The sequence below is a fragment of the Symphodus melops genome (genome assembly GCF_947650265.1).
Source record: "Symphodus melops genome assembly, chromosome: 8".
Classification (NCBI taxonomy): Eukaryota; Metazoa; Chordata; class Actinopteri; order Labriformes; family Labridae; genus Symphodus; species Symphodus melops.
Window position 1 is genome coordinate 15,674,552 of NC_136698.1, and position 231,845 is coordinate 15,906,396.

The 231,845-nt window shown below is 41.0% G+C and overlaps 11 protein-coding genes and 1 long non-coding RNA gene across 20 annotated transcripts in view; 6 read left to right on the forward strand and 6 right to left on the reverse strand.

Annotated features, from left to right (window-relative positions):
* Nucleotides 1-701: 701 nt before the first annotated feature.
* notch2 (notch receptor 2) lies at nt 702-45,337 on the reverse strand. 2 transcript variants are annotated; one of them, XM_079349523.1, is made up of 35 exons: nt 45,002-45,337; nt 31,806-31,887; nt 19,488-19,762; nt 19,087-19,294; nt 18,758-18,891; nt 18,156-18,278; nt 16,814-17,047; nt 16,529-16,684; nt 16,262-16,447; nt 15,388-15,501; nt 15,141-15,254; nt 14,651-14,884; nt 13,434-13,544; nt 13,060-13,252; nt 12,572-12,717; nt 12,317-12,430; nt 12,037-12,156; nt 11,760-11,912; nt 11,247-11,475; nt 10,723-10,924; nt 10,261-10,414; nt 9,830-10,014; nt 9,558-9,690; nt 9,208-9,459; nt 8,921-9,033; nt 7,673-8,202; nt 7,218-7,559; nt 6,982-7,124; nt 6,696-6,897; nt 6,382-6,469; nt 6,115-6,268; nt 5,688-6,007; nt 5,406-5,553; nt 5,161-5,258; nt 702-4,149 (listed from the first exon to the last, which is right to left on the reverse strand). In XM_079349523.1, the coding sequence occupies exons 1-35, from the start codon at nt 45,072-45,074 to the stop codon at nt 2,686-2,688; spliced, it is 7,527 nt and encodes a 2,508-aa protein (XP_079205649.1). In that variant the 5' UTR covers nt 45,075-45,337; the 3' UTR covers nt 702-2,685. The 2 variants fall into 2 exon arrangements, with proteins under 2 accessions (XP_079205649.1, XP_079205648.1); XM_079349522.1 differs by having other exon boundaries at nt 6,696-6,912.
* A 132-nt stretch (nt 45,338-45,469) lies between these two features.
* Nucleotides 45,470-46,830, forward strand: LOC306827621. Its single transcript, XR_013779650.1, has 3 exons — nt 45,470-45,604; nt 45,738-45,823; nt 46,593-46,830. It is a non-coding gene; the product is annotated as an uncharacterized lncRNA (long non-coding RNA).
* A 10,789-nt stretch (nt 46,831-57,619) lies between these two features.
* On the reverse strand, nt 57,620-64,056 carry sec22bb (SEC22 homolog B, vesicle trafficking protein b). The gene is made up of 5 exons (XM_079349543.1): nt 63,787-64,056; nt 61,153-61,262; nt 60,751-60,911; nt 59,676-59,822; nt 57,620-59,006 (listed from the first exon to the last, which is right to left on the reverse strand). The coding sequence occupies exons 1-5, from the start codon at nt 63,859-63,861 to the stop codon at nt 58,852-58,854; spliced, it is 648 nt and encodes a 215-aa protein (XP_079205669.1). The 5' UTR covers nt 63,862-64,056; the 3' UTR covers nt 57,620-58,851.
* A 3,640-nt stretch (nt 64,057-67,696) lies between these two features.
* On the reverse strand, nt 67,697-76,876 carry npl (N-acetylneuraminate pyruvate lyase (dihydrodipicolinate synthase)). Its single transcript, XM_079349548.1, has 12 exons — nt 76,725-76,876; nt 76,365-76,442; nt 74,962-75,035; nt 74,003-74,090; nt 73,829-73,886; nt 70,985-71,060; nt 70,715-70,807; nt 70,457-70,602; nt 70,294-70,340; nt 70,139-70,223; nt 70,008-70,047; nt 67,697-68,610 (listed from the first exon to the last, which is right to left on the reverse strand). Exons 2-12 carry the CDS (start codon nt 76,427-76,429, stop codon nt 68,444-68,446), a joined length of 939 nt encoding a protein of 312 aa, XP_079205674.1. The 5' UTR covers nt 76,430-76,442; nt 76,725-76,876; the 3' UTR covers nt 67,697-68,443.
* Nucleotides 76,877-77,356: 480 nt separating this feature from the next.
* edem3 (ER degradation enhancer, mannosidase alpha-like 3) lies at nt 77,357-88,490 on the forward strand. Of its 2 annotated transcripts, XM_079349527.1 has the most exons (20): nt 77,357-78,679; nt 78,764-78,809; nt 79,056-79,156; nt 79,345-79,384; nt 79,928-80,040; nt 80,228-80,381; nt 80,894-81,028; nt 82,389-82,494; nt 82,763-82,860; nt 83,277-83,402; nt 83,498-83,581; nt 83,957-84,040; nt 84,423-84,547; nt 85,000-85,171; nt 85,290-85,580; nt 85,716-85,907; nt 86,090-86,255; nt 86,510-86,695; nt 87,089-87,136; nt 88,045-88,490. In XM_079349527.1, exons 1-20 carry the CDS (start codon nt 78,498-78,500, stop codon nt 88,422-88,424), a joined length of 2,829 nt encoding a protein of 942 aa, XP_079205653.1. In that variant the 5' UTR covers nt 77,357-78,497; the 3' UTR covers nt 88,425-88,490. The 2 variants fall into 2 exon arrangements, with proteins under 2 accessions (XP_079205653.1, XP_079205654.1); XM_079349528.1 differs by lacking the exon at nt 87,089-87,136 and having other exon boundaries at nt 77,358-78,679.
* Nucleotides 88,491-90,492: 2,002 nt separating this feature from the next.
* On the forward strand, nt 90,493-114,340 carry LOC306827618 (uncharacterized protein C1orf21 homolog). 2 transcript variants are annotated; one of them, XM_079349546.1, is made up of 6 exons: nt 90,493-90,722; nt 102,023-102,152; nt 109,783-109,868; nt 110,859-110,926; nt 111,379-111,439; nt 112,923-114,340. In XM_079349546.1, exons 2-6 carry the CDS (start codon nt 102,062-102,064, stop codon nt 112,974-112,976), a joined length of 360 nt encoding a protein of 119 aa, XP_079205672.1. In that variant the 5' UTR covers nt 90,493-90,722; nt 102,023-102,061; the 3' UTR covers nt 112,977-114,340. The 2 variants fall into 2 exon arrangements, with proteins under 2 accessions (XP_079205672.1, XP_079205673.1); XM_079349547.1 differs by lacking the exon at nt 90,493-90,722 and adding an exon at nt 90,775-91,455.
* Nucleotides 114,341-120,791: 6,451 nt separating this feature from the next.
* On the forward strand, nt 120,792-145,364 carry colgalt2b (collagen beta(1-O)galactosyltransferase 2b). 3 transcript variants are annotated; one of them, XM_079349530.1, is made up of 13 exons: nt 120,792-120,911; nt 121,281-121,575; nt 136,551-136,661; nt 136,854-136,971; nt 138,221-138,355; nt 138,434-138,638; nt 139,268-139,387; nt 139,766-139,839; nt 140,092-140,198; nt 140,616-140,748; nt 140,914-141,041; nt 141,155-141,361; nt 144,415-145,364. In XM_079349530.1, exons 2-13 carry the CDS (start codon nt 121,340-121,342, stop codon nt 144,686-144,688), a joined length of 1,848 nt encoding a protein of 615 aa, XP_079205656.1. In that variant the 5' UTR covers nt 120,792-120,911; nt 121,281-121,339; the 3' UTR covers nt 144,689-145,364. The 3 variants fall into 3 exon arrangements, with proteins under 3 accessions (XP_079205656.1, XP_079205657.1, XP_079205655.1); XM_079349531.1 differs by adding an exon at nt 142,034-142,062 and having other exon boundaries at nt 120,792-121,575; nt 144,415-144,600; XM_079349529.1 differs by having other exon boundaries at nt 120,792-121,575.
* Nucleotides 145,365-152,394: 7,030 nt separating this feature from the next.
* Nucleotides 152,395-174,405, forward strand: rgl1 (ral guanine nucleotide dissociation stimulator-like 1). Of its 2 annotated transcripts, none has more exons than XM_079349866.1 (18): nt 152,395-152,928; nt 165,703-165,813; nt 167,449-167,657; nt 167,757-167,831; nt 167,962-168,152; nt 168,246-168,370; nt 168,517-168,732; nt 168,830-168,933; nt 169,075-169,159; nt 169,331-169,420; nt 169,737-169,823; nt 170,090-170,122; nt 170,221-170,342; nt 170,626-170,715; nt 170,871-171,054; nt 171,800-172,051; nt 172,164-172,278; nt 172,608-174,405. In XM_079349866.1, the coding sequence occupies exons 1-18, from the start codon at nt 152,767-152,769 to the stop codon at nt 172,793-172,795; spliced, it is 2,439 nt and encodes an 812-aa protein (XP_079205992.1). In that variant the 5' UTR covers nt 152,395-152,766; the 3' UTR covers nt 172,796-174,405. The 2 variants fall into 2 exon arrangements, with proteins under 2 accessions (XP_079205992.1, XP_079205993.1); XM_079349867.1 differs by lacking the exon at nt 152,395-152,928 and adding an exon at nt 163,154-163,400.
* A 3,615-nt stretch (nt 174,406-178,020) lies between these two features.
* On the reverse strand, nt 178,021-186,882 carry abhd17ab (abhydrolase domain containing 17A, depalmitoylase b). Its single transcript, XM_079350493.1, has 5 exons — nt 186,114-186,882; nt 185,084-185,454; nt 183,708-183,902; nt 182,717-182,896; nt 178,021-181,179 (listed from the first exon to the last, which is right to left on the reverse strand). The coding sequence occupies exons 2-5, from the start codon at nt 185,446-185,448 to the stop codon at nt 180,954-180,956; spliced, it is 966 nt and encodes a 321-aa protein (XP_079206619.1). The 5' UTR covers nt 185,449-185,454; nt 186,114-186,882; the 3' UTR covers nt 178,021-180,953.
* Nucleotides 186,883-189,975: 3,093 nt separating this feature from the next.
* Nucleotides 189,976-202,083, reverse strand: LOC306828311 (AN1-type zinc finger protein 5). Of its 2 annotated transcripts, none has more exons than XM_079350698.1 (6): nt 201,938-202,083; nt 200,608-200,807; nt 200,114-200,225; nt 194,964-195,091; nt 194,258-194,365; nt 189,976-191,542 (listed from the first exon to the last, which is right to left on the reverse strand). In XM_079350698.1, exons 2-6 carry the CDS (start codon nt 200,765-200,767, stop codon nt 191,394-191,396), a joined length of 657 nt encoding a protein of 218 aa, XP_079206824.1. In that variant the 5' UTR covers nt 200,768-200,807; nt 201,938-202,083; the 3' UTR covers nt 189,976-191,393. The 2 variants fall into 2 exon arrangements, with proteins under 2 accessions (XP_079206824.1, XP_079206823.1); XM_079350697.1 differs by lacking the exon at nt 201,938-202,083 and adding an exon at nt 201,525-201,735.
* Nucleotides 202,084-202,184: 101 nt separating this feature from the next.
* On the reverse strand, nt 202,185-211,876 carry plin3 (perilipin 3). 2 transcript variants are annotated; one of them, XM_079350696.1, is made up of 8 exons: nt 211,732-211,876; nt 208,201-208,290; nt 207,740-207,935; nt 206,994-207,076; nt 206,105-206,336; nt 203,867-204,207; nt 203,260-203,475; nt 202,185-202,919 (listed from the first exon to the last, which is right to left on the reverse strand). In XM_079350696.1, exons 2-8 carry the CDS (start codon nt 208,267-208,269, stop codon nt 202,773-202,775), a joined length of 1,284 nt encoding a protein of 427 aa, XP_079206822.1. In that variant the 5' UTR covers nt 208,270-208,290; nt 211,732-211,876; the 3' UTR covers nt 202,185-202,772. The 2 variants fall into 2 exon arrangements, with proteins under 2 accessions (XP_079206822.1, XP_079206821.1); XM_079350695.1 differs by having other exon boundaries at nt 203,260-203,478; nt 211,732-211,874.
* Nucleotides 211,877-221,838: 9,962 nt separating this feature from the next.
* sema6bb (sema domain, transmembrane domain (TM), and cytoplasmic domain, (semaphorin) 6Bb) overlaps nt 221,839-231,845 on the forward strand; it is a 138,509-nt gene continuing 128,502 nt past the window's right edge. Inside the window, exon 1 of the mRNA XM_079350661.1 lies at nt 221,839-222,755. The gene's annotated coding sequence lies outside the window, so the exon portion shown is untranslated. The remainder of the gene's footprint in view (nt 222,756-231,845) is intronic.

Below are 231,845 nucleotides of genomic sequence, written 5' to 3' on the forward strand. Positions count from 1 at the left end.
ATGGATCTAATGTTGTGGTACAATGGCTGTCGCTGTAAAAAGAAAAGACTTGAATACTTGAGGCTCAATCCTGAAAAACAAACAAATAAAGTTATCTGCGGTTTGGAAAAGACTATTAAATGTATTGCAACTTTGATGATATTGACATATTGTTATTAGTACGTGAAGGTAAATTATTACAAGCGAGCAAGGCTATGAGACCGGAATAAATATGTGACTTTTTTTTTTTTTTTTTACCTTTTTAGTAAGAGGATCTAGTTTAGTAATTTATCACACTGTGAATACTTCTGACATTAAAACAGAGCATTTTCCCACCTGTGGCGTTTCTATACTTTGTGGTAGAGTATTTTCCTGATGTTGGTTATTAACAATGAAGATGGGAATGAAAATGTTCAGTCCAAATACACACTGAGATCGTCAATTAACCTTTCAGTTTATGTTCAGATACTTTTATTAGCATTTTTTTATTTACTCTGAGGAGAGGAGAGTAATATTCATTGATGAGATCAACTTTTTGTTTTTGAATATTTGTAATTTCATAACTTTTATTCATCAAAGCTTTTAGCAGTTTAATGAAGCAAATCAAGATCAATTGATTTACAGCATCAACTTTACTGATCTATTGATCTTTGCACACAATACATTTCTAAAACTATTAAAAAAACATGAACCTTTTCAAATGAAGACGCATTCAAAATATCTATGAAGATTTGGACTTTATTTCAGTAAGCACATTTGGATGATCATTTGGTTTTCTGCAAAAGACAAATTATTTTTATCATCAGTTTTAGTTCTACCTCATAAAACATGGTGACAACTACTTCATATGACATGTAAATGTTAAGCTATTTGGTTAACAGGAAAGTAAAATAAAAAAAATAAAATATTTTATATACACAACATGGACACATGGTCTTGCATATGAACGGAAATGGCATGCTCAATTCTAAAAAAAAAGAATAAAAAAAAAAAGGTGACTGACACTTCAGTAAGTATGTGCTTTTGAAACATGAGAAACAGACACAGTAATGACCTTCAGTGTTTAATAATTGTTGCATAATTTCTAGACTTGCCGGGGTAATTAAGTTTTCATTTCAGCAAAATTGTGCCATGTAAAGTTTCCTCATCAAACACACTGAAAAGAGGTCAGAAGCTGAAAAAAAGTGAATTATTAACATTGCCTGACATTTTTTTCTTCAGTCTTAAGGACATTGACGCTTCTTTAAGTGGATTAAAAAGCCATTGAATGATTGTCTGTGGTTTAAGGAGTGGTCACACATACAAGATATGTCATGTATCATCTCTAAGAAGGAAGAAAAAAAAAAGAAAAAAATTTCCGAACCTTACAAATACCCAGACTTAGTCAATGAATCACAACAATCAAAAAGGTGCAAAGCTGCACTGATTGTAGTCAAGCAAAAGGCAAAACTGGTTAAATGATTTTGGAGAAGAAAACATTAAGCAGGAGGCAGCTCAAAAGATTAAAACAAGCCCCTCTGTAACATTCAGAATCATCGAAGAAGTGCGAACAGGATTTATAAAAACCATATCGAGCTCAGTAACAACAAGCAGAATGTGCTGCAAGTCTATGTACATTTCAATACAGAACAATCTAAAGCTAATGTATTTATTTGCATAAAGTTTGTCAAGCTTCTAAAAGAATCCCTCCACAACAGATGAAGTCTAGGATATGGTCTGTGGCAAAACATCTGCATCCAAACAATATGATTGTAACAGTAACTGCCTTCAAAACATGGATAACACTCTGCTTTCTCGCTGCACCTATAACATCCAAATTACAAATGCATTCACTCACCCTTCTGTTTGTTCAGAGAGATTACTTAAGGTGGGAAACACTGATATAAAATTGAAATCAAAAAAGTACATAAACTGATGTTTTTTAGTAACATGCTTCTGTTTACTTCTCTTAATTATCTGTGATTTGTTGTTGTCTGTCTTTCTAGTCATGCAACAGCATTTTATAAAAATCCTGCTTCAGCACATTAAAACAAAGCATGAATAAAAACACAAAAACAAGGCGACGACTACATGTAGGTAGTTTTGCTGAAGTAAAGCATCAACTGAAAGTGGACCATCATTTTATAATCAAAGAGTGAATGGTTCAACAACAAAGTTAGTATTGGCAGGCTTGTCACATTAAACATTAAAAAAAAAGTATAACATGTATGTCCTCTAAGACAGACAATAACAATTCTGTCCCCATCGCAGTGTCCATCTCAGCAGTCTGTTTGTTTCAGCTGACAGCTATCCAGACACGGAGCTCCTTGTTGATCCCGCAATCACACGTTTCCGTTTTGCTGTCAAAGGCCGAAAAGAAAAGTCTGACCTTGACAACAGCGAGCACAGAAAGCTCCGCTGAGATCGAAGGAGCTTCTTGGAAATCTGATGTCTGTTTGTGACTGAGGGTTACCTCCACAGATTTTCTGTTTCTGAGAACTTTTGAATGATAAGCTGATAATACTTAATACAGTTTTTGAAACTATACACAGTTTTCTTAAGTGCAAAGAGGAGAAAGAAACATAAAAGGGAGGTGACTGATTGCTATAATAAAGAACAAAAAGAATTAATGAGAGAAGAGAGAAAGGCATCAGACGGGTTACTGTTTGTCGTTATTTACTCAACAGCACCCAAAAGTCCGTCTGTTTCTGGTTCTCTGTTTCTAGCTTACGCAAACACCTGCATGTTCCCAAGCTGAGACTGCTGAGATGCCTGCTGCATCTGCTGCGACTGCGGCTGCACCTGCTCTGGAATGTGTGTGTGGTGTGAAGTCGGCAGTGCGTGGTGGGGGTTCCCCAGAGGCGTGGGGCTCGTGGTGACGTCAGACCAGTCCGAGTTGGAGTGTGGTGAAGAGGACGACCAGGGGTCTGGGGACTCTGGTGAAGGGGTGAGATAGGGGTGCTCGCTGGCTGGGTGGGCCGAGTGACCGGGGGTGGTGCCCTCTGAGCCAGCTGGGGTGTAACTGTGCTGGGAGGGGGGTGTGGGGTATTTATCCACTGGGCTCTGCATGGGCGGGTATGAGGGCAGCTGCCGAGATTGGCCCTCTATCCCGCTATGGCCCCCGTGGGTGACGGTGTGGGCGTGCTGCATGGTGTGGGAGAGGCCGTGCGTCATGCTCATCTGCTCTGGCATCTGGTACATCAGACTCTGGGAGCAGTGGAGGTGGCCGGGCCGCTGTTGGGAGTGACCTTGGCTCTGGTTCTGCCCCTGGGACTGTGTCACCTGAACTTGCCCGGGCTGCTGCTGCTGCTGCTGCTGCTGCTGCTTCATCATGGCCTGGCCTCCTCCGGGCGCCATCATCTGGAACGTGACGATGGGCGGTAGCTGCTCTCTGCTCATAGTGACATTCATAGGAGTCAGCATGGGGCCCTGGCTGTGGTGTTGGCCCATGACAGGGTGAGACCCGCCCATCTGGTGGGGCACAAGGCCGAACATGTGGCCGCTGTAGCCGTGCTTTGCCATGCCCACCCAGCCCTGCTGCTGACCCAGCATGTGGCTAACAGGGGGCAACATGGGTCTGGAGGTGGCGCCGCTCAGGAGGGGAGGGGAGTTTGCTGTGGTGGAGACGGCGCCAGACACGTCGGCTGTGTAAGAGTGCGGGGATTCGAGGGAGTCGACGGGTGACATGGTGACGGAGCTCTCTGGAAGTGCACCAGCTGCCTTGACGCCATTAGCGCTTCCTCCTCCAGCACCTCCTCCGTTCCCCCCTCCGACTCCAGCACCCACACCTGGCCCCTCTCCTCCAGCGGGTTTCTTTCTTCTCTTTGCCTTCATGTCTTTCAGGTCCTTTGCTCCCCCGCTGACTCCTCCCACCTTCGCGCCGCCTCCCCCTCTCCTGCTTTTCTTTCCCTGCGGCCCAGGACGCATGCCGATGTAGCCTGCTCCATTGGCTCCGCACATTACGGAGGAGTTTCCTCCCCCGCCCATGTGGTTAGGCCCGTTGTGTGGACTGTGAACCAGGTTGTACTGGTCAAGCAGACGCACTATGTCGTGATGCATACGCTCCTGAGCTGTATCGCGGGGCAGCCGATCCAGGTGGTCAGTGATGTCACGGTTTGAATAGTGGTCGAGGAGAACCTGTGCCGCCTCAAAGCTGCCTTCTCTCGCTGCAAGAAACAAAGGGGTCTCCTCCTGATGAAAAAAAGAAAAGAAGTACTTATTTAGAACTGTTTAACACATGCTGTCAAAGAGTAACACAATCATGATCAGCTTGTTTTAAAATGTTATTTTTCCCAAGTTACAGCGAGAGAAGGGGTAGCCAACCAGTCAGAGACGAAGAGCCAAATGTTTTACTGTTACTTTGAAGAGCCATCATACACGAAGGTGCACACCAACATCCCTCTGTCACTTCCCCCCTCTCTCTGTCTCTCTGTCCCTCCTGCACTCTCGTCCTCCTCCACCATGACTCAAAAACTGACTCAAAGCTAACTAACACCACAGGCCAGTCATTGTCAACAATGAATATTGTGTGTACTGTCTCACACACAAACTCCCAGTTCAACCAATTCCACAAACAAAAAATATACAGTTTACCACAAACATAATGTGTGAAAATCAAAGCGATTCTGTAAATTGTATTTTATTTTGAAATTGACCAGATCTTCTGTGCGTTTCCTTGTCTCATTTCCTGTCCGGGTTATCATATTCTGTCCAGCTTGACGCGTGCGTGCGGCGCACTCTGTCGAAAGTAGACTCGCAGCGTATTTCAAACGGAGACAGACTCAGCGCTCGCTGTGTGAACACAATGATTGACAGGAGTGGAGCATAAGTAGGTCTACAGTGTAACACGGAGCACTGACGGACTGCTGCACGCACACGGTATGTGTGAATTACTGAAGTGCACGGGCAATGTTCGACATGAACACAAAAAAAGAACGAACAATTCGATATGAACCGAGGAGCTGCAAGAGACCGGGGAAAGAGCCGCAGGCGGCTTGAGAGCCACTGATTGGCCAGCCCTGCATTATTAGACACAGTTCATTCAGTTAGTAAAAAAACAAGGTATACAAACCAACATTTCTGAAATGTAAGGATGATATCTAGAAAGGGGAATTCAAAACATAATGACGTCCTGGGAATTTTGAAAAAGGGCAGAGACTGTAATGAGAACATGTCAGTTAAAACAAAGAACAAAGAACTGACCTTATTGTCTTGCATGTCACGGTTGGCTCCATTTTTCAAAAGCACAAGAGTGGCCTCCACATTATTAACTGCAGCTGCCCAATGCAGAGCAGATTTGCCTAAAATAGTTAAACAGAGAGGACAAAGATAACATATAGTAAGGAGGCGTGTATGTGCATTTGTTTTCTTGCGAACAAAGAAACTGTGTTGTTGAGGTTTTGGATCAGACACGACAGGAGGAGCCAATGTATGAAAGGTTTTCCTACCATGGTCGTCTACAGCATTGATATCAGCATGGCAGTGGATCAGCTCCTCCACCATGCCCTCAATGGCGAGTCTAGCTGCTAGGATTAGAGGGGTTGTGCCATCATTCATCCGGGCGTCCAGTTCTGTCGCACGATTACGGATTAGAATCTGAGAGAAGGAAAAACAGCAGACGCAAGGTTAGTAAAAGAAACTATTCTATAGGAGGATTCGTCTCATCATAGGAATGACCTTCACCTTACAATGGTGTCAATCAAAAGCAACCTTATCAAAATGTCTCTTACCTGGAAGACTCCCTGAGCATCAGCGGCCACAGCAGCATGCAGAGGTGTTCTACCCATGTTATCGTGCGCGTTTGGATCAGCTCCAGCATCCAACAGTCTCTTTGCCGCATCAGCTCTGGCGTAGCGGGCAGCGAGGTGGAGCGCTGTTTCTCCTGTACGGTCCGTTTGAGAAATTAAAGAAGCTCCCTGAGCGATCAGGTCTGAGATGACACTGGGTCCAGCTTCCTCTCCTCCGCTTTCTTCCTCCTCCTCTCCATGTAGGCCACAGTCCGGGCCTCCGCCAGTACGCAGGGAAGCCAACATCAAGGGGGTGAAGCCATCTGAGAGAGAAGGGAATCATTATGAAACGTATGGTTTAAAAAAAAAAAAAAAAAAAAAAGCCCAACTCATCAGATGTGAAAATTAAGCGTTGTCTGTTTTCACTAACCAGGTCCCTTGACGTTAACATCCAGACCGTCAGCGTCCAGGTCAGCCTGAGGAGGTGTGAGACTGATGTCAGCAGCCTTGCGATGCTGCATTGTCCACTCTCTGCGGTCAACGCCTCCATCCATCGCCATAGGCAGCAAGGGTTTGTCTTCAGTCTGTAAGAAGCAAAACAGTATGAAATAACAGAAATCTTTCTTACAGTTTAAGACGCTCCAAGTCAAATTTGATTTAGTTTGGAAATCTTTGTCTTCTTTCTGCATTTACTTACTCTCGGTTTCTTGGGTGGGACCTCGTCTTCCAGCCATCTCTGACTCTGACCTCCATCAATCATGGCTCCATCCTGGGTCTTAAAATTCCTGATATGCGGAAACAAAAAAAAAACTAATTTAGGGACACTGACAATGTGTTCCGCTTACAGATAAGGTTCATAAAAGATAGTAGAGATACTACTTTTAATACCCTCATTTCCCCTTAGATCATCTAAGAATCTAAATAAATTACTCTTGTACAAATGCGGATCTTCTGGTTTTTTCTGTTATAAATACTTCTCATCATAAGCTCATTGTCAGTACAACCACTCACTTCATGTCGAGGTCATCCTGTCCCACAGGCTCTCTCCTCTTGTCATTTTTACTGGCCAAGAAGCCATCAGGCAGCCACAGTAAACCATGTTTATGCTTCCTCTTGGCAGCCAGCATCCCCAGAACCAGGATGAGGAAAATAATAAACACAGACACTCCGACCAGGTATGGCAGCAGTGACGTTGGCGGAACTGTTGGGTCACCTGAAAGAGGCATGTCTAATTTCAGTTATTTATGTTTGTACTTACAATGACGTGATCATCTGCGTGACTGAAAGGTCTACTTACTGTCAACAGACACGAGAGGGTAAGGCAATTCAGCTTTGATGTGTGCGGCTGCAAGATAGGATGCAGCTTCATCGGTGTTGGAGAAACAGTCGACAGAGCTCTGGACACACTCGCGGTTATCGATTTCCAGGTACACAACAGATCTGCACAGACAAATGTGTTAAACATGATGGTCAATGGAAGCGCAGCAGCAGAGAAGAGAAAGATACTGCGTCTCCCTCATGAACTATCCTTACCCAATGACCTCCCTCTCCAGCTCCCTTCTGGGTCTGCTCCTCTGTGCCTGTCGACCCTGTTCCTCCTCCGTCCCGTAGTAAGGTCTCACCATTGGCTTCTTGTTTTCATCCAGTTTCACCTTTAGGTTGGTGTGCAGCAGGGCTCCCAGGGAGCGCAAAAAGCCCCGCAAATCTCCTAGCAGCTCCTTAGGCTGCAGCCGGACCACGAGAACCAGCCAGCCGTCCACTGGTTTGGGTGGAGTGTCGGCGGAACAGTCCAGACCGTCCCAGCCACAAGCCTCTGTGTAGCAGCTCTGGTCACAGATACCGTTTCCGTAATGGTCTGCACAGTACTTGTCATACCTGAAAATACAGAAGACAGGGCATGGGTGGTGATTTGCCTTCAGAACAATAATGACGTTTTCTATTATTACTATTACTACAGTAAAAGGGAACTGAGGAGGAGGGTGGCGTACTTGCAGGGGGCTGGTTTGGACTCCTGACATTCAAAGCTGTCAAAGAGACACCCGGGGTTGTCACACTCCTTATCACAGCGTCCGTTTTTAAAGCGATCCCAGCAGGGAACGCTGGCGGCACAGTTCACCCAAGGCTGCCGCCAGTTGAGAGAGCAGTCTCCTCCATCCCACTGGCACTCGTGGTTGTTACACTGATCGTCACACACTTTGTCGCCCGACTGCCGCTCACACTGCAGATAGGGGCAGGATGGGGCAGGATGTCGTGTGTTTTCACAGTATTGTCCGGAGAAATGTGTGGGGCAGCGGCAGCTGTACTGGTACGGGTTGGATGGGTCTTTGATGCAGGTTCCTCCATTTTGGCAGTTCCTTGGACACCTCTGTTCATTCTCGCAGTGTGGTCCGCTGAAGCCGGGCTGGCAGTGACAGTACAGGTGGCCGACTGGTGACTCCACACAGCGCCCTCCGTGCTGACATCGTAGCTTCTCACAACTGTAACCTTCGATTTCCCCACAATTAAATCCAGTAAAGCCCTACGAAACAGAAGATGCTGTTAAGGTTTGAAATCGATGCAGTTTGGCTTTGCTACAAATATTTCAACACCAAATAAAACTTCACTGATGACATATAATCAGCTAAACTACCAAACTAATGCAGGTAAAGGCTTCTCCTACAGATCAGCTGCTTGTCTACTGTACCTGAGCCATGATGCGGCCCTCTGAAGCAAGCATGAGAACAAGAGAAGGAATAAGGGGTTAGTGGAGAGAATTCCAAGCGTTTAGTATGAAAAGATTGATGTTCTCTGAAGAGAGCAAAAGACAGGAGGGGGTAATAGCACCTGTATGTCACTGTACATCCAATGAATGAATTCTTTACTTTGAACCCAGAATAATGAATGGCTTCATTCATGTAAACATTCACCGGACATTCAAACAGACTGACAAGAACGAACATGGATAAGGTAACGTTCGGGATCATTTGACAACTTAAATGATAAGGAGCAAAATCAGTGTTTGGAAATTGCGTTGGGTTTTCTTGTACCTTGGTCATCTATCCCACCTTATCTTTCTGACATTAAGCACAGCATTACTAACCATAATGTTCAAAACAAAAAGAAAAAGAAAAATAGTATCAAAGCATCCACTTTACAGTTATGTAGCATACATAGCATGAATAATAAGCTGTGAGTGGATGAATCTGAACAGTGAGCTTTTGAGCACTGAGGGGAAACGTGCGATTCAGGACACTTACAGGTGGACAGGAGCACGTGTAGCTGTGTACTGAACTCATGTTCATAGAGCAGACGCCACTGTTGTGACACGGTTTGGACAGACACAGATCTACCATGGACTCACAATGACGACCTGAAGGGGAGAAAAACGAGACACATCAGGAGAAGAGGTCATAATAAACAATATCGGTAATATTTTGTATGAATGATAACCAAAAGCTTTTATCGCTGACACTATCACTGTTCTGGTCCTCTTATACACACAATGACTTCGATGACTCTTTAATGACAGATAGTATGGATGTACCCGTGTATCCAAGGCGACAGCGACACTGGTAATCGTTGACCAGCTGCACACAGTCAAGGCTCCCAGGGGCGTGGCAGGGCCCAGACAGGCATTCGTTCAGATCGCCCTCACAGTGTTCTCCGACATATCCTGGAGGGCAGGAGCACGTGTAACGACCCACACCGTCCACGCACTGTCCTCCGTTCCTACAGCGAGGTTCTGAGGAGCCGGCCTGAGGGGCACAGTCATCCACGTTCACCTCACACTGGAGTCCTACAGAACAGAGAACAGACAGATGTCACTGTATGGAAAGGAGTGTCCCCTTAAGTATCCTGTGTGTATTCAGGTGTATATGTTTTATGTAGACCTACCATGGGTTCCAGGTGGACAGGCGCAGGTAAAGCGGTTGATGAGGTTGATGCAGGTTCCACCATGAAGGCAGGGCTTTGAGTGGCATTCATCAACATCATACTCACAGTTCACCCCCTGGAAGCCCAGCTTACACTGGAGGAAGGAAGCAAGAGGCTGAGGTTAGCTTAAAAAGGCTCTGCTGGGTTGACATCAAAACTTTGAAACGCATGACCAACGCACGCCTTGACAACTCAAAAACAAACACGAAACTAACACATGAGAAGTTACTCACAATACACTCGTATGTGCCCTGGTAGTCCTTGCATGTCGCTCCGTTGTGGCAGGGGTTTGACTTGCATTCATCGACCTTGTCTTGACAGTAGCTGCCCGTGTATCCTGGCTGGCACTGACACTTGTGAGAATTGCCCTCATTCATGCATCGCCCAGCGTTCTCACACACATTCTCCACTTCGATACCTACAGGTGGGTTGTGAGAAAGCCCAAAAAAATGAATAAACATTATGAACCTGATTACAGTCTTCTTTAGAGCTTTCGATTACTATTCTGCAACAGGATAAGAAAAGAATAATTTTCAGTCCTGAGTGAAAGACATAAAAAGTCTATACCTGTTTATCTCTTATTTCAACAAAAATATGTTCTCATATAAGGACTGATTTCACTTTTTCTGTTCAAGTAACAGCATGACAGGTAAAAGCTTCTCACCTTTTGTGGCAGCAAAGTCCTGGCAGGACTGGTTAGGGACGTCACAGTACAATCCGGTCCATCCCCATGCACAGTGACAGATCCAGGAGGTCGCTGTCTGAGAGCAGGAGCCACCGTTGAGACAACGCACCTGGCTGCAAAGGTTCACATAGTTCTGCATATGGAAAAGAAAATTAGGAAAGAGAGAGTTTAGGATGACTGTAAATTACGGCTGGAACTATATTTTCAATTCAGCCCACCAGATCCTACTGACTTGACTACAAAGATGATCGAATATGTTAAGTCTTCTTTAGTTTGTGAGAAACTGTGTTGTTGTTTTTTTTGAGCAGACAAAATATCTTTTAAACCAGCATTCCCATAAAACGGGTGTTTAAATTATGCAGCTTGAAAACCAGCTGTATTTAGGTTTTCGTGAACTGAGAAAAATATTAAAGCCATCAATTATCAATTCTAACATTTTACCTGGCAGTTTCGGCCATTGTATCCTACAGGGCAGGTGCAGCGGTAAGTGTCCAGGCCATCGTTGCATGTTCCTCCATTCTTACAGGGCTGAGAGTCACACTCATTCTGCTCATACTCACAGAACGTCCCATAAAATCCAGGACGGCAACGACACGAGAAAGTGTTGATGTCATCAATGCAAGTACCGTTATTCAGACAGGAGCTGGAGGGAAGAGAGAACAGGGAGGGGGGAAAGTGTTAGTGGTAAACTACCCCTGTCTTTACTGAAAGTGTGGTGAAGTGGAGTCCTATAAGCACTACTGGTGATAATCCTTTGAATCAGGCATTTTTTGTAAACACTATATAAATTTAGTTTTTTTCTACCCAATTAACTTCAAGCTCTCTTTTACCCACATTTGTTTTCGACACAAGCCATGATTCATTCTCATAGGTTACTGCAGGGGAAATGGTAATCCAGGAAGAATTTATTGCAGGAGAGAAGAGCAATCAAGCCCGCTAATAAAATGTTGGTTTTATGGCCTCACCTCTCGGTACATTCGAGGATGTTGTGTTCACACAAGATTCCATCAAACCCTGGACGACACTCGCACACAAAGCTGTTGACATAGTCCCTGCAGATGGCACCATTCCTGCAGGGCTGGCTCGCACACTCGTCTACTTCAATCTCACAGCGCTCCCCTTCAAAACCCTGACGACAGTCGCAGGAGAAGCTCCAAACACCGTCCACACAGGAGCCTCCATTCAGGCACGGGTCTGCAGAGGGGAGAAGAAGGCAGAGAACCAAATAAAGAAATAATCCTCGTCAATGAACATTGTACAAGCAGGTTGGCTGTCATTGGTTGAGTACATTGTTTTAAGTTTGCGTTTATCTTGACGTATCTTGAAATCTTGCTTTGAGTCTTTCCAGTATTTGATGACGAATCACAGAATATTACAACGCTGTCCTTACACATAGGTGTTCATTCATGCAGTGATTTAAAGTCTACATGGTGTACAGCCAGTAATAAGGTGTCTGAAATAGTCAAAAAGAAACTCACTTGGCGAGCAGTCATCAATGTCTGTCTGACAGTTGTGTCCACTGTATCCAGGTTGACAGTTACACGTGTAGCTGCCGGGACTGTTCATGCAACGACCACCATTTTTGCATGGGTTCTTTTTGCATTCATTCACATCCTCACTGCAGCGTGTACCTATACAAATGTTATCATCATAAATATATGTACTGTACAATACAGTAGAGAGGACTTAGCTTTCAGACTAAATTGTTTCCTTCAATCTTGAATTAGACAAAGACACTGTCAGACAGACACATACCTTGCCAGCCAGCGGGACATTGGCAGGTATAAGAGGTGTAGTCTGCAGATGGACGACACACTCCTCCCCTCTCACATGGACGAGAATCACAGGGAGCCTGTTCCACCTCACAGTTCTTACCTGTTTGACATCAATTATCAAAACAATACATTAATTAATTAAAGGACAACTGATTGATTTTTCTTTTGTTACGAAAGAAACATTGTGGTAGCCTCTATAAACCCTCCAAATGCATTCTTAGATGGTGATGTTGATGAGAGGGAAAAACAGTATGACTAACCTGTGAATGGGGGGCTACACTGGCAGGTGTAACTGTTGATTCCATCAATACAAATGCCCTGATTCAGACAAGGGCCTGAAGCACATTCATCTACGTTCTTCTCACAGTTCAAACCTGAACGAGACAAGAAAGGTGAGTCCATATCTTTTTTTTTTTTTTTCCATTCTATAATGCTTCTTTTATTGATTAAAAAAAAAAGATTTGAATGTACTGCTATGTTAAAAAAATGTCAAAGTATTTCTTAAAAAATACTACCTCTGAATCCAGGTTGACACTGACAGGTGTAGCCTTTGTGTCGGTCAACACAGTTGCCACTGTTTTGGCACGGATTGGGTTGGCACTCGTCTTTTTCCTCCTCACAGTGATGTCCCACCCAGCCAGCTTCACACTCACAATAATACCTTTAGACAAAAGAAGAAAAAGGAAAAGATTGAGGGCTAAACAAGTCATTTGCCAACAATGTCCGCAGGTAGTGACCTGTCTCCAGCATCAGTTAATCTGATAACACATGGCTTATCGTAGAGATGTATCTGCTGATTCTGCAGTTTCAGTGTTGTGCAAGGGAACATTTGCAAAGCAGAGGAGCCTGGAGGAAATGCTCCCAACCTTACAGTATGTTTCTTCTTAAATTCCTCTTTGAACTATGTAACAAATATGTCAACTCATATTCTAACGTGACATAAAATAAGGACAAATAGATGTTAGAACATTCAATTCCATAGTGGCAGAATAAGATGTCATACCCGTGTTGCTGTTCAACACACTCTCCGTGCACACAGGGCTGAGTAGCACAGTGATCCATCCCAGAGAGGCACAGTGGCCCGTGGGTGCTGGGTGGGCACAGGCACTGAAACCCGTTGATCTTATCCATGCAGGTTCCCCCACTCATACATGGGTTTGAGTCACACTCATTGATCTCCACCTCACATTTAGCTCCTATGAGAGAATAATTCAGAGAGAGTAAGTTGTATTGAAAGCGTTCTCTTAACAGATAACAGAGTGATTGCATCACGATCTTATGTCAGAGTGCCTTCACTTTTTGGTGCGCTTCGTCCTTGTTTCTGAAACACAAGCAGTTACTGTGCTCAATTTCTCTGAGGAAGCAAACAAACAGTACCTGCATAACCTGGGGCGCACACACACTTGTACTCGTTGATGCCATCATGGCATTCTCCATATTCACAGGGGTTGCTGGCACAGTCATCTTCATTGATCTCACAGTTCACCCCTGAGGATAAAAAAAGTAACAATTTACTGGTTATATTCTCTTTTCTCATAATCAAAGTGTGTACTGAGATTTAAAAGTAGCACCCTAAAAATGATCCTTCACATCCCTGTAGAGCTGGTGTCAGTATGGAGGTGAGTTAGCGGTGAAAGAGATCAAGTAGCTCTTACAGAATGTGTAGTTTTCTGATTCACCACCAGGGGGGGATTAAGACTCCCTGAAGTTTAATATGAAGTGAGAAACACAAGTCTGACTGATTTAAATACAGCAGAGGACTGCGACGAATTTATTGAGGCATACATACGTTTAGAAAATGACAAGAATAACATTCAAGACACAGCTGTTACGCCGGGAGAGAAAAATAGTGAGGGAATGACCACGAAAAAAAAAAAAATGAGAGAACAAGAGAAGGAATAAGGCCGTGAGGGGAGGGGAAGTCTGGGCATTACAGCAGAAAATGAGACCTGACAGGGTGACCTGATGCCAGTTTAAGTAAAGTGAGGACAGTACAGACTCCAGTACCAGGCCAGAGAGTGGTACAATGTACTCAAGTGAGTCTACTAATCCTCAAAGAAACCTAGTGTCACAGTGCTCGACCCAGACTTGTGACTTCTTTACTGTACTCTTAACAGCACATTGAGTACATTTGGAAGCTGTACAGGAAGCTCTATATGTGGGGGGGAGGTCTTTACATTGAATTCAAGCTGTTACCTCAAGTTCACAGAAACGAAACTCTCGAGAAAAAATTAGGGATTTAGATTTTTTTTTTTTATGACTGTTTAGGACTTATTTAAACAGAACTTAAAGGAAAAGGGAACTAAAACTCTGCTGTGTTTTGTGTTAAGAGTCTAATCTTTATGGTAACTATAGCAACCACCTGTCAAGCACAGGTTTTGCTAAAACTCTAAAAAAAAAAAAGAGCGCAAACCTTTGTATCGTAGAACAAGGCTCTTTATTCTCATGTTCTTCTCTATTTATAATGCTGCCCCCAATGGTAAATAAAAACTACTCGACTGCTTCCTTCCTTTACACACCACATCTCAAATAAACAATCAATCAGAGTTCACTCATATAGTCACAGTGTATTTGGTAGTACACGGTGTACATACCTGTGGTTCCTGGGGGGCAGTTACACTGGTAGGCGTTGACCAGGTCAATGCAGCGTCCTCTGTTCTGACAAGGGTTGCTGTGGCACTCCTGTACCTGGATGTTACAGATTGAGCCTGTGTATCCCAGATAGCACTCACAGAAGAAGGTGGCGATGCCGTCTTTACACACGCCGTGGTGGCATGGCTCTGGTACGCAGTCGTTGATGTTGTCCTCACAAAGTAGACCAGTAAAGCCTGAGGGAAAAACATGTTTTCTTAAATAAATACAAAGACCCTTGCAACATGAATTATACGACTATTTTACATTATTTGTTTAAATTAGGGCACAGGGTTTAATGCCATATAGTCTACATTCGTCTTCATTTCGTTGCACTATACTTGTATATGTGTAATGACAATAAAGTTGAATCTCATCTCATCTCAGTTTGAAAAAAGTTTGATAGCACAATATTAGTTCATGCAAAGTTAACACAAGGTGTTTGGCCCTAACCTTCAGCACATTCACAATCGTATCCGTTGGGCCGGTCGATACACTTCGCTCCATTTAAGCAGGGTGTGCTGGAACACTCGTCGATGTCTATTTGGCACATTTCCCCACTGAAGCCTGAAAAAAGAAGACGAGCACAGATGTAGAAGTAACAGATGCATGCATGAAAAAAAAATTGGTGATATTCATATGAGATCACTTTCAAGTCACTGCAACTATATCAGGAAATTCTAACAGCATGTGTACCAACCTGCTGGGCACTCGCAGATGAAGCGGCTGACCTGGTCCAGACATTGGCCCTGGTTCAGACAGGGCGAGCTGTTACATTCATTCACCTCGATCTCGCAGTGAGTCCCCTCAAATCCTGCAGGTGGGGCAAGAAACAGGTTTTACTGCTGCTCCATCTTTCCAAAGTAAAATAGGCCAAATCCTTTTTATTTAATCACATTTTTTTGCAGATGTAAAGCTGTCTTTTTTAATATTTATTTTTGGACTTTTTGTGCCTTTATTGGAGGGACAGGACAGAGAGGGAAATTAAGAGAGAGACAGTGGGGATCAATGTGGCGAAGGAGCCACAGGCCTGATTCGAACCCGAGCCGCCAGCGTTGAGGACTGTAGCCTCCATACGTGGGGACGTGCCCACTAATCACTGCGCCAACAGCGTCCCCCAGTGCAGTTTTTTTAATCTATGAGGGCCAGATTGAAGATGCAGTGATGCAGATAATCTAACAAGTAAACTCTTACACACTTTGTGTGTGTGCGTGTGTGTGTGTGTGCGCGTGTGTGTGCGTGTGCGTGTGCGTGCGTGTGCGCGTGTGTGTGTCTCTAATTGTGTTTATGTTTAACTCCCGCTGCTGTGTCTCCGTAATGCTGTGAATTCACAGACTGGGACACCAATATTACGCCGTCACAGAGTCAATATGAATGTACAAAGATGTGAAGACGGCTAAGCTTAGTTAGAGCACTTTTTTTCAGGGAAAAAAACCCCAAAAAAAACAGTCTGAATGGGGCTTAAGAATGAGAATTGAAAATGTTGTATTTTTATAAAAAAAAAAATCTAGATAAGAGTATCTAATAAAATTGGTTAAAACAAAAATAAATGTACGACTGCTCTTGATATTTACCAGGCATGCAGATGCAGGTATAGTCCCCGATGCGATCCAGACAGGTGCCATCGTTCTGGCAGGGGCTTGAAGCACACTCGTTGACATCCTGCTCACAGCGAGGCCCAGCATAACCTCTGGCACAGTTACAGGTGAAGGAGCCATCAGTGTTCACACACTGACCACCATGCTCACAGGGGTTGGTACCTGATGATGATGAAGAGCGAAGGTCTAAAAGCAGAACACCTCAGAGTGTGTCTTTCGTGTTTCGAATTCTGTCTCGCTCACCAATGCTGCATTCGTCTCTGTCGGTCTGGCAGGTGCTGCCTACATATCCTGGTGGACAGTTGCAGTTGTACATGCCACTGATGGGGTTGGTGTCACACTGAGAGCCCTCTCTGCAGGGGTTACTAATACAAGCGTCATCTCTGTGGCAGAGCAAACCTGAAAAAAAAAGAAGCATGGCATGATGACAGCGACAGCTTTTGTGTTTTTTCTTTGATTGCACAACATCCTGATGAACTTATATCGGTGCATTGTAAAACAGTCTTTTGTCTCTCGCAACTGGCTTACCCGTCTTTCCATGGGGACAGAGACAGACAAAGGACGCGACACGATCGATGCATGTGGAGCCCGGGCTGCACGCTGCTGTTGCACAATCATCAATGTTTTCGGAGCAGTCCGATCCACTCCAGCCGTTAACGCACACACAGACGTAGCTGCCAAACAGGTTGCTGCAGGTTCCTCCATTCTGACAGGTGTTTGGCTGCAGGCGGCACTCGTCTACGTCTTCTGTACAGTGCTGACCTGTGGACAATATTGGAAAGGTTTTATTTTGGGGATTTTATTTGTCAAAATTCAGTTAAGTTCTGTTAAGTATGGTTATCTGAGGTCTTCAGGCACTATTCCACATGATTCTGTCTGATATCAGGTCTCATATCGTATCCATCATAGCACTACAGTCACTTTATTCTTCAGTATTCATCTTTGTTTATATAGAGCTAGTACAAATTTAGACTGTTCTATTATCTGCCATGCACCACTATCACTTTATTATTTGCCTACATATATATGCCTACTTGCATTTAGCTTATAGTTAAATATTTATATTCTCATTTACTACACTATTGTTCTGTTATGTCTGTTCATTACTGCATATATGTATTATGTCTGATTACGTCTGAGTCCGATCACTGTCCACTTATACCTTCTTCTGCACTACACTTCTGTTTACATCTGTTTCAAATAGTTCTTACTACAGTCCGTCTGTTCACACCATGTACGTCTGTTCACATGTCTGCGTACATCTGCTTACAGGCATATAAGTCTGTTTACATCTTACTCCATCGCTGTCCTCTGGATCTAACTCTGTAACTTGTATTTTTAACATCTTGACACTTGACTCTTTGCTGTCCTTTGTATCTAACCTTGTACTTTTTGTAATTTTGTATTTTAACTTTGGACTAACACTCTTAACACTTGTTCTTCTTTGACACTTCATTCCTTGTTGACTCTATCTTGGTTAAATGTTTTAGTATAGCTGCACTGTCGTTCATTTACTGTTCTGTGTGCCCTTGAACTGCCCCCCGGGGACAAATACAGTTTTCTTAAATTGAATTGAAATGCAGTGTGAGAACATTATTGGTCCACATTGTGCTGTAGCCTCCTCCTTAAACCTTCTGGCCTTATTTTCTCTTGATAGATTTGTGCTACATAAACTCAGGCAGGCCTAAGGAAGCTGATGTTTGCATGTTTGCTCTGTCGACAGAAAGCCGACATGTGCGACACAAGTGTGATGTCAGAGACACACCCAGTGTGAAGTGAACCTGACATCAAACGGACGACGTGAGGGAGGCAAACCACAGCGTGTAACTGTGGTCACATGAACACATTTAAGCACACACAAATCCCTCACCAGTCCACTCTGGAGGACACTGGCAGTTGTAGGTGTTGACTCCATCCATACAGGTTCCTCCATTGGCACACTGATGACCGGGGCAATCGTCAATGTTGTTCTCACAGTTGGTTCCATTGAAACCTGGCACAAACACAAGAAAGACACATGTCACTGTCGTAGCCTAAGCTATGTTTCCCTTGGGGCAAAGCATGCACACACAAAAAAACATCTGCTGTGGTGTGATGACCTCTGATGTACACAAGTCTTGTAACAAGTCCTGGTAACATAAAAACACAACCTGTGTGTTTGCTATGTCCACTCTTTAAGTGCAGCAGACAGACAGCAGAGTGCCTAACACAACACAGCCAACAGGATGAGGCTGTTTACACTTCAAACAACACTTTGTTACAATAACTCGTCACTACATTCTTATGTAAACACCAGTTACAGTGTTGCAGTGTTTCGTACTTCAAAAGTTCTACCTTTCGGTGTGTCCCCCCCTCCTCTCTGACATATCTCTGTTGCTGTTGCTCTTGTATTATTACTTTATATTTTATCCAGCTTGTATTAAGCAAGACAATAAACCATCTTCTTAAAGATAAGTGTTCGAATCCTCCCACCTGGCAGGCAGTGGCACGAGTAGCTGGTTTCAGAGCTCTGGTGGCAGGTGCCTCCATTAAGGCAGGGTGAAGGTGAGCAAGGGATGTATGAGCTTTCACAGTTTCTGCCTGTGAACCCGGCGACACAGGTACACCTGCAGCAATGAAAGAGTTTGTTTTATTAAGTTTAACAAAAGAAAAACTGATAATTCTCTAAGAATTCTTACTCATTTCTAGATTTAAAGAAAAAAAAAAAAAAAGTTATATAATTTGTATAAAATCTATTATTTCATAGTAGCTCCAAATACAAACTTGACGATTCTTTTTTTTTTTGAGAACAGGATTCTTACTTGTAGGAGCCAGGAGTGTTAAGGCATACTCCTTCATTCTGGCATATGGAGGGCGTAACAGCACATTCGTTGGTGTCGTTGAGGCAGCGAGGACCAGTGTAGCCACTCGGACAAGAACACGTGTATCTTCCACCAGACAGGGAACTGCAGGTTCCCCCGTTGGCACAGGGACTAGACAGACAGCTATCCTCCTGCTCACACTGCGATCCTGCGAATAACAAGAAAAGAGAGAAGAGCTTGGCATTAATCCCTTAGATATTTCCTTTCTTTCTAAAGAGAATTATGGAAGAGATACAAAAGGGAAAGCAATATGCATTTGTAGTGATGTAAGCTCTAGTTATCTGGTCAGAAAATGAAGTTTTGTTCCAGTGATACATAAAAGTCTTTTAGCAGTATCTCACCTGTCCATCCTCTGGCACACTCGCACTTGAACTTGTCGAGGGAAAGCAGCGTGCAGACACCTTTGTTGGCACAGGGGTTGCTGGGGTAACATGTGGAGTTCATGGGCGTTTGGCAGTGTTGTCCGGTGTAGCCGAGCGGGCAGGTGCAGACGGCGGTGCCCGGCACAGGAACACCGGCTGACATGGACACGGAGCAGTTCCCTCCATTCAGGCAGAAACCAGGTTGACAAGGGTCCTTATGGTGGCAGTACTCACCCAGAAAGCCCGGTGCACACCTGCACACACAAACAAGCACACGTTTCAACGCTGGAGGAGCACAGTGTGCGCGGTGAAGATGAAAGTTGAGATGAACAAAAAGGTCACATTTGGTTGTCTGTGAGGGCTTTTTAAGGAGACAAACAACCCAAACAAAAGAGTTTCATACAGGTGCTCGTGATGCGCCACATCAAACAAGCAGCAATGACAGTGGGATCATACGCCGAACAACAGCCTTGTACTACACAAACATCAAAGGAACAAATGCACCAATGAACAAGAGCCAGTTAACTCTACTGTCTGACACACAGTCCTAACTCTGCTATTCACTGATCTTACAAAGTACGTCCTAATGTTGGAGTGTTAGTGAAACGTCTGGTCGTGTTTATGGAGAAAGAAGTCATTCAGTTACTCTGACCATCAAGCTGGATGGTTAATAATTGATAAGCTGCATTTATTTAGTGCTTAGTCCCAAGAGAGACTGAAGCTGATCACAGCACAATGCCTCACGGTGTTACACTCACACCACAACCAGGGCAGATGATGTGGTTTTTTTTCAGCACAATTGGAAATGTTTGTTAGGTTTCAGACAGGAGTGGAGCTCCAAACCCGTCAGCTTAAAACGGTTTTAAACCCTGAGCTGCCTAAACCCTTCCGAGGCAAAAAGAGGGAAGCTGAGCTTGGTAACAGGGTTAAACAAGGGCCAGCAATGGCAAAGGAGAAGTCAAAATGTAGAAGGATGTGAGGTGGAGTCATCTGGAAGTTGTTGACTGAAGCCGGGTAGAAACAGAAAAACAAAACGTGGACAGAACCAGAAAACTTTTTTTTTCCCAATTTAAAAGACCGACAACATTTGTGCAAACAGCTGAATAGTTTCACTGCGTTCTAAAAAGGAGTCCACAGTAAAGATACCAAACTTCTATTTCAGTTAAGTGATCGGAGAGGAAATTACAACATTACGCAACATGTCCACCAGGCTCTTAACAGACAATGATCCCCCCCTCTCACTTTCGATTCCGCAGTTTTCTCAGCCTCTCCCTCAGATGTTATTTGGTCAGATGTGTTGTTTTTAATTGAGCAAAAAAAAGGTAATTAGTCAGGTCATTTCCTGTGCGTTGCCTGTTGCACTGTATGTTTGTGGTGGTTTGGTTTGTGTGTGTGTGTGTGTGTGTGTGTTTGTGTGTGTGAGGGGCACATGGCAGACACCCTGTCTAGGGACCATGGGGCGACAGAGCAACCCGCTGCCTCTTACACCAGCTTCTAAACCTGCCTCCCTAGAGGGGTTCAGGTAACATAATAGGAGAGCAGAGATACAGAGAACGGCTTCTTACTTACTCAGACACACACACACACACACACACACACACACACACACACACACACACACACACACACACACACACACACACACACACACACACACACACACACACACACACACACACACACACACACACACACACACACACACACACACACACACACACACACACACACACACAAATATCCTCTTTCAAAACCATTTCTAATGAAGAAACAATGCTTATTACCCAAATAAGCAGCCCCGGAGCATGTGAAAACAGAACACCGTAGACAGTAGAAAACAGAGTTCTCTGTTATGAGCCATATAAAACAGTGGAAATGGGAATTATCTGAAATGCAGTCCCACGCTTGCTAACTTTATTTATCATTGGCCACCCCACCCCGAAGCAGCTTGAAGATATTAGGTTATGAGCGCATGGGAACGAAGAATAGTCATGAATCATGCCAGGCAGAAGTGTCACTGATCAATCACATCCGCGCTGCGTCTGAGTGAGTCATCCAATGTCTCTACAGCGAGGACAAACAACATCAAGCAACAAAGTCGAACTCACTCAATTATTTGGCAAAAAAAAAAAGTATACAGTTTATGAAACTCACTGCAGTACACAAACAAACAAAAGACACTTCATTGGATCACTACCATGATATTGAGCAACACAGTCAGGACTCTTCACAGTTTTTTTTTTATAAGTTGGCAAGACAGGAGCCTCTGAGTTTAAAAAGGAATGGACACAGTACAGAGGACAAGTGTTGTCTGTAAGCCAAACATCAACATACACCTACATTCTTGTTCAAAACGTGCATACGTCTCCTCGGACTGCAATACTTCATCCTTTAATGTCGACTTAACCAACTGGAGAACTATGTTTCTGTAGTTGGAGTTAATTTAGAGTACACAGCCTTTTATTACTTGACTCTTACTTTGTTTTGTTTTTAATTAAAGCTACCATGAGGAAGGTCTAGTTTGTGGACAAAGCGGGTGTCTCGATTCTCTCACGATTTATTTTCAGAGAATCTGGAGGTGACTGGAGCTTCTCATTGTGCTGTTGATTAAATGCTGCATCATGTATGGTGGTTGGGCTGTTTGTCTTGTCGCAGCTGCCATGATCACGTGTGCTTATTACAACCAGCCTCCTCTACAGCTGCTGACGCTTCACCATACTACTGCCATTCATTTTTTAGAGAAGTGATTCGAACCTTGACACCTTTGAATCGATTTCCAACTGCCTCACGATTAATCTTGACATCCCTATGTGGAAGTATATATATATACCGTAAATTCCGTACTATTGAGCGCACCTGGATTTAAGCCGCACCGGCTAAAAATAAGTAAATAAATGTATTTGTACATATATAAGCCGCACTTGATTATAAGCCGCAGGTATCCACGCTATAACAAAAGCTATTTACACAGACGTAGGCTACCGGTAACATCCGCAAATACTGTAGCGTCCGTACGGACGTTAAAGGACGACGAGAGCGTTCAAATAATAATTTTTAATAACCCGATCACTGTCGGCCGTGACCACGCCGTTTACAGCAGAGAGCAACACATAACTTGCCGTAACAATCCAACTCTCTCCCCCAGCGTTCTCTCATACAGCCACTCAACACGTTCTCGCTGGTGCATTCACTGACTCTCCACATAATCGGAATTATGAACACATTATCAACTACTGACTTTACAACATGAACCGTTACAATACGAAGCCTTGCCGACGGTGTCTGTAACACGGCTGATGAAAAAGATGACCGTAATATATTTCACAAGAAAAAGTCCATCCATTCACTGCCTCAGAATGACTTCATTACTCACTTCCTCAGTCTCTGTTGTCGCTGTCAGTGTCATCTCAACGTGCAGCAGCTCTGTTAGCTTCTTTGACAGCCAGGTCGATCGCCTTTAACTTGAAAGCTGCATCATATGTATTTCTCCGTGTGTTTTCCATGATGAGGGTGCGTGCATGAAGCGCAAAATGACTGATATTAAGATCCGACGTGACGAAGTCAAATGTTTTTGCGGCAGAAGCTCATTGTCCCCCATAAAAAATCCATGCATTAGCCGCACCGGAGTAGAAGCCGCAGTGCTCGAAGTGTGAGAAAAAAGTAGCGGCTTATAGTCCGGAATTTACGGTATATATATTTTTTTTTTTTAAATCTTATGTTGCTGTCTAAAGAGTTCAATGTATTTCTCATTAAAGAGAAGCTTTCCCTGCAGCACGCTGTAACTCACTCCGTCTGACACCTACCCCGGCATAGAAAAACATCGACATAGAAACACTTAGTCTTTTTGCTTATGATCTAGTTTGCTTTTGTAGCACATAAAGAGGCATCAACTGTAGTTTTATTTTGTTTTACAGCCAGACTCACACAAGCTTTAAAGAAACAGGCTTGGATAACGTTGAAAGACGTATGAACACATCTAAACGTTCCAAAAAAATTAAAAATAAACAGTCTGATCTTTAAATGACTGATTATTTCCCTGAAATGTTTTTCTTAAAACGAGCTCTGTCTAAAAGTGACGGTGCTGCTGGTGAACAGATAAACCAGATGGTAGATTAGTGATGTATGATCTTCAAAGAAAACACAGACTTCATGCCTCCTGACCTCAACTCTCTCAGATTAGACACGGCCACCCTCCCGTCTTCTGTCTCCGTCCCTGTATCAGCATGTCTGCAGTGCAACCCCCCCCCCCCCCCCCCCACAAACACAGGCCTATACACAAACACACGCACACATAAATACACAAACACAAAGACGTCCCTCCTCACTTCAAACACAAACACAGCTTGGTCATGATATCACAACAAAAAGGCCGTCCTGGGAATCAGGGCCTCTCTCTCTCTCTCTCTCTCTCTCTCTCCCTCCTCTCCTGGACGACCTATCCGCCCCCTCTCATGGAGTAATGACACGGCCCTCTGCCCTGTGACATACATCACGTTAGCAGGCCGTCACACACAGAACAGCGTGTTCAGGTTAATGGCAGGTTTACGTTGCGCTGGGAACATTTCACACATTCTCACTGTTAAATCTCAGGACATGTGAGACTCATCTTCAAAGTCAAGTATCGCTACTTCAGTGACACAGAGGAAACTTGAAACTGCTGCTTTGTCATAATCTTTAGCCTGATTACAAATCTTTTGAGTCTGGACTAAGTCTCTCTGTTGGCCTTGTTATTGTTGTAAGAAGAAGCAACAGATAATATAAAGAGGGTGGGGGGGGGGGGGGGGGTTAGTCCTACACAGTTGTCGAACTCCACCATAGTTATGCATTTGTTACTTTCAGATTTCTAAAGTGCAGACATGAAATATACACAATAAGCTCACATACATTGAGCCATTGCTCTGTAACCAGTGTTGACAGAACCACATGCCAAGGCGTCAGGAAGCGATACCACCCTGTCCTTCTGGTTTCACTGCCTGATAGAGAGCTCATTATTAGCCTCCCGTCTTTGTCACTAAAGCCTGAAGCAAACAAGACGAGGCCATGCATGATTCACATTATTGTCAGGGAGTGGTGGCGTGCTGAAGGAAGAGGCAACGCAGCACACTGGGGGAGAGTCTGCGTCTGAAAGCAACTTCAGGAGCGGTGCAAGTCGGAGGAATTTTCATACAGAGTCAAAAAAAAAAAGAAAAGAAAAAAGAAATGAATAAATGCACACGTACACTAAGAACCAGTGCAGTCAACCGCACTTTCATACAAGGCTGTACAGAGTGAACTTCTGCAGCCAAATTCATCTATGGGATCCTTTGTGTTGGCTGACTTTTTTTTTTTCCTCCATCCTTTTCTTACTCTCTGCTATTTCCTGAAGCCCTTCTTTCCCTCTCTTTCTCACTCCTCCACCTCTCATTTCTAAACCCGCTCTCGAGGTGTCAGGTTTCTACAGCTGGTTCACATTAGCGCCCCCCATCTCACCCCCCCCTCCTCCTCCTCCTCCTCCACTGCACCCCTTCCTCTCTCCTCAACTCCTTATACTCTTCTACCTCATGCTGACCTCTGCCTGTCCTGGCTGGCCGTCGGGGCTTTACAGAGCGGAGAGGGGTGGACTGATTCTAACTCACTCGTGAAATGTCTTTGAACTACATTTTCTTCCCAATTCCAAGGTCCCCAAACTCCCCTTCATGGGCTTATTTTTGTCCCCAATCACTACTTCCCCTTTGCCTTTGTGCCAGTTCTCTCCTCCTACTTCTCCTCGACTACAACCCCCTCCACCACCTCTTATTCTCGTCTCAGCAACGCTTAATAACTCCATCATGCGCTCGCCCTGCGGCCATCACAGATAAACAGAGAGAGAGAGTGGGGGATGGCGGGGGGGGGGGGGGGGGGGCTCACATTTCAATACCTGGATCATTCCCTGTCTTGGCTGAAGCAAAGGTGGCCTATTCACTGTTCTGCTTTCCTGTGTGTGCATGCACGAACACCGCCAGTCAAGTTCAGAACAAGTTTCTCGCTCTGCTGTTGCTTCAATGCATGGCTGTTCTAAAGTATCACGCTGTATGTTAGGAAACGACGACTCCTCTGATTGATCATTCAAATGTAGCACACACACTCCGGTCTGGTCACTTTAACAGGCATGCAGCTCTTTAGGCTGTCTGCCACTTTAAATCTGCAAAAACAGAAATATAGATTACGGGAAATACGTTCTGCAACTCCGTCTAAGGCGGAGTGAGTTCTTCTGCTCAAATCATTGTCACGTGTTTCTGTTATCAATACACTTAAACGTCTGGCAAACAAATTCTTTACGTAAATCAAACACTTTCTTCAGATGTTGCAGCACCTGAATGGCTGAGATGAGCTTTGACAGTCATTTCAGAGCCAGACGTGTGACAAACAGGAAGACACTTTGTAGACTTCAAAGTTGACTGTAGAGTTGGACCCAGGAGCCCCAAAAACTCTTTCTAAAACTACTTTCGTTTCTCAAAAAAGCATTGTTTTAGTGGGTTGGCTTCTTTCTTTTTTTTGCACACTCCCTCACTTCTCTGAATAGTTTTTTCTCATTTTTTTAAAGAGAAGAAGAGGCAGCAAAAAAAAAAAAAAAAACATGCAAGAAGAGGGAGGTGCGGCATGAGGGATGTCAAAGATAGAAAGAAAAGACATAAAGAAAAAGACAGATTGAGTAAAGAGTGCAACGAGCTGGAGATTAAACCCAGAAGCATAATGAGAGAGGTGAAGGAGAGTGAAGGAAGCCAGACGGTCTGACTGAAAAGCATGTGTGAGGAGCGCTGAGCAGGGTGGAGTCCGAACCTCGGAACATGTGGTAAAATGTGAGACTGTGTTTAGAAACATGTTCAAAAAGACTGAGTGGGACTGTGGTACAGAGCACAGGACCCATTTTCCCTCTCAGAGAGACGTGCACGACGAGCTTCGGTGCTGTTCTGTCATTATCCTGCTCCTGTGGCTGCTTAAAGGAGTCTCCCAGCGACGGCCTGTCAGCACATTAAAGTTACTTATAGAGTTTTCTCCTACAGACGGTTCCATCAAGACTAATTTAGAAATTAGCACAATTAACATTTGCACCTTTTATTTTTGTATTTTCTTTATTGTAAAAGTCAGCATGAAACTGATATTTTCACATTTTAATATAAGTGAAAAAAATTGTTTAAGGCCAATCGTCACTTCACCTCTGTGATGCATGCAGACAGAATACGTGAACTTGTGACAAAGTTGAGATACTTTTGACCCCATAGTGTCATCATCAGTGTGTGACAGAGTGCCACTCGTCACCTCACTGTTTGCGGGTTTATGGTCTGGTTGCTACATTCCTCACTGTTTCGTAAGGCTTCCTCTTTCTGAATGTGTGCTTGAACCTCCAAATGTCTGGAGTGCATCTGTGTGCTCTGTCCTTTGTTTGTTTGTCTTTAAGGTGGAGATAAAAAATAAAAAAAAGAGTCATATCCAAAGTTAATGAGGAGCTCTTTGGGCTGATGTTCAAACACGACATGTAATAAGCAGACACTAGCTCAGGCTCGAGGAAATAGTGATCATTTTCCACATTAAAAAAAAGATAAAACAGTTGAGTAATAGCTAATAAAAAACACTCTTTAGTCAAGAGTTATGACTCGCGCTGATGAATGATCCACTGTACTTCTCTCACACTGTTCAAAAGACGCATTGAGTTACAGTTCTATCTCCTAAATATTGAAACTAAGATAAAAACTGCACTGTGCCAGCACGTGAACTTGCCTTAGGCTCAAGGTGCCCCTGGCTTTTCAGTGAACACACTCGGAGACAGAGCACACACACACACCAGCATGTGCACAAAGAAACTCTTATCATCGTTGTTCCAGTCTTGACCACATGGACGGCGTAGCTGGCTGAGCTGTGGGAAGGAGATAAGTCTCTGGAGTGTAAGGGCGGGAAATCACTGCAGAGGGTGCCTTATCTGTTACTCCAGTGTTTGTTGACTTTAGTTTGAATCACATGCCAAACCCCAGTTTAAATCTGGGGAGGACTAGTTACTGGTTTAAACTACTTTCCTGCATCCACCCCCCCCCCCCCCCACACACACACTACTTTATATACTGCCTTACTAACCAGAAGAGACAAGAGACAGATTTCTGTTAATAACGAGGGAACACAAAGATGCTGAGACTGATAGATAAAAACAGACAACGTTAACAAAAGCCCTTAAACATGTGTAGAGCATGTATTGGTAGAATAAGAGCAAACTGTAGGGACGAGGATTAAGAGGCCTGGTGAGCTGTGTCCAGAGACATCCCCCTGAAGCAGAGGCATGGATGGATGAGTGACAGTTTGATGAAGGAGGCGTCGCAAGAGGGAAATTACACTCCTCTCTCAGCTCCACTTCGTCCCCCCCCCACTGCTCTCTCATCATCAGTGAAGAGCTGTGCCCCGAAGGATTCCTCCTCAAATTACCTGCAAAAAGACATCCTCTTTTCTTTTGGCCCCTTTCTCTTCCTCTGTCTGCCCTGCGGACAAATTCTACCCGTCAGATCAAACGGGCAGCAGGTCTACACAACACAGTGACTCTCTTCCCTCCTCACATTCGTGTTTTGTGAATAAAAATAAAAGGCCCGACAGTGACTGGTTGCTGTGAAAATGATTAACAACTCTTTTTCTCCCACAGTCAACAAAGATGCTGTTGTTGGGGAAACAAGGTTTCAACAACATAGTAAGTACAGCCTTGTTCTTGTTTGGACTGATCAGTTATTTAAGAAGAAGAAGATTTACTTTATTGATCCCCGAGGGGAAAATAGGTTTATACGCTCTGTGAATCATGCAACATATACTAGGGCTGATATATACTATACACATGCACAAACAGGATCCTATGGACATGCAGTCCCCTTTCTGATCACTGCCAAAGTACCCTAGAGCAAGGCACCAAACCCCAAAACTGCTCTGGAACCTCTGTGGGCGGCCCAATCACTCTGAGACCTCTGCATTAATGCATGTCGGGTCCTGTGTGTGTGTGTGTGTGTGTGTGTGTGTGTGTGTGTGTGTGTGTGTTCATATCCATTAAACAGAGTGTAAAACTAAATTTCGCCTCGCGGGATCAATAAAGTATAAATTACCGTGATGTCAGCTACAAAAGACCAACTGAACAAACTTGAGACATGCAGATTGTTGTGGAAAAATACTGTCCGTCTGTCGTCCTCATTTGAACTTAGATGCCTTCGATGTTTGTTGCATCATTTGGCTCCTTCTTCTCTGTACGGCCTTGCCTGCGTCTCACACATGTACACTTCGACTTCCTGATATCTGAATGCAAGAGGTTCCCAAAACAGACTGTGCACCCTCCTTAGAAAGAGCTCACTCTCCTGCTTCCACCTGGCCAGATGTTTTATAAAAACTTGCACAAATCACAAACTGGTATTATTGCCTGCTATTGCCTTAAAAGAGATTCATCTATGAATGAGATTAACCAGCTGACCGACTAGCACAAGGCGTAGCCACAAGGGCGAGCCGAGGCCAATGACAATGTGTTACTCATGTATATATGTCCTGTGAATGTAAAGTGTACAGTGGTCTGCAGCCGGGAATATTTGATGCGTTTGTGGCTGATGTTACTTTTGTAACTGATTATCCCTTTTTGCAAAAGAACTTTTACGATATGCAATAAAATACATAAAGACAAACTGCTTGATCTGAGATCTTCATTCAGCAAACAGGAAAAATCCACAGAGACACACTCTTAACACACCTCTTTCTCAGGCTGACGGCTTGCAGTGTCACCGGTTTGACGGCTTCTCTGCAGCCGGCCCTGCGAGTCAGCTCGTCAACCTCTCCCATGAACTCTCTCTTCTACACACACTCTCTCTCTCCCTTTGTCCAAAATGACACACCTCAACTTCGCTCGTTAGCATGATGAACCAACTCAAGACGCATTTCGTTTTTGTTCTGAAATGCATGCAAGCACATAAAGCTGATAAAAAATAACCTCCCTCCACCCCCCTTAAATGACTAAAGTAAAAATAAAAAAGAGTTTTAAAGATGTTAAGGAAGTTTGCAGAGGGAGCGCTCAAGTTGAAGGACGGCAGCCTGCGCAGAAGTATGTTTGGTTGTCAATCCAAACAGTCCCAGTCTCCACTCTGGAGCTGTGACACATGTTCTCATCACTTAAAAACGATGAACATTGTCCTCCTGTTGTAAGACCAGCTGGAGCAGCACAGTACGCATTCAATCCTTTCAAACGTGCAACTGTGTTCACTGCTTCCAATGTTGTTACTGAAGGAAGACATGAATCGTGTGTTTTAATCAAACAGTTACTCCCAGTCCAACCCGAGGCGTGAAACCATGTGACCTAATTAGGCAGGTCCGAGCCAAAAAGCCAAAGTGACTGTTTACTTACAACCGGCTGTCTTTAATACACTGAGCAGACTAATGAAGACATAATTCAATTCTAAACAATGAGCCTTTTCACCAGCAGCACAGAGCAGACGGGGCCAGACAGGGGCAAGTGTGTCCTTTGTGTGTATGTCTGTCGTGTGTGTGTGTGTGTGTGTGTGTGTGTGTAAGTGTGTGCGTGTGTAGTTGTTTACGTTTGCTCGAGAAGGCAGAAAAATTGACTGATGAGTTAATGAGTCCAACAGTAGGCCTGCGCTCTGTCAGCTGACTTTTGTGAATTGAGAGGCTCCTCTCTCTTTCTTTGCTCCCTCTCTCTTTTTATCATCACTTTACTCTATAAAATTCATAATCTGAAATTCAGAGAAAAGATTCTCACTACTTGATGAAGAGTGGAGACAGCTTGGCGGAGCAATGGTGAGAGGAAATACATAAACAAAAAGTATTTTAAAGATTTAATTGAAAAAGGATTTTTTTTTTTTAAGATTCAAAGTTTGAAGATAATAGTTACAAGCTGTTGTAGTTTCATTAAACTAAATCATTACTGAGCAGGATGAAAGTCTGACTGCTGTTAATTTGGATGTGACAGTGAACCCTGATGTTTGCTTCGACATCAAGCACACACCTTTGACTTTTTGATCCTGTCCTGTAGTTTGAAAGTCCTCTCACCTTGTTCCCTCCATCTTTAAGAGCCGCCTTTGAAAAGGTCATTTTAGCCAATGATTCATCACCTCTTCATTACTGACAGACATCTCCCGAAATGCAACACAAGTTAACAATCCAGCTGCTAGCTTTATTCAGCAAGATGACATCATTCATGTGACATCTATCCTTGAGCCGATGAAAAGGTCTTTAAGGTGAGACTTTCAGTCTAGGGTGAAACAAAAGAAGAAAGAAATGAACATAGGAGGTCAGATTTTTCCTCATGTTGAAAAGTCTAATTAAATAACTCTTACTTTCACACAGACGCGCACATAAACAGGGATTCTCTTTTAAACCTGCATTACGAGGTGAAACAATGATTGAGGAATGCTGCTTTCTCGCTCCCTACACAAGTAGCAGAGGGTTGAAATTCCTACAGCTCTGGGAACAGACATGCAGTGTGATTCACATAACATTTGATGAAATATGATCAGGTTCATGAACCAGCTTTGGTGTGTTTTTTCGTTGGGAATTTGGCTCCGGAGTGGCAGTGCAATTACAAAGATAGCTGGGCGTTAATTACAAACCAGGCGAAGCTGTCAGAGTGGAAGGCGTACATCAGACTGGCCACTGCAACAGCGTTTTGGGTTTTTTTTTTCTTTAAAAAGGTCTGGCTGCACCAATGTTCAAAGAAGAGACTTTCTGTACGTGTAGGTTCTATTTCCCACCAGAGTATGGCATGCACCAAGAACCAAAAGCCAGCACTAACAAACGCACTAATAATGATTAGCCTGCCTGTCATTTGGATTTAATCAACCCAGTCCCACATCGTTCTCATCGTCAATCTCACTGAATTTTCCGTTATAAAATAGGGCGTAATAAAAACGCCTGATCACTCTCTTGACATCCACCAAAAACAGCAAATCACTAAACATGTCGGCAGCATCAGAGCTTTAGATTGGATAGCAGCGAGAGGTTGCAACAAAGTAAGTAAACCCTTGAAATGTCCTAACTAACATCTTGGAGGTGTGTGCATTGGGTTTGTTCCTAGTACTGATGTACTTAGGCAGGGAAGAGGGAATAAAAGCCTCCTCTGTCAGACAGTAAAACCCTCATGGTCCCGTGGACAGGCTGCGGTTGATGTAAAAAAAAAAGCTCTGGCTTTCACATCCAGTAGTGTCCTCATGAGGTGTTTCTGCTGCCGCCGATGATGCACATGCATTGTGGTTACAGTGTCGCTGTGACAAGATGACTTTAAATAGGAAGTGTGTTTGACCAAAGAACAGTAAATCTTACCTGCAGTACTCGGTGCCATTGCTCAAAGTCAGACATGTGGCGTTGTTCACACAAGGAGCCTTATCGTCCATACACTGCAGAGCTGAAAGACACCAACGAGAAGTTAGAGAGGAGAAAATACGACAGGTTTTTATCTGCTCAATGTCCGGTCAAAATGTCAAGTTGGTGCACTGAAGAACATGTCAAATGATTTTTTCTTAATAATCTTATCAAACAGCCTTTTTACTGAACCACATGATGTTGAGTAAGGACGTTGTTTAGACCTTTATACCGTCAAAGATGATACAGTTTCAGAGATGTTTCCTTATTTAAATGGATGTTTTTGCTCATTTTGAAAGTCCTTTGTTGTGCACAATGTTTCGTTCTTGTTCTATTACACGAACTCTAATGCTATGAAGTCAGCTAAACAGGGTCTGCCTTGAAATTGGAGATGCCACTTTTATTATTTAATAACCCTTTATTATTTAATTCACCCTTGCAAAACCCTTTTTTGTTTGTTTTCTTTCTTGCATGTGTTGACGTTTGTTTCAACCTCTGTTTGTTTCCCTTAAAATGAGATGTTTTTAAAGCTCATACATTTTCTTCCAAACAGTATGGCAGTATTTATCAATGGCCCCTGTATCATGGTGCGTATCCCATGGTCAGAGTGTCTGCCCGATGTAATCGTCTTCACGTTCTGCTGCAGAAGGCTTGCCACCTATCTTGCCAAATATGCGAGGCCAGCCTGAAATCACCCAGCAGTCACGGGGCGGCTGGAGAGGAAGGCAGACAGAAATTAATCTCGAAGAAGATAACAAAGTCCAACTATCTCCCCGCCACTGAAACCCTCATAGCCAAACAAATCAGCTATTGTGTGGCTTTCAAGTTGCTGGAGACACATGGCTCGAGTGGCCTTCACACACACCATGCCGGCTTAAAGTGTGGCATTCTCTGACTGTATTTATCAATGTGGTATGGTAGTCATATGAAAGACTCCACTGTTAAGAGTGTGAGACCAACTATCATTAATCCTAAATAGGCCAGGGTGATAAAACGATAACGATAATTATCGCAATATCATTTTTCCTACAAAAAAAAGTTTGATAAAAAAAAGTTTGATAGAATTGAACTTGTAATTACACCACACAACCACTGGGGGGGAAACAAGGGGGCGCAAATGCGCATGAAATGCTAGTTGCCACCTGACATTAAAGAGAAGAAGAAAAAGAGGTCCAATCATGTCGCAGGGATACGGGTAGAGCTGCAGCTATCGAATATTTTAGTAATCGAGTATTCTATCGAATATCCCGTCGATTAATCGAGTAATCGAATAGATCATACTTTTGCTTAATTAAGGTTTAACTCGCCTTGGGTCGTCCCTACAAACCTGCTTCTTTGCAGTTACCATGGAAACGCCTGCTTGTTACAGCCAACCACCTCTGCTCTACAGCTGCTGATGATGCTCACCATATTACTGACAGGGTCCCAAATTCACTTTTTGATTCACTGGTCAAGGCGGCAGGTAAATTAAAAATACAGGCCTAACACGTTTTAATGGCTGAAATAACAAATAGTGTTTTGTGTAGCCTACACATCTGTTACAGTACATTTAATTGAGAAAGCATTATGTTCTGTTGAATCAATCACAGAATCAATCATTATGTCAGATAAGGAAATTGAGAAACTTTAAATATATATTTGCTAAATTATTATTCCACAAACAAGTTATCTCTTGATTTAGCTTTGAAGACATCAGACCTTTCATATAATCAGCCTGTATATTGTTAAAAGTGTATCTCTGTCTGCTCCTGCAGCGCGCTCACAGACTACAGAGACCATAGACGCGTCTATGACAGAGACTGTGAGGACGCTGCTATCGTTATGTTAGCTGCAAACACGGAGAGAGTGAACGGAGAAAAGCCGACCGTTTGACCGGATCACGTGTTCCCGACTCGGTCGTATTGATCACGGATCAACTGTGTGCTGACTAAAAGTTAAAAGGGGCACGCCGCGCTCGCGTGTGCGTGTTGAAGTGTCTGTTTGTAAGAGAGAGGAGCAGGTAGCTGCAGCTACATTAAACGTGTTTTATACTCATACCAAAGTTTTGATGACGCAAAAAAAAACAACTTAACGAAGCCTCGAGGCAGCGAAAATTCCTCGATGAATTTTTGTAATCGAATTATTCGAGTTATTCGAGGAATCGTTTCAGCCCTAGATACGGGTAGGCGGGCTTACAGACGTTCGGTGTGGAATGAAAACACAGCTGAAGTTAGTGTTGAACCTGTTAGCTCAAAGCGCGGAGAAAACATCGTCGACAAGACGACGAGAGGATGCTCAGCTGCAGCTCAGTTGGATATTTACAGTCCGACAAAAAAGGTGTAGCATGCTCTACTGTGCAGAAGACGAGTGACGCTAAACGTGCAACACGACAGACTGTTGGCTGTTTGACACAATATGACCCGTTAAAAAACACTAAAAGGAAAGAAATGAGGATAAATAATATAAACAGTGTACAGTGTGGACCCTCAGTAAGCAGCAGGCCAGTAAACTAACAATAAAGAATAATTCAACCATTAACCAGGTCTCTTCAACTTTCACTTTCAATCAGCTTTTCAATTTGAAAGAACCAATGATTTAACATTTATCGTGATAATCGTTATGGTTGCACAATTTTACTCTTTCACTCTAGACTTTATTTATGGTCTCTGATATTTAAGTGGTAATGTGATGCGCCCCCCCCCCACACACACACACACACACACACACACACACACTGCAGTAGACTAAAGCTCTTTTTTTCTAAATGGAGGTCAGCTGATTTCAAGGAAGTGGCAACAATGTCTATACAAACCAGTCATTGCATTAAAAGGAAGTGCACTCAGCAGTGTTGTTACTTCCTGCCTCGAGATGAATCACAGAGTCACTCAAATTCAGAGTGAAGACACTTCATGAACTTTAATCCAACTTGTTGTTGTTGTTGTTTTCTTATGGTGTACGAAGTTGAACGCTTCGTTTCGTCTGGTTTTTGAACTGCTCTGCTTCGAGAGCGAGGACAAGCTAATTCCATAAAGCCTGGCTAACAGACATAGTCCATTAGACATGGGGATACCAAACATAAACTACTGTGAAATCCATAATCTCAGCAAGCATGCACACACACACACACACACACACACACACACACACACACACACACACACACACACACACACACACACACACACACACACACACACACAGCAGTAAAGTCTCAGTTGTGTCAGACTACTGCTGCAGAATAAGAGACCACAGAAAATACTGTTCTATTTTGGGACTATTTCTATACTGAACTGAACTGACTCGCTAGCTGGGAGGCTACACATAATTACACAGTGTTGAGCACAGAAAATCTGCACATGAGCAGAAGGACCTGCAACAAAGTGGAGTTTCACTGTAGGTGTTATTGGGACTCAAGTTGATGAGGAATGCACTTTTGATCTGCTTTGAATCAGGCATCAAAATCCAATTTGATTTCTGTCCAGTAACTCATGGAAATACAGCCTTTGGTTTTGTCAGGATACGAATATCAACTGAAGCAGCGAGCAGACAAAATCTGCAAACAAGAGTACAGTAAATGGAAGGAGGAAGAATTATGCAGAGGGAGGGATGAGGTGGAAGTGAGAAAGCAGAGATCGGACAAAATATTTTCTCCTCAATTTGAAGAGTTTCCCATGCAGGCTGTCGTAATGCCAGACACAATGATCTTTCCAGATCCCCCCCCTTTCCCTATTCCCCAATATAAATGTGGAAATACTGTAAGCAGTCTCTTTTAAGTAAAACAAATGTTATGTCCACACATGGTTCTAAAAAGCCTTTTCACTGGTCAATCATGGCAACATCACCTGTGTTGGATGGTTTCTACCTGATGGTTCTCACACTTCATTATCAATGAGCCGTGGAGTGAAACTTTTCCCAGGAATGATAGCCTTGATAAACCCAATCGCCAAAGTCAACAGTGAAACTACAGACAGATAGTGTGAGCTGAGAAATATAAAGTGAGCCGACCAAATAAGCAGCATTGTTTCCCCCTCCCTGGTTAAAACTCCTTTTCTGCACACTTCATGTGTGTGTGCGTGTGTGTGTGTGTGTGTGCGTGTGCGTGTGCGTGTGTGTGTGTGCGTGTGCGTGTGTGTGCGTGTGTGTGTGTGTGTGCGTGTGTGTGTGTGCGTGTGCGTGTGTGTGCGTGTGTGTGTGTGTGTGCGTGTGTGTAAGTAGAATACAAAAACAGGACAATATTTCATAGCATGACTCTTTGCTGTCCCTGGGAAACCTTGTTCACTACAAGCTGTGTGTACGTGCACGGCATATAACAATGAAATCATTTAAAGCACTCCATCGGTTTTATCTAGAAAGTGCTATTAAGTGACAGTAATATGAACTGGAATGATCTATATTGTGATGATCGTCCCGTGTGTCCTGATGTGATTATGAAGGTGAACCTGAGGAAGCGACAGGTGTTTCACTCATAGAAAGTAAAATCATTTTCAGTAGGCTACTGATTATTGTTTTTTAAACAGTGACGCCCGTTAGACGGAGCGAGCCTTCGCTGATGACGGTGCAGTAGAAACACGCACGTCCTTGCACTAAGAACAGAATGTTAAAGAACACCGTCGTATAGATCCGTCCATTGCCACAGATACCTGATTCAGATATTAGAGAGGGGCATTTACAGTAATCAATTCAAATAACTTCATTAATCCCTCTTGGTGCAATTGGTGATCTAAATGCTCTCTTACTCTTATTACTTAATGAACGATTACTCGGGTACTGCTCCCAGGGCAGCGTCGCTGTGGGTGATAAAAAATAGGATCAATCAGCTGATAAAAAAAAGCTGACTCTGAGAAGAGGACAAAGACTAAACTAAAATTGGGCAGAACTAAAATGTGTAATTACAATCCTCTGCACACTGTTTCTGATGGACTCAAAAGCTGCTTCAGTCAGCGACTAGTGATGCCTGAGGTCGCTTTCACAGATGCAGTTCGGGGGACTCGATTTAGGGGTGAAAATTGGCGAGAGAATTGGGTGCCCGACTTGCCGACATTTTTATAGTCGGCATTTTTTCTATTTTCATTTACAAAAGGGAGACAAATTATATGTGGGCTGTGTCAGGTTAAACCGGCCTCAACCGGAGTGATGTCTAACCACATGAGCAGACATCAGCACGTAAACCTACACGAAGGCTGGTGTTGTTTGCATTGCTAAAAAAAAAAAAAAAAAAAAAAAAAAAAAAAAAACCTCAAAGAAGATAGATTTGGATTTTTTCTGGTTTCTCACCTAAAACAAACTGAACTTTGGTGCACTTGGAAGCGAACAGAGAACCAGGTACTGAAGCGGACCAGAGCTTGTTTTGTTGATCCACACCAGGGATTGGTTTGTGCATTCACACCACACAAACTATACAACAAAGCGCACCACAGTTTGTTTATAGTGACCAAACGGTTTAGATGTGAACGCAGCCTTAGTGTTTCCTTGGCTCATCAGATATTCATATGAACATTTTGAGTTGTGGCTCGGATTCCTGGCTGTAAGTTATCTCTCAAACAGTTTCACTGGTGTTTGTGTATAATAATATAATAATATATATGATTTTGCTGTATTGTATGAATTGACCAGGTGGCGAATGAGTTTCCCCGCTGGTGAAACACGATGTGAAGTGTGACTGTTGTTTGTCTCAGCCGGCTTCTCCTTGTGCTTGAAAGTGATGTGGTTAATGACCCAACTAGTATTTCTATGATCCTATGTTGTTCTTTTTGTAAGTGTACCTTTTCTTTTGGAGTTATTTGTCCCTAGAGAGTTACCATAGCTACCCTAAAGCAGATGTTGTTGCAATTATCCGGCTCGCTGCGCCGCGTGTATGTTGAATGAAGCTGAAGCCATAAACAGAGAAGTCACACCTCTATAGTGAGTATATTCAGGTACATTAGTATATTCTATACAGTATATAAGGCAAACCAGAAAGCTTAATTACACATGTAACACAAACTGGGTGTAGCTGTTGTAGCTAATAAAAACTGACCTCCCTGTTTTTAGAGATCGAGGTCATTCTAGACATCCACCTGTTACCTTCTCAGGTGCTAAAAAAACATCTGGCTTAAACCCCAAAATACTTTTCATTTAAGTTTTTAGCAAGTTAGGCAAAAAAAAGGGGGTTTCCACATTCATGGGCTAAATTGAAAGCAACTACTGACGGTTAAAATGTGTGCTGCTCGGCCCTCATGTGATTATCTACAGAAAACATTTCCAGGTTCAAGCTTATTACATTAGACTATTTAAATGATGTTTACTTCAATATTACATGCAGGGCTCACAGCACACAGCCTGCAGGTCAGGATGCAAACAATAAGACCAGGTGACATCCCCTTCTCTCCTGACATGAGCTGGAGGCCTACTTCATATCGATAAAGTCTAAACTGTATGAAAGAGCAAAACATTAAGTCCTGCGTCTCTCTTTTACCATATTACTTCAGACACATGTTGTCAGCAGCTTTAGGAGCCAGCCGACCGACAGAGCAGCAACAGCTACAAGCACGCATGTCTTTGTAATTACAGGAATTTCAGGGAAATTAAAGGACATTTCTAATCTGTTAATTGTAGAATGTGAATAATTGGCGAAGTTTTGTGACCTATAATGTGTTAATATTATATGAAATGATACCATAAGTCTTCTAATATAAAAGGTGAAAGCCAAAGGAACGAATAACAATAATAATGTCATTTTTTGATATCACCGGCTGATCCAATTGTATTCATTTTGTTACCTCATGAGCTGGCTGCTGAGTCATGATTGGCTAATCGTTGCCAAACTGCCACGGTGCATTAATGTGGCAATCCAGCTGTTAAGATAGGTGAGTAGAAGGGCTGTCATTTTTCAACAGAAATACTTCAGACACATTTAAAATATGTCACAGTGATGTTCTAACACAAACTTCTATTTATCCGTAGAGGACTGTTTTCTTTGAATAAAATGGTTAATAGCAGCAACACAATTAATAACAAATACTATTATTTTGTTATTAAACCTTTTAAAATCAGTCCAAGCCAATTTAGTTTGAAATCGCTTTTTGTTCAAAACGAAATCTAACAAGTTATTAGTCTGTCAAAATGAGCACTGAGCTGTGTGAGTAAAATACAGAAATAAAGGCCCTGAATGATTAAAGCAGACAGCGCTGAAAATCAGAGGGCGAGTCTGGTTGTTGTGCTAAGCTGGCTTCCTCCCTCAGCACCCGCCACTGCAATGTCACCAACACCACAGAGGGTCCCTCGAGAGATCGAGCCACGTCACGAGAAGAAAAAGAGACAGTCAGAGAGGCGGGGAGGTGGATGGGCTTTGAACTAATAGCCGAGGATTGAGACGGGGAAGTAATTACGAAACGGCAGACAAAGACTGCACACGAATGGGTGTCCCCGAGCCCTGGCACACATCCATACTGCAGAGGCAGGAAGTTGTTCGCGCTGAGTGAGGAAGTAACCCCATTTCCTGGAATTGCCGTACAAGCCTCTATATCCAGCAGGCTAAATAGTCGCCATGGTAACTTGCAATAAAATACCCTTAGCTCAGCATGGAAGGAGGGAGATGAGGCTCAAACTAAACACAATTACCCTGAGGGAAGCTTTACTGGCCCACACAAACAGCAGACAAACCCAGCAGAGGCTTGAATGCTTCAATATCTCAGGTCAGTGTGGAGGGTGGAGACGTGCTGTAAGACTCTGATCAGCGCCAACAGAAACAGCTAACGTTTGTGATTCGTCTGGATGTTTCAAGCCCGGCTGTTTGATTTTATTGAGGCGTTTTAAATGCAACAGAGCCTGCATTACTGAACATAATCCAACCTTCATACTTTGTTCATGTTAACCCATTGCACCTCTGTAACACCAGCTGTATGTGGACCTGCCCCACCGTGTGAGGTCACAAAGTGGAAAACAGAGATATGACATAGGTAGAGAAACACAGACTTGTTTTGTTGCGATTTGGTTTTAAAAAAAAAAAAAAAAAAAAAGACTAAAAGTGGTGAACAAAGATCCCTTATCCACAGTAATTATCCCGAAATCACTCCAGCTCTTACAACTGCTCGCTTGTTGTAGCACTTAAAAAAAGAGTCTCATTTAAAAATGAAAGCTGACCTGTCTGGTCAGTGTGAGTGCGTCCACATGGCAATATATCATCACATGCTCCATGCCAATGCGTGTATGGTTGCACATGTTACAGTAGCGTGTAAGGCCTGTGTGCTGTCCGTGCCGGCACCGAATGACGCTTCCATGGAAAAAAAAAATACACTCAACCTGTAAACGAGCTCAGAAGATGACAGAAGCACCTCTCTGCTGAATTCAGTAAAGACGTATCCACGTATAGTGTGTTTTATAAGTAAAGCTTCAGACAGCTGCTCAGTGAGTCACACTGTAACTCCACTCGTTCGTTCAGTAGCTATAGTATAGGCCTACTGCTTCAGTAGTTTACAGAAGGAAATCAAAAAGAGATGCTTGCAAATTCAAGTGGACTGATGATCAGGTGTTTATAATTTAATTTAAAGAACAGACGTTTATCCAACGACATGTCCTGAGCTTGCAGAAGAATGAAAAACGTACTTAAATCTTCTCCATACAAACAGCTACTGGCAATACAGTTGAACCTACCCTGCTTTGTAAGGGAGATAATAAATAATGATCGCAGCACATTAGCCCATATCAATATTTTGGTTTTACAAGTCCAGACACACATGGTGCACAAAAACTACCTGTTTCTGTTGACTCAGATGTTTTTCAAATCAAGTGCTGTGACTCATTACAGTGACTTAGTAAAGATGTGCTTTACTTCTAGAGGAAGGAACCACTGATAATATCTGAACAACAAACATTGATGCACATGTTTTTTTCGCATATTAAGATGTTTAATTAAATCAACATTGCAAGAGGTCCGGCCTGACCTGGTTTGATCAAACACTTGTCTCTCTCCTTTTCCCTGATACTCTTTAGGTTTCAATAGGAGCAGACTCCTCGGTTGTCATCTGCACCGTTTCCAATTTCAATTCGAATTCACAGAACTTTCCAAATAATAACAATGAAAAAAACAAAACAGTTAATTGAATAAATATTCAAATTGAAGTACCAAAAAAAAACAAAAAACAAAAAAAAAAGCAAGGAACTACACAGGGTTGCTAAACCAGAATTAATGAATACTGCAAGTCCTTAACAAAGTCCTTTCCTTCCCTCTCCAGCCTAATGTGCTTGCTTCATTACTCCATGCGCCCTGCCTGAATGTCTCCAGGATTACGGGGCTGTGTTGGCCAAGGAATGCAGGCTAAAGTAATTCCCTGTTAATTTGCTAACCTGTTCAACAGTGCATACACAGCGCTCTGTAATCCCCTCGACCTTCACAGCCGCAAACACCACCTTCTATAGTAACAGCGCACATGGTTCACGCAGGGCAGGCACCTCACTTCATTCACATTTTCACTGGTATTTATTTAATGCTTGTGGATCAAAGCAAGTAAGAGCCAACTGGTGAAACATGCCGAGCGGTGCATCAGCACTGTGAAACTAAATGTTTACAGGTCAACAGTGACTCTCACCTCGTTAGCTCGGTTTAAATCAATCCTAAACTAACACAGCTACAAAGACACCCACACACACACACACACACACACTGTACGTGTGCGTCCAAATTCAGACGCACCTACATCTGGAGTGCAGTCTCTCAAAACCTCACTGTCTGAGAAGCCGTTCTTCACATTATTGACTTTTTCTAACCCGTGGCGACCAACAATGAGGGAAACATATGGGAGAATATATTGATAATTTTACTACACTAGTAAACAGTCTGCACAGAATATAACCTGAAACATGACCCCACGGATGCAACACAAGGTTTAACAAGACAGAGACTGCAGGGGAGCCGCTGAGAAGAGAAGAGAAGAAACAAAAAGGGAAATCTCAGAGAGAAGATGGCACATTAATGAAACAGCCACACGGCAGTGGGCCGAGCTGGTGGTCACTAACTCATGCAGCGTTGTGGGCAGCTCAATAAATATCTTTGTCTTCGGTGCACATGGTGAAGCATGGCACAGATAAATCACATTTCACACCAGGCTTCAGTTTGGGTCAGATGCAAGTAAACCACGCACTGCACAATTGCTTGCCTTTGTCAGTTTGTGTCCACAATACAATAAACACCCACACACAAATACATACACACACGCATGTCAGCAGTCTGCTGTTTGCACAGGGTAAATGTATGCAACCACCCACATGCCCACACCGAGGGGGTACCACTATGATGTCGTGTGTCACCGAGATGACACCTGCCCTTCCTCAAGGATCAGATGAACATTTAAATAGTCGGCGGCACTGAGAGGGACTCGTCGTCTTTGACAGGCTGTCGGTAGCGTTGTTTTGTTGCAGCTTGTAAACACAGCATTCAAACTGGGCCACGCCTCCAAAAGCGCACATTCAGAGCAACGCTATCGAACGCTAGCAGAGGCTTACCATGCCTGTCCAACATAAAAGAGGCTCTGTGACCGCGGGAGAGGCTGCACTTTGTCTCACTATACGTATAATTGATCATCTTCACCGCGCCAGCCACATCCGTCATATTCACCAGTTTGAATCCCGTCCAGTCGCTGAATTGTAACTCACCTGTGTGCTGTCATTGGATGGGTGAAACATACAAGCTCACTGTTTTTTTCAATGTATTGATCAATTACAGCAAACTTGATATTCACAAAAGATTTAAAGATTTTGTTTGTGAAGTTGATGTTGGAATAATAACTGTCTGTTATGTACGCAGATTTTTAAAAGTAAGTCCTATATAATCAAGTTCATCTGACTGCCCGTCTTAATATTCACCATTGTTGCAATGTATTTATAGTAGGGATGCATTAATTCTCAATATAACATTGATCTGCTCTGTATTTTGGATTTTGCACACAAGCACCGACATGCGTTGTCATTCTCTCCACATTGGCTCCATGCGCTGGTGTGGAACAACATCTTAACGGGAGTGAATATCCAATCACCACTAAAGTTGGAAAAAGCCGACGATACTTGGGTCAGATAATCAGCGGTGCCGGTTTTGTTAATGTCTCCTTTGTTCCCTCAAAAATCAATCCAACAAGTCACATTTAAAAAAACAAAACAATATCCTCGGTCTGTAATAAAAAACAACTAATGCAACATATATCTAACATGAATGTATTTCTAGGGGCAAATTATGCTCTTTGTGTCCTAATGTTAAAAGTGGTTGCAGGGGACAAAAATTGGTTAGCAGAACAAAATATGAGAGAATTTGTAAAAAATAAAAATAAAAACCTCTTCTACACGACAGTGAAACCTAAAAAAAGTTAAGTAACACCTTTAACCCTTTAACGTGCCATCCGTTCAAATGAAAAAACAACCAACTCTACTATCACATAGGCTGAGAAAATCATGGTGTGTGTGTGCGTCTGTGTGTGTGTGTGTGTGTGTGTGTGTGTGTGTGCGTCTGTGTGTGTGTGTGTGTGTGTGTGTGTGTGTGTGTGTCTAATAGAGAGGCTGAACAGAGAGGGGGGAGGAATGTCAAACACCAACAACATTCCACTGCCTCTCCTTGCACCGCCTGCAGCACTTCACATTGTCCTTTTACTTCTTTTGTGTTAACTTTTCTGTTCACAAGTCACCTGCTGGAGTCCATGAAAAACTTGAGAACGAACATCGGAGTAGGGCTGCATCTGTCAACTCTGAGCGAAGAGGCTGAGAAATGTGCGAGATGGAAATCAATTTCACTGTCTTGTCAACCTTGCGCGAAAAGTCAGCAGGCTCTGTCTCATTTCTGAGAGAGTACAGAGGTATTAAAATGTCAGCGACACTTTTACGATGCAAAACACACTTCAAAAGATGTTTAAACAGGGTTTAATCCATCAATGCAGTGAGACTCAGGGAGAAATAAGCATGCATCACTAAATGACAGTGATCAGGACTAGATCATTAAAACAAAGTTTGAAAAGATGTTTTTAAGTGTCCACATGCATGCAAGTTTCATGACTGGAGACGTCCATGAAAAACAAAACAGTGCACACAGACAGACTAACATATGAGCTGTGTGAGCGTCAGAGCTCCGATTTAGTTCTGTTTGTTTTAAACTTCTATGCGAGACAAAAACACTTTCTTCAGAGTACTTTCTCGTCTCCTGCGAGCTGACACAATAATTGTCTGTGGAAACTATGAAGGGCTTTATTGAATGCAAACCAGCCTTTATATGCTATTTTGAAATAGTGTTCATGGTGATAGAAATCTTTGACAAGTGCACAGTGACTGTGTCTGATTTAATGCCTAACAATCTTTCTTCATTCTTTTGAGCATCCTCTGAATGTGCACTTGTTTCCCTGTAGTGTAGTTAAAATAAAAACCCATCATTAATAGTTTTTGTTAAATGTAGTACGCAGGTAGAATCTTGAAAAGGAAACATATTTTTGGTTCCTCATAAAACTCACTAAACCACAAAGATGATGCTGGGTTGTTGTTTTTTTTTTTAAACCCAAAATCCACCCTCCTTTACAGTCAGAGCAGTCTTCATATTGTAGGTGTCCATTTTGAATTCTTTCTTGCTCTCGCTTTTCAACATCTGGGCAGCGATGTGACAGTCAGAAGAAGACTACACTTCCCATCATAACCAGACTAAAGCCCTCTGAATCAGACACAGATCGAGTGGCCTGTTACTGTCATTAATTAAAATGTAGGACAAATAAAAGGCCCAGAAATGTATAGCCTTTTAATAGTAGGCTAGTCATAAAGCAAAATACCACCGAAGAAAGACAATAAAAGTAAGTTTTACAGAGAGACACTCAAACACTATTATACTTTAAATGGCGTTATGTAAACTTTATTATAGGTGACACAAATCACAAGTGTATCTAAATGATCAAGAATAAATCTGTCACAGTGAAACACACGTTAAGTGTATTCGGTGTGTGCATTATTTTTCTATCTCATGGAACATCCTCTTTCCATCTCCACCTTTCGTTTTCACTCTGTGATATCTTTGTCTTTACCGGTAACATGTTCAGTTTCCACACCTTGATAGAAGTCAAACACCACCAAGCAGAGATGCTGCTGCGTCTGCCCCGCGACAAAACGTGACCATGACGAGTTATGAATCATCTGGAAGAACCGTAATGAAGCTTTATCAATAAAAAAAAAAAGAAACTTACCCAAAGACAGTCGGATGAAGCAGAAGACCAGGACTAGTGATTTGCCCGAGGAGAAACCGGGAAAGTGCTCCATATTTTTAGTAAAATCCACATAAGGTCGCCAGTCCCAAAAAGTTGAAGCAGTCAGCTTAGTTCTCAAAAATGTCTCGTTGAAAAATGGGTCACGCGAAATTAAGAGGGAAAGTACCCGGAGTGCCGAAACTACAAGATTTCAGCCATATTTTACGAGTTGTTCCATTAAACCGCTTTCAAATACACATTAATTGATCTTCAATCAGTTAAAGACGGCGATAGGAAAAGTCCTCCACCTCTCCGCTGAGCACTTACTGAAGTCACACTGAGCGTAGACACACATATCCTTCCGCTGAAGTCAGCGCGGATCTATCTGTTGGCTGAAAAGATGGTTAAAAAAAAAAAAAAAAACTTTGTAAAGCTGATATCAAACTGTTGGTTTCTGTTGTCGCGTAAATATCGCATTACTTGTTACGTCTGTTAAACCAAACCTGAACACAACCCACATTTATACTGGAAGTAAAGTTTTCTTTCTCTCTGTCGTTTAGGCGGAGGAATTTTTTTTCTCATTTTTCTACTTCTCGGAGCTTGGTATGACTCAAAATTAACCCGTTCAATGATTTTTTTTTTCTCTCCTCCTGTGTACTACATGTTTTTTCCCTTATACGTCTTTTAACACCCACTCTTTACTTATTTTGTTCTTTTAACTGTTCTTCTGTGCCAGATTATGTGCCCAGGTTTTCCAGTGTTGAGTTTTCAGGCGATACAGGGGCATGTGAAGTTTGACTTTAAAGCCTAATAGACACAAAGGTGGGTGCAGAATGAGTTCAAGGGTGATTTAAAGCCACACATTGAGCATTTCACTTATTCTTTGTATGTATATGTAAAATACCCAAATACCTAATGTTATTTTGAGTGTGCACAATGGAATATGTGGGAGAAATTCAAGACAAGACCTAAAGTCTTTACTTAAGCCTACATAACATGGTCATATGAAGAGTAGGTTACCAAACATAACATACGGTAATTAAAATCACAGTCACCAGAGCTAGGAACACTATTGTTTTACTTACAAGCCTACAAGCCTACAGGCCACCGAGAAGATTGACAATTTAGCCTTCTTGGCTGATTGACAATTATTTGCAAAAAAAATATTACCACAACAAACCTAGTAAGGTTATTTAATGTTCATTCAGCAATGAAATTCTGGTCCTCAAATGTTGAAATCAGCCATTTGGGATTTTTTTTCTTGTCCTTTTAAAAAGTTTTTAAAAGACACAATTATAAGATCACTTTGGAATCAAGAGATCATAAAGATCATTTTCTCTTGTTGCTCAACGTAGGAAATGTATTACACAATAATTGTTGTTTTTTTATTAGTGAACAAATGGTAACTGCTACACTGCCTTTAACTTTCTTCAATCATCCACAGACAGGCAAGCAAGTTTACCAAAACTTTAGAGTAATCCCAAACTAATTATCTGTTATCAGCTGGAATGATCCAGGTGTAAATCACAGGCTCATCACAATAACAAGGCCTCCTCATCCCTGTGATTTGTTTGTCTTTACACCCCGTTAGAGAAACATTGCCAAGCCTCCTGCTGCTGCGACCGGCCCTCTGTCCTCTATTCAACCCTGCTGAAAGGCCTGGAAACGGGGGGAGCAAATTGATCTCTTCAGGGGTCCGTACTGACAAAGCTTTTGTTGCCGTGGCCAATGTCAAACTCTCGCCTTCATGCTTGGTTGGGTGTCAGGTGCTGGCACCACAACAAATGCAGTTCAGTCATTTGGTCAGATGTTGTTTTTGTTGATGTACCACCAAATACATAGTTCCACTGCAACAAATGTTTCTTCTGTTTTCTCCTTAAACAAAAGACGGTCTATCACTATAAATGTATCCACACATTACTATACTTTGACATGTCCTTATTTCATGGCAAAGCCTTGATCATGTGAGCCGATAGTAATGGAATATAAATCACAGCAGAGGATAACTTTGTCTGCAGCTCTGCTTTCCTCATGATGTCACTCCCAGATGTGGGCCTCTATACTTCAGGAAACATGGGGTGAGAAAGGGCGTGGATCTGCCTCATGAGCAGAAAACATTGATTAGTTCCTCTTTGCCACTGTGCTGATGAAAGCCTGCGACCACATGAATGTGAAACAGTCTTAAATAAGAAAAAACAACATTAGAAGACAAAGTTTTGGGAAAGCTAAGTGTCACTGAGGCTTTAAATCCCTGTGAACAACACTTCAATCCATCCACCATCCCAACTTACAATGCTTAAAGTGACAACATTTTCTCAAAAGTTTTTTATTTTTCAAAGCATCTACAAACCTCCCAAAACATACATTCAACGAGGAGCATAAACAGACATAATCCAAATGAGTTATAAGGACTTATTGTCAATTTCTGACAGCCCTCGTGAACAAATTGGACATATAAAGGTATCTTTGCTAATCTTGCCCTTTTACATGTTTAAATAGTGTTTTCTTATTAAGAATCAAATGTGTTACTCACTGTGAATATTTGCTGTGCTACATCAAAGCAGCTTTTATGTAACATATTTTGGATCCACTACAAAAATATGTTGTGTTTTCGTTATACCACAGAGTGTTGATAAAACTTGACTTGGATCAGCGCCATCTCCCTCTGCCATGCTGGTGGGAGACATTGCATTTTATCACTGTTGGGACACTTATTTGGAGCTGATCTGTCAAAGTGACTTGGCTGTCAAGCGAGTAGATTTATACCGCAAAACACGTTCAGGGGTCAGATAGTAATGACTGATTACACTAGAGGGAGTGTGTGTTTGTGTGTGTATTCTTGTGCACTCCCCTGAACCATAAACACACCATCTTCCAGCTTGAAAGCCATGGGAAACCAAATCAGCGCCCGTCATTTAAGTAGTCACATGGCATTTACATTCTGAGATGGCGAGTGTATATATGATTCCTTTCTATAATTAGTAATGGCAGGACCTAATTTATAGTATAAACAGTTGCACAGAACTAAGGCAGATCTTGTTAAGTGATTTCTGGATGTTTTTAAGGCATCAGAAACTTTTAACATCTCATCTTTTTTTGCACTTTTAACCTTACATGCAGCTTTGAATGCTTTACTGATATCAGGTTTTGTTAAGTGTTGGCTTGCAGGCATCTGGTGCTGGGTTCTCTGATGTGACTATGCATGCCCAGCAGTCATTGGGTGTGAAGTGCTGATGCCCCCATGTGCCCTGCTCAAGACTCTTGCACATGTTGTGAAGGAAGCATCGTCTATCTAATATGGACTTTACTGTGTAAGCAGATCTGTGGGACAGGAAGCTAAAGGGGTATTTTTAGGGTTGATTATCACCTTCATTCTTACTGACCTGTTGTGGCTGCTGTAAGAGAATCTTGCCACAGACAGAACATATTTGTTACATGTGCTCTATTCCTCTTAGTAGGCTGAAAGTTTTGTAGATTTAATAATTTAAGTTTTGAATCGTATCAGTAGAGCTGTGAGCTGTGTTGGTTTTGAGTTCTGCTCTGTGTCCCTGATCATGATAACTAGTAAATAATAGGTAAGGGTGCATCACATCAGTTTAGTCTCATGTCTTGTTGACACAACACTAAAGTTTGGCCATACAGCAGGGTCATCGAGATGAGAAATCACATGGTGTCTTATTTACAGTGAAGAGCAGAGTTGATACACTGCTTTATGAGTATTGAATCACAGTATCATCATTTTCCGGTGTGAACTTGAGTTTATATCAGCCATGTGTCAACATCGGGGTAGATAATGCAAGCATAATTCTTAAAAAGCATACAAGTGAGCACTAAACCAATGTAATCATTTACTTGGTTTGACATGGGATCTTTTTTGAAGTGTATAAACATACCCACAAGGTTGTTGTTGCTGCTGTTTTATTATAATACAATGCAGAGTAGCCATAGAGTACATCAAAGTTATTTCACAACATTATCTTTGCATGCTGTTTTTTTCTTTGTCATAGTGCAGTCTATTAATATTCAGTGAAATTGTAATTAGTTGATTAATAGAAGGTCTTTTGTGTGCATGATGGTGTGAGAAGCCATGTGCGTGTGTGTGCGTGTGTGTGTGTGTGTGTGTGTGTGTGTGCGTCATAGCGTTCCTGAGTGGTCAAAGGTGGAGAGTTGGTGAGCGTGAGGACCCGATGTGACCATGCGTGATGTGGGGCAGAGGCCTCAGCCAAGGGGGTCCCTATCTGATGAGGAGAGAAGGGGGAGTTGGCAGAGAGGTGAGGAAACAGGTGATGAAGGAAAGGTGTGAAGTGGATGAAGGAGGAGGCATGTGTGTGCGTTTGACTTCGAACACATCCTGTAAGGTGACCTCGGCTCTTGAACAGGCCAGGTGGACAGGAATGTGCTGTTGTGTGTGGATGGGATCCTCCCTTGAGCGCCCCAGCCTGCCCACCGTCACCCCACACTAGCAAGCTATTTATATTGCACTGTGGGAAAATAACAGCCTGGGCTGTGTCATCTGGAATCTGCAAGGTTTATACTCATCAAGCACACACACATGCAAACACACACCCCCACCACACTTCTCTACTCCTTCAGTAAGAAACTCCTCCAAGACAAATAGAGCATAACATAGCTTACCTTGCATATTAGCCTTGTACACTAGCATTACCACCCATAATGGATGGCTGTGATTTGACTGCAGAGGAGCTCATTAATAACCTAGGCACCCATAGAATATAGTATCTAATGCCTTCAAGACATACTGGAGCACTGACAAAGAAACAGATTTTGAATGTTTTGACAAGATTCTAAATACACAGAGTAAACATGAACAAACACACACACACACAAGGAACAGATGCACTCATGCATGCACAATTGACTTTTGCAGTGTGCAAACATTCCTCATTCCTTTAAAACTGTTGTTCACAAGTCATAAAAGTTTTACTGGCTGTAGCAGAAAGCAACATTTGAGCTCTGAAAATAATAATAATTACAAAAACATGTAAACAATCTGCACTGCAGATTTTCTTTTCGTACTCACAACATTTTTTTCTCTTTCAAAAGAGCAGATGATTGAGAAAATGTGATTTAAAACATTACTGACCAATTTATGGTCACTGTGCTCAGACAATCATTTGGTGATTTCAAATGTAACCCAAAACTATTTTGCAATGAGAACTTGAATGCCTTTCCAGAAGTTGGTCAGATGGACCAATAACTTGAAGAAAACATACAAATCTAATAACCTTCAGATTTGTGGTTATTAACTGTAATATGATTGGTATTGGAGGTTTTAAATTTAGTTCTGAGGGATTTTGTGGGAGATCTTAACTCCCTGACCTATGGCTTACTCCCAACTGGGGTTGCCTTGTTTTTTCTCACATACATTGAGGCAAACACATTGAATTGCAGATGCATGCGTGTGAGCCACTGCGGGAAACAACACCCACAATACTGATGTATACTAATACTGATTCGCTCACTCAGTCATCAGTATGCGGTTGGTCAAACTAATCTGCCATATGTTTGGTTTTGCTGTTTGCTACATAGATGGGATAACGGGAAAATACATAAACAAATACACGTGATTAAAAAAAGCATTGTATGATCGGTAGCTGAACTGCTACCTTATCGTGGTGGGGGAGTTTGAGTACCCGAATGACGCTAGGAACTATGTTGTCGAGGGCTTCATGCCCCCAGCAGATTTTCCCAAGACAAACAGGTCCTAGGTGACAGGTCAGACTAAAAGCAGTTCAAAGAACCCCTATGACGACAACAGCAATAAGGACCGTGACGCCGCTCGGCATGGTGCAACTGGGGCCCCACCCTGGAGCCAGGCCTGGGGTTGTGGCCCGTAGGAGAGCGCCTGGTGGCTTGGCCTTTGCCCGTGGGACCCAGCCAGGCCCAGCCCGAACGGACGACACGGGCCTTTCCTCCTGTGGACCAACCATCCACAGAGGAAACCGTAGGCAGTGTGGATCGGGCAGCAGTCGAAGGCGGGGGCCTCGGCGACCCGATCCCCGGACACGGCTTCTGGTTTTTGGGACATGGAATGTCACCTCACTCGGGGGGAAGGAGCCTGAGCTTGTGTGGGAGGTCGAGAGGTACCGGCTCGCACAGATTGGGCTAGTTTGGTATTTTTCTGTCACAAAGAAGACTACAACAGTTAATCTTGACAAAGTTATTTAATTGGATAAGAGTCATTCTGTAAGGACTGGTAGCAATACACTACAGCAGTGTGACTTTTAATCACGGGTCACTTGACCATAGGTGTTCTGAAGACATATGGTACATTGTTTCCACATAAAAGGCAACTTGAGAAGCAAAAATTAAATGTGTGAGTTTCCTGTTGCATAGTGGTTGGTGCACGCGTGCCCATGTATGGAGACAGTTGTCTTCATGTCTTCAGTTGTCTTTACCACATGTTATTCCCACTCTCCCTCTCCCTGATTTCTAATGCTATCCACTGTCCTAGCTCTAAAAAAAGGTACAAAAAGCCTATAACAAAATCAAATAAAAAACTAATCTTAAAAAGAGAATGAAATGGGTGTTGAGAAATTATATTGAAGAGCAGATTGTTAGCTGCACTTGTGTACAGATATGTTTTTATAGACATTAATTAAAGCTAAATTGTCACAAGATAACCACCAATGGGCGCCAGTATTGCCTTTCAATGGTCAACATTCTATGCATCTACATTTTACTCTCCACGTTTTCCTGCATGCAGCCAAGGCCTGTAGAAACACTAGCTAACAGTACTTGTATAGATTGTCAAACTTGTAACAAAAAGTATACCTGTCAAAAGCCTCTAACTCAAACACACATATTAATCAACGTAAAACAAAGTTAATGTGAAATAGGTTTTCTAGAAAGCAGTCCAGGTTCTTTCAAGCTGCTGAACGAGTTAGCTACGAACTCAATGAATGTTTAAATAAACAAAACATGTATTGTTACTTTTACGTGCTGCTATAGGCAAAGTGTTTTACAGATCAGTATTACTTGCAAGTTTGAGGGGTTTTTTTTTGGAATTATAAGACAGCCTATGACTGATTTACAGTCCTGCTACTGTACAACAGCACTCCCTCCTGTGTGGCATTGCTTTAATAAAGACCTGGTTATTAAAAGTATTACACACTGTCACAAAGAGTCTTAAGGAGCTCAGGATGAATAGAATAAATTCACTTATTTTCTTCTTCAAGGATTTTCTTCTTCTGATTAAATGTTCAGATCGTCTGAAACATTCTGGGGATGGATAGTGGACTTTTTAAAAAAAAACAAAAAAAAAACAGGTTTAGTCTGTTTCAGTGATATTTAGCATTTTTCTATGCTCAGTTCACATTATGTGTGCAAAGCTTGTTTTTCTCTGAATATTTGTGTGTTTAACTCATACGCTAACAGTTATGCAGCGTGTAAAGTGAGCACTCTCCGCATATTTTCAGGGTTAATTGTATCATAAATTCACAAGCCGCTAAAAGACAGGCATGGTTGGAATTCACACTTCAGCCTTCCCTTTCTCACAGGGACAATTTGGCATTGAGTGTGTCTACAATTCATTAAGCAGTATGTGTGTCCTTCTCTGTTAGATATGCCACTATTAATAAACCAACAGTATTGCCTATCTGGATAAAGTGAGCGATAAATGGGGAAACACTGGGAAATTGAAGACAATTTTGATGTAAATATTTACCCAGTGCTTTAAACTGAATTAGTATTAATCAGGGGCATGTACACACCCAGAGCACTCAGTTTGACATGCTTCTATACATACATGTAGCGATAGGGAAAAAAGTGTGACGAAGCGGTACAGAGTGAAGGGCATGTCCAGGCCTGTGGAAAACACTCCACAAGTTCTCCCCCCGTGAGAAGTTCTCCGTTCCCAGGACCCGGTGTGTACGTTTGGGGGGCAATAACTCACCAGGTCTCTTGACTTCCTCTTTTGGCCTTCTGCGTTTTATGACCCTCTCCTCTGCCGTACAGCTGCTGTCTCATCCGCAGCTTCCTTTCACTCTGATTGGATTAGACGGTAGGAAGATGAAGTTAAAGAGACAGGGAAGCAGCTGGGATGAGGTGGGAGGCTTATTTGATATGGGATGGAGAGGGGTTTTTTTTTATCATGGCAATTACTGATGACTGGGATAAAGCAACTAACCTTATTGATGTCCACGTTCCCAGTGGGAAACAAGAAGTCAGATAATCCCATATTGTTTACATATGTTTATATTTGAACAGATACAAACATGAGATGTGGGACTCAGAGGTAAAAAAAAAAAAAAAGAAAGATAACCATCGTTATAACTCCTATAAACTTTGGTGCATTTAAAAAAAAACAGAGCTACCAGAGCTTTCATGGTATAAATATGCCAAGCAAACCCACCACTGATCAAAACCATTTTTAACCAAATGATTGTATCTATATGTTTGCACTTTCTTTGATGTTTATATTTTCTGTCAACCATTTTTGTTGAAATGGAGGTTCTCTTTGTATACCTGTATATTTTATGCCAATGTATTTTGAGAAGCACCTTCTACCCCAGGCTTAGTTATATACAGTATATAAATATATATAATAAAATAATCAGTATAACTAAGTAATCTGGTAATTTAGCCTATTGCAAATTGGTAGAAACCATAATAGCAAAGTTTTTACGATAGTTATGGCAATGCACTGTAAGTCTTTTGTTCCAGACTGAAATATCTTAACATTTTCAAAATGTTGTGCTATAAAGTTCTGTGTAGAAATCACTGAGGTTCTATGTTTCGAGGATAAATCCTTATAGGTTTTTTATACCAACCACCTTTAGTGCCACAGAGATCTGTTGCTTGTAGACCTGCTTGTTCCTTGTTTAAATGAAGGGAAATGATCTGAATTCACTTAAATAATGCACTATTACTCACAAACATGTTACTATTTGTGGCACACTGTTTTACATGCTTACCCTTTGAATTTCATACGTTAGTGCAACTCATACATTTTTAAGTAGTTTTCTTTAAATAGAGAAAAAAGGAAGAAACCTGATTGACCTGACCTCGTTTGATCTAAACTAGAACAGTTTAGACACAATGATTTTTAGTCTGTTGATTCAAATGTCGGAGGGTGTCTGAGTTTCTTTCTTTTTGCCACATCCTGTATAAGAATGAGCTCTACTCACACTCACAGGAGTTGAGATTTTTCAGAGAGCAGAGGGACAAACCCTTTTTATCAAGGCTTTAGAGGATTCTCCCATTAATTAAATCATATCAGCACACTGGGCAACCATCAATGAAAAGTCATTTCAGCATGCTGTCATCTCATAGGATGTTGTAACTTTGTCACACACATTATGGAAATGTATGCATGTATTATGTATGCTTGACTGTTCCACCGAGTTTCAGACAAAGTGGCTGAAAGTGAAGGTGAAGGTCAAGGTCACGTTTTTTTTTTTTATGTCCTGTTTCTTTAAGATCTCCCAGGACTCAAGCGTGGGTGGACGGTCTTGTGGTTTTGTGTGCGTCTATGACAGGAAATCTAATCACTATTGGGTAACATGGGTTGGCAACAGAGCACACAGCAGGTTTTGTTCTTGAAAACTGATAAATGTGTCGAAGCCACAGCAACCCTTTACACATTCTCTGTTTGTGACAGTGTGTGTGTGTGTTTAAATCAACCTGTGTGTGTTTAGTACATGCGCCATATTCCTGACCCCTGATCACAGAAAGTATTTTAATCCAATCAGCTTCGTTTTCACATGACTGTCACACACTAGCTGCTGCTATGGTAACCTGCAGAGGAGGGATAGAGAGAGGGTTGGCGTGAGAGAGGGGCATATTGTCCTATCTTTACTCACTGTGACATTTACACACACATAATCACACACAAGGATTGTGTTCTTTGTCTGTGTATTACTCAAGTTTCTCTTCCTTGTTTCTGACTTTAAGAAAATACAAACATAGGACCTTCACATGAACTCCTATTGCCTATGATGAAAAAGTGGTGTTTTAATGTTCAGTGAATGCAGAAAAGGGTGCAAGAACTGGAAAAAAAATTCAGTAATAGTCCTTTCTGATCGCTACGTGACTTCTATAGACAGAATAGATAAGGCTGCAAAGTCACAACTTAAAAAGAGTAAGGTTTGCAAAAAGCTTCTCTGTAAAGACTGATTACGATATTTGTGGCACCAGAGACAATTTGCATCACAACTGAGGCCAAACTTTCAAATACCCACTTCCCCTGAGAGGTGAAAAGGTTAGTCTGTGCCCTGTGGTTTGTTTTTTGGCACGCTACCCTCCGCTGCTTCTCATTTTTTTGCTGACATTTCCTGTTCCACTTGAAGTAGAAAAATCACACTGCTTCTGCAAAACTAATTGTTTTTGCATTAAACATGCATCAGAAGGAGCTGTTTTCTGTTTTTAATCTCTCATTCCCATGCATGCTGCAGCCTGTAATCTTTTTTCAGTCTTTGATGACAAACCTATGATTTGGAGTTCATCTAAGAGCATGATACTGTCAGTCACAGAAGTTGCAAGTATTTGGATTTAGGAGTAATACCGTCTGTGCAATAGCGAGAGAAGTACTCCACCTTCTGACCAAGAGTGGTACCTACAACATCACAAAGAAGCGAGGTAAAAACAGCTCAGAGTATTTCTGGAAGCTCTAACAGCTGTTAAGATGACGAAAACTCTCCCTTTTCAGCTTTATAACAAAGGAGAAATGTTTTATCTAGATTCTGTCATGTGTACTGAATGTTTTAAAGTGTTTGTTGTTACATCTTAGACGCCAGAGTACATCACTACTGCACAAAAAAACATAGTTTACTGATTATACAAGTTCATTTTTTTAAATTCCTTATTATATATTTGTACATTTATATGTTTTGACTTATGAATTGCAAAATGAAAAGGGTTAAAGTTCAATCAATGTCGGTGATCCAAATGTTAGATGTGAGCTCATTGTTTATTTGAAAGATCATACTACTACATTTCTTTTATCCACATTCAGCATATTTTCAGAAAGCAGTAAGCAACATGAAAACCATAAAGGTTGAACCTCACATTAAACACTGTGGCAGCACTTTCATAAAAAAAATAAAATAAAAAATAAAAAAAACCATGGAGGAGGACTTTCGGACGGCCTGGAGGAAATTCTGCCAAACCGTCCGTCGCCTCAGGAGGGGGAAGCAGTGCTTCACCAGCACTGTTTACAGTGGAGGTGGGGAGCTGCTGACCTCAACTGGGGACGTAGCCTACTTGGGCGGTGGAAGGAATACTTCGAGGATCTCCTCAATCCTCCATTGTGAAAGCAGAGGCTGAGTCCTCAGAGGTAGACTCATCCATCACCCAAGTCAAAGACAATGAGGTGATAAGGCGGTCCTGTCCCTATAGGACAGAAGCCTGGTTCTCATTGCCTGCAGTAAGTCAGACCTGTTGGCCTCCAGGCTGCCCTTTGTCACCGGTTCTGTTCTTAACCTTTATGGACAGAATTTCTAGGTGCAGCCAGGGGCTGGAGGAGGTCCGATTTGTGGAGCACAGGATCTCGCCTCTGCTTTTTGCGGATGATGTGGTCCTGTTGGCTACATCGAACCTGGACCTTCCGCGCACACTTGGGCGGCTCGCTGCCGAGTGTGAGGCGCCTGAGATGAGGATCAGCACCTCTAAATCTGAGGCCATGGTTCTCGACCGGCTTGCCCTCTCCAGGTCAGGTGGGGAGTCCTTGCCCATAGTGGAGGAGTTGAAGTATCTCGGGGTCTTGTTCACGAGTGAGGGGAGGATGGAGCACGAGATCGACAGACGGATCGGTGCGGCGTCCGCAGTCATGCGGTCGCTGTATCGGTCCGTCGTGGTGAAGAAGGAGCTAAGCCGAAAGGCGAGGCTCTCGATTTACCAATCGATCTTCGCTCCTACCCTCATCTGTGGTCATGAGCTTTGGTTCATAACCGAAAGAACAAGATCCCGGATACAAGCGGCTGAAATGGGCTTCGTCCGAGGGTGGTTGGGCGCACCCTTAGAGACAGGGTGAGGAGCTCGGAGTAGAGCCCCTACTTCTCCACATCGAGAGGAGTCAGCTGAGGTGGCTCGGGCATCTGTTCAAGATGCCCCCTGGACGTCTCCCTGGAGAGGTGTTCCGGGTATGTCCCTCTGGGAGGAAGCCTCAGGGTAGACCCAGGACACGCTGGAGAGACTGTCTCTCGGCTGGCCTGGTGTCCCACCTGAAGAGCTGGAGGAAGTGTCTATCATGGGTGTCAAACTCCAGTCCTGGAGGGCCGGCTTCCTCAGACTTGTCTCCCTGCTCTAACACACCTGCTTTAAAACAATGTGTTGTCATCAAGCTCTGCAGAAGCCTGATAACGAGTCACTCATTGGATTCAGCTGCGTCCAAGCAGGGAGACATCTAACAGTCTGAGGAAGCCGGCCCTCCAGGACTGGAGTTTGACACCCCTGGTCTAGATAGAGGGAAGTCCTGGCGTCTCTGACAGAAAGGAGGTTTGTTGTGTGCAAATGATTTTATTCATGGCAGAAACAGAGAAGATGCACTTTGAACACACCTGTGACTCTCAGTCTGGAAAGTGTACACGTCAACTTTATACAAAATAAAAGAAATCAACCAGACAAGTTTGTCTTTCCAAAGTTTTTTTTTTTTTTACAGAGAGGTGCTGATCCACACAGTCACAAAGCAAAAGGAGAATAAGAGAGTCGGGGGTTAAGTTAGGGACTGCGGGAAGATTACTGAGCTAGGTGGAAGAATTAAATGGTAAATTTTACTCTCTTAAAAAAAAAAAAAAAAGACTTCCCACTTAATACATCATGTCTTCTTTTGGCTCCTCTTAGACACAAAAGTCTACAAAAAGAATGATTTAAATAATTAATCTTAATCATTCCTATTCATGAACATGTATTCCGTTGTTTTTATTGATGTATTGGTTGTATGAGCTTGTCAAATGAAACCAGAATAGTTGTCCTCTGCCTTTTCAAAGAACAACGTAATGGTTCACTGTGATGACTAAATTTAGGTTTAGTGAGAAATGTATTCCCCTAAAGACTTGAGCTGATATATAAATTTACGTGAGAAAAATTAAGGCGTTTCCTTCCTGGATATCCAAAAGAAACAGTATTTACCCATCTCACACAGAAACCCTTCCCCTCTCTTTCTCAAATCAACTTAAATAGCAAGTTAAACTACATACATTTAAATGAAGAAAGTATACATAATGTTTTCTATTTGGTTGTTGAGCCTTTTAACCTGCTTTAGGGTTAATATAAGCGTTTTTTTAACTGTTGAACTTCATATGTCCAGGCCCAACAAGTGCTTCCTGTAATTATTCTGTTTACGAGTGCATGACATCTACAGGTGTGCTCAGGATGAATAACGTTAGGTTTTTTTTGTTTTCTCTCTATTTATCGTATCATCAGACGAAAAAAAATGAAATCAGTCTGGTTACAGTACAGTACAGCTTTGGAAAGTCACCAAAACAGAAGTGTCTTTTCTCTTCATTTTGCCTCCAAATTTCAAAACCAATCACTACCAATCAACCTCAAAAACAAAGCAAGCAAGCAATCAATCCAAACCAACAGACACACACACACACACACACACACACACACATTCACTCATTCCTTTTCATCATTCCCTTGGGTCAACTATTACCGCATTTGTGTATATTTGTTAATAAGAGAACTATGTATTATGACATCATTTATATTCAAATCGCACATCCATGGATAGGCAGGGACAAAACGAGCGGTCGGCAAAGTCTCATTCAGAGCAGGGATCCTGTGTTTTAGTCAAAAGCGGCAGCTTTTCTTAATGTCTGCAGACTCGTTTTTCACTTTAATACCGCCTTCTTTTCCTTCGCTTTTTTTCTTTCTTTTTTTTTCTTTCAGAGCCACCAGAAGCGGACATAGACAATGAGCATGATGAAAAAGACACCACCGGCTGCCAGCTTGGCATAGGTGGAGCGAGTATTGAGGTACTTGGCGTCGCTCCGGTACTTCCTGGACTGGCTGGACAGGTTGTTGGCCTTGGAGTCGAGCTCTGCAAGGAGGAGAAACCCGAAGAAAGAAAAAAAGTCCATAACATGTTTAAATAAAAAAAAAAAAAGGCAAGAGGAGTGTGGGAAAAAGAGGAGGGTGAAGCAAAGACAAGAACAAAATCAGTGAGTTAGAGAAGAATCGTTTCTCACTTTTAATATTCACAAAAAAAATGCTGCTTTCAAGGATTACTATGAAACGCCTTGACTGAAATCTACCCGTACATTTTATCTACTTCTTGTAACCATGGTAACTAGTTGGGGTTTTTTTAGTTGTTTTATCAAGATCACGAAACAACAAAGTTGGTTTTCTCGTGATAATGAATTTTTTTTGTTTTTTTAGATCTCGGCTCATTGTTGCCTTTACCTCAGGATAAATCCTAAATGATTCATTTATTTCATTATCTCAAGAAATAAGAGCTTCTTTTCTCATGATAAAAGGATCATTTTCTGGTAATGAAAACCAAACAATAGGCTGGTCACTGTGATAGACCAGGTTGAGACTTTCCATGCTGCCGATGTCTATTCCTATATTTGCTTGGTGCATTCCTAGTCTGGGGACTGGGGATTAAAAGTAGATCTTGAGGAAACAACCGGTCAATTGTTGTTATCACAGGAAAACAGAGTAAATAAAATGTATGGATACTTTCCCAGGGCTTCCATAAATGACCTACCAGACAGCGCCTCTCCCCTCTGCAGCACCTCCTCTATGTTTGCCACCATGATCCTCTGGACGTCCTGCAGCTCTGTGTTGATGCTGCCCAGATTCCTCCGTGCTCGGCTGTCGATGTACAATTTCTTGGTTTTTTGGATGTAGGTGTCTGAGGAGGGAGCAGTACAAATAAAATCAATTCATGAGAAACTTGTGGAGGATATAAGTTACCAAACTGAAATTCTCTGTCATATATTCTTCCAAAGTGCTGGTTGACTGCCATATGAGCATGCTTTACAATTCCCCTTCTCTCAATGGAGACAAAACAAATTAAAATGAAAGATCTACTTTTTAAAAGTAAAATTAAAACTTTTCACGAAGTTGCACGAGGCTCTCCTGTTATTTGCCTTGCATGTGATGCAAAAAGCGTCATATTGCATCACATGAAGAAAACTTCCAGGCAAAGAAAAACATATTTTTCTCGTCTCAGGGCAAAATGAGGGTTGGATTCACGACCATTCAACACTACTACCATGTTTCTAATAATACACAGCTTCATGCAAATGGGTGAAGTATCCCTTTAAGTTTCAGGAGAAAGAAAGTCAGATAAGTGGATTCCTAAAATGATTTCTTTTCCTTATCGTCATGGGTCATTACAAAACATGCTCACGAATGAAGGAGAAAAAGAAAAAAGTTATACTATGAATAACTATTGCAGGACTGCAGCTACAGCCACAAATAATAACAGGTACTTATTTAAAATATAATTCAGTGGACTCCTTCTCTCAGACAGGATCCAAAGAAAGTACTGGAGTACACAGATCACTTAAGGCAAGTTCAGTCAGCTGCAAAGACGTAACGTTTCAACGAACTTTCGAAATTAGCAACAGCTATAAACATCAGTTTCATGCTCTGTATTGAAACTATGTTAAATTGCATTGTTTTTGTTCAATAAATAAATTCTAAAACAGAAAAAAACTCTATTTGGGTAGATTCCTTCTACTATGCTCGGTTGTTATTTAACTTCAGCGGTGTGACCAGAAGTGCAGCATGCTTAAAGTGCATATCAAGCAGCGTATCTGTTCGGTTTTCCTCACCAAATTCAATGAAGGAGTAAGGCCGTGACACAGTGGGGACCTTCTTTCCATGCTGCTCATGAAACTCCGCCTGCAGGTCTTCTAGGTAAGCAAAGGCCAGCTTCTTTGGAAAGCTGGCTTCACACAGCACGAGGTAGCACACTCCTTTCTCTATAAAATAGCTGCAAGATGAACATTCAAATGTGAGATTTGAAACACGAGGCTGGCCGGAGCATTTTCAGGGTGCATGCTCAAGTTCAAAGCAGATTAATTGTGGGTTCTTTTTTTTGTTCAGAGTCTCAGTTGCGTAATCACTTAAAAACAGGCACTGACCAGTAAAACAGTTGAATTGTTTGTGAAAGTTTGTGAAATTCTAGAGCAATTAATTTCTTGAACTGGACTTGTGTTTTGTTTTGTACTCACTGAAATGCCATGAAACCAGCCTCTAACGTGCAGCGTGTTGGACTCTGATCATTGAGTTTCCTGAAGAGCTGCTTTGCTTGACTCTGATACTGCTGAAGGTCCCGACCCAGCTAAAACACAAAACCAGTCAGTAACCATGAATTTTTCTTACTTCTGGCATAAAACAATATGCTCTCTCGCATTTGATTGAGTGATTTACGTGTGCGCGCTCCATTCAAAGGGCGCTCAGAGTAAAGTTCAATGTTTTTAAAAAATAAAAGAAAGATGTATGGGTACTATAGGTTCATGAGTTTGACAAAACAGACAAAAACAGAAACCGCCTGCTGTCCACAATTGATTCTATGTTATTGTTGGTGATCATTTATGTCACAGAAAGTGTGCAGACAATAACGAGCTGGTATAACCAGACAAAGACTCTCAGACTACATCTGAGATTGCATGCAAGGTTTAAAAAACAGCAACAAAAACAGAAAACGGTTTGGCTGACGGATGGGATGCGTCTCTTGTCATTTGCTTTAATGATGAATGGTTCTTTACAGAAACACTGTAGCATGACGAACACATGTAAGATGTTGAAGCACACAACAGAGGCACAACAAACCTTTTCACTTCCCTTTGTGTGAGCAAATGAGAGAGCGGGGGAAAGATGTCAGAATTAGAGCAAGGTCACATCTTTAAATGCCATCCATTTTGATATGTTCCACATGTTGAGGTTATGTTTGTGTCACAGGTTGCAATTGAACATTTTATTAAGAATTCAACTTTCAGCATCAGAGGAAACATGTTGACCCTTGGATCTGAGAATTAATCAATAAAATGTGACTCACCAACAGGTTTTACAACAGTCACAGAAATCACACCAATAAATAATGTGTCCTGATAGGCCCAGATTCAGCACGATTATGCAAGTATTTAAATGAGATACTGGACTTTTAAGCCAGTCATCTCTCCACTCATCAACATCCCAGTTACTCTACAACCAGGGACGTTGCACTTTTAGTACAGTATGCACACAAACTCTTGGCCAGTAGGTTATGTTTAAGAGAAAAAAATGTAAACAATATCAGTGGATATTTAATGTTTTTTTTGTATGTATTAGTAGTTAGTAGTATTGTTATTATGCATTTTTTTTAAACAAAACAAGACAAATAAAACAAACACTGGCCCACACACACACACACACACACACACGTTCTAACAAAAAATGTCCTTTTGAAAATTGTGGACAGTTCAAGTCCAGAGTAAGTCATGTAGGGCTTCCAAGTCTCTGTGAAAATGTTGTCCTTATGGTGCAGCCTGCATGTTAAATAGTCATGGTTGAGAAAGTCCGGATATTTGATTTCTCAATTTTTTTTCAAAACTAAACAAAATTATAAACTTACTTTTATTGCAAAAAAATTACAGACACTTTGTTATTTAAGCATTCCAATCAAACTATTATCTGAAAATTATGTGCCAGCGCCTACTGGTGGACAAAGAAATTAATGGAACTAACATATCCTTTAAAGCAGTGGTTCTCAACTGGTGGGCCGGGACCCAAGAGTGTATCATGGAGGTGTTCTGAGCGGGTCACAAAGGTGTGTCTGGAAGAAAATTGTGTCTACAAGTCTATGAAGCCCTTCTTTGACAAGATGTTTTCATTTAAGTTTTATTGTACTGTCAGACTTTGTACCATCTGAGGTCCAAACTGTTCATTTAATAAATCATATTGAAAAATTCAGTAAAAAAAAAATCAGAAATTTTGTTCGCAAATGTTCATGAAGGCGTCGATGGTGGGTCCTGAGGATGGGCCTGTTACGAACCACTGCTTTAAAGCTCCTGTGAGGAACTTTACTGTGTAGATTTTGGTGCCCCCCTGTGGATAAAGCAGTGTGTGTCACACGTCTACTGATTCTGTTTATGTGACAGAAATTAATTTTTAAAGAAACATCAAATATTGCACAGTAAAATTGATCACTCATCAAGAACTTTGACAGTGGAAAATGTCAAATAAAAAAGGGTGGTTCACAGCATGCAGTTAAACAATTAACCCTCCCCCACCAATGCTTTTAGGCAGTAAACAATTACTACGTAGGAATAAACAATCTAGTGATGGCTGACAGTCTGAGGGTCAAACAAATAATCCTTATGTTGGAGCTTTAAGGATTGTTGATGTTTTGTATCCATGAGTCTTTATGACTTGTGCGCCAACATGCATTTGTCCAGATGGGTTGGTCCTATGATATATGATATATAGAAACGTGCAGGTGTTTCCCTATCAAAACTATTCTATCTTAAGCAGGTTACAGATTTTAAAACTTGACAAAGGCATTGTTGACATAGACATGTCTTCATGTGTCATAGACCAATATGGCTAAGGCTTATTAAAAACCAACAGTGGCCTAAACTAAAAGTGCCTAAGTTGAAGTTAAATTAATTGAAATTTCTGGAAGTGCTCATGATTAAAACTGATCATTACTTCTGAAAAAAATTAAATGAGACGCAGCCCCTGAGGACTATACATGTAGGCAGGCCTGCAGCGGCCAGTCATTTCAGATAACGTGTCAGTACAGTGTTTGAATATCCCAGAGGTAATGCCAAGGTAGAAAAAACATCAAACAAATAACAACCACATAGAAAAGAAAACATGTTAACCTGCTGGTCCTCTTGCATGGAGGCGGCTAAAGGCAGGCCGTCAGCCAGCCGGGCGATCATCGTCAGCAGCACCATCTCTTCGCAGTGCTCGGGTGTTTCTCTCTCTCTCTCTCTCTCTGAACCTTATTACAGGTAACTAGGAAAGGAGTTCGGACCAGAGTTTGACAGGCTGGAAGCTGACAACACCACACGGCTGATGCGCTGAGCTGGCCGGAAACGCTAGAGCTTTGGGTGTCACAGCTAAATAATTCCGTCCTCCCATTGTGCCAAAGGAAGAATGTTCCGCAAGGAGTCTATCTCAGGTTTGAGCCTTGGTACATAAATGAACTAAATTGTATTTCATTTGGAAATATTACTTGATATATAGATTAGGGTGACCATATTATGATTTCCAAAAAAGAGGACACTCACATGAGACACAAATTCAGACAGGCTTCTCAGAGGTCTATGATCATGATTTATTATGCCTCAATGGTACAAATGTAACTTCTGTAATGAAATATGTAACTACCTGTAACAAAATAATACCTCTCTTTTCAAATAATGTGAAAATATGAACTCTTTGTGTTAGAAAATCCAGCTTTTAATATATCCCTTTTCAAGGTAACAAGATAAATAATAAATGTGAAAAAATGCTCACAAAAATACTAAGTTAACAAACAAAAATGATCTACTTTTAATCTTTTTTTTTTGTCTTATTCATCCTGCTTTTCTTCTTCATCCTCCTTGTCTGCACATCCATAATTTCTGCCGAACTGGTCTTTCCCAGCAGTTTCCAGTTGCTCAACAAATAAGCATAAACGTCTTTACAAGACATCTCTTTGCTGTTGCTGTGTAGCTGCTGTAGTGTTTTACAGTGTTTTTGTAGTTCATCTGTGAAGCGCCCACAAAGCAGCCTCGAGAATTACGTCACGCAACGAAGTAGCTACCGTACGATTTTGCGTCGGTCAATTTAAGTACAAGCTTGATGGTTCCATGAAAAACAGTGAACCCCGGACATTTTCATGATTTTATAAAAACGCCCCGGACAGGACATAAAAAGTGGACATGTCCGGGCAAAAGAGGACGTTTGGTCACCCTAATATAGATCTACTTTATAGCTATATATAATTATCATTGTGTTGTAAGGGCATTGTTCACAACTGCATATGTATGCAGTTCATTTGGTTGTTACAGATTTTTGAACATTTTAACACTTTAACTACTTAACAAAAAGTTTCCATCTCACACAAGAGCAGGACGACAGGACAAGATGACAATTTGTAAACCTTTACTGCTCTTTCTGCTTGTGTTGAGCGTGTTGAGCCTTACAGTCTATGGTTGGGCCATTAAAGAAGTTGTCTCTTTATGTTTCATATCTGCTTATTGCACAGAATTATGTCATTCCCACTGTACGGCAAGTAAAAATTGACTCAGGTAATTGAGTAACTGTAGGTCCAGATTTAAGCAACAGGGGTCAGCCTTATTCTTAGCATGTATGACACCTTTTTCATATGCTGTTATCCAGTAATTATCTGACTTTAGTTTCTGTAAAATAATGTATCCTAAAAAAATATTAACTGCAAATGGCTCTAAATGATTACCTACATCAAAATATATGTGTAGCTCCTAACACAAAGGCCTGTGAGTATCCAGCCTTACAGGCATTAGAATTAGAATGTAGGGTGACAACCTCTTTTCACGCCCATGCATAATGTAAACACTTAATAAATACAGCAACACGACTCCAAAAGCGTCGTGTTGCTGTCACAGGCTGCAGTCTGAAGGCTTGACATAGCAGATCCCTACTGAGTGCCTCACAGAAGGTCTGCTGCCTGCTTGACATTTTATGGTAGCAAGACATGACATGAGTTGAGGGGAGTAGATTAAATACGCAATGTGGATATACACTCAACAAAAATATAAACGCAACACTTTTGTTTTTGCTCCCATTTGTCATGAGATGGACTCAAAGATCTAAAATTCATTCCAGATACACAATATTACCATTTCTCTCAAACATTGTTCATAAATCTGTCTAAATGTGTGATAGTGAGCACTTTTGCTTTGCTGAGACAATCCATCCCACCTCACAGGTGTGCCACATCAAGATGCTCATCAGACACCATGATTAGTGCATAGGTGTACCTTAGACTGTCCACAATAAAAGGCCACCCTGAAATGTGCAGTTTTTGCTTTATTGAGGGTCTGGGGACTCAGAACCAGTCAGTATCTGGTGTGACCACCATTTGCCTCATGCAGTGCAACACATCTTCTTCGCATAGAGTTTATCAGATTGTCAATTGTGGCCTGTGGAATGTTGGTCCACTCCTCTTCAATGGCTGTGCGAAGTTGCTGGATATTAGTGGGAACTGGTACGCGCTGTCGTATACGCCGGTCAAGCACATCCCAAACATGCTCAATGGGTGACATGTCCGGTGAGTATGCTGGCCATGCAAGAACTGGGACATTTTCAGCTTCCAAGAATTGTGTACAGATCCTTGCAACATGGGGCCGTGCATTATCTTGCTGAAACATGAGGTGATGTTCATGGATGTATGGCACAACAATGGGCCTCAGGATCTCATCACGGTATCTCTGTGCATTCAAAATGCCATCAATAAAATGCACCTGTGTTCTTCGTCCATAACAGATGCCTGCCCATACCATAACCCCACCACCACCATGGGCCACTCGATCCACAACATTGACATCAGCAAAGCGCTCACCCACACGACGCCACACACGCTGTCTGCCATCTGCCCTGAACAATGTAAACCGAGATTCATCCGTGAAGAGAACACCTCTCCAACGTGCCAGACGCCATCGAATGTGAGCATTTGCCCACTCAAGTCTGTTACGGCGACGATCTGGAGTCAGGTTAAGACCCCGATGAGGACGACGAGCATGCAGTTGAGCTTCCCTGAGACGGTTTCTGACAGTTTGTGCAGAAATTCTTTGGTTATGCAAACCAATTGTTTCAGCAGCTGTCTGAGTAGCTGGTCTCAGACGATCTTGGAGGTGAACCTGCTGGATGTGGAGGTCCTGGGCTGGTGTGGTTACACGTGGTCTGCGGTTGTGAGGCCGGTTGGATGTACTGCCATATTCTCTGAAACGCCTTTGGAGACGGCTTATGGTGGAGAAATGAACATTCAATGCCCGAGCAACAGATCTGGTTGACATTCCTGCTGTCAGCATGCCAATTGCACGCTCCCTCAATGCTTGCGCCATCTGTGGCATTTTGCTGTGAGACAAAACTGCACATTTCAGAGTGGCCTTTTATTGTGGGCAGTATAAGGTACACCTATGCACTAATCATGGTGTCTGATGAGCATCTTGATGTGGCACACCTGTGAGGTGGGATGGATTGTCTCAGCAAAGCAAAAGTGCTCACTATCACACATTTAGACAGATTTATGAACAATGTTTGAGAGAAATGGTAATATTGTGTATCTGGAATGAATTTTAGATCTTTGAGTCCATCTCATGACAAATGGGAGCAAAAACAAAAGTGTTGCGTTTATATTTTTGTTGAGTATATAATAGAACCAGCCATCTTTAGCATGGTTAGATGTTTTTGGTATGGACATGGGGTATGGGTGTAGGACTTAACAAGGCTAGGCTTCTTCCTATCCTATGAGTCAAATGTATATTATATTGAAATTGGCTTTTTTATTTGATAGAGATTTCTGTTTTTTCCCCCATTTGTTCTTTCATTTTCATCTATTTTTAATTGTTTGAAGAAATAAAATCACATAATTCACATACTGCACACTTTAAGATGCGGTATTGAAAAGACAGACTTAATGTAAAACGGTTTGAAACATGATACAATATGTATTGATATGGTACATGAGTACTATACTATACAATTGAATTGTATCATAATATGATACGATTATAAACTAACAAAAGACACAAACACAAATCATTTTGAACAAACAAATAGATCAGCATATTTATTTGTGAGAAGAAGAGACTGAGCTTATTTAAAAATCAGAGAATATAGAAATACAATTCAGAGATGTTAATACATATTTCCCTTTATGGATGACATTTAGAAAGTATACATTTTATATAGTTGTATGCATTTTCACTTGAAGTCCTCATCCTGTTTGAAAGTGTTCTGTGCTCTCTTGTAACTATTTGGGTGTATTATTGAAACACCTTTTTTTGGAGTGTCAGTAACTTTTGCTCATCAAAAAGTGATTAATGCCTCCTCTGTCTCTGTTTGTGTTATCCTCACTGATTAAATCAGTTTAAGGTCCAACCTTTCCCATGACAGCCTTGTATTTACCAATTGGCACAGTTGACCTTTAACAAACAAGAACAATAAAATAAACAAGGAAGTAAGAGATGTTACTCCTTTTTTCAAGTAGTTCGATGCGATCATTGATCGTTTCTATGAATATTGTCTATGACTAACCGAACAGGGTTTGGAAAACTTAAAATCAGGAAAGGATATTTAGTAGTGTTAGTAAAAAATAATAATGCCTTTTTGTCTCCTTCATGACAATGTGTAATTTGCCCACATCAGAAACGGAAGTTTTGATTAAACGGTTAACTCGTTAAAATGTTCTTATCTGGTGTGTCCCCAGTACGAGGAAGACACAATCCCAGATTATCTCAGGTTTAAAGTATAAAATTGCCAAAAAAAAAGTGACTTTGCACAAAGTGTTCAGACCAGATTGAGTGATTGATCTTGCTCAAGAAAAATACTATGAAATTTCTGTGCAATGGACAGAGCATGTGCAGGAGGACACTGCTTCACAGGTAGACGAGGAGGACCCAGAGACAAGCCTGACAGCTGGATCATCAGCTGCTTGTTCACTCCCAGATCAAAACCTGCCAATGACAAATTCACCATATTCACAAAGCGGCCATTTCCCGCCCGACATCCTACCCTGGAGTGGAAGGCTATACCAGCTAGGTGTAACAGGTTGATTTAGACAGCTTATGAATCTTACCAAACATAAGCATATATACTACTACTGTAGCTCAAGTCTTACAAACGTAGAGAATAATACACAATCTTTACACTGTGTGTCAATTGATAAATAGAGTTGGCTGGTTAATTCTTAGCTAAGGGAGATTTAGCATTCTGCCTTGACCATGTAATTTAAGTGTTGGCTAGAAAGTGGATGAATGTCAATGTTACTTTTGGAATGGGCTGTACAACAAGACAAGAAAGGTGGAAATTCCTTTGTAACGGTTAGCAAGGAAGAAGTAAAATCCTTACCAACACTGTTACCTGAGCAGTAGCAAATGGGTAATTCAAAATGTTTGTTACTTTTGAAATGTAGCCCCATGACACACCACTCAGAGTGGGAGCTGGACTTCCTTTACAGTTATTTTATTATTATTACCATTTTATCATGCCATTAATGCCAAACAGCTGTGATCCACGTTATACGTCTCAAAGGAATGATGATAATTATTAACTACACTGCTTATTAATGGTCAAGCAAACGTTAAGCAAAGGAGAATTGTTGGATGCACATCTGATCATATTTCAAGTTAAAAAAAATATGCAATAGGAAAGGCATTCAATACATGCATTTGTAATGGTTATGCCAAGAAGTGTTAAAATGCCACCATGCTGTTGGCTGATGATTGGCAATCAGCTACCATTAATATTCACAGTTGTCCAACTGGACCTTGTGGGTTCTTAAAAATATTTTTGTGGTTCGAAATATAGCTCAGTGTTTCTTCAGAATTAAAACTATTTAAAAAAACAATACTATTGTCAGATATCATTCATTTATAAAATGTAGAAGCTGTATAAGTAGTATTCAGCAGTAGTTCAGTCCGTAAGGACTTAGGTTAGAAAACTGGAGAGTCGCTGGTTCAAGTCCTGGCATGGATCAAGTCCTGAAGTTGGTGTAGTAGCTGGAGAGATGCTAGTCCACTTCCTTAGCACTGCCCTTGAGCAAGGCACTGAACCCCAAAACTGCTCTGGAGCGCTACCTGTGGGCAGCCGCCTCGCTCTGAGACCTCTCCATTTATGCACTTAGGATCCTGTTTGTACATGTCTGTGTATTTTGGCTGATGTGTGCGTGTTCATGTTCATTGAACAGAGTGTAAATCAAAAGTATAAATTATTATTATGTATTTTATCTGCATTAGAGCATGTGAGAGAAATACAGCCACTGTGTGAAAAGTATCAATGATAGAGAAAGACTGGTATAATAGATAAATCTACATAGTTGGGTAGAATTTGTCACAACACAGCATTTACTCACCAAATGTACTGGCATATTTCAGAAGGCCCTGCAGCTTGAACTGCTCATGGAAATCAGACAAACGTGTCAGTCGACAAAATTGTCAGAAAACATCAAAGCTTGGAAAAAGAAAGTATATATTAAAAAAGCACCTGTATCATCCTGGCCTCTACAAGATCACCTTTCTCATATGCAGATACAAGCTTGTTGATGTGACCTCCTAGGTAGTTGTAGGTACTGAAATAAAAAATAGGAAATTAACTGTTGAGGACAGAGAATGGAAAGAGACAAAGGACCACACACTGACCTGCCAACCATTCCCTGAGCTCCCATCACCAGGGCTGATAGCAGTTGCTGTGATAAAAGACAGAGAGCTGTTAGAGGTTTTGTGGTGGGGTCACAAAACACCATTTTGCAAATAAGCACAAATTCAATGGACCAAAGCAGATCGAGAGAAAGAAAACACTGACCTCATCCACGCCGTAAAAAATTGTCCAGGTAGGCTGACTGTAGCTAACACACAAGCCGAAGTCCATCAGGTCAGTCCCAGTGAACTTCACACCTCTGAAGGAGGGGATGAGGTTCTGAATATCTTCCAACAGATCTCTCACAGGCACTGTCAAAAAAAACAAAACCCAACAACATCTCAGACAGGATAATATGGTCTGTTATTTTTTACATCAATAAACTCGCTGTTCATCAATCATCATATCTTAAATGACACTTACCATTTACATCAGTGAGACTTGGAAGGTGATAATAATAGAAGGGGAGAGTTGGGGCAGCTGAAGCCACTTCCTGGAGGAACTTCCTCAACATGTCTGAGGCAGGATGAGAGAGAGAGAGAGAAATGTATTTGGTTTAAGAATATATGTTTGACATGACTGTTTCACTTCATGATCAAGCTTGACGGTTACAATTTTGGCATGTGTATGTGCATGTGCATTAACATTTCACAAAAAATCTCTTGCATGCATCTCACTTAAACCATCACATGCCTGCATTGCTGGGCTTGAAGAAGAAGGGGGGCCCTGCTGCAATTGCGTCAGCCTTAATTTCTGCTGCATGACGAGCCTGAATAGAGAAATGAACATTGGGAGAAGGACAATTAAAACCAAGTACGTCTTTTTTTTTTTTTTTTTTTTTAAATGGCAAGCACTTAATCAGAATTGTGAGTCAAACCTGTGACAACTGCAATGAGGACTTTAGCCTCCAGTCATGAAGATTTGACCTCAACCAGCATCCAAAACTAAGTATCTCCAAAGTAACAAATTATCAATATCTGTTAGGCCTGGTTGCCTGCTCGTGAAGTATATTGGACATACTGTGTGTCTCACTAATCCTTTAAAAAAAGATGTAGCATGTGACTACATTCTGCATATATTTCAGGAAATGTATGAATCAAGATACAAAGAAAGGATACAAATGTCAGGAAATACACTGCTCAAAAAAAATAAAGGGAACACTTGTTGTCGCCAATTTGTTAGGGGTGTGTTTGGGCAGGTGAATGCGCATGGGCATTGCGTCTGCTGCCGGGTCGATTGCGCACCTGGGCATAGGGGATGATTAAAGTCACAGGTAGGGAAGAAAAGGGAAGCACAGATGAATGGTGGTGGGAATCAGGAGGAAAGCCACACATTTTATTACGTTTTCAAATAAATAATCAAAACCGGACAAACCTCTATCATTTCTTTATGAGTTGGAAATGGTTTAAATTTCCTTCAGTGGCAAATTTTTTAGTTCCCGATTGCCACTACAACACTAAAATAACACATCCTAGATTTGAACGAGTGAAGTATTCTATCAAATACTTTGTTCTTTACATAATTGAATGTGCTGACAACAAAACCCCACAAAAATGATCAATGTAAATCAAATTTATTAACCAATGGATCGGTCTAGATCTGATTAACATTCAAAATGAAAGTGGAAAAACACACGACAGGCAGATCCAACTTTGATGTAATGTCCTTAAAACAAGTCAAAATGAGGCTCAGTAGTGTGACTGGCTTCCACATGCCTATACGATCTCCCTACAACACCTTGGCATGCTCCTGATGAGGTGGTAGATGTTCTCCTGAGAGATCTCCTCCCAGACCTGAACTAAAGCATCCGCCAACTCCTGGACAGTCTGTACGTCAGTAAAAGAAGTGAACTCTTAAACTGGAATGAGTCGATTTTGGAGAAGAAAGAAAACACTTTGCACTTGAGTTTATTGTGGCGTTGGTGGATGGAGCGACACATAATGTCCCAGATGTGCTCAATTGGATTCAGGTCTGGAGAATGGGCGGGCCAGTCCATGGCATCAATGCCTTCACCTTGCAGGAACTGCTGACACACTCCAGCCACATGAGGTCTAGCATTGTCTTGCATTAGAAGGAACCCAGGGCCAACCACACCAGCATATGGTCTCACAATGGGTCTAAGGATCTCATCTCGGTAGCTAATGGCTACCTCTAGCGAGCACATGACCCACCGCCAAACCGGTCATTCTGGAGGATGCTGCAGGCAGCAGAACGTTCTCCACGGCGTCTCCAGACTCTGTCACGTGCTCAATGAACCTGCATTCATCTGTGAAGAACACAGGGTGCCAGTGGCAAATTTGCCAATCTTGGTTTTCTCTGGCAAATGCCAAACGTCTTGCACGGTGTTGGGCTGTAAGCACAACCTCCACCTGTGGACATCGGGCCCTCAAACCACCCTCATGGAGTCTGTTTCTGACCGTTTGAGCAGACACATGCACATTTGTGGCCTGCTGGAGGTCATTTCGCAGGGCTCTGGCAGTGCTCCTCCTGTTCCTCCTCGCACAAAGGCGGAGGTAGTGGTCCTGCTGTTGGGTCGTTGCCCTCCTACGGCCTCCTCCATGTCTCCTGATGTACTGGCCTGTCTCCTGGTAGCGCCTCCATGCTCTGGACACTATGCTGACAGACACCGCAAACCTTCCTGCCACAGTTGTCATTGAAGTGCCATCAGAACTGAGAAGTGGTCTGGGGTCACCACCTGCAGAACCACTCCTTTATTGGGGGTGTCTTGCTAATTGCCAATAATTTTCAACTCTCGTCTATTCCATTTGCACAACAGCATGTGAAATTGATTGTCAATCAGTTTGATTCCACAGAAGGGTGATTGACTTGGAATAACATCATGCTGTTTAAGTGTTACCTTTATTTTTTTGAGCAGTGTGTATTCTTAAGAGAAAAAAAACAAACTTTATGACATATTTGAATCAAACCCACGCTGAACACTTGAATACTATAGCCTCCGCACATGGGCTGCAAGCCATCTTTAAATCTCACTCTCTGCCGTTAATTAGCTGCTGAAGCGCTGTTATTTTAGGAATAGACAACTGAATGTGAAATTCCAATTTAAAACATATACATACCTACAAGAATGATCTCTGAACTCTAGAAAGATCCTAGAACTAAAAATGTTTGTCCCCAAGGGGCAATTGAAAAAGAATTTGACAAAAATAAACATGTTCAGATGAATTCACAAGGTTGATTGAAATGTTTTAATCAAACAGCTTTTATATTCCAGTGTATCATTACAGAGGAGTGAGAGAGACAACACTTGAATCTCCTAAACTCAATTCTTAAGTCACTCAAAAAAGAGATGTGTCCTAACTCACAGATTAAATGATTAACAAAAGGAGAAGTATTTGTTTAAAATGCAAAGTAAGCTACTTGCAGCCTGTTACACACAGCCCAAAAAGCAGATTTCAACAGATGCCTCGCCTCTGAAAAAGGCAAACAGCCACAAGCTTTGACTTAAACCCAAGAAAGGCACCGATTTTCATGGTGAACGTTCAAATGACTGTTTATGACATGAAAGCAGCTACTCACCAGTTCTTGACAATCTTTAAGACTCAGGCAGCCGACATTCACAATCACATGTTCCATTCTGCAGAGACAGGAACGCAAATACATGTGACGAGTTGTCATCATTCCCCCAGCATTAGAAAAATAAATGATAAATATTTAGAAATAATCAGGCAAAATGAAAGTGTCATGACTCACTTGCCCTTTGCTTTACTACACCACTCCTCTGCCAGTGTCTTCCTCTCTGCAACACTGAGGGACATGCTCTCCCCGGTGGTGCCATTGACTGAATGCAAGGGAAGTCTGTTCTTATTAACAGTAATTTAATCATTTCCTCATTTTTTAAAATAGTTTAAGAAATAATCAAAGCATATCTGAAGGCAAGAAAAGAAAAGAAAAAAAGAAAGCACTTCAGGGCAGTCTAACATACAACATCAAAAAGAGACAAAACAAAGTGAAAGCCATAACTCAGCATGATGTTAAAATCGTATGTATATCTGGTACCTTCAGATCCTCAGCCATGTGTTGCGGGGGCAATATGAGCCAATACAACACCATATTTTAGGTAACAAGGTGTAATGCAAACTATTTTCATGTGATGAGAAAAGACATAAAACACTTGAAGAAGCAGAACTGAGACAAACTTTCTCTTGTTGCACAAGCACACTAAGATCGTCAATAGAGACAAGAATGTAGCTCAGCACAAACTTAAATGATTCATTGATTGGGAGAGAAGTGTAAATGACGCAGTCATCACTTTTGACACTATGAAAAACGCTGATTAGCTTTGATGAATGGACAGAAAAAATAAGCCTTTATACGCTTTGTTTCATCTAAACTTTTTCTGAGTTTGAAGTTGGTGAAACAAAAAAAGGATTTAGAGAGAAGAATGTATTTCTTTTAGGCAGAAAGTTTGCATATAAAGTTTTATGAGAGGCAATTTGAGTTGCATGATGAATCAGTGTTTGTATGAGTGGATCCTATAGTTTAGACTGTAATGAAGCTCTTCAGAGATTGGTTATAACAGTTTACAATTGTTTGCAATGATGTTCACCATTGTTCACAGAGAAACATGTAACCTAGGCAACAGTTGGTTCAGATGGGAACACAGAAAATGTCAAAAAAAAAAAAAAAAAAGAAGTCACATGTAAACTTACCAAATATGTTATGTACACCTTGCTTTTGTGTCAAGTAGTCAATATAAGGTCCGATTTCTGATAGGTTGAGTTCACTGTTTCAGGAAAATTTGAAAACATGCAAGCAACGTTTTACAGAAGAAAAGTAATGATGTCATAGTTATGTCGTTATTTTTGTAGGTCAACCCGCAAAAATCGCCATGGGGTCTCTGTGGCAAACACACGTTTCACCTTCTTCAAAACAATTGGCTCTCGATCTAATGAATGCACTTTTTGCCAGGTCCTGATTTGTAGCTGCAGGTCCTTAAGTAAAAGCTCTTATTCCAAATTAAGAAGCTCTTTTTTTTAAATAAAAAGTCATGTTCCTGCAATAAATTCGCTTCTTTTAACCTTTTCCCCTATTTTATTTCCTTACTTCTTTTGATGGCAACATATCTGACTTTTGTGCCACTTTTTTGTCACTGTAAATGTATATTTTGTTTATTTCTTTATGTAACTGTTTTAAAATGTTGTATGTCTGCCTATTGGGCTTAGAGCCTGTAATAAAGTGTGTGTGTGTGTGTGTGTGTGTGTGTGTGTGTGTATATATACACACACACACAGATCATCTACACACTATTAAATACTTCATGTTCACTTCATCATCATTTTGCACTACCCACCACTGCACTATTATTTTATTTAGTCTGGTACATATTAGTATTTAATTAATTATATTTTTAGTTTATCATCAATATTTAATGTTTACATCCATACAGAGAGAGCACAGTCTACAAAATTACATTCCTTGTGTGTTGACATACCTGGCCAATAAAGCTGATTCTGAGTCACTAATCTTTGTTTGAGGAGTTCCTCTATTAGAATTTTAGTCAATGAAAAAGTAGTCTTTTAGAAGAGAATTAGGCTATTCAATTTCCAATAGCCTAATTTCACAATGATTCTGGTCTGAAAAAAGGTCGTTCAGATCATCGACACAATATACTAGACGTATATCATGTCTATGGTTCAGATAATGTAAAGAGATTGATGACGTTTAATGTTCCCGAAACCACTGTAGTCTCATTTAGCCACTTATTAGCAACAGCTGTTTTAAGGACGTATAAAACCTTCAAAATTACAAGTGTACTATTACCGAACACATGTTATGCCGTCTAACAAAACGTCAACATTTCCTAAACCTGTGTTAACCACAGACTCCATTCAAAATCTCAATTTCAGACCCCATGGAGCTAAAATGCTAACTCCCTTCCGGGGTTTAGGACTCATTTCCGTGGCAATTCTGTTTTCAAATATGCTGCACACTTGCTTCACTTTTAAACTTTGTACAGGTAAACATAATGTTCCCACTTACACAGCAGACACATAACTAAGTGATGCAATCATGGAGGGGAAACATGGGGAAGTGTCTTTGAAGAAATGCTTACCCCTGTGTAGTTAGAGGAGTAAAGGTGGCTGCAAACAGTCCTGTCAGCTTTTTAGAAGCAGCCATGATATCCTGCAATCTGAAAGATAACGTGGGCATCTCAGATGAAATAACGGAGAGAGGCAGTAAACACCACAGGCTGGAAATTAGATGGAAAGCGTCAAACAAAGATTTCGTAAAGAGTTATTTAATATCTGAAATGTTGCTAGATGCTCCGACATGAAAGGCTATTTAATAAACAATAATAATACCGTAATAATAAAAACAACAATATAATAATAAAGACAATCATCGATCCCTGTGGGACTATTAGAGGGAATAAACATTTAAGTGTTTAGTAATTATTACAATTCAAACCTACCGGTTACGGATCTGTGATGTTAATGTTTCTCTCTACAGACAACAATTATCCTCTCTCTAAGAAAGTAAAGGCAAACTTCTTGTCTCAGACACCAGTTAGGGGTTTAATAATGGAGTGTCACATGAAACCTAAGCGTCAAGTGATGCTGCAAAGCTCCCTGGGACATGTAGTTCACTTTTTTTTTTTTTTTAAATACACCGCTTGTAAAAAATACAGGCTTAAAATTAAATTTGTGATGAACAAAACAAATCAGATAAATGCTCACGTATCGACTGTAGGTAGTGTGGTTCTGATAACACATTGAGAGGTTAAGATGTGCCTTTTATTTTATTTACAAAATATTAATGTTGTGTTCACTGTGTGTCGTAAACCTTGCGGATGTAAGAGCACGAATTACATTCGCCATTTGTATCAAGGATAGCTTTTGAGCTTATTTACAATTTTAAAATGAACACAAATATTGTGTTATCAGAAAATACATGCTAATACTTTTTAAGCATTAACTCGTGAAATGTTTAGAAAACTTTTTCACTTTTTCCGAGACTACTTTAAGAGATAACAAATGACATCACGATGTATGTGTCTTTCCCTCATATAGGAGGCTGCTTCGACTGCATAATAAGTGACATGGAGTCATGTTATATGCGCTTGATAGACTAGCTCCTACCATACCAAAAATCGGTCTACAAATCAGAATCAGAAGTAATTTTTCAGCCTATTATCGAGGAATAGAGTCGCAGCCTGAGACGTAAAACTCAGGGTAAAATAACCCAATATACCAGGAAGCGGATGTGTTGACGTTTGCGTCGCGCAGCGGTATCCGGTTGTGAAGGCTGACTAGCTCGGCGAAACTGTAGTTTACGGCCAGATTACAAAATGTGTACCACGAAGGACAAGGCGATAACCTGACGTTTAGGTCCGCTGCCCATGAATGGAAGCATTTTTTTGTCTTAATTCGCCATGTGTTTTGTTTTGTCCGTCGTCGTCCAGCCGGTCTGTTTAGCACAGCAGGCTAACTGGCTAATTAAAGCCTGCTTGTTGTCGGTCCAGCTGAGAAATAGAGCTGTCATGATGAGGAAATAATTAATTTAATAATAATAAAGGGTAAGAGTAAGCAGAGTGATGATAACAGCAGCTGGGGTGAGTTTGAACTTTTGATGTGCTTTATTGTTAGATTGTATGGACTAAATCATCCATTTGAGGAGAGGGATTATCATCGCTAATAACACAGGGATTGATGATACATCTTGTTTGCAGAATCTGTCAAATATGACGACGTGGCGAGAAGACTTTAAAGCTAAAGGTTTACTTAGTCGTAGTTTCTCGACACATTTATCTCTAACAATATGTTATTGTTGTGTATGTATTTAGATTGGCAGAGTAACATGTAGCGTTAGTCTCTTTGGACGTCAGAGGGTCACACGTGGGTTTAGATCCGGTTTACAGCTTTAAAAGTAAACAAGTTTCCAAACAAACTTTCTGAAAGGGGTTTGGATCAGCCTTGAACTACGGATGCTGTCTGTTTCACCTCTGTAAATTCAACATTGACATCTCGTTACTTGAATTACAAACATTCCTAGAAAACCATTTTATCGGCGTTTGGACGACTTGACCTTTTTTAAAGAGCTCGTTGTACATGATTGATACAAAGAGGTGGGTGAGTTAAACAAAAATTGTGTCTGTGATGCCCTCCAGGAGCAGTTGTTGTTCAGGTGGTACATCTTAGAAAAAAGCCATGAGGAACTTGAACATGATCTCTGATATACAATCTTAATGGAAGTATGTAGGATCGGATTCTTGGGTGGTTTCATAAGTTTGAGCCAAGCTGTAGTTGTACATTTTTTGAGATATTGCACAGCTACCACCATGCCAGCTGTACTGTTCATATTGGTGCTGCTCGGAGCACTGTGCAGCCCTGGACATACAATGTCACAGGAGGAAAAGAGCAAGTTGAGGTGAGTTCAGATGAACACGTCTTTAGAGTTTTATGTAAGACAAAGAAAACGTTCTGAAAGTGTCTATGTTTTCCCTCATCCAAGGAACCAAGTGGTTGAGATGTTTGACCATGCATATCAGAACTATATGGTAAGTAGTTTCTTTTCATATGGCTATTTAAAACAAAACAACAATACTTTTTTTTTTTAACAGAACTGCTGTTTTTGACTGTTTTTATACATGTTTTTGCTCCTGTGAATCACATCATATTGCCTTCTGTATGAAATGTCCTTCTTCTATTTTCACTCAGTACTTCAAAGGAACGTAAAAAGGTTTTTGCTGCAGCCTGCCCGTCATATACTTAATATATAAGGTGTGTTTGTGTGCATCGTTCAGGACCATGCATACCCAGCCGACGAGCTGATGCCACTAACATGCAGAGGAAGAGTACGTGGGCTTGAACCGAGTCGAGGCGACGTAGACGATGCTCTGGGAATGTGAGTCGCTCCTTGAGATGTAACGTAATAATAATGGACCAGATATGTGAACACAGTGGTTTGCGAACTTGGCAGGGGGTGTTTGATGTACAATGTTAAATATTTGTAATTCTGTTGAAGAACATTGACTTGATTGTCGTGTGGACGGTCCACGCCGTTGGTAAACAGTTTCTGTCTCCTTCTGATAGGTTCTCTCTAACCCTCATTGACACTCTGGATACTCTGGTGGTGAGGATTTTTGTTTGTTGGTTTTGTGCTTTATTTTCTTTTAGACACATATTTGGGCCTGAGTTTTAATTTAATCTGAGATCACATCATGAGAAATCACAGTAGAGAAAGTTTGACATTTTTATAAGGGTAGTGCCTTTACATTCTTGTCTTGACACATTTTTAGGAGAAATGCTTATGTCACAAATTAAACATTTCAAAGGTTTACAAAATAATTCTCAAGTCAAACTCCTGCAAAATATTCTTGGCAGTTGAAGAAAACTAATTAATTTATAATTCTGTATATAATTGAGGAAGTTTACTTAATGATCAACATGAATGTATGGGATTTAATAAATGTATACTTGTTTTTCACTCTTTGTGGGACAGGTGTATTGAATTCAAGTTCTGACATTTTCTTTGCTTTTCACTGTTTGTAAATTTTACTTTTTTTTCTGCTTGTTTGTTGGTTCATTTCAATTTTTTACCCGTTCAAATGTTACAATGAAATGAAACAAATTGTTCTTTACGTACTCCTGTTTTTGATGCTCTTGTTATTTCCAGCTTTTGAACAAGACGACAGAGTTTGAGGCTGCAGTGAGGAGGGTGCTGAAGGATGTTAGACTGGACAACGACATTGTTGTGTCGGTCTTCGAAACCAACATTCGAGTCCTCGGGTGAGCTTGGACTACACTATCAGTATACATCAATGACTAAACTGGAAATGGATGTTGGCACGTCTTACGCTGTATGGTCTTTCTGGCAAGCAGAGAACTAAACAGCTGCTTATAAAGACTTTGATGATCAGAAACTCTGAAATTCAGCTGTTCTTAATTCATAATTGTAATTGGTCTGTGTGTTCAGAGGCCTTTTGGGAGGACACTCCATGGCTGTGATGCTGAAGGAGGGAGGACAGAACATGCAGTGGTACCAGGATGAGCTCCTGCACATGGCCAAAGATCTGGGTCTCCGACTGCTGCCAGCCTTCAATACCAGCAGTGGCTTACCTTATCCCAGGGTGAGACACAGAGCAAATACACTATCACCGGTGCCTTAGAATCAAAAACAAACCTTCACATGCGATCATTGGGAATGATGGGGGTAGCAAACCTTTTTTAAATAAAATGCTTGACGTGTCTTGTTATGAAAAGTAAAAAAAATTCAGTTTTTATGAATTAGTTTTGTAGAAATAGAATTATTTTTTTTTTTATTATTGTATTGTATTGTATTATTGTCTCTGTACCATCATTGTAAAACAATCAATGTAGAAAAAAGCAACTCTATTCTTGTGTGTCAATATAAAACAAAAGGTTCTCGTAAATATTACTCAAAGGAATACCCGACATATCTACATCTGCTGTGATCATGACCACATTCTTTCATTTTCTGCTTCGCTGCTCGCAGCTGTCACATCTTTTGAACGCAGACATTTTCGCGTATGAATAGGTTTCACGCACCACCATTTGCAATCTAAATGTGTCTGTCATACGAGCAGATTGTGTCATTTAATTATTTCTTTTTGCCTGATAGGTGAACTTGAAATACGGTGTCAGGGGTCCTGAGACAAGAACAGGCACAGAAACAGACACCTGCACTGCCTGTGCAGGGACCATCATCCTGGAATTTGCTGCCTTGAGTCGTTTCACTGGTGACCCTGTGTTTGAGGTATCATTAGATATTTACTTATGCGCAAAGTTGAATTCATTACTATTTAGTGAAGCCCCCTTTTTTTAAGCAGATGTCCAAGAACGGAACATTTGGCTTTAACCACATTGTATTATAAGTAATGAAAATACAGAAGCAGAACATTAAAGTTAACCAGCAAATGCAAAAACATCAACAGTAATAATAAATTCATTTTTGTAATAAAATATTTTAACTTTAATATCAAATCTAGATCTAAACTGTTGAAGTAAGAACAGAACAAGCTCTGAAATGACGTTTTTGTCTTTGTAATTATTACACAAAACTGGCTTTACATTCTGTGCTAGCACAGCATTACATTGACACCACTGTCAAACATTGTGAAGCCATCTGCTTGTTTGAACAGCCACGTCATCAGCGCTGAGCACACACACACACACCCTGCAGGTGTCTCAACCCTGTTTATCAAATCCAGGTGACCGTTGTCATTTAACCTTTGTATTTCTAGATGAGGTGGGAGACACGTCGTCTTTTCTTTTCAAAACACCCTGTCTTTTTTACGTTGAATAATCAGTATTAAGTTTATTTTTTTCAAAGAGAACTCTGTACCTCTAGTTGCTGTCTCATCATAGCACGTTAATCCTCGTTAAGTGTTATGTATCTCTGACACAGATCCATTGATCATGAATCATAAATGATTAGTTTTGGTTCTGGTCTTCAGAGTTGTATTTAAACATCACTCACTGTTCTGCGTAGTCCTGCTCCTCCTCCTTGAGTTGTATTGACTGTTTGTTCTGTCTGTTTGTCTTTGTGTGAATGTGATCCAATCTACGTTTTTTTGGCAGATTTATCTCTTTGCAACTTTTTGTTCCTTATAGTAAGTGTCCCAGTCATCAGGCTTAAACAGTGAGGCAGTATGTGCAAAAGAGGAAAATGAACTTGGAAGTCAGTCATCTTTAATTTATTATTTATACCCATGTACATTATGTCCTAGTTGTTACTATACAAGCCAAACATCATCAACTTTACGACAGGGAAGCTAATGTTCTCTTCAGTATTATCGATCAACCTGTGTGAAAACTTGTATTCTCTATATTAATGATGTAGATATAGGGAGTGGGTCTGCGGCAGTGTCATGAAATATTAAACATTGATGGTGACATTTTTTTGATATTTTTCCTCTGCTCCGGTGTAAGAGCATGGCAGTGGTTTTCTTCCCGGCAGTGGTGGACTGTGGATCAAGCGCAGACTCAGTCACTGTAATCTTTCTCCCAGTTGACAGCTACCACATATGGATTTTTTCCATTTCTTAATCAATAATGTACCCTTCCTTTTCCTCACACACACACACACACACACACACACACACACACACACACAGGCCCATGCCCGGAGAGCCCTGGACTTTTTGTGGGAGAAGAGACAAAGAAACAGCAACCTTGTGGGAACCACCATCAACATCCACTCGGGAGAGTGGGTGCGCAGGGGTAAGATACGGGGCAAGAGAGGAACATGATTGGTGGAAAGGAATGAAATAATGAAGAAGGTGGATTTAGGAGGAGGAGGAGGGGAAAAAGCAGGGTATGATGAGGAAACGAGGATAGACGCATGGATTAGCTTTGATCTTTGCTTTATTTCTGGGTGTCTTTAGTCTGTTTGTTCGAACAGGCGGTGGATGTGTAAAAAGCAGAATTTTTGTTTGTCAACTGACTTTTCTGTATTGAAAGAGGGATGTTTGACCGTGTCTTTGTTCAGACAGTGGAGTTGGAGCAGGAATTGACTCATACTATGAATACCTGCTAAAGGCCTATGTCCTCTTGGGAGATGATCAGTTTCTGCAGCGCTTCAATATTGTGAGGAGACACACACACACACACACACACACACACACACACACACACACACACACACACACACACACACACACACACACACACACACACACACACACACACACACACACACACACACACACACACACACACACACACACACACACACACAGAGTAATGTGATGACAGTCATTTGATGCCTCTCTTTCTGCATGATGGCCTTTAGACACAGCAGCTTCTCCAGTTGAAAGCACTCTTATGCTCTGAATAGTTTTCATCTCAGGACTCTGTTAAGTTATCAGTACAGAAGTTAATATTAAAATAAGCATTTAAAAATAGTTTGCCACATTGATTTATCTGACCATTCTGTTCATATCACAAGCACGCTAACACTGTTGTTATATCTTTATCCCTTCCACTTGGTTTGTACCATTTAGCACTATGCATCTATAATGAAATACATCAGCCAGCCCCCCCTGCTGCTGGACGTCCACATCCACAAACCTCTGCTCCCTGCTCGCACCTGGATGGACGCTCTGCTTGCCTTCTTCCCAGGACTGCAGGTTATTAAATATATGAAAATAAACGTTGCTCTTTAAGGATATTTTCACGTTTATTCTGTCTGTAATGTCAATCAAAAAAAATCCTCACGTCCCAGGTGTTGAAGGGAGATATTCGACCGGCCATCGAGACTCATGAGATGTTGTATCAAGTTACGAAGAAACACAACTTCCTCCCAGAGGTGATCTCTCTCTCTCTTTGTCTCTCTCTCTCTTTGTCTCTCTCTCTCTCTCTCTCTTTGTCTCTCTCTCTCTTTGTCTCTCTCTTTCTCTATCTCTCTCTCTCTTTGTCTCTCTCTCTCTCTCTTTGTCTCTTTGTCTTCCTCCTTCTGTTCAAGATATAAACTTTTAGCTTGATCTATTTCTCTAAAAAAATAGCTTGTTATGTTTGACAATGGTCTAAAAGAACCTGTACGGCTTATTTGGTGAACCAGAACTGTTCAGTGGACAATCTTGCCTTTCACACACTGCAGTTTAGTATTATCATCTAACTGCTCTGACGACAATGCTTGGGATGGTGTGCTGACCTGTTTGTCCTTTCCTCTATTTCTCCTCAGGCCTTTACTACTGATTTCAGGGTTCACTGGGCCCAACATCCCCTGAGGCCTGAGTTTGCAGAGAGCACCTATTTCCTTTACAAGGTAATTTTTCAAGGAAACTTGACATGATGCAGATGTTTTTTTTCTTTTTTTTACTGCGACAGACTGGTAAATGTATTTTATCATGCACCAGGCTGTGTTTATGTTGATAAGATGGAGTTGATTTCTATGCGTTTACATTGGACTACTCTCTTCTCATATTTTAGAAACGCCATCTCCATTTCTGCACCCTTCAGCATAGTGAGCCCTGATTACAGTCCATAGTGATCACATTGTAATACCCTGCCCTCGGCACTGTGGTGTCTGGTACAGATCTAACAAGGAGCATGATATGATAAAACACTGTGATCACTTGCTTCTAGGAGTGGAAGTTAAATCTTCATGTACCGACTGTATTTCATGTACTGTCCTCTCTTCCACCCAGGCCACAGGGGACCCGTATTACCTGGAGGCAGGTCGCACCATCCTGGATAACCTCAACCGCTTCGCTCGTGTCCCCTGCGGTTTCGCTGCAATGAAGGACGTACGCACCGGGAGCCACGAAGACAGGTGAGGATACAAAAACTTACAGACGGCTGAGCCAACTTTAGACACCTTTCAGACATTTTTCACATGTGGGGGAAGTGTGGCTGCTTTAGTCGCTGATTTGTGAACTTTAATCTGTTGGTCTTCCCTCTCATTCTTTTATCTGCACACAAACAAACCTGCATTTCTCTCAATCAGTGCATTTACTGGAGGGACATCTCTCTCTCTCTCTCTCTCTCTCTCTTTGTCTCTCGCTCTCTCTCTCTCTTGGATGGCGATTACAGAAGAAATATAAATGACTGGCAAATGTACTTGTCAGGCCGTTTATACACATTGGCCCACCTGAGCATCATCTATGTGTGGGAAAAAAATGGCTTTTGATGTGACTAAATGTCAGCCAGCTGTTAAGTCAAACGTCTGATAAAGGAACCAGCAGTTAATAGGATCTCTAAATTAGACTTCTTCTCACCTGTCAGGATGGATTCGTTCTTCCTTGCTGAGATGTTCAAATATCTGTTCCTGCTGTTTGCTGATTCGGAGGACTTAGTGTTTGATGTGGAGGACTACATCTTCACAACCGAGGCCCACCTGCTACCCCTGTCCCTCTCCACAGCCCCTCACTCAAAATCTATTCCTTCAAACAAAACAGTAATGCCATAAAACTACTACTATACAAATTGGCAAATTGATCAACCAATTAAACACATTTCAGCTCTTAACAAAATCTGCATTATAAAAGTATGATCATCTGTATCTGATTCTTCAGTCAGAGGAGGAGCTGGATGACTCTAACTTTGATTGGACGTGCCCGAACACCCGCCTTCTATTTCCGGACCCCGCCTTCCCTCGTAACCTCAGAGATCCGATCCGAAGTGCTGTGGACAAGAGCTGCCCCCGTCCTGTCCCCAACAGGGAGCCCGGTATGGGCCGTCCTCCTCTGAGGGCCCAGGACTTTATGGCAAACAACCCCGAACATCTTGAGCTGCTTAGGAGGATGGGAGTCAGTCTCATCCACCTGAAAGATGGCCGGGTGCAGTTGGTCCAGCACGCTTCACAGGTAAATGGATTTTAACCAAAATAAAACAACTAAAAAATATAGAAGACATTATTTCCTAACTCTCTTTTTGAAGTGAAAAGTGGTACAATCCTATTCCTTTTTCTCTCTTCTCCCACCCTTTATCCCCACACCTAGGCGGTGAGTGCGGTGGCAGCAGAGGATGGCGTGCGCTTCATGCAAGAGATGATGGAGCTGTCCAGCCAGCAGCAGAAAGAGCAGCTGCCTCCCAGAGCCATTCAAATCGTGTCTCATCCGTTCTTTGGCAGGGTTGTGCTGACTGCCGGCCCGGCACAGTTCGGCACAGACCTATCCAAAAGTTCCACCGGGGTGAGTGGATATGTAGCTGCCAGGGTTCCAGTTTGTTTTTCCTAAGAGAGCGTTTCCTCTCATTGAATATTTTTCAAGCGCATAGGACATTAAGGAGTATATGGAAACACTGCACAGCCCATATAACACAATAAATACTCACCAATAGTATTTCTTAACCTATTCGTTCTTCCTGTGTGCAGGTTCGAGGCTTTGTGACTGTGGCTGAACCATACAGCGGCTGCTCCGAGATCACTAACAAAGAGTATGTTCAGGGCCACATCGCTCTACTTCAGAGAGGTCAGTGTATGTTTGCGGAGAAGGCCAGAAACATCCAGAAGGCTGGCGCCATTGGAGGCATAGTCATCGGTGAGTGAACGCAACAAGACACAGAAGATGACTAACCACCGAATGAATAAATGAATTATCTTGAGTAGCGTCTTGCACAAGAAGTTATCACTGGGTAACGAAGCAGAACTCAATAATGCTGCATTTATAAACAGTATGACTTTTCCTAGCAGTTGATCAGGCTCAAGTCAGTTGTTTAATGTGCATCTTGCTTCAGCACTTGTATCTCTCACTTCTCTCCTTTTTTTTTTCTTTTCTCCCCCTTCTCCTTCCAGACGATAACGAGGGCAGCAGCAGCGACACAGCTCCTCTGTTTCAAATGGCCGGGGACGGCCGCAACACAGAAGACGTCACCTTGCCTATCCTCTTCCTCTTCCACAAGGAAGGCAACATACTGCTGGAGGCGCTGAAGGAGTACAGGGAGGTGGAGGTGCTGCTGAGCGACAAAGCCAGAGACAGAGGTGTGAACAAATTCCCTCATTTACCTCCTAAATTGTTCAAGCTCTTCTCTCTGTTCTAATCCGTTCTTTTTTCTTTTTTTTTTATGAGAATGATCTTATCGGTCTTTGACGCCTGAGCCTCATTATGTGCTCCGTTTCATAAAATAAAGATGAGCTGCAGGGACTCAGGCAGTTTTTGTAGACCATGACTCATTCCACAGCCTCCCACCAGCTGTTATTATGATGGTGGATGTTGAAGGTTTACACCCATATCAATATTTCATCCTCATTCTTTTCCTCTTTATCCTCATTTGCCAAATCCCTCTATTCCCTGTGGTGGACTGTAACTATGGCTTTCCTTTCTTGGTATTTCTTCTTTTTTCATCTCTCTCTCTCTCAACTTTGGATAAGTAGCAGCCATATTCAAAGGTAAACCTCTTCCAGGCAGCCTGATTGAAGGCAGTAAGTATTCTTTTTCTTCTTTCTTTGCATGTCGTCCACATAGAGCCTTGCACTTCTTTTTTTTTTCTTGCAATAATGATTTCACCTCTGCATCCCCTTACTCCTGCTCTACCCTCTGACCACAGGATCGTTTGTGTTATATGTGTTCAAATTGAAAGCTTGTGGCGGTCTCAGCTTACTCATCATAGCTTAGAACACGACACGTCTTTGTGTGTGTGTTTTGTTTGTTTTTTAGATGAGAACAATTTCCACCAAATGTCTTTTTACTACGTGTATCTCTTTGTCTCAGTTGAGTTGCCTAGAAACCTGAAAACAATGTGCGGCATGTAAAGCAGCTGGTCCAAGCATGTCTTTTGTAAAAGACACTTGTCAACAAATGGTTTGATACCAGGCTTGTGACTGTATCCAAAAATCCGAAAGCCATATTGCTACATTCATTAATTGAATTGTTTGTTGTCTTTACGGCCGACCACAATGTAGTTCCGTTAACTCTTTAATAAAAGTGCAGATTCTTCCCTAACACCTTCCCACTCTGCAGTTTGGGAAGCAGTTAGATTTGAAGAAACTATAACAGATCTTTTTTAATCACATCCGTGCAAAATTCACACTTTCATTTTTAGCCAGATTTGTTTTCTCAGTCGACTCTCGGTTAGGTTGTGCAGCTATGTGAGAAAGACTTTATCCTGGTGGTAACATGACTCACCATCAGCATCATGCTGCTGTCGTTGACAGCCACTGAAAGGAGGTCTATTTTTGACTGAAAATGGCAACCAGAGGGCATGTTGTACAGATTACTGACTGAGGAGGAGGAGGAGGAGGAGGAGGAGGAGGAAGGCAGTTTGTGCATCTGTGGCTGCACATCTATTTGTATAAAGATGTTTCGTCACACGCCCCTGCTTTCTTTTCAGGTGTGGTCGTGCCGGAAGCGGAGGAAAGCCGCGTAACTGAGGCAACAACTCCCACCTCTTTTGAACCTGTCAGCCAATCCCAAATGAGCACACTGGAGCTGGAAGAAGTGGCTCCGGAGGAGGTTACTCCATCACAGGAGGAAGTCAGCGCTGTAGAAGAAGAAACTAGTCCTGCAGAAGAAGTTACATCACCGGAGGAGGAAGCCAGTGCAGCAGAGGATGAGGCTGATGTGGATCAGCACGGTGAGGAGAGAGACTCTGAGGATGGAGAGGAGCAAGAGGGAGACACAGACTCAAGCAGCCAATCAGTTGACCAACTGCTGGCTGATTGGCAGGAAGACTTGGAGGCGTTCAAGCAAATGGAGAAAGATGAACTCTGACAGTCATCTGGTACGATGTGACCTGTGGCTGCAGGTTCAATCCCACTGTGGGGGGGTGGGGTGGGGTGGGGGGGTGTGGGGGGGAACCTTATGGAAACGCATCTTCACCCCAGCCTTGATGTGAAAAAGGCTAACTAGTGTGTGGAGGTGTCTTTCACGTGCCAAGAAAGCCCACATACTGTACGTCGTCTTGACCATAAGGGAGTCCTTTTCAGCCTAGTAGACGACAGCTGAGAGCCCAGAGTTCTTACCTCACTTTCTCATACAGTTTCTGTTAATCTGTGGTAACAATGATATGAATGAAATGGACCAGAATTTTGAAACATCCTCTCAGTTCTCACATTCATCTCACACAGTTGTTCTTTCTATGCATTTCTGTCTCTTGTAACTCAAATCAGTGCTGGTCCAAAATCTACATTCTAACTACTTAATCCATCGACCAATTAATTTTATTCAAATGTGACGATTGTTGTGATGAGACATTTACTGTCATGGTCTTGGGCCTAATCATATGTACACGTTGATGTGTGATAAGGAATGATTCATGTGGGGGGAAATGGCAGAGTTGTTTTAATGGCTTTATGGAAGACAAACTCGACACCGAACTCTATCTGGAGGATATATGAAGTCATATATCAATGTAAATATGTATTTGTCAAGATATATTGACTAAAACTATAAAGTGCTGCATCACTCAGGTTCTGGTTCATCCTACAGACTACAACTTCTGGACCACAACGGGTGGAGCAGACACACCCTCAGCAGTACTGTGACATGGATCACACATCTGCAGACAGCCACAGGAGGGCGCTGTATGATCTGTCTGTCGTGCTATAGCTGCTTACTGATTGGAAGTGGGAGAACTAAACCAATATGTTCACATAATAAATTAAAAATAAAACTTGAGGGAAGTAGGGAAGACGTGTGTGATTCTTTGGCTTTTTTTGTTTCCTCTGGCACCCAAATCCGAATTACCCCACAGATCCGATCAAAATCCAATCTAACTGACTGACAGTCCACATTACAAATTGCAAGTGACCAGTTCTGCCTGTCCATATTGACGTGGTCTGATCCACATTGATTTATATGGTAACGGGTTACGTTACGACGTTGAAGTACAAGAGCAACATGGATGACAAATAAGTTAATCTATTTCTGACACAAACAGTCTTGAGGAGCAGTCTACTAGTGTTTTTATGTTTGCTGTTTTCTTCCACTGAACAAAGTTAATTTCCGGCTTGCTGGATCTACATCGTTGTAATTGTCAATGGTGTCACGTTGTGACCCAGATGTTCAGATTGAATCGGATCTGTCGGAATCAGATTTGAATCGCGTTGGAAACCACCTGTGTATGTGGTTGGAATCAGATTTGAATCGCATTGGAAACCACCTGTGGATGTGATTGGAATCAGATTTGGAAAAAAAAAAAAAAAAATCGTTGTGTCCAGACTGGCAAAAAAGGAGGTGCATGTGAACAAGGCCTTTGACATTATGTGATACTTGAAAATTGGATGTTGCGTTTTAATGAAAAGTATTAAATTAGTACATTTTACTTTCCATTTAAACACGATTGATTTATCAGACTTCGTATTGGAAAATGAAACTACAAAATAATTTGAGACAAATGACATCTAATTGGAAAACTCAGGAAGAACCAAAGCATTACTGTCAAACTGATAACGGGGATGAAATAAGTATTAATCTTCAATTAAGTAAAAATAGGAGCACTGAGTCACAGCAGACTGACACATTGAAGAAGTTTTCTAATAGTGGCACTGATTTTCTAATGTAGTAGACATGCACACTTTTAATAGTCTTAGTTGTCCTCTGTAAGAATTAGTCTTAGTAATCTTAGTTGTTGTTCACCACTATTGGAAAGTAACTGGAAATAAACCTATAGATATTTTCCTGGGGAAAAAAGTGAAACTGATTTTTGTGTGGAAAACTTGACACATTTCCGAAAGACAATCTTCATTTCAATTGTTCAACGCCACAGACTGTCTTTGCTCAGTCAGCTCATGTGGATCACTTTAATTTTCTGGGGAATCATAAAAAGGAAAGCAGTCCAGACCAGGTCCAGTAGAGGTTGCTGAGTTGGTCTGGCACTCCTCAGCAAGATGGCTGCATTGCTGCGCGCAATAGTGGCATCCTGGTGAAATGACGCAAGCCACAGTTTACGTTAAGTCCTCGAGGCTCTGAGCTGCTCTCCAGTCTTCATAGCGCAGATCCCGCCCGACTCACAGCCCGGAAGACTGACCGGCTATCCTTCAGTGGACCGAGCGGAACCGGTTCATCTGAGTAAGTACCAGGGTGTGATACTTGTTAATCGACTCCTCGAGGTGTCATTTATCTACACGTCGGTGTGTTGTTTCTTTCCCTCTTTACTCCAATCTTTTGTTGTTGTTTCCTGAGTGAGCCGTGATTACCCGGCGCTTTCCTTCCTGCACACGTCCGTCGATGTTTTTGTTTTTGTTTCGGGTTGTGGGGATCTTTGCAGCGTTAACGCAGCTTGTATCAAAGCATATGCGTTTGCACATATCTTTGCACATATTCCTCGCTTGCAGTGTCTATATGCTCGCTCGGCTTGGACCCCGTTGGCTCAGCGCATTTCAAATTTTCCACACATCCTGGTTGGCTCGTGCCACTCTGCCCCTTTCTTCCCTCCCTGCTTGTCGCCGCTGGGAGGCCGTTTGCTGTAAGGGGAAACACTCAGTAGAGGAAAGACTAGACCGTAGTTTTACGTTGGTTATGGGCTGTTAACCTTTGTGGAAATGATACTAAGTAGACACACGGGAGCTTGTTTGCACTCCCTTTGCCTGCGAGTCAGCCTATAGGGAACAAAGCGCACAGATTCTCTTGGACGCACAGCTGGAAACAGCTGTTGAGCCGAGCGGCAGCTCGAGCCCCAGGACTGGACTGAGCTCTGTGGCCTGACCGGAGGCTTCTCCTACAGCTATTAATATCGTGTGGGATAGGAGAAAACCATTGCCTTCTATTAAACCACAGGCTTTTTGGTTAGAAACTACCAAAGGTAGGTTGCTCATCCCTGCTGTCTACATCTGAGGGAAGACAGGATATGCTGCTGGTTATCAGGGAAGTCAAATGAGCCAGAATTACATTTAATATACAGACTCATTTGCAGGCATCTTATATACTGAAACTTAGCTTGAGTTAATTTTAATTGTTTTATTTTTTATTCAGAAACCAGCACATTGGCATAGGGATACCATAGCTGCCTCCCTGCCTGGCTGCTGTATTCAAATCTGCCATATGGCCATTTGCCATTGTAGATTTCCTCATGTAATCAACAACAGACCATTACATCCATTTGGGGGCTGTGCAGCACCCTGGTGTGAAAAGTAGGTTGGTGGGACCAAGCATTAACGGTCACAGCAGCTTAGAGCAGGGTGACTGTAGCCTATATGGGTTATCAAGTGAGTGGATGCTTTATGTCCCCATCCCTGCTTGATTTATATATTTGTCTTTCTTCATCTGTCTACCTCCATCTGTCCCTCTCTCTCTCTCTCTCTCTCTCTCTCTCTCTCTCTCTCTCTCTCTCATCCTCCTGCATCGTGTGTGTGTGTGTTGGTGTGCAGGGGAATGTTCTTGTGTGTCTTTTGCCTGCAACAAGAAAGTCAGAAATGTGGATTTTCTCCTCCCCTTCAGCTGATTGACCAGCAGTACATTTAGCTATTTGGCGCCTGTTTGGGTCATGATGCAACACCTGTGATGTCACAACTTGACGAGGTGGAGGGTTTCCATGGTTACCAGTATGTATCCTCCGTCTGTCTATGGGTTAGTGTTTGTAGGTGTGGAGGGAGTTCCCATAACTGTATTAGACATCAACTTAGTGTGCCCTGCGTTGCAGTGCTTATTGCTGTCAGGTGTGATGAGGCAGTCAATATATTGCAGAAAGCTCTGGGCCAGCACAACACAATACCCTCGGCTTGTGTGTGTAGGTTACTGGCTTGTCATATTTTTCCACCTGACTGAAACATTAGAACTCAAGCAACAAAATATGGAGCAAAAAACCTTTAAAGTATTTGTTTTGTTTTTATCTGCGTCATTGTTTCTTTTTGTGTCCTTCTGCACTCCAGTCGACAGATCCGTGGTTGTGGGCTGTTCCTAACATTGGTGGTCTTCTGACTGTCATCTTCTGAGTCAGAAGCCAATTCATGCGTTTGCCTTAACAGCCTGCATTTCTGCTTTGAGTATATGTGTCTGTCCAATGATAAAACATTGTCTCTCCTTCTCCCTGACTGTGTTTATAGTGCAGTTTGTGTTCATAGTCCAGTTGGGGTGGGATATGGAGACAAGGTCCAGCAATGAGTTAGCTTTAATAGCTTGCCAGGTTTTTCTTATCTTTCTTACTTGTACACTAAGCGCTGTGTGAATCTCTGCATAGTGATTTCCCATCACCACCTTAGATAAAAACAGTCTCTGATTGGATCTCGTCAGGCCCGTTCTTTGGTTCGGACAATATTCCTGATCGATTCATGAGGAGAAAAGAAATGGAGCATTAAAACTTGAATGAAGCCCATACATTCAACAAAAAGACTGGTGAAAGTTCATAAGGAACAACAGTCTACTTGGGTTCTTTATCCAAACGTTCATGCGTTTGCCTTAACAGTTTTTGTCTACAAAGACAACAAGAATACAGCTTGTCATCTTATGAAAAATTTAATTGGTTGCCTTTGGGCAATGTATCTTTTAAAGTGTATTACTTGAGCAGAAGTTTTGTCATGTCATTGCAGGGATTAAACAGGATTTTTCTTGACGTCAGAACAACTGGGGCTAGGCTATAATTGCATTGTTTATTGATGTCTAGCTGAATTACCAATTTAGGGGGAAAAAACGTATTTACTAATATACAGTATATGTTTTGCCAAATTGGAAGGGTATTGCTTAGTAGTCAAATAATAGTTTATGTCAGAAGATAGTGTCACTGTTTCTGCATACATTTATACCTTGATACGTTTGTCATTAGTCTCTTGGACAGCTGATTTCAACCTGTTGAAAAATCGAATGAATTAAATGTTTCCTCGTGTTCCTGTTCCATGTGCGTCACTGTGCCAGATGATGGACATAGAAAAGAGCTGGTTTGCATCTGAAAGAGTAGCATTGTGGGTGCTATATTACACCAGCTGTGGAGAGCAATTAAACACAGACTCACCTGCAGATCCTCCGTAAAGCACCCGTAACATTTCAATGCTTCATTCACTCACAGTCTGACATCCGAAACAGCTTTGCCAATTATCCTGCTGCATGCCTGCCAATTACACACAGACTTGCATGTATTTTCTTCAGCTCTGGTAATTTTTAATGAATATTAATGCTGTTATTCTTCTATTTTGCTGGTTGTGGGTTGGTTTGTTTGCAATTCAGATGGATTTGGATGAGAAGACATAAACATGCTTGACCTTGTGTGGCGACTGTGTTGAAATAGGACAGCTCTATCAGCCATGTGCGGCTGATAGCAAATGTGACGAACAAGCACTTACCCCCACATACTAAATGCATAAAAGCAATGATGGTAAAAACATAAAAGCAGAACACCTTTTATAGGTTTACTGTCAGCAATTACATGCTGCCCTTTTACTGTTGAGGAACTCCAGCCAGCACAGACTTGTATGCTTTTACTTCAAACCACAGTAACTGTCAAAACTAAAAATACACCACTTAACTGAATCTGAAGAATAACATGTCCTCCCGTCCAAGGTGCGTTAGAAGATTCCAACTATAATAATTAACGCTAGCTTAATGATCCACCCAATGCTATTCTCTTGTTGGTGTTTCCAGCAAGTCAAAAACTTACCAAAGCATTTCTTCACTTACATTTCCACCCTTTTGATAGTGCGCTTTTCACCAACCAATTACCACAGGCTCTGACCTGCTTTTACCTCAGTCACTAACTGGAAGCTGCAGAACAGAGCAGTAGCAATGAAACTGGCATGACAACTTGCTTTTTTTTTTTTTGCTCCGTCAGGAAATCAGTCTCGCTCTCAAGAAGCCAGGGCTAGTGGAAGTGGAACAATCCGTTTTGGTGCGATTTGGCTCTACCGGCCTGTGCCGAGTTGAGGCCTAATGCTCAGATTTCAGTTAGACTAGCATGCTGGGCAAGGGTCTTTAAATGTCATCTGCATTCTCCACTTTGTGTGTCTGATGTAAAAACACAGGCCTTTTGTCAAAGATCGTGTTGGTAAAAACTTGACCAAAAGCTGCTCTTTTTTTCTGCACCAGCGCATGTTTCAGCTACGTGCAATGTGTTCCTCGCTGTCAGTCACACAACCAGCCTACATTTTTACCCCCCAGAACAGAGGAGCTCCTGTATCTACTACCTCCAACCCCCCGACTTCACTCTTTACAGCCATCCCTCCCTCTATAACCACTTGTCCTCCTCTGTGCAACAGTAAGAAATACCAAAGAGCAACAGCACACACTCAGTAGAAACCTTAACCGTCCACTGTCGTGTGTGTGTGGCGCGACGGTCCCAGGCTTGTCAGACTGATGGAGTGCTTAAACTGGGACAAGAGGAGAGGTGCAGCATTTGCTGCCTGGCTAGAGTAAATATTATGGCGCGTTGGCCCAGGAGTTGTACTGAAGCTCTGCTCAGTCACAGAGAGGACACACTGCAGCACACAGCAGTGATTCTACTTCAGGTATGCCATTTAGACTTTTGCTTTGAATGAAAGTAAGTGTAATAAAAATTGATGGAGTTTAGTAAATTGGAAAGTACAAGTATGTATTTGTTGCAGCACACAGATTAGGTATTATACAGAGGATTGATATATTATTATTGGTTTTCTGATTCTCTTTACTCACTAATGACAACACAGATTTTATGGCCTGGGGCAGCTGTAGCTCAGTATTCATGTTATTAAGCTGTGTTGTCATTGGTACCACCACCCCCTTCCAACATCATAAAAACTATGAAATTAAACATTAACTTCTGCTGCACTACAGTAGTTCACTTGTCATTGAGTTACTTAGGAATTGCCGTTATGACTCACCCTACTAACTGATACTAAACTGTGCTGTAACAAAAGCAGTGCAGTATATTGTAATGCACTGACCAGCACAGTCTGGCTTAGCACTTAGTAATTCATCGTGATGAAGCAGAGGAGGAACCTCTGCTCTGTCACAGGTGGCTGTGCTGCACTGTCTCCCTGTGGTTTTGACCACCGCTGATGTCATCACTAACCTTCCCAATGCTTTTAAATCTCTTTTCTTACCAGGATGCTGAATCACAGTCAGCCTCTCTTACTGCGGCAACACCAACTGGCAAAAAACTGACACACAAATCCATGCGTTAAAAAGATTACCTGTTATGCACCTCCTTGAAACTCTGCTCGGCCAGTTTTTCAAGCTCTGTGGTCGTTTGCTCTGCCTCTGGCACAAACCTGTGCTTCAGAAACCCTTGCGCTGATGCACACTGCTGAGCTTATATGTGCTTTGTGTGTTTATGCAAGCATCTACACTTACATCCCCCTGCACAGTCCTGTTGAGTTCCACCTTTGACAAACTGACTTGTAAATAAAAGCTTATTCACTCGACTGAGACTAGGTCACGTCCCACCTCGAGATATTCAGGCATGGGTAAGCCAGTATGTTTGCCAAATGATTCTCATTTTAAGGCCTTGGTCTTCTGCCATGTGTGAAGGATTTCTATTTAGCCTCAGTGTGTGTTTAAAAGAGTCAGAGCTTTCTGAGTCGCAGAGGTTTATACTTTTGATTTGGAGTATTTAAGGTTACACATGGAAAAACATTAACAGAAGACGCTGCCAACTCTGGGGTAAGTTTAGCTGAAAATGAAGGTTGACCTGCAGGCTGACATCACTCTTATTTATATCTAATTTGGCTACTACTTTGCCTGGCAAGCATGCCTGTGATGAATGTTAAGCATTTGGAAAGAGCGTGGATCCTGAGGTGGATGTGTGTGCCAGTTGGTATTAAGAACTCTTATCCCCTTCAGACGATGCAGTGATTTACCAGATAATACAGGCTCATCTTGTGTTTGTGTATGCGTATATGTGTGTTTGTGACAGAAGGAGCTGAAGATACTTGGTCAATATGAGGTATAAGCTGACTAAGCCTGTCCCATTGACACACTTCCACATCTACAGGAGTAGGCAAGCTGAGAGTAGCATACAGCAGCTGCCCTGTGGGTTAAATCAACACTGTGCAACGCCCCACTGTGGGCTAACATGTGGCATCACTGAGTGGCTGCACAGAGCAGAGTTACTGCTACTATCGTATGCTGACAGTGTATGTGCTGATCATGTTGCATATGGAAACTCGTGCAAAACACAAAGAGGATGCAGAGGAGTCTAAAAGCATTGGTACTCTGGAATATTCCAGTTTTGCGTCTCTTTTAATATGGTGTCTCAGAGGCTTTATTTCAATACAAAACACTGTGTGTTTGGCAATACAACAAGCCAAAAACCAATAGAGTCACAAAAGATACACACATTTAATACAGAAAAAGTGTGTGTATCATTTCATGATTGTGTAGGATGGGAGTCACTGCCTCACCTTTTTTGAAAGATTTGATAGAAATTTTTTTCAAAGAAATCCCATAATTCAGAAAAATATGGGGCTTTCTGCAATGTGATATGGTGAGGAGGTTTTACCTGGTTTAGTCTAAAATCAAAACTGATGCCTACGACAAATACAACAATTTATATAGAAGAAGTGCTTTCTACGCACAGAACATGTGCGCAGAAAGCACTTCTTCTAAACCTTAACAATGACACACATAATTTGAGCAGTAAAACCAATGAGACCATATTAAAGTCAAATAAATGTTTTGAGTTGACTGAATACATAATGATCCCTAAAGACTAATTGATTTCCTTATCTGTGTTTTTTTTAAAGTTTATCAGTCTTCAACCATGAACCTCAATATTAAAAGTCTGACTTTGACATGAAAGAGAATGCAGAAAAAGGAGCGAGAAGGGGGTTGAGTGGAGGAAAGAATATTATACATCAATAACTGAATGCATAGGCTCTGTGATCTAAGGCCTTTGTGTAATTGCATGGCTTTGTTCTGTGACATTACACACAAGTGCATTATGATTCCAAGAGTTTCCAAAAATATATTGCCCTAAACTACTTAAGGTTCAACAGAGCCACTTTGCCCTCTAATCTAGTTTTGTGGCACACCCCATTGGAAGGTTTTAGAAAAGTTGTTGTTGTTGTTGTTGACATCTCTGCACAAAAGACTTACAGTGATTGATGCGTTTCACTGTTTAAGACTGTAAGATGAGTTGTTGTTTTTCTCTCTCTCCAGAAAGCACAATGGATCAGCAAAAGATAGGATTTTAGGCATTGTTCACAGGGGACTGCCAAAAGCCACACAGATTAAGTCTCTAAAATTAAATAATTTTTGATTGAAGTAAAAGGCAAAAATGTAACTGTGTGTTTCATTTGACCTCAGAAGTCGGAAAATCCAAGTTTACATCTGATCCGTCTTCAGGAACCCCCCCCCCCCCCCCCGAAGTCATAATTCTGACTCGGAATCTCGTAGCAATTCCATTAGTCTGAGATAATATCCAACATGGCTGCTACGTGCATCAACAGTAATGATAAAGTTGTTACTATTGTGTCCTCTTTTTTGTGTAACTAAATCACACTGAGATGCATCGTGCAAGCCATGTTTTTATGTTCATTTTGCACAACAAACAACAATCAAGTTGTGTGTCAGGTTTTAGCTAACAAAACAAAAGTGGCGTCCATGTTGCTTGTCCGACTTGCAAATGGAACATGTTTAACCTGGGTGTGGTGTCAGTTCCAGCTCTGAGATCTAACTTCTGATGAAAATGAAATGAACTTTAACTCTCATTAAAGCAGAAGCCACTCCCTACCCCCATCCAATAAAAGACAAAGACTTACTCTGAGGATTTTAAAGACAATGACTTCTTGTGTGTAAGAACCTGAGTAATTAGACATGTTGGTAATTGTTAGCATCTTTATTTTTGACCTGTTGACCTGACTACTTGTAATTCAACAGATATCTGATTGTTGTGTTGTTGTAGCCATACCCTCCTCTTATTACAGACCTTATTTATTTATAGGTGTATTTTGCTTTGACCTAGCCATAGCTTATTTATATAGTATATAAGCCAAGTGATAGGCAGCTTGGCTTACATATTCACACAGCCTAACATTATCCCTGCACACAACAATGGCTCTGGGATTGCTGGGCCTATTTATAGCCTGTTCCTACACACAAATTGATGTTTCAATTCACACAAAGCTCTTCAAACAGATGCTGCCCACACACTGTAGACCCCCTTGAAACTTCAAATCTATCAAGGCTACTCCCATTTCTCAATACGGTCCCTTCAGAGGGAATCTCAGTGATCTAATATTCATATCAGTTTTACGCTAAAAGCCTCAAGTGTCTGCTCTCTGCAGTTTTTTTTCTCTGTCTCTTTCAGTGTCTGTAGCCCTCTCAAGCTCTTTTTCTTATCTGCTTCACTATACTGTGACTCTCTGACAGGTAGCATTGGCCCAGCCTCAGTGTTTCCGTGTACAGACCTCGCCCACCACCTCAGAACCCTCATTTGAAGCGACTCTGTCACAGGATTATGCCGGATGAGCTTATTTTTTGAAACTTTGCCGCTAGTGTCTTTTTGAGACGACGTGCCTGAGACTGCTTTAAGACCCTCCAGCTGTACTTATGTGAGTGAGTGAGTGAATGTGTGCGTGTGACTCGTAATTGAGTTGCTCCAGAGCGGCAGTTGTAATAAGAGGTGTCCCAGGAGGCCTGGAATAAGCTGATAGCTGCTTGCAATACGGGACGCATGCTGCAGGCCACAGGTGACACACACTGCTACGCACAACCACATACACTCAAAGCTTGTGTGATTCTGTCTCCCTTAGTTCAGCCTCCTCTCACCGGCAACCCTGTGAGACATTCATGTGTAGATTCAGTTTAGGCTCCAGAGATTGGAGTTGTTTAACCTGAAGAGCTGAGAAAAAGATAGACACTCCCTATTCCTCAAACACAAACCTCCAATATCCACAGCAGTAATATGATTGACCTAATCGTGAATCTTCTAGTCATAGTTTTGCTTTCAGTTATTACAATGTAATTTACAGTATTGATTTTAAAACTATCCACTTTTAATATTATTTAAGCACATCATTTACTGGATACTCACACAAACAAACTCTGAACGACACTGTATAATTACCTCTAATAAGGCTGGAGTAAAACAATAACGTATTTTCCATTGCTGGTAACTGTATGGAACATTTGAAAAGACACAAGCAGTCAGACCTCTTCAGGATATTTTCAGCTATTCAGGGACAATCTCCAATCTCTATCCACCCAGTATCTGTACAATGTATTAAATTTGAGGTTGTGGTGGGGTATTAGGGATTAATGGAACAATAATTTGAGTTTGTCTACCAGAGATATTGACACATGTACTCATTCATAATGTATACATCTCTAAGTATTCATTTATAGGGAACATCTAAAAACAACACTTCAAGGGTCCTTATCAAACTTGCGTTATGTCGTTTTTAAAATCAAAGCTGAAGCTGATACATTGGTTAATCAGGAATTTGAATGATCTCAAATTGTGTTACAGCCATAATAATAATACACATTTTGGATGCACTGTAGTGTTTACAACTGGGTAGAAAGAAAGTGCCTTGTTGTTGTCTGCTGTGATAAAAAGTAATGCCTTCAATCTAATAGTTGAGATCTAGAAATGTAGTGTTGGCATTTCAGCAAAGAAACGATCAGTCCCACAGGTTGCAAGCTAAATTATCTGGCATCCATTAAAAGAACATACAGCGTGGTATATCTATATAACAAATACAGCTCGCACTACACCAGCCCATATACCCCCTCCCTGCACCCAGTACACCTGGTGCTTTGTGTCCTGTCCAGAGAGATGGAGGCTGGTTTGCCGCAGCCTAAACACAGGAGTAAACACTGGCCTCATGTCAACTTCAAACGCTCTGAGGATCACTGAAGGAGGGAGGACGAGCAGGCGGCGCTCTTTTGAAGCTTTACACTTGTCTTTTCTCTGGCGTCTCTCTATCCCACCTATTTTCCATCCTGACTTGACCCTTGTTCCTGTCCTTCTTCTTTCCTTTCTTTGTTTTTATGCCTCCTTAATAAGCCTCTCCAGCCTCCTCTACTTGCTTCATCTAAGACACCCTCTCCTCACAACACAGCAAATTTCATTTTGTTGATTGATAATCAGTGGCTGCCTGAATGTGTGTTTGAGCGTCCATTTTTGGAACTGGCAGCAGTCAGATGGGCTCTGTCAATGACAGCATATGGCATGTGTGAGTGACATGGCGACTATCTATAGTGTGTTGTGCCAGACAGTGATTGACAAACAGTGACATTGAAAGCTTCCAGTCGCTGTTTCTCTGAGTGGGAGGGCATTTCCTCTTTTCTGAACATAAATCAAATGTTATGTTATGATCATGATGGAAAAGGTAGCGATGTGATTAAATGCCACTTGAGGTAAAAATCCGTACGAAGTTGATTTCTTCAATTAACTAATAAAATGAGATTTAAAACGTGTTTTTTTTCCGCTAAATCCCTCCAGTGATAAAGAGAATTTTAAAGAGTGGAGAGAGTACTGACATGTTTTTTAAACTTGTGTCATCTGAACAACATATACACATTATGTCCATTTATTATATTCATTTTCTGTTTTCAAGTGTTGTTCTAAACAGGCTGAGACTAAGCGTTCCTTATGGTCCCCAGGATTGCATCTTTGTGTTTCTTAGATTTCTAAACAACAACTTTAAAAACTTTACAGCCAAAGCAGGCAATTTGGAGCTTTTAAAACCTCACTAAACAATGTAAACTGTATACCCAATGCATCCACACCACAAAACAATGAGAGTACATATAAGACACTTATTTGTAAACAGTTTAGCATTTATGTGTAATGTTTAAGTATTTATGAGCCATGTTCAGAATGATAAATGTTAGTGTATTTCAAAATCTGCTGGATTTATAAATCGTTCAGCTGTTTGCTAACATGTTAGCTGTGTCAACTAAACAGATTGAAATTACATCAGTGCTGTGTTTGCAGACTATTCTTTACCTCCAGTAAACATAACATGTTTTAAAATTAACCATGTAACAAAAATATCCACAGATGACTGTTGTTATTCTTAACCAGAAAGGGAAACAATTTCACACATCATTTTTTGATCAAAAGCACTTTCATAAAAATGCCCACGTTACTTTCCACTAATGTTTTATGACACACTCAACCTACATGAATGGCTGGAAACACAAGGTGTGAAAAGGACACTACTGTGAGGAAATAATGTGTTTAAGGCTTTTCTGCCTCATAGTTAAAAATAGGATGCCTTAAACAAAGCTAAATGTAAGACTTTTTTTCCCAACACATACATCTCGCATTAATAACTCCTCTCAGAAGTGTTTTACTGTATGTATCTGTGGAATAAAATAGATTACACGTACTAAGCTTTTGAGCATTTTTCATTGACTGACCTTGTTTGTTTGGGGTAATGAGAAGGGACATGTTCAAAGAATACTGTCAAACAGAACAATATTGTTAATTCTCTGCTGGCTGTTTCTGTCTTTTCCAGGTGAGAGTGCGATGAGGAGAGCTTTCAGAGTGTGAGGCCATGGGCTGCACCTCGGCCAAGCAGGTGTCGGCCGTGCCAAACGATGAGGAGGGACGCGGCAAGGCCTATAGCAATGGAGACCTCTTCAGTGGTCAGTATGCACACACACACACAGCTGTCAATAAAAGATTCACAGCTCCATTTAAGTAAGTCAATCACTCAGTGCAGACCCATTGCGATCGATCCTCTTCATTATGGCTCATAGGCAGAGTGTTCAGTTCTTCATTTCCCACAACAACTGTCAACACTGCAGTTTTTTGGGAGTCATTCGTGTTGAAAGTTCATGAACTTACTAGTTAGTGAGAGTGCAACAATAAATGTGCTGGCTCAATTGTTGTGAATCCCAGTGCTGGAGATGTATTATTTGAAAAGACAATCTGTGTTTGAGGCTGGAAATGTGTGTTTGAAAGATATGTGGATTCTGACGGCAGTGAGGGTTTGCTAAAATATGCCTTTGATTTGCATCAGGAGAAATTTGGGATTTGTTGTAGAAGTTTGTCAGTCATTGTATATATACACTAACAATATGCAAAAAATGTAGGAAGAGAGAGTGTGGATGATATGCAATACATTATCATAGGTGGTCGTGATCTGTGTATTAAAGATTTTGCAGAACGTCATCTATCATCATAAATCTATAGTAAATCTGTCATACGCTCTCTTTCCTTGTCGATCTTCAAGTTAGCTTTATAAGTTTAGATCTCCTTAACTAGCAACTAATAAATTACTCTCTCCGATGTAGGCATTTATCCACAGCCATAGACGCTATGGCAACAGTTGAATACACATACTAGTTGAGCGCAGACTGAGCTGAACCAGCAACTACTTATCAAAATGAAACAGAAACAAAGGAAAGCAAATGTTTGATTATTTAGAAATTTGACACATGAAGGGTCAAAAGTAGACCCTGCTCCAAAGTCAAAGAGTATTGACATCATGGATTATTCACCGGATTAGATTGACAGATAATCAAAGCACCAAAATGTCAATAATCCATTATTCATTACTCAAGAAACAGTCTCTACTTGAATCCTGTACTTTTTACCCCAAGAATTTGCTTCCATTTTCAGTTTCACATATTTTAAACCGAATATTAATGGGTTTCTAAATTTCAGTCTAACAAAGTGTTAGATTTTAAGATGTCCCTGTTGCCTTCAGGAGTCTTTAAAAAAACAACAACATATTTCTTCTTACATTTGATCCTGCTGTAGTTTGGGCAGTTATGTGGGTCATCCATTAATTGTAGGACACAGTTTATGGTTGACATAAAGTCCTGGTCGACATGATGTCGTTTTACAGAATTGATTGATGTGATTAATCTGTAATGAATATAATGGTTCACTGCAGCTCTAGCTTTATTAATTGCTTGCTGGCTGTAATGCAGTGAGGTGCAGAAATAAAAAGTGAAAGCTAAAGAAGGAGAGAGAGAGAGAGAGAGGATGGGTGACGGAGGGATTAACAGCGATTATGAATTAGGAGCAACACTCTGGTATGACTGCACACAAGCCGATGGAGGTGGCAGATGACGACCCACAGGAGGTCTCTCTCTCCGTCATCCCTCTTTCCCTCTGACCCGTCATTCTCCCTCTATTTCAACCTCTTCCTGGACCTCTCGCTGATTCCCATCTCGTTCCGGCTATTCACTCTACTGCATGCTCTACTCATCCAACCTCACCCACCCCACCCCACCCCTTCCTGGGATATCTCTGTCTGCTCTACCATTTCCTCATTTTTTAGAGAGCTACAGAATGATACAGCAGTCGAGCGGAGAGATAGGAGGAGTGGAGTCGTTTCCTAGAGAGGATAAAAATGACGTGTTTTGACACTGCTGCTTGTCTCTTTCTCTCTCTTTCTCCCTCTCTCTCTCCACAACTGCCCTTCTTATTTCCCCTTTTCAAGGCTTCCTCTCTCTTTCGTGTCTCTCTATTTTGGGTCCCGTACCCCCCTCCCTGCCTCCTCTTTCCTCCTCCCTCTCTTCCTGCTTCCATTTCTTAGTGTTTCTACTCCCCAGTTCTCTTTTCTCTCTTCTCTGGCACAACATTAGGTCACAACCTTTTGTCCTTTCACCGCCCCTCTCTCTATTTTCCTCCCTCTTCCTCCCATCTTCTCCCATGCTCTGGATGTTGGTTAAAGGGGAATTCAGCTGAGTGAAGGCTGGTTCAGACTGCTGTTTCTGCGTGTGTGTGTGTGTGTGTGTGTGTGTGTGTGTGTGTGTGTGTGTGTGTGTTTGTGGAGGTGGAAGATCAAAATGACCTGGATAGTGTGGATTAGAGATAATAACATCCTTTCTGGATGCCCCTTCTTCTTTATCTAGTCTTTATCCCCGTCTTAGCTGTCTTTGTCCTTTACTTCTAGCTTTCTATTTCCTATTTTAGTTTTCATTATTTCAATCATTGTCACAAACTGTGTAGTCATTCTGTCCTGCTAAACTTGCCACCCTCTCCAACCTGGGTCAAACTGCCTCACTGCATCCGGTGTACTTCTCATGATGGAGGCGGAAAAGATTAGTCGGCTTGCATACACACACATCTAAACCCACAGCAGACTGTGTGTGTGTGTGTGTTTCTAAATGTTTTGCATGTTGCAGATCAGTCTATGTATTATATATGCCCTCTTCTCACTCACACTCATCTGGCAGTCTGTTCTTGTGTGTGTGCTTGTGTACGTCCCAGTTTTTCTTATGGCCGACTCTGTCAGACCTTGTCCACCAATAACCCCCCCCCCCCCCATTCCCCAGTCTCTCTGCACAATTACCGGAAGAGTCTGAGCTCCATTACACAAACATTGAAGGACGCCGAGGGAAAATAGCAACACTTTCCACAAATTCATTCTATTGATGTCTACAATCAACACAGTCAGAGCAGATTGGAGGGGACATAGTGAGTGTGTTTGCTTCTGTATGTTTATCCGATTACATACTAACATGTATACACAACGTGGTGGTGTGCAGATTTCACCATTTGTTCAAGGATCATCTCATATTTTATTGAATTTAAGTACTTGTTATTTTAGCCTTGTTTTTTCATTCACACCAATACACCAAGACAAAGTCCTTGTATATGGAAATGTACTTGGCATTAAAACTGATTCTGATTCAGGATTTAAGCGGAGCAGCTGAGTGATTTTAAGGTCTGTTCTTTTTACAGAATCCACTGCTACTGCTTGACCAATTTTGAATATAGTTTTAAGACAAAGCAGGTATTTTTCATTGAAGCCAAGGTACCTGCTAAAGGAGCCATGGAATGGCTCAACAATTATGTATTAGTGCCAGATAGATCAGCTGGTGCTTGAATGAACAGAAATTTCTCTATCAGTATGCTACGTCCTTGGAAATATTATTACACACAAATGAAAGAGAGCAATTATACATCGTTGATTGAACTTATAATGCCTAACATTTCAGGGGATTCTCTCTCAGTCAGATATGAAGAAAGAACTACGTCAAACAATGTTTCAAAGCTGGACAATTAACTTGTAGTTTTAACATTATCCAGTATGAACCATTGCATTAAACATTCAGCTTAACAGACTTTGCTTTCTCTTTTAACATGCAATCATGTTAACTATTGGATGGAGGCCTGGGCATAACAGCCATGCATTGACACCCTTTTGATACGTCAGATAAAGCTTGTCCCAGCTATCCAAAACCTTCAGCTTCATTGATGCAAATTTTAGTGTTGAATAAAAAAAGTTTGGATTCAGAGGGGACATTTTGCAAACATGAATGCTGAAATATGAAAGTTGTACTTAATATGCACACATGTTTTTTTGTTACATTCATAATGTCATCACAATATTGAACAGGACATGACAATAATGAACGTTGTCACACATTGCATATATTTCTCTCATGTTCAGGCCTATTTTCAGCCTCTGGAGAGAGAAAGAATGACTCTGTAGGAGGTGAAACGTGCTAATGAACTGAAGGGTGCTGGTCCAGTTGTCTGTTTAAATATGGCAGAAGGTGAAAGAGCATGTAACTATCACTGCTTCAACAAGTCTGCTCAGATGCTCCAGTGGTTACCTCTGCATAATTGTGGATGTTCTGGGAAGCTTCCAGGTGTAATCGTGCAGCAAGGTGTTCCTGGAAATTAAGAACACCAGTCTTCAGTGAATTATCCAAGATGTAAGGTTTGATGACAGCACCAGACTTTGAATGTTCGATTTTAGACCCAGGATGCGTCAGGATAAGTCTAAGGACGAGGGCACAATTAGGCCTTTTTACAATAAGTTCAGGAAAATAACCCTACCTGAACGTCGAGTGGCATGAACCTCAACCTCTACAAGTCTTCACATTGTAAGTTGCATTTAGCACTTTTAGGAATTAGATAGATAGATAGGTAGATAGATAGATAGATAGATAGATCCTTATTGATCCTGAGGGAAATTCAAGAAATTTTGTTTATCTTTAACATACAAAGTAATGCTGTCATATTAATAAGCACAGTTTTTAGATATTTACCGGTACTTGTAAACTGATTCCCCCTTGATTGATTTGTGTGTTTAATTGAGTCAGAGATGAGACTTGTGTTCAGGTGTAAATGTCACAAACAGGCGGGGGATGGCCTGGAGCCAGAATGGCTGGGAGGGAGGACACTCGACAGGAAGGACAGAATGACATAGCCACAGGCCAGGCAGGCTGGCTACTGCGCTCGCATGCACACACACTAAACACACACAGACACAAAAATACAAGTGCACAAAGATAGAAATACATCAACACTATTACATACGCCCAAAGATGGCTATTGAAAAAGTCATACCCACCACAAACACAAACGAAACAAAACAAAAACTTGCTGATTCATAGACCTGAGGATATGTAATAAATAATCACACAACACACACACACACACACACACACACACACACACACACACACACACACACAGTCTCTCATAGTAGTTAAGTATGGCAGTTAAGTATCAATACTTTAAGGTCAGTATGTAGCTTTGGTCTTTAATCTGAGATACAAACATGTCCACAGCTTCTTAAAATAGTACTTGACTCTATTCCCTAAAACCCTCGTCTGACGATGGGATGATGAAACACCCCTGTAGTTCCTTGTGACAGTGCCTACAGTGCAAACACACACACACTCATTACTCACAAAGCATGAAACTGAGGAAAGCCTGCGATGTGATGAGTGTTGGTTGGTGTGAGCTGGGTCACTTTGATCTATTCACACTTGTCACATTAAGCACAGTGACAATACTCAAACATTCAACCAAATCAGGAAGAAACTCACCCAAATGGCAAGATGACACTTTTGGAAATTTGCTGTTAAACAGCCTATTAGACACTAATAAGCTCATAGTACACCTCCATAATCATCTGCTTCCACCTTAATGTTCAGGTTATATAGCTTTATATTTATGTGGATTGCCCCTGTAATAAACGGGCTCTTAATTCTGTTTCCTTCTGCAGCAAGTGTATGTGCTACATGTTTACAGACCAGGACTTACTTTGGAGGGCCTGCGTAGTGTAATAAAACCCTTTGTGTGTGTGTGTCGGCGTGTTCAGACAGGAGCTGTTTTGCTCTGACACGTTTACATTCCTGACACAAACAGAACGGCAGAAAGAAAGTTGTCAGCATTTGTTTCTTTTCTTTCCCTTAAATGAGCCAACTTTTATTCCTTCTCTTTCACGCTCTCTTTCAAATGATTTAACATACGCAGGCCTGTGCAGCCCATGTTTGGCTTTACAGTGAGGTTTCTGCACATGCAAGAGTTGGACACACAGGTGGCCACTCACATGGGTAGGCAAACAACACACACATGATCCAGGTGAATTGTGACAAACAGAGTACAAGGAGGGTGCAGGGTTGGCACAGACAGACTCATGGATAAACAAACACTGCTGATAGAGTGAGGGCAAAATACAAAGAGTGCAAGCAGATAAGGCAGGGAGGTGGCAGCGTGTATCGGTGTCTCAGCTTCTTTATTGGGTAAATGTCCAGCAGCCAGGCAGTCAGCAGAAACCCACTGTGCTGTTATTGTTCTGCTCAAGGTTAGGTGGGGTTTGTTCTTACGTAAAGGTGCTGTATGCAGAGTTTTTAGACTTTCCTATCCATTACATTGCTGTCAGATTTCATGCGGTATCGCTGATTATTGTGTGACAGAAGCTCCTGTGGGAGTTGTTCTTCCTGTTGTGGCACTTCTAGGTCTGTTTTGTGTAATAATGCAGTTGTGTCAGGATCAATAGGAATATGGCAGTTATCTTTATATTTCTGACACTTAATTTTTCTGTCCAAACTTTTGCGTGGATGTATTTTATTATATGAAAGGGCTGTGGACATATACTTCCGTATATTGTCTTCCTGAGTTCTGTCAAACAATTATTGCATTGCTGGTGCCAAATATAGGCATTTTACAGAAAAAAATATGGCATGATAAACATTGTTCCCTGCCAATTTGACTTACTGTTTCACATTGTGACTCCTCACACTGGCATTTTTGACATGAATGAGGGTAACGTGAATGGAAATGTACTGGCAAAAGAAGTTGACGACAGGATAAAAGAAGAAGACAGCAGAGTGATGTTAGACAGAAGGGAAAAGCAGCAACGAGATGAGAAGTGTTGAGAGGAAAATAAGTAGCCAAGCCCTCCAGAGAGGGGCGGGGTCAGAAACAGATCACTGGCATTTAAAGCTTTAGACTCAGATACAGCCTGTGATGAGCAGGGCTGAATTAGCGTGGGGTTTATAGGCATGATGGAGTACAGGATCAGAGTGGATTTTCAACAAGCAATTTCACTACACACTTGTGTAGGGGACCTCTGAGATGTACGTAAACTTGTTGAAAAGGAGTATAATTTGTCACCTTAAGTCTTAATCAATAAAATGTGTTGTTGTTGAACCACTTGTTGCATCTATTTTAGCTGTATGGGTTCAAACCACTAATTTGCTCAGTGTAAAATATGTAACCAGGACACAACACTTCAGGCCCTAATTTACACATGTAACAGTGATTAAGGATGCATAGGTTCTGGGGTTGTGCTGTGTAGATTTGTAGATGTTACTGTTGTTGCCACTAAGTTTGTCTTGAAAAATCTGTCTAAGCGTTCTTTGTAGCCTAGTAGCTATTTATCTGATCTTTAATTCTCTCAAGCTTCCTCCTTCTTATTGGTCCCATTTTTTCTATCCAGTTTCTTTTCTCACTTCAAATACACGACGTGTATTCCCTCTAACTGTCTCTGTGTTCATACTTTTTCTTCGCTCAGATAAGTAGCTGTGGCTAAAAAGGAAAGGAAATGACTTGTCCTTTTTATACCTCAGCTCTCATGTTGACTTTCTAAGACACTGTATTCTAGTCCAGGTTCTAGTCTTTAGATAAGCTAGGGCAGATTATGTTTAAATCAGTGATATAGTCAAAATGCAGTAAGAGTAAAGGAGAGCTGATTTGACTTTGTTCAGTCATCATGAGCCTTTTAGATCAAACTGAGCTCAGTGAAAGGAGAAGAGAATCTGGTCTGTTTTTGTTTAGCAGAAGACGCCTGATAAATATCATTTATTCCTTGCTTGCTCTACTCTCCCTCCTTTAATCATATCTTTAAATTTTTTTTGAACCACCCTTTTCTCTCTCTCTCTCTCTCTCTCTCTCTCTCTCTCTCTCTCTCTCTCTCTCTCTCTCTCTCTCTCTCTCTCTCTCTCTCTCTCTCTCTCTCTCTCTCTCTCTCTCTCTCTCTCTCTCTCTCTCTCTCTCTCTCTCTCTCTCTCTCAGATGAATACAAGATGAAGGGAGTGGAGGAGGTGAAGTACATGAGAGGGGATGAAAATCGAGTGAATGCACGCAACCAGGAGAACCTGGTGAGACACACACACACACACACACACACACACACACACACACACACACTAACTCCAGCTCCACTGACAACCCATCAACCAAACATAGCCTCAGACCTTTTCCTGACAGTTTATCAGCTGAAGCAAACAGGCTCGTGTTTGTGTCCATAGGCAGCTCCGTCAGCCTCGACAGCTCCCACATAAACACTCATTCTCTGTTCTACACAAGAGAAAACACACAAAGAAGGCACAATGCACGCAGGTAGGGACAACATGCCGGCGTGTGTGGAATGTGGTTGGTTTGACTCCATCCTGTAAAACATGGTCTCTTTATCTTCAGTGAAATCTGTTTTTTAGTGTTCAAAACTTGCATAAGTAAACTTATAATCCTCCTGTCCTCTGGAATTCAAAGCCGTAATCAAAGATTACACACAAGAAAATTAGAATAAAAAGTACTTTGAGTTTGTTTTTTCTAAAATGTCTTGAATTTAGCATACACACACGTCAGCTGCCCAAGTTGTTGAAATAGTTTATTTTCTTGACTTAAAAAAATTAGAAGACCCAACGACAGCTACCACGTGTGGTCTGACCTGTATTTGTTTCCTTTCTCTCACTGTCATTATCACTGTTGTAGTTTCCTTTGAAAGACACACACACACACACACACACACACACACACACACACACACACACACACACACACACACACACACACACACACTCTGCACTATTTCGGTTGGTGAATCAACATATTGTTTATAATATTTATTTAGTTTGGTGGCAAACCATCATCAGACCAGATGGAGCTGTTGTATCAGATGCACATGAGCTATATCTGTGCTTGATGTCTTATTGCTGTTGTGTAATCAGTGCCAGCTGGGCGGGGACATAATTTGATAATGCAGATGTGATGTTTGCTTGCCGTGGAGGGGTTGTTTGATGATATAAGTTCTTGTTTTCCCCCTGAATTATCAGTTGATAATGAAAACTAATGGTGTTGTTGTCTTTCAGGAGAAGAGTAACGTGCATTACAAAGGCAAACAGCAGAAAGAGGTCAATGCTGCCAATATCAAGTCTAAGTAAGTGGACAAGAATCGAATGTGTGTTATCTGAACTGTTCTTGAAAAAACTGCTGTGTTCAGTGTCCATTAGTGTACTTTAGTTTTCTGTGGTGTGCTGATATTAAAAGGTGTGAATAAAGTGATATTTTTCGCCTGTCTTGTTGTGTATGTTGCAGACTAATTAGCCTTTGCACAAAAGGCTGGGTTAATACTGTATAGTAATAATTTAAATTCGCCCACAGGCTCATAACTAAGACAGATTACACACAGAGTGTGTGCGTGTGTGTGTACTGATGTGTGTGTACTGATGTGCTGTGTTGGGGGTGTAATGGACAATTCTCTTGATGTATTTGTTGCCTCCCTTTTCTTCTTCGTCTCCTAACTCCAATTTCCTCTGCCCCGCCCTCTCTCTCTTTCTCTCTCTCTCTCTCTCTCTCTCTCTCTCTCGCTCTCTCTCTATTTTCTCCCAGTATTCACACGTCAGAGAGCCAGCAGGAATTTTTCAGGATGCTGGATGAGAAGATTGAGAAGGTGAGGTTGGGTGTGTTTAAATGTACACGTGTGCGTATATCTGGTTAGCACGCCTATTGGAACTGGCCGAGGGGGTGTCAGAGCGTTTAAAGAAACAGCTGCGTTTTAACATTTAAAGAGACAGGCTAGCGTAGAAACATCCATCAGTTCTCATATTCAGCACTCCCTTCCTCATGTGTGAGAGGGAGGAAGAGATCAACAGTGCAGTAATGAGCTCTCATACTTCTTATAATGTCACTTGAGTTTGATCACTTGTTTCTGTCTATTGATGTAGCTTAACAGAGGAATGACACAAAGTCATTGCTTGATTCAGCTCCTTTTTGTTTTTGAACCCTGCAATCAATCAAGTGTTGATTTGCAGATGTGGGAGAAGTTTTCCATTTGTCATAGCTTGAATAAATAAGTGTTGCAGAAAGAGACTCATTTTTGGCTAATTGCTATGAGGAGAAGATAGTTAAATATGCTATTTGGACATGTCGAGTAGGCATAGTTATGAAACTGTAGAAAAATATAAACAGATCCCCAGTTCAATAACATCTACAAGGTGTTAAGCTTCTTTCAGCTAATTAGTTTGGGCTTTATCCATCAACTCGTAGTGGTTCCTCTTAATGTGGGAATCGGCCATTGATAAACTCTCATAAGTCAGTAGAGGTCAAAAACAGAGCAAAGATTAGATTAGATTTATTGCCAATTGCACAAGTAGAGGACAGTAGAAGTATTTTGGAATTTTTGTGCATTTCTCCCAGAGTCAGCTCTACACAAGCTTTGAAAAAGTGTTCAGATAGTTTAAATCTTTACTTATTTACAAACAGTTGGGAGGTTAAATTAAAAAAAAAAATAATCTTCATATATTAGATGTTAAGTTTTCTTAAAGCAAAATACTCCTGCTAGCAATACTTATTTTTCATTATTGATAAATAAGTCCTCTTTTCTGTTAACATAGTATTAAATCAGAATATAGAGGGTAAACCTCTGTAACCCTGTAATCCTTAAATCAGTTGTTTGTTCAATTATCCAAACACCTGGAGATATAGATTTCCCTGATAGAACTTTTATTTACTATTTGCAAAATGACATCTAAATAAAGCTGTCAGAAAAACGTGGTGCAGTTAAAAAAAAAAAATCCTCTCGTACGGTAAAAACGTACGGTAATTGTTGAATATATTTTTATTCCAATTTTGGTGATTTTGATGTGGCGAGGAAGGAAAGGCAGTAAAGTCATCTCTTGATGTAAGGACCAAAACAACATAATGGCCCACCTGTCAGCACTTTGCTGCCTTATCCAGAGTTTTTTTTCTCTATGCCCGAACTTGCAAATAGATGAGTGTTTGTATAGACACATCTAGATTAACAGGTGCATGCTTTTCTTTTGCATGCAGACAGATCAGTCAATTTAAGAAGATTATTACTGACTACACTCAGCGGGAACAAGCTAGATGAGGAAAAAATTGCCAATTATCCACCTGTCTGTATTTCTCTGCAGGGGCGAGACTACTGTTCGGGGGAGGAGGAGGAGGAAGATGAAGATGGGACATAGCACAGAGGCCCCCCGAGCGTTACCCCTACAGAGAGCCTCACAGTGTGTGTGAGTGTGTGAGTGTTAGTGAATGTGTGCCTGCAAGAGAGAGAGAGTGTGAGAGAGAGAATTTAATCAGTGTTTTACCAATGGGGCGCTGATGTGATGAGACACTTTATGTGTTGGTATGAGCATGTGTGTGATTTTGGACGTATGGTAAAGATAGTATTTTAATAGAAAGATAGAGAATGGGAGTGACACAGAGAGAGACAAATGGTATAAAGGACACTTACTTCAAAGCCTCCTGCCCTCCCTTTTTAAGAGTGTCCGCCCTTCAGGCCTCTGGTGCAGACAGATGGAGGTGGAAGTGCGATGATGGGTTCGACAGATGAGGGAGAGATGGAGGAGGATGTGACGGCGGAAGGGCACACATCGCCAGGAACATGGAAAAAAGGACTAGACACTGTCACAAAGTTATTTCCTTCCTCAAGCAGGACAAAATCCCTCCAACTGTCCCTCCATATCTGTCTGTCTGTCCAACCCTGAAAATATAATCCCATCTATTGGACAAAGGAAGGCCCAGGAAGTACAAAAGCCTTTGTGCGATGTGTGGTGAAGCCCCTCAGAGGAGGCAGAGGAGCTATCTACATCACCAGGATCCACTCTGAACTTTTTGGCCTGCCTTCCTACAGCCATGGAGGAGGAAATATGAGTGTGTGGAGAACACATCTGTGATATTTTAATAAGAGAGAATAAAGAGCAAGCTGGCCATTTAGAAACTTTAAAACTCTTCCTGCCTTCTGAAGTCAAGGACTTTTTTTTAAACTCTGTTCTGTGTTCACTTGTTTGCCTCCTCTTTTGTGATGTTCTTTTCTCCTCAGTTTGTTTTTTCTCTTGGCTTCTTTCTTAATGTATCATCATAATGTTATTATCATCCCCATCACCACAGCAGGCAGACTGATGCTGCGTAAGTTCAGAGCATCTGTGTCTCAGCTCCACGCATCCTCCTTCACAAACACATATGTAAGTCTTTTTTTATTGTATACACATCAACACACTCTCATTCAACTCTCATCGACCTGAGCATGTACATTTACTACAAACAAGCACACACATTATATCATCCATTTCATTTCACCAGCAGCCTGTCATGTGCATCCATCAGAAGTGTTCTGTACAGCTCTACTTCTGCTTTGGTTCAGTGTTCTCTAAAATAAACACACAGCGACACACACAAACCTGCATACATGCCTGCACACTGAAGAGGGTGTGTGGACACCATGTAGACACAGACCTCGTCACATTTTTTTGTCATCTTTACTGGATTCTTCCTGTTGTATTATTTTGAATACTTTTTCTATTAAAAAATAAAAAACAAAGATGCTCTTATTGCGTGTGTCTGTGTATTGTGTGACTGAGTGTGTGAGCGTATGCGTGCACATGTTCATTGGTGTGTATTGGGATAAGCTGAGTAATGGAGAGGTGTAATGCTGGCAGTATAATAAAAGAGTGTAAGGGGAGTCTATTTTCCCGTGGTCATGCTGCCTAAGGCTGTGCATCCAAAGCAGAGTGACTCAGAACACAGAGACTTCAATTCGCCACCTGCTGGCACAAAATGATTACTACAGGCCTCGTTGACAAGTCAATAAAATTGCATTCCAGCCATAACAAGGAAAATAGGTTTTAATATAACTTAGGGAAAGTTTTGTTTAACCTAAGGGTAATCATTTTGACATGTTTATATAAACTTTATCTGGGGAATGAATGTCATCTATGTCAGGCCATCCCTAAACAGGCAATGCAAAGAGCTTTTTACTAGAAAAAATATAATTCATGACTTTAAAATTTAAACCAACCTAATTGAATTGACAAAGCAAGAAGAAAACGCATTGTTTTCTGTAAAAAAAGAAAAGAAAAAGTAAAGCATTTGAAATAAGACACTTTCATGGATCATTACATTTTAAGGCTTTGCTGCCTCTTCCTTACATGGTCTGCTGTGACCAGTAATTCCTTTCCTCATAATAAATTAACAAATGTTTGAGAAGTTGCTGTGTCACTGACCTTCCAGATTCAGTTTGTTGGCAGTGTCTTGTTTGAATGTGCTGCCACCTTTTAAAAATTACAAATATGGCATAAATTGCACTTTTAACAACACTCTATGCTGACTGAAACGAACAGTCTGCTTTTAAACTAGAATGACTCTGAAATTCAAATCAGTACAGCTGCACCAACCGATATGTTCATATTAGCAATGGATCAAGTTAACATATTTTATGTAGAGGTTGTAACAGACGGTAATCAACCTAAAATGTGCTGGTCACTTCAGCTCTTTATACCAGTATAGCTTAAGCTCATTGTTTTGGTTTGTTTATCAGGCCTGCAACTTTAATGTGTTAGAATCAATAATTACAGATCAAAATATGTAGCTCAGACATTTTATGGCCCCTAATAGGAATACATTTGATACCCATAACTAATAGGTATCAACAAAAGCTAAAAGTCAATTTCCCTTCAGTTCCATATTTTATTTGGAAAATGTTATCGATGGAGCCAGCATAGTTGTAGTCATTCATAATAAATACAGACGCCAATATTATTTCCTGGTTAAGACATTTGACATTCAGGGAATTGATGACTAAGCAACTGTATTACACAAATGACTGTGTGATGATGTGTTTGCAGTCTATATAAAAGCTCTTCTGTTTGAGTCCATATCTGCTGAAAAACTCAATCTAATTTGCACCCTGTGGGACTTCCACAAATGCTCTCATTGAGATTAAGTTGCTTTGCATATTATGAAAGCCACACGTCTGGCTGTTTCTTTATACCATCTTTCTGTTACATATAACATAAACTGCTTGTTTACCTTGCATGACTCACTAGCAGGGGCACATCAGGTTACAATCTGCAGCCGCTGTGCTCAGCAGCAGCATGAAAGGGTCCCTGTGGGCCAATGCTTGCAGCAAGGCTCTCCCACACAGAGAAATAAATGTGTGCTGAAGGCAGACAGAAAGAGAGGGAGGTGGGCGAGGTATGAGCCAGAAAATTAAGGCGATGGAGGAGGGAAAGAGAATGTGGGAGGGAGGCAGCGAGGAGGAGACGGATGCTGCCTGTTAACCTCAGACAGGAATATGGGCAAGAAAATGTTCTTTCCACACTGACGCAAGTAGCAATAAAGATCCCCCTCCTCCCTGCTTTCTATGTTTGTAAGTGAAACAGAACCCAAAGTGTTAGAGTCCTTATTAGGGTACAACTTGTTTTGGTTACTATGATGTAAGTCTAAGTCTTTAACTAAATCCCAGCCACACCTACATCCAAAATTGAAATTTGTCCCATTTACATCAGTGCTCTGTTTTTTCTAGTAAAATTGTTAGCTGTCGTCACTGATGCAATATGGCCGATGCAATATTTAAATTGTTTAAAAATAATGTTGGTTTTATGTTTGCCATACTACAATACCATTTGTAAGTGTACCTATTGTTCACTGGTATCTATGATGCCCTATAGCATAGATATATATGCCCTATAGCTCAAAGGTACTTTGAACTATGCTAGGCTGACAGGCACCAACTTTAAGCTAGGCTACCTTTTAGCAGGACTCTTTGTGATTATATTAACACAATATTTGGATTTCACTATTCTTATTCATGAGGTCCACTGAAGTTTACAGCATATGTAAATATAACAGGATGGAGAAACTCTGTTAATTCCTTTGTTTTTACAGGAAAAAGCTGTGGCGTCAGTCAAAAAGGCCCATAGCTGGAGTTGTTATTCTCAGTTTACCTACACATCTGACTAATTTATTAAGTTACACATTTATTTGACATAAGCTATTTTGTTAAGATAAAATGAATCAAAGTAAAACAATACACTAATAAATTAGGTTAAAAGTTAAAGTTATATTTAAATATGATTTGTACTGTTCTCTCTATTATCCATACTAATACATCTTCATTAAGAGATGGTTACTGTCTTATTTCATGAATGTAAAGATATGTTGTCTTGACCTTAACCTGTTATTACAAGCTAGCAAGTTTTCTTTTTTGTTACTTCAAAAAACAGATCAACATTTTATAACAGCATGCAAAAGTAATTTCTATCAATTATAACAAAGGATTTAATCTGAGTATGTCAGAGCAAGTCGCCTACCATTACTGATAATAAACCAAATACAGTATGAGGCTACACATGATTCATTGCTCTGTTATAGATTCTCTCAGACAGTCCCTACAGTCATGAAGGATTAGTTAAATTAAAAGTGATCAAATTCTCTGGGTACTCAATCTAAAAGAATAATTGCAAACACAGTCATCTTCCTCTTCTGCATGAGTGTGTGAATGTGCTGTAAAATGTTCCTGGCTGGTGAGTTAAACCACTGAATCAACTGAATTGTGCTCATCTGATAATTAAATACTCACTATTAATTAGCTGGCAATTGCTTTAATCCAAAATATTGCTTCTTTTATATTGCCAGGTTTACATAATGAGGGGGAAAATCTGTGTCTTTTCCTGTGTGCGCATGCATGCAAACATTGCCCACATAGAGGGAATGAGTCAACTGAGAGGCAAAGGGATGGATCTGTGCCTGAATGCCCAGCAGGGCTCTGTTCAGTGTCTTAACTCTCTCCAGCAGCTCATAGCTGCCTTATTTCCACTTTGGAGTAAACTTCCTCTTGCAGCTCCTAACCCATTTATTAGGAAATGTAGCCGCAGCCCCTTTACCATTCCGCCCTAGCTCAGGATGGAGAAGTATAATTTCACCATCCATCTACAGCAAGGGTATTCTCAAATGTTGTGAATAAGAGCTTCTCTCCCTGTCTCTGTCTGTCTGTCTGTCTGTCTGTCTGTCTGTCTGTCTGTCTGTCTGTCTGTCTGTCTGTCTCTCTCTCTCTCTCTCTCTCTCTCTCTCTCTCTCTCTCTCTCCTCAGCACCCATTTGTATGTAAAGCCTCTTCATGCAGATCCATACTGTGGATTACCTTGGCAGAGAAGCAGCTCACATGAGGCCAACACTTTAAGTAGTATGGATGCATTTGCATTCATCCTGCACAGCTACAAAAAGTGACCTACTTAAATCAGAGGATGTTGATTGCCAAGTGTGAACACATCTAATTTCATATATGTGCAGTCTTGCAACCCTGTAATTTCAGGTGCAAGTATTTGACAACTCTGATAAATGAAACGTCGCTTGTGGATTCCCTGCATCACTGAAGTGTTGTGCAGAGTAGGACGGATTGAAATGGATTCCCGGAGACGATGATTGCTTTATGGTTTTGCAGTCATATTGTGTTATACTGCATTGTGCCAAACTTGAATTCAAGCAATCGGCGGGAGGAGTACAAACGGTCCTGAGGATACTGAGGCAGGAGATGTTTAGTTACATGCATTGGACAGACTCCATCAATCATCTGACAAGGGTGAGTGTTTTTGTTGTCAAACTGTTGGTCAGAAGACAGGACATCGTTTGTGATGAATGCGTTGAGGAGTGTAAGACACATCTTCAAGGATAAAACAAGAGCACCATCTGCTGGTTTTGTTTCCCATGATGCTGACAATGATACATACGTGCAATGGGTCCCTCAGAGAGCTCTCTGTATGATCAAGTACCATCTGTTAGAGATGTAAATCACTGACAGCTGTAAAGGAGGTACAATGTTATGAGGACCTACTCCGCCAATCAACCAACCCATCATTGACACATACATAAATCAGTTAATCCAATTCATCCCAGAGGGGTAAATTCTGGTTCACACTATTATTTTTAGGGACATGCTTCTCACACACACAGTCCTGAATCACACAGCAGGACCTGGGGACATGCATTAACGGAGAGATTTCAGAGTGAGGCAGCTGCCCCAACAGGAGGCACCCACTGCTCTGGTGGCGGTTCAGTGCCTTGCTCAATGGCTGCCAAGAGCAGACAAATCCAGAGGCTAAGGTCAGTAACAAAAAGCAGGCAGGAGTCATCCACAAGGTCAGGATACAGAAAACACTAGGACTAGGTAATACGAGGAAAACTCTAAGAACTGGCAACATGAGGGAGGACTTAAATAGCATATACAATCAGGGAGCAACGAGACACAGGTGCGGGTAATCAGGGGCAGGGTTGACACACAAGGTGGAAAGGAGAGGAGGACCTGAAACACAGCGACCAGGGTAAGTAACATGACCTGAAACAGGCTGACTCCTGTCTGTTTCCATTATGTATGTCAGTATATAAGGAAACAGCCTTGCCACTATCTCAGTGTCTGCAAACCTTAGATATTCTAAATACATTTTAATAAATCAGCTACTACAATAAATCAGCTATTGACATTTTTGCAGAAATTAACACGTTTGACATACTTTTGTTGGGATTTTCCTTATTATTTTGTAATTTTGGACCAGTTTTGAAAGAGATACCCTGCTATTTAGAGCTAGAAGCTATGCTTTCTCCATAACCACAGTTTCACTGAGCAAAAGCTTGGCAGGTCCTAAAGCATACATTTATCTCAAACATATCTAAAAATGAAACAGTTCTGCTCCATAGTTCAGTAGCAGAGAGACAAATGGCAGCATGTCAAATCATAGCCACAATTACAAAGCAGATGTTTTGCTAAAACAGAAACAGTGCATGAACCATTTGAATAATGAAGATGTATAATAGACGCCCCGGTGTTGAAGACTGATGCTGGGCCAACAGGGTGAGGCTGTTATTTTGAGAACTGAGAACTAACTGCAGAGTGGAGTGACTAACACAAGACATAAAGTCATTTATTTATTTTGAGTTTGGTTGAAAGCTAAACATTCTGTGTCTAATTTGACTAGACTGTGGCCCTCAGGTTCTGTTTTTGTGCCATCACCTGTTGGCTCTTGTTGAAGTTGACTTTTAATCTTAAATTTAAAGCTTTATAATAGAACTTTAGGCTATATTTGCAAATGTTGATGTCAGAAACCTTTACACAAACAGAGATTTTTTTAGATTTGTTGCTGCTATTCAAACTGTGAAAATATGGGCAAGTGTGTCTAAGAGTGTGTGGGGTTGGGAATATGTGGTGACTTTTTTGTGCCAATTTAACTGCCTGTTGGAAAGCACTAGAGGGAGCTAATGGATTACTGGGACATATAATCGCTTGCTCTCTGCTGTCTGTCATCTGTGGTAACTTTAAGCACCCAACAACATGGCAGAGTCTTCAAAGAAAAGGGTAAACATTACCAGGTGGCTGATCCGGACTTAAACAAAGTTTAGATGAGCCTGGGACAGAAGTAACAAAGCTACAATTTCTGTTGTACACAACACAGGGTTATCATAATAATCTCAGAACACAGAATATAATGTTATCACTTTTGCAATGCATTGACAGCAATCTTTCAAAGTGGGGGTATATCATTTGGGACATATATACCTTACACCATTTTGAGACACATTTATAATGTTTTAATTTGATGATTTTTTGGTTTTGTTTGTGTTATGTTGTCATATGGGCATTTGCTCTTTGCTCATGCACTATTGGATTTATTATGATGCCATCATTTTAGGTTTTCAGTTTCTGCTGCCACAGACAGTTTTGTTGTTGCATTTAGCAGACATGAATACTGTTATTTTTTTTTAACTCATTCATCATAAATAACCTTTTGATTTCCATTTTGCAAAACAAAGAGAATTAAAATAAAAAACGTGGAATTACACAAGTCCTTATAGCTGCTTATTATTTCATTGTGTTCTAATTCGTCTTTTGTTCCAAGAATGTTTGCTGCTTCAAAGAGTTACAGCTTTGTCAGTACATATGAAAAACATCAACATTGAAACAAAAGAGCTGATGTCAAAGAGGTGACTTCACGCTTTGTGACTCTGCAGCTTCTGAGAGTTTATCAAGACGCAAAGCATTGGAAAGGGAAGAAATATTCAGGAACCAACAGAAAGCACGATAAGAAAAAGATATGGATCAAATAACTAACTGATACACTATTATTAATAGTACCGTTTTCATCGTTGTTGTTATTCTTCTTCCTCTTTTTCTTATAGGCTATTATAATCAACGTTAGTAGTGGAATTAGAAGCACTAGGAGTTGTAGTCTAAGTTGAAGTGTCTAAGGTGATTATTAGTAGTAGCCTATATTGAAAGCAGTTGTAGTTTGGTTGTAGTGATGTTATTTGGGGCTGAGAAAGTTAGTGTCCCTGAGGCAAAACTCTTTGCCAGCGGCAATCAGCAGGGTGTGGGAGGGGTAAAATATTGGGGAAGCTCTCCACCCACCCCATCTCTCCTCTTTTACCTTCCTTCCGCCCTCCCCCTCCCACCCTCTTTCTCTACCCTCTCCTAAACTCTCACACTACTCTCTCGCTCAGTCCCAGGGCAGCTGAGGGTCCAGGTCGGGTGGAATTCACGGTGAAAACTTGTGGCGAAGATGCGGGCGCTAGGGGCCGTGATAGTCTGGGTGCTGTGGGCACTGCTAGGCGCTCTGGTGCCCAGCGGTGCATCGGAGCTGGTGACGCTAGTGCAGGAGCTGAGCAAGCCAGAATCTGTCCTGCTGAAGCCAAAGGTTATGATCGCCATTGTGGCTCGAAACGCTGCGCATAGCCTGCCACACTACCTGGGCTGCATAGAGAGGCTGGAGTACCCAAAGGAGCGCATAGCGATCTGGTAAGTGACACACGCTTTCGGCTGAAAAAGGATGAGGTTTGTCTTTTGTTCTGACTCAATAATAAGCTACATTTAAAACACCTCTACACAAAGATTTATGCCAGTAGAAGATGTATAAAGACAGTGTTACCAGACAGTTCTTTTGAAGTTTAGATGTCATTTTCAGTGCGTAAAGTAATATTGACAATGTGTACTGGAGCGTTTTGTGGGCGTAAGAAAAGCAGCGTGTGTTCGCGCTAATTATAATAACACAAAGTAAGAATCTGCCCACAAACCTGTTGTTGCGTTTTACGATGCACTTACCTCGCGTGTCTGTCGGCGTCCAAATTGCACGCTGTGGGAGAAGATGAAAGAGCCTCTGTGCATTAATTACGGTTCCCTTCGTCTGATTCAGCACAAAACTGCGAAAACTGGGCTTTAAAACAGCAGAGCAGGCAGGTATGAAAGGGTCTCAAGGTTGGGTCCCATATGTGTTTGGATCTCATACTGAGATAATATGAAACTATCAAAGAGGGAGTCTGCAGATGGGGCTGAAAGTTGACAACGAGTGGGTCTGACAGCAGGCCTGGGGGGTGCTGGAGTTCTGGAAAGTCATGCGTAAAAAGTGTGTGCTTGCGTTTTTGTGTGTGTGCAGAGTTTAGATAGAATCTCATGGAAGCTAAACGATGTATGCAGGCAGGTTGGTTATTAGAGTTCAGATTTGAAGAATGTTAGATAACTAGAATAAAAGTCACATTGGGCTCTAAAGGTGGAGGTGTTATCCAAAGATCATTTAGTTTGCACAGACTGGCAGTTTTTTTCTGTTTCGTTTTCCACCTTTCCCTGTGCTGAGTGACTTGCTTTTGTTTACAGATTAACTGTCTGTTTCCAATTCAGAGACCCTCAACAAAACTCACAAATGCTCACCAGAGAAACTCTATCTGCAGAGTGGGACCCCTTTCTCTGGAGCAAAGTGCCCAAGTGGCTGAGCTAACACAGCTTTGTTAGTGTTTTAACTAATAAAAGAGAGGGCCTACTCAGATATGAACAGCATCTACCCAAGTAAATAGGTAGGTAGATGCAGGTGGGTTTGTATTTCAGGCTTATTAATCCTGTGTCACAACGGTTTGTAATTTTACAGCAATGAGACATTTAGGGAACGAGACCAATTCAAGACCAAAGCAGGATGAGACCAAGAAAACACCAAGACCATACAAAACAATGAAAAATCCTGATCATGTGTGCAGTGGCATGTCACTAATTTAGACCATAAACCGTTTTTTGTTTTTTTTACAAGATGGAGTCCTTTAAAAAGTAATATTAAGACCAGTCATGACAGCGAGACTGATTTTGAATACCACTGCACTTTTATAAAATTTAATAATTTGCCACATACTTTTAGCAGCTATCTGGGCCTGTCTTTGATAAAGGTCACGTTGATGCATCTCCCTTTAAATCCAGTACTGTAAAAAGTTAACACATATAAGCCAACTTAGAAAATGGAAAAGGATTGTGTAGGCAGCACGAGTGCTGTCGGAAACAGTGAAACTGTACTTGTTACTTGTACCCAAAATTGGGTAACTTAATGATACATAACTCGTGAAGCTCTGTGCTTATTTGTTTCTCTTTGTCTTTATTATTTCTACCCAAGATGTGAGCCCAATACATGTTAAATCCCAATGCAGCTCTCACTCAATGCATTTATCTACATTCTAGCATTTTACAATGTGCTGCGGACCACTTATTTACTGTTTAAATGTCAGGACAACCACAAAATACCCACATCCACCGAGAAGTAGTAAAGCATACAGTGCCTTAACTACTGATAGATCCCCTTTATGCTCTGGCAAATTATTTGAGCTTTTGTTTTTAAAGTACTTTTTGCATTTATTTGAGAGCACAGAGAAGCTTTGGAGAATCAAATAGAGGGGTTGATGTGAGAAAAGGATCTCCATCTGGACGCAGGCCAAGGACTTTGTGGTTCCATGATACACATCTTCCATCTCAAAGCAGCCAGGTTGCTCCACTTCACTGCCATCCACAGCTCGTCTGAATAAATCATGCACACACTGATGTAAAGAACTTGAGGAACAATCAGGAAGAAATTATATCAACAGCGTCTGGTTGTAAAACTCCAATTTGTGTGTGGGGACAAAATGTTCTTTACTGAAGTTCCTTTAAAGGATCAAAGGTTGAGCAGAGCAGAGGATTGTTTTCCCTATTCATCTCCTCTTTACTCATTTAAAATATTGCTATTGCAGAAGAAGCAGAAAAGAAGGATATAGATGATTTAACATAATTATAAGGGTGTTTTCTTTATTGTGTAGCAGCAGCAGTGGGAACCCAGCTCTTCTTTCAACCCCACCCACTGGATAATGGAAACTTGTGTTAACATGTGTTTCTACAGCATCTTTTAGAATGGGTATGTTGCAGCACAAGACAACATTTGAAACATAGGGGGAGCCTATTAGGATGAAGCTGGGGGAGATTTTTTCATTTGGAAAAGATTACTTGTTACTTTCCATTTTCACATTATGCTCTCCTGAAACTTTCAGGGGCAGGCTGGAAATGAGGTAAAAAACAACAATGCTTAAATGGAGTCCAATGCTTGGAGACTTGAAAACTCTAATGGTGTACAGCAAACATAGTGAAGCAGTTTCATTACTTGCATGGAGTTTACATTGGTCGTGCTTTTCTCGTATATTAGTGTCATCAGCCTTGCCTGCTTTCTAGTGAACCTTTCCAGACTTAATGCAGAACATTTACTGAGGGACTGGCAGAATAATTTCATTTTGGCCGTTTGCGTTCCCAAATGCAGCTCACCCAGAAAATGTGGGGAATTCACGAGTTTTGTTTGTGTTTGTTATGTGACAATGCACGAACATTACACAAGGATTAGGGACTTTCAAAAGTACTCGCAATGACCAGGGTCTTAATAGTAATAAAATACTAGAAAGATTTTGTTATCACCCCAAAGGTCCCTGCACCTGGGGTACTCTTTGTGAAAGTACAGTGACTTTGAGGTGGGACCTGGTTTTGCAGAACATTTCTGATTGGTTGAGAGATTGCAAGCCTTCATTAGTCCAGCAGAGCTGGCAACTTCTTTGACCATTTGGATGTGTTGCTAACCCATGCTTAGATACTTGCAAACGTTGAACAAGTAGTGCCTGTCAGTTTCAGGATTCACTTTATTACATTTTGGAGAGCATGGGATAAGGAATAGTCCTAATGATGTTGACATACAAGAGATAAAAAATACAGTAAAACAACAGAGTAATGCAGCGTTAAAACTATTATTTAGTAAAAAGATACATCAGTGAAATTTATGTAAACCACCTAAGGTGTGGCTTTTACATGTTAGCAGAATAATTTGCCTAATTGTTAAAGTCACTTTGTGTTTGGTGGACATGTAAACAAAATACTCCAGAGGGACATTATGGTTGGTACTTTTGGTTACAATAAAGCTGAAGATCTTTGGTCTTGTGGTGGAACAGTTGACAATATATCATACATACAAAAATTAAAGACATTAAATGCAACCCATTTTCACACATTTTTCCATTGATCCAGGGCAGATCACTGAACATATGAATTAAAGGATTGCAGAGATGGAATTTGTTTTTACAAACCCATGTGATGATTACAGAGCAATTAATTTCCATAAAATCTAAATTTTTAAAACATTATTTAAAAATAAACGTATACAATGTAAAATCTTCATTGGAGCAGGCATGGTGGATTTGTCATGAGGACAACAGTCTTTAAACTGCTTAACAACCCAGTCAAATGACAAAAAGATCCCCAAAATCAAAACACATGAAGATGTTGCACCAAAGATTCCTGAATTCCCGTTTACAGGGTAATCTGCATTTAAAGTCCAGGTCATGTCCCCTCCACCCTGTTACTTCAGCCCTGACCCACAAGACAGTTGGGACGGTCAGTGAAATCTGCCTTCAGAAGTTTTTCCCTCTACAAGTGGGCGCAAGTCTGACAGAGAAGTGGCAAAGTACTCACACACTGCTGTTAAAAAATGAAAGAATGCAGGGTATTCTAGAAAGTGGGGGCTGAGAAGGGTGGGCAATGTGGGGAAATTACCCAGAGGGCATTGAACAGGTTGGTTAATCCACATTCCCACAGTAGCTTGACCACAAATAATCCTCAAACCTAGCAGGAACACAGTGAAATGTGAGGCTCTATGAGTCAGTTCATTATGTTTACAGAGAAGTGTGATATTCTGGACAATGAAAGTTCTGGTACTCAGTTTTCAAAACACGTATTGGCCAAACTCATTGTGACTGAGCTTTGCAGTAGGTCAAAATAAAGACGTGTCAGTTCTTTTTAGGTGACAGGTGAGATTTACATCACCTCTGAGAGCACTGTGAAACTGAGGTCAGCATGAAGGCTAAATACTAATGCCTACCCTGCAGCAGGATGATCCTATAAGGTCCTGAGGTTGGACCTGACCTGGCTGGCTGAAGTTTTGTTTTGCTCTTATGTCCAGGTGTTCTGCTTATCTCGATGCAAATCAGGTGACAGAAGTTCCCTCTTGGCCTCAATGTACCTTTTAATGTTGTTGTCTGTTCTGATGTGTTTGACGCTAAAGCTAGCAACAACTCATGTTTCTTTCTCCAGAGTTAAAGAATTCGCCTCCTGACAATGCTAAAGGTAGCTAATGGTCCATATCCATGTGACTGATAATTGTCTTTCATTATGCTCAGTTTGGGACGCTAAAATGCTGTTATGACATACTGTTGAGTTCTAAGTTGTAATTCTTTTGAACTTTAGAGTAGCCTATCTAACTGTTGTCATTTCACCAGTTCACAGTTGAACTACGGAGAAGATAATGTTGGCCACAACAAAAGTCTTGAGGGAAATGTGCACACTTAGCAAGACATCAGGAAAAATGTCTGCCATGCACTATTAGCCCGTTATGTTTAAAAACATAAAGTGATATATTCTTAGGTTGTGCTTTTACAATGGATTATTTGCTATTATAACTTCACTTGCATCGGGGATTATGTTGACATTTAGACATTACCAGCATAAACTCCAGTGTTTTTTTTTACAACAAGTAGCTTCATAGTTAAACAGTCATGGTGTTTTATTAGCCAGTCCACATATAAATTAGCGCTTTTCTTTTCCTAATTAACCTAACACCTTAGGCACAAGGCAGACACTCAGTGTATTAATCTGCTTTTGAAGCTGATTGTCGCTGGTTGCCTGCTGCTCAATGCCTGCAGGCTGCGTTCAGGTGGTGAAGTGCTTTCCCAGGTGCTGATGATGATTTGTGGACCCTGTCAGAGAAACACTGAAACTCAAATAGAAGAACACAGTACTGACGTTATCCTTCCCCGCAGGACTGCTTTTCTTGTTTTTATAATATTAAGTTGTGTTTACCTATTCATCACATAGACTCTTATTTCACACTTCGTGCTGTAATCAGTGAACTTTATACTTACAGATCACACAGGGATATGGGTAGGTTCATGGTAGGCCTATGTCTTTTTTTCTAGTCAATTTTATTAACCAACTAAATATTTTATTTTACAACCACTGTAAATCCTGATGCACCCCAAGGTACGATGTGCCTTTGTAAGTAAAGAATTTTCCACAGCTACTGAAATACGCAAAGCTGAATATTTCTGTGACAGATGTAGCTTTTACACTGCTATATGGAGAAGTGTGATGTAACTTTAAATTCTATCTACTATTTCATAAGGAGATTGACCTTCACCCATGGGGTATCCTATCTGATATGACTTACATCGAGGGCGTCTTTTTTAAGGTATCTTTAAAAATGTGCATTGAGGGAACAGAAAAATTGCAGTGCAGTGTCCTGCACCTCTTCATCCAATTGCCGAGTTTCATATTTTAAAATCACTAAACCAGAATCAGAAAGTATTTGAGCTTCAATACGTCACAAACGTTTTGTTTCGTCATTTATCTTGTGTACCAGCATGGCAATTAGTCAGGTTCTGTTTTATTTTGACTTTTGGACAACTCCTCTTACATTATAGTACACTCTTAGGAATCATTACGTCACTTATCATTCAATAGTAAAATAAGTTACTTTCATCATTAAGCCATCAAATTATCATATTACACAAATTCCACACATGCCATATCTTTTATATCAAACGTGGGGGCGTGAATGAAAGACTTAACAAGAAGTCATACTTAATGTAAACATTTTCTATTTTCAAGCTAATCTAAAGGGGTTTATCTTTAGAAGTTAGAGAATTTTCTCAACTAAGAAAGGATCATATAATCAGAAAAGATAAGATCTAAATCATAAAATTTGAACATGTGATTTTACTGAACAGAAAAAATAAGGTTTGAAGAAAGAATTATCTGTAAGAAGAGTAATCTGAAATTACCTGATAGATTTATGTAGAGCAAGAAACAGTGAAACATTAACCTCTGACATGTAGTGTAGAGGTATGAAATAATTTTTTTTTAAGCAACAACAAATACCTCCAGTACTTACATATGTATAAACAGAGTAAATTGCCCACAGATATATGTTTCATGTTGTCCATCTTGCTGTTGAAATGATTTTGAACAGTTTTAGAAAGTTACCGCATCTCTTAGTTCATCATACACATTAAGACACGTGGTTGAGGTCATGCACACGTTCAGGGAACCCCACCGACTGAAGATATGTTTTTTCACTCTTCACTAATTTCTTGGACACCGTTGATGGTTTGATCTGGTTTCACTTACTGTGCAGATCTACTGTTTCTTATCCACATTCAGAGAAATGTAACAGAGATTTAAAAAATAATGAAATGATGGAAAGAATTAAAAAGGTTTGGAGGTCTATCAGTGTTGTGATGTTACGTTATTGCACCAAAGGATTCCACATGCCAGGTGTGTAACCTTAGGCTCTATTCCTCTATGGGCACATGTTGTCCTTCTGTTCTGTATCACAGGGAGTTTGGAGGAAAGTATTTCCAAGTGAATGGGATAAATTATCACAAAGCTATTATGTGTTATCTTGGGATGACAACACAGCCTTTGTGAATCATTAGCAGAATATGCCTTTGCTGTGTATAACATTTTATTGGATCACAATGAATGGGTTTGATTATCATGGTCTTTTACTTATAAATTGCAAAAGGCCATCTTTTTCCACTTACCTGTGTTCTTTTGTTGAATGCTGCATGCATGATAAGTGTGTGTTTCTGCACCGCTGTGCTCTGCTGGCTCAGTCCCTGTATTGAATTTACTTTCCTTATTACTTCATGTGGTTAAGGCCCACAGTGAGCTTGTAATGTTCACATTTAAAGGCCACAATCATCCCTGACCTCCCAAAAACAATCACATGAGGAGTGATATTCTGCAGTCACATCCAATCCTTGGGAAAATTAAATTGTGCTCAGGTATTTGACATGAGAAAAAAAGTAGGGTAAAAAAAACCCCAGATATGCAGCTGGTAGCTGGTTATAGACATAGAGATATATCTTCTAGCTACTCTCTGGACTGGATGCCAATTTATTTAGTGAAAAAAAACACAAGATATTATCCTGCGATTAAGGAACATTTACTGGACATTTGACATGAAAGCCACAGACTTTACAGAAATAGCTTGTTTAAGTTGAGTCTCAGATGGTTTAAAATGAAACTGGCAAAATACATCTGGCAGTGTCTAACTGCCTCCCTGCTGAGGGAAAACCCGCCATAGAGATGAAGCTACAACTGAAGTGTGTTCCCTCTGTAGGAACACATGATATTCTCTCTGGAGAGCAAGTATTGAGAACAGAAAATGCAAAGGCATTGTTCTTTAAAATTAAGTATAACTTCAATCAAAGAAAAAAATAATAAAGAAAAAGAATATTAATGACAATTGTTTTCTTACCAAGTCCCATTAAACTAAAAAACAGTGAGTTAGTTCGGAAAATAGTTTTCACTGAAGAAATTAATCTTGAAAGAAGGTTAAAATGTATCGGGTTGCTTTAAAAAAAGCTGGGAGCTGTAGTGTTAAAGTTGCTGTTAGGAACATTCAGTTGATGTTGGCACCCCTTTTGGACAAATGGTACATCTTATGTCTTTGTTGACTTTTTACATGAAATTCGTAAGAAGTATGTTCAACACAAAAGATCACCCTAAAATCTTTAAACAGTCTAATTTATCACTCATTGGGAATGGAAAATGTAATCAAGGGCTGTTTGCAGCATATACAGTATTATCACTTCTTCTAACACCTGTCCCTATGGATACAGGCAATGGAAACAACTGATGTTTCTATCTTTATGCTGATATTCTTGTTTACTTGTGTAGGTCACATAAAGGCATTAGTAGTTTTAATTTGAGCCTCTTTCATATCCAGCTATATCCAGCTCCTCACAGGAGTGTTAAATAGAAACAAATAAAGTGCATCCGTTTCAGGCTTTTTGCTCTCTAGAGTGGGGACTGCAGCAGGACAGGGACTTTGTGATTATATCCAACAAATAAATTAATACATAAACAGACAGCCTGTCTTCACAGCGATGAAGAAACCTTTCATTGGGCAGCTGATTGGTGTGCTTTTTACAATTCTGGCATCAAGTGCAAACCAAGCAATTATCCCAAGGCTGTTGACGCATCACTTTGAAATCGTCAGTGTAACTACAGATATAATGAGTCACCTCTTTATTATACAGGTTGAACGCCTGCAGGGTATATGTTGAAACTAAGAGATTCACACCTAATGGCAAAATGAGAGGAAATTATGTGGCCCAGTGTCCATTTTCCAAACACAGTGACTTCAGAGGCTGCTTTGTTTCAGCATTTCACTGAGCCTCTCAACCAGCAAACAGAATTCAGCTGACAGTGTTTACCTGCCAATACGTCCATTGTGTCTGCCCTTTAGCTAGAAGTTAATCATTGGAACAATTTCACAGTAGACCCAACATATTGGTTTAATTATAGGGCTGTAAACAAAAAGAGATGATTTTCCGATCCCTGTGCCTTTGTGAGCTCTCCTTCCCAGGGTTTGGAAATAGCTGTTCCTGGACTTGGCACCGGACTATGAATTCCTTCTAAGATACCCCATGTGTTCTAGTCGAATTTCCAGCAGTGTTGTCAGAGAGTAGCATCACATCAAGAATGGAGTTGGCGAACATTAAAACGATGGCGTCTTGGTATGAGCACACTCATCTGGAAAGGGGGAAGAATGAAAACAGAGGAGTTAAGCTGAGGCAGAAACTGGTCCAACCGTGTGTAGGGAAAAGTTGTCATGAATAGAGTATTCATTCAAAGAGACTGGCAGTCATGTTGTCATAGAGGAAATACAATTTTAGCACCTGTCTGCCCATCTGTCTGTTTATCTCATGAATATCCCTGTATTCCCTCTGCTTTCCCGTCCTCCTTTTTCTTTCATGTCATCCACCTTCTCAACATCCCTTTGCTCCTCTATCACATCATCCATCTGTTTTTTTTTTTACTCTGTCCTATTTTTGGTGAGTTTGTTTAAAATAATTAGTTACTTGAGTGCAAGACAGATGTTTTTGCATGTAGACTATAAATTATTCCTCTTGCCCCTGAAAAACACTGAAAAAGAAAACTGTAAAATACATGTAAAGAACTTTAGTGTCTAAAAGTCAATAGTGTCCAAGTGTATAAGACGGTAGTTTGGGTGTTAGTGCCCAGAAGAACAGCAGGGAAAACAGGTACTTAACTGGAGAAATACAACATCATCAGCATTTTGACCTATATTTCAGATGAGTGTGTTACATTTGAAATAAAATTACACAAATGTTGCCCCATTTTAAATTTTGAAACCCCACCTGTATATTACAATACTGTCTGTTGATCAAATATGCAAGGTTGCAATAAAAAGCAAGGGCATTGGTTGAAACTGTGTGTTTTTTAAATATGATCTATCGACCATGGAGGGACTAGTGTACCGTATAAACAATGAAAACGGAATGTGTGCTAAACTTTAGCAAGTGAATTGCAATATGTCAGTTTAACATCTTTGGAAGGATATTTTTTAGAAGAATAACCAAAAGATCTGGTGCCTGTGCTTGAAGAACAGCTTTTTATTTTTTGGATTAATGGCTACCATCTTTGAGATCTGTTTTCATTTCCCATAATCTAGTTCAACAGTCAGGGATGACTGTGTTCCAGATTCTTGTTTTAGCCAAGGCTTCACAAAAATCCCTTCAAAGTAAATTTTAAAATTACATACCTTCAAGGAAAATATTGTAGTGACTACCTTAACAACAGTCAACACCTAACTTCAAGTCCTGTCTCCTTCTGACAGTCAACACTTACTTTCTTTAATATTTAAATGAACATCTCTTCCAAGTCTTCAATGTGAATACTAAATATTACACTTCATTGCAGCCTTAGCTACCTTTGTTGACCATGAGAGTCGAGGAATTTCAGTCAAGAGGCAAAATCTCACCAGCCCCTCCCAACCATCCTTCTCCACTCCTCTTGTCCCTTTCCCTCCATCTCTCTGCCCATAATCCCTTCTCTTTCTCTTTTGCTCCACTAGGCCATCAAAGGCTCAAAGCCACGTCAGCCAAAGTAAACACACACACACACACACACACACACACACACACACACACACACACACACACACACACACACACACACGGTTATTATGTTTTATAGGCATCTATGCTGTGAATGCTGAAAGAGGCATTCTTGCTTCTTAATTATATGCAGCAGCCGGTCATTATTGTCAGAGATATTAGATAGTTTATTTAATAAACTGTCAGTTGACACTGGCCTGCCGGTGCCATTCAGAGGTATGTTTACCTAAAAGGGCCAGACTCAAGACAAGCCTCTGTGTTTAAGGCCAGATGTCAGCCTTTACCACCTTCCCTGTTATCTGACACGCTCCTACCTTGAAAAGCATGAAAGAGAGGGAAGGAGCGAGCAAGAGAGAGTGAGGAAGTGGGCTGATAATCATTAAGGTGATGGAGATGCAGGTGTGACCATGTAACAGTATACTGTATTTAACTACATGATTACTGCAGTTCAATATGTCCAAACTAAATATTTTTACAGCAGTATTTTCTGGTGATCAACATTTTTAGTAAATACCTCTCACTCACAGTGAGAGCTACGGACTCAACGTACGGAAAACAGGGATTATTTCTTTAAAATCCTGAAGCACAGAATGGGACAATCCTCACACCAAATACATTTACCTGAAACATGGTTTCTGTCGTATGGTGCTGATTTATAATGTTGATATTTCTGAGAAGTGAAAGAGCAGGGAAATGACACGTCAGAGAGGATCCTGTGGTCTGCTTGGGGCTGCCCACTTCGAGGACACCTGGTTCTGTACATGGGGATAGACCACTTGGGCTTCGTAAGTTTAGATTTAATAAGTTATTTTATTCTAAAAATGTAGTCATGCCATCATGATTTGTCAAATGCCGCTCCTGCAGTTTTACAACATGTTAATAGAGTAGAGGACGACGGTGAGAGAAAATGTAACAAACACTCAACGAAGGAGTCCTTGAATTTACCTTAAGAGTAAAAAACAAGAATCTGTTTTGCTGTTGACTGTAATAAAGTGAGTAATCTTTGTTGTTTTCTTTGTAACTTAAACGTGATTTCTAGTTAGCGGAAGGGGCAGGACGTCAATACAACAGCTTCACCAGCCAATCCTTACTGGCTCCAAAAGATGTAAACAGTGTGATCTATCAGTGCCTGTAGTGTGAAACTATTTTTTGACAAAAGTATAATATCTACTTTTCAAGATTAGATTTTTTTTAAATAATGTATATCTTACATTTGTCCAATTTGGTATCAGTTCTTTCCTCATAATGTTGAGACTAAAACTCTAGACTTGAGCAACAGTGCTGGTTGTAGGCAGGTAGGTGAGAGAACAAATGATCTAGCACACTGAGATTCAAATGAATTAGAAGAACATCTAAGAAACGATGGAGAGAGGGAGTGTTGGGCTGTGTAGGTGAGGCCAGGGGAAGCATGTGTTGTCCAGATGCTGATCATAAAGATAGAGGAGGGGAGAGGAAGCCCCACCCTGACCCTGCAGACAGCAGAATAATGAGGCTGAAGCGTCCTGTAAACTTTACAACAGTACAGAGACACAGCACAGGAAGAGGAGGGAAGTAGGGTGATATGAGCCCAAGAGCCTAGATGAATGCATTTTTCTATTGTTTCAGTATTGTGATATACATCTATAAAACACCACAAGCTGTTTATAGATGATAACTATTCCCGTAGTTAGGTGGACAAGTAATGTCAATCCAGTAGTTTCAGAGACATGAGGTTGGCACAGTTGAAGTATTTGGCAGGACTGTGAAAGCTGTTTGACTTTGACTTATGATTCATCTGCAATCGTTGATCCTGCCCGAAGGTAGAGGACATTGAGGAAAATAAACGGTACCGGGAAATGGTCTAAAATCCCAGTGATAGAAGGGGATGCCATATTGAAATTCATTGCACATTGATGCATAAATCGGTACATTTCGTCATTTCATAAATCAAACGGAACACTGGGATGAAATGTTTGCAATAAAAAATCACAGAGTCCTGAGAGCTGAGATGGTTTGGGAAGATGGAGGTGTGGGCATTTAGAATTTGCTTGTGAAAAACCCTGAAACAAAGGAAGTTACTGTATGTATCATCCCTAATAAAGGCTGTTTAATACAACCTGACATGTGAAATTTTGATGCGTATATTTACCAACATTTCTTCCTAACAGTTAAGGCGTAAAAATACAATTACCTTTTAATCGACTAAATCTATTGCCCAAATTTCTTTTTGATCCATTCTTTAGAAACTTTTTTTTTTTTTATTATTAAATCTTCAACCTTCAGCATAACTGGACATAGTCAGCTAATTTTCTGCCAAGAACAGCCTGTTAAAACAGGGAAAACACTTTAGTGGGTTTCACATTTGAACTTATTTTGTGGGCAAAGTAAAAAATCCTAATTAGCATTTTAATGTGATGTTTGTAAAACCTAGTTAATCCTACCATTTAAAAGTTTGGAGGAGTTTTAATGAGCTGTTTGATGAATCACCAAATCTCCTTTTATATTCTTTTTTTCATAATCCTCTCCTTTCAGATTGACATTTCACACTACATAAAAACTGTACCATGCTTTGTCTTTTCAAACTTCCCAGATGTTCCATGATTTTAAATCCCTGCCTGAAGCTCAGTTGGTCATTGGGATAGATTGCATGTAGAAACACATTTATTTCCCCCAGCGACGTGCTGTTTAGCAGTTTAAAAAGCATGTTAATGTGATCACATCTGCTTATTACCGGCCGCTCAGGTGTGTCACTCTGTTTCAAGCTTATAATAAAAAAACAACCGGTAGTTTTCAGGTTCTTTATTACTATCATAGACGTACACTCATGCATGTGCTTGCATTCACAGTTTTTTTTTCTTTTTACACACATTCTCACGTCCTTTTACACACAGTCCATAAATACGGTTAAAGTTGAAAACCTCTACTTGTGCAACAGATAAATCCCCAGACATGCTCCTACTAAACCAACATTCTCGAGACAGAAAAATAAACGGCCTTATGTGTTGTCACATACCTGCATGTGTAGGCATGCACACACTTACATGCTTTTAAAATTATTGACCACATGGTCTCCTTCAGGCTTAAAGCTCCTCTCCAGCTGCTAGCTCTGTTTGATGAGCTGTTTATCAGTCTGAGTGAAGGTCTTTGTTATGAAAACTTCTGAAAAATTCTGCTTCTTTTTGATTCATTCTCTGTGTGTTATGTAAGTGTGTTTGCATATGGCAGATTTTTTTAAACTGTGAAGTTTTTAGCTTTTCTTTTGCGTGATGATTTAAGCATTTCAGTGCATGTCTTTGTGAAACAGGTGTTTCTGTATTACTGTTTGTGTAAATAAAGTCAACACTGATTTATGGTGAGAGTTTATTTACAGAAGAGGTTCTGCTCATCAAAAATGTGTATGCGTGGGTGCGACTATCGCCATCAAGCTAGTCTAAAATTGGGTGTTATTTTGGAGAGTGCAGCGAGGAATATTACAGCAAGCAGTGGAAAACTCCATCTCAGTTAGTTTACGGTATGTTTGTGTGTTTTTGTGCATACTGATTTGTGTACAGAATCACATTTTTGTTGATCTTTCCCCTTTAAAAAGGAAGTTTAGGACAAATAGTATTGAGTTTTAAAAACTTGAATGTGTAGATATGACGTCACATTGGTTCAGAGCTTTTAAATAACAGTTTTAATTTTCATGTATACAGACACTCTCACTCACACACACAGTAGTCAGTGTGTTCTCTGACTCAGCGCTGGGTGCTGAGGTGGAAATGTCTTGCAGAATGAAAAACCACAAGGATGACAAATAAGCTTCTGCAGCTTTCCTTACTTTTACGCTGACATCATTTGCTTACAGGTATGAGTGTGCGTATATTCTGCTGCTCTGTATGTGCAATATTTCTGTGTTCAGTAATCAACATACTCAATTTTCAAATTAAGTAAGACGCCTTTCATGGCACACCAAGAACTTGTGAGAGACATATTGCAGTTTATTTAAAGACCTCTGTTCAGCTTTTGCTCAGTATATCTATCTTGAGTTTTCTTTAACCCAGAGCGCCTTGGAGTGATGTCTCTTTGTGCTTTGACGCTTCAGACTATGTGCACTTAATGAACCAGTTAGCAGACTTATTAAAGTTGATGCTTCCTGTTGTAACATCAGGCAGTAATGTGACAAACTGGAGGTCTGAACATCTTCTTTGTAACATGCTGTTTATAATTTACGACTTCTACTGTTGCTTCAGCTAATGACAGTTTGCTGCTGTGTGCAGCATGTTGAGCTCAGCTTTACATCCTCTCATTTTTCCTCATGCTTGAAAACAGTCCTGACATGCCAACAGGTGGCTGTTTACAAGGGAAGTCAAGTTTATCTATATAGCACTTTTTACATGACAAGCATAGACTGAATGTGCCTATCAAGTATTTAGCAGATGCACTACTTACAGGAACTAACACGTCTGCTTTTTTATCATACATTGATGTCGTCCTGTGTTGTCTGTGTTTCAGGGCAGCAACCGACCATAATGTGGACAACACTACTGCTATGCTGAGAGATTGGCTAAAGAGAGCACAGCATGTGTACCACTATGTGGAGTGGAGACCCATGGAGGAGCCGAAGTGAGTCCCAGTTTCCACAGGAATTATTAATTATTAATCGTCTTTTAGGCTTCATTCTGTACCTGTTGTGTTTTTGCTCCCTCACATGTGTGTGTGTGTATATATATATATATATATATATATATATATATATATATAGTATTATTTTATAGTGTTAAAATAAAAATAAACTTTAATGCTTGTCTAACTTAGGACCTACACGGATGAATGGGGTCCCAAACACTGGCCCCCTTCAAGGTTCAACCATCTGATGAAGCTACGACAGGCGGCACTGAAGGCAGCCAGAGAAAGATGGGCTGACTACATACTAGTAAGACAGATACTTTTTTTTTTATCTCCCTCATGCATGAACAACACACTAGCAGAGCAGTTAGGATAACATTTTGCTTTCCAATACCAATTCTGATTTATCAAGAGATCGGGCCTAGTATGTACTTAAAATAATAGTATTGTAAAAAAATATATGCTTGAATATATTGTTATTTCTTAGCTTTAAGCATCTAAGCCTGATGGATGCCATATGATTTACTGGTTCACTGTACACTGAAGGAATCATTATTTAAAAATAATAAGTATGTATAAAGTGGCAAAGCTAACATAAGCTTTGATGGCTTGGGCCTGTCCTGGTGTCCTTTTGGGGCTGAAGCTCAGATAAAATAAACACAGCTTTATTTTGTGATTCAAGGTTTTTAATCATTTTTACCAATTTTAACACATTGCTCACAGTTTGCTTGCTATTGTCTTACGTACCTCTGCTGGCTGTACAATCTTGTTCAAAGAGAGGTAGGTTAGGGGGTCGCCGGTGGCGCAGCGGCAGTGCGCGCGACCCTATGTATTGAGGCTCAGTCCTCGCGAGCGGGCGGCCCGGGTTCGCGTCCGGCCTGTGTGCCTATTTCCCGCATGTCTCTCCCCGCTCTCTCTCCCCCCTTCCGACTCTATCCACTGTCCTTCCTCTCAAATAAAGGCAAAAAGGCCAAAAAATAAAACTTTAAAAAAAGAGAGGTAGGTTAGGTTGGTCGGTTATGGCATCAACTTGTTGCATTGTCTGTGGCTAAATACTGTTTCTAAGCAGTATTGGAGTATACTTTCCATTACTATATCTGCTTAACCCTTTATTGGGCAAGTGACTATTTTTGGTAATTTTGGTACACATTACATATGGCCACCCTTCTGCACCTCAGTAAGGTCGAGAAGCATGTGATCCTCACTATCAGAAGAGATCACCCTACGTCACTGATCCTGCTATTGTGGCATTTGAACCAATATGGTAACTTCGTCAATATTTATTTTTCTAAATGAAATTAAAAACGTTTGAATTAAAGTTCTGCTATGTCCCCCAATAACACTCTTGAGGTTGAATTTTTGAATTTCAAATTATTTCAATGAGTGCACTATAAAGGGTTAACTCTACATCCTAATTTCTAAACCATTGTGAAAAAGTTGAAGGTGGAGAAGGGGCAATATATGTACCAATAGCCTATTATTTGTCATTTTTGTAACTCGACTAGTTGGACAATTATATGATATGCAAATGATAATTTCCCCTGTCTGTGCTTTAGTTTGTAGACAGTGACAACCTGTTGACCAACCCACATGTGCTCAACCTGATGATGGGAGAAAACATGACTCTAGTGGCTCCAATGTTAGAGTCTCGCTCACTTTACTCTAACTTCTGGTGCGGTATTACTCCACAGGTACAGTATGTGGTTTAATCCTTATATCTGCTCTTTCATTTAGTTAGTATCTTTCATTAATGTGGTGTTCTACTTCAGGGTTACTATAAGAGAACCCCAGACTATCAGCCCATCAGGGAGTGGAAGAGGCTAGGCTGTTTCCCAGTTCCCATGGTGCACAGCACCTTCTTAGTAGACCTACGTCGGGAATCCAGCAGGGACCTGGCTTTCTACCCTCCTCACCCAGACTACAGCTGGGCGTTTGATGACATCATGGTGTTTGCTTTCTCGGCCCGTCAAGCAGGTCAGTCTGAAAGCTCGACTCGACTCACAACAAACTACTACATTTTTAACAGAGCTGCAAATGGCTCAGGAACTGAGGAATGCCAGTAACTTAGTGACTCACTTGTATCGGCCTGGTTTTAATCTACATGTACTTCTCGGTAACACTGAGTGCTTTTTATTGGTATATGCACATGTTTGAGATTAAAACAGATGAACAAAAGCAGAGAGAAACAGCCATGTGTTTGTCCTGACATTGCATCTGTTTGTGAGAATCAAAAAGTGTCGATGTTTGTAGGTTTTTGAGTTTAAGAAAAATATTTATCTGAATAGAACCATCACAACCATCAACTTTTCATGCTATACACATCAGGCACATCTACCACAACAAAGGACACAAAGCATCCATACTTTCAATTTCTATTATCCTGTATGTGCAATGATTAAATTAGTAAAAACACTTTTCACTCATTGACATCTTTTCTTAATTGTCTGGATAAGCTCTACGCCTAGCAATAACTCAGTGAGGAAAAAATGCACATGAGACAAGGGAGAAGACTTTTGGGTGGTCTAATTTGCATGTTTATTTGAAATGATGGGTTAACTGGTTTTATTAACAGAAGTGAGTGTGTGCTTATGTGTGTGTTCCAGGTGTGCAGATGTATGTGTGTAACAGAGAGCACTATGGTTTCCTGCCTGTCCCTCTCAAAGCACAGCAGAATGTGGAAGATGAAAGCGAGAGTTTCATACACACCATCACAGAGGCCTTGAGTGAGTGCACACAAACACGCGCACGCACACACACACACACACACACACACACACACACACACTCACACACACACACACACACAAACACACTATCTGTGTCACTCCTTGGTGATTTTGCCTCTCAGGTTTGTTTCTTCTCCTCCTCAACCTCCTCGACGTCCTTGATTGCATCCTGTCATCCATCTGCTCCCTCACCCTCCTCCTCCCTCTCTCTTTTTTTCAACCCCCTCCTCATTCCTCACTTTCTCTCTATTTTGCCCCTCTTCCTGTACTGCCTATTTAAGCTTTAAATAAAACAACTCAATAAACTAGCAGAATACACTGTAAATTAATTTAATCTTGTTTTGTTGTTTTAACTGTTCCCCTTCTTGTCAACAGTCGACCACGACATTGAGCCCTCTGAGCACCTCTCCTTTCCGCCGTCACCCCAGGACACAATTGGCTTTGATCAAGTGAGTTATGAGGGTATCCTTGAGTAACTTCTACTTTCTGTTTACTGTTTAAAAATATCTCCCTCTTCCTGTTTTTGTAGCAGTTTTTCTGTTTTCATTGTGTGTCGTCTTCCTAACTAAACCCTGATCATCATCTTCTGTTTCATGTTCCCTCTATGTTTTTTTTTTGTTTTTTTTTTTTGTCATTTCGCATTAATAAGTCAATGTTTCCCTTAAAGTAAAAATCTCCTTATATTCTATTTCAATGTTTAGATTTTCCTGATCAACCTGAAGCGTCGGCTAGACAGAAGAACCAGGATGTTGAAAACAATGGCCTCTCTTGGTTTACATGCCACGCTGATAGATGCAGTGGATGGGAAGTAGGTCCCAAACACACAACCTTGTGTGCACTCCATGAACTGACATGAAGGCTGATTAGATCTTGACAAAACAACATTCCCGCACTTTCCTTTGAGGTCTAGACTTTGACTGTGGGCCCTCAATAAGCCTCAGAAAAAGAATGTCTTCTGTGTCCCATCTGTAGCTACTTCTTCTGAGGATCATATCCCAACATCCTGTCTAAACAGAGAATATGTGTTTGTAGAAATGTTCTTGACTGGCTTATGCTCCCCCCCACTGCCTACTTTAATCCACTGTTGAGAATATCCTAATCCTTCTTCAGCCTTTTTGTATCTGGCAAAATGTGTAACTTGTTGCAACTTGCTGAGATTTACAATGAAGCTGTACTCACTGATGACGGATATATCTTGTATACCACTTTTCCCTCCCCATCACAGGGCTCTGAATACGTCTCAGCTGCAGGCACTCGGAATAGAAATGATGCCAGGCTACAAGGACCCGTACTCTGGTAGAGTGCTGACACGAGGGGAGATTGGTTGCTTCCTTAGCCATCACTCCATATGGACACAGGTGAGACCAGTAAAGAATGCACCAGTATGGAGAAGAGTGTTTGTGTCAGTTGAGGTTGGATAGCCTGTAATCATCCTGCTGAAGCTTCAAGAGGAAGCAAATTGCCCTCAGGTAAAGAGTTACAAAATCACACAGCTGTTATTACATTACATTTTTCCCCACCAGATGTTGGAGCAGGGCCTGCAGAGAGTTCTTGTGTTAGAGGATGACGTAAGGTTTGAGCCCAGGTTTAAAGGACGACTCCAGGCCATAATGGAGGACATAGACAAAACGCAGCTGAACTGGGACCTCATGTAAGAAAATCTACATGCATGTTCACAGATGTTATTCCAAATACATTCATGTTTGCAAAACTAAAGGTTTTGTCTGAAGGTTAATCAATGCAATCTCTCTGCCTCTGTTCTAGCTACGTGGGGCGTAAGCGTATGCAGGTGCAGCAGCCGGAGCAGTCTGTGCATGGTGTAAACAACCTGGTGAAGGCTGACTACTCCTATTGGACGCTAGGTTATGCCCTTTCACAACAAGGAGCCAGGAAGTTACTGGCTGCAGATCCCTTAACAAGGATGCTGCCTGTTGATGAGTTTCTGCCTGTCATGTTCAACAAACACCCCAAGTAAGTTTCTATTGTACAATCTTCTTTTTAAAATGACAGTCCTGCATACATGCAATACATGACCACAGTCATTTGCACAAAGGAATGTATTCAAGGCATGTCGTACGAAAATCACAAGGCCACAGAAACAACATATTTCTGTGCAGAAAGACCCTTTTAGACAGTGTGGTTTGCACATATTTACTAAAGACTACAAATAGATGATTGCAGGTGCACTCTTACATAACAATGAACAAATCAGCAAATTTAAATTTAGATTAACATGGACTGTCTGAATTGACAGTTTTACTTAGATCACATAGTCAGAGTAATGGGGACATGCATGGACCCTGTAGATGCACAAAAATGGATGGTACAGCCATAAACCAGTTCAGAAATACTATAGGACCTACTGTAGAGTAATTATCTATACATAGACACAAACATGCATGTTGGGTGCCGTTTAGACTGTGGCGTAGTGAATAAAGTTTGTTCTCCAGTGGTAGACCACAACCTCTGCAGAGTTTTACTCCATGATTTGTTCCCTTTATTTCCCCACCTCTATCTTTTTAACCTCTCTTTGTGTCCCTCTTTCCCTTGCACCTTTTTTCTGCACGACCCCCCCCCCCCCCCCCCCCCCCCCCTTCTGCTTCTTCTTCCTCTACTTCTTTTTCTATGCTCGCTCACACACAGGGCTGGGATTGTTCTCAGGGGTTCAGTGGGTACGGTGCACACAATGCAAGCTTTTCTGTTCCCTTTCTCCTTTGGGGTTCCTGCTTTACCATATTCCTCCACCTTCACCTTTACCTGCTGTCTCTTTTTCACATCTTTATTCTTAGTCTTCCACACCTTTTCTAGCTCTCCTTGAATTCTTTATAATCTTCTCTTTCTTTATTTTGCATCTTTATGTACACCAATTCTTCTCAGCAGTACTTTACTTTTTTTGCATGCCTATTCGCTTCTGTGTCACCCTCTTCTCCTCCCCCTCCGCCTCTCTGTTTGAGGAATGTGGGCCAGCACAGCTCTTCCTGCTGGTTGGAGAAGGGGACAGGATTCCCATTGATAGAGGTTTGGGCAAGGGGGTTGGGTAGAGATGGACACTGTGTGACTGAGTGTGTGTGTGTGTGTGTTACTATACAAATACATGGTGATGTGGGCCTGTATATAGATTACTAGTGAATACACTGCATGTGTATTTAACAGTGAGAGAAAGCTTGTATAAAAAGGCAAGAGCAGGAAAATATGGAAAGCTGGCAGGGAAAATACATTAAATGTGTATTTCATAAATGAACAGTACATCATTTTGTGTTCTTTTTAAACTGTGAACATTATGTCAGACATGTGTTTCTGTTTTTTCTTTTTTTGGGGTTGGTGGGTGTTATGGTATCTCATCAGTTTGCCGAGTTGGGCAAAAAGGGCTTTAGTTATTAATGTAAAAAGTTACATTTAGACATAATTATGAGGATATGTTTCTTTATGGATTAATTCAGTTCTGTTAAAGGTATGGGGTTACAACGTTCTCGGCATGCTGAGAGGCTTTAAACAGACGATGGGCCACAGGGAGTTGACCTCTGCAGTGACCCCTTTCTGCAGGACTTTGACTTCTTACGGCTGACGTGTCAGACCCTAACAGCCCTCGTTCCTTCATATGACCTGTCCCCACACAGGGACATCTAACATACATAGTTTGTACACAGGTATACACATACGATAATGTGGCTCGAGAAGAAAACAAACAGAAAGAAACACAGGCAATGTAAAATAATAATAATAATGCAATCAAATGCGTTTTATTGCGCATTAATCTGCACTTCTCATTTTGTCCATAAAACATGTCTGAAACATGCTCCCTATAGTTTGCATAGCCCCAATAGTCTCTACAGGCCACTAGTTATATCTTTAAAAAAAGCATCTAATTCTCCCAATTCAAAATGACTTTAAGTATCAGATCAACAACCTCTTAAAGAAAAGTTAATTCTTCAATTAGCATTCTTTTTTTTTGAACACGTAAGCTGTTGGTTTCTTTTTTGGGAGGGGGGTGATGAATACAAGATGAGTGAGGGACAAGACAAGAGCAGTAGTATGTAGGAGAAGGGGGAGACATGATACAATGCACAGCATTGACAAAGACAACATAGCAAACAGGCAGTAATAATAACTTTAAGTAAATGTGTATGTTGAGGGTGTCACAGGTCCTTGTGTGTGTAATTGAAGTTAATACTAGTTTTTCCCCTTCCTCTTATTCTTATCTTTTTTTTGTTATTTATTTACAACTTAAAGTTTTATCATTGAACTTGTGATCTGCATTTGAAATGCAAATCATTGTCACACACTTGCAACTTTGCTGCAGAAATGGACATTGTCCTGTTCCCCTATTTGATATCCTGTTAATTTGCTGTCAGTGGTAAAATTGAATTCCTGCACACTGAGTTTGAACATTTAAAGTCCCAGATAACAGGATCTGAAAAACACAAAACAGTCATGTCGACAGTGACCAATGTTCTGGTTCTGTTTCAACATCCTTTTTCTTCTCTTTGGTTACAATGTAATCAGTCAGAAATATAATTCATCATAGCAATTTTATATACTGACGTCTATTCTAGACATCAAGACTCTGTTTTATTGGTACTGATGTAATAAATGAAGCAAAGTTCTTGCTACCAGGGATTTTTCCTAAATATTATTTGCAGAGGAACATTTTTTGAATCACAATAAATTGATGAGGGATGTGATCAAAAATTCAAGTTCATTTGCCTTTTAACCATCCTCTTGTTATTCTTTGGGTGTTCCTTTACACTGCGGATTGTCTTCCATAAAATCTAACTGAACTATGAATGCTAGATTTGTTGATTTTCTTACAAGAACCATTTCCAGGTCTGAAATGAAGGTGCTTTCTGGGGTCTTGTGCTGCTATTGATGATAAAATAAATCACCCTGGGCTCTTAAAAGTAGTTGAAGACATATTTCTAGCACTTCATGTCTGAGTGGATGAAACATAACTTATTAGGAGTACAACGTTTTTTTGTTTTAATAATCACCATCAAGTGAATTAATCTTTCCATTTACCCCTTCAGCACTCAGTTCTTGTCTCACTTTGAGCCAAGGGACCTGCAGGCCTTCTCCACAGAGCCACTGCTAATCTACCCTACACACTACACGGGAGAGCCTGGCTACATTAGTGACACAGAGACCTCCACCATCTGGGACGATGAAGCCATTGCCACAGACTGGGACCGACAACACGCTCGCAAGACAGCTCAACAGGGAAGAATCCAGTCTGTGGCACAGAACAGCGTCACTGGAGACTCCCCGCCTCCCGCAGCTCGAGCCTCACGGGATGAACTCTGATACACACCTGAGACTGAGATAGACTCTTGTCTACTGTGCAATGTTCACACAGTTGGATGTCAAGTGTACAGACAGAAAGAAAAAAACTACAAGCTGACATGCTGTACATTTACTCTTGGATAAAAGTCAAGTCATGACGTACAGTAGATAAAGGGACACTGAGGAGAAGAAGAGGAGATACTGGGACGAGGGCCCACAGGCCTTTGACAAAACCTTTATTTATTCCCCATGTGCCTCCTCTGGGCATGTAGAAAGACAAACACCCTGCTACACATGGATGGAAGCTAAGATTATTTTCAGGATGTGAAAGAGAAAAAAACCCTCACAAATCAAGTTTTATATTGTTTAAGAAGATTATTGTTATTTAAAAAGAAAAACATGTGTTCTGTTTGTTGGACAGCAGAGGAATAAAGACACTTTATTGCTGTTAGAAAACAACTCTGAAGTGTGTGTGTGTGGAACTGTGTGTGTGTTTGTGTGTGCACATACGCATGTGATTAACGAATTGAACTTGCCTGGGAGGAGGGATGCCGACATGCTGCACCCATGAGTGTCACTACTTCGTATGACATCGCACGCACACACGCACACACACGCACACACACACACACACACACACACTGAAATACATTTGTTCTTTAGATGTTATTAAGCTCAGTGTTATACCTCATTCACACAGCAGGCTGGCCCTGCTTATAAGCATTTTACAGCATCAATCATACAGGCAACACATGTAGCTATCTGTGTTATAGATTTAGTAAAGACTGGATTATTAACTTATTAATGTCTTCAGGCTAGATGTGGTGCTGGGCTGAACCAATAAAACAAATTCTCTTTAAGTGTGTTTTTACTCAATCTGCGGCAGAAAATCACAGATTGTAATTATTGTTGTGTATTTTTCATTGCAGAGAGTTTGTAAATGGGTAAAAAATGAGAAGAATGAAACAACAAACACACAGCACTATTAAGCTCTTTAGGACCTTGAGCCATAGCATTCATTAAGTAATGTTTATTATTGTTTAGTGCACAAACTCGCTGCAGCTGTTCACATGAATTTCCTTAGCCTACAATTGAAACCTCCTGAAAATAATTCCTGTGACATTCAGTAAAATGGTGGTGAAACATGAAAGGAGCTTTGGCCTCCCAATAAAGACAAACTTTAAACTTTTATCACATGGGGGACACTCAGTGGGGGTGTTGGCTCCCACTGTTCACTGACTGACTGAAACTCTGCTGACTGTTTTTATAGCTCATGTCTGCTGTGGGATCTGACAGCAGGGTTTCAAAAGTAGGGATTGGGAACTGTACAGACAACATGGGTGGATGTTCTAGGTGATGCCATGGAGAGAATGATTTAAAAAAAGATTGTGAGAAATCTTTTAAAATACGATACCCTGCCCACATTGTATCACTCTAATGCCAAAAAATGACGTTTCCATTCACAGGTTTGTTTTCTCAGTTTATTTACCTGTCAGATGCTGTCGCAAGAGGGTTAATGCTGCCGCCTGCTGGCCATGTTTTGAATAGCAACTTTCTATCCTAATTTTGCTTTTGATGCCTGTTAAATAACACATCTCATATAATATGGTCCATTTAAGTTATGAAATAGACAATAGAAGATGTGACGTTACTTTTGCATGAAACACAATTAGTGTCCGGTGAATGTTGAGCAGCAGCTCCATCTCTGTTTCTCACTCTCTCTTTATTTCTCTCTTACACACACAAACACACACACACTGATACCAACACATTGCTTTTGGGATGAAGGGATGAAGAGAATATGATGTCCAGGAGCAGGTTAGTACATTTGATTTGAAAAAAAATATTAACACTAATAAAAACGTCAATGTCTTCTGCACACATACAAGCACAACACACTTTCTCAGGTCAGAAACTGCACATGCTGCAATATAAATGTGAAAAAAAAATAGAGGACCTTTTCCAATGTATCATTTAGAAACTCCTATTTCTCCTGAGCAACAAAGTATAGGCTAATTTAGATTTACAAATAAAAGACATGAACAGCTTATGGACAATTTGGTGCAGAATAAAGCCTCGTTTCCATACAGCAGTTGGTATGAATTACTATGAACTTTCTCCCCAGACTTCCAATTCCCCATACTGACTGAAAATCAGCTAAGAGGAGGTTTACCTTTGCCAAAGTAATAGACCCATCATGCTGCACTTGAAGTTAGCATTAGTAATAGTCATGTTATTGCAATGAAAACTAAAAATAAAATTGTAAATGTATTATAAAACAGTGGTAGCATAAATCTGACAGAAGTTTGTTAAACCTTTCACATAGATTAGCACAAAACTCAATGAACTAACAAGAAAAACCCAAGCTGACTGATTTTCACATCCATGTCAAACCTTGCAGAGGGTCTTCAGGGTTTCATTTGACTAATTGGTGTCATCAAGGAACAAAGGTCACATCACAGGTAAAGTTGAAAATATATTGTTTAAAATATATTTAGATAAACTGTAAATGTCTACTACATGTTAATTTATTCTGATTTTTCGATCATTTAAAAAGAGAGCAAACAGTCAATTTTATTACTAGCAGAAAAAGAGATGAAAAGTGACTCCCCATCACGCGAATTGAGTGCAACATTAACACTGGCCACTCCACATGTCACAGGATGAAGATCTTTGTGCTTATCCTGTAGTTAAAAAAACAACTCTACTTGACTTAAATGCAGCCCTTTACAACCTCTCAAAGGAGGCCTTGAATTACAGAATCATAGCTTAATCATGCTTAAATCTAGTGTTATATATTATTAGCATAATATGATGAAGATGTGAACAATTGGATGAGTGATTTATTGAAATGTAATTATTATTATTCTGCAATTTTTCATAGTTCTGAATTGTGACATTTTTTTATTTTCTTTTGCATGTCTTAAGCCTTTGTAATTCAAGGGGACGTGTTTTGTTTAGTGGTCTATTCTTTATGTAATAACAGTAATATCATTGTGCAAGCGGATGAAATGATTCAGAGATGCTGCTGACTGAGCGGGGAAGTGGCTGGTGACTAACACTGCTGTTGTAAGGCCGTGTCCTTTTGACAGACAAACATACTCATACATACGCACATTCATGTACGGACATCATCAAAACACATGCACACACACACAAAAGGAAGCAAAAAAAAGGAGAAGGAAATGTAAAATAAAAACATTGTTTTTGAAACACTCAGAGAGCCTCTGCCTCCTCCTCTTATTTTTCTACTTCTGCGGGTCAGTGATCCAGAGAAAGTGTCCATTGTCTTCTTCTGTTCTCTTCCTCTCACTGATAATGAGTAACTGTTCAGTGTCAACAAGAGCACTCTGAGACCTCCACTCACTGACTGAATAAGTGGGTGTGTTTGTGAGAAAAAAAATCAAACACACACTTATTCAGCATTGTACTATCCGTACAGAAAGAGCCCGGCTGCAATAGCAGCTTTAAACACAGACAATAGAAATACAAAGATCTTTCCTTCTTGTAAACAAACTAATCTCCTGATTTGCATTTGCTTCACGTGAATTACCCAAAATGAACTCTGGAAAGGATTAAGCAGTCTAATTCTTTAATTTGGGAGAATTTGAGTGTTCCTATATCAACCAGCAGGGCGCAGTGTGGGGTTGATAAAAACAGGAGACGGGCATTGAAGCTGTACTGGATTTCTGATACCAATATGTTGAAGAAAAGCCACTATAAAAATGTTTGAACTTTAACATTCTCAGACATATAGTCTTCTAGAGAGGATGATTAGAGCCAAATATGAGAAATAATAACTAAGAACTTCAAGAAAAAAGTTCAAATATAGAGAAGAAAGTTGAAATTCGAGAGAAAAAAAGTTTGAATGCCAATATAAAAGTTGTTGTATAGAAAATAAAGTGGACATTCAATTTCGTGAAACATCAACTTTATTCCGAAAATTGTATTTCAATGTATTTTTTTAAAATAATTTTTCATTTTCTCAAAATTGTAACTTTTCAAGTGCAAAATGGAAAAAAATGTGTTCCTTCCTCTCATCATTTATTTCTCATGCCTGGCCCTAATCCTGTTCTGTAGTTTTTCTTCACTTGGGTTTAATGAGTTTGTTTTTAGCGGTACAAATGTATTAACGTTATATTTTGTGATTGTGTGCACAAGGGGTGTACAGAACCAGTGTTTTTGTATTTAATTTTATAATTATCATCAACAACAGCACCATGCACTAGCTTCTCCCAAACCATATTTAGCATTCAAATGCTTCATATACAATAATGCATCAGTAAAACAATCTCATTATATTGCATATCAAAAAACACAGTACAGACAGAGGCTGGAAGAATGTTTGTACTCTTACTTTCATAGAAGAAGGCACGCTCTGTTGTTAAACAACATGGAGACAGTGGCAGAGAGAAGGATGGGATTAAAAATCACAGCTATCCTGGACAAATTCTCTCACCCTCTCCATGATGAGCTGCAGCAGGTGCCATACTGCCATTAGACTGTACAGCAGCAGTGGGTCCTTTTGTCTTTAACATGAACACTGACATTCCCCACTGTGGCTGTCACACTGACATACCTGAGACTCTGTCACTTATATCAAGATGCTTATTTTGATATTTCCCTTTGTTGCTTACTTTGTATTTCAACTCTGTCTAAACTAGTCTTGTCTAAACTTGTCTAAACTAAAACTTGCCACTTAATATGTCTCAATGTCCTGTATAGTTTAGTTGAGATTTTAATTGGTGTTTAGTAAACTTACTTGATAAGTAATGGTTGTAAATACATTTTAAATTTCTATTTATTCTTATTTTATTTGAACTTATATGCATCTCTTCTTTCTCATGTCATTTACGGTTGCATCACTGGAATATTCCCGCTGTATCAAAAATAAAATAAAGGATAATTTTATCTTATTTCATTTTATCTATAAAAGATGATGTGCTGGACTAAAAAAACTAGCTGTTTTTCTTATCAAAAGATTTGAATATGTCTTACACGAGTTTTTCTTAAGTATCAGCATGTAAGATTCAACTCAGTTATCATGCATCAAGCATTGTGTGCAACAGAGATTTCTTATTATGTGTGCCAGTGTGTGTGTGTGTGTGTGGGTGTGTGTGTGCGTGTGTGTGTGTGTGTGTGTGTGTGTGTGTGTGTAGGTGTGTGTGTGTGTGTGTGTGTGTGTGTGTGTGTGTGTGTGTGTGTGTGTGAGAGAGAGAGAGAGAGAGAGATAAATGAGATTAAGAGGGAGAGGTTTCCTTTGTGTTGAGGGGTCTTGACTATAGAGAGTGTATGTAAGTGTGCATGTATGTTGTCTGAGATAGGACGGTTGGCTTCCAGCAGCAAATGTTATATACACTGAGACTTTCAGCACACTCACACAGGCAGAGGAGAAAAGGCTAAGAAGTAAAGGATTTTACTAAACAAACAAGTTAATCTGGCAGGTAATATATACTTCTTTAAAAAACAACAAGGGAAAAGAAAATGTTCCTGCTCTTTCTGTGCAGATTGCTCATATCATACATGTAGGGCAGAAGTTAAGAGAAGGGAAGTGGAAAGCTAAAAGAACAGAGAAAGGAAACAGAGGAAAGAGGGGGAGAGGAAGGCTGAGAGCGGAGGCTGGTTCACTGGAAGTCCATCCACACGTCAGGAAGACATGCAATGTGTTAACTCACTCTTCCTGCATATCATGCTCCTTTATGTTCCCAGCAATCACACACACCAACGCAAAAACACACACAGAGTCGCTGCCACACTCATAAATGCTTTCCTCCTCTTCCAACACTTCAACTGAGCTTGAATTATCTGGTTTGATTAGAGAGCCATTGAATGTTTGATGTTTTTGAATACTTGGCCTCAAACCATGAGTCAGTGCTAAATATAAACATATTTTAGGTGGAGGCTCATTACATTTTTCTGTTATAAAGATTACAGAGGAATGTTGTCTCGCTGAGTCAGACTGAAGGTCTGAATCATGGCCGCATCACTACTCTGGAACCACAAGGGCCAGACTGATGCTGCAGCAGAGTTGATTCTACTGGACTGAACAATTACTCGTGGAAAGAGGACTTTAGTTACATGATATAGTAGTTGAGTTATCTTTTAATATATGATTAAAAATAAAACATGTTGTGATCAAAATAAAATGCTTGTCTATCCATGTAAAGATATAACTAATCACACATATGGGATTCAGGAAGTATAGTTATTAGTGTTGGGCTTTTAAGAGAGCCGACTAGAAGTGAAACGACTAATAAACGTGTTAATAAAGTGTTACTGGAAGCATTTGTTTCTAAGACACCAATGCAAAAAGGGGATAAATGTCTTTTTATGCTTTGTTTTTTATTAGACGATTGCATGTTCTTTATGTAAACTTGATCTGAAAAGTAACTTGTGACTACAGTTATCAAGTCATTGAATAAGAAATACAATTTTCTCTCAGCAGTTATACTCAATCAAGCAAGAATTGTCATTTTTATTGTGCCAAATCCTGACAAAAGTCGTCAAAAAAGCAGAGCTAGACTTAATTTGTTGTTTAGGAGATGTGCAACATGAATCCACTATGAGCAAGCGCTTGTGACCATTTGGCAAAAGTGGCATGGAAAAACTTGTTTCAAAGTTTAAAAAAAGAAACTTGAGCAGAGCCAGACTCCTGGTTATCTGCAGCTACTAGACTAGCAGACAAAATGGAATAGAGGGAGATGCAGAAAAAGAGATATTAGGAGACGGACAGAGACAAATACACACATACAGAGAGACAAAAATAGATGATATAGACTGGTTGCACATGAGTGTGTGTCTAATGTCCCTCAGCTGTGAAGTAACTTCACCGGATGCTCCTCTGTCATTTGTGTTTTCACAGCGGCTGTTTATTTACTAAAGAAAACAAGATGCAATATCTGACTTCATACTTTGTACCACATTAACTATTCACTCTGCTGCTGCTACTGTGTGTGTGTGTGTGTGTGTGTGTGTGTGCGTGTGTGCTCTCCATGTTGTTACACATTTATTATAGTTTGACTTTTGCCCTGCTGTCACAGATGTCACCAAGCTGTAAAGTGTAACAGAGAGCTGAATAAGTGACTTTATTAAGCGTCCACATTTCTTTACACCTGATTTTTTTATATATGCAATTATACTTACAGTATATACAGTATGCATGCTCCTTGATATACTGTTGAATATATATCTTAGTTTTCGTAAAACATTTAAAACTGAATAAAAAGAGGAATCAAACATCATACACAAAAAAACAACCTCAACAGCAGGGGAACTTGAGAAGTCTGTGTTTGACATTTTTATTCACAAAGAAATGTTCAATTCTGGTAATACATTTCAAAAGAATTAAAGGATTGCTTAAAAGATTATGACAAAATTCAGCAAAAATATTGGCTCAACACAATAAGAATACCATTTAAGAAGTGTTGGCAGATTTAATGAGCAGAGTTTGGAATTAGAAATTCAGTCAGAAATACTTCTGTCATGGAAAATACCTTCCATTGTTTGTCATTCTTAGAAGCTCTTCCCTAACATCCTTGTCTTTATCTCCGCTTGCCTGACCTTCTTTCCTTTTCTCCACATTCTTCCAGTCAGGGGGTACTGTTTTTAAAAAAGGGGGGGAGGCGGGCTAACTAACTAGTTTTAACTCCTCCTCCACCTCCTCCTCCTCCTCCTCCTCCCTGTGGCTAGGATGAATGTAGGGGGCAGGAGAGAGAGAGAAGGAGGGAGAAAGACAATAGACTTTAATCACTCATGTGGTTGAGCGCTGTTGGCAAGCCAAGTTTTTCTCGTGCAGAGAGAACAGAAAAAAACCCATAAGAGAGTTGATAGAAACTGTACAAGTACGTCAGAGAGGAGAGAAAGAAGAAGAGAGGAGACTGAGGAGAGGAAGTTATCATTAGTGAAACCTCTGAGTGAAGACCATACAGACCAAGGAAAGAGCAGAAGCTGAGAAAACAAATCTGGAAAATCAACACCTCAAGGAGGCCTAAGAGATCCTTAATCTTCATCATCTTCATTCTCCACACCTGAAGACCCCCCTGCTCCAGATTTCTTCTCCATTTACTCTGAGGTCCAAACAGGAGTATGCCCTGGCCAGCATGATCTCCCACTACCCTCTGACCACCGTGCTGCCCTGGCCTACAGCTCCCCACTACAACACCTGTCCTGACTTGGACTGCGCACTGCTGCTGGACGGGGAGGGTGGCGTCTCCCTGCAGAGGTACCAGCCTCGCTCCCCAGAGAGCAGCCCACGCCATTGGGTCAGTACACAGCAGAATATGTTATCTGTTTTAAAGAGATGTATTGTTCTTTTGTGGCAGATGTACTTTAAGTCCCACTTTACAGTCTGTCAGATGTTAGATGACCTTACAATGTTTAGAGCTGATGTCTTGTTTTCGTGTCCAAGGTTTTGTCTGTTTTGTGAGATACGAGGATTAAAAACACACACGCAAGTAACTCAAAACATGACCTGAGAGATTGGAAGTGTTTGTGACTTTTTCAAGGTCTGTCGGTTGGTTAATGTGAGAAACAGAGGAAGGTGATAATGAAGACAAACAGTGAAGAGTGTTTTTGAACCTTCTCATGTGTTTAAATGAGAGATTGGTGGGTATTTGATTACAGCGGAGAAGTAAATCAAAGCAAATCTCAGGCTGCTTGGACTTCATCGTTCTGGCCCACATTGTGGTAACAATATGGACATCAAATGATGGTGATTTAAAAATAAAAAACATCAACAAATTATAAAAATCACTCAGTAATTGCTTTGCCATTTCTTCAATATATGGATTTCAGTTCATGTATGAACTTCACTCAATTAAATGTTATGTAAATATTCAAAAATTCATATAATGCAATAATGCAAGCAAGACAGTAACCTTTGGCTGAACAGACAGGAGGACAGCTGACCTCTTATGAAAGACAGTAATTCACACTGTAACTACCGCTTATTGCTCAGAGAGTTTGTGTGTGTGTGCGCACACACAGCTTTGCTGACTGGTCAGCGTTCACAGAAGAGGCATGACTCACTTAACTTCAGAACCCATATGCAAAACAACTTTAATTTGCATCATTAAAAAAACCCTTGAATTTTCAGACCTTTGCTTACATTACTCACATTGGTGTATCGTCACATTTTTTGTTTATTTACCTTTCTTTAATTCTTATGTGAGGTCACAGATTCTTCATAACAGTGTGATTAACAGTTGGCAGATTATTCCAGCTTAGTTTGTAGCTAATTGTTTGCATGTGCACACTTGTGGTATTGAGGCCAAGTTGGAAATATTTCTGGTGTTTACATCCGGCACGTTTCAATTTAATGGGTAGGTGGTGAGGTCAAGAAAAAGGCGACGATGTGACACTTAGCAAACATTTAACCTCCACCTGCTCCAGAAGTGATATCTAATAACAATGAAAATACATTATACCAGAAGGCATCTATTTAAGTGAGCAACAGATAACATTATCACAAGGTGCCAACAGACTGGCTCCATTAAAACATGTGACCAAACATTCATCCAAACCACCATGGGTTAGACAGGATAGTTAAAGTAACACATAGCAATAGAGAAACGTGCACTCAGAATAAATAATATCAAAGGTGTTCGCATTTTTTATTGGTTAAAGCCAGTCCTTAAGACAGTGGGTAAATATATGGTGGGAGATGCAATTTCTATTCTCCACTGGCAATTGGTTCCATAATTTAGAGGCTCTCACAATGAAACATAATTGACCAAAGGAGCTGGACCTAAGAAGGACTACACAGTCCCCTCTTAGGGCACACCTTGTGGGCACATTAAATATTGGGCATGTGTCAGAGTGCTTTGAAATATTCACCAGTTGAGCAAGTTATATTTGTCAAGGATGTAACAGAGGTGGTAAAGCTTGTGTTTTCTGTACAAAACTTTAAGCGCTTGTTTATGAAGTGATAAGATAGGCCTTAATGCTGTTTTTTGCATTTGCATTACCTTTACCACTTGGTTTTTGAATGCAACAGTTTGAATTACCTCCCCAGACACATAGAACGTGGGTTCACCGTGACATACAGTGTTAATCTTGCTATAAAAACATACACACTACGTTGAAATGTAACCATGAGTGAGCATCAGTGCAGACTGATGATTTATATAAAGGCTGAACAGAATAGGGTCCAGGATAGATCCCTGGGGTACTCCCACTTTATTCATCAAGGGGTGGTGAACAACACACTGAACTCTATTTGAAATATATTATCTCCTCCAGTCAATTTAATTGGTTAAAACAATACATTTTTTAAAGGAGTATTTGTTGATTGACAGTGTCAAAGGCTTTTTAAAGATCTAAAAAAATTTCTCCAACTTAGAGATGACAATACTCTCTGGATGCAACAGCTTACATGAACCACTGCATGTGTCAGAGACCGATCCTTGTGACTGTATTTTACAATACTAAGTTGTTATTGTCCTCAGTGTGGCAATTGAGCAATATGGGTGATTATTTAAAAAAAGGCTTAAAGTCTTCAGTGAAGTTATGTCAGAAAATACAATGCATCATGGGGCTTAAAGTTAAATTAGTTTGATTACGAAATAAAATAAAATCTACAGAAGAACAAAAAAAAGCTCTCCAAAGCCCCATCCGTCGGCTCCCACTGGCGCAGGAGTTCCAGGAGCTCACTCTCCTGTGAGATAACTGCATGCAGTTATGAAACCCTTGCTGTCATAAAGCTTGTGATTAGACTGATAAGGTGTCTGTGATCACTCTACTATGTGGTTACAGGTAAAGTGGGGTCCACAGTTCAGGTCAGAGACAAGGAATGAGTGCTGAGGTGTCAGTCATTATCTGCAGTCCACTAAGGACGAGGAGACCCAAACATGCACACACTAATCGCCTATGCACAAGACCGACAGAAAGATGAGAGACTGAAATGATTCATGATCAACTGAGTTAAACTGTTTAACTCTATTTTAAACATCTAAAGCATTTTATACTCTTCTCATCATGTAAGTGATTGTTGAATATAATTAAACACAGGCCAATCAATAAAAAACTCCGGAGAGAATATCTGCCACCACCTCACACCAGTTGGCCTTCAATACCCAGCAGAGCAGTTCAATAACCTCAGTGGGTCATCTGCTGGAAATGCAGAAGTGACTTTTAAAGAGGGAAAACAGGGACAAATGAAAAGAGGATGGTCATAGGAGGGAGTTTTGATGATGTGCGTGTTTTCCATTGAAAAAAACAAAGAAAGCTGAGTGAGCACTCCTCCTTCCTCTTTTGCGTCTTTTTGAACAGAGAAGTGCACGTTTCAGGCAAATGCTCAGTGACGTGTCAGTGTTTCCATGTCCAAAGTTGACTTTGTCACTTGTCTTGTGTTTTTCTGTTCACTGATTCATTCGGGTTACTAAGAATTGTTCTTTGGCTTTAACCTGAAAGTCAACTTACAATTGCATGGGTTTTTGCAGTGCAGTTTCTCCATCTATGATGATGTATAAACGATGAAGAAATCTCCACTGAGTTGCTTTAATAAGCAGAATTTTATTTACAAAGAAGAACAGCATCAACCAGGCTTGCCGGTTCAGCCTGGGAGAGCCACAAACCAATAGTGATCCCACTCGAATGCATCCAGTCACTGATATTTATACAGCATTGGTCAAAGCAACAATCAAAAGAACATCTTTGTTACCCAGGTTGACAGTTTCCCAAACCCCCCGTGACTTCTCTGGACACAGGGCCCCATACATCCAATGTAGGGATCATGCTCAGATTGTATGTCTTCCATGTATTTTAAGGAGCATCACATGTTTTCACATGTTTCAGATTTAAACAACACCTATTTGTTATCTTACACTAAAAAGAGCAGTGCTAACTTTTGCCCTCAAATTATTAACTTCAGTACCACAAACAATGTTGTAAAATACTTGATTTGAAAAGTTGGTTTGAATGGCTCAAGGATCTTTGGGGTCATTAATTAATCCAATAAGCACCAACAATAGAAGACACATAAGAACTGTGATGTCCTTCTGTCTGGTCAGTGTCGTCCTATCTTTTGTCTGAAATTGCACAATTTATTAAGCTTGTATTTATTAAACTTGTATTTTATTTTATTAAGTTGTTGTTTACACACTCGGCTGACTTACTGCATGTCAAGTTGTCTCGTGGCCTGGGGGTCTTTTGGGGTTTCATATTGTGATATTGTGATTTTGGGGCAAATTAGGTCACATAATAGGACTGGTGTGAAAAGTCAATGTTGTGGGTATTGTCCCTGTCACTCGAGCCTCCATCCCAGTGGGACAACCCCACAGGAGCAGCTTTCTTAACTGGAGCAGAAACTCATTGTGCCATATGCCTATAGATGTGTGTGTTTTGGGGTCAAGTGTGTGTGTGTGTGTGTGTGTGTGTGTGTGTGTGTGTGTGTGTGTGTGTGTGTGTGTTTGTAGGGACTGGTCAAAGAGGCAAATGGCAATGCTTGCAGCAGCCACATTTTTTATTTGGTTTTGGCTTTTTTCATGGTGAGTTTTCATTCTATGTTTATGTGACAATGTACCCCCTCAACCACACACACACACACACACACACACACACACACACGCACACACATTTCCCGCTAAGGCAGAGTTTGCAGTTTTAGCCTCGACACATGACTAGGATCAAGCTGACATTGTGATATGTGTATTAGTGTGTGTGTGTGTGTGTGTGTGTGTGTGTGTGTTCGTGTGTGTGTGTTTGTGTTTGTGTGTGCACTACAGTTATCAATACAAAAGGTTAGCACGTTCTGTATGTCAGCAGATTATGATAAAGACACACCAACCTTATAAGCAAAAAACATGTAACTTTTAATTCAACAGAACACTATTTTTTAACTATTTTTTTCTTTTAGGACATTGTTGTTGCAGCAGTTGAGTTGTTATTGTGCCCAAATGTAGAAATAGCTTTATGGTACAAAAGTGTGTGATTTTTCACTTTCTCTCATGAATTCGAGTCTGCAGAGGAGTTCTCTGGTGTGATTGTCACCAGCTTGCCACCATCTCCACTGATGCATGTGTGTTGTTTTTGTTGCGTATATGTGACAGCTAGAAGAGAAGCATGTCTCTGGTGGGCAACAGATGGTCTATGTCTCATTAGCAGGAGGTCAGACAGACAACAGATCCAGTCCAGACCGATTCATTCAAGGCTTAGCAGGGCTTAGATCTTGTTGGGGTCAGATTTGGGGCCCCAGAAGGGGTCTGTGTGTTTGTTTGAATGTGTGTGCCGGAGCCTCTCTTATTCATCCTCGAAATGCAGGGACACCTTAAAAGCACTTCAGATATGGTTAATTGATCCCATATGAATCCTGTTTAAAGACAATAAATTACATTTTGTTCAAGCTGAAACATGTCTGTACAGGAATAAGATACGGTGGATTTGTTATTAATAAAACTGTAGGCAGCTCCGCCTTGAAGTCTGTCTCAGTTTGCAGGGTCAGCTGTGCTGGAGTGTGCAGGATGAGGAGGAGGAGGGGGAGGAGGAGGGGTGTCAGACAGCGGCTTCGGACTTTACTGGAAACTAATGATGTCACCCATCCAGAGAAAAGAGAGGGAGAGAGGGAAAGGGAGAGCTCAACAACAATAGATGTGAGAAGCAGAGACATGACATAAGAAAGGAGGGCGAGTGAGAATGAGACAGAGCTGTAATGTTTGAACAAAGGGTTCAGTTTAAAGGAGAGAGAGAAACATCAAGAAAGAGAAGATGCAGCTGTCAGTTATATAAGGGACAACCTGGCGTGTTCTTGTCCATCTGAATTTCATTAATACTACTACTGGAGAAACAGACACTCATCTGTTCGCTTATTAGATAAACAAGAGTAACTAGAAAGTGGCTTTCCACTGCTTCACTGCGCTTCAATGCCAGATTAAAGCTACTTTTATTCTCCTGCTCATTGGTTTTATTAGGTTAGAGCAGATCATTCCAACCCTGCACCATAAATCCAAACCTCTCCACTTTTGTATCTCTGGCCTGCTCCGGCTCTGAAACCTCTGCTGACTCTAGATAAACACTGCGGTTTTTGAACTCTGCCCTCTACTGGGCAGTATGCTTTGGAAACCTAAGCCCACCAACCACACACAAACATACTGAGAAAAGACTGTAAACAAACAAGCTCTAATTATGAATGTTCTGACACATTCATTCTGATATGGAGGCAGGAAAGGTACTCTCCATTTTGAAATCTACTTTCCTCTCAAGTGTTTTGGCTCTATGTGTCAGCTGATACTCCTCTTACTGGATGAAATGATGTGTCTGCCCGTATGTGTTTACTTGCACAAAAGAAAGCCTGTCGCTTTCTGCTTGGAAAAAAACGAAATCAAAATGAAATTAGTCGTTCTTTGGAATTGCAAGATGGTCCTGTTGCATCATGTTTGTCTTTGAGCCAGTACGGGTCTTCACACTTTCTGACTGTACTGTGAACTCTCCCACTCCTACTCTTTCTCTGCATCTCATACTCAAAGAGGAGATAATGTCCTTTCAAGTTAATCTCCAAAGGGTCCCACACTTTCTCTGATGCACGACCTTCTTATCTTGTGTGTAAACACTGAGCTGTTACACATGCTGCATGTGACCAATGCCAAAATTTATAGCTCTATTTTTTTTTTTTTTTTGTGGCTTGGTTCTGTTTCTTCTGCATCGAAATCACCTTTTCTCATCTCTCCTCTCTTCCCTCTCCTCCTTCTGCGTATTAGTCTGATTTTATGACCACGCTGAAAGCCAGAGAGGCTCCCCTCAGCCAGTCAGGTATGAGGACAGCAGGCTCGCTGGAGTCAGGAGGCTGGAGGCAGGAAGTGGGAGATTTCCTGGAATGTGCGTTTTTTCCCCACACTGGTGCAACAACAGTGCGAGCGGCACTCCTCCTGTTTTTGTCCCCTTGCTGTCTGTACTGTAGCCGCCTTTTCGGACATCATGGAATGGACTGAAGAGGATACTTGGGATGTTTAATAATAGCAGGAACTCATTATAACAAATGGCCGAGTACTTGTTGAGGGCTTTCCTAAGAGTTATTACGTCATTAGTCTTCCCAGAGAAAGGAAAACTTGGTATCAGGTTTGGCCTGAATTACATTGTAGGAGCTGTACACTTTAACTGTTACTTCACCACGTTTACTTTTAATTGCACAGATTGTGAAATATGCAGATACAAGAACCTGGTCTCATTTACAAAGCCACACATTTGATGAGACGAGCAGCTTGGCTTTCCAACCTTGCAGACTCGAGACTCAAGGAAGTCGTTGCTTTCTCTCCAAGAAACAAATATGTACAACTCAAATGTTATTCTTCGTCGTTTATTTTTCTGAAGCAGATTATACAATTGAAACATGGTGTTGTAATAAATGAGCTTTGGAGGTTTTGGCAGGAGGATTTTGTTACCTTTGGTCAGAGGCAGACCAACCGTTTCCTCCTGTTTCAAGTCTACACATACCACACATTTAGATTTAGCTTATAATTAAGGAATGAAGAACTGACACTATTTTCTTGTCTTTGTCTTGGTAGGAAGGGGACTTAATGTATTTCCCAAAAGATATTGAATTGAATATGTAAAGCTCCTGTGAGGAGTTTTAAGGGGTTATAACAGACTAAAATTGATAGTACATTGTTTCTGTAATGCCTGTAGCGGCTGTCGGGGGGCAGGTGTCAGATTCACATTTAGTGAAACATTTATTTAAAAAAACAGCAGGATGAGTTTTTCTGTCATAAAATTGTACTTTGCATATTCACACATACTTGTCAAGAACAGCACAGAGATAAAGATGTACAGCCGAGGAGCAAACCAATATCAACACAACACAACTCACAATTCCTTAGAGGAGCTTAATATTTGTTTTAAAGGACATAAGACTGTCGGCCAGAATTGGTTGAAGACTGTCTCCTGATTCTTCTATATGATACTATAGTCTACATCCATCACACAGAGCAGAAGCTGTCACATTTGTCAGACATTTTGTTTGGGCTGAGATGTGACATCACTCCCACTGTGAGACCAACACTCTTATCCCCCAGGGGGCTGAGCTCAGGGTCTTGCGGGGTCACAACCTTCCCACTGCCACTCTAGGCTTCCCAGAGCTCCAGAGACCCGAGTGGACACCGGGGCAGCTTGGCCTGGGAACTGGAGCCTGGCCAGATATACATCCTGATGAAGAGTCACACTGATAAAACAGATAACCACACATGGAGAAAAATGACCAAGATGTGTGTTGGGCTTCCCTGAACTTGGTGACCCCAAGCAACTCTAATAGGGAGCAATGATAACAAAAATTGGGACCTTGTGTGTGTAGGTGCATGTGTGTACTCTGCGAGCCAGCGTGTGTGACAGTCAGTGACGCGGAGCGTGACGTTTGAGTAACATGATGGTGTTATGGGAGCCAGGAGAGTGGGTAGCAATATCTAATGCACGAGCTCACACACACGATATTGAAAAGGGGGCCACAGCAGGTTTAGCTGTCCCTTCCACTGAGACATATGACATTAAGCGTCATAACCTCCACGCTGTCGCCTGACTTTGAATCAGCATGATTGTTTTTTCATGAACAACATACTGCATGACCCCCCCATTGGTCACTTTTGATTTCATTTATGATACAAATGTGTACAAAAAACCCCTCACAGAGACCAAACTTGATTCATATCTTCCCATTTATTCACACAAGTGGGCAGTTTGAGTACGTGTGTAGGAACAGTCACAGGAGAACAGTGTTGTCCATTCTCACACTCAGCCTATTCTCCTCTCTCTGACAATGCACAGTACAGTGACGGCATCTACGGTCTTCCTTGTATTGTCCCATGCACGGGCTTTGAGGCTGCAGCTGCTTCACACAGGACCTCCATCATTCATGTGTATATGAAATCTTACTGTTATGGAATATTTAAATATCCAGTGATGCTGTATGCAGGTAAATAATACAAGGAATACTATTGAATATGTACAAAAAAAGTTGTAAATAACCCTGCGAAAAGCCTGGTGAATGTCCTTATGTGATTCAATTCAATTCAAAAAACTTTATTTGTCCCCAGGGGGCATTTAAAAAAAAAAGAAGTGATATCTTCAGTAATGAGATCAGATGATTCAGCGTTGTTGGATGGGTTGAGGACTTTTATGTGAAAATGATAAATCTCTGGATTTTGGGGAGAGAAAGAATTGTTCTTATTTCACTGTCAGACGCCTCATTGGCTTCGTGAAAAGCAGCAATGAAGAGGTGTTTTGCATTATCTCCTGAAATCACAAATAAAAAAAATTAAAAAATAACCTCTATGTAGTCTATAACGCTGCCTGTCCCAGACTGCAAATATCAAAAAGTTTATAGACAATCCAGGAATGTGCTTAGTTAAAAATGTTAACCGAGTGTATCACAGTTTATTATATACTGACAGGAAAAGGCAGACTAGAAGCTAATTAAAAATGAAAAGATATCTGCAGAAGAATTGTAAAAGGGAAGAGGGGTGTGTGGTCATTTTCTTGGCGGAGACTAAGAAGATATAAAGGAGACTCTACACTTAAACAATTCAGATATAGGCCTACCATGTACATAGATTTGGATGCCTGACTATTAAGCAAATTTTCCATTTCCAATGGTTCTTCATCATCATAAATGTTTTTATGCCAACATTAAATAAGAAGAATTGTAACTCTTTAACAGTGTATAGTGACATTTCTGTGACTTCTGTTTTTAAAGTGGGTATATCCTCCAAAGGTATTGCCTTTTATTGTTGACTTTCTTTTCATGTGTTACCATCACTTAAATATACACTCTTTCAGGGGGCACAAATAAAGCTTTATCACACTGTGAAACACACTTTTGACTCAGCTTAATGTAAATTGAGCATTTTCACATTGAGAAGGTAAAATAGGTTTTACATTTCTGTAAAAACCTATTTTACGATCTCAATCTGACCGTAAATCCGAGCTTTTAGTAAAATACAATAAAAATGTGGACCAACAATTTCAAGAGAGAGCTCAACTACATGAAACTAAACTCTGCGACAAACAGAACATTTTAAAGAACCATACAATCACAGACATAATGAAAAACACAAGGGAAGTCAGAAGAAAGTTTCTGTTTCTTTAGAGTGCACAATTAGCAACTGATATTGTTAAAGCTAGACAACAACAGTGTATAGAAAACAGCTAATATGAATAAAATTATAATTTTGAAAACAAGTTCTCTGAATATGCATTAAGCAGTTATGTCAAATTCCTTTTTAACACGAAGGAAATAATTGAACATTGACATATTTCTTTGTAAAATTAGTATATAACTAAGACACAGAACACGTAGACAGTCCGAACCAGCCAATAACATTTGTTATGATTCCCTTGGATTTCATAAGAGTCAGATTTATGATTCCTGTGAGTTGATATATTGCGCAAACAGAAATCGCAAGCCTGCGTCCTTTCCCTGTGTGAGTGCGCACGATGTTGTCAGTCTGATGAAAGTCGGACAAAAAAAAAAGAGGAGGAGGAGTTTAAACGGGACTGTTGTGAGTGCAAGTAGGAGGAGTTTGGTCATTCAGTAGAAGAAAGGAGAGCCTTCTGACACACAGAGGAGGAGGACTTGGAGTTTGAAGCGGTTAGTGTGTGCAGTGAAGGAGAAGGAATTATTCTAGCGAGGATCTAATATTTTTTTTTTAAGGAACACATCTTCTTCTTTCCTTCGCGGATTACTCCCGAGCTCTGATGCTGTCCCCGGATCATGAAAGAAACGCTCACCATGAAATTCGCCTGGAAAACTAAAATGGTAAATGCAAAAACAGACAAACTCGCATGCTTTTCCACCAGTCCCTCTGTTGTTGGGTTTTGGGTTTTTGACGAGGGGGAGAATTGGAAGAGAAAGGGGAGGGGGTGTTTGTAGGCTTGGGAAAGTAGCGGATAAAGGGGGGGAGAAAGGGAAGAGGAGGGGGAGTAGGGGACCAGTTGAACTCTGCATTTTAATTTGGTGTACTCAGCTTTAAATCCAGTTTAGCCTACATTGTAGCTGCGTAAAGATGTCGCGTAAAGTTTGGAAGCGTAGGGAAAGGAAGGGGAGGCTAAAACTGAAAAATCCCCTGCCGACTCCGCCAAATATGATCTCGATCCGCTAGATTTCCCCTCCCTGATGGTAGATGTAAAAACTTTTGTCTGGGGGCCAGCAGCGAAACAGAGAGGGAACAATTGGCGTGGCCCCGGGGCCATCAGTGTGTCTGCACGGGTCCCAGCTGCGTGAAGGCTAGGTAAACACAAAAGCCAACAGATCAGCAATGGCCAAACACAACTGTTGTTGCTCTTATCTGGAGAGTATTGTTTCACACACAGGTGATGGGCAGATTAGCACTATTTGAGCAAAGATGGAGTACTAATAGTCTCGTCTTGGTGTCACCCCAGTGCACGTATAAAGCATTATCTGCAGTGTCCAATTTGTCCTGAGAGTAAACAACTCATGTCCTGTTTGCGCAATACCCAGGGTCATTTGCTGCCCTGTACTGTGTTATCCCACACCTGTCTGCTGTGTCTTTTCCTCATCCCTCTGCTGTATAGAAATCTCACAGTGAAAGACTGTTTTTGGTTTCTGTTTGCATGTAGGCTCATGGAACTTTGTCCCTCAATAAGCCCCTGCATGGTGCACAAAGCTGGCAGAGCCTTTTTCTAAAACCCTGCTCTGAAAAACATCTCCATCTCTTTGGCTGACAAAAAAAGCAGGCTGTGTGTGCAGACTGTGAACTCAGCAGCGCGGCCAGCCAGCATAGAGACCTCCTGCTATTGTTTTGGGAGTGTGTGGAGTGCATGACTCATGATGTATTTATCTGTGACTGTGCCAGCCATCCAGCCAGCAGCAGCTACAGAGAGAGGGGCCGAGGCAGAGAGACTTGCACTTATAGGAAGCTGACCTTATGACAAAATGCTGAACAGGGTAGGGGGTGGACATAAAGACATATTTCAGCGAAATTCAGCAGAAAAAGGCTCAGACTGCTTGCCAGTTTTATTGCCAAGTCCACTTGAAATCCCTTTTTTGCTCCTCCTCTCCATGTCTCTCTCTTTGTTTGTTTTTATTTTGTTGGTGTGAGCTTTCTTTTCTTTCTCTGCATCACATGTTTCTTTTCAAACTCTAACACGGCCTGGTTGTGGCTGTGTGCCATCAGCCTTCAGAACCGTCCACTGAGGGTGTTAATGGCGACTTTGGCCTTCGACCTCCTTTCTAGCAGCCCTTGTTATTTGGGGTTGAGTGGAGACTCTGCCATTGAGCCGATGAAATGGAAGTGGGGACGAGTGAAAGTGATCGAGGCCGTTATCGTTTGTTTGTGAGAAGGGTTTTCCATAATACTTCTTGGTGTTTGTGTTTGCATCCATCCACCCCCCCCCCCCCACCCCCCTTTTTTCTATCTGTGCCTCTGTTTTCGTCTCCATATGTTGATGTCTCAGCACATTCATAGTTTGATATCCCTTTGTTTGTTTCTGCTGCTTGTCAGTGATTTACAACCAGAGACAGACACTGTACTTAAACAGCAAGATGTGCACAAATCCGTGTGGACTTTCAATTTGTAAGCAAACTCATGGGAGCTAGGCAGGCAAACAGACAAAGAAAAGTTCTTCAAATGCTGTTTTATTATGTGGAGGCTTGTTTGAGATACTTCATCCATTCTGGCTCTTATCTTCAGGAACGCCATCCAGCTCTGACTTCAGCTGCAGAGAGAAGCTTTGACAGGGTGAAGGAGATGGATAGAGGAATAAAAGAGGGAGTAAAGACAGGGAGGGAGGACTGGCAGGCTGCAGCTGTGGGGGTTGGGGAGTTGGTCAGTCTAGATGTTTTACTGCACTTAAGTTGTTTTTTTAAATAGTTTGGGTCCTGTGGTGTGTCTTTTTTTTAAGGATTATTTCTTCTGCTTTTCTCAGAGAGGATCCTAAAAAAACCAAATACTATTGAAGTGTTATTTGTTGCGAAACTTGTTGATGCAGTCTGCAGCCTGCAGTCATTAACAGGAAATTGTTATATCCTTTTGTCCCAATCGCAAACTCTTCTTTTATCTCTTCTCAAGGTCTCTAAAACATGCTCCCTTTCTTTTCAGAGCTCGGTGCAGGACTGGGGGGAGGAAGTCGAGGAAGGAGCCATTTACAATGTGACGCTGAAAAGGGTTCGGATCCAGCAGGCAGCTAACAAGGGAGCAAGATGGCTTGGGGTGAGTCAAATGATACACTGACAAAGCAGTTTTAAAGACAAAACACATTTAACAGATCTAGTGTATTAAAATATGAGTCTTTTCAACTTTCTTAACCTGTTGCATTGGTCTTTTTTTCTTTTCTCTTTTTTTTTTTTACCCAAAGTGGAAATGTTTCAACCTTGGACTGTTTAGATGACTTGTAAAGCAACCCAGCTGCTTGTGTGCAAAGTGCTGATCATTTAAACCTAAAATCTAATCTCCATTGTTTACAGCACAATGTGTCTTTTTTTTTATTTTTATTTTTTTATTGTTGGGCCTCTCTCTTTCTCTGCATTGTGCAGCACTATGCCTGTTGTTTTAACATTTGGGCTTTAAAGCTCCCTGTTTTGACAACACCTTTTAGCTGCATGCTGAAAATTTCTCCAAAGAACAGTTTCTCCAGACGTGGACTGTTTAGCCAAAGCATGTGATTTCCTGACTTCTCCGGCTGCCAACAATACTGCTCGCTCCCCCTGTGCAGCAGTGTTTTACAAAACGCTGGTATGACAAAACAAAAAAAGGGGTATTAAAGGATTTTACTGGAGTTGTGCTTTTTTTTTTTTTTCACTGCACATAAAGCATTGCAGTTTCCTCCGCTGCGTTGTTTATATCAGCATAATAGCATGTTATACAGTCTGTTATTATTCTGTGGCATATAAAAAAGGAACAGAAAACAGCACTTAGGCTTAAAACTGTATTGATATATTGACATGAATGTGAGCAGCCAACTGTATTCAAGCTAATTAAAACACCATGGCTACTTAATACAGTGCTGTCTGTTGAGTAGATAGAATGGAGAGCGATCCCTATTGAGACATTTTTGTATTCACTATAAACAGGCTATTGTCTGTGAATAATAGCAATTCTTTTCACTTGGATTGTAGGCCTACAGTCAATTACTGTTTACAGTTTGTGGGGTAGTTTTTGCATTAGTTTACCCCTCATTTATTTCATCTGAACTTCCTCTATGCTGGACTTAACCTTAAGTTACTTCACACAGATAAAAAGGGGTATTTTGCAGGACTATTATCAAAGGAGAAGAGGTGGGAGAACTCGGTTCCACTGCTGTCCTTTTCTCCGTCTGGGGTGTGTGTTTGTGTGTGTTTGTGTGTCTGTGTGTGTGTGTTCGGGGCTGTGGTGATTAAAAGCAGATTGGCGCGTTTCCTGTTGTAGCGTGCTTACTTCACTAAAGTTTCTTTCTTTCCATGTTTGTGCCATGCCACTTCTTCTTCTGCCTGTTTTGTAACTTGTCATTCCTTTTGAATTGTTGAACATGTCTTGGGACATAGAAATGAAAAACAGTACCTGACCCTTTTTCTTCTGAACATTTAGGCCTTCCGAAGGAATTGTTTCCACCTCATCAAATCACATTTTAAAGCTTTACTTAGAAACATGATTGAGTCATCAAAGGATTTTATGTTCTGTAATATACAAGAGAAAACATCCAAATCAACCTGACATATTGAAAGCATTGTTCTCTATCTCTACTGACATGGACCCGAAGCCAAAGAAAAGATTTAGAAGGACCTGCCAAATAATAACAAAGGTGCCTCTCAGCTCAGTTTCCACAGGTTAAACAGGGTAAAATGATAAGTGTTTTGTGTGTGTTCTCAGGCGGAGGGCGATCGTCTGCCTCCAGGCCACACAGTGAGCCAGCTGGAGACGTGCAAAATCCGAAGCATCCGCGCCGGAACACTGGAGCGTCTGGTAGAAACATTACTGACGGCGTTCGGAGACAACGACCTCACCTACACCTCAATCTTCCTCTCCACCTACAGAGCTTTCGCAAGCACACAGACTGTACTGCAGCTGCTGCTCGACAGGTGGGAATGGAATCAAGTGTAGCATAAAGCTGAAAGAATGCACTGCTTCTCTGATTTTAGGTTTTGTTTTTAAATGTGCTCTGCTTTTTACTGCTGAAGGTATGGAAGTGTGGGAGAAAATGAACAAGACACAGGAAGATGCCAAGGCTCTGAAACCAATGGAGCCATTAGAAAGTGAGACACATTTTTATATGTTAACAATCATAACGTTCTTGGTAACAAACAGCAGAACTTTACACACCTGCCCACCCATCATTGCAAAGCCCTCCTAACACCCACAGTTATTTTCCTGCTGTCTCCATAGTGCCCTGGCTTCTACCCTGCGAGCCTGGCTGGACCAGTGTCCTGAGGACTTCCAGGAGCCTCCTGACTACCCCTGTCTCCACAGACTCATGGACTACCTGGGGAGGACTCTGCCAGGCTCTGAGGCTCTGAGACGGGCTGAGGGTTTGCTGGAGCAACTGCAGAGTCAGGCTGGCGTGGATGAAACTGATGGTGAATAAAGAAGTGTTGTTTTTTTTCTACGACATGAAGTTCTTTGTTCAGTAATAATAGTGTTTAAAATTATCTGTGTTTGCCTTCCTCCAGCTGGTTTTCAAGGTAACACCTCTTTCTGCCTGGGAGAGGAAGAGGAAGTGGAGATCGAGCTGCAGGAGGACTTTGTGTCGTTTGATGCAGACTTAGTGGCAGAACAGCTGACCTACATGGATGCAGTAAGTAGACAAAAAAAAAAAAAGAGCCAGACACGGTTTGAATGTTGGTGTGAGATTTAAAGGTGGCAAAAGTTACACAAGTTATATCTATTAAATGTTTTCTTCAGTCTCGCCATACCTAACATCAGCTCATTGTTCTTCCTCAGCTGCTGTTTAAGAAGGTGGTACCCCACCACTGTCTTGGCTCAATCTGGTCCCAGAGGGACAAGAAGCACAACAAGCACAGTGCTCCAACCATTCGTGCCACTATCACACAGTTCAACGCTGTGGCAGCCTGCGTGGTCAGCACGGTGCTGAAGCACAGACAGATCAGACCACACGTCAGAGCGCGGGTCATCCAGCGCTGGATAGACATCGCTCAGGTTGGCAGAGAGTGCACAGGCACACAGATTCATCCATAAACGTCCATCTAAAAATGTTCCAAGGAATGACAGTCCCTGTGTTCATTTTCTCTAACAGGAGTGTCGCATACGAAAGAACTTTTCCTCTTTGCGAGCCATTGTATCTGCGCTGCAGTCCAACCCCCTGTACAGGCTGAAAAGAGCCTGGGCTTGTGTGCACAAGTAAGGCCTCAATTTTGCATTTATGCAGATGATCTCAATGTACCTTGTTAGAAGAATCAGCTTTAAATCAGTCATTTTTGCACATTTATTTTATCTTATATGTTGATTGCCATTGCTAACACAAGTCTTTGCTTGACACAGAGACAGCATGCAAACATTCGAAGAACTGTCAGATATTTTCTCTGACCACAACAACTACCTGACCAGCAGAGAGCTCCTTATGAGGGTGAGTTTCCAAGCATTTGTTTTATTTTTGCCTGATTTAATGTTCATGTATGAATGAGCAAATGTCGGTAAAATCATTTGTAGTTTCTATTTTAACATCTAATTTGGCAATCCTGAAAACTTTCCTTTTTGGACTGGAGCCCTGAATCTGCATTTTTGTTTCCCCCTGCAGGAAGGCACTTCAAAGTTTGCCAGTCTAGAGAGCTGTGCCAAGGAGCACCAGAAACGCACACACAAGAGACTCCAGCTGCAGAAGGAAATGGTGAGACAAAAACTTCACAACTCAGGCCTTCTGCCAAATCTTTTTTCTCTCTCTCTCTCTCAGAGAATGCTTAAACAGAGCTTTATAACTTTAAACAACACATTCCTCTAAGGCAGTGCACTGTAAAGTGAGTTCTAGCCTCTCCAGTATGATAAAGCCACATGATTATCTTTGTTTACTCAGCACACTATGTGGGGAACTTGCATTAATCCTCTGTTGTATTTTACAAAAACCCTTGTCTTTTTGTGGCATAGAAACTCAGTGTGGTATCTGAGATTTGAAAAGTATTTTTTGTTTTGTTTTGTTTTTTTGTCAGGGAGCAATGCAAGGAACAATACCGTACTTGGGGACTTTTTTAACAGACCTGACGATGTTGGATACAGCTCTACCTGACCTAGTGGAGGTATGCAAAAATGCTGTAACACCTGCTGAATGTGTGCATGTGTTCCAATGTTTGAGAGCATGTGTCTGTGAGTTTGTGCAGCTCTGCAGATCTGAGAGTCGGTCTGTGTAACCACTGTCAGAAAGTGGGGCGTAAGTTTCCATGAGTGCGTGAGGAATTTTGTTGGTCCCGTTTTTTCGGAGTGGTCCACCTAATGCTGTTTGTCTAAGCCGCCGCTGGTATGTGATGTCCCGGGTCTGACAGCACTCTCTTTGTGTCCCCTGCAGGGTGGTCTGATCAACTTTGAGAAGAGACGAAGGGTGAGTCACAGCTGACATGATTACACTCTGATAATTATCACACGATGCTGTGTGAAGTGAAACAGATCTCACATTGGACACTCTTTCTGTTTCTGCAGGAGTTTGAGGTGATTGCTCAGATCAAGCTGCTCCAGTCGGCCTGTAACAGCTACTGTTTGACTCCAGAGCCAGTGTTCCTGCGCTGGTTTAAGAGCCAGCCACAGCTCAGTGAGGAGGAGAGGTACTGCTGCTTCTCATTGCACCGTTATCCATTAGATAAGAAGCATATTAGTGCATGAGGTCATACTCTGTTGAACCTATTGTTCACACAATAGAAGCTTCTTTCCAAGTGTCCCCTCAGCTCCCCCTGCTGTTCTTCTGTCATGTCTTCACTCCCTACTGATCTATTGTACTTGTTGTTTCTGCTCTCATTTCTCACTTCTCAAAATTCATGACTCTGAACAGTCACATGATTTGACAATGTTTGATGGTTTTAAAGTGTTTTTTATTATCCTCTCTTGCAGCTACACCTTGTCCTGTGAGGTCGAAGGTCTTGGTGACAGCAGCCCAACCTTGCCCAAACCTCGAAAAAGCATGGTGAAAAGACTCAGTCTGTGAGTACATCCAGATTGAATGTATAGTTCGGAGAGTTTCTCTCCAAATGTCGGAAATGTATTTTCAAATACGCCTCCTTCTCCTATTAAAGCTCTGAACTGCTATGACCTATTTTAATGTCATTATCTAATAACCCACTTCCTTTATTTTCCAGTCTGTTTCTTGGAACTGACAGCAGTGCAGCCAGTTCTCCGGTCAGAGAAACACCACGATCGCCCCCTACTGGCAGCTCTGGGGAGAGCATGGATTCGGTCAGTGTGTCGTCCAGTGACTCCAGCAGCCCGTCAGATAGCGAGGGTCTCACCCCTACACACAGTTCGGACTCCCAGCACAACAAGGTGGGTCACTAAACTAAGATTCCAGAGAAAGTGTTGGTTTGGGTTATAGCATGGATTGAATGATGAATAATAAGTAAATTGAGGGGTGTTAAACTTCTCTTTTCTTTTTTTAAAAGACGGGAACGTTCAGAGTTCTAAATGAATTATTTGACTGCAGTTCTGCTCTTTGTGCAGAATAAAGTAAATATAGATGTTTGTTCAGCAAACAGTGGAAGGGAGCACCTTCTCTGCAAAGAGATTAACAATCTCTTTCTCAATTAATTTCTAGATGTTTGTCTATTCAGTGCAGTGTCACTTGACTAACATTACTGGGAGCTCATGGTTGAGTAGAAAAGGAAAATGCACTGATGTGTCTGATATTTGATGCAGAAAGCCAAAACCATCCTTCTGACAAAAAACATTTCCAGCTTTTATTTCTTTGCAAGAAATTTTTTTATAGAAAAAAAACCACACACAACTCCTGGATGAATGAGAAGGCCACTAACTACTCTCTAAATGTGATCCCTTTCGCTCAAAACAAAACTTAAAGACCATTCCCCCTTGTCTGGAACAAATACTATTTAAGGATGGTCATTCATCCCTTATATCCAAATGCTTTTATCCGGGGTAAGGGGTTGTGTATTGCACTTTTTTTTTTTTTTTTAAATCAAATATCTGAAAAATCAATGTTCTGAATGAGTTATTTTCTTCAGTCCATTGATTGTTAATTAAACCTGTTTGTAACTGCTGGTTATGATTTCCTCAGCTATCAGAATCCTCCTCATGTACTTCACTCCACTCAATGGACACCAGCTCATCAACAGCCAGTGTCTCCATGACTCCTGTGTCTCCTTCAAATCCTGGGCCCCCCTGCACCCACAGACGCTCCATCTCCCTCACAGCCATGTCCCCCTGTTCCCCGAGTCAGACCCCAGCTTATAACACGCAGGCCCAGGACACATGCATCATCAGAGTCAGTCTGGAGCAGGGCAACGGGAATCTCTACAAGAGCATAATGGTAAATAATACATGTGTTTGTTTTCCTGTGTGAGAGAAAGTGTTCTGATTTAACACTGCATTATACATGTTCTACCTTTTTATGACCACATTTCTGGCTTCTCCTCCAACAGTTGACCAATCAAGACAAGACTCCGGCTGTAATATCACGAGCAATGGCGAAGCACAACCTGGAAGTGGAGCCTGAGGAAGGCTATGAGCTGGTACAAGTCATCTCTGAGGAGAGAGGTAAAAACAAAACATGTTTTAACATTTAACATTTCTCCATTAGAGCGACCTTCCTTAAGATTGGGCCCTCCAAAATGTGAACAAATTTAGGGTTAGGGTTAAGTTTGAAAGGCATATTGTAAGATTTTTTTTCCAATGGTAAATATAGTAAATGAAATTTAATTTATATGTTCAATTCAGCATTCTTGTAATTGTTCCACTGATCATCTGTGATCGAAACTGAACAAGCCCCAGTAACCCATGTATTCTGACTCATAGTGTAACAGGACTATAACAGCAAGATCTTAAACATTACTCTCGTTTTGTCTGTATAATTTATCTTCCTCCAGAGCTTGTGATCCCAGACAACGCCAACGTTTTTTACGCTATGAACACCTCAGCCAACTTTGACTTCCTGCTGCGGGTGCGAGGCTCATCAGGCCGGACCGTGCAGCTCCGAAGCAGGTGCAGCTCCACACTCCCTCGTGCCCAACACCGATCGACCATGTCACTCCGACTCAGCAAAGTCACACTGTGACAGTGACCTGCAGGGATGCCTCCGTTTGCCCTTACACCACTATAGTCCAGGACAATACAAGGTGTAGACTTTTTGGATTGTGGGAGAAGAGACTGGACGAGAAGCTGTGCATGATGGAGTTCCAGAAGTTTTCTAGACACTTGAAGAGCTTTCCCTGGACTGTGCCATCCCCTCTTGTCCCTTTTCAGCCCTTTACCGTGCCTAAACATTGAACGTTGACTTGTAGCGCGACTGCTGTGCCAGTGGGACTTGACTTTTAATAGTGATGCCTGTAACTGAGTAGAACAGCGACCCCTTGTGGCCTCTGCTCTTTACAACTATAGGTTTTTGCACATGTAATGGGAGCAGCCGAACTCCTGACCTCCAACAGTATTCTTGTGTTGAATGGACTTATTATTTCTGTTCTGTGATGTCTGTGTAGCTGAATACTTTTTTGGTAACAGAAGTGTGATCAATGCAGAAAGAGAAGAAGGATGGAAGGCAGATTGGACTGCGTGTCAAGACCTGTTGCCTTTTCAAAGACTGAATGGACCTCTTGCAGTATTCTGAATGATATCATTCAATTGATGGGAGCTGTTAAGTGATTGTTTTCCCCAGTCGAACACATTAAGAAGTGTACAACCCCTCTTATATTATGAGCTGTGTGACGAATGCTGCTTGCGTTCTGATTGGTTCCATTACTTGGTTTAACAAGTCCTTATCCCATTTGGAACAGCCTTACTGACCCTGTCTTCAGGGTGCAGAGACAAAAACATTTTTAACTGCTTTCTGATCCAGGAAAAGAAACCCTCGCATCTTTGAATTCTCAGCACGTGTGGGTCAAAAGAAATGAATAGATGTACAAGAACAAAGAAGAGGCGCGAACGGCTTCCTGGAATAGAAAACACCTTAAAAAGTGTCTCTTACTGCGTACTTGTACCTCTTTGCCCTTCATTATATGAACTATAGAGTTGCACTTGTCCGTTGGTAACAAAAGCCGATGGGATGTGAATACAGAAGAATGAGCCAGCCGCGATGTAAGTGGTTTCTCCCTCTTCACATAATGAATAATTGTAATTTGTGTTTGTTATTGTTGCTTTTTTAAAAATGTGTTTTTTGTTACTCAATTTGGGCCAGAAAATCTGTGTCAGACTTGAGAGTGATGAAGGACTTTTTAGAAGTAAATGTTAAACTTGTCATAAAACAAAAAGCCTGTGCCAGGATTAACTGTGACACATTTGGAAACCTGTTCTGAGGGACACTTCACTTTATCATGCAAACAAAAGCCAAACAGCTCTTCACTCAGTAAATAACCTAATCTGTTTGTATGATCGGCACACTCCACCATCTAAAGCAACGTTTTACAGCAGACAAAAGCTTTTTTTAGTTTCATTTCACTCCTGCTGATCTCACAATGCAGATCTAATGTGCCATAAGCAAACGTTTGTGTAAACGGTTGATTCCCTTGGTTGATGTTATAGTCCTGGGACAGCTGGTTCACTTATGTTAATTACCCATTTGGACTAATCATTGGTCTCCATGCAGCACTTCACTGTAAATGTTCCCAGTCCCTGTTCTTCACTGCCAAAGACTCTTGCTCTACCTGAATAAATAAATTATTATCATTATTACGATGGATCTACTGTGAGTTTTTGATTTCATATTGACACCTTGAAACCATTAATGAATTTTGTTCATTTATTTTAGTCTTTTTTTGGTTTGTTTGTTTGGGTCCGTTTCCTATACTTTAAGCGACAGCATTTGGTAGATCCAGGCAGCTCTGTGCTTCTTTTCAACCTTGAGCTTGTGATGGACGGCATGCTTCTTAAGATTGACGTTATCAATAACACGTCCAGAGGCTGGTCTGGACCGAGCCCAAGTTATTTTGCTGAGTGGAAGACATTTCTGCTGACTTGAATACAGCAGTCATGACCTTACTTTCCTGACACTCAGTGTGCTGTGCTGGTCAAAACACTTTTCAAAGACGAACACATTTCTGCCATTCACAGGGATTAATAAAAATACAAAAACGAATACAGCTTCAGGAAATATACATTGTTAATTACAGGCTTAAGAGATAACATTTTACTTAACACAACAAAATATGTGAACTGTTTAACCATGATCTCAAGTTATGTGACGTTCAAGTGCATTTTGCAGCGTTTGAGTGCATTGTTTAAATATTCATACCCATGTAATTTGAACTTTCTTTATTGTTTCTGACAATAAATTCACAAAAGCTTGTTATATTTATTTTATATCAAAACACACAGTTGTGACCTGCTGCTACATTATTATCGTGTGCAGCAGTGGTAGATTACTCTGCATATACAGCTACAAAGTATTTCGTCTCTGCTCTAGTCTGGTGCAGTTTAACGATGAAAGTTGTTGTAATAAAAGTCATTGTGCCTCACTATATGACAGGTTTCATTTGTGGAAGTCCCAGGAGTTTAACTGCATGTCTTTATATGCTTTTTTTGCTTGCTAATTTCTAAATTGAGAATTTTTCTTTGACAGCTTCTGTTTGATCTATTCTTCCCTTATCGGTCAGGTGTTGTAGGTTTGGTCCAAGGCCTTTCCGTTTGAGGTCATCCTAAAAGCGAGAGTCTGAGCTCAAGATTTTTGTCGGCTATAGTCGACTGGAAGTCATAATAACAGTGAGCGGCACGCTTCAGCAGGTGGTTGCTCTGCATGAAGGACAAACTATGTACTAGTTTGTCAAAGTGAGAAAACCCTCTTCTTACAACCACATTTAAATGGTCTCTCGTCGCAGGGATAGAAATTGAAACAAACTATTTAACTTAATATACTGTCAGAAGCTCTGTTAAGAGCGGCTCACCTCCTCCAATGAATACAAGCATAAACTCTAATATATTTAGGATGGGAGTACAGAAGAAGACAAAACAACAAGGAGAGAAACACAATGTAGAGAGCAGATGCTACAATGGAGATAAGAAACAAAGACAAGACAGGCATGCAACCCAGAGTCCAACAAACAAAATACTTTCTACTGTCAGAACTCACTGTTCATGCTGGTAAGTCCATGAATGATTTAGCAGACTGGCGTAAATGTATACGTTTACTAAACATACCCTGGGGGTAGCCCATATAAGTACATTCATACTTTTTGTTGCCAGGTCAAAATAAATGATCTGAGGATCTGTTGGAAAATTGAACCCTGTACCTGAGTGGATGACTTCAAAATACAGATCAGACAAATGAAGTGAAGTCCTAACCCAAACAAAAAGTCCCATGGTTTCCACTTTAGTCCAGTCTTCAAATTGGGTATTAATCCAACACTGTTTGGATTGAATTCAGGTTTTTTGAGCATTTTTAGGAGCAAGTAATTAAGTAACATGCACAGAAAAGGAAGACCATTCTTACCATGCCATAAAAATGTGTGTTATGGTTCTAGACATGAGACATGCAGAATAATGACTTTGTTTGAATAATGGCAATAATAAAGTTGAATAATATTTGTGTCCACATTGGTGCTATTTGTGTCCCATTTGTGTAATCTGCCTCTCTTGAGTCACGTCGGCCAGGCCATCAGGTCATTCAAGTGATGAGATTTCTGTCTCCACCTGATAAAAAGAGAAGACATCCTCCCAGCAATGAGACCCATCAGCAGGACTTTGTTCATTTCCACATCCAGGGCCTTCACATTCTCTAGCTGAACAAGGACCTCTGAGCATCATATGGAATTCCGTATGCGTGTACTGTATGTGTCTCCATTCCTCGCAGGTATAAAGAAAAGTCACCGCTCTACATTTCTTTAGTTAAAATCACCCAAAGGCAACTCTTTGATTCACCGGCCTTTTTTGAAGTCTCCTGTTCTTGAGCCCAAACACACATACACTCCTTTGATACGTGTCAACATAAAAGGGTTTTTGTGCTCAGGGCCGTGTAAGAGTCAGTGTGTGTGTGTGTATTTGTGTGTGTGACGTAGCAGATCAGGCCTCACACAGGGGGATGTGCTGCTGCAGCTGCGTCTAATCCTTAAGAGCATTTGAGTGGGACACCAGATTGTTTATGCAGTGCTTTGACAAAGAGCAGGCACAAGTGTGGGATTGTGCGTGTGTGTGTGTGTGTGTGTGTGTGTGTGTGTGTGTGTGTGTGTGTGTGTGTGTGTGTGTGTGTGTGTGTTTGTGTGTGTGTTAAGGGGGGAGCACAGCTTACCATCCATCTGTCCCTGTTTCCCCACAACTCAACATGGTGGCAGACAGTAAGGGGAGGCTGGGATGGACCTGAGTCCTTGTAATGGTTTAATTAAAACACATCATTGAACCTTTTTTTTTTGTTTGGCACAGATGATAACAAGCTCATTGTGACACTGGGGGGTGGGGGGGGGGGAGTCACATCAGGCAATTAAAGACTCAATTACTCATCAGCCAATTATTCCCATGGGCCTTTCTTGGATCTGTCTTGTGCAGGCATGTGCCTTTCACTAACAGACAGGTCATTATTCACAGAGTGCCAGGACCGCGTAGAGTGGGAAATCAGGAACTGAATGAGACACACATAACACTGATTTGTCGAGAAAAAAGCTCATCTTGTGTGTGAAAGAGATAAAACATTATAAAATGATCGTTCTCATTATTTTTCCCTCTTTGATTTGTTTTCTGTTGTTTATATACTGTATGTTATTGCTATTATATATCCCCACACATCTATGTATATTGTGCAGATGTACAGTTACAACAGTACTATATAATCCTGTGCAACACTCCAGCACGTTAATACTCGAGCACTTTGCTTCTTATAGCAGCACTTTAACTCTGAATGTCACTTTATGCTGGTTTCTTTTGACCAACGTCACACTGTCAACTAATGTACAGTGCATGTTGTTGTTTTTGCTTGTCATTTTGGTTTTGTCAATTTGTGTACATATGTACAATCAACCTGCTAAGGGACTACAGATAGAAATGATCTTAAGGCTACAATCTGGTATATTGACATGTTTACGTCATAATATTCTCCTATAATCACCCCTATTTAACAGGCAACGCTCCAGTCATCTCCCAGCTTTTATCATCCTTCCATTGAAGGTGAAGTGAAAGGATGTTGTATGTTTGTGAATAAAGGACACTTTCCATGTATGTGCATTGGAAGTACACTATGTGCATGCTTCCTATGCATGCTTTGCAAACTAAACTAACAGACTGACTGAAAAGGTGTCTCTCTGCTATGTAACAGAACATGACATATACTGATACTGAAATGAAAAGACCAAAACAGGGACTGTGTCGTTTTAATCATCGCTTTCTGATTATGTTTTATTAACTCCTTATCCTCTTTCATTCATTGGAAAAAAAAGACAATCTTTAAAAACTAGAAATGACTCAGAATAATCAAAAGTGAATAACAATGTGCAATGACAAAGTGAGACCCATGGATGTGTTAGAGAAAGAAGTTCCTAAAAAGAAGAATCAAAGACAAACATGAAAAGCTTTTCATTGGTGTGCTTGAAGCTCCTCTGTCTTTGTTCTTTCATCTTCCCACACAGATCTTTTTCTCTTCAAACCAACTCTCACATGTATCGCTGTTGCTCTCTTATGAAAATGATCCATTTTTATAACTTGAAATAGAAAAAAAAAAAAGAAAAAAAAAAGGACACAACCTGGTTATTTATGCTATTCAAACAGTGCTGCTGATCATTTCAAACCAAACATATGATAAAACGAAGAAATCTGAAGAAAAAAAATACAATTCAGCTTTATGCAAATATAATGTACAACGGAAAACAATCAGACAAATCCCAGCGATAAATTAAAAGTTAACAAAAGCTTCAATATGTTAATTCTTTTTTCTTTGGTTATAAAGATGCCAACAGTAACAGCAGGTACACCGAGTGAAGCGCCACATAAAAAGTTACACTTTGGTTGAGATAAACAAGAAAAGCTGACATTTCCGAGCTCGCATTAAAAAAAAAGGGGAAAAAAAAGAAGGAAAGGAGCTGTAACAGATTTCATCATAAACATGTAAAGGTGCAACGCTTAATGATGTCTAATTGTAATCTAAATTCACTCTGTTGGATAAAACAATTAATCCTTAATATGTGTGACCTTGTTATATTAGTTTGGGTTGACGAGGTGAATCCAGTGACTTGGTAAGATTTGCTCCTTCTAGCATTACAACTCTAACTTTTCTGTTTATAAAAAAAAACAAAACCGAAAAAACCACTAGTGGAGAAATTAAATGAAGGAGTTGTGGGTCCAAAGCAGGCAGGAAACAGGACTGTAGAGTCTATCTTAAGGGTCGACCCACGAACACTAAAGCAGGACAGACAGATGCTATGATCCTGAAGCATTGTCTTATACACCGATTACTTTTATTTTACTGGAAACAAGATGTAGAAAATGGGTTAAATTACTGTAAATGTATTAGTGATCCTATAAAGTACAATGAAAGACAGCGTGGCACCTCTCCTAAAGGTATCACTCTTACTGACTTCTGTGTAGTGAGATGAACAGTGACCAAAACGTTGTGCCAAAAACACAGACATCTGAAGTCGTGTGCAAAACATTGTCTGGATGTATAATGTTTAAAAGCCAGGCCCCTTGGGGGAGCGTCTCACTCTGTTTCTCTTTCTGCTTTCAAACATTAAATAGTGTTGCATTACGTTGTTAAAAGTTTGCTCCTGTGCTTATCTAGAAAGGTGGAAATGATCTGTAATACAATCAGAATGTGGAGCTAGAAAATGACTGAATTTTCTAAAATCTGTTTTTTTTTTTTTTGTTCAACAATCATAACATACATGGTTAAAATGAGATTTTATTCACTGAAGTTGATAAAAAATGGCCCTCAAGTTTGAGAGCACACCAGCATGATGGCTGTCGGAGAGTATTCAAGGACTGAACACAGTCTGTATGCAAAAAGAAACAGGCTCTTTAAATAATGGCGTTGCCTCTCTGTTCCAGACACGGAGGGAAACACAGGAACTTCTCTCCCAGCTGCGACCTACTGCTGTGAGAAGTAAACAAGACGGACAAGACTCAAACAAAGCTAGCCCTGAAAGTCAGATACTAGAGTGAGTGACGGAGCAGAGTTTGTGTTCTTTTTGCTGCTCCTGAACTTTTGTCCTTCTTTAACAAAGCCATACTCTCTTTATTACTTGGGGAAACAGCTGTGATGAAGTCTGGAGGCTTTAAAAAAAAAAAAAAAAAAAAAAAAGACACTGAAGAGGAGGAAAAAAAGAAAACATTAAGCATACAGAACAAAATCTTATTTGCTCCGTACCTGCGTTTTTGGATCACGTTGGTTTTTTTTTTTCAACGGGAAAAGATGAAAAGAAAAGAAATATCACCTCACACATAAAAATATGACATCTTTGCTCGAAGGATCAGAGGAGATTAATCTGAATGGATATAAAAGAAAAAGAGACACAAACCAATGTAGGACACACCGACACTGAAGTAGAACAGAGAGAGGGTTACCTGAGCAAAATGTGGAGTCAACTAAACACAAACTGAAACACACAAAATTCTAATTCTTCTCTATGTATGATGGTAAGTAAATATCATTAGGGGGCAGGATATGACAAAACACCGTTTAGTACTATGCAGTCCAACGCTTAAATTCTAATCACTTCAAAATGATAAAACAATGACGGCGACCTCTGAGCAGGAACTGATGCACGCTTTAAATTCGATCACAGGAATCACTCATAAAAGATAAAAAGTAGAGAGCTTAGTGAGACATCTGCTGTTTTTGCTCACACAGGTCAGCTGCACTATAATCATCTGTTTCACTTGGGTTAACATCAGACATGGACATTTACAAGCTCTTTGTTTAGGCTGGAGAGCTGGAAAAACAAATCTTCCGTCAGGACCAAAACATGATTGACCACGAGATCAGCTCGCCGTTCTTGTGTCTCTGGTCCAGATTATTGCACAGAGAAGGAGTTTATATGCTGCTATGTATCACACAGCACATGGCAGTTATGTTAAAGTGACTACTAAAAAAAAAAAAAAAAAAAAAATGGGACAAAGTAATTCACACGCTCACATGTTTGGGATGTCTATGAGCACACTTCCTTCCATCAGCTCATGGTCCACCACGACACACGAAGGACTATTAGCATGAACACCCCGGACAGTGAGCTGAGGAACAGTCTTCATTTTGATTAAGCCTGAAATGGGACAAGAGAACGTTTGATGACGATCTTAGTTGGGAGTGTTCAGGCGTGCTGTGCCGCCAGCTCCTGTCCTATAAAGCGGCGCAGACGCTCCAGGTACTGGCTGTACAATTCTATGTCGTTGTGTCCCGCTCCCTCCACCCACAGAGGCTCCACAGCCTTGGGGCAGCGCTCGAACAGAGCCAGGCCGTGGGAGAAGTCTATCACCTCGTCCTCCGTCCCATGGATGATGAGCACCGGGGACGTGATTTTGGACACTTTCTCAATGCTACAGGAAAAAAAAAAAGGGACAGGAGGTGATTATAGAAAATATTTTAAAAAAAGGAAAGGTGTAAATCATAAAATACAATCTCTTTGAATGAAGCTATGAGTTTCATCATGGTCAGTCAGTGAGTTTGTAAATGAAGTCAGGGAAGTATGTTTATTTATCTGAATATTTTTTTTAAAAATTAAGAGACTTTGTTTTCTTCTGAGCTTTAGTCATATAATGGTGTTAAAAGGTTTTATCAGTGACAACCCATCCATCAGGGGAGTACAGTTGGACCCTTTGGTCCACTAAGAAAACAACCACAAGCCTTAAAATGGGTTCAAATTCCTGTGTGTTAAATACATGTGGAGGGAGATAAAGAGAAGGAGAGATGCCAGCTGCGCACTGTGAAGGTGAACAACATGTGAACACTGGACGCTTGTTCATCTCACCACACCACACAGCGAGGCTTTCCCCCCCCTGATATCCTCACCGCCTCTGCTCCTCACCCACTTGTACCATCTGGGACTAGACGCTCGCGTCGGCTGCTACTGACTCTCTTTAGATTCAGCCAATAAAACTGGAGCGACATGACGACAACAGGAGGCCCAGGGCCTCGCTTCATGAAAGCACTGCTCTGTGTGTGAGGGAACTGTTTCGGTGGCCAAGATTAAAAAAACAAACAAAAACAAAAAACACACAACACAGTGCAGTGTAGACCCACATGACCATCACACATGCGTGAGGCACCAGACCTCTACAGGGTAAGAGGCCACACGTGCAGGGACAAAGCAAGCACAAGCAGCTACCTTCTTATTAAATTTTCAGCTCAACTCTCTACTGATACACGTTTTAAAAGGCAGAGCCTAAATACAGATACATACATGACATAGCACTGCCTGACTGCCTACAAATATATATACACGCAAATACACAAAAACCTCTATATGTGAAATAATGGCAAATCTGGGGTCTAGAATCATAAATCCATATAAAATAATCTAAAAATAAGAGTGTTTTCTGAAAAGATGAGAAAATCAATAATCTTACTCTACGTGACGGCAACTCAAGGGGTCAGTGTGACATCAAGCCGACCAAGAAGAGACGCATGTCAGACTTGAATCGTAGCACAGAGAGAAGATGAGCGCTTCTTTCAGTGCAGAGGTTTTCTTTTCATGACAAGAAACAGTTTGACAAGTGGAAGCAGCAATTACACTTTTCTCCTGGCAGATATGTCATGATGTGAAAATGCCAAGCGGCTGCAAAAAAAAAAAAAACTGAGACGGAGAGACTCCGTTTAAAAGCTCAGTTTAAAAGCTCCTTGTTGGAAAGAGTCTCAAACTAAAATGTGATTAGCCAATAATAATAATAATAATAATAACAACAACAACTAAGGCAAAACTTTAAATGTGAACATTAAATGATAATAAAAAATATATAAACAAATATATAAACATGTTTGAATAAAATGCACCCTGCTCATTTTTCTTGCAGAGGCTGATAAACATGAAGTGACTGTGTAACAAAGACATGATGGCAGTGCTGAGCAGAAACTTACTTTGGGAAAGCGTCAAAGCAATATGTTTTCTTTGTGTCGGGAAAGGCCACTCTCATGCCAGACGTCAGAGGTGAGTGAAGCACCACGGCTGCACACTCATACCGGGACGCCAGGTCTACGGTGGGCACTGTGCCGATGCTCTGTCCGTACAGGATGATGTTCTCCGGGCTGATCCCATACCTGGTTGACAAAAAGATCCAAAGAAGAAGAGGTTCAACGCAGGCTGATGGAGGTTGTAGCTGCACAGAAGTGACAGATGTGAAATCTATCTGTGTTCTGTTTGTTTTTGTTCAAGCTGGGATTTGGAAATGTAAAGTCGGGGGAAAAGTTATTGAAACAGTAATCATTTACTCCAAACCGAAATGAAACAATTTAGTATTTAAGACATGATGTTATATCGTTTTGTGCAGCAGAACATTAAATCATGCACTGAAAACGAACGCTTCTTAATAACTGTGCTGAACTGACCTGATGGAAAGTGACAGCTGCACCGCGTTTTAAATTCACCTAAACCCACCCGCAAGTCAACGCTCGGCAGCGTCACGTCTTCCTGAAGCTACAGCTGCATTAAGGCAGCTCCGCTTTCACTAATGAGACACTTCATCACGCCATAAAGTCCTTGAGAGACACCTTGCCCCCCAGCTCTTTCTCTTTTCATCTATCCATCTTCCTCTTTTTTTTTTTTTTTTATTCCCACGACATCTGTTCCCACTTTGCTCTCTTCCTCCAAACCCTTTTTTGATGTCAACCTCTGCCACCTTGGCATCTTTTCCTTGAATCTTCTCGACTTATCCCTCTCCCTCGACACTGTTTGTTGTCTTATAGACGACAGTGAGTGTGATGAAAATGGTATCCGCGTATGTAACAGGGCTGAATTGCTCCTAATCCGAACATAATGAACACACTTCTTGTCAGAGGAGACGCAAAGACAGCGTGTAATAAATCATCTGTTGAAGGACATGTGTGGGAGGGCAATTACATCCAGGCGTACCGTGTGCGCAGGGCGTGCCACGCAGCATCGATGTCTGCGTAGAGGTTCTTCTCGGTGGGCTTGCCGGTGCTGACACCGTAGCCTGAGTAGTCATAGGAAAAGATGTTGCAGTTGATGCGAGTGCCAAGGCCAATATAGAAACTGCTCATCTGGCCCAGGTCCACCGCGTTCCCGTGGGAGAAGAGTACTGTAAACCTGAACGGGCACACAGTGAAGGCAGGTTAGTGAGCTGCTGACAGATCGAAACAGAAACACAAATCCCCCGCCCCCTTTTTATGTTTTTAAAGGTTATGCAATAAAAGGAATAAAAGACACTTACATTCTTGTGAACTTAACAACACTGTTGAAACAAACTGATTAAAACAGTATCCTTCATGAATACAGTCTGATAAACAAATTACAAGTGAGCCACACTTACGCCGACTAATCCCTGATATTTTGGCCTGGTGCTGATAGGTCTATATGTAAGAAGTGCTGTGTATTGGACGTATTAGTGTGCAACATATGACTCTTACTTCTAGACATTTTGTACAACCTGAGAGGCTGAGTATCTACTATAAACGCTGGCTATTTTATTCATGAGCGCATGTCGTGCTCCAGAGGGAAATCTAATACTTTTCTCCACACTCGACTGTTTTGAGCTCCTCCCTCAGTCGTTTAGTTTATGAACTGACACAACTCATGGCTATGCTCTTGGCTTTTACATTCAGAATGTTGCATAACAATGAATCTGCCGTATCAGGTCGAGCTTGGATTCATTCTCCTGTAATACAGGAGAGGCATAAATACATGATACACAAAGCCTGTAACACAAGCCTGTCCATGTCTATTTAATCGATCGGCTGAATTAATCAGCAGCAGCACTGAGCTGCAGGACTGGAATAAAACTAAAGTGTAAGATGTTTCTAGTTAGGATTCAAGTTGTGATTGCTTCTAAGCAACACATCTGTAAATGAATGTAACCACTCAAACCTACTGGAGAGACTTTTCTGACTCTAAACACTGATTTTCTGTTACTTTTTTTTTTTTACCTGTGATGACTGACTTTATCATTATAGAAGATGCTAGTCAAAAATATTGGTAAGAGCGTGTGAAACTCAAAATGTAGAGCTCCTGAAAACCTAATGGCCAGAAAACTAATATCAGGATAAAAGGACTTAAGGAAAAAAAAAGAATAACTGGTAGAGATTCATGGAAGAGCAGTATGAAAAAAACAAAAACCTTTCAGTAAGCTTGGTCAAAGGGAAGACACATCCAGGCAGTAGACCTGGATGTTTGTAGAAGTGTGCTTTGGGGGGGAAGTGTGACACATACTGAAATGATTAAGAACACATGAAGAATGGCTGCAATATGCGACCTCAGCTGAAACCACTCACCTTGCATTGGGAACACAGCGAATGTACATGCAGCCGACTCTGTTCCCCCGACTGGATCGAGTGAGAAACACCTCTGTCGTATCCAGCTCTCTCTGCGTGTACTGAAACTCTGCGCGCTCTGTAAGGTGGAGCTTCCATCTTCCCTCCACAGCACTGGCACCTCCGCTTCCTGCCACCGATGCACCACTCCGCGCTCGCACGCTGGATGTCCCAGTTGCCCCTGGTGCAGCCGAGCCCGCGTCTGGGTCTGGTAGGAAGGCGTACGTGGGTTCAGGGGGCAGAAAGGCGAGCTTAGCTGCGATGCGACTTGGGCAGGGCGGGCAGCAGAACAGGCAGCAGAGCTCGCTGAGAGAGAGGCCATTCATCCTTCACTGTGCAGGAAGATGACAAGAGGATCACTGTGCTGATGAAGACACATCCTCCCAGTGTTAGCACAATGAGATACTTCGTACAATTCAATGTCTGAGGCATTCAGTCTGTGTACGCTAACAATGATGAACATGATTCTTCAACAGCTGCTTTGCATCAACGTAAGCAAATACTGCCATGACCAGTGGCTGTTTATAATCTATGAGTCAATTTATTGATTATTGATGTAATATCACTTATTTTTAGCTATGAATGACCTGATGCAGTCATTAGGTTGTAAATACATATGCTTAGAAACAAAAGTGACTTGTACCCATTGTTTTTTGTTTTAAAAAAAATAAGCAATTCTTTGAAGAGAAAACAGAAAACCCACAAATATTAAGAAGCCGGGGCAAATGTATGTATAACATCTCTCCATGAAAAATGAAATACAACAAGAACAACATGAAGAAGAAATCAATAACAGTTGGTAATTCATTTTGTCAAATACCTAAAAGCAGCATTAGTTCAGCTTTAAAACAAGGTATGAGTACACAACATTAAACATGAAATATCCATGTAACAATAACATAGCCCACAGATCAGTTATGAACATGATTACTGGATGTAGTTCAACATGACTTCATTTATGAAATATAACACATAATGAAGGTTGACCTACCTGTTGAGCTGAGATCTTATCTAGAGAGAAGTTAAAAAGAAACAAAAATACAGCAGAGGGTTTTCTCCGCTTCAAACACAGGATAGTGTCTGTGAAGTGCTCTGTCAGCCAAAAAGAGGCACACAAAGAGGAACCCTACAGGCTAACTAAAGTGTTATTTACAAAGTATCTGCTGTATTAACAGTGTGCTGACTTTAGTCCAGATCAGATCCATGGTTGTCCACTTTGTTGATCAGCCGAGGAGTAAACTTTTGAATATGTCAGGAGTGAAAGCAACAATGTGCCTGGATGTGAAGAAAAGAGACGTTTATTCGGTTTCTACTTCTGAAGTCAAGAAGCACGACCTCAAAGTGACGAAAAGCTTTTCAGTTACAGCCAAAACGGCAAAAAATCGTATGACTACTGTAATAATCAAGATGCCGATGAGAACAATTGTACAAGGAAGAGTGAGCTATCTGTCTGCGTGTACCAGCTAACGCTACGCTGGCTTAAGCTAGCATGAAGACGTAAACACGGTTAAAATCTGCTCTTTGTTGAAACCTGAAGAACAACACGGTCAATGCTCAACGTTCAATGTCTTCATTAATCCATTCGGCAGGCATACAGCATCCCCTCTGACTTTCTGGACGGCGTCCTGGCATGTTTTAATTAATCCATGGATGTACGGTGTTTTCCCTGTGTTTTCCTACTTCTATCTGCTTTTTTTCCACCGCATCCCGGAAGCGACAGCTGACAGGATGTGACGTAATGATTTTCCATTGGACAAGGGAAAATTATCATGACGTAATCTGACGGATTAAACATTTGAATTTAATTTTTAATTTACACTTTAAAAGAAAAAAAAAAAAAAAAGAGTACTAAACCATCCCTTGTGACCTGCTTGCGCTCTTGATTTATCACTGAGTAATTCTGAGCTCTGTTATAATCTAATTTAAAAGAATTAGTTTGAGATACACATTTCTTAGATTTACATTCCACATATAACATAACACTCAATTTACTGCCTTAAAAACCGAAAAGGCCAGTCGGACTTAGCCTGTTATGAATCTGACACATTGCCTAAAGAAATGCTTATTGCAGATTCATTAACACAACACTACACACGTGTTTTCAGTTACTTTGGCTGACTACACCCTTTAGGGTTATTCTGATGAGCTACCATAACATTTTCCCCCAAAAATGTCACTAATCTCTAGAAAAAGGGAGCATTACTGAGCCCATAATTCAAAACTTAGCGGTGGCAGAACCACTGTTACTAAACCATCAAAAGCCATTCATTTTCGAACAAAGATGGGACCATTCCTGATTTGAATTCCCAAATCATTGCTTCTCTGCACATTGTGCTCTAACCTACAACAGCTGGAAAGCCTACTCATTTGTTACCGCTACAATGATGCTTAGACTGATACTACAAAGACCTCAAAGGTAAGGTATTATTGGTAATTTTACCACATCCATTCCCTCATGGGTTCTTGCATTGGTCAATATGCTTTCACATATTTACCTTTGTTCCTTTTTTTCTACACCTTATGTAAATAATTCAGTGTAATTTTGAATACATACCAGTTCAACATCAAGAGGTATTGTAAAAGTAAAAAGTGTGCCTATAGTTTCTTTTCTTATTTTTTTTTAAATAAATAAAACAATGAGCCAACAGTAACACATGAACTGTAGCAAAAAAATCCTGAATGTTTTAGATAAAACTATACTGATGATTTGTTTACATGAATGTTTTAAGCACAAACAGCATCTTGATATTGAGATAGTAACCCATAAATGCACAAATGAGTAAAAAAAGACATTTAATTTAAAATAAACTTTGTGAATTTATTGTTTTATACTTACTCTTACACATCATACAATCCTAAATTTTGAAAGAAAAACAAAATAAAAGATATCTGGTGGTGTTTCTGGGGGACTGGAGTGCCAAGGGACGAGAACTACAGCTCTGTGAACATTGTAGATTTCACTTGATGCTTCTCAAACTCATCTTGAAAAAAAAAAAAACAACGAACCAAGTCATCGTCATTTTACTCGACTTCTGCAGTGAAACGGAACTTCAAACGGATCCCTTCGACCTGACAGGTTCATCATCGTTATCAATCAAAACCCTTGCACGATGAAATCACAGATTATGAAAGGTTGTGCTGAAGACAGGATCGAAGACATCAAAACTCTATCAAATAAAAGTAGAAGGAAGAAAAACATATGTACTGATGATATCTTGATTATTCAGGTATGGTTGCCCTAACTGCTGCTGCCAAGCACTCATAAACAATCAAAACTATTCTAGTAATCCAACTGTCCCAAATCACGTTTGAAAGTTTGGCCTCCATCTTCTGCTAAAACAGCCGTTATCAGCACCACGTAGTCTGATATATGGCATTACGGTTCACTGTGTGAAATATGGTGGATTACATTCAAACTGCTCATGTTTAACTAAATAAAAGAGGGGGGGTTTGATATGAGCAGTCACTAGAAAACAGCACTAGTAAACCAAGTGAAGGAACCTCTCCTCTGAAACCACTTTCTACCTGTAAAGGAAAATTCTGCATTTTGTTGAGAATATTTTGTGACGGTCATAAACCGAGCAGGCAAGCTTCAATACTGTGCATATAAAGATACACATTAGGGAACACCAAGCTTCAGAGGATCCCCTGAATATGACAATCGTTCTCCTTGTACATAATCATCACCCAACACTCCCTACAAATCTCCTCTGAAGTTTCACTAGTAGTGATGAAACAAAGCTAGTGGCCTTTAATGACCAATTTATCCGAGAAGAAAAGTCTCAGCATTGGCACGCATAGTCTCAAAGCCATTTAAACATGTCAATCACCCACACAGGAATTTTTATGTAAGCCTATTTTCCAATCAAAGGTGCCAAAACCAAACTGAACCCTGCACAGCATAAAAATCTGTGTAGGGAAAGTGTCACTCACTCCCCTTCAAAATCTGCAACGCCTCATTTAAAAATAAAAAATGCATACTTTGCACTTGCAACTTTTCAGCAGCTCTTTCATACAGTATTTATTGATTGAGCAACATTTACAAGAAAAGCTTTAGATAATGAAAAGGCGAAGCTTCAAAGACTCCTCTTCATCTCACCGGGAGGCCTTCTTTAACGTTCAGTATTATCAATATGCTATGAGTAGACTTCAGTAAAGCTATAAAAGCAAGATGCTGGGCAATTAAGCAAGCTTTCTAAAGCTTATAGGGGCTTTTTAATGACCTGACTGCTTTTGTAGTATAGAAGTTTAACAGCCTGAAGGAAAGACTCATGAGGTCAGTAAATCAATGATCACTAAACATTACATAGGTAATGATGACGTGGTAAATAAGTTGTGATGAAAACTGGGATAAGATGGGGGAAATCTGTTCTCTAATGTTTTTTTTAGATCATTATATAAAGCACTTTGATACACATAGTACTATTCTTTAGCTTAGTCCCCCAACTTTATTAACTGGCAAAAATCGACAATAAGAGTATACTATATGAGTAAGAGCCATATGGTATTTACATTTGGAAAACAAAAAAGTGTAGAGTCCTATTAACTTGAACATCGGTGGTTCCAGCCATGCATTGTGCTATTGCTGTGGCTCTTATAACACCTTAGCTTCTGATTCAAACTGTGCAGTCCCCTTACAAAACCGTAACTCTTGTATTGGACTGCACACATGCATGTTATTTGGATCTTCCTAAAACAAGCAAGCAAGAAGCGTCTTCATAGTAAGGACTTGTTTGAGTCGGAGCACGTTGTAAAAGTAGCACTGCCGTAGCAAGATCGTTGCAACGCTTCAGAGGTGGCATTGCAACCAATTTTGACTTGAGCAGGTGTGTTAATGAGAAGAGGAGCCGTGACCCAGGTCAATTTTTATTCAGCATGTGTCAGTGGTCTGCTGGTGGTTAGAGAAACATGGAGTTCACTCCGACTCCATAGAACAAAAAACGGCATTTCAAGGAGAACACTTCATCCTACTAAAACAGGATGTCCCGTATCCTCTCGTATCGTCCCATTAAAAGGAAAACTCTTCAGAAAACCTGCTGTAAAGATCAAATATAAACTGCAAATGACCCAGATGCTGAAAAAAACTGAGCAGGTGTAGCGCATTAGTTTGCTCTCCTCAGTTGACACACTTAAGTTGTGCTTTGTTTCCAAATCCAAAACAGTCGACATGTTGATGCTCAATTAATGCTGTAATGGCTTAACCGGACTCTACTCCATGATGTCAGAGCTTGTGTATTTTTTTTTATTTTTTTTTTACTCAATGGTTATATAATCATGATGGAACTACTTTCATATAAGTGTGAAATCTTGATTTTTTGCTGACACATGCTGCCAATCCTCCAGCACAGACCAACCAAACAATAAAAATAAATAGAATGCAATCACACAATTCAAGCTAACTACAATATATTAATATAGATCTTCTGATGTCATACGCTCATTAAAACTGAAAATAAAATAAAATAAAAAACACAAAGTTCAATCACTCAGTTAAGTCGAGGTTTCCCCTCCCCTTGCCCTCCCCTGCCATCCCCCTTCTAATAATTGTTCATGCACCCAATATCAGTATGATAAGTCATTATATCAAAGAGAAACATTTCTGGAAATTGCTGAAACTTGGGAGTCTAACATGTGGTGACTCATAGAGAAAAGAAGGTGGGAAGAAAAGAAAATGCCAATTTGACAAGAGGTTGACATCATTTTCAGTCTCGGAGACAAATTTATATTCCAAAGCCCTTAAAAGGTCTCGCTGATAAATTAAATCCCCGTGTGAGTTGTTTTTTTGTTTTTGTTTTTTTGGAGCTCTGTGCCATTTTCCAGGCTGTGACACATTCCTTAACAGCTTACCCCGAGTTCATATGAACTACCTTTCAGGGATTTTATAAAAAATAAGCTCACACCATCCTCCAAGTTAAGAAACCAAAAGGGGTCAAATCAAAATGCCTCCCCTCCCCACAGCAACACCAAAGTCCACCTAGCCTGTACGGCTCTCTCCCCAACTCTCAAGCAAATATGCATACATACACACACACACACACACACACACTTTCATACAAACAAACACAAAAACACTCCGCTTCAGCTGCAGTCACTAGTGGAGAGAGGGGAGATGCTAGTAAGGGAAGCGTCTGGACAGTGGCTGCGACCTCACCACCCCACCCCACCCGTCTTAGATTACCATGAACAAATGAAGCCATGATATCAGGTGTTTTCATCCAAGTCGCCATTGTTCAAATACACAAAGTCAGAGACTTTTCTTTGCACCGAGTCCTCATAACTTCTGAATTTTCTCCGCCACGACGATGGGGTTCTCCTTGCGTATGCGGGCAGCAGCTGCACTCCGGTAATCATAGGGACAGTCGTGTTTGTCAGAGTAACGGTGGATGGCACAGAACAGGTTGCCGCAGCGACAGTCAAAACCTTTGGTGAGAAAAAAACAAAACATTGTTAGTCAACACTGAAGCTTCATTATTGCAGTCATTACACATTGTAAGAGTTCTAAATCTTGTACATCTATGTTGTCCATGATCTGGATTATCTGAGAACACCAAAGCTGAGGCTCAGGTGGTGGGTTTCTTCTTTTTTTTGAGTACGTTTACAGTTTTATGACATGTTCATGTTTCTAAGGATTCTGTAGAATAGAATGCCCTTCACACAGAGTCTAACAGGACATGAATACACACCCGACGAGGTTCTTTTTCCTATATACTCTTGTGTCTTGGTGGCAGGAGCATTCCAAAAGTACTTAGTAAAATCTTACTTAGGTAATTTTTCTCCCCTCTCAGGCCCCATGTCCACCTAGCGGTTTTTCCAGGCAGAAAAGCGCTAGCTGTGCGTTCGGAAGCTCTCGCATGAGCGTTTGTGCGCTGAGAAGGAAAGCGCGTCACCTCAGCCCTGTCTCTATGACAACAGTCTGTTGACAACGTGTTTTTATTATTCTATTTGAGATTGTGTTTTCTCTTTACTATGAGCGTCGATCAGGATATTCTTGCCCTTGTACTTTGTCTGGATGATGAGCTCAATAATGACGGCCCTGCTATCACGCTATGCTGCTGACAAAATAGAAAGATTTTTAACTTGAGCGCTCGGACAGAGCGCCTGTTGAAAAGACGCTGAGCTGAAATGCTGAAAACGCTCTCTACCCGTTGAAAACAAAAAAAAAGAAAAAAGAAAAGAAAAGAAGAAAAGACGCCGGCGCTGACAAAAAAACAACAACAAAAACGCGAGGTGGACACGGGGCTTCAGGTAATCCAGTCTGGCAAAAAGGTGGAGGCCAACAAAACACTGTGAAATAACTTGGACTGTGAAATGCACCACCAACCTGCAGTATGTCGCTCTGTGTACCAGTGTTCAGACGTAGAGCGAGAAAAACACAAACCTCACAACCGTGGACTGAGATGTCACATACTTCATGTCAGTAAACAGGATTTTATTAGCGTTTGGGCCTTGAATCATCAGAAACTAAAAGACGATAAAAACAAGGAGCCTTGTGAAAACCACCAACAAGAAGGGAAAGAAAGATCAACATTTAAAACAGAAGGGAAGAAGAAGAGCACTATCAGTGAAACTGACCCAACGTCCTCGGGGACAGAGGAGAAAAATTGGCATTGGTAGTGGTGAAGCGGATCACGCTTGATCCCTGATGGGCTCAGATCAGCCTCCACAGAGCAAAGGCAGATCAGTTATCTTGAAACATGGTGTAGCATCTACAAAACGCTACAGCCATGTAGAGCCGTTATACAAACAGGAAAACATTACATTCAAAATAGATTTATTTCATAGACTTTGACGCTGAAACAAGGTGACCATACACAATGATTACGAGCGCTGCTTCCTCTTTTCTCCGTTCCCTTGACTACGCGTCGTGTCGACGCAAACCGCGAGGCCTGTGATTGGTCCGCTCAGAACGTCGATGCTCATCGATTATTCTTGTTGTTGTGTTGCGAGCGCTGTGACCGGAAAGCAACTGCCGGAAATGATGTTCTGAGCGGACCAATCACATTTCCACAACTCATCATCAAAACACTATAAAGACGGCCAAATGGGGAATAATTTCTGGAGGGAAATATCAAAAAACACGGGGCTGGAGGTCGGGGAATTCAGGAAGAGGTGGAAGCACCACACAAAGCCCCCCCCCCACCCCCCCAGTGGCTTGGTTGTGAACTGCAGAGCAGCGCGTTCCCTCAACGCAGAACGCATGCTCAACGCCGTAGGCACGCCGTCGACGCGGAAGCTTAAACTGGGCTTCACAGAGCCCTGCATTCACTCCAACAGATGAAGATGTTGGTTTAGTCTGACATTATATGCTTGCGTTACATGTTCGACATCCTCAAAGGCTTGAACACGAAATAAAAGATGATAAAAAAGACTTCTGGAGAATACAGAAAAATTGCTATTCACAAATATATTTCTTCTTAACTTTTTGTAAAGTTCATTTCCTGGATGGAGGAATAGTGGGGTTTACAAACAGTTTTTAAAATGATGCTGTTTTGGACAGTTTAGCTTGTTTAGATTTTTCCAAAGCACTTTCTAAATACAGTTTAAATTTATCTTCCTGCTGCTATCATTATCATTATTATTATTATTATTATTATTATTATTATTATGATTATTATTAGCATAGCAGCAAAGTGTTAAACCTTTAGTGAACAAAAGTAAAGCATGTGATACATTACATAGATTCACAGAGAAGCATGTTGATTATGTTTAAATGCACACTTTGATTCAGGCTTTATTGAGGAGTGTAAACATTTTAGTTTCATCTAAAAAAAAAAACTAGACTGATCTGTTATCTGAAGCAAACTCTGCGATTTGTGATCCGAGGTTAACTCATTAACTTGTTGGCTCATGATAACTCAAATAAGGCTTTGATCAGTTAAAAGAAAGACTTTTGCAAAGATGTCTCCTCCGTGGATGAATGCATTTCGTTACAGACTTGTAGCAGTGTGAAAAATGATCACTGTGATTTTCAGGAAAGTACAGAAACTTAAAGCAGGTTCATGACTCAGAAACCTTTGAACCATGTCAGGAGTTAAGAATAGCACTAGAGTGAGTGTGTGTGTGTGTGTGTGTGTGTGTGTGTGTGTGTGTGTGTGTGTGTGTGTGTGTGTGTATGCGTGTGTTTCTTTTCCCTACCAGTAAGGCCCACTTTCTTCCGGCAAGAGAAGCAGCGGTTCTTTTTCTTGTTTTTATCAGGAGTTTGGTCACTATCAGACAAAGCCTGCGCCGCTTCCCCGACTGGTTCTGTTGATTATGAAACACACAAACAAAAACGTTGTATATCACTGACATAATGATAACTGTTGGTTTAGATCTGAGGAGCCAAACAGGTTTGTATGTAAAACACAAGTTCAAAAATGTTTTCAAAAAAGTGTAGTACTCCAGCTTCTGGTCAGTCCAAAGTGTCCTTTAATACATCACATTTGACGGAGATGGAGTAATGGGCATTTTATAACAATTCAGTTAACCCCCCCACTCCATCACTGTCTTTTCACTTTCACACATCAACCTGTCTCTCAAAAAAGCTGGATGTTTGTACCGTGGGAAATGAAATGATTTTTGTGGTCATGACATCCGAATGTTTGACTTTGATACGATAACAACAAGAATCAAATAACATTAACCGTTTCAATATTATGGCAACTAAAATAAAAACAGTTACTTCCTGCACATTGTATAATTTTTACAAATACATTGGCAGCGTTTCTCAACACAATCATTAACAAAGTATTTGTGCCAATTCAGACGGTGCTTTCTGTCTTTGGTCTGTACTTACTGTAAATAATGAAAATAACAGATCATTTTAAACCACAGGGTACATTTGGTTTCCTGTGATGTTTACCTGAGCTGCTGGAAGTACCCTCCTCTTCTCCCTCGTCAGCCTCGGCTCGATCAGAGTCTACGGCTCCTGAATCCTGGGAGATGCTCATGGCTGTCATCTGTTGGGTTACTGGGCTAGGAGAGCTGGGACTGACATCACAACAGAAACACATTAATAGTACATCAAAGAGCATAAAACAAGGCTTTTTAAAATGCAACATCAGAATGAAGGGAAATTAATGTTATAGTAAAGGTACGGCAGAGACATTTTATGTATATTTTGTTTATCTGAGCCAACCTTGTGCTCATTGCCATCCAGAATAACTTTCTGAGCCACCTTTGTGAAATGGACTGGACATAATCCGAACAATGAAACGGGCTGTTTGAAGTAGAGATACAGCAGAGAAGCCAGGAATCTTATATATTTGTAAATCTGTAAACGTTCCATGTTATTTGACTTTGTACAATATATTGTTGTTTTTTTAAATTTATTTCTTGGGCCTGACTCAGCGCACGTCTTCTAAATAACTTTAGAATAACACAAACGGAGAAGGCAGGGTTCCACCATCCCGAAAAACTATTTCAACCGTCCCGAAGTAAATTTGTCCCAAAATCTAAATTTTGCTTATCGTCTGTAATTGTTAGTATTGTTGGTTATTATGTTACAGACCCTTGCATTTTCTAATATAGCATAAGAAAAAGAAAAAAAAAGGAAAATTGATTATTGACATGCTTGTTGGGTATATTGGTTATTTAAATGAAGTAGAGAGAGAGAGAGAGAGAGAGAGAGAGAGAGAGAGAGAGAGAGAGAGAGAGAGAGAGAGAGAGAGAGAGAGAGAGAGAGAGAGAGAGAGAGAGAGAGAGAGAGAGAGAGAGAGAGAGAGAGAGAGAGAGCGCGAGAGAGCGCGAGAGAGCGAGAGAGAGAGAGAGAGAGACTTTAGATGTGTACACTCATTAAGGTTCACCACAGATAAAACGTAAATGTCACAAACACACCGAGTGTCTCTCATGAAAACAATGTCTTCTTCAGGTAGGTATTTTAGTGCCAGGCATAAAACATGATCAAATGTTTCCAAATGTACAGACGGCTCTGTGTAGAGTTCACACTTCTTAACCGAGTAAACTCAGCTAAACGACTTTCAACATGAGCCTGGCAGTTCATCTACGTGTCCTTACTGTCGTCATCTAACTCTGTCACTGACGTTTTTTTATTGGCCGTGAATCTATGCCATCTTCGTGAGCTAAACCAGCTCACCATATGACACGTGTATATTAGTCTACAGTCTGATGAAAGCTGGTGATAGAGCGCAACAGCACAGCACATGTTGTGTTTAGAAGAGACATCGGGCTGAAACCGTTCGTGAATGAGGAGATAGATGGACTGGTACTGCGGGGGGAATGTTCATATTTATTAGGTCTCACGCATAGTAACTATAATAGATACACATTATATAGCGCAAGGAGATGAGCTGAGTTGTAGTTAGCTGGTGGTTTGGTTGGTTCTAGACTGATAAAAAGGCCTTTCGTCCAGGAGGCTTCTTGGGGGAGATTTCGGTTCGTCCCAAACACATGTTCTATCATCCCAGGGCCACCAAGGTTTACAGGAAAGAAAGACTCATTGAGATTAAAAACCTCTTTATCAAGAGTGTCCTGGACGAGATAAGCAGCAACATATATGTAACAATTATCCATGATTCCACTACAGCAGGAGTGACAAACTCATATCAGGGGCCGGATTTGTTCAAATGAGACCTCGGCAGACTATTTCTACCAACAACAATATGACTCCACACTTGGATGTAAAGGCTGCCAGCTGCTTTATTTTTGTAAATCATTCAATACAAGGTACTCGCACCTATCAGCGAGTGCAGCACGCTAACACCAAATCATGTAGAATGACTTTAAGCAGAGAAGTTAACAGCAAGAGAACGTGAAGGATGTTCACGAATGACGACTTTCTGAGACGGCAGGTTACAGCTGTAAAACATTGCTCTCCCTTCAAAATGCACGTTAGCGCGTGAAAACAATGAAAATGTACAACAGTACAGGAGAAACATGTAACGGATAACCTTCAACAAGTGGTGAAGTGAGCGTAAAGCGTGTGCACCCAACTCCAAACAAGAGTGTACAGTGAGAGAAGAGATGACAGGGATGAGAGGGACAGAGAGAGGAGGGAGTAACTTCACCAATTTGTTGTTTGGCTGGCAAAAAGTTCAACTGACAGTGGGTAACACTTACATTATCACTGGCTCTTTATTTACCAGCCTGTCCCCATTCTGAGCAGTTCTGCCTTCATGTCATTCACACGTCAGCTGACTGCACACTTCCTACTTGTTATGGCTGCTCGTATAAACGTCCTGACAAACATACACTGCGTCTTTGATGCAAATGATGTGCGGGTAATTTAGCGTGGGTCATTGTGAAAGCTCCATGTGACGTTTCAAGTCCCTCTCCGGCCAAGTGAAGTCGGCAGACCCACTTTTACACGTTGTGACAGAACGTTCTTCTACGGGGTCATATTGTCGGGATCTGACTCAGACTTTTCCTTGATGTCAATCTGGGCCATCTCCCTGCCTAATATGAGGAAGCATTTGATACTGCTCCGTGTCTCAAACAACAAACCTCTGTGTGATACGACAGGCGACATGTTACATCTCGTCTGGATTAGAATGAAATGTTCAGTTCTCTTTCTTCTTTTTTTCCCCTATCTGATAAGAGCTGGTGGTAAATGTGCCATAGTATTTCTGAGAGACGTCACAACTGTAATGAGGACTGGCTAAGATCTATTTAAGTATTTCAACAAGTAATGGAGATTTTTGGTGAGGGACACAAGCCTTCACTCTTTTACTCAATGCTTTGGACAAAGACCAATCAACCTGGTAGACCTAAATGTAGAATCCAACAGAGAAGGAATGGAATAGGATAATACACAACGGTTAAGAGTCGTCTAGGGAAGTTAACATTTGAGATCTTAAAGTAAAGTACAACAATCCCCTGGATGCAGAAGGTACATTGATGGATGGGTTACATTGTAAACACTTTACTGTCAAAGTCTGTTTATTCCAGAGGATCCGCTGCCCCTCAGGCATCTTAAAAAGAATGACTACAGGCTGCACTGATGCTGGGGCGCAAGTTAATCGTCTTCAGATTGGAAGGCCCTCTCTGTCAATCTGTGGCATAATCGTTTAGCTGCAGTGGAGGCAGGGTCCATCGTTTAGACTTCCAAACAGAGCTGAATATTACGATTTGAAACGGGCTACCAAATCGATCTAAAATCAATGTTGCAGCATGATGTATAGGAGCAGGACAGACTGAGGGAATCTTATCCATGATCCTTATTTTGATGTCACCTCTGCCTTCTGTTTGTGTAGCGGAGGAATCGTCCAACATGACTTTATGTTCTGGTGTTGTGTCTGTCGTGGCTGAACGTTGTGAGCACTGTATTGTTTTGGGTTTTCTTTCATTCTCTTCTCTTTGTTGGTGGTATTTTGTCAGATTGTCCCAATTACATTTTTTTCCTCCTTGACCCTTCTATACAAGACTAAGCGATTATCTGTCACCAATGAATTAGTCTTCTTTTATCAATTGCATGCAAGTATGAATAAACAGCACATATATTATATTATATATATTACCAAGATGTAAAAAGTCTGTTCAACCTTTACTTTTATCACCAACCTTTCTGCTTCAGTCAAACTAACCATAAAAGAGTCTTTTACTAAAATATGCTAAATTACAAACATTTATAGTACAGCAACAATTATTAAAACTATTAATATATATGTTTTGAAACTTTATTTTAGCAAGGAGAACCCAATGAGACCGAGGTCTCTTTTCCAGAGGTGCCCTGCAGCAATGCAATAAAAGACAGAACAGGAAGCACTCATACAGTCAAAGTTCATGCAAACATATTTATACAAACCTAAGCCACGTTAAAACGTCACATGTTAAAGCAGCTGCGATTACTTTTTTTTTTTTTTTAAGTAATTCAGACACTAACTGTAAAATACCCATGTGATACAAAAGAAGACCGACGGTTTAAGAATCGAACCGTAAGCCCTTTTACACTTCAGCTTTTTCTTTCCAGGTAAAGGTTCAAGAGGAGACTCTAGGATGTGGTTTATTCTGCATGTGTTAGGAAAGATTTATGACTACATCCTCGAAATGAACTGAAGACGATGTAGTGATTCACTTGTCAAGACAACAGAAGACAACAAAGCACTTTAAGAAGATCAGACGAAGCAAGGCGTGCATATGGACAACAACGCAGTGTTTCATTCACATATTCATGGGTTCAATGATAAGTCTTAGTTGACAGAATAAAGAAAGGTTACTTAGACATCCATCTAATGCACCAAATTCACTTTCAAAGCCGCATATGAAAGCCACTGTTGAAACAGGACTACAGTCAGTTCATCGCCCTGTAATGAGCTAAGCTAACAAACAACTAACATCAACTTGCAAAGGGCACCAACCAGAAAGCACAGAGTCGTCAGGCCGAGTTTAAAATGTGGCAAAAGGGTTGTACCATTATCCTGTACAGTCCATACTGAGTGTGATCAATTGATTTTAATGATCAGATGAGAGATCAGTGTCACTGCTGGTTAAATCCCAAACTCAACACTCATGGATTTTGAGGGGCTTTTCCAGTATACGTGTTAGTCGGTAGTGCCGTCCCACTTTGTATGCGAGGACTCTGGTGTGGACTTCTCTACAGCAAGTTACACATTTCTCATGAGTCAGCTTTTCTGCACACTTTCCTGACAGTTCATTGCAAGCTGAGTGAAGTGAAGGGTGAGGATTCAATAGCTTCAAAAAAATTAAAAAAAAAAATATATATATAAAAAAATAACAATCAAAGCAAACATGTATGGATTGAAAAATACAACGAAGTTTAAGTGACAAAATGTAGCCTAGTTTCTTACTTTTGTGTTTTTTATAGCAGGTTTTGAGATTGTGGGGGTTCAGGAATTAGGCTTTAGAAAGGAGATTGGGGTCGGGCCTATGTGTTGAAGACAGTGATGAACTCAACTCATTATTTTATCAATTAATCAGATAGTTTAAATTTATAATAAAATGGGCCATATGAAAAGAAACACCTTGCCAAACGTTTCTAATTCTTCTCGTATAGTTACTCAAGTTGAGCAAGTTCCTATCTGTCAGTCAACATACCTGGTTGTTTGTTCCTCAGGTGGAGTTCCTGCCACCTCTGTACTTGGCTCTGAGGTTGTACTCTCCACACTAACACCAGAAGTCCCCGGTGACCCTGATGGTGATGTGGCAGCTGTGTGGGAACAGAAGAGTCTGATAGCACCACTGCAAAGGAGCTACTTTTTGTTTTTCCATGAACATGAAGGACTTTTAAGTTGCTTAACTAACAGTTCACTGAGCCTGTTTGATGACACTCACAAGATGAATTTTGTGTTAATGTGAAACAATAGATGGAGATGTCACTCTCTCCTGCTTTTTGATGCCACAGTGTAGACAGCTACTGCTGCCACTGTTCTCCAACCCCTTTTAGCAGTGTCCCCCCGTGCCTATATCGTTTTTGAGTAGCACTCGGCTCCATTTTCGTGTTGAACCGACTTACAGACAAATCATATATTTAATCACCCAACTAGCTATACACATGTCATGTCTCTCCCATCACTGCACTGCTCTCCTACCTTTCTCTCCTGGGGGGCTGGATCTCCCCCCTCCCTGTTGTCTCTGAAGGTGTTCCTTGTAGCAGACTGAGCACATGCCGTTGGTGCGGGGGTTACCATAGAAACCACATCCCATAGTGCAAAGCATTGGCACCTGCGTCTGATTGGTCTCCTGAGCCATGCTCTGACAGAGGGGGTAAGGGGGATGGGAGAGGATATTCCTGAAAATGGGGTTGCAGAAATAAGTCAAAATGATTAACAATCACTATTCAGCTTGATTGCCACTGGGTTTTATTCTCTATTTTTAGAGCTAAAAGAGCTTGGAGACTGGCATGTCAGCATGAGAGTGGTGATGTTGGGCTTAATGGCTACTAATTGTAGTTGTAATAAAATCTATCAAGTCTATACATTGAATTGTGATCAGTGACAAAGTCCAGTTCTGACACTAAACCAGAAGTGGACATGGTCACACCTACATGGAAAGTAAGTATAGCTTATCAATGAATGTACTGATCCATTAATGTAAGAGGCATAATCAAGCTGACATATGTCACAATACGGCAGTAATTTCATATAAATAACCACTTGTCAACATAATTGTCCTCCTGCTACTTAAGGGCATCCACAGTTTTGAAAGTAGTAAGCTACTGAATTGCCACAAAAAAAGGAAAAATTGCGAGCAATGAGGACAATAGGTCGTGTTTAAAAAGAGACGAGCAGAGGTCCGTTTTTAAGTGTGAAAATCCAAAACTCGCTCAGATATTTTTTGCCTTCTTCCGCCGAGATCTTTTTTTTTTGGTCAAAGTTAACAAAAAGAGGAAGAAAAGCTAAAACATATTTTAACAAAACAACTACAAAACTTTACAAACCCCCCCCTCAAAGCAGTGGCCAACAGAGGTTAAGGTATGATTATTCAGACTCTATCTGAAACAACTTACAGCTGAGTGTCCCCAGTCAGAGTTTGTCCGCAGCAGAAAACAATAGTCGTCCTTTGCTTACATAGCTCAAAGCAAACACTGTAACATTAGCAGACAGGCTCACTGGATGTTTGGTCTGTCTGGCATTGAATACCAGAGCAAATAGAAGGACATACGTCGCTTAGCAGCCTTTCATTGTGATGAAAATAAAGAAAAATAAAACATAATAGCGTCCTTAGCGACAAACAGTAAACAAACGATGTGTTTAAAATCGAATAAACGCTCGAGTTAGCAGACTCACGTTAGCCGCAACGCTAGCATAATCAGGCAACACAACAAAAAAAACAGTGCGCTTCCCGACAGTGTTTGAGCTTGTTTGAAAGCGGTTTCACGCAGCGGAAACCTTTCATATCGATCAAACAAGAAGACAGTACCTGAATTTGAAGGTACCGGGGGCTGTCGACGACCTTGGGCTTCAGATTTGTACAAGTTTCGTACCCAGCAGAGCGCGCGGCCTCCTACCCAGCGCTAGCTCCCGACATGAGAAACAACGAGCATGACGTCACCCCCAGCATCGATCCAGCCTTCAGTCAAACGGGCCAACACAGCAGAGCCGACCAGCCCCCCAAAACACATCACTTCATATTTATGAACGTATCAAAACATCACACCAACACCAGGCTGTGTCAACATTTTATTCACTTAAACAGTTCAACAGCTGCCTCCACAAAACCCTCAAAGTTTAAGGCACAAAATACTGAAATTCTACTTAATGTTATTTACCCTGCATCTGATTAAAGACATATGTTTGTCCTTTTTTAAAAAGGGGACCATAGATCCCTATAATGCTGTTTGAGTTGACTGGTCAAATTAATTTGGCTTAGGTCTTGGAATGCGTTGAAATGCTTATCGGAACTTAAATCAATGTTTTAAACACCAGTATGAGTAGGCCTACATACTGTACGAAAAGTTATTTTCCACAAGTTGAACAAAATATATTGAAATTTTCCAGAACAAAACAAAGTGCATGATTCTGTTATAACGGGGCCAAAGTTCAACGCTCTCAGTCCAAATTAAATTATATTACTTTTTACATAGCAAAAGTAATAACATTAACTATAAAATTTAAATTGAGTGCATCGCCAAGGAAACATGATTACATGAATGTAAGCAGAAAGCAAAAAACATGTTTTTTTTAAATGTTCCATCAATAAACACTAGTGTTAATTCATAACAATGATTAGCTCATGAAGAAACACAATAAAGTGTTCAGCTGCTCTCGGATGGTCCGCTCTGCTCCATCGCCACATCTGCCGGTGCTTTCTCAGTGAGCTGGGGAGCGAAAGGTCCCACCAGCCAGTTGAGTGGTGTGTTGTTCAGAAGATACTCCATGACACCATCCAGAGACTGCTGAACCTGGTAACAAGCACATAATAGTATTACTTTCAACAAACATAACTTTATCATAACCAGAATTTAAAAAAAAGAGCTACATTTTTTAAAGATGTACACATAACTAATCACAGGATAAGCTTGACTGTCCCAGCTTCTTAAATGAGCAAGCAACCCTGACAATGGGTGTTTGATTATGCACTGTATAAGCTTTGTGAGTCTCATTCTGGAACCAATAAAAAAACTGACTATTTTAAGTGCAAGTAAAGAAAATCAAACTGCAATTGTTTGATTTTATGCAACGTAGCTACTGGAGCTTTTAAAAAACACCACTGCACTAACAACATCATGGTGCAATTAATACCTTGGTCAGGTGTTGCCGGCTTCCCTCCATAAGGTTGGGGGTGATGGTGATGGTGTTCCCCAGAGAGGAGCGCAGTTCTTCAGCTGATTGCCTCGCGCTGGTCAGCTGGTCCTGGACTGCACCTGGTAGACCTTGAGCACTTGACACCACATTGGAGCATGCTGACATCAGCTGTTCACTCAGACCACGCATCATGGAGAGAGCCCGCCATTCTAACTGCTGTGAACAGAAAGAGGACAAAAAATAAAGATAACTTAAAACTCATACGATCCTTCCAATTCCTGTCCCTGAGGCATGTTGTCCATTCCATTCCATTATTAGGACAGAATGGAATACCCCCCCCCCCCCCATCTTAGTAAGGGCATTACAAAACAAAGTTAGACGCTAAAGTGCAAGTCTGATCTAATATCCAGACTCTTGTTTTGTTCTTCATCCTTTCATACTCTGATTTGTTTTATTTGCTAATGTACCAATCCAAGTCACTTTGGAGTATACATGCTGTTTATACGGTAAGTATCTAAACTGTAAATGCTGTAAAAAAACAAAAAAGTCAAAGATAATGTAGTTAGAAACCATTTAGACAACTCCCATATGCTCTAGCCCTGACCTCAGCCTCATCTTTGTTCCCATCTGGCTCCGACTCCGTCTGTCCCGCTCCAGCCTGCTTCTGCTTCCACTCCGTCCAGCGCTGCTGCAGTTGCTCTGAGGCTCCTCCCATCTGGTTACTGGCAGTACCCAGACTGGTGCGGGCACTCTCTAGCAGGTCCAGAGTACTGGTAATCTGAGCCACTGCAGCATAGGTGGCATCCTTAGCATGTCTTGCACGGAGCAAAGACTGCTGTAGCGCTCGCTCCTGGACTTTGGCAGAGAGTTTTCCCAGGCGCACAAAGTAGCCTTGGCTGGCTGACAGTGCAGACACCTCACTGGTGGCAGGTTCTGCCACAGCAGCTGACAAGAGAATAGCGGGAACGTTAGATATTTTTATAATAATGTTTTATGTACTGAAATGATCTAAAATCTGAATACGGCTGTAAATATTTTGGTTTGAGATAAAGTGTGATAATAGAAGGGAATAGCATACATATTTTAGTCCAAAGAATTAACATAAAACAATATATTAGACATTCCTGAGCTCTCTTTTTTTTTTTACTCAGCTGAAGAAATACATTCAGGAAAATGCCATGCATGCCCATAATTGAGGCATGTCTTCAGGGGCATGTTTTAAGTGACACATAGAAGCATAATTGGTTACTTTGCACTGTGCCAAACTGGAGCATCTGTTTCAAGTTGTCTACATGAAAAGTGTTGGAGCACATCTGCTCAGGAGAGACAAAAAGAAACTCTTCAGCTTCCTCACTCCCTCAGTTATCATTGTGTGGAAGTTAAGTGATATGCGTAGTGACATCTTCTCCCTGTGCCTTTGTTAAAAAGCCACTTTATAGAGTCTGGTGAGCATTTAGCACAGTAACCACTACTTCTATATTTGATGCTTTGCTGTTGAACCTGAATACAGTTGTATCTTTTTTATATCCACAATCAGAGAGTGAGATGCCTTGCCTGTTAGGCAAATCAGTTTTATTGGAGTATGATAACTTGTCATGATTACATGACATCACAGTAGCAGATGTCAAAGCTGTGAGTGCTGGACACTGTAGGCCCTTTATAGACCAAGTTCACAGTGGGAAGGTTCAATGGACTGTCCCGCCTCTCTCTGTCTCTCTTTCTATGAATAGCATCATCCATTCATGTGCTCACATCGAGTACCTCCACATTGTATAATTCTTAACCGTTGTCATGACTGATTTATGTTTTCGAATCACCCTGTCTTGCGGTCATAATCATATCTTTTGACAGTCTTGTCAAATTTGCTGTACAATTACTGACACTAACAGTGAATGTCAACTATGGCACAGGCCACCGTTCAAGGAAAAAATAATCATGTAATATTCATTATGACGTGCTGCTGCTGCTGCCCTCTTGGCCAGGTCACCCTTGTGAAAGAGGTCTGGATCTCAATGGGTTAATTACCTGGTTCAGTAACGGTTCAATAAAAAAATAAATGACAGAATAAATTAAGCAGTTAAAGGTAGCAACGCCAGCTGAAATGTTGAATGCATTATATGAAACTCAGGGAAATGTAGGGCTACATTATGTGCTTACTCTTTATAAAGCAAAACTGCAGCAAACATCTGGACAGAGACTGGTGTAACTCTGTATACTCTTTACACTCTGTGCTAATATGGGGCTAAGGCATTTTTCCTGACATTTTTTATATGCAGATGAAGTCTGAGCAGCAGATGCATTTTAATCCGAGTAGATCAAGTGATTGCTTTTGTTTTTACGCCCTATATTTAAATGTACCTTCTGTATTCCCTAAAAACAAAGCCCACTATAAAATGTCAAAACATATGGTTGAAGTCATTCCCACTTTTTTTTTTGTCAGATCTTTAAATTCAAAACTACCTGTAGACTACAAATGCTCTGCCACTTTTAAGTTAGACAGCATCACTCATGAAGCCCTTGATAAACAACTTCACATTTTCAAGACTGGGGCACAGAATGAATGCGCTCATTTTCATCACATAAGTGGTAGTATATCATCCTCTTGTTACCCACTTTACAGGACGAATGAGAGGAGAACGACTTAACCTTATTTTGGTAAACTGTGTTAAAAAAAAAAAAAAAAAAAGTTGGCAAAAAGGCAGTTTTTGTCCAAAATTAATTCTAATAGTAGAATGATTTCAGCTTCATTTGATCCAACTGTCATACAGCACCTGTCTTTACCTCAGAGTAGACATATGGGTTTACCCCCCCTGTACTTTATGGACTCATTATAGCTACTGACCGAGTTCCCTCTCAGTGAGTGGTAGGTTCTGGTCAACCCAATCCTCAGATCGGCTCAGGGCCAGGCCCATCCCACTGCTGACCATCTGGCCCATCCTGGTGCTCATGGCGGTGATGAAACCTCCGCTGACTGCTGCCCGGGTCATCTCAACACCGCCCATCACAGCTCCCATCACAGCATCTTTTGCTCCTGCCACAGACTGGTACACAATACCGACCGTGTCCGACACCACCTGAGAAGGGCATACCACAAAATAAGTCATTTTTATGGGGTTTTTTGCATTCCAAACCTCATCCTATTGCTTGACACACAGCATTGTGATAAGCAACAGTTTAAAGTCTAAAAAAATTCTACAGTCGTAATTCTTGTTTATATTTAGTTTAACACTTGACTTGGTGTTTTTTTTTAACCAAGGGGTGGCAGTTTCTGTTTACATATTGTGAAGTTGTGGCTATGATTCCCTGCACTGTTCAATAGAAGCTTTGACAAAGCTAGCGAATGACCAACTTGTGCAGCAAGGGGCAAGTTATCACAGGACTGTTACACTGAATTAAAAAGTAAAGGTTCCAGGTGGCGCCGATAGCGCAGCGGCAGCGCGCGCACCATGTTGCGAGGCTTTGCTCCTCGCGCGGGCGGCCCGGGTTCGCGTCCGGCCTGTGGCCACTTTCCCGCATGTCTCTCCCCCACTCTCTCCCTGTTTCTGACTCTATCCACTGTCCTATCAATAAAGGCAAAAGGCCAAAAATAAACCTTTAAAAAAAAAAAAAAAAAAGTAAAGGTTCCACAGCTAAAATGATATTTAATCACACCATGAAGCAAAGGAAGAAAGTTGATCAAATGTGACATTTATTTTCTGCCTGTATTAGAGAGGCATGATTTTCTCTCTGACCTTGTCTGCTGGTTGGTGAAGAATTGGCAGCCTCTCCTCCATCTTATCCAGTCCTTTTAAGGCATACTCGTTCACCGTAGCAACTGACAGACAACAAAAAGGATTCAGAAAAAAGTCATGTCTATGGTTCTCATGCCATATCATTTGGGGTGAAAGTAGCTCAGTCTGAAGTGAACCAGAGGGTCACGGGTTCAAGTCCCGGACCAGACCAAAACATGGATGTTGGTCTGGTAGTTAGACCAAGATCAAGCACCACTGTAGTGCCCTTGAGCAAGGCACTGAACCCCCCCCCCCCCCCCCCCCCCAACAGCTCTGGTGCGCTCCCCCCCTCGCAGTGTGTGGCAACCACATGCTGACATCGCTCCATCAATGCATGTCCACAGACCCTGTGTGTGTGTGTGTGTGTATGTGTGTATGTGTGTATGTATTTCGGGCTTGTGTGTGTCAGAAGCATGTCGCTCAATAACAGAAGGGACGGAATCAACTCAGTCCAAAACAGTGACATCTACAAAAGTTAATTATTTTAATATGCAACACCTGAAAGTGTGAAATGAAAAGTGCTGTCGACTTGAAATCATGTTCTTACATGGAGAAAGCGATTTTTTATTCTCATCACCTGTAAGCCCAGAGGTACTAAGTAGACTTCAGTTTCACACCTTTAATGTGCAACAAGCGTGCGATATTGTGTTTTCACATGTCAGTGTTGTTAATATCTATGCTGTCTTGCATCAGAGATGGGGACATACTCTGGGGTTCTATAATGTTTAGAAGAGGCTTGGACCCTGTGGTGGCCGCTGCTCCCAGGGTCCGAACCCCGCTCTCTGCTGCATCCATCACTCCCTTCAGCAAGGGCACGCTGTCTTTGGTGCTACTGTAGGCGCTGGAGACCACCTCGCAGGCTGAACTGACCAGAGGGAGATTGGTCACTCGGGAAACAACATTCTAGGACAAAAAAAAACAACAACAAAAAAACAATAACAACTGTAACTAGGCTTACAAACAGTACAACAACAAAAAAAACAATCATGTGTAAAGAAAAAGAAAATGAGAAAGAAAAATAGAAGAAATATGTAATTTCAGTACAGGCAGTGTTTTCTCAAGGATAATGATTGATTTCCCACTGCAGCTTATCAACAAAGCGTCAGATGAGCTCATAATGTGCCTAGGTTTTGTAATAAGTGTCACTTTGGGTCTCAGTGCTCCTCACCTGCTGATCTCCATTAGCTGCCTCTGCTCCCGCAGCTCCAGTCTCATTAGTCTTCCCGCTGTCTGCCATTGTGACTGCTGGGCTCAGTCTCTGACATGGAATAGAGAGCATCAGTAACACAGATTCACCTCACATCGCTCCGTATGCATGATGAAACACGCTGTCCCCTCTGATAGTCTCTGTTTAAGTGGTTGGTATGCTTTATCTTGGTGTCAAAGAAATGTCTTGTGAGTTTTGAAATGTACAAATGTAAAAAAATATAGGCAGGAAGGCAACTTGAGCATGTTAAATTAGTTTGTCAACACTATGATGCAATGAGGATGAAACTGAAGTAAAAAAAAAAAAGACTTAGTGCAGCAGCCAAGCAAACTACCCAAGTCTGTACGCTGTGTCAAAGTTGATCGCTCAAAATTGGATGATGCATTTGAATTTTATTTTATTTTTTTAACTTCCCACACTGACATTTTTGCATTTTTAATCATAGACAGCGGACTAAATATGTATGTCTCACCATCACAGGCTGGGCAGAATATGAACTTTGCTGATGGATATAAATGATTTAATCAGGTCAGTGTTTGTTGGACTTGAAACTCATATTTAACATTTTGATTTCTAGAGCATACGAGGAGATATGATACATGATACATATATGAGACCTACGAGGTCAAACATGACTCCACAGTTACACTCACTTTCTGCATCAGGAACACGCCACCTCATGTTATAGAAAGTCTGTACAGTATACAGTATATAGATACATAATGCAGTAGGAAGATTCATTACTTTTTTTTTTTTTCAAGGAATACTAACTTTAAAAAAAAATAAATAAATAAAAAAAAAGCCTTCTGTAGAGGTAAAAGCTCGTCTAATTTTAAAATTACAGATTAGAACCAGGAGAATAATGGTGGGAAGTGTGGAGCTGGAGCAGCAGGGCATTCATTTAGAGATTGATTGTTCACGAGCTCACACAAAGGCACACAGGCGACATCGACCTCCAGATCATTCATATCAAGTGAGAAATTAAGCACTACTGCATTCTGCTAATGTGAAATATTGATATAACAAATGAAAACAAGGCCAGAAGAATTAGTCAAGTGAATTATTGCTTTCAGTGAAAGTTAGGCTGCAATGAACTGTTGTTTAAAAAAAATCTGCAGCTCTACAGCTAAAGCTTAATTGGGTCAGAGAAAGTTGCAAAATAAGCCCACAATTAAATCAATAAATCGTTCAGTTATATATACAGTTTCTATTTTTTTTAACTAAAGAGGAGAAAACCTGTCGATTTCAGTTTGTCATCGATTTAACTGCACACGATATAAGTGACATGAGTGAGCATGTCCTCCAGAACAAAAGGAACAAATGAACTCCTCTGTCCTTGACGAAGTGATTTTTCAGTACAGATGATACTACGTTGAATGGGACTCTTTGCCCTTCATATTCAAAATGTCCAAGCCCCATTATATTGAATAAGTTATCCAAACCATTGACTGTCTGTCCACTAAAAGCTCAGTTCTAATGTCATTTATATTACAATATGGGTTGGAAAAAAAAACTGTCCGCCTTTGATTTTGAATTAATAAATGAATAAGTAACCGGAAATGAATGCCAGCTTTAGTGGCAAAAACTGGCTCTGTAGCAGATAGAGTTTTAAAATGTTGATCAATCTTTAGGTTGAGTATTCGATAAAAAAGATGCCAGAAGTATTTCTCTGCGTCTTGTGTGATGCTCTCTGATAGGCTAGAACCCTCTCACGCTCCCAACATGTGGATGACATCTGTTTATGTTATAACAGATGGCTCAGCAGGATAAATAGACCAACTCCACCTGCATTCACTGGAACACTGTTAACAAGCGCTCGCCATGCTCGACCTGTTGTATCTGGCAAAGAGGTCAAAGAAGGAGATGACTGCTGACATGCTGGGAAGACATACAGCAGTGAAGCCACCTGTTGCCAACATGCAGTATACACTCAGGTAGATGAGGAAACAGACTGACTGAGAGACACGGGTGTAAAGAGGAGCCTTATATCCAGTATACTACACTGAATCAAACAGCTGTATAACCTTTACTACTGTATTCATGTCATGAACGGAGCACACTCTTTCTCTCAGGCAGACTCTCTTGGATCTGTGTGATTGCAAATTGCATTTTATTGCACCAGCTTGGTTGAGTAACATGTTTTTTTGACAGTTGATGAGATCATCTCTGGGCTTTATTACAAAGCAAAGTCTGACACTAAGCTCCCTGCTATCAACTGTGAGATAAACTCGAGATGATTTTAAGAGACACTGAGGAATTATGAACAAAATTGTGGAGCAATTTTTAAAGACTTTTTGAGATCAGAATCTCACTTACAAAACCACCCAGCAGAGTGCTCATAAAAAAAGAGATCTGACCTCTTCTTATTGTGATTCATCATATTGCGTCCATCCTCATATGTTGAGCCACATCTCCCCTTTAAGAAGAAAAAAAAAAAACACTCCCTTTGGATCTGAAACACTGGGTGACCTTTGATACTAACAGACGAGCTGATTTCATCTCCAGAGAACTATTGAGAAACTTTTCATAGAGGACAGTGTTGGAGTTTAAACCATAGAGTTCACCACTCCGTGGGTAAAAGAGGTCTCCAGCTGTCCATGAACCGACTGATTAAGACAAAAATAACTAAACATTAAAGACGAAATCCTTAAGAGTTATTCAAAGAGAAAGATGTTGAACATTTTGAAGCAATATCTTAAATTATTTGGACCTTTAGACCTACATCTATAGGACTCATTTACATGGGTTAAGAAACTGAAGCTCTGGAAATTTTCTTCCAAAGAGATCAGACTAAAATGCGACTACCAAAGACTGGATTTATAAGGAAGATTACATTGGTTATACCGAATCAAGTCTGTTTTCCTAAATGTCAAAATAAGATCTTTTTATTTGATCACACTTTTCAAAATGCCTAAAATTATTAAAAAGAGGAGGTAAAGGGTTAAATGCCTTTAATCCACCCTAAGATCACATGTTACATGTAACTAAAGAGGTCATAATGTTAAAATAAAGCAAAACAAAAAAAAAAGGCTCTCTGTTTGGTTCATTGAATTGGTCATGTTAATCTTCTGCAGAATGAGCTCTTTGTAGAGCATCAGCTTTGACTACAGCATCCAAAGAGCATGATGTCCATGATATGTGAGCTCACAGAGAAAGCCTTCTTTCACCGTTTGTTTATGCTTTATGCTCGCTGTCATTTCACCAACTTTATAGAGCCCTTCGTGGTGAACTTTGCCCCAGTGAACGATCTATGATTTATTTACTTATTTCAGGAAACAGTAGCCACCTTCTTTGACTTTACGAGATTTTTAATTGAAGTGTAACACTCCTCGAGGTATAAACAAACTCCAAAAGAAGCGAAAATACAGGCAAGAAAGGAAAGAGAAAGGCTGGTGTGAAGCAACAAGTCAGTTCGGCTAGTTTAGCAACACGTCCTAAAAAAGTTGAGGATTAATTTAAATGTGAAACAGAGCTGTCAAATGGGACACTGACCTTGCTGTCTGTGGTTCCTAACTGTGTCCTGGTGTGACCTCCTGCGGGGTGTAATGATGGTCAGTGAACCGGTCCAGACTCAAAACTAGAAAACCCCGTTTCCCCCGGACAGCTAATGTGCGACACAGACACACAGAGGCGGGGAGGAACTTTGAACCAATTAAATCACAGCACGAAAGAGAAAGTTAAAGCAGTCAGTTTGAGCTGATCCCAAAAAAGAAAATCTATAAAATAATATCCTGTCTGGCTGGTTTTTCCCAAATCTCTCTATTTAACATTTTGTTTACTGTAATTTATGATTTCATCAACTAATACCGACATTAGACCAAATATTGAGAGGGATACATGTAATCACTTACTTTATTTGTTCTGCTACTGTTTAGTGCAATTTCGAAGTAGGTCGACTTGTTTTCTACTTAAGTGAGCTATGTTTTTTTTAATTTAGTTCCATAACTAAATAAAGAAGGCAGTAGTTAACTTTGAGGGAATTGCTGTAGCCTAAGTGTCAGAACAATGCATGAATTGCCTATAGTTTTTGCTATTAAATACATTTCAGATACATATTTTAAATACAAAACTTTAAAATGTGCACGTCGAACCTTTTTTAACTTACCATCTGTTAAAGTGGTTAAAATGAGCCCATTTCCACGATACAAAAAGATTATTATGGAACCATGCGCAATTAGGACAATGATATACAGTCAAGTTTTAACTTCTCTTGGATATCAATTAACATCTTTTAAAGAAACATGGTTTATGTGACATTATAATGTTTATTGTAAATGTGAAGAAACATTGTATATAAGCTAGTATTTATCAGAGTCTGTCATTGATTATTCTGAAAATGAACCATTTAAACAGTCTTTAAATTATCTTCACATATAACAACCAAATCCTTGTAACTATACATACTATTATTTATCCACTAAAGTGTTTGTATGAAAACAATGCAGTCTGATGATGAACTGTGTCAAACTTAGGCAACCACATTATCTGCAGTAGATGTTGTGAACCCTGAGGGGGCAGTCTTTACCCATCAAGTGAACTTGTCCCTGTAGCCTCACCCACACTGAGCAGGGTTCATCCCACAGTCTTAAGATCCCAAGATCTTTTTACACAGATATATTGCACCACCAAAGCATAACATCCATTCACCATTAAATATTTCATGATTTTCACATGGCTTTTTGTCTTTTCATGGTGTCACAGACAACAGAGACCAGCTCTGTTGGATGTTGTGAATCATCATCACTGAAACTTTATTGCTAAATCTTCCTTCCAGTCAGAGACGATATTTCATTATTCAAGCCATAACAGTTTTCATTACTCATACCTTTGTAGTTTGCCAAATGCCTGCACCAGGCTCCAAGGAAAGAACACATATTGCCTCCAATGTTATCTTTAGAAATCCATTTTAAAGGACAGGTTGTGTACTGTGGCTTTGTCTTAACAGGATTCAAAATCAAGTATTCATCATTAACGTCAGACTCAGGCCATGACAGTATACGGTCTAGAGAAAGAAAAACACATAGGTGTTTATCCCTGACCGCAGTTGTGTGGGTCTTCTCCCTTAAGGTTTAATATATAATGAATGACCAAACAGTTTCTACCTCAGTATATTTCACCGTTTTTTTTTACCATAAACACATACAAGTAAAATGTTTATTTTAAGCATAGAGATCCATGCCACACCAGAGACACCACACTCTCCTGCAGAAGAGCTACCAACACGTGCCCCAAAGGCTCTCATCTGTTCCTGCTTAACTCTTAACTCTGCTTCACTGGATCAGTTTATTGAGGCCAAAATTGTTCTGGATATTGAGTAATTGAAGATTAGTAGATAACAGGAAAATCACTCATCCCTTAGGGAAAGTGATCATCCCAACCCCCCTCTTTGCTCCCTCTGCCTGAAGTCATACATTTCACGATAACAGCAATAAATTGGTAATTTACCCAGATTTGTACGGTTGTAAGAGCAGCTGCAACACATCTTACTTATAAAGATTTATCTTAATGATCTTCTGTGCCATTTACTTGCACATTATTGGCATAAGTAGAAAGAAAGACACAAACAGCCTTATCTGGAGCAGCACATTGCACTAACTAATCATGCAAAAAAGCTCAAACACATAATGGACGTGTTTAAGCTTGTGCAATTTAATGTAGGCCAAAAGTGATAGAAAAACAACAATAAATTACCCAAAAACACATCAAATTGAGCAAATATGCGAAAGAGATCACAATGAAAACCATAAGATGTTCAAATCCCAGGTGCACTTTGAGTCTTTGAAGCATTTCATATATGAAAGATTAATCATTTCAATAGGCTATCCATCATCATCAAAGAGCACTTCTGCAAGGACGTTGTCTCAGCTAAGCAATGAAAGGAGCAGAGCCATTATACTGTAATGAAATCCATTTACTCTGTTTCATGTTTACTATTAAGCCTCAAGTCTCAGGTGTAATGCAAACAGATCACATCACAAATATTCCTTTGGCGTAGCATTCGTTTTCCGTCCTCTTTAACCTTCTTCTCTTCATTGTCAGCAGTCACGAAACTGTAGATATTAGCCTCCGCCTGCTTATCGCAGACCAGATCTGCTTGGTTTCATTTGGGCTACACCATTGATGGGAATCTTAATTTCCAACATCCTGCAACAAATTTCCGGTGACTTGTAACATGAGGTATCAGTAACATACAACACAGCTACAAATCATGTGCAGGTTGAAACAGGATATGGACCTTTGCCCTTACTATATTTTGCCCAATAACATATTAATAAGGCATAACCGAGGCTAAGGAAATTTACGAGCTGTGTGGGAGAACTACACCATCATGTTGAAATAATAAAGTGACAGGGGGATGACCTTGAGTCACACAATTGTAAGCACAGTATTCATAATGAACATTCTTTTCCTTTACTATGTATTGATCAAAACAGTATGATCTGGATCTGTGCCAGGGTTAGATTACAGCAGTAGTGTGACATCTTGGAAACTTTATATGCCTTTTTGATTTCTTGCTGAGAATTGAATGGAGATATGGATTACAGCCCTTTTAAATGTGTAAAGAAAATATGTAGCTGTAGCCACAGCTATGAACTTAGCTTAGCATAGAACCATCCTTGGAGGCTCACAAATCAAAACTTTATTTCTTCATCTCTGTCTTATTTGTTGGAACAGTGCAAAAACTGAGATGACGCAACAATAAAACATCTTAGAGATTATGTACTTTTTTTTGAGAGCCTGGACAGGATGGGCAATGAGACACATAAGCAAAATGTTACTTGAACACATTTAAATCTCACAAAAAAGGTATATGCTTTTGATTAGTTAGAGGATATGATTGTTGTTTTCTTGCTCTTTTGGTGGAACAATGCTTGCTGTTTCACATAGTTTAGAGTTTTTAGGCTATACTCAACTGGCTCCAGCTTGCATTATAAAATCTATATTAAGGTCAGTTTTTATACAGTCTCTTCTCAATTAAGACATGATCTATTGATATTGGACTCTGTATTATTTGTCATTGTTTTATCTCGCCATATACTCAGAATTCATCTTTGCAATAAAGTGTGTTGGGGTATAAAGTGGATGCTCAACATGAAAGCTCATAAAAGTAATTTACTTTATGCAGTAAACTTTTTGCAAAAGTACCAGTCTTATATCTTTGGAGAAAAATTGCCTTGCAAGAGAACTTAACTGCCTACAGACATTTTATGAATGTTGTGCTTTCAGCTTAAAGGATATTGGAAAAAGTGATTTGTGGGGAACCTCTAGCAGACCTTAAAATCACATAATCTAAAAGATGTGTAGCCCCAGTCAGAAAACATGGTCAAGGCCAGGTAACTGCATGCAACATTCCCCATGAAAGGCAACAAATAATGGCACTACACCAACAGGTACTATAGCCTAAATTCTGCTTCTAAATAGAGAATGCACAATTTCCTCACACAGTGATTTATGATTTTCTATTGCTTTTTAAATACAGGCTGCTTCAATCCAAATTCTTTAGGTCTCCCTATTTTATTAAGCTTGCTTCACCCCAGGGCCCTTGTAACGGGTCAGCTGCCACGCTGGAGGTGCAGAGAAAACATGGACAGAGCTGACTGGCCCTGAAATATTTATTCTTCTTTAGTGTTGTGATGTATAAGTTTTGACAGCAATGGCACATTAATGTGACCCTCACCCTGACAAAAGGCCTCGTGTGTTTTTCTGTACTGACTCTGAGAGGTGAGACAAGGCGATGCCTTTTCACCATATATCAAAAATGTGTTTTTTTACTTCTCTCGTCTCAGAAGGCTTAAGTATTGATCTTCATCCCTTTCAGTATGTTGTTTTCTTTGCTCTTTTTATCTTGTGCCAGAATCTTCTTCAATATTTCTCCAATATTATTTTCTTCAAAAACTATTTACAGCAAAGTGTGCTTGCCCTCTCGCCTCTATCTAGCATCTCTTCCAACTCAATATCTCATCTCATTTCCTCCCTCTTGTCATCGCTGCATCACATTCAAAATGACAGATTGATGTCTGCCTCTGCAATGCCCCTCAGTAAAAATAAAGTCACTCTGATTGGTCCTAACTAATTTACAACAAGATGATCAAGTCTGTTTATACTGCGGCTGTAAATAACTTCATACAGATCTAAATCTCAAAGGTAATCAGCAGTTTAATGTACTTTAATTATGTCGTCTTAGGACTCAGTGCAGGGCTGTAGACACACCAAATGCAAATAACAAAGCCCTGCACAAACAGTGAAAATATTGAATAAGTTGGATAAACACAAATAGATATAGAATTAAGTTAGCGTGTTTCATGTACAGGAAATGAGAAAACCATCCATCATTTATGAAAGCCGACTTGCTGTTGCCCTCATTCATATCCAAACAAAGCTTTGTTATTCAACCCTTTTTCTTTGCTGCTTACATATCATGCTGAGAAGAAAAACAACTCAAAATTGAACCCCCTGCATTGCTGTTTTTTTCATGAATACTTGAGCAGTCTCAGGGACTTTCACTTCAGGTCAGTATGTATTTTTTCCCCCATCAATGCTGCCACTCTTGCTGTGTGATCAGTCTTGATGGTATTTCTTGAGTTATTCACAGCTTGATTACACACTATTCTTACTCTTAGTAACTTAACTTTAACCAAACATAAAATCGCACGAGTAAAAGCTACATTGGAGTTTAGTGGTAAGGAGTATGTCCAACACCCTCACTCTATACTGAAGAAAATAATGCGCGAAAACAATTTCAAGCATTAAATCATGCATATTTATTAATTCATTCAGCTCTTATAAATGTGTACTAAAAAAATAATCATGCTTTTAGAGGAAGTAATGATGATCTGATGACGCCAATGATGAAGACGGTTGAACTCTGTTGCGTGTGATTTGATTGGCTGGATCGTTTCGGCGCAAGCAAACTGAATGTGTGAGACAACATAAACACAATTCACCTTCTTTCTTCTGTCTAGGTCGCTACAAGAGTCAAATGTTTTAAGGGTTCGAGTGAAAAAACAAAACAAAACACAAGTCTGTCCTTACCAGCTGATAATTCACGTGTTACTTTTATATGTAAAAGAGGGAGATAGGATGGCATTATTGGCGACCTGCTGCTAATTCCAGCATTAAGGATGGTAACATGGTAGAGTTGAGTTGCCCTAAAAAGAGGACAATGAAGAGAATGAGAAGGTTGAAGACTTTCTGTAAGTGTATCTTATCGGTTCATATTACATTTTTTTCCCCATTAGTTTACCATTGAGCTAAAGCTAGGCTACTTACTATGAAGCCTGGGCCTCGGGTTAGCCGCGACTCCAGCTAGAAGGTATTAGCTGCTTGTTAAAGATAATGTAGCTTATTCATATTTATTTATTTAAATATTTATTTTTTGCTTATTGTAGCTATTCACAATATAATTCGATTAAACAATTGAACTGATTGTAGTTATCGTTACAACAGTTTTTGCTCACAGCTGAAGTATTGTGTGAATCCATGGATGTTTTTTGAGGTGACTTTGGATAATACATGGTAATGGGTGTTGCTGCAGTTCCAATCAATCAATAACACCCAGAATAATAAGGCTAACATTTGTTGTATATTTAGTAGATTGCGTTTCGATTCTGTGCACGGGATAAGTGGGCTTTATCTGTTGTTGTTTTTTTCTGTTTTGAAACTACTTTTTATGGTCACAATCCTCGTCCCCATCTTCATTGCAGACCATGAGGATCTTTTTTAAAAGACAATCTCTTATTCAGAGGGATAATAGATTGAAAAACGATTATTGTGTTCGTGTGTTTCATCGCCACATTGATGCTCAACTTTGGCTATTATGAATTTAAAGTTGTCCGTGATTGTTCTTATAGCAGTCATTTAAAAATAACAGCCTCTGAAACTTCATCTGCAACTTTTTCCCCCCCATTTACTCAACAAAAAGTGGGAGTCAAACATCTTATCTGTTTGATGATTTTAAATAGATTAGTTTAATGCCTCTTTAATGTGTGAAGTTTGGCTTGAACTTGTCTTTATCTTTCATATTGACTTGTACAAACACTAGCACCACTTTAGTTGATCAGTCAGAATGACTGCTAACTGGGTCAGTAGGCCTAATGATCTATTGACAGTACAAAAATACACAGGCCTAGTCATTGGTCTGATGATCACATGATCACGTTGTGTATCTTTGTTTATTGATTGTTGAACCATGTGATGGTGGGATGCTGGCGATTAAGGTATTTTTTTTAAAGAAAAAGTTTCTACTGATTTGGTGGTCAGCAGACAACAGCTGTTCATGTGAAGAAATGTGTTCTTCAGTATGCCCTATATGTTCACCTCTCACAATCTCCCCCGCCCCATGCATGTTTAAAGATTAAAGAGTGGGCTCTCTCTCAAATGTTGTTCCTTTCTGCCTGTCTCATGGCAGCTCTTCTCCTTCTATCCATCCTAGGTCTACTTCCTGCATGCTCTGACAGGGCGGGTGGGATGAAAGCAAACGTATAAACAAAACAAATATTTATTTGTAGCCAGCGTGCACGCTGTCACTGTGGCAGGAGATGAAATGACATTGTTGAACATGCCCCCAAACATGTGGGCTCTTTGAGCAGCTCTACAGTATACACTGACAATTTTGCGTGTTATCCTCCTTCCATCCTTTTAACACGGCGGGGTTTCCCCAAATGCCTCTTATTTTGGGCTTTGGTAGGCAGAAATATTAAGTACAAATACAACCTTAAAAAAAAACAGTCTATTAGAAGTAAAAGTCCTGCACTGAGTTAAGATAGGCTGAAATGGATAATAATCTAATAACTGAGATTTGGGCCACTTTGCATTAATGGTAGTACAACACAAAAAAATCCTCTCATGCTTTCATATCCTAATTCATGAGTCACCACTGATTTAAAATGACTGATTAATTAGTGTAAAACAGATCTGCATATCTCTTTGTTGGCAGTGCGGGATTTTTACTTTGCAGTAGATCAATAGAGGCGGACGGCAGCTTCTCTCTCAGTATGAGGCGCACGCTGTATGAACCTAAATGAAGGACTGGGCTTGCTGTATACTTGAACATTGACTGTCTTACTGGACTACTGCATCTTGCTCATACACGCCGCCTAGTGGAAATAAAGAAAATAGTTTTGAATTCTTTCAGGACAAACCCAAAACTTCCCACACAGACGGAGAAGGTTCATGATCACGCTGGACTTGACATGGATTTGAGGTGACTCGACTACAACACTGTTAGAGATTGTTGTACTGAATGATTTTTAAGAGCACGTTAGAGATAGAAAGGGAGTTCCTGTTCATCTGGCATATTATGATTGAAATTAGGACACAAAGATAATGGCACCCTGTCAGCTATTGTTCGCAAACTGGAGCTGAATGTCGCCTTCAGTGTTCAAAGTGGCTGTGTCTTAAACAAGAGTTTCACTTCAAGTAAAAGTCAGTCAAAAAAAACTCATGGTCAGTTTGTGAGACTGAGTAAGAGTGCAGCGGGGTCAGAGCAATAAAAAGTGTCAGCTTACACACACAGACACACACACACACACACACACACACACACGAACAGTTAACACATTTCACACTGTGTAGCTTTGCACACTTGTCTTAGTGGCCTATTGTGATACACCTCTTATTGAATCATGAAGAAAAGACGGAACCCTTTTTATATTCGAACACACGCAGCGGATTCTATGTGGTGCAGAAATGAGGTGTTTAAACACTACCCATCATTAATACTATGACTATCACACTTGTTCGGAGAACCATTTCTCCTTCAATGATGATACTGCAGCGTTCTTTGTTGTAACCACAGTCGGATGTACAAAGTCTTCCAGCATGTTCCCTCTGATGAAACTTTCGTTTGAACTTTTAATTGTTGAGGCTACAAAGTCACAGGCGGCGTGGGGATGATAAGGTAAGCAGGATGAGTATGTTAATAAGCATTACAGTGCTGGTGCAGGCACAATTTGGGCTGTGTAAAGGAAGATAAGACAGCATGAAAAAAAGTGCAAACAACAAGCCAACCAGAACAATGTCCCACAACACTATCAATGTCAAAGGAAGTACAGTAGGGCATATTATAAGCTCCACAAAACGACAGTGTATAACAATAGCCATAATATGCTGACAGAAAGCCTTTTAGGGACTTCTTCAAAATAGCTTCCAGGACTGCAATGATTATGTGTAACATTAAAGAAAGAGATTCATTTGGAGCCCACATTTCCATAATGGACATGACGTATCCAAAAATAAGTTTTAGTATTCAATCTTGTGAAGATTAGCCTTTAAAGGCCAAATTCTGCTCTGCTTGTTTTAAATCCTTTTTGAGTCATGGTTTGACTCTGCTGAATAGACTGTTTAAAAAAACAAAAAAGAAGGCTGTCAGATTGCTGCTAGAGCAGATAAATCCTAACACTTCAACACATACAGAACAGCATCACAAGTATGTATTGGCAAGGACGGCTTTTTTTTTTTTTTTTTTACAGTGTGGTTATTTAGACATGATGAAGCCCGAAAGGCTAATAAGATCCTGATTTGTGGGCACTATAAGGATGTTCCTGGAAGTCAAACAAAAAGAGCTCATCCCATTTGACTCCAAAGTATAATAAGGCAACAATAAGATTAGACTAGAGGCTTATTGAGATTTAATGATGGTAGAATTATTCCACTGACTGTTGTGTTACTTCAGGCATGAGACTTCAACTGTTGGCAAGAACAGATTTGAAGTTATGTACTTGTAGGAGATTGGTCCTTTTTGTGATTTGATTGGATTAGTTCAAACTGAAGTATTTTCTATGTATGAAAAAATGACATTGATTCAAACTTTGACAAGAAAATGGACACATTTCTCACCCGCTGATGGCTGAATAGAATGTTGTAATTTAGATGTAGATGATGTAGGTCCACTTTCTACTTAAGGAATATGAGTATGCAGTTGCTTTTACCTCTGGATAAATGGACAACATTTGAAATAATTAGTTAGATAGATACTTTGTTGATCCCGAGGGGAATTCAAGACATCCAGCAGCACTATACAAGATGTGCAGGATTCAAGACATTAGTTACAATTAACACTAAACATTAAACAACCGCTGCCCCCCCTCCCCTCCCCTCCCTTCCATAATAAACCCCAAACAAGATTTAGAAGGCTCCCTCCAAATTGCAAATGAGACCTAATTAAAATCAATACAAACTGATCACAGATGTTAAAAAAAACAACATTTTTTTTTTTAGAAATAGTGCTCGTGTTTGTCTATTTTAACTTCATCTTCAGCTTGGCTGATGTGTTGTCTCCCTATACTGTATCCTATGATCAGTATATAAGTAATCCCTGCAGCCCTCTTTCGTTTGTGTTGTTAGTATAAGGATCACTGGTAATAAACCTCCAATGGCATTCTGTGTCTATTCGTCCCCCGGTGAAGCTGCTTTGCGTGTCTTTTCCACGGTGAGTCCACAGACTGTAAACCAGTGTGTCCCCCCCCCCCCCCCGAAGGCGTTTTTTTAACGTGATAATAATATAGTTTTCAGGAATAATACCGCTCCTAAATGAACTCAATTAGTCGTTAATCAATTCCATTCCAGTCGCTGCATAATTCTGCTTCAGGTTTTGGCACTAACTAGGCTTCAGGAGTCTCTTGTGGATGACAGCGGGGAGCAGAGCCGGAGATGCTGTACAGCAGCTCACACACACGGGCAGAGATACACACATGCATATACGCACACATACACACACTCACTGGAAGACAAACGCTCCGGTCCTCCTCCCACCTTCCACAGCTCCTGAGAACGACTCAAAGAACGGGAACTAACATTTTTTTTTAGAACCACATGAATGGGACTTCTCCCTGCACTGGATCCCGAGCCCGTCTCTGTGTGGACGCAGACAGAAGAAGCTTTTTTTTTTTCGCTTTCCTATAGTCGAACCCGGGGTGGAAAAGACGCAGCAATGACAGAGCAGCAGTCGTGCGCAGCGGCAAAATAGAGCAACTATTGTGGGGACGGGAGATTGATAACACAACTGGGCGAGCTACGGAAGGAAGGCAGACTTCATTTCCAAACGTTTCAGCTGGCTTTGTGCTCTTGATGGGCTGTTACTGCGTTTTGCTTTTCATCAGTGACTCCTTCAACATTACTTGGACGGCTGTCCGTGCGGGAGCACCGCTGCTGCTGCTGCTGCTGCAGAGACTAACGGGGAATGCCATGTGTCGTTGCGCGACATAGAAGCTCTTTGTGGGTTGTTTTGCACCGGGGACAGGTGCTGCCCTGAGTGTGTGTGCGTGTGTGTGTACGTGTTGCAAGGGGGCAGAAACACACACAACCCCTGAGACAGTTGTCATAGGGATGTCAGGCTGGCGTACAGGATCAGTTTTTGCCAGAGACAGGTGCGACAGGGAGGAGTAGTTTACAAAGCCATGCACGGGATCTGGTAACGCAATAACGAGCTCCTCTACTCGGATCACACTTGGATTTTTTTTTTTGTATCCCGCAGGACAACCAACTCAAACTGCACCTTTTACCCGCGATAATCATAGGTAAGTGACCCGACCTGTCCGGGGTGGGTGCAGGGTGGGAATGGTGGTGTTTTTTTTTTCTTTTTTCTGTGCGCTCCGGGAACGGTCTCTGCCGCGCCGTGATGCTGTGGATGATTTGTATTGCCTTTGATCAGCCCAAATAATTGAATTGTGTGCGTCGGTTTAAAACGAACACGATCAATAGCCTACACAATAACCCATCTCCCGCATCTCATCCGTTTACAGCAGATTTCATTGTATAATTTTCAATTTCATACTGCGTAGCTCGCAGCCACGCGCCAAACACAGCCCTGCACGAGGCACCTCACCATTCAGGTATTGATTCGATATCGACAAGTCTCCCAGCGTTTGATTGAAAATGGCTCAGAGTTTTTTTCCCGTTTGACCGTGATCATTCGTCACTTCACATTTGTTTGTCACTGTCAGTGCCACTTGCCAGCTTTTAAAATGAGAAACTCTTAAATATGAGAGAGCTGACACTTCCCTTGCTTGCTCTTTTCCAGAGAATTATTTTGGATCTAGAAAACCTGATTTCACTAACTGTAAGTTGCTGTTGCGGAATTTGGAAGAGGACTCTGCATGTGTCTCATGATTGGTCGAAATCTGCTCTCCTTCTGTGTGTCTTGTTTGTCTCCTGCATTGACCGAGGTTGTGCGTGTTCCTCTGTCCTTCCCGTAGGGCCCCTGCGTCCACTACTCCTTCCTGCAGGCTTTATCATCCTTCTCCCGTTCCCCTCTCCTCTCTCTTCTGCAGTAGCTGCTATCATTACAGTACACAGAGCTGCTTGGCTGGATAGTGTCAGAATCACATTTTTGCACTTTTTTTTTTTTTTTATGAGACTAGGATGGTTAACTCTGAATAGCTGGCTCCGAGTCTCCTAAAGTTTACCCATTTGGGAGCTGTGTGTTTTTGTTGTGGCCCCTGTTTCAAATTCAAATTGCCTTTCAAGCTGCCTTTTGTCCAGCGCCCCGAGGTTTGTGGACTGGAAAGAGAGACAGAGAAGTGAGTGAAGTCCCCAAGGGTCAGAGCATTCCTATAATGAGCCCGAATGTGTGTGTGAGAGAGAGGAGGAACGAGAGAGTAAGATATATCGAAAGAAAGTGAGGCAGTGCTTCTTGTCCAGTGCAGCTAGAGCAGGAGCTCTCTGTCTCTCTCTGACTGTGTCAGTCAGTCTTCCAGGACAAGAGGCTCTTTAATTCCTCTTCTTCTGGACTGTCACTCGCTTTGACATCCAGGGCTCGGGGGGGGGGCTGCAGCAGGTTACACATATATCCTTCCTCCTTGCTGCTCAGATGCTTATCAGAGCCAAAGTGCTGCACCACACCTGGTTTCAGATCATTTTGACAGTGCAAATAGAGGGGATATAACAAAGAAGAAACCTGAAGCGAGAGAGGATCATAAACCAAATCTTGCAGCACCTTTAGCTTGACAGAGAAGGAGTCGTTTTTTTTTTTTTTCTTCTCCTCCTTTCATACGCTGACATCCTCTTGTAGGCCTGTCAAACCTGCAGTAAATTACAAGAGAAGCGCTATCAGAGGGAATAAATTAGTAGACAAAAGAGGAAATACCTGTCTGATATGATCTCTGATCTTCGCACTGCACTGGATCTCTTTTTAATTTGCTCGGAAGTCATGGACAAAACCCCTGCGAGAGTTGTTTAGACATTAGAAGTCAGAATCTGCCTAAATAATAAAAAAAAACAACTAGAAAATGCTCCTTAAACCAAATAAACATTCATTAGGCTTTTCTCAAGATTTCACGCTGGTAGAGCTTCATAAAAAAGATTTTTCTAATGATAAGGCTTTTCGATTTTATAGTAGGGTTTTTCAAATCGGCCTAATTTCCCCCCTTCAGACAAAGCAGAGGAGGGTACGCATGTTTTCTGAGACAAAATATAACTAACCAGAGTGGAGGAAGCGTCACTTCTGCCAACAGAGATGAGTCATTAGGGGGCAAGATTACAAACATGTTGGGCGAACATAAGGAAGACGCTCAAAGGAAGTGTGTACCTGATGTCCTGAGTGCTCAGAGTGATTAGTGGAGGATACCCTAACACATCAAATGGCAATCCTAATGCACAGGAGCTGGATTTAGAGTCAGTGGGGAAGTCAGAAAGCAAGTTGTGTGGCCTGAAAACCAGGCGGGGGAGTTTGTACTGTCCCTTTGCTGATGTCAATTTTTGGCAATGTTTTTCTCCTCGCAGCTTAACAAACTGCTCACTGGAGCACGGCTAATCCTGGGTTAGCAGTGCCCAGCCATTTATTATAAAGTTAGTTAATTTGGGGAGATGGGCAACATCCCGCCATACACATTTGTGCTTGACAGATCCCCGCTGTCTTCACTATGGAGTCTGCATCGCCAATTAGTTTGAAGAATCGGCTGTGTGTGTGTGCGCGTGTGTGTGTGTGTGTGTGCGCGTGTGTGTGTTTGATTTGGTGCGTGTGTCGCTAAGAAACGACAGACAGACAGGGTGAGAGTTTGCACATGTCGATCAGAGAGAAACATAAGAGACTTTGTTGATCACTTTGTGTCTGTTTGCCTTCCTGTCTTGTGTAGACTGTGTGTGTGTGTGTGTGTGTGTGTGTGTGTGTGTGAGTGTGATTCAGTCTGTGCTTTATACAAGTGTGATTCAGCACCGTCCAGCCTCGCTTCAATGGCTGCCCTGTTTGGACCGCGCTTGTGACGCCAACAGCCGCTCTTGCACCCCCTCGCCTCGGAGCAAGTGTTGCGCCCATATGCGTTAAAAAACAACAGGTGCCTTTACACGATGACTTAATCCCTTTTCCCCACCTCCCAGCTGCACCCTGCAGGAGTTGTTATGTCACCTATTGGGCCCTTCGCAGCTCTGATAGAGAAAGAAAACATCATAGATTAGTCAGGCAGAGTTTGAGTTGCCTGAAAGCGTCTGTTTTACGTCTGATTACAGAACATGCAGTAACGTGGATTGGGCCTTAAATATACCGTAAGATGGAGTGGCTGTAAGTGTGGGAATGTCATTTTAGAATATGAGCTCTCTTATTAGAATATAGTCACACTTCCAAAAATGACAAAGAAGAACTCATTCAAAGTCAATTTAATTCTACATTTCTCAAACAATACTTCAACGATAAACGATAAAAAATCCTACCTTAACTCCGAACGTACTCTTTAACTCTTCTGAGTAGGAAGTGCCTTTCAGTTGCATTATGGGAAACGTTTGATCCACTGTCACAGACTGAATGTCAGGATTTTTTTGCAACTATAGTTTGAATCATCTTTTTCATCCAGCGTCTGTCAATCCTCCAACTTTACTGTACCGGGTCTAGTTTTGAGTTGGTGTCAGTTATGCAGACAACTTTTGACCTAAGATCATTTTCTTCACTGTATCTAGTTGTTTCATATCCAGCCATGAACATACGCGGCTTCATTTTTCCATTCACTCCAAAACTCAGAGGGGAATTAGGGAAACGGTGACCTTATTATTCTCTTGAATCAACATGCTGTCGACAGTTTTCATCCGGACCATTTGTTGCCATTTTCAGTGAAAAGTGTGCATGCCTCCAGAGGTATATAAGGAGATTTATTGCAATTTGCAAAAAAAAGGCACCTTTGGCTTAAGTTTGTCTCTGGCAGGAATGAGTCATGAGAGCAAACATTTGAGCTTAATTACATTCCAGTACTGCACCCGGAGCACCTGTGTTTCCATTTGCCTCCCCTGAGCTTGTCCGTCTCTGTTGCGAGTTTCTTGGTGTCGGCCAAACTGTGGCAGCGACATTAGTCTACCTCTTTAGAAACTGTGCCGTCAACGTCAAAATTAGTTGAGTTCAAGACTGACGGACTGGTAAGAAATACTATTGAGTGGCTGAGTCTGGGGGATCGTGTCAAACCTGGCAACCCCAGCCTCCCGTCCAATTTTTCGACAACCTTAACCCATGCTTGTTTTCCTTCTCACACTCTGCCTCCATCCCACCCCTCATTACCCCCCCCCCCCCCCTTCTTCCCTGGACCTTGATGTCAAGGCCTCTCAGGCAGTGTGGTCTCTGTCTGCAGCCTGTCAGGGCAGGGGCACTGCCCACTGGGACCCTGAATGGGACAAATTGACCGTAACAATGTTCCCACTTAGCATGTGGAGCTGGGAGAAAGAGAAGGTGAAAAGGAGGGCCTGGGGGGGAGAGAGGGGGGGGGGAGGAAGAGAGAGAGGGAGGGAGGAGAGCAGGACACCTCGTGAAATGTATGAATTGAAGACTTGTATTAAATCAGACACCTCACCTTTTTAAACCCTCTCCTCACATCGCCTCTCTCTCTCTCTCTCTCTCTCTCTCTCTTTCTCTCTCTCTCTCTCTCTCTCTCTCTCGTGTTCACGGTCATACAGCATTTCTTGTTTTTATTTGCCCAAGGCAAGAGCTCTTGTTGCCATGGCAGCAGGATAAACACATTTGCCTGTGACCCTGCAAGCCCTCAAACACTTAACATGCACACACACACACACACACACACACACACACACACACACACACACAAAACACACACCTCAACCTCAACCTCAAGGCCCAGATGCCTTCAATGAGGGTTCGGGAAGTCTGGCGGTTTGACTCCACACTAAGGTGCTAGCACTGTTTCACAAAGGGTCAAGGGTCATTCAGCCCCCCCCCCCCATTAAAATGCAATACGAGGACCACCTCGGCCATTTATTCCCCCGTCATCTGCTCGCTCCCTTTTATCTCCCCTAATCACTTGTTTTTCCACTCCTGTCTTCCTTTTGCTCTCATCTCTCCGTCTCCTGCATGACTTTTTGACACACCCAGAGAAATGCTAAGAAGCAGATCGATGAGAGGGTTCAAAGCCGGAAGCCTCATATCGTGAACAAGAAGGTCTCTTTCATTTTCCTTTAAAATTGAAAGAGTGCTCTCATTGGCGGCCACGTGCTAGTCTCTCTCTTCTCTGTTTTCCAAGTCTGTAAAGTCTTTATTTTCTCTCTCTCTGTCCTTTAAGTGTGACAGCATGTCTCGGAGAAGTTGGAGCGGTATCACGTCGCGTAAGCTTGAGGTGGCGCAGTATGACGGGAACAAAGAATTGCAGCCGCTATCACCAAAGGCCAAGTGGCTGTTGAATAAAGATGCTCCCCTCGTCGGTGAAACTGGCAATCCGTGTCAACTTATTGTACCTCCACAGGGGGAAGTGCGCTCCTGCATCGGCGTCTCCGCTGTATCTGATTTTAGGGAAGACACGCCGGGGAGGCTTCCATTCTCTGCAGAAGTGAGAAAGAGAGAGACATTTCCATGAGTATGAACTCCATCCTGCTGGCAGCGGGCAGCAAGCGATGGTGTGGGATGAAAAGAGAGGCAGACGTGTTTGTGACAGACACTGACTTTTACTTCCTGGACATGAAGAAGAAAAAAAAAAAAGTGTGTGAGCTGAATTTTATACAGACTGCTTGTGGGTCATTAAGCTGCATTTCCGTTGCTCTCTCTCTCTCTCACACACACACTCACACTCACACACACACACATTAGTGGACTCTTATGAAGCCTCCGTGTCAGCAGAGCCCCGGTTTGTTAACAAGAAAGGAGACTAATGAGGGGCCATAGTCTGGCAGGGACAGATCAGGCCAGTCCCATATACCACCCTGAATACATGAATACACACACTGGTACATTGAGGTGCACACATACTCGTGTGGTTTTGTATTACTGGAAGTACACACTCACAAACACACACACACACACACACACACACACACACAGGCCACCACAAGCCGAAAAATCATAGAGCAGCAAAATTCACCTCCCGCAGACGAAAACGCAATGACATTCTTTTTCTTCCCTGACGTGATATAAGCAGCAACAATATCTCTGTAATGGCATTCAGATGCACACTCGGTTCAACTCTTCCGCTATGATCACCAAGTAATAAGACCCAGTTTAACTACAGTATGGTGGGAGACAATGCAGAGGGACGCTGGTCACACACATCCTGAGTCATTTCCCGCACCAGCACAGCGTGAATCTGAAGAAACTCTGCCCTGTGGGCCAGACTGTTTTTTTTTTGTTTTTTTTTTCTATCCCGCTGCTGTTTTATAGCTGATTCATTTCTTAGGGGAACTTCCAGCCTGAATGGCTCTATCCTGTCGTTTTATGGTCGCAGAGAAGCTGCAAAAATAAAATGAGAACAATTTCATTGCCGCCGTTGACAGGACTGTTTACTGCTGGAGCTGCAGCTTCGGCTGCTTGCGGTCTCTGTTGGTTCTCTGGTTTGTACGATTTTTTAAATTTATTTATTTATTTTTTTGACTGTACTTTTAAAAGCTTTGAACGTTTGCTCACTTTTCTGCCACTTGTTTTGTGCTCTGAGGTAATTAACAGCTTAACATGCTCAGTGACCTGAGGGAGTTAGTCATGCTGAAACCCCCCCCCCCCCCCCCCCCCCTCCCCAGAAGATAATTCCAGCTTGCTGGCAGACAGCACAGTGGACAGACACTGTGACCTCCTGTCTCTCTTCACCTGCTGGTGGCGATGTGTTTGTTGGAGAAGCCTGAAAGTTAAAAGCAGAGAGGATTGAGCATTAAAAAAAAAAAAAAAAAGAAGGAGAGTGTAAAATAGTGAAGGAGTCTTTTGAGGATTCATCCTCTGTTGCTGTGCGAACGTGGGTCCTTGAACGTACTTCGCCCTAAATTAACGGCTCAGAAGCACCAATTAATGTACAGCCTCGCTGTGGGTCTCTGCTGCGCAGAATCAAAGAGGTCATGCTGTGCTGTGCGTCTGCTCATCTCACATACACACCCAATGGGGGGGGGGGGGGATTTGAGCCAAGGAAACTGGAGCCAATGATTGAGAGATGAGATGAAAGTGTCACGCAGTTAAAAGCTGGAAGTCAAGGTTAAAGAACAAACGGGATGGAGATGTGGGGTTTGTTAATAAGGCAGTCGCAGGATGAAGGGAAGTCGGAGAGATGAAACAATGGAGGATGGAGGATGAAGAGGAAATCAGCCTGTTCCTTGAGGGTGGGAAATAACAGAATAAAAGAAAAAAACTCAGGACCCATCTGGAGGCAACAGGTCTGGTGACAGCAGGCTCTGATCCTGATCCAAGTCTCCCAGCCGTGGGTGACAGCCAGGGCCGGAGCCCCCCCCCCCCCCCGAGACCCAGCCAGTCCACCAGCAATCTGTCCCCTGATACCAACCACTCTAATCTGACAAGGAGGATGTTTGTTATGACGATTATGGACTCTAATTGTTGGAATTGAAAGCGGACGTTCGATGACACGGTATTAGCGCTGCCGTCAGAGATGAGTGGATTTCTGTTTGGACACTGAAGAGGAAATGATAAAGGGAGGATTTCAACTTCTTCCCAGCAAATCTGTTAATGCACCAAATTATGTCCCGGACTGAATTCATTAACATTAATTTCACTTGATGCAACAATAGCAGCCACGAAAAACCAATAAGCCGTGAGAATAATTGATATCCTACACACATAACAGTCACTTCCAAAGCCTGTGCGCTGCTACAATGGAGGCGTTGATTGGCAAGTCCTCTGTGCAGGATTTTCTGTGGTCACAGTGCATTCAGAATAACCATCGCTAGCGTGCTCGCAGTGGCTAGTGGGTCATTCGTATTTGCATGTAAATGTTTTTCACCCCTCGGCTTGACTGGTGGGGCAATCAGAGTGCCTCTCTGTCTGCATCGCTAAGAGGGACACTGCAGTGACTGACTGTGACATTCAGAGCTCAGGCTGGGCCTCACCCTTCTCTTCCATGCGCTGGTTTCTTTCTGTGGGAAGGTTGGAAAGGGTGTTTTATGTGTTTGTGTCGACCTGATATCCTGTGTACAGATTGTTGGCATATATTCAAAGTCGGATTCTTTACAGCGCGATTAGCATAAGTCGCGGTAGCAGTTCTATGCCGTCTAGCTTTCTGAAGAACGTTCATCAGGTCTTATTCTCCTTCACGTTCTTAGTCTGACATGTTCTTCAAACACTTCTCATCTGGAATGAGCAAATTTAACTGAATCTACGAGCGATGGAGGAGAGCCCTCTTGTCCTCATTTTTGTGCAGTAAAATGACTTGTTATTGTGTATTCCTTATTTTTACAGCTTTATGTGATTAAATGACAAATAAATACATCATATTAATATAGACATTTAATATAGACATTCAGTATAGTCAATTTCGTAAAAATGTTGGTGAATGAGGTCCATTCATTGGACATCTCGATCGTCCAATGGCACCACCGACATGGACACTTGTCGAGGCTTCTTTCCCCCCCTCTTGTTCCACCGTGACACACACACACGCGCACACACACACACACACACACACACACACACACACATACATCGTCCCACATGACGATGACGGATACATCTTTACACGACGTAGGAGTGTTTGTGCCGGACTCGTGTTGCACATCCTGCCGCTTGTCAGACATTTATCAGCCTCTGTCATCACATGAGTCATGTTCCTTCAAGTCGCTGAGCTCCACTTGCTCAGTATCTCCGCTTGCTCAGCGGGGCGGGCAGACACGGGGGGGGACCCCGGGAGTAAAGAAACTGAGACGGGTAATAAGTGAGTGGATCGGATCTGCAGGGAAAAGGGTGAATTAGGGATTATGAGTGAGGACATGAAAATACTGCCATCCCATGCTGTTGGCATGTGTGCAACCTGCAACTAACAAGTCCATGTCACTGACATTAATCCCAACTTTTCTGCTCAATCAAACACAATCCTCCACTGCTGAATAACGTCGCCTGCACTGTGTTCTTCCCCCAAACCGGTTTGGATCCATGTTGCGTATTTGTCTGAGTATGTAAGCATGTCTCCACAATGTGGGAAGCTCCATGTTTATAGACAGTCTGAATAAACACACACACACACAAAAAAAAAAAAAAAGTTTAAAAATGTTTCCATTTCCCACTTCCATGTGTGTGTTTGATGTTCCAACACTTGAAACATTTCCCTGCTCTTCGTCTCGGACATTTGAGCGCTCTGTTGTTTAATCGGAATCATAGGATGTTAGCGTACGGTTTGGTTAAAGGAAAACATTGGTTTGTCGCTGTGATTATGTGTGCTTGGCTGGATTTAAGTGTTGGCTGCTCTTCTAGATGTCATGAAGAG

Coding starts and splice junctions, on each gene's coding strand:
- notch2 (XM_079349522.1), bottom strand. CDS start 45,074: ATGGAGCACTTTCCCGGTTTCTCCTCGGGCAAATCACTAGTCCTGGTC. Junction 8,203..8,920: donor ACACGTGCTCCTGTCCACCT/GTAAGTGTCCTG, acceptor TCTGTTTCGTAG/GGCTTTACTGGATTTAATTG. Junction 5,259..5,405: donor CAATGCTGTAGACGACCATG/GTAGGAAAACCT, acceptor TAACTATTTTAG/GCAAATCTGCTCTGCATTGG.
- sec22bb (XM_079349543.1), bottom strand. CDS start 63,861: ATGGTGCTGCTGACGATGATCGCCCGGCTGGCTGACGGCCTGCCTTTA. Junction 61,263..63,786: donor CCATGCAAGAGGACCAGCAG/GTTAACATGTTT, acceptor TTTGTGTTTTAG/CTGGGTCGGGACCTTCAGCA. Junction 60,912..61,152: donor GCTGGTTTCATGGCATTTCA/GTGAGTACAAAA, acceptor TTCATCTTGCAG/CTATTTTATAGAGAAAGGAG.
- npl (XM_079349548.1), bottom strand. CDS start 76,429: ATGGCTGCTTCTAAAAAGCTGACAGGACTGTTTGCAGCCACCTTTACT. Junction 71,061..73,828: donor TTAAAGATTGTCAAGAACTG/GTGAGTAGCTGC, acceptor TTCTCTATTCAG/GCTCGTCATGCAGCAGAAAT. Junction 70,224..70,293: donor GCTCAGGGAATGGTTGGCAG/GTCAGTGTGTGG, acceptor TTTTTATTTCAG/TACCTACAACTACCTAGGAG.
- edem3 (XM_079349527.1), top strand. CDS start 78,498: ATGGAAGTATGTAGGATCGGATTCTTGGGTGGTTTCATAAGTTTGAGC. Junction 78,680..78,763: donor GAGGAAAAGAGCAAGTTGAG/GTGAGTTCAGAT, acceptor CCCTCATCCAAG/GAACCAAGTGGTTGAGATGT. Junction 81,029..82,388: donor CTGGTGACCCTGTGTTTGAG/GTATCATTAGAT, acceptor ACACACACACAG/GCCCATGCCCGGAGAGCCCT.
- LOC306827618 (XM_079349546.1), top strand. CDS start 102,062: ATGGGCTGCACCTCGGCCAAGCAGGTGTCGGCCGTGCCAAACGATGAG. Junction 102,153..109,782: donor CAATGGAGACCTCTTCAGTG/GTCAGTATGCAC, acceptor TCTCTCTCTCAG/ATGAATACAAGATGAAGGGA. Junction 110,927..111,378: donor GCTGCCAATATCAAGTCTAA/GTAAGTGGACAA, acceptor ATTTTCTCCCAG/TATTCACACGTCAGAGAGCC.
- colgalt2b (XM_079349529.1), top strand. CDS start 121,340: ATGCGGGCGCTAGGGGCCGTGATAGTCTGGGTGCTGTGGGCACTGCTA. Junction 139,388..139,765: donor CACCATCACAGAGGCCTTGA/GTGAGTGCACAC, acceptor TCTTGTCAACAG/TCGACCACGACATTGAGCCC. Junction 141,362..144,414: donor ATGTTCAACAAACACCCCAA/GTAAGTTTCTAT, acceptor TTACCCCTTCAG/CACTCAGTTCTTGTCTCACT.
- rgl1 (XM_079349866.1), top strand. CDS start 152,767: ATGATCTCCCACTACCCTCTGACCACCGTGCTGCCCTGGCCTACAGCT. Junction 168,153..168,245: donor TGGCGTGGATGAAACTGATG/GTGAATAAAGAA, acceptor GCCTTCCTCCAG/CTGGTTTTCAAGGTAACACC. Junction 168,733..168,829: donor GCTGGATAGACATCGCTCAG/GTTGGCAGAGAG, acceptor TTTCTCTAACAG/GAGTGTCGCATACGAAAGAA.
- abhd17ab (XM_079350493.1), bottom strand. CDS start 185,448: ATGAATGGCCTCTCTCTCAGCGAGCTCTGCTGCCTGTTCTGCTGCCCG. Junction 183,903..185,083: donor CGCTGTGTTCCCAATGCAAG/GTGAGTGGTTTC, acceptor GTGCCCGTTCAG/GTTTACAGTACTCTTCTCCC. Junction 182,897..183,707: donor TGGCACGCCCTGCGCACACG/GTACGCCTGGAT, acceptor TTTGTCAACCAG/GTATGGGATCAGCCCGGAGA.
- LOC306828311 (XM_079350698.1), bottom strand. CDS start 200,767: ATGGCTCAGGAGACCAATCAGACGCAGGTGCCAATGCTTTGCACTATG. Junction 200,226..200,607: donor CAGCCCCCCAGGAGAGAAAG/GTAGGAGAGCAG, acceptor GTTCCCACACAG/CTGCCACATCACCATCAGGG. Junction 195,092..200,113: donor CCTGAGGAACAAACAACCAG/GTATGTTGACTG, acceptor TTGTGATGTCAG/TCCCAGCTCTCCTAGCCCAG.
- plin3 (XM_079350695.1), bottom strand. CDS start 208,269: ATGGCAGACAGCGGGAAGACTAATGAGACTGGAGCTGCGGGAGCAGAG. Junction 207,936..208,200: donor CAGCTAATGGAGATCAGCAG/GTGAGGAGCACT, acceptor TTTTTGTCCTAG/AATGTTGTTTCCCGAGTGAC. Junction 202,920..203,259: donor GCCGGCAACACCTGACCAAG/GTATTAATTGCA, acceptor GCTTGTTACCAG/GTTCAGCAGTCTCTGGATGG.